Source organism: Saccopteryx leptura, chromosome 6, assembly GCF_036850995.1.
Source record: "Saccopteryx leptura isolate mSacLep1 chromosome 6, mSacLep1_pri_phased_curated, whole genome shotgun sequence".
NCBI lineage: Eukaryota > Metazoa > Chordata > Mammalia > Chiroptera > Emballonuridae > Saccopteryx > Saccopteryx leptura.
The window spans coordinates 132199946-132464518 of NC_089508.1; the positions used below are offsets into that span (position 1 = coordinate 132199946).

Sequence of the window (264573 nt, forward strand, 5' to 3'; positions counted from 1 at the left end):
GTAGCCTGACCTGTGGTGGCGCAGTGGATAAAGCCTCGACCTGGAATGCTGAGGTCGCTGGTTCAAAACCCTGGGCTTGCCTGGTCAAGGCACATATGGGAGTTGATGCTTCCAGCTCCTCCCCCCTTCTCTCTCTCTGTCTCTCTCTCCTTGCTCTCTCTCTCCTCTGTAAAAAAAAATGAATAAATAAATTTTAAAAATAAATAAATAAATAAATAAATACAAGTGTAAATATAAGAAATACTAGTTAAAGAGTAGTAGAACACAATTTAGACTCCTGCTTTTTCCTTTTAAGCATTTTTCTAATCATATGCTCTTCTGATATAAAAACTACCACTATAGTTCATGTCTAACTCAAAATTGGCTGAAATCCTTCCTTACTCTATCAAACTGTCTGCTTACGTAGTACCACTATGATCTCATTCTGAGATCCTTCTACAAAGCCCCTTGTTTTGTCCTTATACGGGCCTGCACATTCATTATCAGTCCTTTCCCTCTTTATAATCCTGAAATGCTAGATGAACTTTGCCCAGATTTTGCCAAGCCATATAAGCTGATATGCTCATGAAAATTTAACCCCTTCTTCTAGGTCCTTTGATCACCGGACATATTCCTGGCCTGACTCACAATCTCTTACACATCAGCTCTACGCTCTCTTCAACCACCCTATGCAGCCTTCTTCCACCTCTAGCAGCTGACATTCCAACTCCACCCCAATGCCCTGTCTGTTGATCTGGTCTGTTGAGAGCAGAAACATGATTGGCCAGTTCAGTCCAGCTTTAGTCTAGCTTGTCCAGTCCAAAGTGTGGAGGGACTCCCAAACATCCCCCCTACCTCCACTCTAGGGAGCTATCCTGCCACAGTAGCAGTTACCATCTTGTTTCTACAAATTACAAAGCTTTCTTTACCATCTTTTGTTTTAACTGTCAAATTCATCAGGACCCAGTGTATACTGTGCTGATTCCTCCTCAGCTGAAAACAGCTGGTTTATCTCAGGACAGCCTGCTCTTTTCTTCATGCTGTAAGACTCAAAGACAATGACTTTAAAAGACCCTGTGGCCTCTGATAATTCACTTTTCCTGATTAAAGAGGAATCTAGAGCGTGGCTATTTGTAATTTGACAAAGAATCAGTGTTACTATGAACAGTGTTACTATGAACAAGTTGATGTGGCATTCTGCCCATACATTGCTTCCCAACCAAAGGAGAATCATTTATTTTCTTGTTGACATGTAGTTAATGTTCAATTGCAGAGTGAGTTAAAAATCTAAATATATCACAAATGATAACCATTTGGCACTTGAATGCCAGCAGTATAAGCCCTAAATCAGAAGAGAGTGACTAGCATGTTTTCCTGGCAACAGCACAGGAATCCATCCCTAATGCAAAAGGCAGTGGCAGCGGCAGCAGGCTGAAACAAGAGAAGAGGAGATATGAGCTCACTGGAAGCATGAGTTTCTTTTCCAGAAAAGACAAAGACAAGCCTGGAAAAGGGGACCAAAAGAAGTTTCCACTATGAAGACAATTTGTTACAATTATCCCTTGGTATCCAAGGGGTTAGTTCCAAGGCCCACCGATTCCTAAATCCATAAATACCTAAATCCTTATATTAAAAAAAAATGGTATAGCAGTTGCCTAAAACTGATGCACATCCTCCCATGTACTTTAAGTCATCTCTAGATTACTTATAACTCCTAGTATGAGGTCAATGCTATGTAAATAGTTATTATTGTATTATAATGACCAGAAAAAAAGGCTATCCATATTCAGTAAGACTCAATCACAGTAGAACTAATATTAATATATAGACCTAACTTAGTCATAGTACATGTCAGCAACAATGTAAGTTTTTTGAGAGAGAAAAAGGAAGGAAGAGAGAGAGGAAAGGACAGAGAGAGAGAAGCGTCAACTCATTGCTCCACTTAGTTGTGTACTGACTGCTTCGTGTACATGTCTTGACTGGGGGTCAGAGCAAGTCAGCGACCCCTTGCTCAAGCCAGCAATCTCAGGATTGTGCAGACAACCCCTTACTCAAGCCAGTGACGCCAGAGTCAAGCCAGTGACCCTGAGCTCAAACTGGCAACCTCAGGTTTTGAACCAGAGACCTCAGCATTCCAGATCAATGCTCTATCCACTGTACCACCACTGGTCAGGCAACAATGTAACTTTTTTTTAAATATTTTTAATCTGGGTTGGTTGAATCAATGGATGCAGAACTTGTAGAAAAAGAGGGCCAAATATACTCAGCAAAGAGTAGAAATGGAGTTAATAGAGTCTCTATTTTTTTTTTTTTTTTTGAGGAAGAGAGACAGACAGACTGGAAAGGAGAGAGATAAGAAGCAACAATTCACAGTTGTGGCACTTTAGTTGTTCATTGATTGCTTTCTTGTATGTGCCTTGATTTGGGGTCTCCACCCAAGCCAGTGACTTGGGGTCATACCTATTATTCTACACTCAAGCTGGCGAATCTGCACTCAAACTGGTGAGCCCATGCTCAAGGCGGATGAGCCTGTGCTCAAGCTGGCAACCTCAGAGTTTCAAACCTGGGTCCTCCACATCTCAGGCCAATGCTCTATTCATCGTGCCACCTCCTGGTCAGGCTAGAGTCATTTTTCAAGACTGGGTTATTTGTCCTTTAAGAATACTATTAAAAATGAATATACATATGTTGTGCCATTTCCACTAAAGGCAACATTTTATATATTTTTTTTGTATTTTTTTTTTTTTTTTTGTATTTTTCTGAAGCTGGAAACGGGGAGACAGTAAGACAGACTCCCGCATGCGCCCGACCAGGATCCACCCGGCACGCCCACCAGGGGGCGACGCTCTGCCCCTCCAGGGCGTAGCTCTGCTGTGACTAGAGCCACTCTAGCGCCTGGGGCAGAGGCCAAGGAGCCATCCCCAGCGCCCGGGCCTTCTTTGCTCCAATGGGGCCTCGCTGCGGGAGGGCAAGAGAGAGACAGAGAGGAAGGGGGGGGGTGGAGAAGCAAATGGGCGCTTCTCCTGTGTGCCCTGGCCGGGAATCGAACCCGGGACCTCTGCACGCCAGACCAACGCTCTACCACTGAGCCAACCGGCCAGGGCCGGCAACATTTTATTTTTGAAGAAAGAGAAGTGACCTTAAAGCATCCAGCTAGACGGTCTTATGGGGTTCAGCAGCCAGCACCAGTAAAGATGTCATTTTTTATTCCAATATGACTATAAGCAGCTAACATGAGTAGACAGGAAGGAGTAGCACATACATCTTTGGCATGTCTATCTTACCTCTTAAGTGAGATGAGATCCAGGGGCCCAAGAAGGCCCCACCTGCACTAAAAGATCTCCTCTAGTCCTTTAGAATGCCAGTGAAGAGTGAAGTGCCAAAAATGCCTTCCTCAAGGTTTCTCTCTAATGTTCTTTCTTAGGGCTTCTTCTCTAAAAGTGAAATCCCTCCCAAAGTTGTGGGAACCCAGTGACAGTCTGACATCTCCATGTGAATGAACAGAAACCACATGATTGAGAGGAAGTCCATGAATGAGCTCCTCCCCCACCCCACCCCCACTCAGCATGTACTTTCAAGTTCCTTAAGTAAGTGTCTTCCTCTAAATTTTCAATGGGATCTCCTAAATGTAACATAGTTTCACTGCAACATTTGAGAATTGCTGCTAATTGTGAAACAAGGCTGGCCACTTACCCTCCTCTGTGAAGAGTAACTCTTTGACTAAAGGTGTGATTGCTAGTAGCTGAGCCTTCTTAACAGAATTTCAAGAAAGAGCACAGTATAATTAAGCAGTAATAATTACAACTGTGACACTAGTACTAGAAAGGACAAAGACAAACAGATATAAAGTCCAGAAACAAATCCAAGTATAAGAATTTAGCATATACTAAATACATGGCATTTCAAACTAGTGAGGGTAGAGGTGATACTGGAATATTAGCTAACCATTTTGGAAAACGTTTCAAAAAAATATTTAAAGGTTTACAAATTAAATTTCAAAAATAAAATCATATAATTACTAGAAAATAAAGGTGAATGTATACCTATTTATATGTTATACAAATATACATACATAGTGAACTTTTGTAAGTATAACACCAAAAGACAAAAATAATAATAAAAGCAAAGATAGGAAAATGAACATAAAATGACTCTGAATAAAATGAAAGGCAATAAATACAAAGTTAAGAAAAATTACCCAAAACTGAAAGATAAGGCAAAAAAATTACTGGTTATTCCTTCAATAGTATAATAAAACTAGAGAAAATGGCCCAGACTCTGTAAAATTAGATGTTAACTTATAGAAGAATGATAAGTTGGAAATGGTTTTTGTATAGAGGAGATGTAAATGAGTTCTGTCTGGTCAGAGGCGGATTTAATGCAGACACACCGGGCACATGCCCTGGGCCCCAACTTCTGAAGGGCCCCGCAAAACCCCAACTTTACACTTTTTTCTAATGACAAGGGGCCCAATATTTTCTTCTGCACCTGGGGCGTCAATTGACCTTAATCTGCCTCTGTGTCTGGTAGAAAAAAATCCCCAAATATGATGTTTTTATTGCCCTCTAGAACAATAAAAGTTTGTTGTCTAACAATCTAATTTCAGCATTGTTTCTTTCACTTCAGTTTTTTGTGGGGCTTTGTGTGTGTGTGTGTGTGGCAGAGACAGAGAGAGTCAGAGAGACAGGAAGGGAGAAAGATAAGAAACATCAATTCGCCTGACCAGGTGGTGGCGCAGTGGATGGAGCGTCGGACTGGGATGCCGAGGACCCAGGTTTGAGACCCCAAAGTTGCCGGCTTGAGCGCAGGCTCATCTGGTTTGAGCAAAAGCTCACCAGCTTGGACTCAAGGTCACTGGCTTGAGCAAGGGGTTACTGGGTCTGCTGAAGGCCCGCGGTCAAGGCACATATGAGAAAGCAATCAATGAACAACTAAGGTGTCGCAATGCGCAACGAAAAACTAATGATTGATGCTTCTCATTTCTCCATTCCTGTCTGTCTGTCCCTGTCTATCCCTCTCTCTGACTCTGTCTCTGTAAAAATAAAATAAAATAAATTTTAAAAAAAGAAACATCAATTCTTCCTTGTGGTTCCTTAGTTGTTCATTGATTGCTTTCTCATATGTGCCTTGACCAGGGGGCTACAGCAGACCGAGTGACCCCTTGCTCGAGCCAGCGATCTTGGGGTCAAGCTCATGAGTCTTACTCAAAACCGATGAGCCCGTGCTCAAGCTAGCGACCTCGGGGTCTCGAACCTGGGTCCTCTGCATCCCAGTCCGACACTCTATCCACTGAGCCACCACCTGATCAGGCTCACTTCAGTTTCTTGAGTTCATTGAATCAGCTTCACTATCCTGCTGTGCCCCTATTAATGAGTTAAATAAATCACAGACATACCCTCAATTATACATATTTCTATGTTTTTAACATTTTTTTGTTTTGTTTAACTTTTTAAAAATTAAACTTTGTCCTAAAAAAGTTGAACATAGAATTATCATATGACCCATAAAAATCCATTCCTAAGTATAGTATATATACCTAAAGAAATTGAAAGCAAAGACTCCAACAGATATTTGTAAACCAATGTTCATAGTGTTAATCCTAATCCAGAGGTACCCGAAACATTGACCACACAAAGTCCGTTGATTATACACTAAAGCTTTATTGTCTAGCTTGACCAAGTGGCAGCAACTCCGACAGAAATCTGAAGGAGAGCACGCCGGCCCTTTGTTCTACTTGGTTTTTATAGTTTTGTAAGTGGGAAGTACAGAAGCAAAAATTGTAATTAGGAGCCCTTTACCACTATTGGTTATAATCATATGTCCTTTAACATGATAGGACCATGTTCAATTTGCAAGCCATACATCCTTTTGGAGAAAACAACATTTACAAGTCAACACAATGGCAGAAAGATATTTTTTTACATATTAAAAGGCATTCCTATATTATCTAGTATTCATCTGCTATCTTTCTGTTCAGAGTCACACGTGTTAACTACACGCATTTACACAGGAGAGGTAGTTTCCATGGGGACAAATGCTCGCAAATGGCTCATAGTTATAAGAAAAGGTTTATTTTGGCTTTTCTCTTCCTGCACCCGGCTAGCCATTCACCCCTTTCCCCACAGGTGTGGTGGAATGTCTGGGGATCCATGTTTTCCTTCCCTTTGCATTTACAATACAATGCCAAGGGCCATCCTGGTTATGCCAATCACACAGTACAGAGACTATTCTCACAATTTCTCTGCGCACCTTAACCCAAATTAATAAAATGTTCTTCAAGCATCTTAAAATATTAATATTAATTCTGCAGCTTTTGTTACTTTACAACACCTGCGGGTGAAGTGGCTCAGTGGCTCCTCAATAGCAGCATTACTCCCAATAGCCAAAATGTGGAAACAAGCCAGTGTCCATCAACAGATGAGTGAATAAGCAAAATGTGGTATATAAATATAATGGAAGGATGAAATTCTGATACGTTTGAAAACTTTATGCTAAGTATAAGTCAGACACAAAAAGACAACTATTGTATGATTCAATATACAACTGCTCATAAAAATTAGGGAATCAAGGAATGTGCAGATACTCCAGTACTTTTAGCCTTTTTTTTTTTTATTGTGGCAGAGACAGAGAGTCAGAGAGAGAGACAGACAGACAGGAAGGGAGAGAGATAAGAAACATCAATTCTTGCCTGACCAGGTGGTGGCGCAGTGGATGGAGCGTCGGACTGGGATGCGGAGGACCCAGGTTCGAGACCCCGAGGTCGCCGGCTTGAGCGCGGGCTCATCTGGTTTGAGCAAAAAGCTCACCAGCTTGGACCCAAGGTCCTGGCTTGGGAAGGGGGTTACTCGGTCTGCTGAAGGCCCGCGGTCATGGCACATATGAGAAAGCAATCAATGAACAACTAAGGTCTCCCAACGAAAAACTGATGATTGATGCTTCTCATCTCTCTCCATTCCTGTCTGACTGTCCCTGTCTATCCCTCCTCTGACTCTCTCTGTCCCTGAAAAAAAAAAAAAAAAAGAAACATCAATTCTTCATTGCAACTCCTTAGTTGTTTTGTTTTTTTTTTTCATTTTTTTATTTATTCATTTTCATTTTTTTATTTATTCATTTTTAGAGAGGAGAGAGAGAGACCAAGAGAGAGGAGAGAAAGACAGAGAGAGAGAAGGGGGGGGGGGGAGCCGGAAGCATCAACTCCCATATGTGCCTTGACCAGGCAAGCCCAGGGTTTCAAACCAGCGACCTCAGCATTTCCAGGTCGATGCTTTATCCACTGCGCCATCACAGGTCAGGCAACTCCTTAGTTGTTCATTGATTGCTTTCTCATATGTGCCTTGACCGGGGTGCTACAGCAAACCGAGTGACCCCCTTGCTCGAGCCAATGAGCCTTACTCAAACCAGATGAGTGCGCGCTCAAGCTGGCAACCTCAGGGTCTCAAACCTGGGTCCTCCACATCCCAGTCTGACGCTCTATCCACTGCGCCACCGCCTGATCAGGCTCTTTCAGCCTTTTGTATAGTGCATTTTCACCAAAGAAATAAATGTTGGTTTTGCATCTCATTTGCATAATTGACCACTTTCTTTGACTTGTTTGCTTTTCTGATGTTTTTGTTTGATTAAAAAAAAATCAAATGCTTCTTTTTTTTATCACTTCATATTCATTTTGAAATATCCCCTAATTTTTGTGAGCAGTATATATAAGATATATAGACTAATGTGACCAACTTTTTTATAATGAAAAGGACAAAAATAAATTGAATAAAACAATATTGTAAATTGTTGTGGACCGTAAATGGCAAAAAGCCATTTTAGATTCGAGGCTTAGCAAAAACCTAAGTTCTCCCCCCTCCATCTCCATATTTGGCTATGATGCTGAGTATTTGCACCCTCTCTACTTGCTTCCTTGGGTTGCTGGAAGCAATATACATGCCCTTCCTCTGACTCTTTGTTTGTTTCAGATGTTGGTAGATTTCACTAATGTATCCTGTTTTTGCCTTGGGAGAGTTCCTGTCTTAGCCTTGGATGTGCAACTTTGTATAAGGGTCCTTGATTTGCATATGGTTAATAAAGCAAACTGGGGCTATGAGGCACTCAGATACTGCCAGGCATTTTGAAGAGTCCTCCGGGTCCCATAGTTTTTGTTTTGATAAGTGTGTTTCCTTAATTCTGCACTGTTGTTTGGAGCCGAGCTTGTCCGCGGCAAGTGGCTGGCGCCTGAACAGAAGACTTGAGTATGAGTATGAGGAAACTAAAACTGAAGGAAGGTGACGGAACTCCCCAAAGTGAAGTGCGCACAGTGAGTAAAGAAAGTTTTTGGGGAAAGTGTAGTTGGGAGTAAAAGATTATGGGACAGATAGGGTAAAAAATAAGGGACCTTTATGTAGAAATGTTTCTGTATGAATACAAATCGTTGTCTGAAGAGTATCAGGGTGAGCTGAAACAGAGGGATGTGAAAACGAGGATAACTTGGAGTCGAGGATGACAGGAGGGATGAAAAATCCGTGGCTATGGCTGCCTTAGCAGCGGGCCTCCACTGCTCTCAGCTCCCTCCTACATTCAACCCTCTGCTCCTCCGTTCCCTTATTGGGCTGATTGCAGAGTCTATAGCTCAAAATCTGGGAAATCCCCTCCCCAACAATCTATAGACCAGGCTCGAAATGTAGGGGAAACAATAGATGATGGCTTTACCCATTTTCCTGTTGTAGAAAGACAGAATGATACAGGGAGACTAGTGCGAGAACATGAACCTGTACCTTTTAGAACTCTGAAAGAGCTTAAACTTGCTTGTGTTCAGTATGGGCCTACTGCCCCTTTTTCACTTGGTTTATTAGATACTATTAGGGCAAAGGCTCTTCCCCCAAATTACTGGAAGGCGATCGCTTGTGCTTGTCTCTCCGGGGGTGATTATGTGCTGTGGAAGTTGGACTTTCATGAAGGGGCTGTTGAAGTAGGGGAGAAATCTCAGCATAGTCAACCTGAGCCGCTGGTTACAGCAACTATGGAATTTGAGAATGGAAAGGAGACTCAGGTATTAGGAAAGTTACAGCTTTTCCTGTCATGGTCTGATTTTCTTTAATGTTTTAAACTACAATCTTCTGAGCTATCATTTTGTTTCTTTCTTATTCTTTGCCTGGAAATTGAGGCAGGGGACCTGTATTGGATCTGACTATAGAAAATATCCCAGCAGCTGCCAAGAGCAAATTTTCTCAGGGAGATATTGTTTAGTCCCATCCTTCAGTCCCTCTGTCAGAAAATGCCCTGACTAAAATCAGGCAGGCATCTTTCTAACCTGGTTGTGCTCTGAAATCCCAGGTTTCTCTCTGGTTTGTCTGGTTCGTCTAATTCTTGTTTCTGTTTAGTCTTTGTTTAATGTTGTCAAAATGTGTCAGTTTTTAAGGCCTGAATTAAGTTTTTTTTTACATACAAAAATTGGAAATGCTGGCTCTAATAGTTAGAAAAAATAAAATGTTTTTAGAACTTATAAGGAGCGCTCATTTAAATTTAAATAGAATAGAATGTGGATCCTTAAGACTTACTAATTTGGTTAGTGCATTGTTAGGTGTGTTCAGAGTTAGGAGCCAAATAGGCAATTTAAGTATTAGGATTAATCAAAGTTATATGTTATACTTGTGTTTTTTGTGCATAAATTGTCTTGTTTATGTGTAAGGTTATACTCAGGCAAAACAAAGGAATTGAGCAAAATTAAGCAGGGCCCTAATAAGTCATTTCAAGAATTTGTCTCACGGCTAATTCAGGCACTTAGAAGAATAGTATAAGGAAGCTAATTCTGCTTCTCAGGCCACATCCTGCAAAGGAGGCTCCAAGGAAACCGGTGATTTGGCTCCTCTGATTTTCCCAATTGGATTAAAAAAAAATAGGTCAGGAATGCCCTGAAATGGAACTAACAATACAAGAACATAAATTTAAAGAACTATTAGATACTAGCGCTGATGTATCTGTTATTGCTAAGCTATATTGCTATATTGGCCTCCTTCCTAGCCCACTCATGCAGCAGCCATAGAATTACAATGTATAGGGCAGAGTAAATCCCCTCAACAAAGTTCTAGTTTTTTACAATGGGAAGATAAAAAAGGTCATTCTGGATTTTTTCAGCCTTATGTGCTCCCTGGATTGCCAGTTAGTTTGTGGGGTAGAGATGTTTTGAAAAATATGGGAGCATTGCTTGTCAGTCCTAATAGTTTAGTTAGCACTCAAATGCTTGATCAGGGATTTTTTGCCCACTAAGGGTCTAGGGAAAAGAACAGCGGGGATTTCTCACCCTCATAGAAGTGGCATCCAATACCAGAAGGCGTGGATTAGGATATCAAAATTTAGCATAGGGGCCTTGGTAGCTCCTGCTACCCCAATAATGCATTGTGTATACTTGGAAATCAGATAATCCTGTATGGGTAGACCAATGGCCCCTTTCTCAGGAGAAACTTAAGGCCGCTGCTCAATTGGTACAAGAGCAGTTATAGCTTGGGCATATTGAACCATCTAATAGTCCATGGAATACGCCTATATTTGTCATTAAAAAGAAATCAGGAAACTGGAGACTATTACAAGATTTGAGAGCAACAAATAAGACTATGGAAATTATGGGTCCTCTTCTGCTAGGACTTCCTTCTTCTACTGCCATTCCATGGAATTATCACCTTGTAATTATTGATTTGAAGGATTGCTTTTTTACTATTCCCTTAAGCCCACATGATTGCAAGCGTTTTGCATTCAGTGTTCCTTCCCTTAATTTCCAGGCTCCCATGGAGCAATACCAGTGGAGAGTTTTGCCTCAAGGTATGGCTAACAGTCCTACCTTGTGCCAAAAATACATTTCTCAAGCCATCTCTCTAGTATGAAGGCAGCACAGCACCCTAAGATGTACATAATTCATTATATGGATAATATTCTTATTACTCATTCAGATAAAGACACTGTGTTGACCATTTTGCAACAATTAGAATATTCTCTGAAAGAATTAGGACTTTATATATATAGCTCCTGAAAAGGTACAGCAATCTTTACCTTTTTCTTATTTAGGCCAAATTATTGAGGGACAACAAATTTGCCCACAGAAAATAGAAATCAGGACAGATCATTTGCGAACTTTAAACGATTTCCAGAAACTGTTAGGAGACATTAATTGACCTTCCTTGAAATTAACTACTGGAGAACTGAAGCCGCTTTTTGATATTCTCAGAGGCTCAGCTGAACCAGCTTCTCCTCAGCTACTTACACTTGTGGGATAACAAGCTTTAAAACTTGTAGAAAAAGCCTTGCAACAAGCATAACTAAAATGCATAAATCCTGAAGAATCAATTGCCTTACTAATATATCCCTCAAGTTACACTCCAACAGGACTATTGTGGCAAGCTTCAGGTCCTATTGAATAGATTCATTTGGCTGTTACTTCTAAAAAAGTTTTATCTTTGTATTTTGATCTTATCACCTCCTTGATTATCAAGGGGTGTAGGCGACTCTTAACAGTTTATAGGTTTTGAGCCTCAAATTATTGTTGTTTCTTTTTTCAAAGGATCAACAACAATGGCTCTGGGAAACTTCCACTAAATGGCAAATTGCTTTTGCAAATTTTACAGGCCAAATTGATTCTCACTATTTACTTATGGTTGTTTCTGCTATAGAGACTGCTGTCTTAGGGACAACTGCTGATGAACTATTTCAGCAATTTCTCCTTCTTCAAAGACTTGTATGTCAACATAGAGCTCCATGTTTTATAGGACATACTCGAGCTCACTCTATGCTCCCTGGAGCTTTTAGCACAAGGGAATGCCCTTGTTGATCAAGCTACCCAAAAGAAAATTATTTGGAGCAACCATGACAGATCGAGCAATTCAGTCTCATACTATTCATCACCAGAACGCTGCAGCCCTACATAAATAGTTTCAACTTTCTTAGGAAGCAGCACAGCAGATTGGTAAATCCTGTCCGAGGTGTCCTATACTACAATCTGTCCCTTCATTTGGAGGGTCCACCCACACGGGGGCACACTGCAGCCCCCCCAAACCTGCGCAGGGATGCAGGTAACCCACACAGGGGAACACTGCATCCTCCCAAACCTGCGCAGGGACTGCAGGCAACCCACACGGGGGCACACTGCAGCCACGAGCTTCTAAAATGGCTCCTTTTTATAGGGTGGCTGTCTAGGATGAGCAAGCATCATACAGAAGCTGATGTGGCTGTTAGTCATTGGCTAGGGAGGTCGTGCGCAGTTACGGGGGGGGGCGTATTACTCAGTGGAGAATTTCAAACATAAACTTCTGATAAGGGTCTCTGACTCAATGCAGGATGTTGCTGAACTCTTTGTTCTCAGTGTCACAGGGACCTTGTACACTCTTGGCAGCCCCAGCATGTCAGTACTCCCTGAATCTAACATTCCCCCATCTCTTTGGGGCCTTCAGCAGATGGAGTAACCCCTTGCTGGAGCCAGTGACCTTGGGTTCAAGCTGGTGGGCTTTTCCTCAAACCAGATGAGCCCGCACTCAAGCTGGCGACCTCAGGGTTACGAACCCGGGTCCTCTGCATCCCAGTCCGACGCTCTATCCACTGCGCCACCGCCTGGTCAGGCTGTATGCATTTTCTATTATTGGACTTCCTGATGTGATTAAAGCTGACAATGCTCCTGAATATGTAGCAAAAGCATTTACTGTATTTTATCAAACCTTTGAATTATGGGTATTTCTTAAAATCTTTAAAGTCAAGGTATTATTAAAGTGTACCCAGCAAATATTTAAGGTCAATTAAAAAATATATATATATAAAAGGGGAGTCATATCCTGGAATTCCTGCAAATCTACCGTATCTTTAAAAAAAAATTTATTTTGAATGCTGATGAACAGGAGATGCCAAATCTTTTTCTCCTGCAAACTTCTACCCTCTTTTATTTGATCCAGCTAATAACACTGTTTTGTCTTTTTCCAAATAGCTCCAGATATATGGAAAAGGTTTATATAGGTGGATGGGGATCGTCAAACCCTTCAGTGAGATCTTCTGAGCATGGCTTTTAAGGTACCAAGAGGCAGAAAAAGCCCAAAAGAGATCAGGTGAAATACTAGCTCTTGGCATACACCCTTAAAAGGCTCCAACGCCCCAACGGGGCCTCATAGGACTCCATCAGGGCCCTGCTTCAATAGTGGAAAGGATGGTCATTTAAGCCAAAGCCTTCCAGGCTTACATGCCTTTGCTGTGAGGAAAAAGGGACACTGGAAGGTAAGCTGTCCCCTCGTTCCTTTAAGGGAGGGTTCAGTCTCTTCCAGCCCTGCTCTAGCCACTTGTGATCTAACCTTGCCCATAATGCTGGTATTTGCCACTGAAGGCTGAAGGTGCCCAGGGCCGTTGGCCCCATCTATGACACTGTGGACGAGCCTAGGGTCTTTCTTCCAAGTAGCAGATAAACTGATCTCATTTACACAAGGGCCACTTAACTATGTCTTGCCTGAATATTCAGGTTTTTAATTCTTCCCTTGAAGATCTCTGTTGTGGGTGTTGATAGTCCTATTTTCTGCTGCTTTGGTTTTTTTTTTTGGGGGGGGGGTTTGTATTTTTTCTGAAGCTGGAAACAGGGAGAGACAGTCAGACAGACTCCTGCATGCGCCCAACCGGGATTCTCCCGGCACGCCCACCAGGGGGCGACGCTCTGCCCACCAGAGGGCGATGCTCTGTCGCGACCAGAGCCACTCTAGCGCCTGGGGCAGAGGCCAAGGAGCCATCCCCAGCGCCCGGGCCATCTTTGCTCCAATGGAGCCTCAGCTGCGGGAGGGGAAGAGAGAGACAGAGAGGAAGGAGAGGGGGAGGGGTGGAGAAGCAGATGGGCGCTTCTCCTGTGTGCCCTGGTCGGGAATCGAACCCGGGACTTCCGCACGCCAGGCCAGCGCTCTACCACTGAGCCAACCGGCCAGGGCCTCTGCTGCTTTGTTTAATATATAGTTTTCCTTTATTCCTCCTGCCTCAATGCCCCATTTATATTTTAGGCTGGGACCTACTCCTAATTTAAAGCTCCTTTTTTCCTTTTTTGCCAACTTATAAATTTACCTCTGCCACCCAGCTTAGTGTATCCCAAGGTTCTCCTCGCCACCCCATGGCTGTAAAGCTCCAGTATAAGAAGCCCCCCCCCGGGTTCATCTTTCCAGTTTAAAGAAAACGGAAGCTCCGTCTTCATGCATGCTGCGGATGGCTTTTCCAGTCTCCCTGGGTCATTACCAGCTAGAAGCAGCGGTCTTTGGGACTTGGACATGAGCTGCAAAGTATAGAAGTGTGACAGCAATTCCAGTGCCATGTGGACTTTTCCTGGATTTGTTTCCTGGACTCCTGCTCCTGTGACAGCTTTTGATGGATTGAACTGGGGTTGGGTTGCATTTGCAGAAATTTGGAATGGTGTTGGTGCCAACTTGGACTTGGTAAACATGTTAAGGACATTACTCTTTTATGGATTCTTGTTGTATTGGCCAAGAGTTTGCTTAAAGGTTTTAATCACTAATGTATTAGAATGTTTGTTTTGGTATCTGTTAGCATTGACTATACTAATTTTGTGTTTGTTCTGTATTTTTTCAATCTGCCTCCAAATTAGAATCTGTGAAACTAGGAAATCAGATGAGTGCAAATCTCAGCACACAAATTAAAAATAAAAAAGGGGGATATGTTGTGGACCATAAATGGCAAAAAGCCAATTTAGATTCGAGGCTTAGCAAAAACCTAAGTTCTCCCCCCTCCATCTCCATATTTGGCTATGGTGCTGAGTATTTGCACCCACTCTACTTGCTCCCTTGGGTTGCTGGAAGCAATATACATGCCCATGCCCTTCCTCTGACTCTTTGTTTGTTTCAGATGTTGGTAGATTTCACTAATGTATCCTGTTTTTGCCTTGGGAGAGTTCCTGTCTTAGTCTTGGATGTGCAACTTTGTATAAAGGTCCTTGATTTACATATGGCTATATAATAAAGCAAACTGGGGCTATGGGGCACTCGGATACTGCCAGGCATTTTGAAGAGTCCTCCGGGTCCCATAGTTTTTGTTTTGATAAGTGTGTTTCCTTAATTCCGCACCATTATTTGGAGCCGCGCTGGTCTGCGGCTGTAAATAAAAGAAACATTTTTTTCATTACAACAATAATACACTATAATATGATAAATGCATAAAACTTTCGTAATATTTTATATTTTAATTATGCTTACATGCCTATTAATTTTTAATAATTGTAAGAAAAAAGTACTCATTTAGTAAAACTAAATATCAAAAAACCCCACTAGCCCTGGCCGGTTGGCTCAGCGATAGAGCGTCGGCCTAGCGTGTGGAGGACCCGGGTTCGATTCCCGGCCAGGGCACACAGGAGAAGCGCCCATTTGCTTCTCCACCCCTCTGCCGCGCTTTCCTCTCTGTCTCTCTCTTCCCCTCCCGCAGCTAAGGCTCCATTGGAGCAAAGATGGCCCGGGCGCTGGGGATGGCTCTGTGGCCTCTGCCTCAGGCGCTAGAGTGGCTCTGGTCGCAACATGGCGACGCCCAGGATGGGCAGAGCATCGCCCCCTGGTGGGCAGAGCGTCGCCCCTGGTGGGCGAGCCGGGTGGATCCCGGTCGGGCGCATGCGGGAGTCTGACTGTCTCTCCCCGTTTCCAGCTTCAGAAAAATGAAAAAAAAACAAACAAAAAAAACCCCCACTAATTTGGAGTGATATTCGGGTGTATTTATCATTTTCTAATTAAAAATGTCTGTTTTATGCAACTATTCAATCAAAATGTGTTATTAATAGATATGGTTTGAGTTTAGATTTCCACTTTAAAACTCAAATTTCAGTAAAATACTTGTAAATAAAATATGTATTTGGAAATTATTGAATATATAATGAATTAATAAAACATGAATTGGGCCCTGGCCAGTTGACTCAGTGGTAGAGTGTCAGCCTGGCGTGCAGGAGTCCCGGGTTCGATTCCCGGCCAGGGCACACAGGAGAAGCGCCCATCTGCTTCTCCACCCCTCCCCCTCTCCTTCCTCTCTGTCTCTCTCTTCCCCTCCCGCAGCCAAGGCTCCATTGGAGCAAAGTTGGCCGGCCCAGGCGCTGAGGATGGCTCTATGACCTCTGCCTCAGGCGCTAGAATGGCTCTGGACGCAACAGAGCAGTGCCCTAGATGGGCAGAACATTGCCCCCTGGTGGGCATGCAGGGTGGATCCTGGTCGGGCACATGCGGGAGTCTGACTTACTGCCTCCCCATTTCCAACTTCAGAGAAATACAAAAAAAACCCAAAAAAACCCAAACAAAAAATTATGAATTGTGCTTACCTGTCTATGACTGAATATTCACTGAGAAAGAAATAATCATGAGTCTACAATGTGGTATGTGCTGCATCGTGTTTCAGTAAGAAGTACACAAAGCCATTTGCAGGCTCGGTGTATCGCGTGCTCTCTCAAGATTTCCCTTGCGGAGCACGTGCGTCTCATAATCGCCTCTAGCCTCACTATACTGATCCTTGACAAATGGTCATGTCAAATACAAATACGTCACATCACATGCAATGGATCGACTCTGCATCGATCGAATATGGACATTTACAGATTAGTCTTCAATATCAAAAAGGAGGACATGTCGGAGGACAGTTTTCGAGGGAGGATGGAACTTAAAAAGAAGGACTGTCTTCCCTAAAAGGACAATTGGTCACCTTAAGAATACGCAGATTCATAGAACAGAATATAGGTTACCCTGCCCTGTGGGCAGAGATGAATCCAGAGTCATTTTTTAATGGTTTCAAAGTATCTGTTTGGGATGATGAAAAAAATCTGGAAATGGATAATGGTAAAGGTTATACAAGATTGTAAATATCCTTACTGTAACTCAAACATACACAAAATGGTTAAAATGATAAGTTCATGTTATGTATATTATATACCACAAAATAAAATATTTATTCTTTGACAACTTAGAAAGAAATTTTTTTTTTCTTCCTTTTGGTATTTATTTATTTTTTTTGAGGATGGAAGAGAGAGGGTGAGAAGCATCAGCTCATAGTTGCTTTCACTTTTAGCTGTACGTTGAGCGTCTCATATGTGCCCTGACAAGAGCCGTGTCAGTGTCCCCTGGCTCACGCCAATAACTTTGGGCTTTTCCTGCCAGTGACTTCTGGGCTCAAGCTGGTAGCTTTGGGATCACGTGGGTGATTCCCCTGTTCAAGCCAGCCACGCCAAGCTGACGAGCCCACACTCAGAGCCAGTGACCTCAGGGTTTCAAACCAGCAACCTCAGCATTCTGGGTCAACACTTTATCCACTGTACCGCCACAGATCAAGCTACAATTTGGGAAGAATTATTCTTAATATATGTGACATCAAAGAGGTAGTAAATTGGGTGATGGGTATACAACATAATCAACAGTTCAAATGCTATAAAAATGTTTACTTGAAACAAATGTACTCTTATTGATCAATGTCACCCCATTAAATTTAATTTTCTAAATAAATATTTAAAAAATAATATAAAAGGGGTAATAATATTGAAATATATGTAGTTATGTCAATCAGAAAAAAAGTACCAAAGATTGAAAGACAAAGTTTACTAAAGAATAGCCTGACCAGTGGTGGTGTAGCAGATAGAGTGTTGACCTAAGACACTGAGAGCCCCAGATCAAAACCCCAAGGTCGCTGGCTATAGTGTACGCTTGCTGGCTTGAGCACGGGCTTGCTAGCTTGAATGTGGGGTTGCTGAATTGAGCGCAGGATCACCAACATAATCCCAAGGTCACTGGTTTGAACCCAAAGGTCCCTGGATTAAAGCACAAGGTCGTTGGCTTGAGCCCACGGTCGCTAGCTTGTGTAGGGGGTCACTGGCTTGGCTTGAGCACCCCCAGTCAAGCCACAATAAGAAGCAATCACTAAACAATTAAACTGAAGCAAGTATAAGTTGATGCTTCTCACCTCTCTCCTCTCCCACCTTTCTCTCTTTCTCTCTCTCAAATAAATAAATAAGTAAATAAATACAGCCCTGGGTAAGTGGCTCAGTGGATAAAGCATCGTCTTGGCACTCCAAGGTCATTGTTTCAATCCCTGGTCAGGGCATGTACGAGAAGCAATTGATGAGCACACAACTGACTGGAATAATGAGTTGATGCTTTTCTCTCTCAAATCAATGGAATTATTTTTTATTTTATTTATTTTTAATTTTTAAAAATTTATTCATTTTAGAGAGGAGAGAGAGAGAGAGAGAGAAAGGGGGGAGGAGCAGGAAGCATCAATTTCCATATGTGCCTTGACCAGACAGGTGCAAGATTTTGAACCAGCCACTTCAGCATTCTAGGTCAACGCTTTATCCACTGTGCCACCACAGGTCAGGCCTGGAATTTTTTTTAAAAGAATAAATATAGCCCTGGCCGGTTGGCTCAGCGGTAGAGTGTTGGCCTGGCGTGCGGGGGACCCTGGTTCGGTTCCTGGCCAGGGCACATAGGAGAAGCGCCCATTTGCTTCTCCACCCCCACCCCCTCCTTCCTCTCTGTCTCTCTCTTCCCCTCCCGCAGCCAAGGCTCCATTGGAGCAAAGATGGCCCAGGCGCTGGGGATGGCTCCTTGGCCTCTGCCCCAGGCGCTAGAGTGGCTCTGGTTGGGGCAGAGCGACGCCCTGGAGGGGCAGAGCATCGCCCCTGGTGGGCATGCCGGGTGGATCCCGGTCGGGCGCATGCGGGAGTCTGTCTGACTGTCTCTCCTCATTTCCAGCTTCAGAAAAATACAAAAAAAAAAAAAAGAATAAATATAAATGACAAAACATGTAATATTCAATTTCAGTTGGAACTTTAAAAATGCTATTCAGACCTGGCCAGTTGGCTCAGTGGTAGAGTGTTGGCCCAGTGTATGGAAGTCCCAGGTTCGATTCCTGTCCTGGGCACACAGGAGAAGTGCTCATCTGCTTCTCCACCCTTCCCCCTCTCCTTCCTCTTTATCTTTCTCTCTTCCTCTCCCGCAGCCAAGGCTCCATTGGAGCAAAGTTGGCCCAGGTGCTGAGGACAGCTCTATGGCCTCCGCCTCAGGCACTAGAATGGCTCCGGCCCCAATGGAGCAATGCTCCAGATGGGCAGAGCATAACCCCCTGGTGGACATGCCGGATGATCCCAGTCGGGTGCATGCGAGATCTGTCTTTCTGCCTCCCTGCTTCTAACTTCAGAAAAATACAAAAAAAAAAAAAAAAGAAATCCCCCCAAAAAACATAACACAATTCCATTTTTCCATACATATTGGAAAAAATAGAACTGCAATACCCGGTATTGGCTAAGGAGTAAGGGGCATTGTGATCTGGTATAGTCTTTCTAGAAGGCATTCTGAGCAAAGTGTACATACATACCCTGTGACAGAAATTCTACCTCAAGAAATATATCCTTAAAAAAACAATGGGCAAGCATGCTTCCCCTGTGTATACAGGTGAAAGAGTATAGTAGACAGCTTAGAGTTCTGCAGCACTAAAGCCTGGCCTTGAATATCAGTTCTACCATGCATCACTTGAGTAACTAGGCAAGTGGTTTAATGATCCATATGCCTCAATTTTCTCATCTGAAAACGGGAGACATTTAGAACCTACCTCATAGGATCGATATGACAATTAAATAAGATAGTATATAGCCTGTCCTGTGGCAGCTTAGTGGATAAACAGTAGACCCCTGCAATGCTGAGGTTGCTGGTTCAAAATTCCAGGCTTACCTGGTCAAGGCGCATACAAGAAGCAACTACTATAAGTTGATGCTTCCTGCTCCTCCACCCCCCCCCCTTTCTCTGTCTCCTTTCTTTAACATTGAATAAATAATTTTTTTTAAAAATAAGACAGTATAAAATGTGCATTGCCTGATACACAATTGCTCAAGAAATATGAGAGATGGTTGTTATTGTTGCTCTAACAGGATACTGCATGTGATTTTCCTTAGAATTAGTGATTAGAAGCCACGGGATGAGAACAGAAAAGTGCTAAGTAACCCACACCCTTAAGAAAATTGGCAGTAATTGGAGCCAGCCAATTCCTCCAAAACAGTAGTCAGAAATAGTCTGGGGTTTCCAGCCTCCTCCCTACTTCAGCCACTGTCTAGTCTCTGTAGAAGTGAAGAGGAGTGAAAGGGAGCCAATGGTTTGCTTTGTGGGGAGTGTAGAATTACTTCATGGTATAAAGAGACTGACTCCTCCCAGCAGGAGAGGGTGGAAGCTGCTGTCCTTCCAGGGAAAACAGGTGAGAGGGGAGGCTAACAAAAACTGGAGAGATACATGACCAGTGGTGGCACAGTGGATAGAGCATCAACCTAGAACGCTGAGGTCCCAGTTTCAAAACCCCAACATGGCTCCCATGGTCGCTGGTTTGAGCCCAAGGTTGCTGGCTTGAGCAAGGGGTCACTGGCTTGGCTGGAGCCCCCCAGTCAAAGCACATATGAAAAAGCAATCAATGAACAACTAAAGTGATGCAACTAGGAGTTGATGCTTCTCATCTCTCTCCCTTCCTATCTCTGTCTCTCAGCTTCTGTATGTCTCTGTTTTTCTCTCTCTCGTGTGTGCTAGAAAAAACAAACCCAAAACTGGAGACAAATACAATGCAAGAAGGTGGAACCCACATTCTGATTTTAGTTGGCCATCTGCTAAAGCCATGTGCCCGGCAAGTTTCCCCTTTGACAAAGGAGGGACAAGTATGAACAAAGGAGAGGAGAACTAGAGTGAGATGGCTCTAAGAATAGACCAACGGAGACAAGTAGTTTGGTGTAACAGGGAATATCAGGGAACATGTGTTTCCCCCAGATCCACTACACATTGGAATAGGTGGCTGAATTTGGACTGTCTCACTAATCTCTGCCCAAGAAGGCAGTTGAGAAGAAATGGTCAAACTGGAGATGGCGTCTTCTTTATTAGGGAACTGTGGACTGGGAGGCCTAGACAGACCCTCTGAGGACACCTATACTGGACAACTGTCACACAGTGGGCATTAACACAGAGGCCCATCAGCACAGACTAGAGAAGTAAGGATAATCAACAAAGAGAGCACACACTCAGGCAAGGATGAAGCCTCTTAAAACGGTTCTATTGCTTCTAGCTAGAAGTTTAATATACTGTACTTCTTTCTCTGTAGAACAGATTTCTTTCTCTGTGGACTGGCTTCCCCTCAGCTCAAAATGAACATACTTCAAGCCCAGCCCTACACAGGAATAAAAACTGTATTTAGTTCTAGTATAAAATTCTCAGGTAAGAGACCCTGATTGGTCCAGCATAGCTTGGAATACAGGATCATTAACATGCAATCTTGGGGGACTGTCATCATGAGTTGGAAACACCCCAAAAGTTGTCTCACAGTGTTGATGTAATGACAGAAAATGTTATGTCCCAGAATACTAAGAAAGCTGAGGAATCCAGAAAGGTTTGGGTGGGCTTTGAAATAAACATTATATATGGGGATACAGGGAAGCGAGTATTACTGTACCTCACTTTCCAGAGTTTCACAAAGTGATGTAAAGAGACTGTGGGGTTTTAGAAGGGGCAGAGGAGTCTTGATCTGAGAGAAAGTAAGGGAGAACGACAATTGCCAAAGATAAAGAGACAGGTCATGTCATTTACAATGTGGCCACCTTCACTGCCCCCATAAATCTTTAATAAAATCATGAGATGCTTATGTGATGGGATTTCTGGTGGGCACCTGCAAGGGGATGCAGCTTCATATCCAGGCAGGATCTGGGTCAGGAACAGAGGCAGAGAAGCCTAGGTGTATTTCAACCACTGAAGTGTAGAGTGGTCTTTGAATGACCCCAGACTCTGGGTGTTGGAGCCAAGTTTACCCCATTCTCCAAGTGCACTGAAGCGCCCTAGTTGGTATCTGGGTTACAATCTTAATGGCAAAAAAATAAAAAAAACAAAAAATAAACCACAAAGATTTCACCAATAGAAGTCTGATTTTGAGTAAGGGGAGAGGGGATCAGGAAGCATCAACTTGTATGTGCCTTCTCGTATGTGTCTTGACTTGGCAAGCCTGGGGTTTTGAAACGGCAACCTCAGCATTCCAGGTCAACATTCTATCCACTGTGCCACCACAAGTCAGGCTAGACACCTGATTAAATAAAGTGTGAATTAATTAATTCCTACAAACTCCAAGTCAGAATCCTGATGCTTCACAGGATGGAGTTTCTGGGCTCTGTTCCCTTACCTGTAAAGTTGGGCAGGTGCAATGGAAAGGTGAGGAGTTTCTAAACTCCTTAAAAAAAAAAATTTAAAAAAACATATATATATATAATTGACATATATTATCTCATTAGTCCAGGGATAAGGAGTTTCAAAACTCTTTAGTGTTTCTTAGACTCTAGACTTTAAAACCTCCAGTCTATATTTACTTTGCATACCAGCTTGTCCAAGGAATGAAATTTTCCTGGAACCTCATGGCAATCAGCTATTTTCTTCCATGTTGATTCATACATCTGAGGCCTAAAAGCTCTTAGGTGGAGAGAGCAGGGATTTCTGTATTCAGCATCTTAACATTTGCTCTTTCAATTTTATAGCAGTAGGACTGGAAAGAGGGAGGGGCAATTTTTCTGAGGAAGGAAACATGGAATATCACACGAGACTCCTTGAACTATTTAAAGGTCTGGAAAACGATTCGTGGTAATTTTCTGGTATCATTATTACAGTGCTACTATTTCATTTTGAACAAGGTTTGTGTCTTCTGCTTTAAGGAAAAGTTCTCAAATTTAGTTCCATTGGAATTAAATTGTGACAGCCCACTATGGAACTATTTTCATCTGCCCTGTACCCCTTCTCTTCACCACTCTGACGACAGGAGTGGGCATAATCCAGGCTGAATCATTCCCAGTACCTCCTGCCACTGAATCAGATAGGCAGATGAGCATGTGACCAAGCACACAGCGCTCTTCCCAGAGTTGTGTCTTCTGAAGCTGGTCTCTGTCTTGACAGTGTTGAATTTAACCTAAACTCCGTGTTCTTGGAAAACTGAGATGGTTAAGAAATCCCCCCCACACACACACACACTCTTTTATGTTTCAGGTTACTGCAAAAAACCACTCTTCCTCATGCAACTTAGATAAGACTCATAGCTGATTCCCCTGTTCACCTATGATAAGGCTAGATATCCTCTCCAAATTCCCATGCATTGTCCCATAAATGATTATCTAAACTGTCTGGTGCCCCTGAAACTAGATAGACACAAACATTTCCTGTTCAGCTGACTGACCAAGACCCCTGATTACAAAAACAATTCCAGCTATAAAATCACCTCACCTAGAAGTTGTCTACTCTTCCCTATAGAAGTCTCCAAATAAAGCGACCCTGCTGAGACACTGTGGTCTTCAGATCTGAGGTGCTTTCCTTGTTGCAATAGTCTAAATAAAACTAGATGGCTCATTTGTTTGGTTTCCATCTTTGATAGGCTGAGGAATTGTAAGGATGTGATGTTCTCAAGGTTCCAGTAGCCATATTCCCAGCCAGAGAGAGAAGTCTGAGGGGTTGAGGCTATAGAGGAAAGTAAGGAGTAGCTTGTCTTTGCAAAAGATATCCCACCCTTGTTTCTGGGCCTAGTAACCATCCTTTAAATCCCCCCCCTTTTTTTACAAGGGTTATTAGTTATTTATGTTTGTTTTGTTTTGTTTTGGGTTTTTTTTTGTATTTTTCTGAAGCTGGAAACGGGGAGAGACAGTCAGACAGACTTCCGCATGCGCCCGACTGGGATCCACCCGGCACGCCCACCAGGGGCGACGCTCTGCCCACCCCGGGGCGATCCTCTGCCCCTCCGGGGCGTCGCTCTGCCGCGACCAGAGCCACTCGAGCGCCTGGGGCAGAGGCCAAGGAGCCATCCCCAGCGCCCGGGCCATCTTTGCTCCAATGGAGCCTTGGCTGCGGGAGGGGAAGAGAGAGACAGAGAGGAAGGAGGGGGGGTGGAGAAGCAGATGGATGCTTCTCCTATGTGCCCTGGCCGGGAATCGAACCCGGGTCCCCCGCACGCCAGGCCGACGCTCTACCGCTGAGCCAACCGGCCAGGGCCTAGTTATTTATGTATTTTATGAAGAGAAAGGAGAGCAAGAAAGGTGTGTGGGGGAGGAAGAAATGGGAAGCATCAACTTGTAGTTGCTTCTCACAGGTGCTCTGACCAGCCAAGCCCAGGGCCTAGAACTGGTGACCTCAGCATTGCAGGTTGACACTCTATCCACCACAGGTCAGGCTACAGGATTATTTTGATTTTGGTGTCTGTCATTTGCCACGTGAGTAACCCCAAATAATAAACCCACCACATTTTTTTTAAGTTGAGAGGAGGGGATATAGTGAAGCAGACTCCTGCATGTGTCCTGACAGAGATCTACCCAGCAATTCCATCTAGGGCCAATGCTCAAGTACTGAGCTATTTTTAGTGCCTGAGGCTGAGGCAAGCATACCAATCAAGCTATCCTCAGCTCCTGGGGCCACACTCAGACCAATTGAGCCACTTACTGAGGGAGGGGAAGAGGAAGAGAAGGAGGAGAAGGAGGGGAAGAAGCAGATGGTTGCTTCTCCTGTGTGCCCTGACTGGGAATCAAACCCAGGACATATATACGCTGGTCCGATGCTCTATTCACAGAGCCACCAGCCAGGGCTAAATCCACCACATTTAAAACTCACCTTGCAAATACAGTATCTTCATATAAAAATGCTTGGGGTTAAAATGTATTTTCAGAATTTATCAATAATAAAAAACTGCCTGACCAGGCGGTGGTGCAGTGGATAGAGCGTTGAACTGGGATGCCAAGGACCCAGGTTCGAGACCCCGAGGTCACCAGCTTGAACGCGAGCTCATCTGGCTTGAGCAAAATAAAAAATGCTCACCAGCTTGGACCCAAGGTCGCTGGCTCAAGCAAGGGGTTACTCCGTCTGCTGAAGGGCCGTGGTCAAGGCACATATGAGAAAGCAATCAATGAACAAGTAAGGTGTCACAAAGAAAAACTGATGATTGATGTTTCTCATCTCTCTCCGTTCCTGTCTGTTCCTATCTATTGCTCTCTCTGACTATCTCTCTCTCTGTCCCTGTAAAGAAAAATAATAATAATAATAATAATAATAATAATAAACCATTCACATGGATGTTTACTAGACTTATTAAAGTGATCATTTTGCAATATGTACTGTTAATGAACAAAATTCAACTAAGTAAATTTAAAGATATAATAATGACCACAAAGTTAAAAGACACAGACAAAATAGAAAAATATTTATAAAATATAAAACAAAACATTTATTTTTAATTTATTTATTTTTTTTTTGTATTTTTCTGAAGCTGGAAACGGGGAGAGACAGTAAGACAGACTCCCACATGCGCCCGACTGGGATCCACCCGGCACGCCCACCAGGGGCGACGCTCTGCCCACCCGGGGGCGATGCTCTGCCCCTCCAGGGGTTCGCTCTGCCTCGACCAGAGCCACTCTAGCGCCTGGGGCAGAGGCCAAGGAGCCATCCCCAGAGCCCGGGCCATCTTTGCTCCAATGGAGCCTTGGCTGTGGGAGGGGAAGAGAGAGACAGAGAGGAGGGAGGGGAGGGGTGGAGAAGCAAATGGGCGCTTCTCCTATGTGCCCTGGCCGGAAATCGAACCCGGGTCCCCTGCACGCCAGGCCGACGCTCTACCGCTGAGCCAACCGGCCAGGGCCTAAAACAAAACATTTATATGTAAAATATTAAAAAGTTTCTACATGCCTGACCAGGCAGTGGCACAGTGGATAGAGTGTCTCGGATTGGGACACAGAAGAACCAAGTTCAAAACCCCGAGGTCGCCAGCTTGAGCACGGGCTCATCTGGTTTGAGCAAGGCTCACCAGCTTGAGCCCAGGGTAGCTGGCTTGAGCAGGGGGTCACTCAGTCTGCTGTAGGCCCCAGGTCAAGGCGCATATGAGAAAGCAATCAATGAACAACTAAAGTGCCACAAAGAAGAAATGATGCTTCTCATCTCTCTCCCTTCCTATCTGTATGTCCCTATCTGTCCCTTTCTCTGTCTCTTTCTGTCTGTCACACACACACAAAAAAAAGTTTCTACAAATCAATATTAAAAAGATAAAAATCTGCCAGTCCTGTGGTGGCACAGTGTATAGAACATCAACTTGGAATACTGAGGTTGCATTTGAAACCCTGGGCTTGCCGGGTCAAGGCACATATGATAAGCAATCAATCAACAACTAAAGTGAAACAACAACTATGAGTTGATACTTATTGCTCCCCGCCTCTTCCCGGTAAAATCAATAAATAAAATCTTTTTTTTTTTTTTTTTTTTTTTTTTGAGACAGAGAGAGTCAGAGAGAGGGACAGACAGACAGGAAAAGAGAGAAATGAGAAGTTATCAATTCTTCCTTACGGCTCCTTAGTCTCCTTAGTTGTTCATTGATTGCTTTCTCATATGTGCCTTGATCGTGGGGCTACACAGCAGACCAAATGACCCCTTGCTCAAGCCAGCAACCTTGGGTCCAAGCTGGTGAGCGTTACTCAAACCAGATAAGCTCGCACTCAAGCTGGTGACCTCGGGGTCTCCAACCTGGGTCCTCCGCGTCCCAGTCTGATGCTTTATCCACTGCGCCACCGCCTGGTCAGGCAATAAATAAAATCTTTAAAGAGAGAGATAAAAATTCAATAGGAAAAATAGGCAAAGAATTTGAACAGGCAATTCATGAAAAACAGTCTTCAATGATCACATGAAAAGTAGTTAATCAACAATATATCATATTGGTTTATTAGACATACGAAAGTTAAAGTTTGACCACTCTCAGGTCTGGTGAGTAAGCAGTTCTGGGTACAACCTATTTAAAGGGCAATAGATGGCCTTGGCCAGGTAGCTCAGTTGGTTAGGGCATTGTCCAGGCATGCAGAGGTTGCAGGTTTGATCCCCAGTCAAGGCACCTACAAGAATCAACCACTGGCCCTAGCTGGTTAGTTCAGTAAACAGCATCCTACCCAAACAACAAGGTTGTGAGTTTGATCCCCAATCAGGACACACACAGGAAGCAACAAAAAAAATGCATGACTGAGTGAAACAAATGTTTCCCTCCCCCCTCTTTCTCCCTTTCTCTCTGTCTCTCTAAAAAAACAAACAAAAAATAAATAAAAGTTAAACCTTGGCCAGATAGCTCTGGAGTGTCGTCCCAGAGTGCAGAGGTTGTTGGTTTGATTCCTCGGTCAGGCCACATACAGGAGCAGCTCTATGTTCCTCTCTCCCTCTCTTTCCCTGTCTCTCTCTCTCTCTCAAAATAAATAAACAAGAAAACCAATGATGGCACGTGGAGCAACAAAATTGATCTCTCTGTCTCTCTCCCTTCCTCTCTCTAAGAGTCAATGAATTAAAATAAATAAATAAAGGGAATTAGATGATATCTAACAAAATTGTAAAATGCTCATATCTTGCCCTGGCCGGTGGGGAAGTGGATAGAGCATTTCTTGGGTGCAGAGGTTGCCTGCTGAATCTGGAAGTTGCCTGTTTGAGCCCAGGTTAGGGCACCTATGAGAAGCAATCAATGGGTACACAACTAAGCTGAAGTAGGAGTTTATGCTTCTCTTTCTCTCCCTCCCTTCCTTCATTCCCTCCCTCAAATGAATGGGAAAAAAGTGCTCATATCCTTTTATCTAGCAATTCCACTTCTATGAGGTCATCTTACAGACACAGTGAGTACTTAAAAATCTTGTTCATTCCATCTTCGTGCTAAACAATCAAATTGTTCAACAACAGGGTACTGGTTGGATAATTTGTGGAATAACCATGTAATCCATATAACATAATACATAAAAAGAATTAGGTCTGTTTGTGCTGATATGGAAAAAGATGTCTTTGAGTACACTGAGGAATAAACAAAGCAAGCTGAAGAACAGAACAGATAGTGAGATTCCATTGTTCTGAGAACAAGATGTACTCAAAATGTGACACCACCTTCTAGATCTCCCAATATTAAATCACTTTTTTCCCCCTTCACTCAATTATTTTTCTTTAGATTACTTATGCTCCTTGGACACTGCCTGTTTATTGTCTGAAAAAAGCTCCATGTATACAAGAGCTCTATTTTCAATGCTTTATCCTCAGTTCCTGAAACATTTTAGGTGTTCAATAAAATATTAATTAAAAAATAAATGGAGACCTAGAAACATACATATATATTTCAAAGTTATATATGTTTCAAAGAATGTGTATTTAAGGTAACAAAGCCTCCGTAATCTGACGCTAAATGCCAAAATATCCTAAAATAATTATTTGTATAACCTTTTACCCATTATACAGTATCATTTGGTGGTTATAACGTCCCTATGAAATACATAAAAACAAATAATTAACACACATTTTCACTTCATGGTTTGCTTAAAGTTAGTCTGTCAGTTAATGGTCTCCTATGCAAGCTTGGTTGAATCTGCGGGTGCGAAACCTGCGTGTAGGAAGCGTCCACTGTATTTATTGAGGAAAAGTCCCCTTGTAAGTGGACCCGCACAGCTCGAACCCGTGTTGTATCCATCCTTCAAACCCGTCTTCAGGTCAGACCACGGCCCTCACCCCTCTCCCTCGAGCTGGAGCCCACACCTGAGATACAACACACACTGCGAGGCGAAGCCGCGAAAGGCCCCCCCCCCCAACCCCGCCCACGTCGGCGTCCTACGGGCTCGAGGCCCACGCCCACTCCGAGGAGTTTCCCAGAATCCTGCGCGGCAGGCTCGGCTGCGCTAAGATGGCGACTCCCATGCATCGGCTCATATCCCGGAGACGAGCGTAAGTGAGGCCCCAGTCGGGCGGCGGGCGGGCTGGGGGCGGGGAGAAGCGCGTCAGCCGGCGGGGAGCCGGCGCCCGGAAGCGGGCCGGTGACGGGTCCTCAGTGGGGACCGGCAGAAGGTCGCTGTTTCTAACACGTTGGTGTCCTGCTACCGGCTCGGCTCGGCAATGAGATTACTGTCCGTGGGCTATTTTGTAGAAGACCGCTGCGTGGGGTCCACGGGGCGGGACCTGGGGGTGGGGGCCCAAAGCGCCTCGAGTTTGGTTTCCCGGAAGGGGACGCACAGGAGTTGGTCACCAAATGGTGACCACCCCACAGGTGGCCGGGCAAGCCTGCAGCCCGGACCCAGACTCCCCACTGACCGGCAGAAACCTCCGGCTTCCTTATGCAGCCTCCAGCCTGGCCGGCTTCTTCTGCCTCCTGCTAGCAGCTAGCGACTTCCCTGGGAACAGCCTGCCCACCACGCCGGCTTTCCTCCCGCGTTGTCCTTTCACTTTCTGCCATTCATTGTTTTCAATAAACATTAATTTTTCCACTACTTGCTACTCTGTGCCAGAATTTGGGTATACAGAAAAAGAAGGGTTCAGGACAAACCACGTTTTTGTTATGGGAAGAGTCGATAAACTAAACATTTTAAGTAGATGAAGTTGGTGACAAGAACTGGGAAGGAAATAGGTGGTGGAAAGAGAGGCCCTGGTTAAGTTGGTTAGACAGAACAGGTATTTCTGAAGAGGTGACGTTTGTGGGAAAGGGATCAGTAATGAAATGTTTTGGGGACAGAGCATCCAGTGTCATAGTTAATTGCTTTGATATAGGAAAGAAGTTTGTTTTTAAGAACTGAAAGACAGCCATTGTGGCGAATGAGAGAAAGTGGCACAAGAGATTTGTTGTACACAGATAATGCAGGAGTTATCCCAGACACTCCTTTTTCTTCTTCCAACCTGGACCCCAAACGTCTGCTTCTTTTTCATTCTCTCAGCAAGCAGTTCATGCCATCACCATTGCACATCAATAATGTATTGCTAACATTCTGCTAATGTATATATTATTTATATTTTTTATCCTTAAGAGGCCTATCCATTCTTTTCTCCCCTCCATCAGACTCTGTCTCTCATGCCAGTTGAGAAAAGTTCCTTGAACATAAGGATAAAGAGTTAGAAAGTCCAGAGTACTAGTATGTTTGATGGAGGAAGAAGGCTTCGAAGTCAGATAGTTCTGAGGTCAATAATGAAGTAATAACACTTAATAAGCATGTTAAATGACATCACCAGTGTCTACACTCTTAATTCTCAGTTCCATACTTATAGAGGTTCAGTCCTTTGATGTCAAGATGGCCACAGTATCTATAGGGTCCTTAATATCTTCTCAGCTTCTAGTTTGTGGCATCTTATTGATCTAGATTGGGTTACATGCCCAACCCTGAGCCAAGTCTTTGGTATTGTAAAGCTCTAATTGACTCAGGTCTCATTTTTTTCTCAGTACAATTGAATGCATACTTTACAAATCACTGATGAGCTGGATGGGTAGGTCAGAAAAGTAATAAAGACTAGAATGGCAAAACCAACCAATGTCCACTCTAAATATGAAGTGAAAGTGAGACTTTTAGCACCTGAAGAATATTGTTTCCTGTTTCAGAAGTATCAAAATTCTGCAAGTGTTCTATGTCTAGAGTGTGCCTGTATTTGGTACAGGAGCTACACAGAAAACACAAATCTTTGGGGGCTTCTGGTCTAGTTGGGAAGAAAGCATATGATGTATAATAAAAGCTGTCAAGGTATACTAACTATAAGTCTGCAGACAGAAAAGAAGTGCCTTCAGAGTCTGTGGTAGGGTGGTGAAGAGCTTGGGGAATATTTTTGGAGAGAAAGCAGAAAAGAGGCCTTTGCTTTTCATTTTACATTCATCAAAAAGATTTAGTTTTGCCCTGGCCAGATAGCTACATTTGTTAGAACATATACACAAAGGTTGCCTATTTGATACCGTCAGGGCACATACAGAAGCAGGTCGATTTTCTGTCTCTCTCCCTTCCCCTTTCTCTCCAGAAAAAGGGGAAAAAATCAATAAATTTTAAAAAGTGTATTTTAAAAAGGTAATTTTATTTATAAAGAGCATATATTCTTTTTCTTTTAATTTTTAATTTTTAATTTTTGCATTTTTCCGAAGCTGGAAACGGGGAGGCAGTCAGACAGACTCCCGCATGCGCCTAACCGGGATCCACCCGGCATGCCCACCAGGGGGCGATGCCCTGCCCCTCTGGGGCATCACTCTGTTGCATCCAGAGCCATCCTAGCGCCTGAGGCAGAGGCCACAGAGCCATCCTCAGTGCCCAGGCAAACTTTGCTCCAATGGAGCTGTGGCTGTGGGAGGGGAAGAGAGAGACAGACAGGAAGGAGAGGGGGAGGGGTGGAGAAGCAGATGGGCACTTCTCCTGTGTGCCCTGGCCGGAAATCGAACCTGGGACTCCTGCACGCCAGGCCGACGCTCTACCACTGAGCCAACCAGCCAAGGCCCAAGAGCATATATTCTATAATAAACAAGTTTTAAACAGCTTTTAAGTTAGTCAAGAGAAGTGAGAAAGTACTATTGTCTTCCTTTTAAAAAGGTCTTTGGACTAATAGGGAAAAATAAGAGGAAAAAAAGCCAATTTTTTTTTGTGTGTGTGTGAGAGACAGAGACAGAGACAGGCAGGAAGGGAGAGAGATGAGAAGCATCAACTCATAATTGTGCCACTTTAGTTGTTCATTGATTACTTCTTGTATGTGCCTTGACAGGGGGCTCCAGCCAAGATTGCAACCTTGGGTTCAAGCCAGTGACCTTTGGGCTCAAGCCAGAGACCATGGGTTCATGTTGATGATCCCACACTCAAACTGGTGAGCCTGCACTCAAGCCAGTGATCTTTGGGTTTCAAACCTGGGACCTCAGCATCCCAGGCTGACGCTCTATCGACTGTGCCCCTGCTAGTCAGGCAAAAAAAAAAAAAAAAAACACCTAAATTTGAATTCCCCATGCAGCAAATCTCTCAGGTACTTAACTTTAAATCAACTGAAATGAGATTATTTTTGCTTTTTAATTATATGTACTCATATTCATGTAGGTAGATTATAGAATCTTGGCACAACTGAGGTAATTTCTTCTACTGAGCTCTTCACTGGATTCCACCACTGTCTCTTCAGCATTCAGGGTAGTCATCTAACTTTCACTGGAAGATCTCCAGGAAGGACATATTCACCTCCTGAAGTAGCCTGATACATTTTTCAAATCTATCAAAAAATTTATGCTGAGCTAGCTGAAAGGAAATAATATTTATGAAGCTAAACCCTGCTTCCTTTTAACTTTCCAACTTATGACCTAAACTGATTTCCATTTGAATTGCCATTAAGTTGAGCTTCCCCTATCTTGTACTTGTATTGATTTTCTATACTTCAGTATCAGATTTACTTTTACCCTTGTTAAGTTTCATCTTGTTAGATTTGACACAGAGTTCCAGCCTGTCAAGACCTTTTTGGGTCCTGATTTTGGTCATCTGTTGTATTAGCTATTCCTCCCAGTTTTGTATCAACTGCAGGTTTGGTAAGTATGCACATCTGTGTCCTTTATAAAAATGCTGGACAAGACCAAACTGAGGACCAAACCCTACTGGCCACCACTAGATACTTCTCTCTGTATAACTTATTTCAACTTGTTATACAATACTCTTTGTCCCTGATGTTCAACTGATCTACTAATTATTCTGTTTTGTTCACAAGGATCTTGTGAGAGACTTTCCAGGATGCCTTATTGAAATACAAATACCCAAAAGGCAATACAGTATTAGTCTGGAATGATTTGATACCTAGTAATCATGGCTTTTCTTTCTGAATCGATTTAATAAATCCAGCCAGAATTTTGGCTGGAATGGATGTCAAGTTCACTGGTTTAGTTTGTGGAATCTACCTTTCTCCCCACTTCTAAAGTCAAAACAGCATTAACCTACTTTCAGTCTTTCAGCACCACTCGTGCACCAGGGCTCCTCATTACCAGCAAAAGTCCAACAGTCTCACCTGGAAAATCTCTGGTATGTCAGTGAACAATCATATGACTTAAACACATTCAGAATGGATAAAGACTCTCTTACCTTCTCCTCAAATATCTTGGACTTCAGTTTTAGTCTTTTCATTCTGTGTGTAATTGTATCTGAGTTCAGACTGCAACAAAATAAAAGAGTTCTTCTTGTTCTCTTTAGCCCATTACGTGATATTAGTGGCCTATTTGCCTATCATGCCAAATAGTGAACATATCCTTTTTTTGATTCCTTACGCTTTAAATATAACTAAGACACAAAATGAAGCCATTTTCGATGTTCTTGATATTTTTTACTAGTCTCAACTCATGTTGGCAGAATTTCAGATACTTCTGTTACAGTCCTTTACCAACAAACAAAAACTTGTTGAGATTTTTATTGGTATTACTTTGAATCTATAGATCAGTTTGGGGAGAATGGACGTTTTTACAATATAGTGTGTCCGTAAAGTCATGGTGCACTTTTGACCAGTCACAGGAAAGCAACAAAAGACGATAGAAATGTGAAATCTGCACCAAATGAAAGGAAAACCCTCCCAGTAGGATGATGTAGCAGCATGTGCGCATGCACAGATGATGATGTAACACCGTGTATACAGCGGAGCAGCCCACGGCCATGCCAGTCGAGATGTGGATGGTACAGAGGAAAGTTCAGTGTGTTCTGTGGCTCACTAAATTCGAATCCGTGACCAAAGTGCAACGTGAATATCGGCGCATTTATAATGATATGCCACTACATAGGAATAACATTACTCGGTGGAATAAGTCGTTGAAGGAAACCGGTAGTTTGGTGGAGAAACCCCATTCTGGTAGGCCATCAGTCAGTGACGAGTCTGTAGAGGCTATATGGGATAGCTATCTAAGGAGCCCTAAAAAATCCGTGCGTGAGCCCACATTGAACTGCACTGAATAGGTATGAAACTGGGAGAGTTTTCCTTTTATTTGGTGCAGATTTCACATTTCTATCGTCTTTTGTTGCTTTCCTATGACCGGTCAAAAGTGCACCATGACTTTACAGACACCTGTAATGAGCCTTACAATCTATGAATGTGGTATATCCCTTTATTAGCCACTTGTCTAAATGTCTAATTCCTCTCAGTAATGTTTGTTTTCTGCATAAAAGTCTTGCACAAATTATCTTTATTTCTAGGTGTTTGATATTTTTCAGGCTATTATAAATACCACCTTTTAAAATTTAATTTTGAGCTGTTTTTATTATATAGAAACTATTTGTTTTTATGTGTTGACCTTATGTTGAACACAGTTTGGCAAACTGAATGCCTCCTGCTGCCTATTCTTGTAGGCTTGCAAGCTAAGAATATTATTTACATATGTATGTATGTATGTGATTGAGTTGATGATAGGGAACATTAACTTTGAACCTGAATTGAGTAAAACGTTATCCTCTAGATAATTTCATTCTTATCTTTTTTGTGAAATATTTTTATTATCAAAAATATTTCTGGAAACAGTTTTGTCTCCTATTATAGAAATATCTACATAATATCCTCACTTTGCCTTTTGGTCTGCAAAGCCTAAAATATTTACTATCTGATCCTTTACAGACAGATTGCCTTGCTTGATTTGCTTATGAATTCAAACTACTTCAAAAATTTTTTCCGTGAATTCTTTTATATTTGCTATGTACAAATACATCATTAATGATGAATGACAACTTTATTTCTTCCTTCCCAGTTCTCTCATCTGTTTTTCTTTGCTTGCTGCATCTTAATTTAATTTCAGAAACTGAGATTTTTCTTAGTCTCCTCAAAGTCTAGAAACTGAACTACATTCCATATATGGTTAGATTATTCTTAGAGGATAGATAGCCCCTAAGAGTCCTAATTTGGATACAAACCACAGGGTTGATCACTCTGGATTGCCATCTTCTTCCGTATCTTGGCTTGGTTATTCTTTATCTTCTTGTTAGTGCTCAGATTTTTCAAGCAGATTATTTTAAATGTTTTGCCTGTTTTTATTTTTTCTAGTTCTGATCCTAGGCATTGTCTGAGTTACTCACTGCCATTACTGGAGTGGAATTGAGGAATGAAGATTTGAGCTCAGTTCTGTCTTAACTTCAAGGTCCATGCTCTTAAACACTTCCTGTGCTGTCTTTTTATTAAATCTAAACATGAACAATTTAAAATGTAAAATGATGTTTATTTTTTTAATAGAAACAAACATAATTTTACACTTTAAATTGTTTATTCTCTTCAGGGCAGAATATGTCAAGTCAAAATTTTAAGGCCTGTATTCTGATTTTTGCTCTGTAGTGAAGCAAATAAGCAACACATAAGATGTCAGAAATGCTTGGAATTTGGACATTGGACTTATGAATGCACAGGAAAAAGAAAATACCTACATAGGCCTTCAAGAACAGCAGAATTAAAGAAAGCTTTAAAAGAAAAAGAAAACAGATTATTGTTACAACAAAGGTAAGTTTACATGTGGTATCCAAAGGAATATTTTAATTTGTATTTATAGAATTTATTATTTTTTTAATTTATTGTGTTTGCATAGATTCTAGTGTCTCCCTGAATGCATCCCCTCCCCCGTATTTATAGAATTTATTAAGGACCTAAATGTCTCATGGTGATTATCCAGACTTAGATGATAATATTAACTAACTTTTAATAAGTGCTTACTATGTACAAGGAAGGCACTATGCTAAGTATTAGCATATTTAAGCATCATATCTATAACATAAAGGTTTACCCCATTTTACCTATGAAGAAACTGAATCATGGAGAAGTTCACACCTTGCTCAGGGTTGTCACACAGATAGTTAGTCAAAAACTTAAATGTTAAACTGACCAGTCTCTCCTTAGAATCCATGCTCTTAATCATTTTGCCTTATTGCCTCAACTGCCAGTGACATGACAACAGAATACTATGTGGTAGATCATATGAGCGGATATGAAAAGATATCCAAAGTAGGAATCCAAGATACTTAGGGTAAGTATATAGACCAAGTAGAGAACACTATATATAATATGCTATCATTTATGTTTAAAAAAGGAAAAAATAATGGTTTTTTAAAAAAATACAAACAATTGATAATAGTAGTTTCTTTCTAAAAGGAGAACTGGGGCCTGACCAAGCAGTGGCGCAGTGGATAGAGCGTCAGACTAGGATGCGGATGACCCAGGTTCGAGACCCTAAGGTCGCCAGCTTGAGTGTGGGCTCATCTGGCTTGAGCAAAAAGCTCACCAGCTTGGACCCAAAGTCGCTGGCTCTAGCAAGGGGTTACTCTGTCTGCTGAAGGCCTGCGGTCAAGGCACATATGAGAAAGCAATCAATGAACAACTAAGGTGTCTCAAAGAAAAACTGATGATTGATGCTTCTCATCTCTCTCCGTTCCTGTCTGTCTGTCCCTATCTGTCCTTCTCCCTCTCTCTGACTCTCTCTCTGTCCCTGTATGTAAGTAAATAAATAAATAAATAAATAAAAGAACTGGGCCCTGGCCAGTTTGCTCAGTGGATAAGAGCATCAGCCCAACATGCAGACGTCCTGGGTTCGATCCCCAGTCAGGGCACACATGAGATGCCACCATCTGCTTCTCTTCCCCTCTCTTTCCCCTTCTCTGTCTCTTCCCCTTTCACAGCCAGTGGCTCAATTGGTTTGAGCTTCAGCCCCGAGGATAGCTTGGCTGGTCTGAGTGTCAGCCTCAGGCACTGAGTCTAGCTCTCAGTTGATTCCAGTATCAGCCCCAGATAGAGGTTGCTGGGTGGATCCCGGTCAGGGCACCTTCGGGAATCTGTCTCACTATCTCCCCTCCTCTCATTTAAAAAATAAGTAAATAGTGCCTGACCTCTGGTGGTGCAGTGGATAAAGCGTTAACCTGCAATGCTAAGGTCCCTAGTTCAAAACTCTGGGCTTGCCTGGTCAAGGCACATACAGGAGTTGATGCCTCCTGCTCCTCCCCGCCTTTTCTCTCTCTTTCTCTCTCTCTCGTCTCTAAAATGAATAAATAAAATCTTTAAAAATATATTTAAAATAAATAAATAAATAAATAAATAAAAGGAGAACTGGGTAGCAAGGAACTGGAAAATTGTTATTTACCCTTTTATGTCCTTTGAATAAAACTTTCAAAATTTCAATGAAATAGGTAAGCATACATGTTAAGAGAAACTGAAATAGGGAGGGGTTGAGTCCACTTTGTGCTATAAATTAGAAGCACTGTCTTCAGGACTCTTAGCTTTATAATAGTGTTGTAAACATCTGAACTTCAAGGCAGCAGCCATCCAGTTTGTGAACTTGAGGCTTTTCAAGGGTTATGGAGGAATAGATGAGTAATCAGTTTCTAGATTATCAATATCATATATACTTTTCCCCCAAGTTAATCTGTATGAGAACTTGCCTCCTGGTTCTCCTTTTCCATGTCCCCTTTCCCAACAAACCCTTCTTTAATTCACAAAAGAAAGGCATACCTCTCATCAATCTCTAATCTTTCCTTGGTGTGTTGTCCTCATGTATAAAAACCTAGAGATTTTTCAAAATACTGGTATTTGTACTGAGAAAGTGAATGGCCCTAATTATTGGGGATAAATTATTTTGTAAATTTTTTCCCCAGTGAAATTGAAATAGACCTTATTGAATTGTCAACTTATAACTATATTTTAATGATACATCATTATGTTACTTGTAGAGTTTAAGATGGGAGAAGTTCAAAGAATTGAGTGACATCACTAAAACAAAACTCTTTCTATTCCCATCTACCTATTCAGATTAACAAGATTTATCAGGGTTAAATCTATAAAAATTAAATAGAGGAATTGAATTGATGTTGAACCTTGTCACAGTCTAGCAATAAGATTCACAGATACATAAACTAGAAAAAAATACCCATGTCATTAAGATATGCATTTTCAGCCTGACCAGTGGTGGCGCAGTGGATAAAGCATCCACCCAGAATGCTGAGGTTGCTGGTTTGAAACCCTGAAGTCGCTGGTTTGAAACCCGGAGGTCACTGGCTCTGAGCACAGACACATCAGCGTGAGTCACTCATTGGCTTGAGCAGGGGTTCATCTACCTAATCCCAAAGCTCACAGCATGAGCCCAAAAGTCACTCTCATGGAAAGCCCAAGGTCACTCACTGGCTTAAGCAAGGAGACACTGACACACCCCAGTCAAGACACATAAGAGAAGCTCAATGTACAATTAAAGTGAAAGCAACTATGAGTTGATGCTTTTCCCTGTCTCTCACCCTCTCTCTCCCTTCCTCTCTTTCACTCTCTCAAAAAAAAAAAAAAAAAAAAAAAGAGATGTATTTCCAATAAAATTATTTTATATATAATAATTATTAAAATTTATGATACATTTTACATTGTTTTAATCAATTTTGTAGTAATGATAATGGTAACTCAGTTCAAAAATTTTAAACACTTTTTTTTTTCACAGCTCTAATATTTTATTCCATGGTACCAGATAAGGAAAATTATAAAAAAAACAGAATTTTTACATTTTTTCTCACTAGCAATGGGCATTATTACATGCTTCATATATTCAAGTGAAATAAAATGTAAGACAAAACTCAAATTTTTAATATTTTTACAGTAGCTTTCTTCTAGGGATTAAATATTATATAATACTAACTCCACCTGACCAGGCGGTGGCGCAGTGGATAGAGCATCGGACTGGGATGCAGAGGACCCGGGTTTGAGACCCCGAGGTCGTCAGCTTGAGCGCGGGCTCATCTGGTTTGAGCAAAAAGCCCACCAGCTTGAACCCAAGATCCCTGGCTCCAGCAAGGGGTTACTTGGTCTGCTGAAGGCCCGTGGTCAAGGCACATATGAGAAAGCAATCAGTGAGCAACTAAGGTGTTGCAACGCGCAATGAAAAACTAATGATTGATGCTTCTCATCTCTCCATTCCTGTCTGTCTGTCCCTCTCTCTGACTCACTGTCTCTGTAAAAAATAAATAAATTAAAAAAAAAAAATACTAACTCCAACAAGTTAGAGTTATTAAATATTAATATGTCAGTGAGCAACTTTATTTCTGATGCTACGCTTTATTACTAGTATTCAGTCAAATCATACACATGTAAATTTAAGTATTTTCAGTCAGACAATACTATATTGGATAATGGCTGACCCTTGTTTAAACACAAGACTTCCACACCTCAATGAAAACAACAGCATATCTTGAGGCTGACAGCTAAAAGCCTAGAAGCAATAAGAGAAAACAAAAAACCTCAGCACAGAATTGATCTAAAGCAAATTATGCCTCCTCATTTTCCTCCTATAGACTCATTCTAATCTAACTCAATACTGTAACTGCTCTATCCCAATACAGCATTATGTGGTTGGGACCCAACTGGGCTAGTTATGTCTGGTGTTTTTTTAAAGGGGAATATTTATTACCTACTTCATGATACAATTAAGTGTAACAGCTATTCAATCAAGGGTTAGTAGCTGTTTTTAAACAGCTTAATTCTATCCCATGACCAGAGATATGGATCCCTAACTCCATCTATTTACTAATTAGTCATCTTTATGTAAAGGAGATAAAACAAAAGGGCCCAAAAAGGACAGCATACTTTCATCTTTTCTCTTGAATTCAGATACTTAAGTTTCAGGAGCCATGTCTATATCACACCTTTGTTAGACCAGAACATTAAGATCCTTAAGATAAAAACGAAGTTTAATTTGGCATTCAAGGCATTAAACGCATGATATCTAAGGTAGAATGGGTCTTTCAGAGAATGCCTAGCCACATCAGCTTGAGTGCAGGGTTCCTAGCTTGAGCGTGGGATCATAGGCATGACCCCATGGTTGCTGGCTTGAGTCCAAGATCACTGGCTTGGCAAGGGGTCACTCACTCTGCTGGAGACTCTTCTGGGGTGATAACACCTGTTTTCTTAAACTTTGATTCCTTGAGGACCAGGGTCAGGTACTCAGCCACCTCCAGTGCCTTTCCCTTTACCGTGTTTATCACATTCTGCATCCTGGGGCCGGAGCAGCGGCTGGCCCCGCGACGGTCTGGGAGCAGGCGGGACGGGGATCAGGAGTCAGAAAACGTCCCAGCGGCCGCCCACGGCGCCGAAGGGACCGGACTGGACGAGGAGAGGTGCGGCTGGCGCCGAGCCGCAGGAGGAGAGGCACTGGCCGGGCCCAGCTGTCGCCTCGCCGCCAATTTTAAACACTTTTAAAGCCTATCAACACAGGTAGTTAAAAGATACAATTTCAAATTATGTCAATGTTTTTATTACAGAGAAGTATCATAAGTGATCAGTAAAATTTTCAAGCATAAAAATATTTAGAAGCCTGACCTGTGGTGGTGCAGTGGATAAAGCATCCACCTGGAATGCTTAGGTCACCAGTTCAAAACCTCGGGCTTGCCCGGTCAAGGCACATACGGGAGTTGATACTTCCTCCTCCTCCTCCTCCTCCCACTTCTCTCTCTCTCTCTCTCTTTCTTTCTCCCTCTCTCCCTATCTCTCTCTCTCTGTTGCTCTCTCCCTCTCGCCTCTCTAAAATGAATAAATAAAATTTAAAAATATATACATATTTAGGATACATTCTATGAGAAAGCAGAATAAAAGCCTAAATTCAAAAGGAGGAAAAGAATGTAAAAGTACCAAATGTTAAAGATAAGCTTGTTCATGTATTTTTTAAGTGAATTGCAGTGGGTATCAAATTATTGTGACATTTGCTTTCCATTGAGTACAGTTATCAAAGTCATATAACAATTTTCTTCTTAAAAAATCAATATAGCCCTGGCCAGGAAGCTCGGTTGGAGCATGGCCCCAATGTGCCAGGGTTGTGAGTTCAACCCCTGGTAGGGGCACATACAGGAATTGACCAATGAGTGCATGAATGAATAAAACAAATTGATGTCTCTCTCTTTCTCTCTTCCTCTCTCCCTCTTTCCCTCCCTCCCTTTGTTTCTCTCTCTCTCTCCCTCTCTCTCTAAAATCAATAAAAAATATTTTTAAATACTGAAAAAATATATGTTGAAAATATAATTTATCAGTGATTATACCCTTTACAAATATTGAAACTTACAATAAATAAAGTAGGAGGGAGAAATGGTTTTTCAAAATTCTTTTATTAGAAATGTAAACAAGAAATGTTTGAAGACCTCTGTCCTAAAAAAAATATATAATAAAATATATATATATGAGTTATGAATAATTTCATCCCAACGTTTACTTTTACTTTTGTTTTTCTAGTTGTATTACACATCTATCTTGATCTTAAAAATACATAGACCTGGCCCTGGCCGGATGATTCAGTGGTAGAGCATCGGCCTGGCGTGCAGGAGTCCCGGGTTCGATTCCCGGCCAGGGCACACAGGAGAAGCGCCCATCTGCTTCTACATCCCTCCCCCTCTCCTTCCTCTCTGTCTCTCTCTTCCCCTCCCGCAGCCAAGGCTCTATTGGAGCAAAGTTGGCCCGGGCGCTAAGGATGGCTCTGTGGCCTCTGCCTCAGGCGCTAGAATGGCTCTGGTTGCAACAGAGCAATGCCCCAGATGGGCAGAGCATCGCCCCCTGGTGGGCATGCCGGGTGGATCCCGGTTGAGCGCATGCGGGAGTCTGTCTGACTGCCTCCCCGTTTCCAACTTCAGAAAAATACAAAAAAAAAAAAAAAATACATAGACCTATGTGAATTTTTGATAGGGCTCTGTTACATAAAGACTGCTGATTTTTGGTTCAATGCTAAAACAATGGAAGTGTGTGAATTTAAGTGATCATGGTATCTTGTGGTGTGGTTTTTTTGTTTCGTTTTTTTTAAATATTTTTCTGAAGTTGGAAATGGGGAGGCAGTCAGACAGACTCCTGCATGCGCCCAACCGGGATCCACCCGGCATGCCCACCAGGGGGTGATGCTCTGCCCATCTGAGGCATCGCTCTGTTGCAACCAGAGCCATTCTAGGGCCTGAGGCAGAGGCCACAAAGCCATCCTCAGCGCCTGGGCCAACCTTGCTCCAATGGAGCCTTAGCTGCGGGAGGGGAAGAGAGAGACAGAGAGGAAGGAGAGGGGGAGGGGTAGAGAAGCAGATGGGCGCCTTTCCTGTGTGCCCTGGCGGGGAATTAAACCCGGGACTCCTGCACGCCAGGCCAACACTCTACCACTGAGCCAACCAGCCAGGGCCATTGTGGTGTGGTTTAATAAATGAATTTCTTCCACTTATTTTACCCCCAAAATGACAATTCAGTAATTCCATTGTGTAAAACAACTTTACATACATAGATATTTAGATTTGAAGACTCAGAAAATAAAAATAGAAGCATTACATAGGAAATACAGAGAAGTCCAGAAAATGGAAATATTAAATTTATAAGACAGTGCTATAATAATAGAAGTAATTCTGTCATTTGAAACACTAATTTAATATGCATGTCGTTTGGCAGGAATATAACAGCAAGTTATTCATATATTTCATTCAAAAATCACCAGGCTCTGTTCTTTGTAAATAATGTGAGGGAACACAGTCTTAAAGTATTAACTGTCACAGTAAATAACATTTGGGGAACATACAGAAAAATAAATGGTTATTTTAAATTAAAGGTTGCTTTTCTTTTTATATGAAATGGCCGTTTATAATATGATTCCAGAAACTCCCATCATAATTTACAGCTGTTGTGCTATTATTTACTTTGTTTTATTGTTCAGGATATAGTTGATTTAGCCATATCAACCTAAGTTCAAAACTAGAAAAGAATCAAATTGGTACATTTGGTTATCTTAACTACTAACTCATGTGGCTTCTAAGATATAGTTGATAAATGACATGTCTTGCTTCAGTGCCAATTAAGTTGACTCTATGTATCACATATACATAGACAATAGACAACTTCAATAGACAAATTTCCATTTGGTTGTGACAACGAATACTGGAATCTGGGTACATGTTATAAAAGACAGAGTGTTTCTCCAATTTAAGATAGTTTTGGGCATAACAGAAGGATTGGTCTGAGCTATGCAGAATCACTGTTAACAGGTTGTTTCCCCCCCCCCCCCCCCCCCCCCTCTGTTTATAAGCATTGGAGAAACTAATGCAGAAAGAAAGACCAAGAAAAAAAGGTATGTGCAGCTTCAGGAGTATTCTATAGTTAATATGTAATAGTAGTTGGAGGGATGGGAAGAATGATTTAAAACTAGTAGTATAAGATTTGGAACCTGACCTGTGGTGATGCAGTGGATGGGGCGCCAACCTGGAACTCTGAGGTCGCCGGTTCAAAACCCTGAGCTTGCCTGGTCAAGGCACATATGTGGGAGTTGATGCTTCCTGCTCCTCCCCTCCCCTCCCCTGTTCTGTTCTCTGTCTCCTCTCAAAAATAGAAAGAAAGAGAGAGAGAGAGAGAGAGAAAAGAAAAAAAAAGTAAAGAAAGAAAGAATTGCGAAACCTCGAGGTCACTGGCTTGAGTGCAGGCTCATCCAGCTTGCGCGTGGAGTTGCCAGGTTGAGCGTGGGATCATAGATATGACCCCATGGTTGCTGGTTTGACCCCAAAGGTCACTCACTTGAGCCCAAGGTTGCTGGCTTGGGCAAGGGGTCACTGGCTTGGGTGGAAACACCCCCCTTCCCCTGGCCAAGGAATGTATGAGAAGCAATCAATGAACAACTAAAGTGCCACAACTACGAGTTGATGCTTCTCATCTCTCTCTCTTCCTGTCTCTCTCTAAAAAAAAGGGTTTGGAGCTGAAGTTTCTTGTTTGCAATTTATGATTAAATATTATCCTATTTCCTGATATGTTCCTCTCTTTACCAATCTGGAATTTATTGCTTTTATTTCTCTTTTTTTCTCCTACTTTCCAGAGTCTTTCTACCTGTAAATAGTAAATAATTTCTGCTAACTTAGAACAGGAAATGTTATTATTAGACTGGTAAAAAATTATTGACCAGCTATATCTGGTCTAAAGTTAAGATTATGAAACATCTACCACTCTTCATGAGATTTAAATAAGCCAAATTTATAACAATATTCCAATATTATTTGCTGTGGAGCATAATATATTAGCTACACTTAACTTGAACTCTATCTAAGAGAATTAAATTGCTGAAGCAGAACACCTTGCAAAGCGAGGGGAGGAGGCATGGTTACAATAGTTAGGCAATCCTAAAAGTACCAAATATAGGAATAACATGCTAGCAAAGCTTCAGTACATACATGTACATAATATTCATATGGAATTAACATTCTAGTAAATATCAGCTTCCCACACATATAACTGTTGATTGTCTAATAGGTCTAAGAGTGTGACCAGTTCCAGTAGCAATAGCAGTGACAGTTCAGCCAGTGATTCTTCATCAGAGAGTGAAGAAACGTCTACCTCATCCTCCTCCGAGGACAGTGACACTGATGACAGCTCCTCCAGTTCGTCATCTTCAGCTTCCTCCACAAGCTCTTCCTCATCCTCGGATTCAGACTCAGATTCCAGCTCTTCCAGTAGCAGCAGCACCAGCACGGACAGCAGCTCCGAGGATGAACCACCAAAGAAAAAGAAAAAGAAATAGGATCGCCCCACCCTTGTTGGACTGATGGACCGAAAACTTCAATCTGATTCTCAAAAGGGAATTTAGACTATGTTAAAGCCAAATAGATTAACTGGCCAAAATTTTGAAAGCTCAAAAGTTTCTAAATGTTTTACATTATAAGAGTATAAGAAGTGATAATAATGGATTATATATATATACACACACACACACACACACACACACACATACACACACTTTTTTATTGTAAGGGTGAATCTTGTTTTTCTTTTTTATCTTTAAAATGTATCTCCTTTTTTTTTTTTGTATTTTTCTGAAGCTGGAAACGGGGAGAGACAGTCAGACAGACTCCCGCATGCGCCGGACCGGGATCCACCCTGCACGCCCACCAGGGGCGACGCTCTGCCCACCAGGGGGCGATGCTCTGCCCCTCCGAGGCGTCGCTCTGCCTCGACCAGAGCCACTCTAGCGCCTGGGGCAGAGGCCAAGGAGCCATCCCCAGAGCCCGGGCCATCTTTGCTCCAATGGAGCCTTGGCTGCGGGAGGGGAAGAGAGAGACAGAGAGGAAGGAGGGGGGGGGGGGGTGGAGAAGCAAATGGGCGCTTCTTCTATGTGCCCTGGCTGGGAATCGAACCCGGGTCCCCCGCACGCCAGGCCGACGCTCTACCGCTGAGCCAACCAGCCAGGGCCTCTAACTCTTAATTAAAAGCTGAAATCCAGTAAATCTGTTTTTGTGATAAAACTTGTCTTTTCAACCTGTGAAATAAATGCTGTACTTTGTTATATGTTAATGTTATGTATCAGGCATATCTTCAGGAAAATGCATCAGACTATTTGGCAGTGAATTTCTAATGCTTTTGGCTATGTGTTATTATGTCAGATTTAATACATCGTTGTTATATGCTTAGGAGTTTTCCTACTGTTTATAAATGTGCTCTATTTTTATGTTTATGTACAGGAAGTTATTTTGACTTCTTGCCCTAAGTGAAAAGTTCAAGGAACCTATTAATATATTTCTTCCTTTATTAATGGTACAAGTTTCAAGTTACTGTGTTGTATCATTCATTTTCTTCTGGTTCTTCTAGTGATACTTATTTGAGGAACATCATTCTAGAGGAATTTAAAAATGAGCAAAAATTCTGAAACTACTTAGGAATTTTTGTGCCTTTTGATTAATTCAGTGTATCAGGAAAGAAAACATTTAAAGGCTAATAAGTTAAAGTGATATGAATATCTTTGTTGATATGCTATAAAAGGTACAATTCAAAGGGGGAAAAAAGGAGGAAGAAAGGTAATTTTTACAGAAAATTGGGGCGGTGTTGGTTGTTTTTTATTAAGATTTTTTGAAGCTTTCATGAAGACTGCCTTTTACCATTTTTGCAAATGCAGAAGGGTAGTTTGTGTGGTAATTGGTCATATACAACAGTCTATCGCATAACTATGAAAGACTTGGATTGATTTGGTGTGTTAACATAGCACATACACACTTGAAATCTAGCATGAAAGATTAAACAAGCCTGACCTGTGGTGGTGCAGTGGATAAAGCGTCGACCTGGAAATGCTGAGGTCGCCGGTTTGAAACCCTTGGCTTGCCTGGTCAAGGCACATACGGGAGTTGATGCTTCCAGCTCCTCCCCCCTTCTCTCTCTCTCTGTCTCTCCTCTCTCTCTCTCTCTCTTCTCTCTCTCTCTCTCTCTCTCTCTCTCTCTCTCTGTCTCCCCCTCTCCTCGCTAAAATGAATAAATAAAAAAAAATTTAAAAAAAAAAAAAAAAAAAAAAAAAAAAAAAGAAAGATTAAACAATACTGCACAATATTTCTTAAAAGTAAATTACTCTGCTGTGGTGAGATTATTTAGTTTAACCACAAATTATTCTGTGATGTCTTTTATACTTTTTGGAAAGATATTTGTAGAGAAATCTTGATTTGGGTTCAATATAGGTTGACAACTATGAATGTTGTTTTTTTTATATTTTTATGAGAAAGTGAGAGAAAGTCACTTTAAATGAAAAAATAGGTTTCTATTTAATTGTTGAAATATATGTATGTTGTGACTTTAAGGAGCCTGCAATTACCTGTAAGTTCTACAGAACCATCTGCTTTCAGTGTTTTTAAATAAACAAAACATCCTTCAAAGACTCCACACAGAATGTATCAATTGACAGGAAATTTTAATAAATTAGTAAACACATTTTAGAGTGTGATCTCTTTAAGGGCAATTTTAGCAGTTAAAGAACTTGGAAGAGAAAAAAATGTGTCCATAGATTACATCACTTGGAATCAAATAAAATTTAACAGTTTATGTTTACAAACTCACGCTTCCATTATCTCTTTGTTATTTTACTTAATGCCAGTCGTTAGGAAGTGTATTATTTCTTAACCACAACTATTTCAAAAAGGAGTCATTAGATCATAACTTTGTTAGATCATAGGTTTTCATCCCCAAACAATTTTGTCAGCATGACTGTACAGTGTCCTGGCATCAAAATGTGGTGTGAGGCCACAAGTTAGCCTTGGATATGGAAGAGGGTGCATACAAGATGTCCTTCATATTTATGATTTTATTCTTTTAACTTCTTATTTTGAACTGATTATAGATTTACAGAAAAGTTGTAAAAATATTACAATTTTCATATATACTTTACCTAGCTTCCCCTAATGTTAGCATCTTACACAACCATAGTACAATGATCAGAACCAAGAAATTAATGTGATAGCACAAACCAAAAACCTTATTTTTATTTCACCAGTTTTCCCATTAATGTTCTTTTTCTGTTCCAGAATGTTACCCAGAAAATGCATTAACTTCTAAGTCTGCTACTGTCTATAACAGTTCCTCAGTCTTCTTTGTCTCTCAGGCCCTTATCACTTTTGAAGAGTATCAGTTATTTTGTCTAATGTTACTCAATTTGGGTTTGTCTGTTGTTTTCTCATGATTGAACTGAAGTTACGCTTTTGAAAGAATATCACAGAAATGAAGTTGTATCCTCAGCCCATCGTATCACAGAATTCCTCATGTCAGTATGTCATAATATTGTTGGTGATGTTGACCTTGATCTCTTGGTTAAGGTGGTTTGTGTTAGGTTTCTCCACTGTAAAGTTACAGTCTTTCCGTTTCAGTTAATAGCTTGGGGAGCGATACTTTGAGACAATGCAAATTGATTCCTCTCATACTCACCTGCTAGTTTTAATGGAGGTTGTCAATAACCGTTTTTTGGCAGATGGGGGTTTTAAATTTTTATTTTTATTTTTAATTACAGTTGACATAGAACATTATATTAGTTACAGATGCATAATTCAGTGATTAGACATTTATATAAATATAACCTTTGAAGTGATCACCTCAATAAATCTAGTACCCACCTGGCACCATACTTAATTATTACAATATCATTGACTATATTCCCTATGCTGTACTTTATATCCCTATGACTATATTGTAACTGCTAATTTGTACTTCTTAATCCCTTCACCTCCTTCACCGATCCCCCGTACCCCCTCCCCCTCCAGCAACCATCAGATTGTTCTCTATATCCGTGAGTTAATTATGTCATCACATTCAACATTTCTCATCTTTGCTTTCTTTGCTTCCCTATTACTGGACTCTTCCTCAGGAGCAATGCTTTCTTTGACAAAAGATGGAAGAGGGAAAGTCTTCAATTAATAATTGCCATTACTGCCTGACCTGTGGTAGTGCAGTGGGTAAAGCATTGACCTGGAATGCTAAGGTCTCCAGTTCAAAGCCCTGGGCTTGCCAGGTCAAGGTACATATGGGAATTGATGCTTCCTGCTCCTCCCTCCCTTCTCTCTCTCTTTCTCTCCCCTCTCTAAAATGAATAAATCTTAAAAAAAGAAAATAATAATAAGAATTGCCATTACTGCCCTGGCTGGATGGCTCAATTGGTTAGAGCAGTGGTTCTCAAGGTGTACGCCAGGGGGCACTAGTGCGCCCTAGAAGATTTCCAGGTGCGCCCTATGGTATTCCAGAGAAATATGTGCCTGTTGGGGACCAAAAAACCAACAGGGTTTTTGGAGTTTAGATTTTTAGGAGACAGAGGTATGGGGAATGGGCTATAAGCTGACAGTCTGACCAACCCCCCACCTCACTTGCCTGATTAGGTTGCAAAAGGCTGTTAAGCTGTGGTGCTGGATTGTTTACACTACCCCTCCCCATGTCCCCCGGAAAGACTGGAGGCAAGTTTCTTCTTTGTTTGGTGTTAAGATGATATGTATGGTGGGGGTTTTCTGCACTCAACACAATTAAGAGTAAAATGAGAGGAATTCTTCAATGTACTGATGAGGAAATGAGAGTTTGCCTTTCAAATATATGCCCAAACATTGAAGAAATCGCTAGGACACATCAGGCTCATGTTTCTCTTATAAACACAAGAATGAAAAAACTTAACACATTCATGCCAGGACCTGCCAAATTTACTAAATCTTACTAAGAACGTATCTATATATATAAAAAGATAACTTTCTTGTTGTTTTTTTTTTTAACTCCTCTTTTTTACAAATTCTAAATAACATAACTAAAAAAGATGTAACATAAAAATGTTTTTAATGTCAGAATAAATTTAATTTTGTCATATTTCTTTTATTTAATTACCATAAAAGCATGCTTGGACTTTATATATTTTTTCTTTAATATTTGACTTAATTATTATAACATATTTCTCAGAAATTTGTATATAGTGCGCCTACAATTATTTGTAGGATTTTAAATGTGCCCTGACTTCAAAAAGTTTGAGAACCACTGGGTTAGAAGGTTGTCCTGAAGCACAGAGATTGCTGGTTCAATCCCCAGTCAGTGCATATACAGGCACAGGTTAATATTCCTCTCTCTCTTCTCTCCCACTTCCTCTCATGCTAAAATCCATAAAGGAAAAAAATTGTTGTTACTTCCTCCCCTGCCTCACTCTACATTATATGTAAATTCAGACATAGGACAAATATCCATTTTCTGACATCAGGAGAGAAAGAAAGAGCCAGATCTTGGATTTTGCTGCTTTAATTAAGAAAAGTTGACCCAAAGCAATGTCTCAGATCGTATTTTTGTATGCTCCACTGCAGATTTTACACCCTAGGGAAATTGTGCCATAGAAGAATTAGATATGTGTGTTTATGTGCACATAGTAAAGATTGAGAAAGACCTAATGAAAGAGGAAGAAAGAAAGGATAGCCAATATGATATGTGGGCTGCTGATATTCTCAGTTGAATTTAAGGAGAGGGTACTGATGGAAGCTGAAGACCTGGAAATTGCCAATGTTCTTAAAAAGTCTTTTATAGCCCTGGCTGGATAGCTGAGTTGGTTAGAGAGTCACACAGAAGCACAGAGGTTGCCAGTTACTTCCCTAGTCAGGGGACATACAGGAATAGATCAATGTTCCTGTCTCTCTCTCTCTCTCTCTCTCCCTCTCTCTCCCCCTTCCTCTCTCTAAAATCAATAAAATAAACATTAAAAAAAAAAAAGAAAAGTCTTTTGTAGCCTGACCTGTGGTTGTACAGTGGATAAAGCATCAACCCAGAACACTGAGGTTGCCAGTTCGAACCCCTGGGCTTACCCCGTCAAGGCACATACAGAAAGCAACTACTATGAGTTGATTCTTCCTGCTTCTCCCTTTCACCCCCTTCTTTCTCTCCCTCCTTCTCTATCTAAAAATCAATCAGTAAAATCTAAAATGTCTTTAGTGTATGCCCAAGAGTTCTGTGCATGCTAGTCAAGGTAATTGGTAATAACCACAAACATTGATAAAACTCCTATTTTTTTTTATTACTTTAATGCGGTGACATTGATAAATCAGGGTACATATGTTCAGAGAAAACAGCTCTAGGTTATTTTGACATTTGCTTATGCTGCATTCCCATTACCCAAAGTCCAATTGTCTTCCGTCACCTTCTAACTGGTTTTCTTTGTGCCCTTCCCCTCCTCCAACCTCCTCCCTCTCCTCCCCCCCACCCCGTAACCCCCACACTCTTGTCCATGTCTCTGAGCCTCATTTTTATGTCCCACCTATGTATGGAATCATATAGTTCTTAGTTTCTTTTCTGATTTACTTATTTCACTCAGTATAATGTTATCAAGGTTCATCCATGTTGTTGTAAATGATCTGATGTCATCATTTCTTATGGCTGAGTAGTATTCCATGGTATATATGTACCAAAGTTTTTTAATCCACTCGTCCTCTGATGGACAAATGGGCTGTTTCCAGGTCTTCGCTATTGTGAACAATGCTGCCATAAACATGGAGGTGCATTTCTTCTTTTCAAACAGTGCTGTGGTGTTCTTGGGGTATATTCCTAACAGTGGGATAGCTGGGTCAAAAGGCAGTTCGATTTTTAATTTTCTGAGGAATCTCCATACTGTTTTCCACAGTGGCTGCACCAGTCTGCATTCCCACCAGCAGTGCAGGAGGGTTCCCTTTTCTCCACATCCTCGCCAGGACTTATTCTGTGTTGTTCTGTTGATGAGCACCATTCTGACTGGTGTGAGGTGATATCTCATTGTGGTTTTAATTGCATTTCTCTAATGATTAGTGATGTTAAGCATTTTTTCATATGCCTATTGGCCATCTGTATGTCCTCTTTGGAGAAGTGTCTATTCATCTCTTTTGCCCATTTTTGGATTGGATTGTTTGTCTTCCTGGTATTAAGTATTACAAGTTCTTTATAAATTTTAGTAATTAACCCCTTATCAGACACATTGTCAAATACATTCTCCCATTGTGTAGTTTGTCTTTTTATTCTGTTTTTATTGTCTTTTGCTGTGCAGAAGCTTTTTAGTTTGATATAGTCCCATTTGTTTATCCTGTCTTTTATTTCACTTGCCTGTGGAGACAAATCAGCAAATATATTGCTGCGAGAAATGTCAGAGAGCTTACTGCCTATGTTTTCTTCTAAGATGCTTATGGTTTCACGGCTCACATTTAAGTCTTTTATCCATTTTGAGTTTATTTTTGTGAATGGTGTAAGTTGGTGATCTAGTTTCATATTTTTGCAGGTAGCTGTCCAATTTTCCCAACACCAGTTGTTGAAGAGGCTGTCTTTACTCCAATGTATGCTCTTACCTCCTTTGTCAAATATCAGTTGTTCATAAATGTGTGGGTTTATTTCTGGGTTCTCAGTTCTGTTACATTGATATATATGCCTGTTCTTATGCCAGTACTAGGCTGTTTTGAGTACAATGGCCTTACAGTATAACTTGATATCCGGAAGTGTGATACCTTCCACTTTATTCTTCCTTTTCAAGATTGCTGAGGCTATTTGTATTCTCTTTTGGTTCCATATAAATTTTTGGAATATGTGTTCTATATCTTTGAAGTAAGTCATTGGTATTTTAATCGGTATTACATTGAATTTATAAATTGCTTTGGGTAATATAGACATTTTAATGATGTTTATTCTTCCTAACCATGAGCATGGTATATGCTTCCACTTGTTTGTATCTTCCCTGATTTCTTTTATCAATGTTTTATAATTTTTCGAGTACAAGTCTTTAATCTTCCTGGTTAAATTTATTCCTAGGTACTTAATTTTTTTGGTTGCAATGGTAAAGGGGATTAATTCCTTAATTTATCTTTCTGACAGTTCATTGTTAGTGTATAAAAGTGCCTCTGATTTCTGAATATTAATTTTATATCCTGCCACCTTGCTGAATTCATTTATCAGGTCTAGTAGTATTTTGACTTTGACTTTAGGGTTTTCTATATACAATATCATATCATCTGCAAAAAATGATAGTTTGACTTCTTCTTTTCCAATTTGGATGCCTTTTATTTCTTTTTCTTGTCTGATTGCTGTGGCTAGGACTTCCAGAACTATGTTGAATAAGAGTGGTGAAAGGGGGCACCCCTGCCTTGATCCTGATCTTAAGGGGATTGCTTTTAATTTTTTCCCATTGAGTATGATGTTGGCTGTGGGTTTGTCATAGATGGCCTTTATCATGTTGAGGTATGTTCCCTGTATTCCCACTTTGCTGAGAGTTTTGATCATGAATGGGTGCAGGATTTTATCAAATGCTTTTTCTGCATCTATTGAAATGATCATGTGGTTTTTCTCCTTCCTTTTGTTTATGTGATGAATCACATTCATTGATTTGTGAATATTGTACCAGCCTTGCCTCCCAAGAATAAATCCCACTTGATCATGGTGTATGATTTTTTCCATATATTGCTGGATCCGGTTTGGTAATATTTTATTGAGGATTTTAGCATCTAAATTCATCAGGGATATTGGCCTATAATTTTCTTTCTTTGTGTTGTCTTTGCCTGGTTATGGAATCAGAGTTATGCTTGCCTCATAAAAGGAGCTTGGAAGTCTTCCTTCCTCTTGAATTTTTTGAAATAGCTTGAGAAGGATAGGAGTTAGTTCTTCTTTGAATATTTGGTAGAATTCACTTGTGAAGCCATCAGGCCCAGGACTTTTCTTTTTTGGGAGTTGTTTGATAGCTGTTTCAATCTCATTTGTTGTAATTGGTCTGTTTAGGTTTTCTGATTCTTCCAGATTGATTTTTGGAAGATTATATGATTCAAGGAATTTGTCCATTTCATCTAGGTTGTCTAGTTTTTTGGCGTACAGTTCTTCATAGTATTTTCTTACAATATTTTGTATTTCTGTTGTGTCAGTTGTTATTTCTCCACTCTCGTTTCTAATTTTATTTATTTGAGTCCTCTCTCTTTTTTTCTTGGTGAGTCTTGTTAAAGGTTCATCAATCTTGTTTACCTTTTCAAAGAACCAGCTCCTGATTTCATTGATCCTCTGTATTGTTTCTTTAGCCTCTATGTCATTTATTTCTGCTCTGATCTTTATTATTTCCTTCCTTCTACTAGCTCTGGGCTTTACTTGCTGTTCTTTTTCTAGTTCTTTTAGATGCAGGGTTAAGTTGTTTATTTGAGCTTTTTCTAGCTTCTTGAGGTATGCCTGTAATGCTATAAACTTCCCTCTCAGGACTGCTTTTGCTGTGTCCCATAAATTTTGAGTTGATGTATGCTCATTATCGTTTGTTTCTAGGAATTTTTTAATTTCTTCTTTGATCTCCATGTTAACCCATTCGTTGTTTAATAACGTACTATTTAGTTTCCAAGTGTTTGAGGATTTTTCCGTTTTCCTGTTGTGGTTGATTTCTAGTTTCATGCCAATTTGATCAGAGAAAGTGCTTGATATGATTTCAATCTTCTTAAATTTGTTGAGACCGCTTTTGTGCCCTAACATGTGGTCTGTTCTAGAGAATGTACCATGAGCACTTGAAAAGAATGTATATTCTGCTGCTTTAGGGTGAAAGGATCTGAAGATATCTATTAAATTGAGTTGATCTAGTATGTCCTTTAAGTTTGCTGTTTCTTTGTTAATTTTCTTTCTTGAGGATCTATCTAGTGATGTTAGTGGGATATTGAAATCCCCTACTATTATAGTATTGCTGTTGATCTCGCCCTTTAAATCCATCAAGGTATGCTTTAAATATTTAGGTGCTCCTATATTAGGTGCGTAGATATTTATAACGGTTATATCTTCCTGTTGGATTGCTCCCTTTATCATTATGTAGTGACCTTCTTTATCTCTTACTATAGTCTTTGTTTTAAAGTCCATTTTATCTGATATAAGTATTGCTACCCCAGCTTTTTTTTCATTTCCATTTGCGTGAAATATTTTTTTCCATCCTTTTATCTTCAGTTTATTTGCATCTTTTGATTTAAGGTGTGCCTCTTGTAGACAGCATATGTATGGGTCCTGTTTTCTTATCCATGCAGCTACCCTATGTCTTTTGTGTTTTTTTGTTTTGTTTTGTTTTGTTTTTATTTTAGAGAGGGGGGTAGAGAGAGAGAGAGAGAGAAGGGGGAGGAGCAGGAAGCATCAACTCCCATATGTGCCTTAACCAGGCAAGCCAGGTTTTGAACCGGAAACCTCAGTGTTTCCAGGTTGGCGCTTTATCCACTGAGCCACCACAGGTCAGGCTACTCTATGTCTTTTGATCGGATCATTTAATCCATTTACACTTAAGGTTATTATTGATATATAATTGTTTATTGCCAATTTATTCTTTAAAATTGTATTCCTCTTTTGCTATATTCTTTTTCTCCTTTATGTGTTTACAACAGGCCCCTTAATATTTCTTGCACCCTTGGTTTGGTTGTAGTGAATTCCTTGAGGTTTTTTTTGTCTGGAAAGCTTTTTATTTCTCCTTCAATTTTAAACGATAGCCTTGCTGGATAAAGTAATGTTGGTTGTAGGCTCTTGTTCTGCATTACTTTGAATATTTCTTGCCATTCCCTTCTGGTCTCAAGTGTTTCTGTTGAGAAGTCGGAAGTCATCCTTATGGGGGCTCCTTTGGAGGTGATAGTCTTTTTTTCTCTAGCAGCTTTCAATATTTTCTCTTTGTCACTTAGCTTTGGTATTTTAATTATGATGTGTCTTGGTATTGATTTCTTTGGGTTTATCTTTAATGGAGTTCTCTGTGCTTCCTGAACATGTAAGATGTTTTCCTGCCTTAAGTGAGGGAAATTTTCAGCTATGATATGCTTGAACAAAATCTCTATTCCTTGTTCTTTCTCTTCTTCTTCAGGAACCCCTATGATGCGGATGTTATTTCTCTTCAGGTTGTTGTCATAGAGCTCTCTTAAGAGTTTCCTCAGACTTTTTGAATCTCTTTTCTTTTTTCTGCTCTGCTTCTGTGCCTTTATTTATTGTGTCCTCTAACTCTCTGATTCGATTCTTAGCTTCATCCATCCTGCTTTTAATTCCTTCCATTGTGTTCTTCATTTCTGATATTGTATTTGTCATTTCTGACTGATTCTTTTTTATTATTTCAATGTCCTTTTTTATATTTGCTATCTCTTTATTTAGGTGTTTGTAATGACCATCTATTGTTGTTCTAATATCTTTAAGCATCCTAACAATCATTATTTTAAAAGAATAAAAAGAAGATCTGTGTAAAAGAAAATCTTGGCCACTGGAGTCCACTGGGTGTGGCCTCTGTTACCTAGGTATGGCCTGTCTGCAGGCCCGCCACCCCCTCTGCTGTTGCTGCCTAGGGCGTTTGGGTATGGGCGTTACCAGTGCTTGCCCACTGGGGCTGTTGCTGTGGTTTCCGCCTCTTCTTCACGGGAGTGGCTGTGATCACATGCTTGGGTGTACAAGCCTTGGTGGCCTTGGCCTTTGCCCCACCCCCGTGGGTGGCATTATGCTCAGCCCTGTGGGTAGTGGCGACCACCTTTGCTCAGCTGCAGGTCTCCGCCTGATTCCGGGCTTCTGCCTTGCCCTTGCAGGAGGAGCCCGCTTGCGGGACAGCTGCAAGCCTTGGCTCCACAGGCTGGGCGGGACTGCATGCCCACGCTCAGTAGCGGGACTCTGCCTATCCTGGGTTTTTGGCTCCACCCCCATGGGAGGAGCCGGCTCCCAAGTCAGGCCCCAAGCCTAGGTTCTGCGGGTGGGGCAAGGCTGTGTTCCTGCGCCCTTGCTCAAGGGCTGGTCTCCACCCCTTCCGGGGTTCCTGCCCTTCCCCTGTAGGCTGGATTACAGGTGGCCCGCAGCTGGGCTTGACCACTTTTGCAAGCCCCCTCCTCCCCAGCCCGGCAAGACTGAGCTTACACCTGGGCCCAGGTGGCCACCCTGCTTCCGCCTTTGCCCACAGCACTGCACTTCCACATCCCAGCGCCGCCCACCCTCCAGCAAGCCCTCAGCCGTGTGGGTGGGGGCGCTGTAGCTCAGACCTTAACATTCACTACTATAGTCCGGAAAGCTCCCTCCTTCTAAACAACTCTGCTATGAGTGCCATGGGAGAGCTTGTTTGGCTGGTGTCCTGCTTCCCTTTTCTGGTATTGCTGTTTCCAGAGGAAATATTCACTTCTGATTTTAGGAGTGACTCGTCCCTGGGGTTAGGGTGGCTGTCTCCCAAAATGTTTCTCCCTGTGCCTCCTAGATTACACTCTCTTTCTGTTAATCTGGTCCTCTCCTCTCTCCCTGACCCCCGGAGCCCCTGGTGAGTGATTGTGAGAGAGGTGTTCTGCACGGTCCCTTTAAGGAGAATCCTGTGTCTGAGAAATCAGTGTCGGCCCTGGCCGGTTGGCTCAGCGGTAGAGCGTCGGCCTAGCGTGCGGAGGACCCGGGTTCGATTCCCGGCCAGGGCACACAGGAGAAGCGCCCATTTGCTTCTCCACCCCTCCGCCGCGCTTTCCTCTCTGTCTCTCTCTTCCCCTCCCGCAGCCAAGGCTCCATTGGAGCAAGGATGGCCCGGGCGCTGGGGATGGCTCTGTGGCCTCTGCCCCAGGCGCTGGAGTGGCTCTGGTCGCAACATGGCGACGCCCAGGATGGGCAGAGCATCGCCCCCTGGTGGGCAGAGCGTCGCCCCTGGTGGGCGTGCCGGGTGGATCCCGGTCGGGCGCATGCGGGAGTCTGTCTGACTGTCTCTCCCCGTTTCCAGCTTCAGAAAAATGAAAAAAAAAAAAAAAAAAAAAAAAAGAGAAATCAGTGTCTTTCTCACAAACAGTATCCTGACTTGTTTCCAGCTAAATACTGTCCATACACCTCTTCTAGGCTCTGGGGCTGCAGGCTGGGGCTTTGTTCCTGGGACTCAGGACCCTCCCCTCTCTGCTAAACTCACTTCCCGCCACGTGAGTCTCTCCCGGCTGCCATTCGCTCCAGGGAGCTGGGCAGCCCTCTCCGCGTATCTGCTTTTCCTACCAGTCTCTGTGTGGCTTCTTCAGTGTTCCTTGATTGAAGAGTCCTCTTAGTTTAGTCCAAAGTTGGTTTTTCCAGATGATAGTTCTTAAAATTAGTTTGTAATCCACTTTGGTTCTGGGAGGTGGGAGTTGGTATGTCCGCCTACTCCATCACCATCTTGTCTCTCTGGTAAAACTCCTATTTGAAAGGTACTATCCCAATGTATAAATAACACTTCAACAGTGGTTTTCTTGAAATTTATCCACGATCTAGTTGGGGAGACCAGACACACACAGAACCATAAAGAACAAGGAAAAGAGGACTTTCAGTTTAATTTGGTAAATTGAACCATATGTTTATTACCATTTCTCTTAACTAAATCTAACTAAAATGACAGAAAAGAACTGAAAATCATAAACCCATAAGACAAAGAGAAAAAAGAGTAGAGATAAAACAGATGAGAAATGACAATTCTTTTGGAAGCTGGAAAGTTGTGGAATAAAAAAGGCCAATGTGTAGGCCTGCAGTGAGGAAAAGTCAACAACAAGCAAGCCAATTTATGCCACAGAGCTCTGGTGAGTCTCCAGACTACAGGGCATGGTGCACTTGTCAACCAGGGTACAGGAAGGGCTTGAATACTGAAAGGTTCATGGAAAGTTAATGTAAGAAGCTGTGTCCTCATCTCCTGTTCATGCTGTGTTAGTGGTTTGTTTTTTTTAGAGACAGAGAGAGATTCAGAGAGAGGGATAGACAGGGACAGACAGACAGGAAGGGAGAGAGATGAGAAGCATCAATCATTAGTTTTTCCTTGCGACACTTTAGTTGTTCATTGATTGCTTTCTCATATGTGCCTTGATTGTGGGGCTACAGCAGAGTGAGTAACCCCTTTCTCGAGACAGTGACCTTGGGTCCAAGCTGGTGAGCTTTGCTCAAACCAGATGAGCCTGCACTCAAGCTGGAGACCTCGGGGTCTCGAACCTGAGTCCTCCACATCCCAGTCCGATGCTCTATCCACTGCGCCACTGCCTGGTCAGGCAGTGGATTTGTTGTTTTTTTTTTTGTATTTTTTTTTTCTGAAGCTGGAAACGGGGAGAGACAGTCAGACAGACTCCCGCATGCGCCCGACCGGGATCCACCCGGCACACCCACCAGGGGCGATGCTCTGCCCACCAGGGGGCGATGCTCTGCCCCTCCAGGGTGTCGCTCTGCCGCGACCAGAGCCACTCCAGCGCCTGGGGCAGAGGCCAAGGAGCCATCCCCAGCGCCCGGGCCATCTTTGCTCCAATGGAGCCTTGGCTACGGGAGGGGAAGAGAGAGAGAGGAAGGAGGGGGGCGGGGTGGAAAAGCAAATGGGCTCTTCTCCTATGTGCCCTGGCCAGAATCGAACCCGGGTCCCCTGCACGCCAGGCCGACGCTCTACCACTGAGCCAACCGGCCAGGGCCCAGTGGGTTTGTTTTTTATAATTATTTTTATCCCTTTACTATTTCTTCTTCTCCTTCTCCTTCTCCTCCTCCTCCTCCTCCTCCTCCTCCTCCTCCTCCTCCTTCTTCTTCTTCTTCTTCTTCTTCTTCTTCTTCTTCTTTCTTCTTCTTCTTCAAAGGAGAGAGAGAGAGAGAAACATCAAGCTGCTCCTGTATGTGCCCTGATCGGGGATTGAAATGACAATCTCTGCTCCAGGATGATGCTTCAGCCAACCGAGCTATCTGGCCAGGGTTTTATTTATTGGTTGATTTTTGGAGAGACAGAGGAAGGGAGAGAGAAATGAGAGGGGAGGGAAGCATTCATTTGTTGTTCCACTAAGCCACGCATCTATTGGTTGCTTCCCATGTGTGCCCCAACGGGGGATTGAACCACAACCTTATTGTTTGGGTCGATGCTCTTAACCAACTGAGATAGCTGGCCAGAGCCAACAGTGATATTTTGTGAGTGAGTGGTAGTGAACACCTGATTAATTAGTATTATGTCAATTTAAAATCAAATAAATCACAATAGAAGTTGCCATATGCTGAGAGCCACTAGGGATACAGATAATACATGTAACTGATAAATTCCCAACACTAGACCTTGCTCTCCACCAAATTCTGGACAAAATGAAGAATGAAAAACCATACAACTGTTTGGTAACTTTTTAAATTTTTTTATTTATTCATTTTAGAGAGGAGAGAGAGAGAGAGAGAGAGAGAGAGAGAGAGAGAGAGAGAGAAGGGAGGGAGAAGGGGAGAGGAGCAGAAAGCATCAACTCCCATATGTGCCTTGACCAGACAAGCCCAGGCTTTCAAACTGGTGACCTCAGCGTTCCATATAAATGATTTATCTACTGTACCACCACAGGCCTGGCTGGTAACTTTTTTTTTTAATGTGAACATTGTGCTGTACACTTAATAAATTGATTCTCTTCTATAAGCAGTTGTGAGGGGACTCTGGAAAGATGATTTATGTACTAAGCAAATCTATAAGAAAGTCTAGGATCACAAAACATGTATGCCACTATAACTAGATATTTGTGCAAGGAAAAGCAACACTATGTAGTAAAATATCTTTAAGGGAATCCATTTGTGGACAAAAGAGGAAACACATATGCAAATTTTAACAGCTATTACTAATACTTGCTTGTCCTCCAAGGATTCATGGGGTATTAATAGATAATTATAGACATGTCTTTTTTTTTTTTTTTTTCTGAAGTTAGAAGCGGGGAGGTAGTCAGACAGACTCCGCATGTGCCTGACCAGGGTCTGCCTGGCATGCCCACCAGGGGGCAATGCTCTGCCCATCTGGGGTGTTGTTCCATTTCCACCAGAGCCATTTTAGTGCCTGAGGCTGAGGCCATAGAGCTGTCCTCAGCGCCCGGGCCAACTTTACTACAGTGGAGCCTTGGCTGGGGGAGGGGAAGAGAGAGACAGAGAGGAAGGAGAGGGGGAGGGGTGGAGAAACAGATGGGCGTTTCTCCTGTGTGCCCTGGCAGGGAATCAAACCAAGGACTTCCACATACTGGGCCGACGCTCTACCACTGAGCCAACTGGCCAGGTAGACATGTCTTAAGTGCTGCAAAGAAGTCCCTAGAGAGCTTAGTCTTTTTCTTTTTAATTTAAATTTCATTTTTCAATTACAGTTTACATTCAATATTATTTTGTTTCAGTTGTAGGTGTACAACACAGAGGTTAGCCAGTAATATACTTTATTTATTTATTTTATTTATTCATTTTTAGAGAGGAGAGAGAGAGAGAGAGGAGGGAGGAGCAGGAAGCATCAACTCCCATATATGCCTTGACTAGACAAGTGCAGGGTTTTGAACCAGCGACCTCAGTGTTCCCAGGTCGACATTTTATCCACTGCGCCACCAGTGGTCAGGCCAGTAATATACTTTATATAGAGCTCCCCTGATAAGCCAGGTACCCACCTGGCACCATACTTATTTATTACAATATTAATACTACATTCCCTATGCTGTACTTTACAATTGAGAGAGAGAGAGACTGAGAGAATGATCCTGACCAGACAGTGGGGCAGTGAATAGAGTGTCTTCCTGGGATGCAGAGGACCCAAGTTCAAAACCCCAAGGTTGCCAGCTTGAACACAAGCTCATCGAGCTTGAGCACAGGCTGATCAGCTGGAGTGTGGGATCATAGACATGACCCCATGGTTGCTGGATTGAGCTCAAAGGTCGCTTGAAGTCAGAGGTCACTGGCTTGATCTCAAAGTCGCTGGCTTGAGCAAGGGGTCACTCGCTCTGCTGTAGCCCCCTGGTTAAGGCACATATGAGAAAGCAATCAATGAACAACTAAGGAGCCACAACAAAGAATTTATGCTTCTCATTGCTCTTCCTTCCTGTCTCTCTCTCTCTTTGTCTCTGTTTATGTCTCTTTTGCTAAAAAAAGAAAAAAGAAAGAAAATAGAGAGAGAGTTTAGTCTTAAACAATTACTTGAAGAGTTTTTAAGAATTGGCCTTTCAAGGGAGGTGAATTTGGCTGAGGAAGAGTTCTTGTCATGGCTGGAAACCTCTTTGTATGGGAGACTAATAATGGGTGAGACTGTGAAGGCCTTGGGAAGAAGATTGCTGTATTATCAAGGGTATTATATATCAGGCTAAGGAATTTGTATTTTATCTGGAAGATGACAGGAGAGCCTCACATTCCAGAAATATTTAAAATCTCTTTAAAAGTTCAAAGACTGGAAGCAAATAAGCCAATTGACATGAACTATAAGAAGCAGCCAAGTCCCAGTACTCCACCACTAAGAATAAAATTGTTTGTGACCTAAATTCTATAGCCTCAGTTTGTCTGAGATGGCATAACTTTTTAACTTTTCTTTTAGATCTGACAATATTGATGTAATTCAGGAAGAAATAAAAATAATAGTACCAGATCCTTCAGAAAAAAATTTAAAAAAAAAAGAGAAAAGAATAGCAGTAGGAGTAGGAAGACACAAATATTAGTACAGAAATAATGAAAAAATTAATAAAACCCATGCTGCTATTGGTGTTTGTAAATATATGTGTGTCTGGTTAACACTCACTTTTGTAACTACATAGCTATTTAATTAATTGATCAACTCGTAATCAACATTTAAATGCTCAAGGAAAATTGTTTTTTCACATTTCATTAGATTTATTTTTATTTTTTGTTTATTTTGTTTTGTTTTTAGCAAGAGAGAGACAGAGAGAGGGATAGACAGACAGGAAGGGAGAGAGATGAGAAGCATCAACTCACAGTTGCAAGATTTTAGTTGTTCATTGATGGCTTTCTCATAGGTACCTTGATGTGGGTGGGGGATGATCCAGTTGAGCCAGTGACCTTTTGCTCAAGCCAGCAACCTTGGGCTCAAGCCAGAAACCAGGGGTTCATGTCTTATGATCCCAAGCTCAAGCTGGCGACCCTGCGCTCAAGCTGGTGACCCCACGCTCAAGCTGGCAACCCCGCGCTCAAACCAGTCACCTCGGAGTTTCGAACCTGGGTCTTCTCCATACCAGGTTGACACTCTATCCACTGCACTGCTGCCTGGTCAGGCTAGATTTATTAGTTTAATATCTTTAGCATTAACATTAAAGAATGAAGACATTGTTGTAACTGTCCAGAAGAGAAATGGGGGTCAGTCCTGGTCATCAGAGCCTTGGACATGGTGGGAACACACCCTTTACATTAGAGTTTATGTTGTGTGATTTTAGGGCTCTTGTTTATAATTTTTGCAAACCTACCACATTTATGTTAACGTATTAACAATGAGAGTGGAAATGAGGTAAACATATAAGTAAGGTGACCAATCGTCCTCCTTTAGGGAGGACAGTCCTTCTTTTGTAAATTCCGTCCTCCCTCGTAAAGTATCCTCCTACATGTCCTCCTTTTTGAGATTGGAAGACTAATCTGTAAATGTCCATATTTGATCAATGCAGAGTCGATCCCTTATGTGTGATGTGATGTATCTGTATCTAAATGAGTACTTTTTTCTTATAATAATTATTAAAAATTAATAGGCATGTAAGCATAATTACAATATAAAATATTAAAAATGTTTTTATTATGCATTTATCATCTTACAGTATATTATTGTTGCAATGAATAAAACATTTCTTTTATTTACAATATTGTTTTCTTCAATTTATTTTTGTCCTCCTTTTCATTGTAAAAGTTGGTCACCTTATATAAGAGATATTGAGAAAGTAGAAATGAGAGAATTTAGTGATGAGTTGGATATGGTGGTGAGAGAAGTGTACCTACGCAGGTTTCAAGATCTGTTTGTTTGGAGATGACTGGGAAAATACTGAAATAAAAATATTCATTTCAGTACAATTACAGCTACTACCTTGACAAGTATAAACTAACCCTAGCAATGGGAGAGAGGTCAAGTAATTTTTATTAACATAATAGATACTACATTTGGGCCTGACCAGGTGGTGATGCAGTGGATAGAGCATTGGACTGGGATGCGGAGGACACAGGTTCAAAACCCCAAGGTTGCTGGCTTGAGTGTGGGCTAATCTGGCTTGAGCGGGGGCTTACCAGCTTGAGTGCTGGGTCGCTGGCTTGGTCTTTGGCAGTGGTCCCCAACCTTTTTTGGGCCATGGACCGGTTTAATGTCAGAAAATATTTTCACGGACCGGCCTTTAGGGTGAGACGGATAAAGGCACAAAATAAAATTATGCGACTGGCGTAAAAACTGTGGTATTTTAAAATATAATTGTCGAACTTACGAAACAAGCGTCAAGAGTAAGTCTTAGACGGATGTAACAAAGGGAATCTGGTCATTTTTAAAAAATAAAACATCGTTCAGACTTAAATATAAATAAAACGGAAATAATTTAAGTTATTTATTCTTTCTCTGCGACTGGTACCAAATGGCCCACGGACCAGTACCAGTCCGTGGCCCAGGGATTGGGGACCACTGGTGTATGGGATCATAAACATGATCCTATGGTTGCTGGCTCAAGCCCAAAGGTCACTAGCTTGAAGCCCAAGGTCGTTGGCTTGAGCCTAAGGTCGCTGGCTTGAGCAAGGGGTCACTTGCTCTGCTGTAGCCCCCCCCCCCCATCAAGGCACATATGAGAAAGCAATCAGTGAATAACTAAGGTGCCACAACGAAGAATCGATGCTTCTCATCTCTCTCCCTTCCTGTCTGTCTGTCCCTATCTGTCCCTCTCTCTGACTCTCTGCCTCTGTCAAAAAAAAATATATATAGAATACTATACTTGAGTGTCTGGAAAAGTGTCAATAAGTTTGATAATGACCAAATTGCTAACAGTTCTCATAATTAGGTGGTAGGATTATAGGTCACATTTTTTTCTTTCCTTACTTTTCAATTTTCTTTTAAAACTTTGTCGACGGCCCTGGCCGGTTGGCTCAGTGGTAGAGCATCGGCCTGGCATGTGGGAGTCCCGGGTTTGATTCCCAGCTAGGGCACACAGGGGAAGCGCCCATCTGCTTCTCCACTCCTCCCCCTCTCCTTCCTCTCTGTCTCTCTCTTCCCCTCCTGCAGCCGAGGCTCCATTGTAGCAAAGTTGGCCCCGGGCGCTGAGGATGGCTCCATGCCCTCTGCCTCAGGCGCTACAATGGCTCTGGTTGCAACAGAGCATCGCCCCCTGGTGGGCATGGTGGGTGGATCCCGGTCGGGCACATGCGGGAGTCTATCTGACTGCCTCCCCGTTTCCAATTTCAGGAAAAAAAACCAAAAAACCCAACTTTGTTGAAGTGCAGTTGACATACAATAATCTGCACATATTTACAGTGTATAATTTTGTAAGTTTTGATGTATGTATATACTCATGAAACCAACACAAGCAAGATAATTACATTATTGTTCTCCAAAGCTTCCTTGTGCCTTGTTGTAATGCTTCCTACCCATTTCTCCCCACTTATCCTACCCTGTACCAATCCCCAGACAACTATAAATGTAGTTTCTTTAACTATAGAATAGTTTGTATTTTTGCATTTTATATAAATAGAACCATATAGTATGTACTCTGTTTGGTCTACCTTTTTTCTCTCCGCATAATTATTTTGAGAGCCATTCTTATTCCATTCTTTGTTTGTTTGTTTTTTTTATTCATTTTTTTTAGAGAGGAGAGAGAGGGGGAGAGAGAGAAACAGAGAGAGAGAAGGGGGAGGAGCTGGAAGCATCAACTCCCATATGTGCCTTGACCAGGCAAGCCCAGGGTTTCGAACCGGCAACCTCAGCATTTCCAGGTCAATGCTTTATCCACTGCACCACCACAGGTCAGGCTCTTATTCCATTCTTATTCTTATGTGTATACACAGTTCATTTCTCTCTCTCTTTTTTTTTTTGGTAAGTAGCACTGCATTGTATAGATATATCAAATTTGTTTATCTGTTTATATATTGATAGATATCGCAATTGTTTTCAGTTTTTAGCCATTGCAAATAAAGCTGTTATTAACATTTATATTCAAGTCTTTTTTTTTTTAACGATTTTATTTATTGATTTTAGGGAGAAAGAGAAAGGGGGGAAGGAACGGAAAGCATTAATGTGTAGTAGTTGCTTCTCATATGTGTCTTGATCAGGCAAGCACAGGGTTTTGAACCAGTGACTTCACCATTCCAAGTCGATGCTCTATCCACTGCTTGACTATGGGTTAGGCTCAAGTCCTTTTATAGGTATATGCTTTTATTTCTTTTGGGAAAAGCTCCAGGAGGAATGACTAGATATACTACGAACCCTAAAGCAACCAACAAAAAAACAAAATAAAGAGTTATAGCTAATAACCCAACAAAGGAGAAAAATGAAAGCCCACAAAAAGAAGAAAAAAAAAGACAAAAATGAAATAGGACAAATAGACAAGATCAAGAGGCGAGGTTTAAACCTAATCATGTCAATAATTTCACTAAATAAAAATGGTCTAAACATCCAATTGAAAGGTAAGGATTATCAGATTGGATAAAAGTGCAAGATATTGCCAACCAGTACTGCATTTTAAATATAAGCACATAAATAGATATTCTACCACTAAAAAAAAAGTAAACTAGAGAGGCTATATCAATATCTGATGAGGTAGATTGCAGAAGAATATCACCAAGGCTAAGGAAGGTCATTTTGTATAATAATGTAGTTAATTTATCAAAAGGACATGATAAAAAATAAAAAAATAAAAGGACATGATAACCCTAAACATTTATATACCTAATAACAGACCTTGAAAATATATGGAGCAAAACTGATAAGAATAAAGTGAGAAATAGACAAGCCCACAGTTATGGTCAGAGATTTCAATAACTGATAGAACAAGTAGACAAAAAATAAGTAAAAGTATAGAAGACTTGAACAACATAGCCAACAACTTGACATAATTAACATTTATGAACAATCCACCTAATAATAGCAGAATACATACTCTTTTCAAAATGTAACCAGAACATTTTTTTTTAAAGTACATGCTTTTTTTTTTTAATTTTTATTTATTTATTTATTTTTTACAGAGACAGAGAGTGACTCAGAGAGAGGGATAGACAGGGACAGACAGACAGGAATGGAGAGAGATGAGAAGCATCAATCATTAGTTTCTCATTGAGCATTGCAACACCTTAGTTGTTCATTGATTGCTTTCTCATATGTGCCTTGACCGCGGGCCTTCAGCAGAATGAGTAACCCCTTGCTGGAGCCAGTGACCTTGGGTTCAAGGTGAACTTGGGTTCAAGCTGGTGGGCTTTTCCTCAAACCAGATGAGCCCGCACTCAAGCTGGCGACCTCGGGGTCTTGAACCCGGGTCCTCTGCATCCCAGTCCGACGCTCTATCCACTGCGCCACCGCCTGGTCAGGCCAGAACATTTTTTTTAGGTGAGAAGAAGGGAGATAGTAAAGCAGACTTCAGCATGCACCCCCACCAGGATCCATTGGGCAACCTCGTCTGAGGCCAGTGCACAAGTACAGAGCTATTTTTAGCACCAACAGAGCTATGCTCAGAGCTCTGGGCCAATACTTGAACCAATCAAACTACTGGCTGAGGGAAGAGAAGAGGGAGTGGAAGGGAGAGAAAAGCAAACGGTCGTTTCTCTGGTGTGCCCTCACAGGGAATCAAACCCGGGGCATCCATACACTGGGCTGACACTCTGTCCACTGAGCCACTGGCCAGGGCCTCATTCAGAACAGTTATCAAGGTATATTTTTCAAGGCAGAACATACTACAGATTATAAAACAGTCTCGATAACTGTAAAAGGATTCAAGTCATACAAGGTTTATGCAAAGCACCTGATCACAGTGACATGAAGAATCACTAATAGTAACCTTTTGAAAATCCACAATATATAAAAAATGAATTTTATTCCCTTTTGAATTATTTTCTGTTTAAATTTTATTCCTATTAATTTATAAATTTAAATGTTTATAAGAAGTATAAGCCACCACATATATACAGACAAATAATCTTTGACAAAGGAGACAAAAAACACAATGGAGAAAAGAAAGCCTCTTCAATAAATGGTGTGGGGAAAATTAGGGAGCCACATGCAAAAGAATGAATCTTGACTACAGTTTGCCCCATGTATAAAAATGAATTCAAAATAGATTAAAGACCTAAATATAAGACCCAAAACAATAAATTACTTAGAAGAAAACATAGGTACTTAACTTATGGACCTTGGCTGTAGAGAACATCTTACAAATTTGACCCCAAAAGTAAAGGGAAAAATAATTGAATGGGACTATATCAAAATAAAAAGTTTCTGCACAGCAAAAGAAACTGACAACAAACAAAAGGGCAGCCAACCAAATGAGAGATGATATTTACAACAGCAGCTCCAATAAGGGATTAATATCCAAAAAATATAAAGAACTCAGAAACCAACAATCCAATTAAAAAATGAAGAGAGAACCTACCTGAACAGACACTTCTTCCATGAAGACATACAGACAAAAAATACATATATGAAAAGACACTCATATTCACTAGCTATTTGAGAAATGAAAATCAAAACTACAATGAGATACCACCTCACACCTGTTAGATTAGCTATTATCAACAGGACAGGTTACAACAAGTGGTTCCTCAAAATAATTAAGATTAGAACCAGCATATGAACCAGCAATCCCTGGGTATCTACCCAAAAAACTTTAAAACTTCAATATGCAAAACACATGCACCCCCATGTTCATCGAAGCATTATTCACAGTGGCCAAGACATGGAAACAACCTCTATGTCCTTTGATAGAGGATTGGATAAAGAAGATGTGATACATATATACACTGGATCCTACTCAGCCATAAGAAATAATGACATATTGCCATTTACAACAACATGGATGGACCTTAAGAACAGTATACTAAGTGAAGTAAGTAAATTAGAAAAAGCTAAGAACTATATGATTTCACATGTAGGTGGGATATAAAACTGAGACTCATGGGCATAGACAAAAGTGAAGTGGTTACCAGGGGGAGAGGTTGGGGAGCAAGGGGATAGGGGAATAAAGAGACAAATATACAGTGACAGAAAATAATTTGACTTTGGATAATAGGCACACAACACAATCAATAGTTCAAATGCTATGGAAATTATTTACCTGAAACTTATGTACTCTTATTGATCAATGCCACCCCATCACATTTAATTTTCTAAATAAAAATTTAAAATATATATATAAGCCCTGCCTGACTAGTGGTGGCACAGTGATTAGAGTGTTCAACTGGGATGCTGAGGTCCCAGTTCAAAACCCTGAGGTCACTGGCATGAGCGTGGGATCATAGACATGGCCCCATGGTCGCTGGCTTGAGCCCAAAGGTTGCTGGCTTAAGCCCAAAGGTTGCTGGTTCGAAACCAACTGTCACTGGCAAGGTGTCATTGCCTGGCTGGAGTCTCCTCCTTGCCCAAGGCAGTATGAGAAGCAATCAATGAATAGCTAAAGTGACACAACTACAAGTCGATACTTCTCATCTCTCTCTCTTCCTGTCTCTCACCCTCTCTCTCCCACACCCTCTCTCCCTGCTAAAAATAAAAGCCCCAGCCAGGTGCTTAGTTGCTTGCAGCATCTTCCCCATATGCCAAGGTTGCAGGTGCCACCCTGGTCCAGGGAATGAACTAATGAATGCATACATAGCAAAAGAACAAACTGATGTTTCTCCCCCCCCCCCCCCGGTTTTTCTCTCTAAAATCAATCAATAAATAATTGAAATGTTTGTAAGAAGTATAAAGCACATTTTAAAATATAGTTTCTCTGCCTGACCAGGCGGTGGCGCAGTGGATAGAGCGACGAACTAGGATGCAGAGGACCCAGGTTCGAGACCCCGAGGTCACCAGCTTGAGCATGGGCTCATCTGGTTTGAGCAAAAGCTCATCAGTTTCAACCCAATGTTGCTGGCTCAAGCAAGGGATTACTCAGTCTGCTGAAGGCCCACAGTCAAGGCACATATGAGAAAGCAATCAATGAACAACTAAGGTGTTGCAACGCTCAATGAAAAACTAATGATTGATGCTCCTCATCTCTTTGTTCCTGTCTGTCTGTCCCTGTCTATCCCTCTCTCTGATTTTCTCTCTGTCTCTGTAAAAAAAACCAAAAAACAAAAAAACTATATATATATATATATATATATATATAGTTTCTCATTGTGGGAAGGTTTTTAAGTACAAATTTAATGTTTTAAGTTTACTTATTGATTTGAGAGAGAGAAAAATCGATCTTTTTTATTTTTAAATTTAATTAATTTATTTTTTTGTATTTTTCAGAAGTGAGAAGTGAGGAAGCAGAGAGACTCCAGCATGCACCTGAGCAGGATCCACCCGGCATGCCTACCAGGGGCCGATGCTCTGCCCATCTGGGGCGTTGCTCCGTTGCAACTGAACCCACTGCCCAGGCCAACTTTGCTCCAATGGAGCCTTAACTGCAGGAGGTGAAGAGAAAGATAGAAAGGAGAGGGGGGAGGGATGGAGAAGCAGATGGGCGCTCCTCCTGTGTGCCCTGGCCGAAATCGAACCTGGGACATCCACACGCCAGGCTGACGCTCTACCACTGAGCCAATCGGCCAGGGCTCGATCTTTTTCTGTATGTTCCTTGATCGGGGATCAAACCAACAATCTTTGCACATTGGGACGATTCTCTAACCAATCAAGCTATCCAGCTAGGGCATAAATTTCATTTAATTTCTATACAAAATATGCGGATATTCAGGTAATATATTCTTTTTTTTTTTTTTTTCTTTCATTTTTCTGAAGCTGGAAACAGGGAGAGACAGTCAGACAGACTCCCGCATGCGCCCGACCAGGATCCACCCGGCACGCCCACCAGGGGCGAGGCTCTGCCCACCAGGGGGCGATGCTCTGCCCATCCTGGGCGTCGCCATGTTGCGACCAGAGCCACTCTAGCGCTTGAGGCAGAGGCCACAGAGCCATCCCCAGCGCCCGGGCCATCTTTGCTCCAATGGAGCCTTGGCTGCGGGAGAGGAAGAGAGAGACAGAGAGGAAAGCGCGGCGGAGTGGTGGAGAAGCAAATGGGTGCTTCTCCTGTGTGCCCTGGCCAGGAATCGAACCCGGATCCTCCGCACGCTAGGCCGACGCTCTACCGCTGAACCAACCGGCCAGGGCCAGGTAATATATTCTTGAGTGAAACTTGTTAGTTTGGCTTTCAAAGAATTTTACATTTTATCTAATTTATTAAATGCATAAAGTTGTCAAACTATTCCCTTAGTGTCTTTTTAACGTTTGTGAAATCCATAATGATGTCATCTTTCTCGTTCCTCATATTGGTCATTTATATCTTCTCTCTTTTAAAAAATATTTTATTTATTGATTTTACAGAGGGTGGGTAATAAAAGCATCAGCTCATAGTCGCTTCACTCTAGTGGTTCATTGCTTGCTTGTGTATATGTCTTGACTAGGCAAAACCCAGGGTTTCTAACTGGCGATCTCAGCATTCCAGGTTGTTGCTCTATCACTGCACCACCACAGGCCAGATATATCTTCTCTCTTTTTATCCTGAGGAGCCTGACTAGAGGTGAATAAACCTTTTGGATTCATTGCCTTTCTCTGTTGTCTGTCCATTTTCTATTTCATTGATCTCTGCTCTGATCTTTATTATTTTCTTTCTTCTACTATATTTTGGGATTTATTTGCTAATCTTTTTCTAGTTTCTTAAGGTGCAAACTGGTTATTGATTTGAGACATTCCTTTTTCTTCTAATATTCAGTGCTATAAAATTTTCCTATGTACCACTATAGAAGCATCCCACAAATAGTAATAAGTTGTGTTTTCATCTTTGTTTAGTTAAAAATACTTTCTAATTTTCCTTTTGAGTTCTTCTTTGATCCATGACCTATATAAAAGTGTATTATTTAGTTTCTGTATATTGGGGATTTTCTAGAGATGTTTATGTTAGCGATTCCTTATTTAATCCATTGTGATCAAGTATACCCAATATATACCTTGTATGACTAGAATTCTTTTACACTACTCTGGACTTGTTTTATGATCTGAAATATAGCTTCCTTGGTAAATATGCCTTAGTAAATGTTCTGGGAGCACTTTGAAAGGAGTGTGTATTTTGCTATTGTTGGGTGGAATGTTCTACAAATATTAATGTACATGTGTTATGCATGTGGATAAGGACTGGAATGAAATTGAACCAATATAAAAAAAATTAGACTTTAGTGTTTATTAGTGAGTTTTTTTCCCTGTGTAAATTGCTTAAAATTATTACAAACATAAAAGAGAACAATATGGTTTGGATGGTTATACCACCAACCTCCAAGAAGGCTCCCAAGGATACTCATTTTATGTTATTATGCCCCTGTGTGGTCCCTTCCCACACTGAATCTGGGCTAATGTATATGACCAGTACAATAGTACCAGAGTGACTGTGTGTGACTTCAACGGTTAGGTCATAAAAGGCACTACAGTTTCTGCCTTGTTGAAACACTCAGTGTGGGCAGACAGACCTCTGTGTCATGGGGATACTCAGGCAGCCTTGTAGAAGAACCTCTATGGAGAGGAACTGCATTCTCTGAATGCAGAGAATGACAAGCCGGTCTTGTCAGGGGTCACCTGAGAAGCAGATCCTCTACCCATAGTTAAGTCATCAAATGACTATAGTCTCTCAAGAGACACCAAGCTGAAACGGCCTTGCAAAACCACCCAAGTTTCTGACCCACAGAAACTGAGAAACAATAAATAATTATTGTTGTTTTAAGCCACTAACTTTTTTTTTTTTTATTCATTTTAGAGAAGAGAGGGAGTGACAGAGAGGAGAGACAGAGAGAGAGAAGGGGGGAGGAGCTGAAAGCATCAACTCCCATATGTGCCTTGACCAGGCAAGCCCAGGGTTTCGAACCGGCAACCTCAGCATTTTTAGGTCAACACTTTATCCACTGCGCCACCACAGGTCAGGCAAGCCACTAACTTTTGAGCAATTTGTCCTGTAACAATTTAAAAACTACTAATGCCTGTGTTTTAAAATAAACATTTACTAAAAGGCCACATTCAAATTTCTGCTCAACGTTTATCTCCTTTGAGAGGTTATTCCTCGCCAACATAGCTAAAATAGCACTTGCACTTATTCTAGCCCTTTGCCCTGCTTTTTCCTTGTTATGTTTATACCTGAGAGGGGTGTGTTTGTGTGTGTGTGTGTCTTCTCCACTAAAATAGAAGCCCTGTGAGGACAAAGACTATTTTATTTACTACTGACTCTAAGGCCTAGAATGCTTACAATGCTGCCTGATATATGATAGGTACTCTATAGATAGTTATTAAAAGAATGAGTAAATGAACAATAAATAAAAACATTAATATTCACATTTGCCTCAACAGTATACTTAGATTTGGGGGGGGGTACAAATAAATACAATGAGCCATGTGTGAATTTGTACTACTGAACGTTTGCATTAGAATCATTACAACAAAAACTTTTTATTTTTTTTATTACTTTTTTCTGTTGATTTGAGAGAGCAAAGGAAAGAAAGAGAAGTATCAACTCACTGTTCCACTTAGTTTTTCCATTTTTAGTTGCACTCATTGATTGTATCTCCTATGTGCCATGACCAGGGATGGAATCGGCAACCTTAGTGTATGGGGAGGATGTTTTATCCACTGAGCTACCCAGCCAGGATGTTTTAATTATATTTTTTAATTTCAACAAAAACTTTTAAAAAGTGATAATAATGTTCACACCGGTATTTATTTATTTATTTATTTATTTATTTATTTATTTAATTTTAGAGAGGAGAGAGAGTGAGAGAGAGAAGGGGAGGGAGGAGCAGGAAGCATCAACTCCCATATGTGCCCTGACCAGGCAAGCCCAGGGTTTTGAACTAGTGACCTCAGCGTTTCCAGGTCGACGCTTTATCCACTGCGCCACCACAGGTCAGGACTCACCGGTATTTTTTATTGACTATTTTTTTTTTTGTATTTTTCTGAATTTGGAAACGGGGAGGCAGTCAGACTCCCGCATGTGCCCAACCAGGATCCACCTGGCACGCCCACCAGAGGGCAATGCTCTGCCCATCTGGGGCTTTGCTCTGTTGCAACCAGAGCCATTCTAGTGCCTGAGGCAGAGGCCATGGAGCCATCCTCAGCGCCCGGGCCAACTTTGCTCCAATGGAGCCTTGGCTGCGGGAGGGGAAGAGAGAGACAGAGAGGAAGGAGAGGGAGAGGGGTGGAGAAGCAGATGGACGCTTCTCCTGTATGTCCTGGCTGGGAATAGAACCTGGGACTCCCGCACGCCAGGCCGATGCTCTACCACTGAGCCAACCGGCCAGGGCCTTGACTTACTATTTTTAAAAAAGGCATTGTGGTATGCAGCCTCTTAAATGACCCCCAGGACTCCTGAGTCTTGTCATTCATGTTCTTGTACAGTCCTCTCCCACATAAATTAGTGCAGGCAATAAGATCTTGTGAAAATAAATGTGACTTCTAAGGCGAGATCATAAAAGACGTTCACAGTTTTCAATAGCATCTCTCATTACGTCTTAATTTCTTTGCAAAAATGAAAATAAAAGGAAAGCTGTAGCCAAATTTTCTGAGAGACTCATTTGTTATCCAAGCAAAGAAAGTCATTTACTGAGGGTAACTCATGAAATCATGTTTGATTGTAGCAGCCAAAGAAATATATATCCAGAGAAAATTAACTTGTTTGAGATTATTAGCCTTTCTGTGAAAAGTCATTTAGAGTTGAAGACATCAAGAGTTAAGAAATAGCCTGACCATTCCAGTCTACCTGAATCATTACCAGCTAGAAGCAGCGGTCACTGGGACTTGGACATGAGCTGCAAAGTATAGAATGGTGACAACAATTCCAGTGCCATGAGGACTTTTCCTGGATGTGGACTTTTTTGGACTCCTGCTCCCTGTGACAGCTCCTAACAGACTGAACTTTGGTTGGGTTGCATTTTCCAGGGATTTGGCATGGTGATGGGGCCAACTTGGACTTGGTGAACATGTTAAGGAAACTACTCTTTTATGGATTCTTGCTGTATTGGCTAAAAGTTTGCTTAAAGGCTTTTAATCACTGTAAAAAAAAATAGAAGACTGGATAAAGAAGATGGGGCACATATACACCATGGTATACTATTCAGCTAGAAGAAACGATGACATCGGATCACTAACAGCAGAATGATGGAATCTTGATAACAGTATGCGGAGTGAAATAAGTGAATCAGAAAAAAACAAGAACTGCAGGATTCCATACATTGGTGGGACATAAAAACGAGACTAAGAGACATGGACAGGAGTGGGGTGGTTACGGGGGGTGGGGGAAGGGAAGGAGGGAGAGGGGGATGGGGAGGGAGAGGGGTACAAAGAAAACTAGATAGAGGGTGACGGAGGACGATCTCTCTTTGGGTGATGGGTATGCAACAGAACTAAATGACAAGATAACCTGGAAATGTTTTCTTTCAATATATGTACCCTGATTTATTGATGTCACCCCATTATAATAAAAATTTATTTATTAAAAAAAAAAAGAAAAAGAAATAGCCTGACCAGGCAGTGGCACAGTAGATAGATCGTCGGATCGGGATGCGGAGGACTCAGGTGCCGTGGACCAGCGCGGCTCCAAATAACGGTGCGGAATTAAGGAAACCCACTTTGTCAAAACAAAACTGATGGGACCGGGAGGACTCCTCAAACTGCCTGGCAGTATCTGAGTGCCTCATAGCCCCAGTTCTCTTTATTATCTTTATTATATGCGGCTTAAGTGTCTGTTTGTCGCCGATAGCTTATTGGTTGCTTGTGTAACTGTACTAGCCAATGGGGTGAAGTTGCCACGGCATTCAAATAGTCCTGCCTTCTGGCATGCCACCTCACAAATTGAGGTTAAAGATTGGAGCAATTATTTTGCTGTTAAGAAATCTTAACACCAGAAGGGGTCTTTGCAATGGTACAAGACTAGAGGTTCTCCAATTGAAAAATAATGTCATAATAGCTAAGTCTTTGACTGGCTCCTCTAAAGGTGAAATACATGTCATTCCAAGAATTGATTTGGCTCCATCTCAAACAGGGTTGCCGTTTCAATTGAGACGTAGACAATTTCCTGTAAAACTTGCCTTTGCTATGACCATCAATAAGTCTCAGGGCCAAATGCTTAAGCATGCTGGCATTTTTTTTACCTGAGCCTGCATTTGGACACGGTCAACTTTATGTTGCCTGTTCAAGAGTTCGTGAAAGAACGGACGTAAAATTAAACATAATTGATGGTCCTCTGCAAGGCAGCTTAAAAATGATGGAAAGATCTACACAAGAAATGTTGTGTACAAAGAGATCTTTGACGTGTGAATTAACATTTTATTATTTAAATCACCTTTATTTATTGAGCTAGCGGTGGCTCTTAAGAAATGTACCGCCAGTGGTTTCCTTCATTGCACTCTACTTTAAGCAATTAAGCAAGTAGAAGGGGGAAACCCCGTGGGGCAGTAAGCAAAGGGGCGTCCTCTCCGCCTGCCCTGGGTAATTCAGTTTGAATTAGCAGACACCTTTGCACAAATCATTTTAATTACAATTTATAATATCTAGAACAGCGGTCACCGCTGGGCTTTCTAGTATAGACATATGCAAATCAAGGACCCTGATACAAAGTTGCACATCAAAGGCTAAGACAGGAACTCTCCCAAAGCAAAAACAGGATACATTAGTGAAATCTACCAACATCTGAAACAAAGAGTCAGAGGAAGGGCATGTATATTGCTTCCAGCAACCCAAGGAAGCATGTGGAGTGGGAGCAAATACTCAGCATCAAAGCCAAATATGGAGATGGAGGGGGGAGAATGTAGCCTTTTGCTAAGCCTCGAATCTATAATGGCTTTTTGCCATTTACCGTCCACAACACCCAGGTTCGAGACCCTGAGGTTGCCAGCTTGAGCGTGGGCTCATCGGGTTTGAGCAAAGCTCACCAGCTTGGACCCAAGGTTGCTGGCTTGAGCAAGGGGTTACTTGGTCTGCTGTAGCCCCACGGTCAAGGCACATATGAGAAAACAATCAATGAACAACTAAGGTGTTGCAACGAAAAACTGATGATTGATGCTTCTTATCTCTCTTCGTTCCTGTCTGTCTGTCCCTATCTATCCCTCTCTCTGACTCTCTCTCTCTCTCTGTCTCTGTAAAAAATAAAAAAATAAAGAGTTAACAAATAAAGTAATATTGACTGGTTTTCTTTGACTCTTATTTTGTTATAATAGTTTCTTAAGATATAACTAACATACCATACAATTCACATGTGTAACCATAATCAACTGCAGAACATTTTTATTTCCAAAAGAAACCCTATATCCATTAGCGATCGTTACCCATTTCCCCTGTAATCACCCAGCCATATATAACCATTCATCTCTGTCTCCATAGATTTGTTTACTGTGGATATTTCCTATGAATGAAAGCGTATATTATCTTTTGTGACTCACTTCTTTCATTCAGCATAATGCTTTCAAGGTTAATCTGTAGGGTAGTATGTACTAGTATTTCATTTTTTATTGCCAAATAATATGCTATTGTATGGACATACCACATTGTTTATCAATTTATCAGTTGGACATTTGGATTGTTTTTATCTTTTGGCTAGTATGATGAATAATGTTACTATAAATATTTTCGTACAAGTTTTTGTGTAGACCTATGTTTTCAGTTCACTTAGTTATATACCTAGGAATGGAATTTCTATCATATAGTAACTTTATGTTTAACCTTTTGAGAAACGAACAGACCACTTTCTAAAGCAGCTGTACCATTTCACAATCCCATCAGCAATCTGTGTTACAATTTCTTCACAATTTCCCCACACTTATAATTATTGTCATTTTGATTTTAGCTATCCTAGTGGATGTGAAGCAGCATCTCATTGTAGGGGTTTTTTTTTGTGGGTTTTTTTTTTTTTACAGAGACAGAGAGTGAGTCAGAGAGAGGGATAGACAGGGACAGACAGACAGGAATGGAGAGTGATGAGAATCATCAATCATTAGTTTTTCATTGAGCGTTGCAACACCTTAGTTGTTCATTGATTACTTTCTCATATGTGCCTTGACCGCGGGCCTTCAGCAGACCGAGTAACCCCTTGCTGGAGCCAGCGACCTTGGGTTCAAGCTGGTGGGCTTTTCCTCAAACGAGATGAGCCTGCACTCAAGCTGGCAACCTTGGGGTCTTGAACCCGGGTCCTCTGCATCCCAGTCCGATGCTCTATCCACTGCGCCACCGCCTGGTCAGGCTCATTTTAGTTTTGATTTGCATTTTCCTGATGGTTAATGTTGTTTAGCATCTTCTCATGTGCTTATTGACTGGCAATTTGTTTAACTCCTTTACAAAAATGTCTATTCATAGCTTCTGCCCATTTTTTAAAAACTGGGTATTTGTCTTTCATCTTTTCATTTTCTCAATAGCATCCTCTGAAGCACACTTTATTTTTTGTCAGTGTTGCTTGTATTTTTGGTGTCATATCTAATAAACCATTGCCTACTTTAGATCTTGCTTATATTTTCATTTAAGAATTTTATGTATTTAGCTCTTATAATTAGGTCTTTGAGTCATTTTGAGTTCATTTTTGTATATTGTGCCCTGGCCGGATGAATTGTACCTTGGTCAGATGGCTCGGTTGGTTGGAGCGTCCTTCCGATGCACAGAGGTTACTGATTTGATCCCCTGCCAGGGCACATACAGGAGATCAATGTTTCTATCTCTCTAAAGCTCTCTCTTCTTTTCTCCCTAGAGTAAATAAATAAATAAAAAAAAATTTTTTTTTGTATTTTTCTGAGGCTGGAAACGGGGAGAGACAGTCAGACACACTCCTGCATGCGCCGGACCGGGATCCACCCGGCACACCCACCAGGGGCAATGCTCTGCCCACAGGGGGCGATGCTCTGCCCCTCTGGGGCGTCGCTCTGCCGCGACCAGAGCCACTCTAGCACCTGGGGCAGAGGCCAAGGAGCCATCCCCAGCGCCCGGGCCATCTTTGCTCCAATGGAGCCTCGGCTGCAGGAGGGGAAGAGAGAGACAGAGAGGAAGGAGGGGGGGGGGGTGGAGAAGCAAATGGGCGCTTCTCCTATGTACCCTGGCCGGGAATCGAACCCGGGTCCCCCTCACGCCTGGCCGACGCTCTACCGCTGAGCCAACCGGCCAGGGCCAAAAATTTTAAAAATAAAATAAATAATTAAAATTAAAAATGGAAATTGCAGTGGGAAACGGAGAAGTCACACAAATGATGGGTTGATAGTTTATACTGTTCCCCTCAAAAATGAATTTATACTTAAAACGTATTTTTTTTATTACAATGATCTGACCTGTTGTTTGGGTGTGCTGAGCAACGCTGAGCTTTTCCCTAAAAGGTGTTAGTTTCTATTTTCTCACAAAAGGCTCTGAGCAAGGTGGAGGGGCTCTGCTGGAAGGTCCCTCCCCAGCCTTTGGAGGAGTTCAGCACAGCCAGCTGGGAAAGGATGAGTCCACCTTCCCTCCGGAGACACTCTCCATAAGTGGCACATGTCAAGGGAAGGGACGGCCATGTCACTGCTCCTGCAGATGGCTGGTACATTTGGGAGTAGTTATTTGAATGTGTTTTCCTTTAGAGTCCTGTGCATAGAGTAGAATCCCCTTTCACTCATTTCTACCAGAAAGGGGGATACCTAGAGTTGGAGCCACAGGTCAAAGGGTTGTTTAAACACTTCTGTTCCCTAACAGCTGAGTAGCTCAAATGCTGGAGAATGCTGAAGTTTTTCTATCTCCCAATTTGAATTGGTTAAAAGACTTTGGTGGTGTGTGTGTGTAAGGATTGGCTACAGAGAAAAGGCCTGGGCCTTTGGCCCACCTCCCTGGGGCAGGCCCTGGCCGACTGTGAAGAGGGGAAAGTCACTGGGGCAGGAGTCTGTCATCCCAATCCCTGAGTACTACCAGAGGACCTATTTGAGATCTAAAGCATAGACAAGAGAAACAAGTGAAGTGGGAAGAGCTGCCTGTGGCAGGGATTCAGGGAGTGCCACTGAGAATAGCCAAAGGGCGACACATGGCACCTGCCACAGACCAACTAAGCAAGCTAAGGAGAGGTGGAGCACTGCTTCAGTCTGTCCTTTTAGAACAGCTGGCTTCCAGCCTTGACCCCAACCCCCGCTGTGGGACACAGGAAGGAGCTCAGATTGGAAGGTTAAGATTTGGTGGCCCAGGAACAGGAACAAGGCCAGAACTCTTCATTTAGCACTCTCAGTGGATGTCTCAGACAACCCCTCGCTTTGGTGGGAAACCTGGGAGACTATAGCGTCTTAGCTGGAGGCTTTCAGAAGAGGGGTGGGATGGAAGAAGCTGTGACTGGTTAGGGGATAGAGGGATTGGAAGAGGAATCCTGCCCTTATCCCCCTCCAGACCTCACCCAGTTAGCTATGTCCTACTCTTATACCTTTGTTCTTGGGAGACTCAAATTACTCTAGGATGCCATAAAGCTGTTGAGTTTCATGGCTCCAAAGAGTGATGTTGAGGGTTGCTATTTCCCCTCAAATGCCTTCTAGTGCTCAGAAAGAGAATGGTGAGATTCGGGGGGGAAAAGTGGTGGCAGACAAAAACTTGGGAATAAGTTCACTTTCTCTACGTTCAGACTGCAAACCAAATATAATGTCTTCATCATTATAAAAAGATGAAGAAAACTTGTATAAACCAAGATGAATAGCTTTTAAACATTTGAATGACAAAAGAAATAGAAGCTCATAACCAAGGTTTTGAAAATAACCCAGAAAATAACCTTTTAAGAAAAATCTAAAAGTCACCAGCCTGACTAGTGGTGGTCACCTGCTTGAGCACGGGATCATCAACATTATCCCAAGGTTGCTGGCTTGAACCTAAAGGTCACTGGCTTGAAACCCAAGGTTGCTGGCTTGAGCCCAAGGTCACTGGCTTGAGCCCAAGGTCACTAGCTTGAACAAGGGATCATTGGCTCAGCTTAACTCCCCCACCTCACCATGAAGGCATGCATAAGAAGCAATCAATGAACAACTAAAGTGAAGCAACTAGGGGGTGATGCTTCCCCTATTTCTTTTAAAAAACAAACAAAATTTAAAGTTGACCAAACCACAGTTCAACTGTTCCAACCCAATCAACAACCTTGTTGGAAACACAAAAGAATATTTGAGACAGGAAGCTACCTCTCAAAATGTAAACAATATACAAAAACAAACAAACAAAATGAACAAAACTCAATGTTAAAGAAGTTAGATACCTGGTAACTCATCTTTAGCTGATAGGATTATGTTACATGTTTCATACATGTTGCAGCAACATGATTAGCAGACCAAATAAATGCAGGTAGCTGGTGGGAGCCTGAGGCTGTGGAGGCTGCAGGTTGACAGACAGCGGCCAAGCTTTGGACATGCTGGGCTTGTCTATGGGAAAATCCAAATTTTCATTAATTTTTTAAAAAAAATTTATTGATTGATTTCAGTGAGAGTGGAAGGAGAGAGAGAACAGGAACACTGAGCTGTTTCTGTATGTGCCCTGACTGGGAATCGAACCAGCAACCTCTGTGTTTCAAGATGATACTCTAATCAACCAAGCTATCTGTCCAGGACAAATTTTCTTTTTTTTTTTTTTTTTTTTTTTAATTTATTCATTTTTAGAGAGGAGAGAGAGACAGAGAGAAGGGGGGAGGAGCTGGAAGCATCAACTCAACTCCCATATGTGCCTTGACCAGGCAAGCCCAGGGTTTTGAACCGGCGACCTCAGCATTTCCAGGTCGACGCTTTATCCACTGCGCCACCACAGGTCAGGCCAGGACAAATTTTCATTCTTAATTAGAAGGTGGAGGATATCAAGTCCAAATATTATTCCTCTATAATACTTAAAGTCAATTTTGTTTTCTCCATGAGCCACTTGGTTTCGAGTCCTTTCCCAAGTCTCCTTGTGGTCTTACTGCTGATGTTCAGAGTTATCTATGGCCCTTTCTGGCCAGGGCAGTTTACACATCTGTCTCTTCCAGAAGGGTCCCAGCAGCCCCAGAGGAGTTCAAGAATGCTGTCTCCATTCCTTCCTGATCTAAATGCTGCAAGCAGGGTACAGAGATCGTGCTGGTTCCTACTCCAGAAGCTAAGCTTGGCCAGGTTCGAAGGGAGCCATAGGACACCAATCCAGTCATTCAAAATGCTTCCTCAAACTTCCTTCACCTCTGTGAGTTTATCTACATGTTTTACCATATCTCACCCCAAATCCCCAGTTCCTGATGTGGGGTTGAGAAGATACAGGAATGTACTTCCCCCAGTGCAGGGCTGTTTTCTCTCCTCAGCAGACCAGACTCCTCTGATGTCATCACAGAATAACACAGGCCTCAGAATTCTAAGGCCTGGATAGCAAGGTTCAATAGGCAGTGGAGTTCCTGAAGCAAGCTGCAGGATGTCAATCCTGAGGCAGCCTGTGGATAGCAGACCTGCAAAAAATTTAGAAGGGGCATCAAGGAAAAACAGCCCAAAGGCTGGTTTAATCCCACATCAATGCTCCAGGTTGGATTTCCTGGATCACATCCTCGAGTGATCCAGAAACAACCTCAGGTGTGGGTGCCACACTTCAGGGTGGAAGAATCACTTCATACAGGCCATAACATCCAGGTGACAAACCATAGGCACAGGCAGTCAGGTTACCTACTTGGTAGCCCTGGGACTCAAAGAGGAATCTCTGTAAGGAGCACCCCAGGTGCCTGGGGATCTGCCCTAGCTGAAAGCTCACTTACAAGTGAGGGTTCCTGGGAAAAGGTCAAAAGAAAGTATATACATGGAGGATACAAGGCTTCATTTGATACTCATCAGCTTCTGGGGTTTCTCCAAGGTGGAAAGACCATTTAAACACAAGAGTCTTTTCTAGTTCTTTGTGACCAGGTAGGAGGCAGGGTTTATAGAGAAGACATCTGAACTTCAGGGATCGAGAACCAGATGTCCAAGAGCCCAGCAACAACCCGCACCCCTCACCATTCCAGAGGACGAACTCTCCCCTCTGAGAGCTTTGATTCTGACCCGAGATGACTGATGTTGATCTGGAGTGTTCCTTCAGGAGGACAACATTTATTTATTTATTATTTAAAAAAAATTTTTTTATTTATTCATTTTTAGAGAGGAGAGAGAGAGAGAGGGGGAGAGAGAGACAGAGAGGGAGAGAGAGGAGAGAGAGACAGAGAGAGAAGGGGGGAGGAGCAGAAAGCATCAACTCCCATATGTGCCTTGACCAGGCAAGCCCAGGGTTTCGAACCGGCGACCTCAGCATTTCCAGGTCGACGCTTTATCCACTGCGCCACCGCAGGTCAGGCTATTTTTTTATTTATTGATTTTAGAAAAGGGAGAGAGAAAAAGAGAGAGAGAGAGACATTGATTCGTTGTTCCACTTAGTTGTGCATTCATTGGTTGCTCCTTGTATGTGCCCTGATTGGGGATTGAGTCCACAACCTTGGTGTTTTGGGACAATGCTCTCCCTATCTGAGCTACCTGCCCAGGGCAAGAAGACAGCATTTAGATGGAAGAATCACTTATATCTGAGGAGGAAAGGTGAAGGAAGTTGTGTACAATGTTTCATAAAATTAAAAAGTAACCCAGCAGGAATGACTTCCTCTCCTCTGGCATCAGAGCACTTGGGTCTGAGAGGACCCTGGCTGGGTCTATGGGCTGCCTCTGTGATTGAAGGGAGTTCAGGGCAGGGATGAGGATGGTGCATAGGGTGATGACATACATCATTGTATATAGCAAGGTTGGAGCCAGGAAATTTCAGAAAAACCCAAATAAACCCATAATAACCTCCAGTCCCACCGTATTTTAAAAGGCTACAAGGTAACAACAACAAAAAAAGAAATTCCTTTTTTAACCCGGGTTAAATGGGCAAAAAAAAAATTTAAAAAAATCAAAGGTAAACAAGAGATGAGACTAAATCGTGTGAGCTCGTGCACACACAACACATTGCATCCTCCTTAGAATCTCTTTCAGTGTCACAGGCTGCAGTCTCGATGCTAAAGCCCTCCCTGACCTTGCAATCTAGTCCAAGTACACTCTCTCTGCCTTCCAGTTCCTGACCCCATATCTCATTCTCTGGCTCTGGCTGCAAGTAGAAGGTCACTATGTCAGGATGTTGGACATGAACTTGAAGCAATTGGAGTACTGCTCAGGGTTCACAGTCTAGATCTCGGCCCCTACCTCGTGTTTCACTATTTTGGCAGCATGTGCAGCTTTCTTCTTAGCATCATATGGTGTGAGGATATCAATAATGGCCATGAAATAAGCTTTCTGTCTTGAGAACTTTCATTGCTTTTCATGGCATAAATATCAACAGAGTTGTCAAATTCTCCAGGACCAGAGAACCGAGGAAAGCTGAGAGGTTGCCAGGGCTGTCTGGAGATGTGCTGTGGGAGCAGAGCAGGGTGCCACCCATCCTGTCATTCTCATCCTCCTGGTCTTCTGTCCCTACCTCCATCTCCTCCTGCTCTGCCTGGTCCATATCATGGACACCCACTAGCAGACTGCAGTCTGTGATCTTCAGCTAGGCCAGAAACTCTAAGTTCCGTTTCAGTTTTTCCAGGAAGTTCTTTTTAGTCTCCTCTCCCATGTGCAGCTTCTGTTCTTCGTTGAGGAAGTCACTGTCTTTATTTTTCTTTTTTTAAATTTATTCACTTTATAGAGTGAGAGAGAGAGAGAAAAGGAGGGAGGGGGGAGCAGGAAGCATCAACTCCCATATGTGTCTTCACCACGCAAGCCCAGGTTTTCGAACCAGTAACCTCAGTATTCCAAGTCGACACTTTATCCACTGGTCAGGCAGGAAGTCACTGTCTTTTTTTTTTTTTTTTACAGGGACAGAGAAAGAGTCAGAGAGAGGGATAGACAGGGACCGACAGACAGGAACAGAGAGAGATGAGAAGCATCAATCATCAGTTTTTCGTTGCGACACCTTAGTTGTTCATTGATTGCTTTCTCATATGTGCCTTGACCATGGGCCTTCAGCAGATCTAGTAACCGCTTGCTCAAGCCAGTGACCTTGGGTCCAAGCTGGTGAGCTTTTTGCTCAAGTCAGATGAGCCCAAGCTCAAGCTGGTGACCTCCGGGTCTCAAACCTGGGTCCTTCTGCATCCCAGTCCGACGCTCTATCCACTGTGCCACCTCCTGGTGACACAAGAAGTCACTGTCTCTAAATGTTGTCAAGTCCCTCACCTTCTCCTTGTCATTCACTTCTCTGGCAACAACAGAACCCTTGAGGTCATGTTTGCAGAATACAGTGAGCTGATGGCTGAGCACGTTCCTTGTTACCACCATGTAGGTTTCCACACCATACACAGTCAGGCAGCACATGCCTAGAAACGATGGCAAAAGGATGTTGCTGTGACACATAGTACCCACTTTGAACTAGTGGTACTTCTTTAAGACGTTGTGCATCTCAGCCACAACCTTGATTGACAGAGTCTGGAAGATAAGCACCAGTCACAGGCGGTGAAGAAACATGTGTCACATTGGCCATGATCATCACTATTGACAGGAGGACTACACATCACTGAATTCTGGTAATCCTGATTGTCAATTCCAAATCTCTCCTGAAGATTTTTTTTTTTTGTATTTTTCTGAAGTTGGAAACGGGGAGGCAGTCAGACAGACTCCCGCATGCGCCCGACCAGGATTCACCCAGCATGCCCACCAGGGGGCGATGCTCTGCCTATCTGGGGCGCTGCTCTGTTGCATCCAGAGCCATTCTAGCGCCTGAGGCAGAGGCCATGGAGCCATCCTCAGCGCCCGGGCCAACTTTGCTCCAATGGAGCCTTGGCTGTGGGAGAAGAAGAGAGAGACAGAGAGGAAGGAGAGGGGGAGGGGTGGAGAAGCAAATGGGCGCTTCTCCTGTGTGCCCTGGCTGGGAATCGAACCCGGGACCCCTTCACGCCAGGCCGACGCTCTACCACTGAGCCAACTGGCCAGGGCCTCTCCTGAAGATTTTAAAACACATGGGATAGTACTCCTTAAACTTGATGCCACAAGATAGGCTGTTCTTATTGAAGAGATCATTGTCAATCCTGATCTTGCCATACACCTTGAAGGCGTCTTGTTGCCAGTGGAAAGAGGATTCTTCCACGGAGTCATAAGAAAAGTATTTCAAGGACCCACACTTAGGAGAATGGTGTACTGGTAAGAGTTATTAGAGCAAAAACAAAAAGATTACCCTTAAGTGCTCAATGTCTCGTCCATGCCCAGGTGGCTTAGTTCTGACGTGCTGCAGAAGAAGTCCTGGGCCTGGTGAGCAGAACTTTAATGCCATCACCTTGGATTCCAGTAGTCTACCATGGTTTCTGCTCCTGGCTGTGCCCTCCAGCTGGCACTGTGCTGTCGTAGCCAGGCCTACACTTGCAGTCATGTGGCTGCTATAGAGAGAGAATGTGCATAAACAAACAGGTGAACGAATACACATGTGATACCCAGATGGGCCTTTGTTAAGATTTGATTATATTACCTCAGGCTTGGGAGAGAGCAGGCTTTCTTTCAAACTAACAATCTCTTTCTTAATCTTTATGGGCTTGTACTGGACCCTCCCCCTAACCAAATCCTTTTCTGGATCTTCTGGGGTTTTGTGTGCCTTATCCAATCTGATCCTTTTCCCAGATTTTTACAGCCTTGAGTTGACCCATTTATGTCACCATTTTGGCTCCTACTGCACATGGCTCAAAGTTTTGCCTCATCATCTGGTTTGTACTGGGCATGTACTTACCTCCTCATGCACCATCTTGGTTTCTATTGTGTATGGGCCTAGCAAAGGAATTTATCTTTCTCTTGGTAATTCAGGCTAATGGTTGGTTGTCCCCCAGAGAGATTAGAAAGCTGATTCTTCCTGCGTGATTCAGAGCTTAAATCCCCTTGGTAGAGGGTACAGCTGTCCCCTGGGGAACCTGTGAATGCTATAGCTTCCTAGTGAATCAGGCTTAATATCAATGTCCAATTCAGTTCCCTAGTTTATTAGACTTAATTTCTGATTCCATTCCTTCCTTCCTTTATTAATAACTAGCTAGCTACCTACACTAACAATCTGGTATTACCATGACAGGGACAAGAATATTGCTCAACTCACTGATTGTGTGGTTCACTCCCACATTAGGATGCTGAGATTCTGCTTGTTGGCCCCAAAAAAGCTTCATTTTCTGGCACATAAAATGTTCTTCTTGGTCTTGGTCTTGCTGATGCTGAGTGGTGCCACCACCACCCAGTGGTGCTGGTGCAGTTGGACAACATGCTTGGGGCTACAGTGGTGGTGGCAGTGAAAGGAGGTGCAGTGGAGACCATGCACAGCATCCCACGTCTCCCCTGGAACAATCCTCACCCTTGCTTCCTCATTGTGCCATGGTTACATCATTCAACTGTGTTAAATGCCACTAAGGTAAAGATAAATGTTGGCAATTTTTAGATTTGGCAGTGTGGAATTGTTGGTATTATCAGTCAGTGGTCTAAGTGACATGGTGGTAGAGGACAACTCAGAGAGGTAAAGGTCAAAAGGTTGAGAATATTGAATAACACATCTCAAGTGTTTTATTGTGCCTAGCACATAATATGTACAGTAATTATCATTGAAGCAGACACTGTTAGTGCTCCACCCATATGTGCTCCCCACTTCCATTTTAGGAACATGAGCCTAACTTTTATCCATACAGATATTCCTGATTTTATTTGCCTGAGAACTTTCTTTGGCTGCTGAAGTCTGCTCTGCTCATGGGCAACAAGCTGGAGCTGCTGGGCAATTAACATTTTCAGGAGCAGTCCTCTCAACAGGAGTAGTTGCACAAATAGTTGTCTCTTGCGTTTCTCATGGGTTAACTCTAGGTATGTGTTCTGCAGACTTCCCTGGAGTTCCCCAGCAGTATTAAGAATGGCAAAACCTGGTACTTAAGCAATATGAGACCCCACCCCCAGAGATTTGATTCATAATTATGACACCCTAAGTAACAGTGAGGATTGAAATTGATCATGGCCCCAAATGTTAATGGTATCCAGCTCAGGCTGAAGAATGTCTACAAGATGGGACACTGAGAATTGAAACTATCTACAGCCACAAAGATTACAATTATGGGAGCTAAAAAATATTAATACTTTACTTCCCACCTTCTAAGTTCTTCTGGCTGAGCTAATAATCAAATGAACAAAGACAGATTAACAGGAAGAAATCAAAGTTTAATACATATGCATGGTGAATTCACATAGGCATGATAATTCCATAAAAAGTCCAAAGGTAGTGAGGTGATGTTGGTCATGTAAGACATATTTGGAGAAATGCAGGATGGGGTATTAGATTTCAGAAGTGAGAATGGCCGATTTAGAGATACTTGAGGAAGAGCAGAACACACAAGGCAGGAAAATCCTTGCCAGGCTACTCAGAAACAATGGACGCAGTGGGTACCTAGCTAACAGACTCCTGCCTGGAAGCGTCTTGTTTATCACACTTAATTCAAATTAGTCTAAGGCCGCCTCCTAAAAGCTCCTTCCTGAAGCAGATTTCTCTGCCTGCATCTTTAGGGCAGGAAAGGGGGGAAGATCAAAGATTCTTTCTGAGTCTCTTGTTTCTTAGTAAACAGCTTAAAATCAGTATTTCAAAGACAGCTTCAGGGTGGCTGATTTTGGCCCCTTCATAGTCAACCTTAACATAATTTTATTATTTTGTGGTCATCTTCAACATAGCTACTCCTCCTGGAACATTATGACCAGAAAGAGAAAATTTGCAAGTAGCTTAATTGTTCATTTCAGGTATTTCTCAAAATCCCATTTAAATGAACATCAAACTCCTCAACTTTTAAATAGATGACTTTAAGTGACTGTGTATGCTGTGCGGTAAGCAGAGTAATGATCACCCAAAGATGTCCATGAACGAATCCTTGGAACTTCTGAATATGCTGTTATATGGCAAAGGGGAATTACAGTGGCAGATGGAATTAAGGTTGCTAATTTATTTGACCTTAAAATATGGAGATTATCCTGGATAACCTAAATTGGCACACAATAATCACAAGAGTCCTCAATATTAGAAGAGGGAAGCAGAAGAAAAGGTCAGAGTAATGTGATTTAAGAGGTCCCTTTGAAGATGGTGAACTGGGGCCCAGCCGAAGAATGTGGGCAGCTTCCAGAAGGTGGGAAAGGACAGGAGAAGGATTCTTCTCTAGAGCCTCTAGAAAGGAGTAAGTAGGGTTGCCAACACCTTGATCTTAACCCAGGGAGACCTGCTTAGACTTCTGACATACAATTGTAATGATAAATTTTGATAATTATTACAGCATCAATAGGAAGCTAATATACTTTCCAATGTTACAGGTCCAAGGTTCACGTGCCCGATACTTTTTTTTTTTGTATTTTTCCAAAGCTGGAAACAGGGAGGCAGTCAGACAGACTCCCGCATGCGCCCTACCAGGATCCACCCAGCATGCCCACCAGGGGGTGATGCTCTGCCGATCTGGGGGGTTGCTCTGTTGCAACCAGAGCCATTCCAGCGCCTGAGGCAGAGGCCACAGAGCCATCCTCAGCGCCCGGGCCAACCTTGCTCCAATGGAGCCCTGGCTGCGGGAGGGGAAGAGAGAGACAGAGAGGAAGGAGAGGGGGAGGAGTGGAGAAGCAGATAGGCACTTCTCCTGTGTGCCCTGGCTGGGAATTGAACCCGGGACTCCTGCATGCCAGGCCGACGCTCTACCACTGAGCCAACGAGCCAGGGCCGCCTGATGCTTTGAAAGAAAGGTCAGTATTCAACAGACCAGAATTAGAGCAATGAAAAGTTTATTAATTTAGAAAACCTAGCTCCAGAATATGGGAGGACTAATTCTCAAATCCATTTTAAGAGCTCAGAATTTAGGCATCTTATACAGGTACATCAGGAGAAGGGAGGATGAGGGAGGAAGAGGTGAGAGGGGCCTGTAGGCAGCCAGGAGCTGAATAGGGTTAGGGATAGCAGCAAGTCTTTTACACTCTACTTTGAATATGCTTTAACCCATTTCCTTATATGCAGATACATAGATGAAATTTATGTAGATGTAGATAAAAAGAATGAAGTGGAAAAGAAATAAGTGGTCAGTTAAGAATTTGATACAGGGCCCTGGCCGGTTGGCTCAGCGGTAGAGCGTCGGTCCAGCACGTGGAAGTCCCAGGTTTGATTCCCGGCCAGGGCACACAGGAGAAGCGCCCATCTGCTTCTGCACCCCTCCCCCTCTCCTTCCTCTCTATCTCTCTTCCCCTCCCGCAGCCAAGGCTCCATTGGAGCAAAGTTGGCCCGGGTGCTGAGGACGGCTCCATGTCCTTCGTCTCACCCGCTACAGTGGCTCTGGCTGCAACTGAGGAACGCCCCAAATGGGCAGAGCATCCCCTCCTGGTGGGCATGCAGGTGGACACCAGTTGGGCACATGTGGGAGTCTGTATGACTGCCTCCCCAGCTTCTCACTTCGGAAAAATACCAAAAAAAAAAAAAAGAGAGAGAGAGAGAGAATTTGAAAAAGGAAATACGTATAGACAGCAGTGAATTACCAGCTTTCACGGCTGATAGAAACATTTTTGTTTCATCTACCGGGTATGAGAACAAACGTCGGAGACTTTCAGGAGTTTAGATGTTACTTTATTGGCCAGTTTAACCTGCGCAGGGGCGAACTCCCAAGATGTCCGTAGACACCGTACTCACAAGAAGCTATAAACGGGAGTCGCGCCTGGCGCTTACAGCTAGGTCCTTATATATCCTAAGTGGGCAAGCATTATACAGAAGCAGATGTGGCAGTTAGCTATTCGCTAGGGAGGGCGCACGCAGCATAGCAACAGGGGCCGGCATAGCAACAGGGGCGGGGTTTAGCCTAGTGGCCAATTTCAAACATAAACTTCTTATAAGGGTCTCTGACCTTCTTTGTTCTCAGCCTCACAGGGGCCCTATCAGCACTCTCTGTTCCTGCTCCTTCAGCAGCCACAGCACACCTCCCTGAATCTAACAATTTTCATGGGCACATTTTTAAATAATAACTTATTACAAAACACGTAACGTTTATTAAAAACAATCTGTAATGTATTTGCTTCAAAACCAGTAGATAAGTTAAATAACAGCTTCAAGGGGCTCCTTCATAGAAAGAAAACAGATGAGAGGCAGGAGATTAGTCTTTCCCAAATGGCGAACCAGAGGTGGTAGTATCTGTGGACAATTACTGTACTGGCTTCTATGAGACCCTTTGAAAATCCTGTCTAGTCTATATTATTTCACTCTCAATTAAATTATAGCTTGCCCTGACTGGCGGGATGTTAAGTGAAGGAAAGTGTTTAAAACGATATCCTGAAGAATAGTATTAGTGGCAGAAAATGTTCCGATGACGACAGAAGGGGGCGGGGCTGGCTTGTCCCCCGGGAGAGTTCAGGCGAGGTAGCGAGCAGCCGTCCGTCAGTCCTCGCCGACTGCCTGATCGCCGGACCTGTTGAGGGGCTTGGACTCGGGTTTCCAGTCAGCACGCAAAGGCGATCTCGGGCTTAGGAGGCGCGGACCGCCTGGGCCCCGGAACCAGTGGATCCGGCTGGTCCCGGCGCCGCCCTCCGTACCTCGCTGGCGGGTACGCGCAGGACGGTGTGCGCCGAGGACGAGCAGGCCGGGTCCTGCCCGCCCCACCCTGCAAACGCAGCCTCCGAGTCCCGCACGCAGGGCTAGGCCTAGGCCCCGCGGCCATCGCTGGCTTCCCGGCCCCGCCCGGGTGTCGGGGCCGACAGCCGCGTACGTCACCAGCCTCAGCACCGCCCCCCCCCCCCCCCCCCCCCCCCCCCCCCGGGCACTGCAGCCTAGGCGGCGGAGCACCCGCTTTTCCGGCGGGGCGGGGCGCGTCGTCGTCACGTGACGACTGTCCGCCCGCCCTGGTCACATGGGTGGCGCGGCCGCTGCGTCAGTCACGGTCCTGGCTGCGGGAGTCGGGCCGCTGTCGCCGCCGCCAGCTGACGGGGCGGAGACCCGGGAGCCAGGTCCTTGTCAGACTGCCGCCGCCGCTGCCCGTCCGGGGCTGGGCCCGGCCGTCATGGAACAGGTCGGGACCTCCGTCGGTCCCGTGTGAGGTGCGTCTCCTCCAGCGCTTTTCCGGACCTCGCAAGCCCGCCGCGGCCCGGAGCCCCTCGCCCGTGGCAGCTGGTCGTCGCTCCCTGGCAGGCTCGGATGCGCGTCCGGTGAAGGTGCAGGCCCGGCGCCGCCGTCGGCAGGAGATGGTTCGGGCCTAGCGGAGCCGGGAGCGGAGGTGAGGAGGCCGAGACTGGCGGAGGCCGCGCCGCGGGCGGGGGAAGGGCGGGCGACGGGGAGGCGGGGGCCGCGGGGCTTGGGGACCCCCCGGGCCGGCCACTCGTGCTGCCTTCGTCCCACGCCTTGCGTTCCACCCCTCCCCCAGTAAAGCTGACCCAGTCCTAACAAACATTCCCTCAAGTCCGTCTTCTCGCCGTTTTTCCTTCTCCCTTTCGTTCTTTAATACGCCCCTGCTCTTCGAAATACCGTCGACTGTCTTGTGATTTTTTAATACCTGATTTCGAGTTATTTCTAGTTAACGAGAAAATAGGCCTAGGTTCTATCATAATCCAGCTGGTTCTCGCTTTTTTGCTTCCCTTCTCGCGATTCTGCTCGCCGTCTCCCTCCTCCTCTGGGAAAGAAAAAAGGAAAAATATTCCGCCTTGAGTAGCAGCGAGGGAGTTAACTAAAAATGGGAATCTGGGGGCGTAGTGCTTGAGCCCCAACCCCCTCTTAGGCGGCCCAGTAGCTGGTTATCTCTGGCTCGCCGGTGGATACTGATGTTCAGGCCTTTACTCCAGCTGCCTGCGCTCTGGGTTCATTTCGTAATTGACGTCAGTGCTTTGTTCCTTCCACTCTGCTGTTCCTTCCACTCTGAGGATGGATGATGGGTGTCGGAGTTTGAGCAGTATCCTTATTGCCTTTTCTTTCACCCGTGACACCGTTTATACGAAGTTGAAAGGACAGATCTGAAATGCTTGTGTATGGGAGTTCAAACTAAGACGAAGAGTTCGATTTAGTGTTCTTGCACTTATTTGCAATTCAGAATTGTTTAATTTCTTTCCTGCTGGCCAGAGGACTTTTAAACTTCAGCCAGTCCCTTTTCCCGTAACTGGTGTTATTTTGACGGAATCGAAGCTGTAGGTGCTTGTGTGATTAGGATGTTTGTAAATGTGACGCTTGAAATGTGTGTTGCTTTTTTTAAGCTCAGATATTAAAAGCTTAGAGCTTTGTTTTCGTATTCATTTTACAAAGCTTTGTAAAATGTTTATTTTAATTGTCCTTTAACTTATCAAAATTGAAATAGTAATGAGGACTTTATTAATTTGGCCTTTGATAAAGATTCTTTGTGGCATGGTGAATCTTTGGTCATATGTGCATAAAGAAGTGTTGGCAAGTGGCCACTGGGTTTCAACAAAGCTTCTTTAAATTTCCCAGGTTTATTTTTCTTATTCATCATTGTGTTTTTCAGTCTCCAAACATTAAAAAAATTCTCAAGAAGTTGTTTTTAATTATCTTTTAGAGTTAACTTACCTGGAAGCAATCAGTGTACTTTTTATTTTAATACCAGCAGTTTCATTCAGTCTGTGGTGGCTTGCAGGCTGATGACTGGTTTTTGTTAGTTCTACAGGAACAGTAGGCAAATTTTACTTTAAATAAAATTTTGCAGTGAAGTGGCGACAGGACAGGATGTCTGTGAGTGACCCAGCTTTTACTGTTTGGTTGGGGAAGAAAAGCTTAGGTGTGTTATTTGGAAAGTGTTCTACAATTTTGGGGTATAAGAGTGATTACAATGCTTTGGTGGAGCTGTGTAATTAAGAATTCTTTTTTTTTTTTTGACAGAGATAGAGAGAAAGTTAGAGAGAGGGATAGATAGGGAGGACAGATAGGGACAGATAGATGAGAAGTATCAGTTTTTCATTGTGGCACTTTAGTTCATTGATGGCTTTCTCCTATGTGCCTTGACTTTGGGGCTACAGCAGACCAGGTGACCCCTTGCTCAAGCCAACGATCTTGGGTCCAAGCTGGTGAGCTTTGCTCAAACCAGATGAACCTGCGCTCAAGCTGGCGACCTCGGGGTCTCGAACCTGGGTCTTCCGCATCCCAGTCCGATGCTCTATCCACTGTGCCACTGCCTGGTCAGGTGTAATTAAGAATTCTTAAAGATAAAAGTATTTTCATTCAGATTCACTTTATACTTCTCTGTGCTCTTGAGTTATATCGCCTTTGTAACAGTTGATACTTTCTGCTTTGTATCGCAGTTTTCTTGTTGTAGTGTCTCTAGAGCAAGAACTATATTTACTATATTTATACCTCTCTGTATCCTCCCCAGTATTTTATACAATTATTAGATTGAATTTGAATGCGTTGTCCAACCTAAGATTTCACAAAAAGGTAATCTGAAGGAAGCTGTGTAACTGATGATTATTTGAAGAGGAAAAAGTGACTGTCAGTTACAGAAGATGAGGCTTTCTAAAAGTTATGTATCTTACCTCTTTTGAAGAGTTAAGGTAAATGTCATGATTTTATGTGTACCTAAGAGGAACAGAGAAAACAGGTATTTATTTCTTTTGTGGCCATCTACTGGTTTAGAATAGAGTCTAAAATATATATGAGGCCTCTTTGTAGTATTTTTTATAAAATCAAAGAGGCATTTTTAAGTACTGAAAGCACACCTGGATAATGACCAGTGACATTGTCAATTATAAAAATTGGTGACTTAAATTTTATTTTTTATTTTAGCTTTATTTTACAGATATCTTACCATAAAATTTTTTTTTATAAAATGTAAAGATTTCCCAGCTTTTGAGCCCTCAATCTTGTTATATTTTACCCGTTTCCTTTTTCATTGCTTCTGATAAGTTGGAACAATTATATTTGACTTCTGGGAGGGTGTGTACCAGTCTCAGTTATTGCATAAGGTGTAGTCAGTGACATAAGACTGCTTACAGCTAACCTGACCTGTTAACCTTGCTGCTTTTTCCTTTGGTTTCAGAAAAGCACCCCTACTTGTTGTATCTCCCTCCACCCACTGCTGTTGGTTATTTGAAGTGATACTCTAGTTCATGGAAGAGGACAGTAATAAACATTCCAGTTACTGAGTTTTGGCTGATCAAGTGCATTCCTGTTTGTCTTGATGTTCATTTTCACTGGCATCATATCCTAAGAATTTTAATGATACTGGCACATATAAAATGCTAAAACCACTTCATTTATTTCCAAAATATTCCAAAAACATTTTAAGGTTGGGACTACTTATTCTATTTTTTAAGCTTTAAAATTGATTGATTGATTTGAGAGAGAGAAACCAAAACATCAATTTGTTGTTTCCTTACTCAGTGTATTCATTTATTGATTCTTTCTTTTTTTTTTTTTTTTTTTGTATTTTTCTGAAGCTGGAAACGGGGGTGGGGGTGGGGATGGGGGGGCAGTCAGACAGACTCCTGCATGCGCCTGACGGGGATCCACCCGGCATGCCCACCAGGGGGCGATGCTCTGCCCATCGGGGCGTAGCTTCTGTTGCGACCAGAGCCACTCTAGCGCCTGAGGCAGAGGCCCTGGAGCCATCCCCAGCGCCTGGGCCATACTTCCTCCAATGGGGCCTTGGCTGCGGGAGAGGAAGGAGAGGGGGAGAGGTGGAGAAGCAGATGGGTGCTTCTCCTGTGTGCCCTGGCCGGGAATTGAACCTGGGACTTCTGCACGCCAGGCCGATGCACTACCACTGAGCCAACTGGCCAGGGCTCATTTATTGATTCTTATATGTGCCCTGACTAGGGGATCAGACTCACAACCTTAGTGTATTGGGATGATACTCTAACCAACTCAGCTACCCAGCCAGAGCTACTTATTTTACTTTTGAAGGAAAAAAAGTCTTATTTAAAATCTACCTTCTTCACCTGACCAGGCAGTGGCATAGTGGATAGAGCGTTGGACTGGGACGCGTAGGACCCAGGTTTGAAATCCCAACGTCACCAGCTTGAGCGCAGGCTCATCCTGCTTAGTGGAGGCTCACCAGCCTGAGCGAGGGGTCGCTGGCTTGAGCAAAGGGTCACTCGGTCTGCTGTAGACCCCGGTGAAAGCACATATGAGAAAGTAGTCACTGAACAACTAAGGAGCTGCAATGAAGAATCGATTCTTCTCATTTCTCTCCCTTCCTGCCTGTCTGTCCCTATCTGTCCCTCTCTCTGACTCCCCCCCCCCAAATCTACCTGCTTCATCAGCTATACTTTATTTAAAAAGTCTAACCTGAAGGAAAGCATATTATGTAACTTTGACTCTCTTGGAGTGCCTAATGAGCCATGGTTGTGACTTTTAGGCAGGTAGACAAAGCTTATTAGTGAGTACTGTTTTAAATTAATTATTTTGATCATTTTCTGGCATAGGTAAAAGAACTTAATGCATTATTTTCCTAGAGTGTGTCTGTGGAGGGGTGGGGTGGTGGTGTCAGGGTTTGATTGACATGAATAGATTGCCCTGGAAAGTCAGTAGGGTTTGACTACCCAGATATTATCATGATCTGTCTTGGGGCTTGACCTGATCTCCCATGATTTTGTCAGTTTGGAGATGCCTAGTGGGTTTTGACTTCACTTGGTGTTTTCATTTTCATATGATCATTTGGGTAAGGACAGTTTTATGGAGAGGTGAGTACAGGTGAATACTCTGCATAGGCAGGTCTTCCCACCTCTTTGCAATTGCTTTCATTTCTTTATTTCTTTATTTTTTTTTTTAATTTTTTTTTTTTTTTTTTTTTAATTTTCTTTTCTGAAGCTGGAAACGGGGAGAGACAGTCAGACAGACTCCCGCATGTGCCCGACCGGGATCCACCGGGCACGCCCACCAGGGGCGAAGCTCTGCCCACCAGGGGGCGATGCTCTGCCCCTCCGGGGTGTCGCTTTGCCGCGACCAGAGCCACTCTAGCGCCTGGGGCAGAGGCCAAGGAGCCATCCCCAGCGCCCGGGCCATCTTTGCTCCAATGGAGCCTCGGCTGCAGGAGGGGAAGAGAGAGACAGAGAGGAATGAGGGGGTGGGGGGTGGAGAAGCAAATGGGCGCTTCTCCTGTGTGCCCTGGCTGGGAATCGAACCCGGGTCCCCCGCACGCCTGGCCGACGCTCTACCGCTGAGCCAACCGGCCAGGGCCGCTTTCATTTCTTCTATCAGGAATATCACTCTTCCTCTCTTGTTCCTTACCAAAGTTTACTTGATTCCTTACCCTACTCCAATTGTGACCTACCTCCTTGGAAACCCAGTATCACTTTGTATTTCTAAATTACTTGTTAGGCAGCTAACTCTGGGTCTATAGTTTGCTGGGTGACATGGAACACAATGTATCAGGGAAGACCACTAGTAAAATAAAGATTGTTTCACTATTTTATTATGTAGCTCTAAAACATAAAGATTAAAATAATCCAACCTAAGATTTATTTTAAAAAATTAACACTAATTCCTTAATGTCATTACATATTCAGTCAGAGTTCAAGTTTCCTTGATTACAGTTTTTACTTTAATAGTTTGTTTGAACTAGGATCCAAATAAAGGGACATATATTACATTAGATATGTGTTTCAACCCTCTTTTCCCCCCCTTTCTTCTATACTGCTCACAAAAATTGGGATATTTAAAAATGAATATGAAGCAATAAAAAGAGAAGTATTTGATTTCTTTTCTTTTTTTTTTTTTTTTTTGTATTTTTCTGAAGCTGGAAACGGGGAGAGACAGACTCCCGCATGCGCCCGACCAGGATCCACCCGGCACGCCCACCAGGGGGCGACGCTCTGCCCACCAGGGGGCGATGCTCTGCCCCTCCGGGACATCGCTCTGCCGAGACCAGAGCCACTCTAGCGCCTGGGGCAGAGGCCAAGGAGCCATCCCCAGCGCCTGGGCCATCTTTGCTCCAATGGAGCCTTGGCTGCGGGAGGGGAAGAGACAGACAGAGAGGAAGGAGGGGGTGGGTGGAGAAGCAAATGGGCGCTTCTCCTATGTACCCTGGCCGGAAATCAAACCCGGCTCCCCTGCACGCCAGGCCGACGTTCTACCGCTGAGCCAACCGGCCAGGGCCTGATTTCTTTTTATTAAACAAGAACATCAGAAAAGTAAACAACAAGTCAAAGAAAATTGATTATGCAAATGAGATAAAATACCAACTTTTATTTCATTGGTGAAAATGCACTATACAGAAGGCTGAAAGTACTGGAGTATCTGCACGTTCCCTGATCCTCTAATTTTTGTGAGCAATGTATATAGGTTGCTGTCTTTTTGTTCTTGTTCCCATATAATGGGTTTGTTAAAGAAACCAGGTCTTTGCCCTGTAAGATTTCTCCCAGTCTGAATTGTGCTGATTGCATCTCTGTGGTTTCATGTAATACATTCCTTTGCCCCCTGTTTTTCCTGTAAATTAAGTTACATCTAGAAGCTTGATCTGATTCAGGCTTGGAATGATTTATTTTTTATTATTTTGGTTTTTTATTTACTTATTTTTATTCTTCTTAAGGGAGGCAGAGAAACAGACTGCTGCATGTGCCCCAACCAGGATCCACCTGGCAAGCCCCCTATGGGGCCATGCTCTGCCCATCTGGGTCCGCTGCTCCATTGCCCAGCAACCAAGCCATTCCAGCTCCTGAGGCACGGCCATGGAGCCATCCTCAGCACCCGGGGCCAACTTGCTTCAAATGAGCCATAGCTGAAGGAGGGGAAGAGAGAGATAAAGAGAGAGAAGGGAGAGGGGGAGGAGTGGAGAAGCAAATAGGTCAATTCTTCTGTGTGCCTGGACTAGAAATCGAACTGATGACATCCACACGCCAGGCTGATGCTCTATTGCTCAGCCAACCCGCCAGGGCAAAATTTTTTTAATGATGAGTACTTCATAGGTAGTTTTGTGTACCTCCTATTCACTTTTAAACATGCCAGTGAAATTGGCTCTTACCACGGCCACCTGTGATTTTGATACTGCCAAATTATGTAATCATTGCTTACCCCTACCTCCTCCTGTACAGTACTTATAGTACCTGATATTATTAATCATTTTCTCCTTGATGTTGTTTTCTTCCTTGCCTTGATGGCTGTTCATTTCTTGCCTTTTACCTACTAGCTGCTTCTTTGCGGACTCTTAATTCTTGCTAATCCCTTGATATTGATAGTTCTAGATTTTAGCGTAGGCATTCCCTTTTCACTCTTCTGGGTGATCCTGTCCATTTGTATTGCTTTAGCTATCTCTAAGGGTTTTGTGTTCATCAGAACTCTTTTATCCAACTGATACTTCCCCTTTCAATATAATTGGCACTTTGTTTTAATTAGGAAAATGACACATATGTAACTTAAGCAAAAAGAAGAGTTTATTGGAAATATACTGGGTATCCTATGAATTCTAAGAAAGGCAATCAAACCACAGGAAGACAGCTAAAACTCAAGAACACCTGGATCTAGGGGCTCCAAATGCGTTTAGGAGTATCTCTTTGTATCTCATGAGATGATTTTTGTATATTCAGTCAGTTCTCTTGCTGCAGGCCAACTTTAATACTTACTAATAATCTTCTGAGTTTGAAAGCTTTTATCTTCTGCTATGAGAGAGGGACTGACCTGCGTCTCAATACCATATCCCAGAAGAGAGGACTCATTGGGTTATATGTCCACATAGGCCACAGCTTTGGCTAAGGGCTGCATTGTAGAATACGCCTTAGCTGCACATCCCAGAGAAAAGTGGAGTAAATGGCATTCTTAAAACATAGTTGGGGCTCTGGCTGCTTGGCTCAGTGGTATGGTAGACTGTCGGCCCAGTGTGTGGAAGTCCTGGATTCGATTCCCAGTCAGGGCACACAAGAGAGTGACCGTCTGCTTCCCCACCCTCCTCCTCCTCTTTCTCTCTCCTCCCACAGCCATAGCTTGAATGGTTTGTGTAAGTTGGCCCTGAGCACTGAGAATGTCTCCATGGCCTCCCCTCAGGTGCCGTAATAGCTCAGTTGTCAAGCAACGGAGCAGCGGCCCCAGATGGGCAGAGAGCATTGCCTGGTAGGGGGCTTGCAGGTGAATCCTGATTGGAGTGCATGTAGGAATCTGTCCTGCCTCCCCACCTCTCACTTATGTAATTAAAAAAAGAAAACAGGCCCTGGCTGGTTGGCTCAGTGGTAGAGCGTCGGCCTGGCGTGCAGGAGTCCCAGGTTCGATTCCTGGCCAGGGCACACAGGAGAAGCGCCCATCTGCTTCTCCACTCCTCCCTCTCTCCTTCCTCTCTGTCTCTCTCTTCCCCTCCTGCAGCCAAGGCTCCATTGGAGCAAAGTTGGCCCCGGGCGCTGAGGATGGCTCCATGGCCTCTGCCTCAGACGCTAGAATGGCTCTGGTTGCAACAGAACAACGCCCCAGATTGGCAGAGCATCACCCCCTGGTGGGCATGCTGGGTGGATCCCGGTCAGGCGCATGCGGGAGTCTGTCTGACTGCCTCCCCATTTCCAACTTAAGAAAAAATACAAAAAAAAGAAAAAGAAAACATAGCTGGTCTACTCATTCATCCCATGGTTATTTAGTACACACAGAGTCCTACTTTTCCCCATACATTAAATATTTATTTAAATGTAATTTATATGTACCAGCAAACACCCTCATCGCTTCCATGGAGACAACTCAAATTCACATCTTGCTACAACATCTAGAGGTCATTGTTCTTTTAGTCCAGATTCTGAAGGTGATCTTTTGTTAATTAGGTGTAGATTGCTTTGTCACATGTCTGAAAATTGTGGGCTAAACACAACTGATACACAGTGGTTGGAAAACAAAATAACTAAAACTCTTAGGAGGAGAGGTGAGAGTAAGGTATCATTGTTCTAAAACTTACACTAGATCTTCCTGGACAGGTATGGTGTCAGAGGTAAATGATAGAACCAGCAAATTACCTGGGTCTTCATTTGTTGACTTACTTCTTTGCAGATGGAGTAAGCTCTTTAGTCAGCCAAATGAGGATATTTCAGTTCTGTCCACTAGGAAGATTTTCCTTGTCTGTTTTAGGTTAACATTAGTACCGACAGCCCTGACCAGGTGATGGCGCAGTAGATAGTGTGTCAGACTGGGACGTGGAGGACCCAGGTTTGAAATTCTGAGGTTGCTGGCTTGAGCGCAGGTTCTCCGGCTTGAGTGCGGGGTCGTTGGCTTGAGCATGGGATCATGGACATGACCTCATGGTCGCTAGCTTGAGCCCAAAGGTCGCTGGCTTGAGCCCAAGGTCACAGGCTTGACCAAGGGGTCACTTGCTCTGCTGTAGCCCTCCTGTTCAAGGCACATATGAGAAAGCAATCAATGAATGGCTAAGGAGCTGCAATGAAGAATTGATACTTGCCTTCCTGACTGTTCCTGTTTATCCCTCTCTCTGTCTCTCTTTTTCTCTGTCTCTCGCAAAAAAAAAAAAAAAAAAAAAAAAAAGAGATGAACACTGAGAGGATATTGGGAAGGAGTTTTAAGGGAGGGCAGATCTATGTTGCCTTATCACAGGGTTCAGCAAACTATGGTTAGTTGGCCCAAAGCTGCCTGCTTTTGTGTGGCCTGTGAGTTAAGAATTGTTTTACATTTTTACATAGTAGAAAAAAAAACTTAAAAGAAGAATATTCTGTGGTTGTGAAAATCATAGGAAACTCAAATTTCAGTGTCCGTAAACAAAGTTTCATTGAGAACATGGACAACAGCCATTTGTTTATATATTACCTATAGCTGCTTTTGCTGCTACAGAGACAGAGTTCAGTAGTTGTATGGTCTGCAAAGCTTAAAATATATACTAGGAGGCTTTGAAAAAGTTTGACTCCTGTTTTAGCAGATCAAATGGGTCTTGGTGGACACTTGGATCTGAGGATTACCTTAGGGTTGAACAATTAGTTATAATGTCCCTATTTATAGGTAGTTGTTAGGGGGTTTTGTTTCACTGTAGAATACACATGTATGTATATAACACAAATGCACAAATACAAACAAGCAGGTGAGGTTAGGGCATTAGCCTAGCTTTAAAAAGAAAGCTGTTAGGGAATCAGACTTGATGGGTCTACTGTACTCTGAAGGTAGGATCACAGTATAGGTTACATTGTAACACGGTTGCTTTTATTTTTATTATTTTTTTAATTTTTAAAAATATATTTTTAAAAAAAATTTTTTTTAAATTTTATTTTATTTATTCATTTTAGAGAGGAGAGAGAGGGGGAGAGAGAGAGAGAGACAGAGAGAGAGGAGAGAGAGCCAGGGGGGAGGAGCTGGAAGCATCAACTCCCATATGTGCCTTGACCAGGCAAGCCCAGGGTTTCGAACAGGCGACCTCAGCATTTCCAGGTCGACGCTTTATCCACTGCTCCACTACAGGTCAGGCTAAAAATATTTTTATTTATTCATTTTAGAGAAGAGAGAGAGAAAGACAGAGAAGGGAAAGAGATAGGGGAAGGAGCAGGAAGCATCAAGTCCCATACGTGCCTTGACCAGGCAAGCCCAGCGTTTTGAACCAGCGACCTTAGTATTCCAGGTTGATGCTTTATCCACTGCACCACCACAGGCCAGGCTGAAACACAGTTGCTTTTAGTACAGCTCTGTGAATGGGGGGGGAGAGAGAATTTCCAGAAAATCTGCGGTGAGGTGAGGCTAGAAGTTGTTTAGACAGTCCCTTTAAGTGTTTATTATGTATAGATTAACTATCCTACCCCATTTCCATCCCATCACCCCATATCCTGCTCTTTTCCTTGCCTTGGATAATGCACCATTATCATCACTTTATCCAGAAACCTGCAGTTGTCCTTGATTCCTCTGTTTTATTTCTCACATCTGGCTTGTCCCAAGATTCTGCTTCCTTAAAGTCTTTGAATCCAAATCCTTTTCTCTACATTATCTACCTTCCTACTACTGCTGCTTTAATCTAAAGTATTTATTTCTCACCTGGGTTATTGCAATAGTCTTCTCACTTGTTTCCTTATTGCCAGTCTGATCTACTACATCCTGTACCAGAATGATTTTTCCCTTGAAACTGCAAATCTGATTTTGATACTTCTCTATTTTAAACTTCTTGGTAGTGTTCCATTTTCTATAGTATTCTTCTAACTGGAGATTCTTAGACATTAATAAGTTTTTTTGTTTGTTTGTTTTCAGTTTTTTGTTTTTTTTTAATTTCTGAAGCTGGAAACGGGGAGAGACAGTCAGACAGACTCCCGTATGCGCCCGACCGGGATCCACCCAGCACGCCCACCAGAGGCGATGCTCTGCCCCTCCGGGGTGTCGCTCTGCCGCAACCAGAGCCACTCTAGCGCCTGGGGCAGAGGCCAAGAGCCATCCCCAGCGTCCGGGCCATCTTTGCTCCAATGGAGCCTTGGCTGCGGGAGGGGAAGAGAGAGACAGAGAGGAAGGAGGGGGGGGGGTGGAGAAACAAATGGGCGCTTCTCCTATGTGCCCTGGCCGGGAATCGAACCCGGGTACCCCGCACACCAGGCCGACGCTCTACCGCTGAGCCAACTGGCCAGGGCCTGTTTTTTGTTTTTTTTTTTAAAATAAATTTTATATAACTCCTGAAGGACTGCTTTATAGACAAATACTCTTTTGGGAGTTTGTTGCTGTTTACATTTTATTATTGTGTTTTATTATAGTATTTGCTATAGTGTCTTGTATTAAGATGATATTGCAGTGGCTCAGAAGGGAAAGATAGTGAGTAAAATTGGACCATGTCATAGTATTTGTTAGTATAGGCAGACCAAATCCAAAAGAACCCTGGCATAATAGATGGTATCATATTTTCACTGTGAGATGTTTCTGGTGGATCCTACCTTTGTAATTAATCAGCATGAAACATATTGCAGTGTGGATGTTGTGTTTCCAACTTAAGCAGTGGTTATACTTCATATATATACATTTAATGTGGATTTTAATAAGGTAGGAAACCACAAATAAACAAGATTGCTAGAGTTAACAAGTGAGGCCTCTCTAAAATTGACACTTAAGGACTACTAATTGGTCTGGTGTTTAAAGTTGTATTTCCCACTCTCACAAACACTCACAGTTATTAGGTCCACTTTGTATAATACATTTATAAGTGTTAATATTATTGAAGTCAGGTTACAGAAGTGGTTTAAAGATATAGAACCAGACCTGAGACTACATATTTCAAGGATTAAATACATCATAGCTTTAGTTTCTGTAAACCAACATAATCTATTACATTCATGTTATTTCAAATTTTGTTTTATATTTATTTTTTAAAGTTCTTTATTTCACTTATTCCTTTTAGAGAGGGGAGAGAAAAAGAGAGGGAGAGAGAGAGAGAAAGAGAAAGGGAGGAGGAGCAGGAAGCATTGACTTCTGTATGTGCCTTGACCAGACAAGCCCAGGGTTTTGAACTTGGCAACCTCAGCGTTCCAGGTCGATGTTTTATTCACTGTGCCATCATAGGTCAGGCTATTTTTTAAAGTTTGAATTTTAGTTACCTAAGAGCTATAAACATACCTAATTATATATTCATACTTTTAAATTAACATAATAAAAAGTCAGAAGAACTTGGAGGGTTTCTTGGAAGAGGTGGGAATGTGGTAAGTTTTTTGTTTTTTTTTAAAAATATGGAATGCTTCACGAATTTGCGAGTCATCCTTGCGCAGGGGCCATGCTAATCTTCTCTGTATCGTTCCAATTTTAGTATATGTGCTGCTGAAAAGAGCACTGTGGAAAGTTTTGAAATGGATGTGTTTGTTTAGAAATAGACAGAAGTAAGGGATCACTAAATAGGGGCCAGTTTGAGTAAAAACCTGGATCTGAATGTATCTAGGTTATTTTCAGGCCCAGACAAATCCTGAAGGCTTTATAAAAATAGGTCAGAAATGAACCCGTAGCCTGACCGGTGGTGGTGCTATAGATAGAGCATCTACCCAGAACACTGAGGTCACCAGTTCAAACTTGAGGTTGCTTGGCTTAAGCACAGGATCCTCAGCACAACCCCAAGGTCACCGGCTTGAGCAAGAGGTTGCAGGCTTGACTAGAGCCCAAGATCACTGGTCTGATCCCTGGTCAGGGCACATATGAGAAACAGTGCACAACTAAAGTGAAGCAATGAGTTTGTGCTCTTCCTTCCTTCCCTCCCTCCCTCCTTTCTTCCTTCCCTCTCTCCCCTCCCCTCTTTCTCTTTCTGTTGCCCCCTCCCTCCCTCCCTCTCTCTCTCCTTTCCTGTCTTTCTCATTCTCTCAAAAAAATATTGAATTGTATACTGCTTTAAATCCTGTTATTGATGATTTTTAAGCATAAACATATCTTAATTATATTTGCTTTATAAAGATATAAAAATAATTATCAGTGTGTACATTTCAGACATTTCCAGAAAGATTCCTTTGTGGGTTTTAGATATTTGTATGCTTTTAAAAGAATAAACTGAATCAAAAGATTGTTTTCTTTTTTATAAAAGAACTGTAAATTTGGACTTTTAACCATTTTTCTCTGACCATTTATTCATCTTTGAAGATGCAAATAGATTTCTGTTTTATTTGTGCATATACTTTTAGAGTTTGGTAGCAATAATTTTTTTATTCTTATTTCAATTTTTTTTTGCTTTTATTTTTATTCATTTTAGAGAGAGGGGGGAGAGAAAGAGAAGGGGAGGATGAGGAAGCATCAACTCCCATATGTGCCTTTACCAGGCAAGCCCAGGGTTTCAAATCGGCAACCTCAGCGTTCCAGGTCGATGCTTGATCTACTGCGCCACCACAGGTCAGGCAATAATTTTTGAGATAAGGTTAAACCAGTTAAATTTGGGTTACACATTTCTCAAACATTAATGAAAGAAGTATAATATCATTTGGTTTTGGTTCTGTGAGGTACGTAGTATGTAACTGCAGGACAACGGAAAGTAGCACTTAGTGTTATTGAGAGAAGCATTGTCTGAAGGAAGGCAGCTGGTTCATGCAATATGGGATGCCCATTCTCCAGCATCCTTAAGTATGAACATATTTGTATATCTAATAAACATTTTTTCTCATGAATTGAGGTTTTACATTGTCTAGTATTTTATAAGGAACATATCAGTTTATTGGTAATCAGTCTGGCAAATACCGTTTCACATTATTTATTGAACGATTGAATAATTGCTTAATTGCTTGTGATACTGTTTGGCCTCTAAGATGAGGAAATAAATTTTTGCTTTATCAGAAAAGTTTCATGGAGGAAATGAATAGAGTTATAGTTAATGGACAAGAGTGGTAGAGCTTGATAGATGAGTAAATAAATGTTCTGGCTCTCATCTATCTGAAATAATTAAATGCAAATGTTAGAGTGCTAAATTAAAATTTGTTGCAGAATGGTGTCTGATTTTAGTTTAGTATGAAGTCCTAATTATTTCAATTGTGAAATACCAGTATTTTGTGATATTTGGTAATTAATATCATGATCTGTGTGTATTCTTTCCTAGTAATGAAATATCTCATTTCTAACCAAACTGTAAAGTTCATTGGTTTACTTATTCAACTGATTGTGTACTAGGTTATGTTATAGATTTACAATGCTGAATGAAACAAACACGTTCCCTGATTGCGGTTTAGTGGGAGAGGAAATACTACTGGACATCAAAATTAGTATATACTTAATTGTGATCAAGTACTTAGAAGGAAATTTTCAGAAGCTAGAAAGAGCACCACAAATTCAAGAAGTCCACAAAAGACCCCTGGTAGGATTTGGGAGGAGAGGGTTGTAAAATGTAAAATGAATCTGATGAGATAGGAGTCAGATCAGGGTTTTGTAGGCCGTTGTAAGGACCTTCAGGTTTATTCTAAGGTAGGTGGAGAGCTTATTAAAAATTTTAAAGCAGGGATTGGATGACATGATGTGGTTTATGTTTTAAAAACATCACATTGGCTGTCCTGTGAAATGTGGAGCAGAAAGAAACCAGGGGAACCAGAAATCTAATTAGAAGGCTGTAGCATTTGCCCACGTTGGAAATAAGATGATGACTTGTTTTGAATAGTGGCAGTTGAGAAAGAAGTGAACAGATTACCATACTTTTCACTCCATAAGACACACTCCCCCCCCAAAAAAAAACATGGAGGGGAAAATGCCCATGCAACTTATGTAGCGAAAAATACGGTATTTAATTAAATATTTTAATACACCATTTGGTTCAGATTTTTTTTTTTCTTGTTTTCCTCAAAAACTGTAGGTGTGTCTTATGGTCAGGTGCATCTTATGGAGGAAAAATACAGTAATTCAAAATGTATTTTGGAGGCTATGGTTATGGATTGGATATGGAGAGAGGTTGAAAGGAAGATTCAGCAAGAGCAGTTGGTTGATAGGAGAAAATCCCTGGAGTAGTGGAAGCATGGGAAAACCGATCAAGAAATAAATTTTGGATGTGTTTAAGATTGAAATTCCTCAGTCAAAGAACATGATCAGACAGATCTTTAGATATGTGGTTCTATATCTCAGAAGAGGAAAGGTATGATCTAGAGCAGCGGACCCCGCTCTAACCAACTGAGCAGTCTGGCCAGGGCTAAACTGATACTGATATGGACAAATGAGGGAGGACCTCTCTTACCCCCAAAATTTCATTCAGTGGATATTTATTGCAAATGTATCATATGCTCTAAATTATTCCTCATGCACTTCTGAGGTTGCTATTCTTCAGCCTTCTCTCATCTTTTTTTCCCCAAGAGTCTGGAGGCTCTTCAGAGAAATATAAATGGCTAAGAAGTGACCTCTTTCTAGTTTGTCCAGCTCCTCTATAAATACAGTTTCACTTGGATGGAGTTGCTAGTAGTGAGTGGATGAGATTTATAATAGCAGTGGGTAGCAGAGGCTGTCTTATCAAAGCCTGCCCTCTCTCAGTGCTGTGACTTTCAGCCGATGTGCCACTAGAAGTTTTAAAACATGTAATACCTGTTTGACCAGTGGATAGAGTGCAGTGGATTGAGTGTCCGCTGGGATGTGAAGGACCCAGGTTCAAAACCTCAAGGTTGCTGGCTCCAGCGTGGACTCATCTGGCTTGAGAGCAGGCACACCAGTTTGAGCACGGGATCGTTAACATGATCCCAAGGTTGCTGGCTTGAGCAAGGGGTCATTGGCTCTGCTTGAGCCCCGCTGTACACAAAACACTTATGAGAAGCAATTAAAAAACAACGAAAATGCTTCTGCAACTACTAGTTGATGCTTCTCATCTCCCTTCCTGTCTCTCAAGAAAGAAAGAAAAAAACGTGTAATACCTGACTGTTCTATCAGGGGCACTGACCTCTTTTCCTTTAGATTGTCAAAATAGTGACAACAGCCACCACAACAATAGCCATCTGGTGTGAATGAATCAAAATTATATATATATTTTTGCTGTTTTGGCAGAAAATTTATTTTTTGGTGTGCCGCAGAATTTTTTTTTTTTTTTGGTATTTTTCTGAAGCTGGAAACAGGGAGAGACAGTCAGATAGACTCCCGCATGCGCTTGACCGGGATCCACCCGGCACGCCCACCAGGGGGCGATGCTCTGCCCCTCCGAGGCATCGCTCTGTTGCGACCAGAGCCACTCTAGCACCTGGGGCAGAGGCCAAGGAGCCATCCCCAGCGCCCGGGCCATCTTTGCTCCAATGGAGCCTCGGCTGCGGGAGGGGAAGAGAGAGACAGAGAGGAAGGAGAGGGGGAGGGGTGGAGAAGCAGATGGGCGCCTCTCCTGTGTGCCCTGGCCAGGAATCAAACCCGGGACTTCTGCACGCCAGGCCGACGCTCTTCCACTGAGCCAACCAGCCAGGGCCAGTGTGCTGCAGAACTTTAATTACTTTATGTGTACCGTGCAGTGAAAAAGGTTGAAAATTATTGCTTTAGTACCCTAATCCCATGTTGTCCATAGTAATACTCACTTTTGGTTTCTTTGGGTCCTGGATAACTTAGAAATAAAGATATAGATAACACAATGTCTGTAGTATAGAATTTTTTTTTTTTTTCATTTTTCTGAAGCTGGAAACGGGGAGGCAGTCAGACAGACTCCCGCATGCGCCCGACCGGGATCCACCAGGCATGCCCACTAGGGGGCGATGCTCTGCCCATCTGGGCGTAGCTCTGTTGCATCCAGAGCCATTCTAGCGCCTGAGGCAGAGGCCACAGAGCCATCCCCAGCGCCCAGGCCGTCTTTGCTCCAATGGAGCCTCGGCTGCGGGAGGGGAAGAGAGAGACAGAGAGGAAGGAGAGGGGGAGGGGTGGAGAAGCAGATGGGCGCTTCTCCTGTGTGCCCTGGCCGGGAATCGAACCTGGGACTCCTGCATGCCAGGCCGACGCTCTACCGCTGAGCCAACCGGCCAGGGCCTGTAGTATAGAATTTATTAATTATTTAGATTAATTATAGTTACCCTACAGAAATAAGGAATGGAAAACTCCAGCCCTGGATCAGTTGGTTGGTTGGAGTATCATACCAATATATCACGGTTGTGGGTTTGATCCCTGGTCAGGGCACATACAAGAATCAACCAATAAATGCAGAAATTAGTGGAGCAATGAATCAATGTTTTTTCTCTCTCTTTACAATCAATCAATAAAATAATTTTCATTCTTGTGTTTATGAGAAACATGAGCCTGATGTGTCCTAGCGATTTCTCCAATGTTTGGGCATATATATTTGAAAGGCAAACTCTCATTTCCTCGTCAATACATTGAAGAATTCCTCTCCTTTTACTCTTGTGTTGAGGGTAGAAAATCCTAATACACATAAATAGGATGTTGAAAATTGTAGTAAAATGTTCAAAGCTTTTTTAGATATTGCCACATATCTTCTTTTATAGAAATCCAAAAGGCTTTAAGAGACAATTCTTTATATTTAATCAATCCAAAACCCCCACCATACATATCATCTTAACTTTACACCAAACAAAGGATAGGAGAAACTTGCCTCCAGTCTTTCCTCTAAATAATCACTTAATTTAGTTCTGATCTTCTTGGCAGTCTTGTTAAAAGAGAATATTCAGTTGAATGACTTTCATTGATTTTAAGCCAGTGGTTCTCAAAGTGTATGCCAGGGCACACTGATGCACCCTAGAAGATTTCCAGGTGCACCCTATGGTATTCCAGAGAAATATGTGCCTGTTGGGGACCAAAAAACCAACAGGACTTTTAGAGTTTAGATTTTTGGGGGACAGAGATGTGGGGAACTGGCTGTAAGCTGACAGTCTGCCCAACCGCCCACTTCACTTGCCTGATTAGGTTACAAAAGGTTGTTAAGCTGTGGTGCTGGATTTACACTACACTCTTAGAAGAACTAATATCCCAGTTTTAGCTCTTACTCTCTATTTTTCTGATACGACTTATTTTCACATCTAATTTATAGGCTCTATTTTTTTTCTCCTGCGTCTTTGAACATAAATATCTCTGCCTAACATAAAATAAAGTTTAGCAAAACAATCATTCCAGTAATTGGAAATTAAATGAATCAATTTTGAAGTGTATTATGCAATACAGGCAAAACTATTTTATAGTATATCCCTCAGGACACATGCAACTACTGTACAAAAACAGGATTCTGTTTTTAAAATTATCAAATTGCTGTATCACAACAAAACCTATGGAACTACTAGATAAAATAATTTTTTTTTTTTTCCTGAATCTAGAAACAGGGAGGCAGTCAGACTCCCGTATGCGCCGGACCGGGATCCATCCGGCACGCCCACCAGGGGGCGATGCTCTGCCCATCCAGGGTGTTGCCCTGTCGCGACCAGAGCCACTCTAGCGCCTGGGGCAGAGGCCATGTAGCCATCCCCAGCGCCCGGGCCATCTTTTGCTCCAGTGGAGCCTCTGCTTGTGGGAGGGGAAGAGAAAGACAGAGAGGAAGGAGAGGGGGAGGGATGGAGAAGCAGATGGGCGCTTCTCCTATGTGCCCTGGCCGGGTATCGAACCCGGGACTTCTGCACGCCAGGTCGATGCTCTACCTACCACTGAGCCAACTGGCCAGGGCCGATAAAATAATTTTTAAAAGAAAGTTGTCAGGCAAAGGCATGCAGGTGCGAAGATGGCAGCTGGGATCATAACTGTGGGCCCTAGAGTATTATATGAAGAGAACCTGGTGAAGTCAGAGCCATAACTGTCATAGGTTCATTTAGTACTGTAGATGGTTCTGCTTTAGCAATACTGAGAAATACTCCAGTAGTTTTTGGAATTTGTAGCACCACCAACAGATGCCCCTGTTAAAGAATACATTTGTTCCTAATGTGGATCTACCATTTCTGTGTTGAGATATCAGTCTGGATCGCCTGGAGAAGAGGCCCAAGTGGCTAGCCAGTTCATTTTAGATGTCACTGAAAATTCAGATAATTCAGAAAGAGGGCTCATTCATTTTTCCAAGGAAGCTTGCTTGGGTTGACCAGGGGTCCCCAAACTACGGCCCCCGAGGCCATTTATCTGGCCCCTGCCGCACTTCCGGAAGGGGCACCTCTTTCATTGGTGGTCAGTGAGAGGAGTACTGTATATGGCGGCCCACAAAGTACAGCATCACTAATGTACAGTACTACTTCCAGTGACGCAGGACGCACACGTCACAGCTCTGGAAACACGTCATATTACTTGTTACGTCTAGCAGTGACAAATACAGAACCGGACATTGACCATCTCATTAGCCAAAAGCAGGCCCATAGTTCCCATTGAAATACTGGTCAGTTTGTTGATTTAAATTTACTTGTTCTTTATTTTAAATATTGTATTTGTTCCCGTTTTGTTTTTTTTACTTTAAAATAAGATATGTGCAGTATGCATAGGGATTTGTTTATAGTTTTTTTATAGTCCAGCCCTCCGATGGTCGGAGGGACAGTGAACTGGCCCCCTGTGTAAAAAGTTTGGGGACCCCTGGGTTTGACACTGCAATCTCATTTGCGTCAACTATCATGGAAATATTTTGGATGCCTGTACATTTGCTTTGTTAGCAGCTTTAAAAAATGTTCAGTTACCTGAAGTTATTATAAATGAAGAAACTGCTTTAGCAGAAGTTTATTTTTAAAAGTTTTTTTTCTTTTAAGGAGGAGAGACACAGAGAGAGAGAAAGAGAGACAGATAGGTAAAGAGATGAGAAGCATCAACTCACAGCTGTGTTACTTTAGTTGTTCATTAATTGCTTCTCAGATGTGCCCTGGGAGGAGGGAAGCTACAGCAGAGCCAGTGACCCCTTGCTCAAGGCAGCAACCTTGGGCCATCTCTATGATCCCACACTCAAGCCCGTGACCTTGGAGTTTCAAACATCAGTCCTCAGCATCCCAAGTCGATGCTCTATCTACTGCGCCAACTGGTCAGGCACGAAAAGCTATTTGAACATTAGAAGTCAGTCAGTTGCTACTTCCTTTGTGGTGTCTGATGACACTGCTCATAGCTGACCCTACTGGAGAGGAAGAACATCTGTCCACTGGAACCCTAACAGTAGTAATGGATGAGGAAGACACTATTGTGTCTTCCAAACCAGGTGGAAACGAGCTGACTGGAGCTAAATTTCAGGACTGTATAAGCCAAACAGTTACAAGATACAAAGTTAAAAAAAAAAAAAACTTATGAAGTAATGAGTATAAAACCCAAATAACCACATTTTCAAAAGAATTAAAGAAACTGTTTTTGTTATACTGAGCACAAACCTTTTATACTAAATAAATAATCTAACTACATTCTTCTGAGGAAAAAAGGAAACTGTCAAGTAGAAAGGAGTTTTCCACCTAAAATTTTTAAACATTTAAGGTAAATTGTTTTAAGTACCCACCAAGTACTTAAGTTTATGCATTATTTACAAACAATTAAAAACAATAGTCCAAGGACAAAAAAAAAAAATCTTCAGCTGGGGTGTGTTGTTGGTAGTGATGATGGTGTTCCAAGTAAATGACTAAACATATTAAGACTTTTGGGGCCCTGACAGGTAGCTTAGTTGGTTAGAACCTCCTTCCCATACACCAAGATTGCGGGCTCAATCCCCAGTGAGGGCACATACAAGAATCAACAAATGAATGTATAAAATAGTGGAACAACAAATCTGTTTCTCTTTCTCTCTTTCTCTCTCTCTAATCAATCAATAAAATAATTTTTAAAATTCTTTCAAGGAATTAGGGACAGTACCATTAGAAAATAGATAAAAATATAAAATAGAATAAGAAGAAAAAGAACCTTTGGGGATAGAAACTAGAAGTAGCATTATGAATTTATGCTGATATAAAAAGCATACATAGAGTCTACAGCTCTACCCACTGAAAGGGTCTCGGAGCAGTGATAATCCAGTAGAAAGCAGCACCCTCAGCACCCAAAGTGTTATTTCTAACATCACCGCTCACTAAACTGAAATAGCACTACTTGGCGAAAGAGCTGATACCAAGGCTGTAGCAGGAAAAATACAAAATGAGCCTAAAACATATTGTTTTAACAGCAAGAAATAAAGACAAGAATGGGCCTGACCAGGCAGTGGCGCAGAGGATCGAGTGTTGGACTGGGACACAGAGGTTGCAGGTTAAAAACCACAGGGTAGCCAGCTTGAATGCGGGTTCATCTGGCTTCAGCATGGGGTCAGCAGCTTGAGTGTGGGTCACTGACTTGAGCACAGGATCACAGATATGACCCCACTGTCACTGTCTTGAAGCCCAAGGTCACTGGCTTGAGCAAGGGTCACACACTCGGCTGTAGCCCCCAGTCAAGGCACATATGAGAAAGCAATCAATGAACTAAGGTGCCTCAATGAAAGAACTGAAGCTTCTCGTCTCTCTCCCTTCCTGTCTGTCCCTGTCTGTCCCTCTCTCTGTCTCTCTCTCTCTCTTTCACACACACACACACACACACACACACACACACACACACACACACACACACAGGAATATAACCACTGAATAAAAAAAAAAATTTCCTAAGTCCAGAACAATAGTAACAAAGAATAAAATAAAAAGAGAAATAAAGTAGGGAACAAAGTCCTTCTTTATAGAAGAATGCAAGCTAATTGCAGAAAAAATAAAATTACAAAATTATCCTTTTGCAGACACTAAAGTAATATAATAATTGAGGAAAGACTCATCAAAGTATGTCAAAACCACTGGGTGAGAAATTGACTGGAGGAATGGGTTATTCAGTATCGCCCCACAGTCTACAATTACAAAGAAAAAAATTTTTTTATTTTTAAAATTAGATTTAATGAAGAGTATATAGGTTTCAGGTGAACATCTCTATAACACTTGAACTGTTGATTGCATTGTGTGCCCATTACCTAAAATCAAATCATTTTCCATCACCATATATTTATCCTTGAGTTTTTCAGGTAGATACTCAGTAGAGATTTCTGGGTCATATGGTAGTTCTTTTTTTTTTTTTTTTTACAACAGAGACAGAGAGAGAGAGTCAGAGAGACAGACAGACAGAAATGGAGAGAGATGAGAAGCATCAATCATCAGTTTTTCGTTGCGACACCTTAGTTGTTCATTGATTGCTTTCTCATATGTGCCTTGACTGTGGGCCTTCAGCAGACCGAGTAACTCCTTGCTCAAGCCAGCGACCTTGGGTCCAACCTGGTGAGCTTTGCTCAAACCAGATGAGCCCACGCTCAAACTGGTGACCTCGGGGTCTTGAACCTGGGTCCTCGGCATCCCAGTCCGATGCTCTATCCACTGCGCCACCACCTGGTCAGGCTCTATTCTTAATTTTTTGAGCAACAATCATACTTTCTTCCATAATGGCTGTACCAGTTTACAATCCCACCAGCAGTGAATGAGCATTCATTTTTCTTCACAGCCTCTCCCAACACTTGTTATTACCTGTCTTTTTAATAACTGCCAATCTAACAAGTGTGAGGTAGTATCTTATTTATAGTTTTGATTTACATTTCCCTAATACAGAGGTTCGCAAAGTGTATGCCAGGGCACACTGATGCGCCCTAGAAAATTTCCAGGTGTGCCCTATGGTATTCCAGAGAAATATGTTCCTGTTGGGGACCAAAAGCCAACAGGGTTATTGGAGTATAAGTTTTTGGGGTACAGAGGTATGGGGAATTAGCTGTAAGCTGATAGACTGCCCAACCCTCCACGTCACTTGCCTGATTGGGTTGCAAAAGGCTGTTAAACTGTGGCGCTGGATTGTTTACACTACTCCCCATGTTCCCCAGAAAGACTAGAGGCAAGTTTCTTCTATCCTTTGGTGTAGAGTTAGGATGATGTGTATGGTGGGGTTTTTCTGCACTTGGTAAGATTCTTGGGTTGCTTTGGAAACATGATCAAAGATCTCATTGATTTGCTAATGGCCCACTTTGCTCTATAAATAAAGCAAGATGCTGTGTTTGGGTGCGCTTTGTTCTTGCCAGCAGCAATTACCCCCCCTACCCAGTATTTTCTTAATTCCGCATTGTTCCCACTTGGGACCTGGAATTACTGCTGTGCTGGTTCACAGCATGTGCCCAGATATAAAAATAAATGTAGTTACTCTATTATACCATTTCATTACAGAAATACCGCTCTTTTTGTTAACACATCATCATTATTATATTTATTGTTAACACATCATTATATTATTTTTAGATAAATACACCCAAATAAAATGGATCGATTTCTCAAAAAGAAGCGTGATACTGAAGAATCCGATAGTGGAAGTGAGCAAAAGTTAAGTGTAAATAAAATAGGACTTGAAGGCTGATGAGCAGAATTTAGTTTATAGTTTTTTTCCATCACTCAACACTGAACAATACAATTGGATTAGAAACCCATTCATGGAAGCTTCAAGTGATTTTGGTTTAACATTAACAGAAGAAGAACTAGCAGCTATGTCCACTGATAGTGGATTGATAATTAAACTAAGAATTGTCTCTTGAAGCCTTTTGGATTTCTATAAAAGAAAATAGTGGCAATATCTAAAAAAGCTTTGAACATTTTACTACAATTTTCAACATCCTATTTATGTGAATTAGGGTTTTCTACACCCAACACAATTAAGGGTAAAAAAGAGGAATTCTTCAATGTATTGATGAAGAAATGAGAGTTTGCCTTTCAAATGTATGCCCAAACATTGAAGAAATCACTAGGACACATCAGGCTCATGTTTCTCATAAACACAAGAATGAAAAAACTTAAGACATTTTTGCTGGGACCTGCTGACTTAACTAAATCTTACTAAGAATGTATCTATCTATATAAAAAGATAACATTTTTGTCTTTTTTTTTTTTTTAACAGATACAGTGAGAGTCAGAGAGAAGGATATAGATAGGGACAGACAGACAGGAACGGAGAGAGATGAGAAGCATCAATAATCAGTTTTTCGTTGCAATACCTTAGTTGTTCATTGATTGCTTTCTCATATGTGCCTTGACCGTGGGGCTACAGCAGACAGAGTAACCCCTTGCTCAACCCAGTGACCTTGTGTAAAGCCAGAAGCCAAGGCCACTATCACAGCAGCCCGGCTCATGCAGGTTCGCATTGGATTCGGACAGTTGGTAAAGAAACAACGGAGCCAAAAACTGATGGGCCATAGTCTTTAATTCTAGCTTGCACCCGGCGGGCAAGTAAAAACACACACTGGGCTCCAAAACCCACTCACATTCAGTGCTCACAAAGCCACTGACTTATCCGAGTTTCCTAGAATCAAAGGTTTCTAGCTCACCAGCCTTATTCTCCTCAGTTCCCCATCTCCTTCCTTATCCCAGATACAAACTGTACACAAACTGGCATCTCACTCAGCACTCCACCATCTTGGCTGCTTCTCCTGGCCACATGGCCTCTTTCTGCTCTCTGCTCTGCTCCCTCTTCTAATGATAATCTCAGGAACCAAGAGAGCAAGCTCCCGCTCCGTCCCCATTTTATAGTGTAGAAATCCGAACCCTTAATCCAGGGGTCTCAAACTCGCGGGCCGCATGCAGCTCGCCGAACAATTTTGTGCGGCCCACAGACTAATCCACTGAACTTAATCCAATATACAAAATAGAGAAGTCTCTAATACAAAGTCACTTCTCTGAGGCATGATTGGATTGCACCACCCCACATCAAAAAGGGTGGGAAAGGCTTAATCCCAAAACCAAGCCCCAGGCTACAAGGATTCTGCCTGCCCACAGAGACACACATTAATATCACCTGGGCAACGGCCTCCACGTGGGCAGTGCCACTTTAACAAAGTGAGCATAATACATTTTATCTGTCCAACACCTTGGGTCCAAGCTGGTGAATTTTGCTCAAACCAGATGAGCCCATGCTCAAGCTGGCAACCTCAGGGTCTCGAACCTGGGTCTTCCGCATCCCAGTCCGACGCTCTATCCACTGCGCCACAGGCTCATTTTTTTATTTTTTAACCCCTCATTTTTACAAATTCGAAAATGCATAACTCAAAAAATGTAACATAAAAATGTTTTTTAATGTCAGAATAAATTTAATTTTGTCGTATTTATTTTGTTTAATTAACATAAAAGCACACTTGGACTTTATATTTGTTTCTTTAATATTTGACTTAATTATTATAACATATTTCTTAGAAATTTGTATATAGTAAGCCTACAATTATTTGTAGGATTTTAAATGTGCCCTGACTTCAAAAGGTTTGAGAACCATTGGTTTATGAAAACAAAACTTTTTTGTGATTGTGTGATAGTGAATTTATTGTGGGAATCATACCTATTTTTGCGACAAACGTACTGATGTTTCTTGCATGATTATTTTTGTGTTGTTGAATATATAAAATTAAATCATAGTTAAAAAAAGGCATTTCTGTTTTCTAAAATTTCAGTAATTGAATTTAGGAAATGTAAGAAAGTCGTTAATGTTAAGCCTAATCCGGAGGGACCCGAAACATTGAAGACACGAACAAAGTCCGTCGATTACATACCAAAGCTTTATTGTCTAGCTTGGCCTAGCGGCGGCAACTCCGACAGTGGTCTGAGGGAGAGCGCGCGCTGGCCCTTTGTTCTACTTAGTTTTTATAGTTTTTAAGTGGGAAGTTGTAAAGCCAGTGGCCACGGCCAGGGCCACTATCAAAGCAGCCCAGCCCTTGCAGGTTCGCATTGGATTCGGACAGTCGGTAAAGAAACAACGGAGCCAAAAACTGGTGGGCCATAGTCTTTAATCCTAGCTTGCACCCGGTGGGCAAATAAAAAACATACACTCTGGGCTCCAAAACCCACTCACATTCAGTGCTCACAAAGCCACTGACTTATCCGAGTTTCCTAGAATCAAAGGTTTCTAGCTCACCAGCCTTATTCTCCTCAGTTCCTCATCTCCTTCCTTATCCCAGATACAAACTGTACACAAACTGGCATCTCACTCAGCACTCCGCCATCTTGGCTGCTTTTCCTGGCCTCCTCCACGTGGCCTCCTTCCACTGCTGGCTCTACTCTCTCTGCTCTCTCATGCTAACCTCAGGAACCAAGAGGGCAAGCTCCCGCTCCGTCCCCATTTTATAGTGTAGAAAACCAAAATCCCTTAATCCAATATACAAAACAAGGAAGTCTCTAATACAAAGTCACTTCTCTGAGGCATGATTGGATTGTACCACTCCACAGCAAACAGGGTGGGAAAGGCTTAATCCCAAAACCAAGCCCCAGGTTACAACAATCCCCAACACACATTAATATCACCTGGGCGACGGCCTCACGTGGGCAGCACTATCTTTAACAAAGTGAGCATAATACATTTTATCTGCCCAACAGAAGTACAGAAGCAAAAATTGCAATTAGGAGCTCCTTACCACTATTGGTTATAGTCATATGTCCTTTAACATAATAGGACCACATTCAATTTGCAAGCCATACATCATTTTGGAGAAAACAAAATTTACAAGTCAACACAATGGCAGAAAGATGTCTCTTTACATATTAAAAGGCATTCCTATATTATCTAGTGTTCGTCTGCTATCTCTCTGTCCAGAGTCACATGTGTTAACTACACGCATTTACACAGGAGAGGTAGTTTCCGTAGAGACAAATGCTCGCAAATGGCTCATAGTTATAAGAAAAGGTTTATTTTGACTTCTCTCTCCCTGCACCTGGCTAGCCATTCCTTTCCCCACAGGTGTGGTGGAATGTCTGGGGATCCATGTTTTCCTCCCCTTTGCATTTACAATACAATGCCAAGGGCTATCCTGGTTATGCCAATCACACAGTACAGAGACTATTCTCACAATTTCTCTGCACACCTTAACCCAAATTAATAAAATGTTCTCCAAGCCTCTTCAAATATTAATATTAATTCTGTAGTTTTTGGTACCTTACAACACCTGCGGGTGAAGTGGCTCCGTGGCTCCTCAGTTAACATGATTTTTAAACACTCAGAAATAACTTTGTGTGTTGTACAGCACTGTAGCTCAAGAGGTCTACTTGAAACTTGATTGTTAGTGATATACAATTATTTGTTGTTTCCAATGAGCTGGAGGAGAATATTTTATGGTATTTATTAAAGAAAGACTCAAACAGCTTTCTGTGGTTCTATATGCTTCTAAGTACTAGGCAGACCAAAGGAAGCACACACTGTTTCTATACCTCAAAAAGCTTATATTCTTAAGTTTATCAGAGAATTGTACAAATAAGAAACAACTTGAATACATAGTATTTAGGACACTTAGGGCATTAAAAAAAATACAAATCGCATTCTTTGCAATTTGCTTGTACTGTTCTAACCACTTACAAAAGTTCTCAAGAGTATGTTGGTTTTGCTGTCATTTTAATTTTACAGTTAAATTTTCTCCAATATTTATTGACTTTAATTTTCCAACTTGGTGTGATTTATGAATCATAAGTCTGGAAATGCTGCACAAGTTTAACCTGATTTTTCCCTTTGGCCTCCAAAGGACTTTTTAGATTTTATTTTTTAATTAAAACTAGAATAGGCGGTTTCATCTATCTCCAGGGAAGTGTGTTGCAGAGTGCCTGTTAATTCTTCATCCCAGGGTTTGAAAACCCTTTTTATTATCTACGTACTTAACCAAAATTCTTGCTGCTGTTAATAAACTATTTTCCTTAGTTTATTCTTAGAGAAAACACAGTGTACTCTTATGATTATAGAAATGTAGAAATGATACCCTGTTTTTTTTTACTGTAAAAGACTTTTTCAACACAATTTTGACTGCTGTTATTAACCCAGTTTTAGAGTCTATTGCTGAAAGCCTCAATTTTGCCATTTATTGAGGTGTTAATTGAAATATTAATGTATTTAGAGCAGAAATGTCATTTTTTAGGAAATCTAGAGCAACAGCAAAGCTGAGGTCAAACTGCCTTAAGGATGGACACGAAGGAAGCTGTGTTTGAGACAAAAAGAAATTGAGATAAGGTAGATGCAAAGTAGAGAAAAAGCACTGCACCCTGGGGGTTGGGGGTGGAAGTGGGAGTGGGTTGTATGCCTCTAATGGCAAAGAATAGTTAGATTTCTGAAGAGGAAGCCACAGAAGGCTTATAGGAAATACTGTTAAGGATTTGAGTTTATGTACTACCTTTCCTCTGAATGTATAAGTTTTAGCTGACTTTTAAAACTAACTGTTACTGATAAAAACCTTTGCCAAAACCCAGCTTCAGCACTATGCTTGTTGTTATTTGGAAGTCGAAAGGGAATCTCCGTTGGAAGCGTTAAACTGACAAAATCAGTGCAGAACATTTAATTATTTCTTTTATTTTTGTTATGTAAAGATTGTGTTTCTTTCTATAGCAACATGAACCTTGAAGACCGGAATGTGCTGCGTATGAAAGAAAGGGAAAGGCGGAATCAGGAAATTCAGCAGGGGGAAGACGCCTTCCCACCTAGCTCTCCTCTCTTTGCTGAGCCATACAAAGTTGTAAGTTGTCCTTCTCTGAATGTTTTTTCCCCAGTATCTTGCCATTTAAACTTGATTTTTATATACAAAAGAGTTATATATACTGTTTAACATATTTTTCTTTAAGTAGAGATGGGGTACTTTTATTGGAATATAACATGCACATAGAAAAGTATACAATTGTATTATAGCTAAAAGAGTATTCACAATATGAACAATCTCATAGAATCAGTAACTAGATCAAGACATAGAGTATTAATTACTAAGGCCCTGAAGTCATCCTCGCTGCTGACTTGCTGTCCCATAATTTTGAAAATGTGATCTGGATTAGCTTAAACATTCATGTTTATCTATAATCCTTGGCTTTAGTAGTAACCTTTCACCTTTCTAAACCTTGAACTAATTTAAAATTTTGTGAATCATTGTGCGTTGTCTGCTGTTTCCTAGGTCCTTTGGGTATCACATTAATCAAAGAAGAAGAATATATTTTATAGATTCTTTTGTTTCTCTCATCTTTTTTTTTTTTTTTTTGCTTACTTGGTTAACTAAGTTTCAGTGGCTTATTTATGTTTGAGTAAATGTATCTTCATGCCTGACCAGTGGTGATGCAGTGGATAGAGCATCAACTTGGGATGCTGAGGACCCAGGCAAGCTCAAGCTGAGGTCACCAGCTTGAGTGTGGGGTCGCTGGCTTGAACAAGGGGTCACTGGCTTACCTGGAGCCCCCCCAGTTAAGGCATGTATGAGAAGCAATTAATGAACAACTTAAGTGACACAACTATGAGTTGATGCTTCTCATCTCCTTCCCTCCCTCCTTCTCTAAAAAATAAATAAATAAATGTATCTTTATTATCAATCTGTTTTTTTTCTGTTATCACATACTAAGTTCTTTGATTTTCTAATGTATTTATTGATTAATTAATATCAGATTTAGATTAAAGCATATTGTCCGTAAATGGAACCAGTTGCTATGTTTATAACTACCATTGTGTTTGATTTGGGATTATATAAAACACTGATTGGTACCACTCTCTGTTAACTCTAATAATATAGCTGTAGTGGCCACAAATGTCTCTCTAATATTTGACTTTGGGTTTCATCTGTACTATTTTTACATTTTAAAGGCTTATACATGTATAATAGCTATAATACAATGTATAGCAACAGTAATGACCATTATTGGCATATAGAATGAGATTGAGGGTGTGTTAGACATTTTTCTGATGAAATAAAAATTTAAAAACATATTGGGGTTTACCCTTACATTTTGGTGTTTGTTGGAACTGTGAGAGCTCTAAAAGCCATGTATTCAGAGCCTTATAGGACTTTTAAAAACTGATTTTGAGAGATAGTGAAACATCAATTCGTTGTTTTGTTCATTCATACATTCATTGCTTGATTCTTGTATGTACCCTGAGTAAGGGTTGCACCTGCAACCTTGGATACATATACATATATACACACATATATTTGTTTGTTTATTTATTTATTTATTTATTTATTTTAAGCAAGACAGAGACAGACAGGAAAGAGAGAAATGAGAAGCATCGATTCTTCCTTGTGGCTCTTATTCATTGATTGTTTTCTCATGTGTGCCTTGACTGGGGGCTCCAGCTGAGCCAGTGACCCCTTGCTCAAGCCAGTGACCTTGGGCTTCAAGCCAGTGACCATGGAGTCATATCAATGACCCCATGCTCAAACCAGCAATCCCTTGCTCAAGCCAGAATAAGCACACTCAAGCCAGCAACCTTGGGGTTTTAAACCTGGGGCCTCATTGTACCAGGCTGACACTGCACCATTGCCTGATCTGGCAAGGATTTTCTAATTAAAAGCAGTCATATTGACATCATTTATATGAGTGTAACACAATACCTGGGATTTGGAATTAGGGAGTAAAATCAAGCTACTGTTTATATTATAATTACATTGTAATGAATTGGATTTTATTTCTAATCTTGATATTGTCTATAAATTGCTCTATACTTCTGTCTTATTTAATAGGGATCAAACTGATTTTCAAATAATTTAAAGTCATTATTGATTCATGCCAACCTCAAAATAAAACAGTGGAGGCTTAGCCTTGATTTCCTTTTTAATATAATTGGTAAACTTTCTTTCTTCCATGTGTATAATATGACAAGAGTCCTAAAGCTTGTAGACATCTTGGACTTTCTTGTTGTCAAAGAATAATTCTTGGAGTTTAAAGTATGTACTGTTGACTTCAAATGCTGGAGCATTTATTGGTCAGAATTAATAGTCAGGGTTTAAAACTTATTTATTTATTTAAATTTAATTTATTAAAGAAGATTTAAAACTTTTATCAGTGGATTTTCCATCCTTAATTTGTTGCTGGGACTTTTATTAACTTGGTCAGTCAAAGTAATAGAGGAATTAAAATGAAAAAAAGTCAGTTGGGTATAACTTGTTTTAGTAAATTTTTGTGTTTGCTTCTAACTATAATACTGAATTTTAAAGAATATGTTTTCCTAGACTGCCGGTATATGAGTGTTGACTTACCTGCTGACCCGGAACTTAATTACATAAAGGGAGATTACTTTTCCTGCTTTTCAAAAGATTTTCACTATTGTTTCAGTATATTTATTGGTGAAATTTTGATTTTTTTCCCTCCTATAATCTATTATACACATATGTCAGTGTCCTATAGAATATTTGTGTTTTAGCATCAATGTTTTTACTAAAAATTATATATTTGGAGGTTGCTTTGAGATGTTAACCTTAAGATAATGAGGAAAAACCCTCTTCAGTTGAAGTTTGAAAAGTCACTTTAGAAGGATCTTTTATTTCTAGTTATGCTAATTGTATAATTATATTTTACTTTTTTTTTTGTAGACTAGCAAAGAAGATAAGCTATCAAGTCGTATTCAGAGTATGCTTGGAAACTACGATGAAATGAAGGATTTCATAGGCGACAGATCTATACCAAAGCTTGTTGCAATTCCCAAGCCTGCAGTACCACCAACAGCAGATGAAAAATCTAACCCAAATTTTTTTGAACAGAGACATGGGAGCTCTCATCAGAGTAGCAAATGGACTCCAGTAGGACCTGCACCTAGCACTTCTCAGTCTCAGAAACGGTCCTCAAGCTTACAGAGTGGACACAGTAGCCAGCGGACCAATGCAGGTGGCAGTGGTGGCACTACCAGTAGTAGCCAGAGGCATGACCGTGACTCATATAGCAGTAATAGAAGAAAAGGCCAGCATGGATCAGAACACTCCAAATCACGCTCTTCTAGCCCTGGAAAACCCCAGGCTGTTTCTTCATTAAGCTCCAGTCATTCCAGGTCTCATGGGAATGATCACCATAGCAAGGAACATCAGCGTTCCAAATCACCTCGGGACCCTGATGCAAACTGGGATTCTCCTTCCCGTGTTCCTTTTTCAAGTGGGCAGCACTCAAATCAGTCTTTCCCACCTTCATTGATGTCAAAGTCCAGTTCAATGTTACAGAAACCCACTGCCTATGTGCGGCCCATGGACGGACAGGAGTCCATGGAACCAAAGCTGTCCTCTGAGCACTACAGCAGCCAACCCCATGGCAACAGCATGTCTGAACTGAAGCCCAGCAGCAAAGCCCATCTCACCAAGCTGAAAATACCTTCCCAACCACTGGATGTAAGTTACACATTTAGAGCTTTTAACATTGTGACTATGGGAAGCAGATTACTATGAAATTATAATTGAACTTGAACTCTTTGTTTTAATAATAATAAAAGTTTAAAGAAAGACTTGTGATCAAATCCAACCAAAATGGATCCATAGAGCTGTTAGCTTCCCCTCTTGGAGGGTAGAGAAAATGTCATGCACTGTTTAAAACATTAAAATGACAAGTCGGTTATAGAATAAAAGTATAATCTATAAGTATCCTAGATTCCCTCTTTCTAATTTTATTAAATATAATACATCTTGTGTTCTTTGGTTAAATAAATTGTAACTCCTCTTCTCATAGTGATACTCATGAATGAGATGTGGGCCCTGGTTCACTGTGGTAGATGCTGGGATTTTGTAGATGGTAATATTGTATGGTTTGGATGCCATGATTCTTTTTCTCTGATTACACTTAAGGTTTCAGGCAGCTGCTTCAGACTCAGGGTGGTTTGAAATTTACAGTATTTTATAACTACATACCAAACATGATATATAGAATAAGCAAAGAAGTAAGCATTCATTGCAAAATTGCTGAATTTTTCTTTTAATGTAGTTTTTGCAGTAAAAAAAATTTTTTTAAGATAATGTTAGTAGCTGAAAATCACAGCTCATAGTGTAAAACAGTAGGGGCGGGGTCAGGTATAGGTAAAATACTATTTTAAGAATATTTAAAATCTTTCTTGGGGCTTTGAAAAACTCACAGTTTGTGGCATTTGTCATCTAATTACTCCTCTCAGGGGAGTAAAGTGGTAATTTGTTCTGTCTTCAAACAACATGATCCTTAGAATTAGACTTCTGTTCAAACTTTTGCTCTCTTAATTCCTGTTTCTGCCTTAAAATAAACAACTTCCACATTTAAGAAAGGCTATATAAAATGTCCATTATGTTTTAGACAAGTAATCTTTCAATAATATTGGTTTTATTCTGTTTATGTGAAATGATATATCTCAATATCATGGAATACTTTGCATGTAATATTTAAAATTTTTTGACAAGCTATTCATCTGAAAAATTACATTTAAAAATTATTTCTAAGTACAAGAAAGATATTTTAAAGCTTTTGAAAAATACTGTTTTTAAAATCCTGTGCAGGCCCTGGCCGGTTGGCTCAGCGGTAGAGCATCGGCCTGGAGTGAAGGAGTCCCGGGTTCGATTCCTGGCCAGGGCACACAGGAGAAGCGCCCATCTGCTTCTCCACCCCTCCCCCTCTCCTTCCTCTCTGTCTCTCTCTTCCCCTCCCGCAGCCGACGCTCCATTGGAGCGGAGATGGCCCTGGCGCTGGGGATGGCCCTGGCGCTGGGGATGGCCCTGGCGCTGGGGATGGCTCTGTGGCCTCTGCCTCAGGCGCTAGAATGGCTCTGGATGCAACAAAGCAACGCCCCAGAGGGGCAGAACATCGCCCCCTGGTGGGCGTGCCGGGTGGATCCCGGTCGGGCGCGTGCGGGAGTCTGTCTGCCTCCCTGTTTCCAGCTTCGGAAAAATGAAAAAAAAAAAAAAATCGTGCAGTTCAGTGGTTAAAATTCTTACAGTTTTTGAAAAATTTGTATTTAAGACCAAAGATTCTAATTTATGGTGTTGTGATGTGCAGTAATAGGATCATAAGTACTTCTTTAAATTGAATTTTGTTTCTAACAATGTTGTCGACTGTGTGCAATAAATGATAAATCTAATAATGACTTCAAATCTAATGTGTTTATTTTCTTTTTTCTTAAGGCATCTGCTTCTGGTGATGTGAGCTGTGTGGATGAAATTCTTAAAGTAAGTTGTGTGTTTTTTTTTTACTATGTTAAGCTCTCTCATGTAATTATGCTTTGGTGTTCTCTTCCCCTCTCCCCCCTCTATTTCACAAAGAATCTGAAGCAACAGATTGCTCACATGTATAACTTGATTATGTCCATCAAAAATAATTGACTCTACTCTGCTTATATTCATATTTAGGTTCTAAATCTCTTGGTTTGTTTACTATTTGTCCTCATAGAGAAGTTTTTGTTTTTAAGTAAAACAAATTTCAGTCTTAACCATTTGCCTTAAAAAGAGGAAGAAAACAAATGTAGCCTGATCTGTGGTGGCGCAGTGGATAAAGCGTCGACCTGGAAATGCTGAGGTCGCTGGTTCGAAACCCTGGGCTTGCCTGGTCAAGGCACATATGGGAGTTGATGCTTCTAGCTCCTCCCCCCTTCTCTCTCTCTCTGTCTCTCTCTCTCCCTCTCTCTGTCTTCTCTAAAAATGAATAAATAAAAATAAATTAAAATTAAAAAAACAAACAAACAAATGTAACTGTACTTTCTCAGGTTTATCTGTTAATAAACAGAAGTGCTGAAAAACTCAAAAGTCAAACCATCATATTGAAAATAGCTTGCTTTGTAATTCATTTGTATATCCTGATCAAATCCTATACTGAAAGACCTCTGAATACTGCATATTTTGAGTGTTTTTAATAGAATATATTTAAAATTGACTCATGACCAAAAAGTATATATTCCTCCATTGGGAAAAGAAAAAGTCTAGTGAATTAATGAGTGACAATAACTGTTTTTGATTCAATTAAGAAAAACCATCAGAAACATACTACTTATACTTTGTGCAAAAAGCTCCTAAATTTTTGTGTCTGTACTTGCATTTCATTATGGATACTTTTGAAAGACTACTTGCTTGGCTGCTTTCTCTTTATTCTCTCCTTTCCTTTTAGCCCACTGTAATCTCTCTCTTACCTCTACCATCTGCTGAATCTGTTCTGTAAGATCATAGGATCATTTGAGTTCTGTACTATTTCCACTGTATTTTTTTAAAATAATTGATTTGCACGCGCACAAGAGAAAAATATCAATTTGTTGTTTCACTTATTTAGGTATTTATTGGTTTCTTGTTATTTTTTTAATTGAATTTTATTAGGGTGACATTGGTTGATTCTTGTATGTGCCCTGATAGGGGATCAAACCTGCAACCTTGGTGTATCAGGATGACACTCTAACCAACTGAACTGCCTGGCCAGTGCTTCTTTCCACTGTTTTAAAGAATTTTTATTTTTTCCTTCTGGAAACATTCTTCCTTCCTTGACTGTTGTTATGCTTATTTGTTTTTATATTTCCCATTCTTGTTTCATTCTCTGCCTTTGGGAAACCCTTGTGTCTTCACCCTCTTAAATATGGGTGCATTTTCTAGCCTCTCCTTTTTGCTCTTTTACTTGCCTTTTTCTCCTTTTTTTGTTTTGGCTTTTATCTATGAGACAGCTACTCAGTCTTTCTTGTTTGCCTTGGTCTCCTTTGGATTTTGGTTTATATCTCTCAATTGCTTGTTAGCTGGGTCTCCGTTTGGAATTCTTCCTGATTCTTCAGACCCAACATGTTTAAGTTTTTATCAGGTTTCCTTCCATTAATAGTACCTCCAAAAAATAAAATAGTACCTCCAATTCTCCCATGCTTATAAGTGTACAATCCCAGTTATCTCATTTCTTTCTCTCATGTCTTATTTAGTCACAAAACTTACATGTAGGCTTTGAGAATTCCTTGAAAAGCATTCATTCCTTTATTTCCATTTCACTATCATGAGCTTCAGTAATTGCTATGAGAGTCCTCACTCTGCCGTTCTGCCTGCAGTCTCCCTGCTCATCTCTTTTCTGTATTGCTACTAGATTCTTTCCCTCAATCCTTTATCTTCATAAATTAATATGATTTCTAGAAATTTTCAGTGACTCTTTAAGACTCATACAAAGAATAGTGTCCAAATTTAACATTCCAGACTTTCCACAGGCCAGTGCTAACCTTTCCCACCACTGATTGGCCAAACTGGTTTCCCTAGCCATACACTTTCTCACACTTTCTCCTTTTTTATAGAAAACTTTCATGTAATGTTTTTTTCTTTCCTCTTCAGTTACTACATATGGATTCTGTCATTTTTCTTAGAATCCTAATGAAATTCTTCCTCTTCTATCAGACCATCAGAGACCACAGTGATAAACTCTTTCTTCTTTTGATTTTCATATAGCATTCATTTTTCAGTTGCCATATGTATAAAAATTCTAAGGAAATGCGTACTTTCCCCCAAATCCTCAAAATTGCATGGCATTCTAATATGTGGAAGAAATAATAGATTTCTTATATTTAGTAATTTCTTGGCTGTTGCTGACAATTTATTATACATTTTATATATTCAGGGCGGGATATGGCCTTGGGTATAATAGGTGCTCAGTCATTGGATGATGGGAGTTAAATGGATTTTCTACTGAGGGTATTTTGTTATTTGAGGTGTAAAATGCTAACACTGAAAACCTGGGGTATATGATTTTCTGTTTTCTTTCCCCTTCCCTGTGTGCGGTGGGCAAGGAACTTCAGGTCTGAATTCCCTTCAGGTTTTCTTGGTATTTGTAGTAATACTGTTTGTAGGAACAGACTTAAAGAGAAAAAAAAGCTGAAAGCAATATGTTTTTACAGTGAAAATAAGATTTTTTAGTTTAAGTCTTACTAGTTGAACAACTACTATGTGTCTGGTGATAATGATGCTGTTGCACCCTTGGAGCTGACATTCTAGATCAAGAGGTAGGAAATCAGTTATAGAATATTATTTCAGTAAGTGAAATGCCAGTAAAAAGTAAAGCATTGTAAGAAGATAAAGGGCAGTTAGCATGCAGGAGACTCTTCTAGGAGTTCAAATTGCAGACTGTATCATGTGCCCTTGCCTTTGCTCCTTCTGTCATTCTGTTGCCTAAAGATAGCTACTGTTAACTATTTTCCAGAGATTTTTTTTTATTAGGCCATAGACTATGATTTGTGTCTGTCACTTAATAATATACTGTGGACATCATTTCATATCAGTATTTAAATTTCTCCTTTTACTGTCTGCTTGATGTTCCACTATATAAATGTCTGGTAATTTATTAATTATTCCTGTGTTGTTGGACATTAGGTTGCTTCTATTTTTTAAGTGTGAGCTGCTTGAACATGTGTTTTTATGTAACTGTGTGGGTATAAGCTGTAAGGTAAATTCCTAGAAGTTAGAACCTTTATTATAATTTCTCTGTATACCTGATGGTTTACTTTGAGTAACACTCCCCCCTTATTCCAAGTCTAATATCTCTCTTTCTCCTGCTCCCTTAACACACACATTGTGACCTTATCTAAACCTCCACTTGGACATACTTGGTATATGATTAGACAGAGGTATGAGTAAAATCAGACTTATGTCCTTACTTGTTTGTTTTCCTGCTCATATGCTTTTGGTATCTCTCTTCTGATTTTTCTTGACCCAAATTTCCTATCAGTGAATAGGCTCTGTGGCCAGACTTCTGGGGTGAAATTCTGTATTCATTACTAAGTGTGTGACCTTGAGTAAATAACTTAACCTCTGTTAGTTTCATCCTACATAGACTTAGGATAATAATTGTATTTACCTCATAATGTCATTGTGAACACTATGTGAATAATAGATATGTAAAACACTTAGCATAGTATCTGGCCCATTTCAGGTACACAACAAATGTTAGCTGCTTCCCTCTTCCCACTCCCACAGCAAGCTCTTCCTCAGTAGCATTTTACTATGTGCCTTGTAGTTGATTTCAGGCTGGTTTCTGTAACTATTTACAGGTTTCATCATCTTAACTCTTAAGTTCCTTGAAGCCAGAGAGTGTATATTACTTATTTTTCTATTTACCTGTCCCATAGGGCCTTGCACACAATTGTGCTTAATATTTGATTAAACATGTATACTTTTGGAGGAGCAATCATGAAACCAGCATTTATAATGCAAATCTGGTTTTTAGATATATAATTTTTATCCTTGACTTGGTTGAAAACAAACTGTAATAATTACATTTCAGGAGATGACGCATTCATGGCCTCCCCCCCTAACGGCTATTCATACACCATGCAAAACAGAACCTTCCAAATTTCCTTTTCCAACTAAGGTAAGTAAATCAAATGTCTTTGATACTGTAAGAAAAACTCTAAGTGGCTTGACTAAAATCATGTGAATTCAAAATTCTCTTGTTATTCCCATTCTAGTGAGAGTCAGACAATAAACAAGAAAATAACTAGATAAGTTCCGCTAGTGATAACTGCTATCTGTGAAGAAAATAAAACCAGATAGTGGAATCAAGAGTGATTTAGATTGAGAGGTACTTGTAACACTTTGGAGGCAATATGAAGAAGAGACGTTTTTGTTGCAAACTATTAGGTCTTCTGGGCTACGTGTGATAAGGTCTTCTCAAACTATTGTCTGAGAAACTCCTTTCCATAGGACACAGAAACCATATTTGTGCTGTATGGAAAAAGGTTCCTCAGATAAATTCCAAGCTCAACTAAAACCAGGGTTTTTTTTACATTAATTTATACTTATACAAGAATACATTCTCCTTGTATAGTTTGACCAAGATTTCTAATAATAGCCTCCCTCAGTTCTGCCTCCTCCATCTGATTGGAGATCCTTTCATACGTACCTCTGGTAAGACTTTTTCACATGCATATATGTAATCATGACATGGAAGCATGTTCTCACTGCTTTCCTTAGAGATTTATTGTTCTGTACTTGCCTTGTTATTTACAGATAGTATATATTATCTACAGATTATAAACAGATACATTACATATAGAGGTATTTCATTTTTTATAATTGCATTCATAGTATAAATGTATCATTATTTAGCCATTTCCCTTTGGTATTTAAGTTGTTGCCTAGTTTTCATTTCTATAAACATTACATTAATGGATATCTTTGTTCATGCATTCTCTGTGCATATAAGTTTCTTTTGGGTAAAAAGCAAGAAGTATGATTATTGCGTGTTGAAGGTATATGCTTAATATATAGTCTCAAATTCCCCTGGTAGTAGTTGTACCAGTCAGTGCTCCCACTGCATTTCCTACTTCTTCACTTGTACACGCCCATTTATTATTATAATCACTGATATTTTGAGTGAAAAATGGCATTCTGTTTCCTGGATTACTAGTGAAGTTCACTATCTTTACATGTTTGTCATCCATTTGATTTCTATACGGATGAAATTTGCCCATTTCCTCTACCCTTTAGGTTACATCTTTCACCTGTGAGTTTTAGGAGGATTTCTTTTTTGTTGTTTTGTTTTGTTTTATGCGGTTTTGTTTGAATTCTGGATTCTTATATTTTACTGCATGTTGCAAATATATTTCCCAGAGTCCTTTTAAGTTTTATGGTCTAAAAGGTTTTAGTTTTGATGAGTAAATATCTTTCTTTTTCTTACAGCTTTTGCTTTTTAATGTCTTGTTAAAGACTATTCATTCCCTAGGATTATAGATATATCTTATTTTTATTTTAATGTGATTGCAGTTTTCTGTGTTTATATTTAGCCCAATTTATTTTTGTGCATGATGTTAGGGAGAGAGATAACTCTCTGCCTACATGTGCACCATAGCACTCTTTTACTTTTTAAATCAATTTTTACACATAAAAAATGCATATGTATTTAATACACAATTTGAGTTTTGATAGATGTATGCATCTTTGTAATCTCCACCCTAATAAAAAATTAGAAAATTTTATCACCCCAAAAGTTTCCTCATGTTCCTTTACAGTCCACCTCACTCCCACCATTGGCCCCACACAATTGCTGATTTGTTTTATGTCCTTATAAATAAGTTTTGCTTTGTCTAGAATTTCATATAAATGGAATCCTTCAGTGTTTACTACTTTTTTATATGATTCCTTTCTTTTGGTTAGCATGTTCTTTTGGAATTCTTGCATGTTCTTGAATGTATCAGTTATTTGTTTTTATTTTTAAATTTCTTTTTATTTCTGCTGTATGATAATGCAAAATTTATTCATTCACTTGTCAGTGAACATTATTTTTTCAGATTTGAGCTATTAAGAATAAAATACAATCTGACTTTGGATGATGGGTATGCAACATAATTGAATGACAAGATAACCTGGACCTGTTTTCTTTGAATATATGTACCCTGATTTATTGATGTCACCCCATTAAAATTAATAAAAATTTATTTATAAAAAAAAGAATAAAATATAAACATTCACTTACAAGTCTTTGTACAGGTAAATATTAGGTCATATGTTAAAAAGTAGAATTACTGAGTCACATGTTGAGTGCATATTAAAATAATACTAAACTGAAAACTATTTTCCAGAATGGTTGTATCACACCCTATTTCTCTGCACTCCCATCCCAAAGCAGTATATGATAGTCTTATTCTCCATCCTTGCCTACATTTGGTATTGTCAGTCTATTCTGTTTTAGCTATTTACTGGGCATATAGCTCATTTTGGTTTTAATTTGTACAGTATTTTCTGATGACTAATGATGTTGAAATTCTTTTCATGAGCTAATTAGCCTTTTTTTTTTTTTTGGTCAGTTCAAATCTTTTCCCTGTTTCTTGTAGGTGGTAGTGGCAGGTTTGGAGGTGTTCGTAGTTTTCTTTTCTTAAAATGTCTTTGATTTTTTTTTTTTTTTGTATTTTTTCTGAAGCTGGAAATGGGGAGAGACAGTCAGACAGACTCCCGCATGCGCCCGACCGGGATCCACCCGGCACACCCACCAGGGGGCGATGCTCTGCCCCTCCGGGGCGTCGCTCTGTTGCGACCAGAGCCACTCTAGCGCCTGGGGCAGAGGCCAAGGAGCCATCCCCAGCGCCCGGGCCATCTTTGCTCCAATGGAGCCTCGTTGTGGGAGGGTAAGAGAGAGACAGAGAGGAAGGAGAGGGGGAGGGGTGGAGAAGCAGATGGGCTCTTCTCCTGTGTGCCCTGGCCAGGAATCGAACCCGGGACTTCTGCATGCCAGGCTGACGCTCTACCACTGAGCCAACTGGCTAGGGCCTGTCTTTGATTTTGATATCAGGGTAGCACTGCTTTCAAGAAGGAGCAAGAAAGTGTTCCCTTATCTTTACTTTCTAAAATATTTTTGGAATATTAGTATTAATTCTTTCTTGAATGTTTAATATAATTTAACAGTGAAACTGTCTGGACCAGTAGAGTTCTTTATTGGAAGGTTGTAAATTACAAATTCAATTTCTTTATTAGATATAAAGCTGTTCAGATTTTTTACCTTCCTGTGTGAGTTTTGGTAATTAATTTTATTTAAACGATCAAATTTTGATATAATTTATTTAAAATATATACGTATTATTTTAATATCTGGAGTGAAGTCCTTTCCCCCTGATATTAGTGACTTGTATTTTTTTCTCTGTTTTCTTTGATCATTTTAGCTGGAGGTTTATCAGTTTTATCAATCATTTCTAAGAAGAATCTTAGTTTCTGTTTCTTTGATTTTGCTTTTATTTTGATTATATTATTTATTTTTTATGTTTTGAGTGAATGAGATACAGAAAGGGAGGGAGGAAAAGGGTGAGGAGCATTGACTTGTAGTTGCTTTCACATTAGTTGTGCATTGATTGCTCCCGGGAAAGGGAGGAGTGAGAAACATTTACTCACAGTTGCTTTTACTTGAGTTGTACATTGATTGCTTCTCATAAATACCTTGACCAGGGCTGCGCCAGTCTCTCTTGCTCAAGCCAGTAAATAAAATGCAGAATAAGTAGAAAGAACAACATAATTTGCCTGATCAGTGGTTGCACAGTGGATAAAGCGTTGACTCTGAACGCTGTGGTCGCAGGTTCAAAACCTTAAGTTCGCTGGCTCTGAGCGCGGGCTCATCATCAGCACAGGGTCGCTAGCCTGAGGGGGGGGGGAATCATCCACATGATCCCAGAAAAGCTCTCCAAAACAACCTTTCTCTGTCTGACTTATTTCCTTTGTAGCCTAATATCCTCTCAATCCATCCATGCTGTTGCACATAGTAAGCTATTATTCTTCTTTATGACTTATTTTTTATTAAATATGTACTGCAGCATTTATATTCACTCCCATCAATTGATGGGCACTGGGTTGCTTCCATATCTTGGCTGTAAATAACACTGTAATGAACATAAGGGTGCTTATATTCTTTCCAATTAGTGTTTTGGGCTTCTTCAGATACATACCCAGAAGTGGAATTGCTGGGTCATAAAATAGGCAGTTCCATTTTTAAGTTTTTGAGGAACCTTTATACTGCACCAGTCTGCGGCTGCACCAGTCTGCATATCCACCAACAGTGCACAAAGGTTCCCTTTTCTCCACATCCTTGTCAACACTATGTGTTGATTTACTGATGATAGCCATTCTGATAGGTATGAAGTGATAATCTCATTGTGGGGGTTTTTTTTGTTTGTTTTTTGTTTTTTTGTATTTTTCTGAAGTTGGAAATGGGGAGGCAGTCAGACAGACTCCTGCATGCGCCCGACTGGGATCCACCCGGCACGCCCACCAGGGGGTGATGCTCTGCCCATCCGGGGCGTCGCTCTGTTGCAACCAGAGCCACTCTAGTGCCTGAGGCAGAGGCCACAGAGCCATCCTCAGCGCCCGGGCCAACCTTGCTCCAATGGAGCCCCGGCTGCGGGAGGGGAAGAGAGAGACAGAGAGGAAGGAGAGGGGGAGGAGTGGAGAAGCAGATGGGCGCTTCTCCTGTGTGCCCTGTCCAGGAATCGAACCCGGGACTCCTGCATGCCAGGCTGATGCTCTACCACTGAACCAACCGGCTAGGGCCAATCTCATTGTGGTTTTAACTTGCATTTCTCTGATGATTAGCGATGACATTGAGCATCTTTTCATATGTTTATTGGCCATTTCTATGTCCTCTTTGGAAAAAGAAATGTCTATTCAGGTCCTCTGCATACTTTTTAATTGGATTGTTTGTTTTTAGTGTTGAGTTGTATGAGTTCTTTATAAATTTTGGGTGTTAATTCCTTACTAAATGTATATTCACAAATATATTCACCCATTCATTGGGTTTTTGTTTTGTTGATTTCTTTTGCTATGCAGAAAGTTTTTAGTTTGATGCGGTCCCATTTGTGTATTTTTTTTCTTTGTTTCCCTTGCCCAAGGAGTTATATCACAAAGAATATTACTAAGAGAAATGTCCAAGATTTTACTGTCTATGATTTCTTCTAGGTGTTTTTTGGTTTCGAGTCTTATAAGTCTTTAATTTATGTTGAGTGCATTCTAGTTTATACAGTGTGTCCGTGAAGTCATGGTACACTTTTGACCGGTCACAGGAAAGCAACAAAAGACGATAGAAATGTGAAATCTGCACCAAATAAAAGGAAAACTCTCCCAGTTTCATACCTATTCAGTGCAGTTCGATGTGGGCTCATGCACAGATTTTTTAGGGCTCCTTAGGTATCTATCCTGTATAGCCTCTACAGACTCATCACTGACTGATGGCCTACCAGAACGGGGTTTCTCCACCAAACTGCCGGTTTCCTTCAACTGCATATCCCACCGAGTAATGTTATTCCTGTGTGGTGGCGCTTGTTATAAACGCGCCGATATTCACGTTGCACTTTGGTCACGGATTTGAATTTAATGAGCCACAGAACACACTGAACTTTCCTCTGTACCGTCCACATCTTGACTGGCATGGCGGTGGGCTGCTCTGCTGTATACACAGTGTTACATCATCATCTGCGCATGTGCACATGCTACCACATCATTCTACAGAAACTGGGATGGTTTTCCTTTTATTTGGTGCAGATTTCATATTTTTATTGTCTTTTATTGCTTTCCTGTGACCGGTCAAAAGTGCACCATGACTTTACGGACACACTGTAGTATAAGAAAGTGATCTAGTTTCACTTTTTGCATGTATCTCTCCAGTTTTTCAACACTATGTAATAGACCAGTGGTTCTCAAACATTTGGAAGTCAGGGCGCATTTAAAATCCTACAAATAATTGTAGATGCACTATATATCATACAAGTTTCTGAGAAATATAATTAAGTCAAATATTAAAGAAAAAAATATAAATTCCAAGCGTGCTTTTATGGTAATTAAAAGAAATAAATACGACAAAATTAAATTTATTCTGACATTAAAAAACATTTTTGGCCTTGGCAGGTTTGCTCAGTGGTAGAGCGTTGGCCTGGCGTGCAGGAGTCCCGGTTCGATTCCTGGCCAGGGCACAAAGGAGAAGCGCCCATCTGCTTCTCCACTCCTCCCCCCTCTTCTTCCTCTCTGTCTCTCTCTTCCCCTTCTGCAGCCAAGGCTCCATTGTAGCAAAGTTGTCCCGGGCGCTGAGGATGGCTCTATGGCCTCTGCCTCAGGCGCTAGAATGGCTCTGGTTGCAACAGAGCAATGCCCCAGATGGGCAGAGCATCATCCCCTGGTGGACATGCCAGGTGGATCCCGGTCGGGCGCATGCAGGAGTCTGTCTGACTGCCTCCCCATTTCCAACTTCAGAAAAATACAAAAACAAACAAACAAACAAACAAAAACATTTTTATGTTACATTTTTTGAGTTACGCTTTTTAGAATTCATAAAAAAGGGGTTACAATATAAAAAAAAGACAAGAAAGTTATCTTTATACACACACACACACACACACACACACACATACATTCTTAGTAAGATTTAGTAAATTCGGCAGTTCCCAGCATAAATGTGTTAAGTTTTTTCATTCTTGTGTTTATGAGAAACATGAGCCTGATGTGTCCTAGCGATTTCTTCAATGTTTGGGCATATATTTGAAAGGCAAATTCACATTTCCTGGTCAATAAATGGAAAAATTCCTCTCTTTTTACTCTTAATTGTCTTGAGTGTTGAGTGCAGAAAAGCCCCACCATACATATAATCTTAACTTTACACCAAAGGATAGAAGAAACTTGTCTCCAGTCTTTCCTGGGAACATGGGGGGTAGTGTAAACAACCCAGCACTACAGCTTAACAGCCTTTTGCAACCTAATCAGGCAAGTGAGGTGGGGAGATGGACAGATTGTCAGCTTACAGCCAATTCCCCACACCTCTGTCCCTCAAAAATCTAACTTCAAAAATCCTGTTGGTTTTTTTGTCCCCAACAGGCACATATTTCTTTGAAATACCATAGGGCACACCTAGAAATCCTCTAGGGTACACCAGTGTGCCCTAGCTCACACTTTGAGAACCACTGGAATAGACTGTCTTTACCTCATTGTATGTTCTTGCCTCCTTTGTCATATAATATATTAACTGACTATGTAAGTGTGGGTTTATTTCTGGGATTTCTCTTCTGCTTCACTGATCTATGTGTCTGATTTTTATGCCAGTATTATGTTTTGATTATATAGCCTTATATAGTTTAATGTAAGGTAGTATGATATTTCCAACTTTGTTCTTTTTTCTCAAGATTGCTGTGGTATTCATGGACTTTGTGATTCCATATAACTTTGAATTATTTGTTCTACTTCTGAGAAAACCACCATTGGTATTTTGAATAGGAATTGTGTTGAACCTATGGATGGCTTTGGATAGTATGGACATTTTAACAATGTTCATTCTACCTGTCCCTGAGTATGGTGTGTGCTTCCATTGATCTGTATCTTCACTTTTTTTGTTCAGTGTCTTACATTTTTCCAAGTACAGTTCTTTTACCTTCTTGGTTAGATTTATTCCTAGGATTGTTTTTTTTTTTAATGCAGTGGTAAATGGAATTGTTTTCTTAGTTTCTCTTTCTGATAGTTAATTATTGGTTTATAAAAATGCAGCAGATTTCTGAGTATTTATTTTGTATTTCTGCTACTTTATTGAACTTATCCGTTTTAGTAGCTTTTGGTAGAATCTTTCGAGTTCTCTCTGTATAGTATCACATCATCTTCAAATAATGACAATTTGGATTCCTTTCATTTTTTTCTTCTTGTCTGATTTCTGTGGCTAGGAGGACTTACAGTACTGTTAAATAAGAATGGTGAAGGTGGACATTTCCTGTATTGTTCCTGAAGGAAAATGCTTTTAGTTGAGTATGATGTTAGCTGCTGGTTTGTCATATATGGCATTTATTATGTTGAGATATGATCTGTCTGTTTTTACTTCGCTGAGTGTTTATCATAAATAGGTGCTGGATTTTTTCAAATAAGTAGCTTTACTAAGGATTAATTGATATTCAATAAAAATAGTGCCTCAAATATAAAATTTGGTAAGTTTTGGCATATGTTTACACCTGTTAGCCATTACCCCAATCAATATAATTAACAGCAATTACCACCAAATGTTTCATCTTTTTTTCTTTATAATTCTTTTATTTCTGAGAATTTTATGTAAATAGGATAATTCTGTACTTTTGTTCAAGTTTCTTTCACTCAGTACAATTATTTTGAGATTCATTCATATTGTTGCATGTATAAATCATGGTTTTTAATTGCTAGATAGTAATTTTATGATTATAATACAATTTGTCATTCACCTGTAGTAGGGACATTTGTGTTTTCATATCTGACTATTAAAGTTGCTGTGAATATTTGTGTACAGGTCTTTGTTTGGACATATGCTTTTATTTCTCTTTGGTAAATACCTTTGAGTGAAGTGTTTGGATATATATGGTAGGTGTATAACTTTTTGAAAAACTCATACTGTTTTCTTTTTTTTTTTTTTTTTGCATTTTTCTGAAGCTGGAAACAGGGAGAGACAGTCAGACAGACTCCCGCATGCACCCGACCGGGATCCACCCGGCACGCCCACCATGGGGCGACGCTCTGCCCACCAGGTGGCGATGCTCTGCCCATCCTGGGCGTCGCCATGTTGCGACCAGAGCCACTCTAGCGCCTGGGGCAGAGGCCACAGAGCCATCCCCAGCGCCCGGGCCATCTTTGCTCCAGTGGAGCCTTGGCTGCGGGAGGGGAAGAGAGAGAGAGGAAGGCGCGGCGGAGGGGTGGAGAAGCAAATGGGCGCTTCTCCTGTGTGCCCTGGCCGGGAATCGAACCCGGGTCCTCCGCACGCTAGGCCGAGAAAAACTCATACTGTTTTCCAAAGTGGTTGAACCAATTTGTATTCCTGCCAGCAATGTATGTGTTTCAGTTATTTCATATTCTAATCAGCACTTGGTATAGTTATAGTTTTAAAAAATTTTAGATCTACTAGCATAGTCTCATTGAGACTTAAATTTGCATTTTTCTATGACTAATGATGTTCATAATTTTTTAAAATTTTTTTAGTGAGAGAGTCAGAGACAAGAAGGGAGAGAGAGGAGAAGCATCAACTTATAGTTGTGTCAATTTAGTTGTTCATTGATTGCTTCTCATACATGCCTTGGTCGGGGGGCTCCAGCCCTTTGCTCAAGCCAGTGACCTTGGGATCATATCTATGATTTGCAAGCTCAAGCTGGTGAGCCTAAGCTCAAGCCAGATGAGCCCGCGCTCAAGGTGGTGACCTCAGGGTTTCAAACCTGGGTCCAAGCATCCCAGGTCAACGCTCTACCCACTGCACCACTACCTGGTTGGGACATCATCTTTTTGTGTACTTATTTGCCATTTGTATGTCTTTTCTCTGCTTGAATTTCTAATTTATCTTTTGTTGGATTGCTGTTTCTTCTTACAGAATTTTGAGAGTTGTTGATATTTTCTGGATACAAGTCCATTATTAGATAGTGGTTTGCAAAATTTTTTCCAAATGTTTTCATTCTCTTAACTATCTTTCATTCAAAGAAGAGAAGTTGCTAATATTGAAGTCAAATTAATTAATTTTTCCCTAGATCATGATATTGGAGTCTAAGAAATCTTTGCTTAATCCAGATTCTCCTGTTTTGTTCTAGATTTTTTATAGCATTAGGGTTTTTTTTGTTTTGTTCTTTTACAGAGAGAGGGATAGATAGGGACAGACAGACAGGAACGAAGAGAGATGAGAAGCATCAATTATCAGTTTTTTGTTGTGGCACTTTAGTTCATTGATTGCTTTCTCATATGTGCCTTGACTGTGGGCCTTCAGCAGACCAAGTAACCCCTTGCTCGAGCCAGCAACCTTGGGTCCAAGCTGGTGAGCTTTGCTCAAACCACATGAGCGCACGCTCAAGCTGGCAACCTCAGGGTCTCGAACCTGGGTCTTTCACATCCCAGTCCGATGTCTATCCACTGCGCACCACGTGGTCAGGCAATAGCATTAGGTTTTATATTTAGGTTTGTGATTTATTTTAAATTAATTTTTGTATAGGATGACAAGATATGGATCAAATTCTTTTTTGTATGTGGATATTTAATTCTAGTATCATTAGTTTAAAAAGCTTCTCTTTCTACACTGAATTGCTTTAGTGATTGCAGTTGACCATATCTATGAGGTACATTTCTGATAGTGTTCTGTTTCATTAATATTTTTGTTTAACATGGTGCTTCTACCACACAGTCTTGATTATATATCAAGTCCTCTTATTATATGCTTATTTTTAAAAATTGTTACTAGTTTTCTAGATCTTTTGTATTTTCATATGAATTTTTCCATTAGCTTGTCAGTTTCAACATATAAAAGCTTTATGGGATTTGGTAGAGATTGCATTGGATCCATGGTCAATTTAGGAAGAACTGACATCTTAATAATATTGAGTCTAATGACCTGTGAGCACTTATCTTCTCTATTTAGGCAAAATTTAATTCGTCACATTGTTTTGTAGGTTTCTATGTCTAGGTCTTACACATCTTTTATTAGATTTGTCTCTAAGTACCGTAGTTCACTGTTTTTGGGGGTATTTTTAGCGACAGAGAGGGACAGACAGGAAGAGAGAGAGATGAGAAACATCAATTCTTTTGTTGCAGTTCCTTAGTTGTTCATTGATTGCTTTCTCATATGTGCCTTGATGGGGGGAGGGGTTTCAGTAGAGAGGGTGACCCCTTGCTCAAATCAGCAACATTGGGCTCAAGCCATGACAATGAGGTCATGTCTATGATCCCATGCTCAAGCTGATGACCACCCCACTGACCACACTCAAGCTGATGAGCTCGTTCTCAACCTGGTGAGCTCATGCGCAAGCTGGTGACCTTGGGGTTTTGAACCTGAGTCCTCTGTATCCCAGCCAGTGCTCTGTCCACTATGCCACTGCCTGGTCAGGCTAAGCAGTTCATTTTTAAATGCTGTTATTAATGGTATTTTCCAAAAAAAAATTATCTGATTTTCCCTTGCTATTTATACAGATGCTTAATTTGTAAATTTGTCTTTTATCTTACTACCTTGATACATTTTCTTAATTTAGTAGCATTTTTGTAGGTATCATAGAATTTTCTAAATAAACAATCATGTCATCTGTGAATCAAGAGTGTTATAATTTCTTTTGTAAGCTGAATACTTTTCATTCTTACTTCATTTCACCAGCTAGAAACTCTGCTACAGTGTTGAGTGGAGTTGTGAGAGTAGACTTTCTTGCCTTAATTATTATCACAGACAGGAATGTAGTCTGTCACCGTGAAATATGATCTTAGCTGTGAGATATTTGAAGATGTCATTTTTTTTTTTTAAACAGAGAGAGAGAGAGGGATAGATAGGGACAGACAGACAGGAATGCAGAGATAAGAAGCATCAATCATCAGTTTTTCATTGCGAGTCCTTAGTTGTTCATTGATTGCTTTCTCATATGTGCCTTGACCGTGGGCCTTCAGCAGACCGAGTGACCCCTTGCTCGAGCCAACAACCTTGGGTCCAAGCTGGTGAGCTTTGTTCAAACCAGATGAGCTCGCGCTCAAGCTGGCGACCTCGGGGTCTTGAACCTGGGTCTTCTGCATCCCAGTCTGATGCTCTATCCACTGCGCCACCGCCGGGTCAGGCGAAGATGCCATTTATTTATTTTTTTTTTTTTTTGTTTTTTGATTTTTTTTTCATTTTTCCGAAGCTGGAAACGGGGAGCAGACTCCCGCATGCTCCCGACCGGGATCCACCTGGCATGCCCACCAGGGGGCGAGGTTCTGCCCCTCAGGGGCGTTGCTCTGTTGCATCCAGAGCCATTCTAGCACCTGAGGCAGAGGCCACAGAGCCATCCCCTGCGCCCAGGCCATCTTGGCTCCAGTGGAGCCTCGGCTGCAGGAGGGGAAGAGAGAGACAGAGAGGAAGGAGGGGGGGAGGGGTGGAGAAGCAGATGGGCGCTTCTCCTGTGTGCCATGGCGAGGAATCGAACCCAGGACTCCTGCACGCCAGGCCGACACTCTACCGCTGAGCCAACTGGCCATTTATTAATTGAGGAAGTTCCCTTCAATTTCTATTTGCCTGAGAGTTCTTATCAAGAATGAATTTTGGCCCTGGCCGGTTGGCTCAGCGGTAGAGCGTCGGCCTAGCGTGCGGAGGACCCGGGTTCGATTCCCGGCCAGGGCACACAGGAGAAGCGCCCATTTGCTTCTCCACCCCTCCGCCGCACCTTCCTCTCTGTCTCTCTCTTCCCCTCCCGCAGCCACGGCTCCATTGGAGCAAAGATGGCCCGGGCGCTGGGGATGATTCTGTGGCCTCTGCCTCAGGCGCTAGAGTGGCTCTGGTCGCAACATGGCGACGCCCAGGATGGGCAGAGCATCACCCCCTGGTGGGCAGAGCATAGCCCCTGGTGGGCGTGCCGGGTGGATCCCGGTCGGGCGCATGCGGGAGTCTGTCTGACTGTCTCTCCCTGTTTCCAGCTTCAGAAAAATGGGAAAAAAAAAAAAAAAAAAAAAAAAAAGAATGAATTTTGGAGTATGTTGAGAATGTTTTGTTGAATCTATTGGCATAATAGGATTTTCCCTTTTTTTATCTGTAACGTGAATTACCTTGGTTAATATTTAAATTTTAAATCAATATTGCATTTCTGGTTTAAAAAACTTCATTCTGTGTCATGTAGTTTTGAATTTGATTTTCAAAAACCTTTTTTTTTTGTTATTCAGTGAGAGGAGGGGAGGCAGAGACAGACTTCTGAATGTCCCCTGACTGATATCCACCCGGCAAGCCCACTAGGGGGTCATGCTTTGCCCATCTGGGGCGTTGCTCCATTGCTCAGTAACCAAGCTCTTCTTAGCACCTGAGGTGGAGGTCATGGAACCATCTCAGTGCCCGTGGCCATCTTGGTGCAATTGAGCTATGGCTGCAGGAGGGGAAAAGAAAGAGAGAGAGAGAGAGAGAAGCGAAAGGGGGAGGTTAAGAAGCAAATGGGTGCTTCTGTGTGCCTTGACCAGGAATTGAACCCAGGACATCCACATAACTGACTGATGCTCTGCCACTGAGCCAACTGGCCAGGGCCTCAAAAACCTTTTTAAAAAAACTTTTGCATCTATGTTCCTAAGAGATATTGGTCTATAATTTTTTATTGTTATATCTGTGCCTGGTTTTGTATAAGAGTAATTCTGGCCTCATGGAATGAGTTGGGATATCACTCCCTCCTCCTTAATTTTTCTGGACTAGCTTGTGTAGAATTGATATTATTTCTTCCTTAAATGTTTATTAAAATTCACCAGTGAAAACCTTTGGGTGTTGAGCTTGCTTTGTAGGACAGGTTGTGTTTTTTGTTTGTTTCCAGCAATAGAGACAGACAGAGACAGACAGGAAGGGAGAGAGATGAGAAGCATCAGCTTGTAGTTGTGGCACCTTAGTTGTTCATTGATTGCTTTTCATATGTGCCTTGATGGTGGTAGGTGGGTTGCTCCAGCCAAGTCAGTGACCCCTTACTCAAGCCAGCAATGTTGGGCTCAAGCCAGTGACCTTGGGCTTCAAGCCAGTGACCATGGGATCATGTTTAAGATCCCACACTCAAGCTGGTGGCTCTGTGCTCAAGCTGATAAGCCTGCACTCAAGCCAGTGATCTTGGGGCTTCACACCTGGGTCCTCAGTGTCTCCCAGGTCAATGTCCTATCCACTGTATCACCACCTGGTCAGGCTGTAGGACAATTTTTCAGTAAAAATTACATTTATTTAATAGATGTAGGGCTATTTATGTTATCTACTTCTTCTTGAAATGTGCTTTGGTAGTTTGTGTCTTTCAGGGAATTTTTCTATTTTATCTACTGATTGTCAAAGACATCAAATTTATTGATAAAGTTTTTTATTATATTTTCTTATAGTATTTTTTTATTTCTTATTCTAGTTATTTGTAATTTGTTCCTTCTCTTTTTCTTTTGGTTAGAAGTTTTCAGCTTTATAGATCTTTAAAAACTTTTTTTCTCCATTTTTTTTTATTATTACATTGATTTTTCTCTGATCTTTATTACTTTTTTGTTCTGTTTTCTTTTGGTTTAATGTGCTCTTTTAAAAAAAATTCCTAAAAAAAAATAATTCTTAAAGTGGAAACTATGGTCGTTGATTTGAGTTTTTTCTCACTTTCTCATATATTCTTTTAGTGTTATAAATGTCCTTCTAAATAAATACTGTTTTATCTGCAGCCTGTAAATTTTAGTATGTGTTGTGTTAATATTTTTTACTCAGTTCAAAATTCCTTCTGATTATTATTATGTTTTGGATTCCTCCTTTGTAGGTTATTTTGAAGTGTCAGTTTCTAAATGTTTCTCACATTTGTTATTGACGTTTAATTTCACTGTTATAAATGTTTCATGTATACTTGAAGAGAATGTATATTTTGCTGTTGTTGAATGAAGTGCTTTGTAAATGTCAACTAGATGAAGTTGGTTTATAATATTATTCATGGTTTTCTATGGTCTTATTCATTTTAATTCTACCAATTATTGAGAATTGTAGTTAATCTCTAAGTATAATGTTGAATTTGTCCATGTTCATTTCTTCATACTTTTTAAGCTCTGTTTTTAGGTGCATAGTCACTTGGGATTATTACTAGCTCTTGATGAATTGACCTCTTTATCATTATGAAATGACCCCTTTTATCATACTAATAATATATTGATACTTTCCTTCATATTAATATAACTACTCTAGCTTTCTTTTGGTTTGTGTATTATATACCTTCTTCCATCCTTTATTTTTAAGCTGTGTCCTTATATTTAAAATGGATTTTGTATAGATAGCATATTATTGTATCCTACTTTAAAAAAAATCTTACCTGAACTTGCTGCTCTTCTGTTGGGGTATCTAGACCATTTATATTTAATGTGATTACTGATATGGCTGGGTTCACAGTTCTATCATGTTGCTTTTTAATATCTACTTGTCACATCTGTTTTTTGTTTTGGTCTTCTTTAGGGTTGAGTATTTTTATTTTTACATTTTATTTTTGGCTAATTAGCTATAACTGTTCATTGTGTTATTTAGTGCTTACTCGAGGGTTTGTACAATATATAATTAATTTACCAAAGTGTATCTTCAAGTAATATTATACCATTCTTTTCTGTTATGTAAAAACCTTTAGATATTATTCCTCCATTTTCCCTTCTCAGCATATGTACTATTGTTATATTTTCCTTTCATATAAGTTATAAACCCCACAACGTTGTTACTATTTCCCATTTAAACATTATCTTTTTAAAGGATTTAAATAATAGGAAAAAGGGCTTTTGTATTTCCCCCCATAGTTACATTTCTTTTATATTCATCCAGCTTCCTCTCTGGTATCATTTTCCTTTCCCCGGAGGACTTTCCTTAATAGTCCTTTTTTTGTAGTGTTTACTTCCTGATTATGAATGCTTTTAGCTTTGGTATGTCTAAAAGAAATATTTATTTTACCTTTATTTTTAAGCTATTTTCATTGGATGTGGAATTCTAGGTTGAAGACATTGCTCTGCTGTCTTCTGGCTTGCATTGTTTTTGATATGTAATTTATTGTCATTTCCTTTTTTTTTTTTTTTTTTTTAAATCTGTAATGGATCTTTTTTCCCCTTCTGGCTGCTTTTAAGATTTTTTTCTTTATACTGATTTAAAGCTGTTCAATAATGATGTATGTAGCTTAGTGGGATTCTTTTCATCTTTCTTGTGTGGGTTATTTAAAAAAATTTTTTAGCTGCTGAGAACTTTGGGTTTATAATTTTCATCACATTTGGAAAAGTTTTGCTACTATTTTCTCAAAATATTTTTCTGTATTTCTTCCTTCCCTTTTCTCCTCTTCTTCCGAGACTTTAATTACATGTCTATTAGGTTTCTTGAAATTGCTCCTTAACTTAGTAATGTACTGTTAATTTTTTTTTTTCTTTACAGGGACAGAGAGAGAGTCAGAGAGAGGAATAGACAGGAACAAAGAGAGATGAGAAGCATCAATCATCAGTTTTTCTTTTTTTTTTTTTTTCTTTTCATTTTTCTGAAGCTGGAAACAGGGAGAGACAGTCAGACAGACTCCCGCATGCGCCCGACCGGGATCCACCCGGCACGCCCACCAGGGGCGATGCTCTGCCCACCAGGGGGCGATGCTCTGCCCATCCTGGGCGTCGCCATGTTGCGACCAGAGCCACTCTAGCGCCTGGGGCAGAGGCCAAGGAGCCATCCTTGCTCCAATGGAGCCTTGGCTGCGGGAGGGGAAGAGAGAGACAGAGAGGAAAGCACGGCGGAGGGGTGGAGAAGCAAATGGGCGCTTCTCCTGTGTGCCCTGGCCGGGAATCGAACCCTGGTCCTCCGCACGCTAGGCCGACGCTCTACCGCTGAGCCAACCGGCTAGGGCAGTCATCAGTTTTTCATTGCGACACCTTAGTTGTTTATTGATTGCTCTCTCATATGTGCCTTGACCGTGGGCCTTCAGCAGACCAAGTAACCCCTTGCTCAAATCAGCAACCTTGGGTCCAAGCTGGTGAGCTTTGCTCAAACCAGATGAGCCCGCACTCAAGCTGGTGACCTCGGGGTCTCGAACCTGGGTTCTTCCACATCCCAGTCCAATGCTCTATCCGCTGCGCCACCTGGTCAGGCTATACTGTTAATTTTTTTCAGTTTTTTATCTTTTGTTGTTTCATCTTGGTTACTTTTTATTGCTAGATCTTCAGGTTAAGTAATCATTTGTTCTGCCATATCTAATCTGTTTAGTAATCTCAACATATTTATGATCTCAGAATTTTTGTTTTCATTTCTATAAATTTCATATGTTTGCATGTCTGTTTATTTACTAAACAGATACTTATAAACTCTTACTATGTTCCTGGTATTAGATTTGACAATATAGTAGTTATGGATAACACAAACACTTTTAGTTAGAAAATGGAGGGCAAAAGAATGATTTCAGGTGGCTCAAAGGGAGACCGTGAACATATAGAAGAATATTTTCTTTTGAGGTATTGTCTGTAAAGGAGAGCAGAGATGTAGTGGTTTCAAGGCCAATATGGTGATATTGTCAGAGGAGTATTTTTTTTATAAGATGAGAATATTTTATCATATTTATATGCTGATCTTAATGATTTAGTAAAAAGGGAAGAACAAATGATAACATGTTAAAGAAAGAAGGTAACCTTGGGAAATTTCCACAAGAAGGATTGAGATTCAATGCCCAAATAGAGGATCTCAGCCATATTATAATAGTGCACAATTAGGTCATTCTTCGTCACAGGGAAAGTGGAGTGAATGAGTACAGTTGGTAGATTTTCCAGTGGTCGTTTGGAGTGTACTGAAGCTTTTGACTGCCCTTACACATAGTCAACATATGTTTGCAACAACCTGTAGCAGTGTTCTAGGTGTTGTAGGGATAGCACTGAAACATTTAGATGTTGCCCTGCTCTAAGTTTGATATTTAGAGAAGTAATTAAAATAGTATGTGTTAGTGCTTAGAATAGTTCCTGGCACCGTAATAGCTGTTTAGTAAATGTTTATTGATTGAATTAGTGTGTATGTACTCAGACAGTTGTGTTTAGATTTTGGTTATTTCTGAAATACCCCAGCTACTTACTGATTGTTGCGTTGTTTGGGTTGCTTTTACAGGTCAGGTTTTATGTTTTTATAGCTCATCTCATTCTCTAAATTTTCAGTGAAGATAACTTCATAGTTGAGAGCCTTGTATGAAGCTTAAATAGGTTTTTTTTAATTTTTGTTCACTAACCATATGGATTAAGTCCAGTGAGAGGACAAAAAAGGGACAAAGTTTTGCTACTTAGGGAAGTTTGAGATGGCATCCTCGAGACAGTAACACCAACTGGGGTTAGAAAAAGAAGTGTAGGAGTGCCAAAAAAGCGTGGGAAGATAAGGAGCACAATGGTGAAGACTTCACACTCACTAGCAGAAAGAACACTTTGCTGGAGGCTGATGGTGAGTGAGATGTTGAGTTATGAATGTATTTGGAGAGCTAGTTTAATGAATCCATATCATTCGTTATAAACATCCTTGGTTCATCTCATTTAAAACAATAAAAAATTTCTAGTATTCCATATTTTTCTCCAGCCTCTCCTCCGTTTTTATTTATTTATTTTTTGTATTTTCCTGAAGTCCGGGGAGGCAGTCAGACAGACTCCCGCATGCGCCCGACCGGGATCCACCTGGCATGCCCACCAGGGGGCGATGCTCCGTTGTGACCAGAGCCATTCTAGCACCTGAGGCAGAGGCCACAGAGCCATCCTCAGCGCCCAGGGCCAATTTTGCTCCAATGGAGCCTTGGCTGCGGGAGGAGAAGAGAGAGTCAGAGAGGAAGGAGAGGGGGAGGGGTGGAGAAGCAGATGGGTGCTTCTCCTGTGTGCCCTGGCTGGGAATCAAACCCGGGACTCCCGCATGCCAGGCTAACGCTCTACCACTGAGCAAACCGGCCAGGGCCCCTCTCCTCCTTTTTAGAGTTAAACTTAATAAAGAGTGCTTCATATCTGCTGTCAATATTCTTTCCTCCATCCACTCTGATCTTGCTTCCTCCCCTTTGACCTTCACCAAAATCATTTTTACTAAGATCACCAAAGGCAAATTCAATTAACTTTTAAATTTTTATTGAAATTGTCATTGAGCTTTTCATATTCACACTGAGTATTGTTTTAACCTAAAAGAATTACATATTTGTGTTCAATTGTATGTGTGTCAGCAACATACTTAGACCTAAGTTGTCTTCTCTTTATACTCTATTCCTTGTTACCAGCTGTTTCACAAATCTTTATCTTAATAATTGTTTTTTATCTGGCCCTGGCCAGTAGGCTCAGCGGTAGAGTGTTGACCCAGTGTGTGGAAGTCCTGGGTTCAATTCCAGCCAGGGTACACAGGAGAAGCGTTCATCTGCTTTTCCACCCTTCCCCCTCTCCTTCCTCTCTGTCTCTCTCTTCCCCTCCCGCAGCCAAGACTCCATTGGAGCATAGTTGGTCCGGGCGCTGAGGATGGCTCCAGCCGCAACAGAGCAACACCCTAGATGGGCAGAGCATCTCACCACCCCCCCCCCCCCCCCCCCCCCCCCGCCATGGGTATGCTAGGTGGATCCCGGTCGGGAGCATGCAGGAAGAGTGTGTGACTGACTGCTTCTCAGCTTCTAACTTTGGTGGGGGGGGGGGGGATTTTTTTATCTGAATTGCAGATACAATATAACCAGGTGTTACTTGACTTTTCTTAGATGTTGAGTTTCAGGTGTCTTTGATAGACATCTTCCAGGGAGATCTCATGATTCTCTGCTAGTTTCCAACCAGAAAGCAAATAGAGAAAACAGCATGGTTATCTTCTCTGTTCCCTGTCCTAGTAATACTAGAAAAACCTTGTAGGAGTTCTGTTTGACACATCCCTCTCCATCACACACGTAGACTAGCACAGGCATGGCCAACAGTTTTTGCCCTGGACCAGATTAGAAAGAAAACTTTTTTCACGAGCCAGATCAAATATTAAAATTTAAGAATGTTAAATACAAAAACGATTCATTTAAGTAAACAAAAGTTTATTATGTAATTTGTTTATGAATAAATGTGAGTGAAAAAATTAAATATTAAAATTAAAAATGTTAAATACAAAAATGATTCATTTAAGTAAACAAAATTTTATTATGTAACTTGTTTATGAATAAATGTGAGTGAAAAAGTTTTAATATACAATATTATTTTAATAAAAATATAAGTACATACTGTATAAATATATAAACTGTATCACAATCAATCAAAACAATATTTAATTAGTAGAATAAACCTGAAGGGGTTATATCGCAAATAAAACAATTATTTCATTTTACAAATAGCCTGGACACGTTTTCAGTTATCAACTGCAGCTATTTTCTATGCTAAAATGCCACTTGATTTTGTGGTCGAGCCACAAAAATAACGAATTGTTTGACCTTGGGTGCGCACTGGCAAACCCCGCCTAAAAGAATGTGGGTTTCACATCACCACTAAACTTCAAACAGTTCATATCAAGTACAGACGAGTACAAAAGTAGTAAATCTTTATAATGGGATTTTTTAAAAAAATAAAGAAGTATCGCGAATCCATTCAACCAATTATTGGAAGTTAACCCTAGATTAGTCACACTCGGAATTCTTTCCCACGTATCACTATCTTAAATATCTCGATTTCCAATAATCAAAGATGCTTCTGCTTCTGAGTAGCTGAGATTTTAAAGTAGCAGAGAATATTAAAAATTTAATCACAGGCCGCATAAATTCATTACACGGGCCGAATCCGGCCCGCGGACCGTATGTTGGCCATGCCTGGACTAACACCAAATCCTAATGATTTTACCTCCTTAATGTGTTTCAGTTCCATTCATTTTTCTCCATCTTTGTTGTTATCACTGTGCTAAGTCAGGGAGCTCCAAAGTCAAAAGCGTATACCCCAGTGTTGTATGCATTGGGGAATGAATGAATGGGGAGAATGAAAACTTTCTGATTTTTTAGTTTTAAAAAAATCTTTATTAACTTTTCAATTATAAGAAAGAAAAGAAAAATCAAGTAAGTATTGTTTCTCTTGATCTGAATGGCACATGGCTACATTTTATTTCTGGCATGTGAAGTATTCCAAGAGTTTAGGTTTTCTCAATGGCAAAGTTGATAGAATTGCTTTTATTCATTTGCTCTTAGCTATGGTATATTGCAATTTTGTGTGCTTGGTTAAGATTATTTACAAATTATATTAACTGGTTTTAATTTAACAATCTTCATTAATGCACAAGTGGCTTAAAAAATATACCTGCCTGACCTGTGGTGGCGCAGTGGATAAAGCATCGACCTGGAAATGCTGAGGTCGCTGGTTTGAAACCCTGGGCTTGCCTAGTCAAGGCACATATGGGAGTTGATGCTTCCAGCTCCTCCCCCCTTCTCTCTCTGTGTGTCTCTCTCTCCTCTCTCTCTCTGTCTCTCTCTCCTCTCTAAAAATAAATAAATAAAATAAAAATATTTAAAAATATATATATATATACCTGCAGTGAAATTACTGAATGAAAATAACACTTAAATGCATTTGTGAGAAATAAGAAAATGGCAGTTGATTTTTACTTCTCCTAGTATGAGCTCTTTATCTGCCACAGTACAAAGTAGAGACAGGTTGTCATGAACAGAAAACAAGAAAAAAGACACAGATTATCAATAGTAATGTGAAGATGCATTTATATCTTTAACCTTGCTTTTTGTATATAATGTACTTTGAGATAGTAACGAAATTTGTGAAAGCATCACAATTTATACTCAGTAATGTTTTGTGTTATGTAGTAATTCAGTTCTTATACCTATGTCAAAATTTAGTAAAATTTTATTTAAAACGTCTTTTGAGGTTGACCTCGATATTCTATACCTTTGTCCAAAAATTTGGTTTTTATGCTTCTATGAAAATGATTGAAATCATGTACAGAGAGAACACACTAAAATGCATTCTTTTGTCAGGAAACTAATGAAATAAGCTTGAAAAGCACAGCTGAAGATTCAGCACACAAATAATAGAATAAATCATGCAGTGTGCAAAGTCAACAGTAATGCATGACAGTACAGGTGCTTTTGTAGTTTCCATTTATGGTATCTGTTACTCTTTTTTACTTATAAAATATAATACTTGAAGAGCTTTTTTGTGTACCTCTCAAGGAAAGATAAAACAGAAAAGATAAATCCTAAATTGTTAATTTCTCCTTCCTCCCCAGTTTTCTTTCTTTCTTTTTATTTTTTTAAATGGAGAACCTATGTTGACACTTGGAAATTTTTTTATTTTCTTTTTTCTTTTTCTGAAGCTGGAAACAGGGAGAGACAGTCAGACAGACTCCCGTATGCGCCGGACTGGGATCCACCTGGCATGCCCACCAGGGGGCGATGCTCTGCCCCTCCGGGGCCTCGCTCTGTTGTGACCAGAGCCAGAGGTCAAGGAGCCATCCCCAGTGCCTGGGCCATTTTTGCTCCAATGGAGCCTCGGCTGAGGGAGGGTAAGAGAGAGACAGAGAGGAAGGAGAGGGGGAGGGGTGGAGAAGCAGACGGGCGCTTCTCCTGTGTGCCCTGGCCGGGAATCGAACCCGGGACCCCTGCACGCCAGGCCGACGCTCTACCACTGAGCCAACCGGCCAGGGCTGTAAATATTTTTTTAGAAGAGGTAGAAGTTAACTGGTTACTTTTTTCATAGGTACCTCACTGAAAAGTGAGTTGTACACAGCCTGACCTGTGGTTGCACAGTGGGTAGAGTGTCGACATGGAACGCTAGGTTGCCAGTTCAAAACCCTGGGCTTGTCCAGTCAAAGCACATGTGAATGCTTCTTGCTCCTTCTGCCCCCTCAACCCCAATCTAAAATCAGTAAATGAAATCTTTAAAAAGAAAATGAGTAATACACACATTTTTTTTCTCTCTCTCTCCCTCTCCCCTTCCACCTCTACCCCCACTGCCTTCCCTCCATCCCTCTTTTTTGTCCTCTCTTCTCCTCTTTCCCTCATACACAAGTCCCAGATATGCTAGATTTTTTCATAACATATTTTTAAAGTAAGTCGTCTTAAATTTAAATAATAAATTAAGTTGTCTTGTAATTCCATGGTAGAGATGATATTTTAACAATGAATCAAAGTGTAACTGCCTTATTTAAAAATAACATCATTAGTTTGTATTCTTTATTGTTGTCGAAAAAAACAATGATAACTTCATATGTGCAAACTTTAAAGACTTGGAAACATAATTTTCTAAATTCAGTGGGTTTTGAACCTATTTGCTAAAAATACTAAAATGAAATTTTTTCATTTTCATGAAAAAACTGATTTATATCAATGACCATTGGAAATCTACTAGCTCAATTTTAATATTGATAGAAACCTTTGCATAATTAAGGTATGGGATTGACATTTGGTATCACGACTTAGTAAGTATAGCAATTCTTTCATTTGTGTAGCAGTGTCTTCTTAATATAGAGTGAAGCCAAACATCAAAATAAGCCATTTTAAAAAATATTTTTATTCCATGTATTAGGATTACATTGGTTAATAAAATTATAGGTTTCAAGTGTGTGTTTTTTAATATATCATTGTATTGTGTGTTCGCCACCCAAAGTCAACTCTCCTTTCAATACCATTTATTCCCTCATATCCTCTCTTCCTGCCCCGCCCCAAATAAGCCAATTTTAATGTTAAACCTTTGAGGCACTATTTTTTGTGCATAAGAAAAGTATTATTGGGGGGAGGGAGTAAAGAGGGATAAAAATAGATAGTGGTGGAAAATTATTTGACTTTGGGTGATGGGCACACAACACAACAGTTCAAATGCTATCGAGATGTTTGCTTGAAACCTCTGTATGGTAGTACTCTTTTTTTTTTTTTTTTTACAGAGACAGAGAGTCAGAGAGAGGGATAGACAGGGACAGACAGACAGGAACGGAGAGATGAGAAGCATCAATCATTAGTTTTTCATTGAACTTTGCGACACCTTAGTTCAGGGGTCTCAAACTCAACTCAGCATGTGGGCCGCAGAGCAAGATCACAGCTGTTTGGCGGGCCGCACTAGGTCTACAAAAGGCAACTGTTATGCAACACTTTTCTCACTGCAGTTGAAAACAAAAAAAAAATCAGTACAACAAGCACAATCGTACATGCAGTTTACTCAGTGTCACAAAACGACCAGAAACTGTAGTTCGCATCACAACTTCTGTTAACTAAGCTAATATCTAGCTAGGATGCTAGAGAAATGAAAAATACAAGTAGGCCCCTAGGTTTACTTAATTTTATCCAAAATATTTTGAACTTCGTGGATTAGTCTGCGGGCCGCACAAAATTGTTCGGCGGGCCGTGAGTTTGAGACCCCTGCCTTAGTTGTTCATTGATTGCTTTCTCATATGTGCCTTGACCGCGGGCCTTCAGCAGACCGAGTAACCCTTTGCTGGAGCCAGCGACCTTGGGTTCAAGCTGGTGGGCTTTTTGCTCAAACCAGATGAGCCGGCGCTCAAGCTGGCGACCTCGGGGTCTCGAACCTGGGTCCTCTGCATCCCAGTCGGACGCTCTATCCACTGCGCCACCGCCTGGTCAGGCTAAAAAAAAATTTTTTTTTTTAATTCATTTTAGAGAGGAGAGGGAGAGACAGAGGGGAGAGACAGAGAGAGAGAGAAGGGGGGAGGAGCTGGAAGCATCAACTCTCATATGTGCCTTGACCAGGCAAGCCCAGGGTTTCGAACCGGCAACCTCAGCATTTCCAGGTCGAGGCTTTATCCACTGCGCCACCACAGGTCAGGCTGTGGTAGTTAGTACTCATATTCATCAGTGTCACCCCATTAAATTTAATTTAATTTTCTTTTTTTTTTTTTTTTGTATTTTTCTGAAGCTGGAAACAGGGAGAGACAGTCAGACAGACTCCCGCATGCGCCCGACCGGGATCCACCCGGCACGCCCACCAGGGGCGATGCTCTGCCCCTCCGGGGCGTCGCTCTGCAGCGACCAGAGCCACTCCAGCGCCTGGGGCAGAGGCCAAGGAGCCATCCCCAGCTCCCGGGCCATCTTTGCTCCAATGGAGCCTTGGCTGCGGGAGGGGAAGAGAGAGACAGAGAGGAAGGAGGGGTGGGGGTGGAGAAGCAGATGGGCGCTTCTCCTATGTGCCCTGGCCAGGAATCGAACCCGGGTTCCCCGCACGCCAGGCCGACGTTCTACCGCTGAGCCAACCGGCCAGGGCCAAATTTAATTTTCTAAATAAAATTTAAATAGAAAAGTATTGTTATTAACAAATATAATTTTAAAATTAATCTAAAATATTATTTCACTTTAAGCTTTTAAAAACGTCAGTATTTTGGTTATATATATTATTTAATTAATAATGATTAAAATATAGAGTTGTCCCCTATATGAGGATTTTTTTCAGTCTACATATTAAGAGACCCACACAATTCAAACCTGTGTTGTTCAAGGGTCACCTGTACACATTTTGGAAATACAAATGCAAACATTTCTTAGTGATGGTGAATGCATGACCAAAAAAGCTTGAACACTGATTTGTTTAATCTGTATTCCTCTCCTAGTGGAAGTCATCTTCTAATTAATATCTTCTATTCTAGTTTTTCTAAAGCTGTTCTCCACTTAATATCAGGGGTGATCTTCGCAATATGCAGTTGTCATTGTACAATTCTAATCTACTTTGTGTCAACAGATTTCCCTTTTCTGGAAATTTCATGTAAATGGAATCATACCATATGTGATCTTTTGCACCTGGATTTTTTCTTTCACTTAGCATGTTTTCATGGTTCTTCCAAGTTGTGTCATGCATCAGTACTTCATTCCTTTTTATGGCCAAGTAATATTTCATTGAATAGATACATGTCATCATTTGTGTACATTCATCAGCTGGAGGACATATGGGTTGTTTTGGGCTTTGGGCTATTATGAGTTATGTGGCTGTAAACATTTGTGAGCAGATTTTTGTGTGGACATGTTTTCATTTTGCTTGTTCGTATGGTAACTCTATATTGAATCATTTGAGGAACTGCCAGAATGTTTTCTGAAGCAACTAGCTGTATCATTTTACATTCCCACTAGGCTTTCAGTTTCTCCATATCCTTGGCAACGCTTATCTGTCTTTGTGATTCTAGTCATCCTAGTAGGTGTGAAGTATTATCAAGCTCATTGTGGTTTGATTTTTATTTCCCCCAATGAGAAATGATGTCAGACAACATTTTTTCCTGTGCTTATTGGCCTTTTGTGTGTGTGTGTGTGTGTGTGTATTTTTCTGAAGCTGGAAACGGGGAGAGACAGTCAGACAGACTCCCGCATGCGCCCGACCAGGATCCACCTGGCACGCCTACCAGGGGGTATGCTCTGCCCACCAGGGGGCGATGCTCTGCCCCTCCGGGGCGTCACTCTGTTGCGACCAGAGCCACTCTAGCACCTGGGGCAGAGGCCAAGGAGCCATCCCCAGCGCCCGGGCCATCTTTTACTCCAATGGAGCCTTGGCTGCGGGAGGGGAAGAGAGAGACAGAGAGGAAGGAGAGGGGGAGGGGTGGAGAAGCAGATGGGTGCCTCTCCTGTGTGTGCCCTGGCCGGGAATCGAACCCGGGACCTCTGCACGCCAGGCCGACGCTCTACCACTGAGCCAACCGGCCAGGGCCTTATTGGCCATTTTTACACCTTCCTTACAGAAATACTTATTCAGATCCTTTGCCTATATTTTTATTGTTAATTTGTTTTTGTTTTTTTTTAAAGTATAATTTCCATTTTATTTTTTTCCAGAGAACTTTTTCTGCAGTCCTTAAGGACTTAGCTTCTTACCATGGGCTTTAGTGGAGATTGTCGGCAGTACCTCCTGCAGGTCTAAATTGAGGCAAGGGCTGTGGTCCTTCCAGATTTTATGAGAATGATTCCTGACCACTGTGCTGTGAATAGCACAACTCACATAGTAATGTAATTTCATGTGTAGCTTGAGAAGCACATAGGCGTCAAAGATACTTGCTTCAGAAATTTAATGGTTACAGCCTCAACTGTGTTTGGAATGAAGAACTTCTTAGCAGCCTGGTCTTTGAGCACACATCAGTACAGGTGATGCAGCAAATAGGCTGCACATGACTGTGGCCTTTCTCGACACAACCTTTGTTTCTTTTTTTCTTGGTCGTCTTGGAAGCAAAGACCCAAGAGAGTTGGGTTATTTGTATTTTTATTAAGTGGTATGAGTTTCATCAGACATATGATGTGCAAATATTTTGTCATTCTTAGGGTTGTCTTTACATTTTCTTGATGGTATTCTTTGATTCATCCGAAAAGTTCTTAATTTTGATGAAGTCTAATTTATCTGTTTGTTCATTTTCTGTCTTGTGCTTTCAGTGTCATACCTAAGAATTCTTTGCCAAATCCAAGGTCATTAAGATTTGGTAGCCTGACCTGTGGTAGCGCAGTGGATGAAGCGTCGACCTGGAAATGCTGAGGTCGCCGGTTCAAAACCCTGGGCTTGCCTGGTCAAGGCACATATGGGAGTTGAAGCTTCCAGCTCCTCCCCCCTTCTCTCTCTCTGTCTCTCCTCTCTCCCTCTCCTCTGTAAAATGAATTAAAAAAAAAAAAAAGATTTGGCACTACATTTTTTGCCTGACCAGGCGGTGGCGCAGTGGATAGAACATCGGACTGGGATGTGGAGGACCCAGGTTCGAGACCCCAAAGTCACCAGCTTGAGCGCGGGCTCATCTGGTTTGAGCAAAGCTCACCAGCTTGGACCCAAGGTTGCTGGCTTGAGCAAGGGGTTACTCTGTCTGCTGTAGCCCCACGGTCAAGGCACATATGAGAAAGCAATCAATGAACAACTAAGGTGTCGCAACGAAAAACTGATGATTGATGCTTCTCATCTCTCTCTGTTCCTGTCTGTCCCTATCTATCCCTCTCTCTGTAAAAAAAAAAAAAAAAAAAAGATTTGACACTACATTTTCTTCTGAGTCTTGCAGTTTTAGCTCTTAAATTTAGGTCTTTGGTTCAGTTTAATTTTTTATATTGTCTGAAGTAAGCACTCTACTTCATTCTTTTGCATATGGCTGATCAGTTGTCCCAGCATTATTTATTGAAAAGGCTATTCTTTCCCCATTGGGTGGTCTTGGCACCCTTGTTGAATATCATTTGACCACAAATGTAGGTTTATAATCTTTTTAAATAGCAAAGGTATATTTTAGCTTTCATACTGTTTGGATTTCTCTTTCACAGATAATTAAAGGAAGATTGTGCTTATTTTTAAGTATGCCATTAGGGAATTTTTGTGTGATTTTAGTACTACATTTAGTACCACAGACTTCATCTAGAAAAAATGGACAATTTACACATGTAAAACAGCTATTCTCATCATGAAGGCTGAGTTTGGTAAGTCATGTTTCACTGACAGTGTTATTTGGCTTCTTTTTACTGGTGCTTCTTGAGTACCAGGCACTGTGCTAGTATAGGGCTTGTGAAGAATTATGTGACTTTCTTCAAGTTGCTAATTTTAAGATTCTGGGAGCAGAGAGAGGAAGGGAGTAAAATGACATGGAAATAATGTGTAGGGTTTTTTTGCCCATAAAAGTGATAGATTTTGAGATTGTATAGGTTGTACATCTATTTTCATCCTAGTATATACAGTTTTGGGTATTACCTTTTTAAAAAAAAATTATACATTTCTTAAGACCAAGAATCTTAAATTTAAATCATTTGCTTTTCAGGGCTCTAAATTAGGATATAAGTACCATGGTTGCTGCTGAAAAGAAAGGAAGGATAAAGAGAGGCTGCTTGGTCATTGTTTGCTTTTTGTATTAAGCTCGGAGAAAGTCCATCACGACTGCAAAATTGCTGAGACTGACCAGATGGGATCATTACGTTCTTTTGTGTTTCTTTTATGTATTCTTAGGAACTCAGCATAATCTTCATTGAATTAGATGAAATTGAATAATTTAATTTGAAGCATTTGCTAATTAAACTTTTTTACTTAATGTTACTACATAATGTATATCCCATTTATTTTAGGAGTCTCAGCAGTCCAACTTTGGCTCTGGAGAACAAAGTAAGTATTTCTTTTTTTCTTGAGCATTCATTTCTCATGATCCCATCATATATTGCTTTAGTAATTTTTTGCATGTCTTATTTCAGTTTTTATGATTAGTAGTGTTGACTGAATCTTGATATTCTTAATGAACAATCAGAGATTATTGAATATCAAAACTATTTTTAGGCCCTGGCCGGTTGGTTCAGTGGTAGAGCGTCGGCCTGGCGTGCAGAAGTCCCGGGTTCGATTCCCGGCCAGGGCACACAGGAGAAGCGCCCATCTGCTTCTCCACCCCTCCCCCTCTCCTTCCTCTCTGTCTCTCTCTTCCCCTCCCGCAGCCAAGGCTCCATTGGAGCAAAAGATGGCCCGGGCGCTGGGGATGGTTCCTTGGCCTCTGCCCCAGGCGCTAGAGTGGCTCTAGTCACAACAGAGCGATGCCCAGGAGGGGCAGAGCATCGCCCCCTGGTGGGCAGAGCTTCGCCCCTGATTTGCATGCCGGGTGGATCCCGGTCGGGCGCATGCGGGAGTCTGTCTGACTGTCTCTCCCTGTTTCCAGCTTCAGAAAAATACAAAAAAAAAAAAATAACAAAAAAACCCCAACTATTTTTATTACTAAGCATTTGAACTACAAGGTTCATGAATTCAACTTGTTTGGAACCCTATAAACCCAAGAATCATTCTGTCTTTCCATTTCCTTCAAGAAGATACTTGGTTCTATGATAGTGAAACTCCAGGTAAGAAGAGGTCACTGTTACTTACAATGACTCTTCTTTTCATATTTTTTTATTTATTCTCTTGTTCTGGGAAGAAACTCTGTTGTCTGCTACATAACCCTTCTCCACCTCCAGTCTCTTGGCCTCTCGGAGGACCGTGAGGGGAAAATAGCCTTAGGGAATTCAAGCATGGTCCCAAAGCCTGATGGCTGTAGGAATGGGTAGTGGTAATGTTGGCAGTAAGACCAGGAGCTGTTGCAAATGTCTAGGCTTCACTATATAGCTTTGTCGTTACAGAACAAATATTTTATTTGCCAAGAGCAATACTAGTAATAAGCTATTTAGGGAGATAAAAATATGGAACTTTTTGATACTTAGCATGTTACCTTTAGTGATCTTAAAGACTAAACTAAAAGAATATCCCTTTAAAAGTTAACAAACTTTACCTGTATATCCATTTCTTCTGCATTAAAGTTGTAATTATAGGAAAAAGGGACCTGACATTGTGAATATGCAGAAACTAGCTAGTTATAGACCAGAGAGCTTACATTTTTTCTCTTAAAATCTTTTAAGACTGTCTCATTCTTACTTCTACCCTTGAACTCCATTCTATCTCCCCAAAGCTAACTATTGGCAAATGGGATCATAAGCTGAACCTACTCTTTATCTGTGTTGTTCACTTTATTTTATAGCATTTTTGTATCAGTATAATGCTCAAGCTCATTATTTTTAGCATTAAAATTGTGTTATACTATATGAAAGTACCATAATTTGTTTAGCTGGTCCTCTCTCAGTGGACATTTGTTTCCAGATTTTGCTATTAAGCTATACTGTAATAAACATCATCCATGTGTGTGTGTGTGTGTGTGTGTGTGTGTGTGTGTGTGTGTGTGTTTATATTTGTGTCTTCCTCCAGATGTACATGTAAGACTAATTTCTTATATTATTATTGCTAAGTTAGTGGATATGTGTATTTAATAGTATTGATTAGATAATTTTACCAGATTGTCCTTCAAGAAGATTGCATGAGTTTATAGTTCTACCAACAGCACATGAGTGTGCTTATTTCCACCAGTATCTCATACTTGTATTATTGGACTTTTGAAGTGTTACAAACTTAATGAAGAGTTATATCTTGTTTTGATTTGTATTTCCTTGAAGGTACAGTGATAGCTATTTTACAGTCTAAATAGCCCTTTTCAGTTCCTAATTTCTACATTCTTTTTATTCTAGAAAGATACAATCCTTCTAAAACCTCAAATGGGCATCAGTCTAAATCGTAAGTTTATTGCTTAAAAGTTTAATAAAGTTTGTCTTTTTTGCTAAATGTCTACACGTAGTGTCTGGATATTTAGAATAATGCTTTGAAATATGTACTTAATCTTTTAAGACAGAGATATGCATAGTTTTTAAAAAATTTCATTTTACAGAGAGAGGAGCAGGGCAAGTGAGAAATATTGACTCATAGTTGCTTCACTTTAATTGTTTATTGCTTGCTTGTTGCTTGTCATATGTGCCTTGACTGGGCAAGTCCAGGGTTTCAAACTGGCAACCTCAGCATTCCAAGTTGACTTTTTTTTTTTTAAGATTTTATTTATTCATTATAGAGAGGAGAGAGAGAGAGAGAGAAGGGGGAAGGAGCAAGAAGCATCAACTCCCATATGTGCCTTGACCAGGCAAGCCCAGGGTTTTGAACCGGCAACCTCAGCGTTTCCAGGTTGATGCTTTATCCACTGCCCCACCACAGGCCGGGCCCCAAGTTGACTCTTGATCCACTCCTCCACCACAGGTCAGGCTGAGGTAGGCATACTTTTATGCAAAGGGCAAGACAGTGAAATATTTAGGCTTTAGGGTCCAGATGATTTCTGTCCCAGCTCTTTAGCTCTGCCATTGTAGCATGTGAGCTGCCACAGACCATGGGTGTCCATGGCCATCATTCATGGCTGTGTTCCCATAAAACTTTCTTTACAAGTAGATGATGGTCTGAATTTTGCTTTTGGGCCGTAGTTTACTTACCTCTGCTTTGAGATCATAGTGTTTTTTTCCCCTCTCAAGGATGTGTGTGTTTGTGTCATGTGTTGATAATTTATTTTTAATAAAGAAGACATTAAAAAAGACAGGATTCTTCTTAGTAGGCCCTCCATTTAACCACTAAAATGTATAATATTAAAGCAATGCAGTTTGTACTCTTATTGTTTCCCTACTTTTATTATGTAGGTAGAAACTGCAGTATATGTCAAAGTTTGATTGGGTAGTATATTAGATGATAATAAATTCCAGGCTAAAGAATGAACTCCTGAGTTCCTGAGACAGCAAGTCATCTTAGTGAATAAAAGAGTTCTGAAGAAATTGTGGCCGGAAATAGTGTCAGCACTCTGCGTTAACCACAGTCTGTACTAATAATCATAGCCTCTTCAGGTGACCATAGGGAGACCTGTGTGAGAATGAAAAGATGTGAATGCAACAAGTCTGACTTCACTGCTGAAGAAATCAAATTATATTCCTCTTTATCATATTTTTCCATATGCAAAGAACTATTGGAAGCCTACGTTTATGTGGATATTACTCTGGCTGCTGAGGAGAAAGCAGGCAGTACCTGGCATAGTCTGATAAAAGTGCTGACATATTCACATGTGTAAACAGGTTCACTGAGCTGCATTATTAAATCACAAGGGCTGAGGAAATACAGAGTAAGTTATTAGCTTACAGATATTCACAGAGATGCACTAAGCTCTGTCCAAAAGAAAGCTTTTTTTTTTCTATCCCACTTAATTGAGCGGGCCTCAAAACACTTTATAATTCTATAATCATATGGTTACTTTGTTTCTATGTGATGTTTTATGTGATAATCTAAATGTGGGGTCAGATTTAGAAACTCATATTAAACTTGAAGGAGAAAATGTGAGTAGTTATTAGAGTGAAATAAGATCTCCCTCCCACTGATCGGAGACTGTCAATGAAGTTTTAAGAAGAAAAGTAAAGAAACTACTAGTAATAAGAAATAAAACTTTTCTAACTGTAGTTCTTTCTAAACTTTATATTTTTCTTCTCCTATAAAAAGGCAAAGGAGTATTTATAATCTGTTACTCAGATTTTTATTTTAGTTTTGATTTTATAGCCTTAAGAAAAATGTCTTTCTGTTTTTTAAATTGATTTGAATTTTGATCAAGGAAGATTTGGAAAGTGGAGTTTAGTTTTAATACATACTTGGTCATTTCTGTGGTATAGCCAAGTTTCTTACCCATACTTGTTGCTTCTATACATGACACTCTTCTTTCATAGTGAGGCATTTATGAACCAGAACTTGGACCTTGTGTTCTGTTTTCACAATACCCAGTTATACAAATCTCCTTGTGGAACACTGGGGACAATGAAAGAGAATTGCTGATGCTTTCATTTTTACCTTCCTTCTTTTTAGGAGTTCTGTCTCTCTAGGGGACTGTTGGGTATGAGTATGATAATTTGTTTTAATAATGAATAAAAGTGTATGTGTGCAATTAGAGAAAAATTAGACATAACAGAAGTGAGTATAAGAGTGTCTAGAAGGTGGCTTTTGTTTAATTAGAAAATAGAGATGAATATTTTACTTTGGAAAAGTTAGTTTCTGAAATTTCAAATTACTTATTTCTCAGTTTTTACTCTGGATGTGAACCAAACCAGACAGAATAAGAATTACTCATTCCTTTTTGTTTTTCACTTGAATCTTTGGCTACCACTGTGATGATTTCTAGAATTCTTAGTAGTGAATACTCTGGTATACCATGATAAACTGTTTTCCAAAAATAATCATCTTTTCTGCCTTTTTCTCCAGTATGTTAAAAGATGACTTGAAGTTAAGCAGCAGCGAAGACAGTGATGGGGAGCAGGTCTGTGTGTACTACTGCACGACTTTGCCAGTCTCATACAGCATTTTCCATTATTTCTTAGAAGATTATAATTGAAGATACATTTATGATCAGTGGTTTAAAATAAGTTAATTCCTGCTTTCTAACATTGGAATGTTTTAGTTGTCTGCTCTGTTTAACCCTTTGAGTAGTATGAATGTTCCCGTACATCCTCGTGCCTCCTGACCATCCAGAGTACAATTAATTTATTTTAAAAATGTATAAGGCAATATTAAAAAAAGCAAATGTAGGCCCTGGCCGGTTGGCTCAGTGGTAAAGCGTCGGCCTGGCATGCAAAAGTCCCGGGTTCGATTCCCAGCCAGGGCACACAGGAGAGGCGCCCATCTGCTTCTCCACCCCTCGCCCTCTCCTTCCTCTCTGTCTCTCTCTTCCCCTCCTGCAGCCAAGGCTCCATTGGAGCAAAAGATGGCCCGGGCGCTGGGGATGGCTCCTTGGCCTCTGCCCCAGGCACTAGAGTGGCTCTGGTCGCGACAGAGCGACACCCCGGATGGGCAGAGCATCGCCCCCTGGTGGGCGTGCTGGGTGGATCCCGGTCGGGCACATGCGGGAGTCTGTCTGACTGTCTCCCCGTTTCCAGCTTCAGAAAAATACAAAAAATAAATAAATAAATAAATAAAGCAAATGTACTTCTTGTTTCCATAAATTGGTTATCAAACAAAGATGATTTTAAGTTAATAAAACTAACTGGAACTAAATTCTTTTCTTTTTCTCCTTTTTTTTTTTTTTTTTGTATTTTTCTGAAGTGAGAAGCAGGGAGGCAGAGAGACAGACTCCTACATGTGCCCAACTGGGATCCACCTGGCATGTCCACCAGGGAGCGATGTTCTGCCCATCTGGGGTGTAGCTCTGTTGCAACTGGAGCCATACTAGCGCCTAAGGTGGAGGCCATGGAGCCATCCTCAGCATCCGGGCCAACCTTGCTCCAATGGATTCTTGGCTGTGGGAGGGGATGAGAGAGACAGAGAGAAAGGAGAGGGGGAAGGGTGCAGAAGCAGATGGGCGCTTCTCCTGTGTGCCCTGGCTGAGAATCGAACCCAGGACTTGCACACGCTGGGCCGATGCGCTACCACTGAGCCAACCGGCCAGGACCACTAATATCATTTTTTGGAAAAAACAAACAAAAAAACCCACCTCACTCCCCGGGGTCAGCGAGCATGAAAAAAACTCACTACTCAAAGGTTAAACCTCCATTTTCTGTTCTATTTTTAAAAAATTGGCTTTTCATTAATGCTATGAATCAGAACATACTCATGATACATGAGGTTATTGACTAGAACTATATATTAACAAAGTTTTTCATTTTATCCCGACAATTAGTTATTCTTTAGGTTAAAACAGTAGGTTGTAAGTGTTAAGTAAACATTGATACATACACTAGAGAAACCAGTTTTTCTATGAATTGTTCAGATATTACCAGATCTTGTTTACATTAAGCAGATAGGGTGCTATTTATTCATTCATGGATTTCTTCTCATGTCTTAATTTTAGGATTGTGATAAGACAATGCCAAGGAATACACCGGGAAGGTAGTCATTCTTTTATTTCTTAAAATTGGTTGCTAGATTTGAATGTTGTCATTTAAAAAAAAAAAGAAAACAAAAAGACCCCCCAGAAAGCATCCTTTGGTTATTTCTGTTTTATCTCTTTTAGTAACTCTGAACCTTCACACCGTAATAGTGAAGGAGCAGATAACTCCAGGGATGATTCTAGCAGCCACAGTGGATCTGAAAGCAGCTCTGGATCTGACTCAGAGAGTGAAAGTAGTTCCAGTGACAGTGAGGCCAACGAGCCATCTCAGAGTGCATCTCCGGAGGTGAGAGGCAGGCAGGGGTACTTCCATAGGCCCACTCAGATGCCCTGGTGGTGGCCAGTTGAAACATGATTCAAATATAAAAGGTGAAAGAACGAAGGTTACACATTCTAACAAAAAGAAACTGATCATGTATCTTGGAAGAAACCTAGGTACTTTGGTTTTCTTATTTGAACAAACATTTGGTCAAGGGTAAGAGCTACCTGATTAAAAATCTCTGTTGGTACCTACACCATTTGTTTACTAAATGGTATTTTAAAATTGTGCCTTTGAAGATGGATTCCTGACAGGAATATTCAATATGTAAGCCATATATAACATTAAGCTTATTTTCTCATTCAAGTCATTAGAGCTAATAGTTAATATTTAGTCCTTTGCTTTGGTTCTGTCAGAATATTAAAAACAAATACCTTTGTGGAGTTGGGCATTGTGTTTTTCCTGTTCCTGAGACTGTAAAGAAGGGAGAAAGCTTTAGTTTTTTTGTTTGTTTTAAGTGAGAGGAGAGGATATAGTAAGATAAATCCCTACATGTGCTCTGACTAGGATTCATCCAGCAACCCCTTTCTTGGGCCAATGCTCAAATCAACCGAGCTATTTTTAGTGCCTGAGGCTGATGTGTTCGAATCAGCCAAGCTATCCTTAGCGCCTGGGGCCAATGCTCGAACCAGTTGATTCACTGGCTGTGGGTGGAGAATAGAGAGAGAGAGAAGAGGGAGGGGGAGAGAAGCAGATGGTTGCTTCCCATGTGTGCCCTGACTGGGAATCAAATCTGGGACATCCACACACCAGGCTGACACTCTATCCACTGAGCCACCAGCCAGGGCCGAAAAGCTTTGATGTTGAAAAAAGTGTGCTTATTTCTCTTTCTTTCAGCCTGAACCACCACCAACAAATAAATGGCAACTTGATAATTGGTTGAATAAAGTAAATCCACATAAAGTGTCACCAGCTTCTTCTGTGGACAGTAACATCCCATCATCTCAAGGCTATAAAAAGGAAGGCCGAGAGCAGGGCGCTGGTAATAGCTACACTGATCCAGTTGGACCTAAAGAAACGAGTTCCATTGCTCCTGGACGAGACTCCAAAACTGCCCAAAAGGGATCAGAAAGTGGACGTGGGAGGCAGAAGTCTCCTGCACAGAGTGACAGTACGACACAGAGGAGAACTGTAGGCAAAAAACAACCCAAAAAGGCTGAGAAGGCAGCTGCTGAAGAGCCCCGTGGAGGCTTAAAGATAGAAAGTGAGACCCCCATTGACATGGCTACCAGCATGCCCTCCAGCAGACACAAAGCAGCCACCAAAGGCTCGAGGAAACCCAACATCAAAAAAGAATCCAAATCTTCCCCTCGCCCTTCAGAGAAAAAGAAATACAGGTCAACAAGTAAATCTTCCCAGAAATCAAGGGAAATCATAGAAACAGATACCTCATCCTCAGATTCAGATGAAAGCGAGAGCCTTCCTCCTTCCTCACAAACTCCTAAGTACCCTGAGAGTAATAGGACTCCCATTAAACCCTCCTCAGTGGAGGAAGAAGATAGCCTTTTTCGGCAACGAATGTTCTCTCCTATGGAAGAGAAGGAACTTCTTTCACCTCTTAGTGAGCCTGATGACAGGTATCCACTTATTGTGAAGATTGACCTGAATCTCTTGACTAGAATACCAGGAAAGCCTTACAAAGAAACAGAGCCACCCAAGGGAGAAAAGAAAAATGTGCCAGAGAAGCACACAAGAGAGGCTCAGAAACAAGCCTCAGAAAAAGTTTCCAACAAAGGCAAGAGGAAACATAAGGTTTGTAAATGGTTTTGTGGTTGTTTTTGTTTTTAAACAATCTAAAATGCAGTGGAAATCTAAATAAAAAATAACTAGTTGAGTCATAACTATGAGGGAAATAGAGGGTGAGCCCAAGGCTCAGTTGAGGTTACAGACAGAACAGTCGCCTAAGGACCACTGTGGCTCTGCCTTTCTCCTTTGGTAAAGCAGCATAGTTTCTGTCCATCCCAGATGAGCCAGTGCTTCTGTTCAGTGTGTCAGCCAGTACAGCGGTGCGAGTGAAGCAGAGGTTGCAAACTAACCTTCACAGCGCTCACTCTCCAACTTTTGATATGAAATGTCTTTAGTTGGGATATGTACGCTCTGGTTGTCAGATTTTTCTCTCATACCCAGACCAAATCACACTTTTAAATTATTAATTCCAGCTAAAAAGCTGGCTCATCGAGTTTGACAAGTCCTTAAGAATTTGTCCAAACTACTGTACATAACTAGGCCCAGCTCTTTCCATTTCGAACACCCACATCTGCTGGCACATAGCCAGCTCTCATTTCTCAATACTTCCCAGATTATTTGGATTTAGAAATAAAGCCTTTTCTTAGACCCAGGAAATGTGAAAACTCATTAGATGTCCATAATTGGAGGATAATAGACATAAAATGGGAAGAGCTGAATAACTTACATATTTAGATAGAAATTCTTTGACAAAAACAGCTTGATCTTTTTAGTTTTAAGTGAGGAATTTTTAGAGCAAAGTAAATTTTAATAATCTGTTTTGAAGAATATCGAACAAAACTCCAATCCCAGTTGACCTTGGGATTTCACATAGGGGTACAAGAGGATATGTATCATTTTCTTAAAATGAAGTGAGTCAGACGTTTTCCCTCCCATACAGTATTATGTGCAGATGATGAGGTATATTTGGAATAACTAGAATAATAATATCTCTCTTTTTGTATCTTCATAAGTTGAATATATTTTAAAACATGAATGTCTAGAAAACTGAAGCTTATTTCATGATTTCAGTGCTATAGCTAGTGACTTTCCACTATTGTAGTACAGGGATGCTTGATTCAACCAGTAAGCTATTTAGGGCTTACTGTAGCCCACAGCCTTGGATTGTTGGATGTGGTTATGGGACTTAATTCATAGAATTACATGAAATAAGAGCTTATATATGATAGTCTCTGCTCCTTAGAAAACTAAGGTATGGAATAAAAAGATGGTCCTTTTGTGCTTAACAAGTATTACATGTTCTTTATAAGATTTTCAAATGTTTAAAATAATATATAAAAGAGAAAATGAAGGTCCTTTTTATTCTTCTGTTTAAAAAGATACTACTTATAAGAAAACATCCCTGTCCTCTAAAAGAAGTGCCCCATATTTCTCCCTCCCTTACGGCTCACTGGTATATATTCTTCCCAAGTTTTCTATATCAGTATTTGTAAGTCAGAGTTTGATTTTTTAAAAATATATAGCACCAGGATGTATTTTTCACTTGGTGATGATTTTTGAGCTTGGTGGCTTTGGTAAAATTAAGTGTCAGGTAATTCCTAAAGATAAAGGAGATGACACTGAGGGGAGACCCAGCCAAAGGCAATGGGGATGTCCATTTCTTATTCTCATGTTTTCCTGTGTTCATCTTTAGTCATTTGCGTAGGGCAGTGATTTTCAACTTTTTTCATCTCATGGCACAAATAAACTAATAACCAGAACTCTCTAACATACCAAAAAATATATTTTTTGTTGATATGATTAAAAAAAAGTATAATTTTGATCCATTCACACCAGATGGCTATTGTGTTGGTTGTTCATTTTTTTATTTGACAATCTAAGGGAAAAGAGGTCAGTGCCTCTGACTAAATAGTCAGGTATTGCATGTTTTAAAAATTCTTGTGGCACACCAGTTGAAAATTGCTGGTGTGGCGAATGGACCCTTTTGTTATGTTAGAATGTGTGTAGTCTTGTGCCTTGATATTTAAAGCAAATATTAAATAGGAAAACTTAGATTCACCCAGGGAAGTAGCTTTGGCAATTGTAGATGCACCCATAGCTTTTGTTTAGCGAAAATTGGTTTTCAAAAATCGTTAAGCTTGGCTTATAATAAAAAAGATGAATAGTAACAAATGTTGAAGATGTGGAGAATTTGGAATTTTCAAACAGTGCTGGTGAGAATGTAAAATGATGTAGCATCTTTGAAACAGTTTGGTAGCTCCTCAAAAAGTTATGCACAGGGTTATTATTATTTTTATTTATTTATTTATTTTTTTTATTAAAGATTTTATTCATTCATTTTAGAGAAGGGGGGAGAGAGGGAGGGGAGGAGCAGGAAGCATCAACTCCCATAGCACAGGGTTATTTTATGTCTCAGTAATTCCACCTTTTCATATACATACCCAAGAGAAATGAAAACATGTCTACACAACAACTGATATTTGAATGTTCTGAGCAATATTATTCACGTTAGCTAAAAGGTGGAGAACAACCACAATGGCCATCAGCTGACAAATGATAAATACAAGTGGTTTATATATATAATGGAGTATATTTAGCCATAGAAAGGAATGAAGTACTGATACAATATAGATGAACCTTAAAAATGTTTTGCTATGTGAAGAGAGCCAGACACAGAATGCCGCCAATATTACATGATTCCATTTATATGAAATGTCTAGGATAGGCAAATTTATAAAGACAAAATATGTAGATTAATGATTGCTAGTGTCTGGGGGTGGAGACAGTGGGAAGTGACTGCTAATGAGTACAGGGTGTCTTTTTGAGATGATGAAAATGTTCTAACATTGGTTGTGATAATGATTGCACAACTCTTTGGGTATGCTAAAAGCCATTGAACTGTGCACTTTTAAAATAGTGAATCTGATGATATGTTAATCATTATGTCCTTATAATTTTACTCCCTGCCCCTTGAAATCATTAGTCTATAAAGATGTCGTCTAAAAGACTACAGGAACTTTAATATTTGGGCTCTTTTTATCTAAAATGAGAGAGTTATCCTAAGCCTTAAAACCTAATTCAGTGAACATTGTTTAGATGAATTCTTAAATTTTACATTTGTCTTCCTGCTGAAGTCTATCAGGGATAGACTTTGGGAGTGACTAGTTCTGGGAACTAAAATTAGATGAATAAAGTTAAACCTAGCAGCTCTTTTTGTTTTTCATCCAGAATGAAGATGATAACCGAGCCAATGAGAGCAAGAAACCCAAAACAGAGGACAAGAATTCAGTAGGCCACAAGCCATCCAATAACAGAGAGTATGTTCCCAAAACATGTTACATGTGTGTTAATATATGCATGTCATTTGCTGTTGGGTACTTTATAACCTGTTCTTAGAATGTTCCTTTTAGTATATATGTGTATGCACATACATATACCAAATAGTGGGAGTTTTGGCTTTGAGCTGGTATGGATGGAAAGCATTTAGGGTTAAGTTACTTTTTCCTCTGATTTTCTTTTAGTGGAGTAGGGGTGAATATATGATATGATAAGAATTTAAAGTGAGGCTTTCTGGCTAGATGACAAGTTTATTCGTAACTTACAAGAGACTACTCATTTATGAGCATTAGTATCTTCACTCACCTTTCATCTTTTTGTTTGGTTATTCAACCAGTATTTATCATATACTTGTTTTATGGCCGACCAAGGGTTTGGCACTGAGTACACAACCATGCTGGGGAAAAGCCAGACAAAGATGCATGCCTTTGTGCAATTTATAGTTTCGTTTTGCAGAAATCATGTGTCCTAGTAATCTCATAGGGAAAAATAAATTTGTCTTGAAAGCAAGCAAAGAAAAATAAGAAAACTCTGTTCCTCCATGACTGTGTGAAGAAATGAGGGCATTTGTTTGGTTTGGCAGGTCATCTAAGCAGTGTGTGGCGAAAGAAAAAGATTTGTTACCTTCTCCTGCGGGGCCTGTTCCTTCAAAAGATCCAAAAACAGAGCATAGCTCTCGGAAGAGGACTATTAGTCAGTCTTCGTCCTTGAAGTCAAGTAATAGCAACAAGGAGAATAGTGGCAGCAGCAAAAACAGCTCCTCCACATCAAAGCAGAAAAAAACTGAAGGGAAGACTTCTAGTAGCTCTAAAGAGGTCAAGGTAAGACACTGGGAGCCCGAGTCTTTTGAAAATCAGTCTCATTGCCATGTGACTTTAAAAATTCTGTGAACAGCCTGACCAGGCAGTAGTGCAGTGTCGACTGGGATATGGAAGACCCGGGTTCAAGATTCTGAGGTCGCCAGCTTGAGCGCGGGCTCATCTGGTTTGAGCCAGGTTCACCAGCTTGAGCCCAAGGTTGCTGGCTTGAGCAAGGGGTCACTCGGTCTGCTGTAGCCCCCTGGTCAAGGCACATATGAGAAGTCAATCAACGAACAACTAAGGTGCTGCAACAAAGAATTGATGTTTCTCATCTCTCCCTTCCTGTCTGTCCTTCTCTCTGACTCTGTCTCTGCCACAAAAAAAAGAAAAAAAAAATTCTGTAAACATCTCATTAAATTTATAGGCCTGTGCATTTTTATGCTCAAAATGTTATGTTCTTGGTAATAAACTTATGCATTTATCTGAGACCAAGAAAGCAGCAAGTCAGCTGGACACATGCCTAGGAATTAAAATAGAAACCCATAATTGAAAAAGTTGGTTGTGGAAAAACAGTTTATGTACTATGATTTAATCATAAATAGCTCCAGTTGCTTCTCTATGGTTTGAAATTGGCTTTGAATTTTTTAAAATTGAATTTTATAAGCAAATTATATTATGTAAAGTGACAAAGCAACCATTTGTCTTTGATTTATGAAGAAAAAATATTCTTTAACTGAGCTAACACTGGAATTATTCCTAGAGCATGATCATATGAGAGGAGGGGAGATCATGGGACAGTCTCCCACATGCGCCCAGACTGGGATCCACCCTACAACCCCCATCTATGGCTGACGCTTGGACCTTCCAAGCTATTCTCAACACCTGGGCCTGATGCTCAAACCAGTTGAGCCAATGGCTGCAAGAGGGGAGGAGGATGAGAAGTGAGAGTGGGAGAGGAAGAGAAGCTGACAGTCGCTTCTCATGTGTGCCCTGACCGGGGATAGAACCCGGTTAGCCATATGTCCATATGCTGGCCGACACTCTTTCCACTGAACCAACCTGCCAGGGCTAGGGATATTCTTTATGTAGATGGATGGAATTGTTTTACCACGTTATTTACATTGCTTTCTAAATTGTTTTGATCCAGGAGCAAACTCACTGACAAAATTAAGAAAATTTACCAAATACCTAGCTTTTGAAGAATATAATTTACTGGATTATTACTTTTAACTTAATTAAGCAAAGGTTTGATAGTTGAAAAATCAGACTAAGGCAATTAAGTCTTTTAAATTGAGGAAATTTTAAATGTGTATGTACCACATCTCAAATGGAGATATTCAGAAGGCCATTTTTCCAGCTGGGCACTCTTCTGTAGTAGTTTGTTTGTTTGTTTGTTTGTTTTTGTTTATTCAAGCCATGGCTGCAGGAGAAGAAAGAGAGAGAGAGGTGAGAGGGGAAGGAATGGAGAAGCAGATGGATGCTTCTCCTGTATGTCCTGACAGGAAATCGAACCTGGGAGATCCACATGCTGGGCCAATACTTGACCACTGAGCTAACTGGCCAGGGCCTGTAGTAGTTTAGAGAGTCCTAGTATCCTTTAAGTCAGGGGTCTCAAACTCAACTCAGCATGTGGGCCGCAGAGCAAGATCACAGCCGTTCGGCGGCCGCACTAGGTCTACAAAAGGCAACTGTTTCGCAACACTTTTCAGTGTCACAAAACGACCAGAAACTGTAGTTCGTGGATTAGTCTGCGGGCTGCACAAAATTGTTCGGCGGGCCGCGAGTTTGAGACCTCTGCTTTAAGTATAGGATTTTGAGGCCTATATGCTTATTTCTTAAAACCTATTATCTTTTTTATTTTTTTTAAAGCACTCATTGAATAAGCTTACCTGCTTATTTGGCTTATATATATTATCTCATAGGTAAAACTCACTGCCTGTGTGTCTCTTCCTTATCAGTTTATCAGCTTCTTAAAAGCAAGATTTGTATCTTTTTTTAAAAATTAAATTTATTGGGTTGACATTGATCAATAAGAGTATAGGTTTCAAGTAAACATTTCTATAGCATTTAAACTGTTGATTTCACTTTTATCTATGTCCATGAGTCTCAGTTTTATATCCCACCTGTGTGTGAAATCATACAGTTCTTAGCTTTTTCTGATTTACTTACTTCACTCAGTATGTTCTCAAGGTCCATCCATGTTACCATAACTGGCAATAATATGTCATCATTTCTTATGGTTGTATTGTATATATGTGCCATCGCTCTATCCACGAGCCTCCAGCCAGGGCCCTATTCTTAATTTTTTGAGCAACCACTATATTGTCTTCTATAATGGCTGTACCAGTTTACATTCCCACTAGCAGTGAGCAAGGGTCCTTTTTCTCCACAGCATCTCCAACACTTGTTATTACCTGTCCTGTTGATAGCAGCCAATCTAACAGGTATGAGTTTGATAGCAGCCAATCTAATGGGTGTGAGGTGATATCTCATTGTAGTTTTGATTGGCATTTCTCCAATAGCTAGCGAAGATGAACATCTTTTCATGTGTCATTCATTGTTTGTATGTGTTCATGAGAGAAGTATCTGTTCAGGTCCTTTTCCCATTTTTTAATTGGATTGTTTGCTTGTTTATTGCTGAGCTTTGTGAGTTCTTTATATATTTGGAATATTAACCCCTTAATCAGAGCTGTTGTTTGTAAATATCATCTCCTATTTAGTTGGCTACCTTTTTGTTTTGTTGTTGGTTTTTGTTGCCGTGCAAAAGCTTTTTAGTTTGATACAGTCCCATTCATTTATTTTTGCCTTTACTTTCCTTACCTTTGGGATAAAATTCATAAAATATTCTCTACAGCCAAGATCCATAAGTTTAGTACCTATGTTTTCTATTATGTAATTTATTGTTTCAGATCTTATATTTAGGTCTTTGATCCATTTTGAATTAATCTTTGTGCAGGGGGGACAAGGTGTAGTCAAGTTTCATGCTTTTCTGTGTGGCTCATTTTCCCAGCACCATTTATTGAAGAGGCTTTTAATTCTCCATTGTATGTTTTTGGCTCTTTTGTTAAAGATTATTTGTCCATACATATGTGGTTTTATTTTGGGGCTCTCAATTCTGTTCCATTGGTAGGATTTGTATCTTGTTTATGTTTTCTCCAGGGTTAATTTTATTGGGTACTCCAGAAATAATTTGTTGGATCAAATGTAGTTTTTTGGTACTCTGTTGTTATCAACCAACTATAAAATAGAAGCACTGATAACTTTCACTTCAAGATCTTATAGCACTTACAATTGTTAAAATTGTTACTGTTAGTCTTGGCTATTTTCAGTATAAATAATTACATATGGATTTATTAAAGAAAAATCTTTCGTTAGAAAATATGCTATTAGCCCTGGCCGGTTGGCTCAGTGGTAGAGAGTCGGCCTGGCGTGCAGAAGTCCTGGCTTCGATTCCCGGCCAGGGCACACAGGAGAAGCGCCCATCTGCTTCTTCACCACTCCCCCTCTCCTTCCTCTCTGTCTCTCTCTCCCCCTCCTGCAGCGAGGCTCCATTGGGGCAAAGATGGCCCAGGCGCTGGGGATGGCTCCTTGGCCTCTGCCCCAGGCGCTAGAGTGGCTTTGGTTGCAACAGAGCGACGCCCCGGAGGGGCAGAGCATCGCCCCCTGGTGGGTGTGCCGGGTGGATCCCGGTCGGACGCATGTGGGAGTCTGTCTGACTGTCTTTCCCCGTTTCCAGCTTCAGAAAAATACAAAAAAAATAATTGATATAAAGAAAAATTAACTAATATGGCAAACCAAAATTATATGTAATTTTTATTTTGTTTTTCTAGGTTTTTGCTTGTATTATCAAATTTTTAAAAATGCCATACAGGTTCAGTATAGTGTCTTACTATGATTTTGATCTCTATAACATCTATTTATGTTCCTTTTACATTCTTAATATTAGCTATTTGCCATCTCTTTTTTCCTTGATCCAGTCTCATCAGAAGCTTATTAATTTTACTTCTCTTTTATAAAAACAGCATTTGTTTTTGATTCTCTGTAGTTTATTTTGTTTTCTATTTCAATAATTTATAACATTATGTGTATTACTTTTCCAAGGGGAGACAGAGACAGACTCCCGCATGTTCCCCGACCAGACTCCACCCAGCAAACCCTGTCTGGGGCCTATGCTCTACCCATCTAGGGCCATGATCACACCAAGCTATTTTTAGCACCTGAGGCCGAAGCTCCATGGAACCATCCTCAGCACTAGGGCCTATGCGCTAAAAGCAATTGAGCCATGGCTGAGGAAGGGGAAGAGAGAGAGAGAGAGAGAGAGAGAGAGAGAGAGAGAGAGAGAGAGAGAGAGAGAAGAGAGAGAAGAGAAGAGAAGAGAAGAGAAGAGAAGAGAAGAGAAGAGAAGAGAAGAGAGAGGAGGAAGGGTAGAGAAACAGATGGTCTCTTCTCCTGTGTGCCCTGACCAGGAATTGAACCTTTGACATCCACACACTGGGCTCACATTCTACCACTGTAACAACCAGCCAGGGCCTTCATTAATTTATACTCTTACCTTTATAATTTCCTTTCTTATTCTTTTTGTTTTGCTGTTCTGTTTACTAACTTTTAGAGATGGCTACTTCATAAATTTTTAAATTAATTTTAAGCCTTCTTTCTGTAGTGTAAGCAGTTAGACAGTATATTTCCTTCTAAAGGCTTCTTTAGCTACATCATACAATATTTGTTATATAATGTTTTTATAATGCAGTTTTATATGTTTCTAATTTTCATTGTGATTTCATCTTTGACCAAAGAGTTATTTAAATGTGTGTTACTCAGTTTCCAAACAGAGGTTTTCTAGTTATCTTTTGGTTATTCTTTTTACCTAAATTGCATTGGAACTGGAGAGTGGTCTGCATGGTAGCAATCTTAAAATTTGTTAGGATTTGTCTGGAAAATTTTTCTAATCTGTATTTTCTTGAAAAGAATGTGCCGTATTTCCCCATGTATAAGACGCACCTTAATCTGGGGGCCCAAAATTTGGAGGAAAAAAAAAATTACATAAAGTTATTGAACTCAAGTTTTTGATTTTGGTTTTTGTTTTTTACAGAGAGAGGAATAGATAAGGACAGACAGACAGGAACGGAGAGATGAGAAGCATCAATCATTAGTTTTTCGTTGCGTATTGCAACACCTTAGTTGTTCATTGATTGCTTTCTCATATGTGCCTTGACCGTGGGCCTTCAGCAGACCGAGTAACCCCTTGCTTAAGCCAGCGACCTTGGGTCCAAGCTGGTGAACTTTGCTCAAACCAGATGAACCCGTGCTCAAGCTGGTGACCTTGGGGTCTCGAACCTGGGTCCTTAGCATCCCAGTCAGACGCTCTATCCACTGCGCCACCGCCTGGTCAGGCTGAACTCAAGTTTTATGCATCATATAACTTATACAACTCCTCATCACTGTCAAAACTCCTATCCATTAGCTTGTCCTCATCTGTGTCTGATAATAATCACTGTCTTCATATATTGCCTCGTCCTTAGCTCCATCTATGGCATTTGAAATGCCACAGCCACTGTATAAGACACATCCAGTTTTTAGACCTCAAATTTTTGGAAAAGGGTGCATCTTATAAATAGGAAAATAAGGTATATTCTACATATATTGGGGGTGGGGATTTATATAATTGGTTAATCATGTTTTCAAACCTCTGTGCTGACTGATACTGTCAGTTCTATAATTGTTCACTGAGAGAAATGTGTTTCACTCTCCAGTTATTTCCACAAGTATATAGGATTTGTCTATTGTAGTTTTATCATTTTTTTAAAATTGAGATATACTTTATATATAACATGTCAGTTTCAGGTGTACAACATAATGATCCAGTATATGTATATTTTGTGACATGATCACCACAATAAGTCTAGTTAGCAACCATCACCACACATAGTAATTTTATATATTACATATATAATTTGTATGTAATAAAGTGTACCAAAGCCCTGACTGGGTAGCTCAGCTGGTTAATATCGTCATGATAAGCCAAGGTTTCCGGTTCAATTTCCTAGTCAGGGCACATACAAGAATTAACCAATAAGTGGGACAGCAAATTGATGTTTTTCTCTCTTTCTTCCTCTCTTTCAAAGCAATAAATTAAAAAATATTGAAGTAACTGGAAAAACTTTTTCTATAGTTTCAGAAACTTCTGTTTTCCTTCAATAAATTTAAAGTTAGACACTATAGGTCTGAAAGCTGCCCTAGTAATGTTACATTGCAACATACATTCAGGATGCCATTTCATAAACCTACAGACTTGACCGTGAAGAGCTTAGTGTTTTTTCAAATCTCAGGACTTTTTATTTTCATTTCTTGAAGTAAGCTGTAATGGGTGGAACTAAAAAGCTTATACAAGAAAAGAAAGAAAATGGTTACATGATTCCTTTTAAATAGCTTTTAAGCACTGGTAGTAAATTATTACTGGGTTTTCTGATGTTGAAACATTCATGGATATGTATAATGAATTCTTTTTATGATGTATTGTTATGGAAAGTGTATTCATTTTATAGAAGACAGAGGTGGATGGAGAAGCAATCACAGCTCTGGCATAAAGTGCTATGTTGATAGGAGGCAGAATCAAGTTAAGAAAGTGGCTAGGCTTTTGAAATCTGACAGATTTGGATTTAAAATCCAAATTCCAGGAAGACCACTTAAAAGCTCCTTGACTGCTTTTTATTTTGTCCTAATAGCAGTACATACTTCATAGGGTTGTTGTAGGGTTAATGTTTGTGCTAAGTACTTAACTTTAGTGTCTGGTAAAGTAGTAAGCACATAGTAAATGTTAGATATTTTCATTGACCAGTAATTACCAGTAAATTTTTTGAGTGGGTAGTATTTTTCTTTTTTGTTTTATTGATTTTAATTTTTTAGAGAGGGGGGGAGAATGAGAGAGAGAGAAAGGGGGGAGGAGCAGGAAGTGTCAACTCCCATATGTGCCTTGACCAGGCAAGCCCAGGATTTTGAACCAGTGACCTCAGTGTTCCAGGTCAATGCTTTATCCACTGCACCACCACAGATCAGGCACTGTTTTATTGATTTTTTAGAGAGAGGAAGGAGTGGGGGAGAGACAGACAGACAAATTGACAAACGATCTGTTCCTGTATGTGCCCTGACCAGGGATCGAACCGGCAACCTCTGTGTTTTGGGCTGATGCTCTAACCAACTGAGTTATACGGCCAGGGTAGCCAGTGAACTTTGTCTGAAGTAGTAGTGCTATTTTGATATTAGGTTTGTGTCTTATTTAATGTTTAACAAGTGCCTATGTCAGTGCCTAGACATTATAATATTATAATGAAAATTTAAGATTAGATAAAATGAATTCAATATAAAAAGGATGTTTACAATCTTAATTTTATAACGGAAATTAATTACTGAAGTCAGTGGAATTTTTTTTTTCTACCAGTGGCTCAGGAAATATTTTTAGTTTAATTTTAATCTCCTCACAGTTTTAAACATAGTTATGTGTTATTTTGGTCAGGAAAAGGCTTCAAATAGCTCTTCTAGCTGTCCTCCGTCTACACCAACTCCTGAAGCTTCCAAGCCTCGGAGAACAAAGCTTGCCTTTGATGACAGGTGAGATAAATAAGATTTTTTTATGCATTTAAGAAATTTTACCAGTCAGTATATAAGAGACGCATTTTAATTTCTTTCAGTGACTAGAAGAATAAAAACTTAGGTTGTGATCTATAGAATTATCAAATTGTAACTTGAAAGGCACACTAGCCCCACGTGTTGCACCTCTGACTTAACTCTGTGACTCTCATGGGGGATGTGAGTGATGTGCCTTCTGGTAGAAGCCTACTGCTGCTGTTATCAGTGTTTAAAATAAGGGCTTTCTTAAATATGTAAGAGTAGTACTGGTTTTTCTCCCCTCAATTTTGATAAGAGATTATTTCTTCTACTTAATCTTTTATTTACTCTAAATTTCTCAAATAACTTGGGTAAGTTAGTATATAATACTGGGGGGGCTTGATTTCTGTTTTCCAAAGTTGCAAATTTGCCATGAGTTGGGCCAAAATTATTCATGCTCTGAACTGAATGTAAACATTTTTCAGAAAAAAATCTGAATCAGATGTTTTAGTAACAGCTCATTTTCTTTGCTTGAGGACTTGCAAACTGAAGAGTGCTAGAGACTCAGGTGAACTACTGTCATCTTAAGAAAATACCACATTATTTATAATAAAAATTTACATTGCAGAAATTATTCAGCAGACCATTATTTACAAGAAGCAAAAAAGCTAAAGCACAATGCAGATGCATTGGTATGTAAACACTCTCCTCACATTTATATATTTAATCAGACTAATTAAATCTTCAATTGTTGTTTGTTCCCATGCTACACCAGTGCTGCTCTGATTACTTTTTTTCTCCTTTCTTCAGTCTGACAGGTTTGAGAAAGCTGTATACTATCTTGATGCTGTGGTATCTTTCATTGAATGTGGGAATGCATTAGAGAAAAATGCTCAGGAATCCAAATCCCCATTCCCTATGTATTCAGAGACAGTGGAGCTCATCAAGTAAGTGGGAAAACTTGCTACATCATTGGCGATATTATTTCTCTGGTCTGTCTAGGTAGGGGAAGATATAACTATGTATATAGTCATGAACTGCATAACAACATTTTGGTCAACTTCAGACCATGTATACGATGGTCCTATAAGATATTTCCTGTAAGTGAAATATTGCTATATCTTAGTGTCATGTATTCATGGTAATGTCATAGCACAATACCTTGTTTGTAGTGATGCTAGTGTAAGCAAACCTGCACTGCCCATCTCAGATAAAAGTATACTATAGACAATTATGCACAGTACATAATACTTATAATAAATGACAGTGTCACTGGTTTTTGTATTTATTATTCTTCTTACCGCTATTTTAAAGTACAGGAGGTCCTCGGGTTACGACATAGTTCTGTTCCTTTGACAATGACATAACCTGAATTTTGGTGTAAGTCGAAATACACCCTACCTAGCTTAAGTCACTTACCTATCCTAACACAGTTGTAAAATTGTAGGACATAAAAACACAGCTAAGCCACAGAAAAAGAATACTGTGTATTCTTCCACCATGTGCAACCAAACTAGTTTGCCCACATAGTCCGTAAGTATGACGCTAACAGCATAAGCTGAAAAATGTCTCAATTTTTTTTTTTTTTTTTGTATTTTTCTGAAGCTGGAAATGGGGAGAGACAGACAGACTCCGGCATGTGCCGGACCGGGATCCACCCGGCACGCCCACCAGGGGGCAATGCTCTGCCCACCAGGGGGCGATGCTCTGCCCCTCCGGGCCGTCGCTCTGTCGCGACCAGAGCCACTCTAGCGCCTGGGGCAGAGGCCAAGGAGCCATCCCCAGCGCCCGGGCCATCTTTGCTCCAATGGAGCCTCGCTGCGGGAGGGTAAGAGAGAGACCGAGAGGAAGGAGAGGGGGAGGGGTGGAGAAGCAGATGGGCGCTTCTCCTGTGTGCCCTGGCCGGGAATCGAACCCAGGACTTCTGCACGCCAGGCCGACGCTCTACCACTGAGCCAATCAGCCAGGGCCAAAAATGTCTCAATTTTTTAAAGCTTTTATGGGAGTGAGCGTTGTAAAATCAAAATATTGAATGTTGCCTGACCTGTGGTGGCGCAGTGGATAAAGCGTCGACCTGGAAATGCTGAGGTCGCCGGTTCGAAATCCTGGGCTTGCCTGGTCAGGGCACATATGGGAGTTGATGCTTCCAGCTCCTCCCCCCTTCTCTCTCTCTGTCTCTCCCTCTCCTCTGTAAAAAAAAAAAAAAAAAAAAAAAAAATATATTGAATGTTGAAACTGTTGTAACCTGAGGACCCCCCTGTATACTCTTTCTACTTACATAAACAAGTTTACTTTAAAACAGTATGCCAGTAGCAGCTTCATACATCCTGTGTTTACCACATCTCCTGATTGCACCATTTTCTCTTGTGCTTGATTTAATCTTTTGTTGTTTTGCACAGTGACATGCTGTAGAGGCTTGTAGCCTAGGAGCAGTAGGCTATACTCTCTAGTTTAGGTGTGTGGTAAGTTATGCCATCTAGGTTTGTGTAAGCACATTCTATGATGTCTGCACAATGTTGAAACTGCCTGACGGCATGAATTACCTGTTGTTAAGTAGTGTGACTGTATATAATAGAGCTAAAGAGGATATTTAATCCTTCATTGTCTTTGGATAAGAAGAACTAGAGGCTTCAATAGGTATTTTTGCTTTTATGTATGTTAGATTTTAGTGTTTTGAGGACTAGAAGTCAGAAAATCACTTTGAAATACCTTGTCATTTTTTTTGTTATTTAAACTTACAGATATACTATGAAGCTAAAGAATTACTTAGCACCAGATGCTACAGCTGCAGATAAAAGACTCACAGTACTTTGGTAAGTTTTGTGTATTTTAACCTCTTCCAAATGACAGGCAATTCCGTGATAAATTGTGCTGGGTATGCATTTTTGAAAGTTATCCTTGAATCAGCATTCCATGACCCAGTCGTAAATCTTTTTTTTTTTTTTTTTGGTAATTTTCTGAAGTTGGAAACGGGAAGGCAGTCAGACAGATTCCTGCATTCGCCCAACCGGGTGACCAGGATCCACTGGCATGCCCACAAGGGGGCAATGCTCTGTTGCAACCAGAGCCATTCCAGTGCCTGAGGCGTAGGCCACAGAGCCATCCTCAGCACCCGGGCCAACTTTGTTCCAGTGGAGTCTTGGCTGTGGGAGGGGAAGAGAGAGATAGAGAAGGGGGAGAGGGGGAGGGGTGGAGAAGCAGATAGGCGCTTCTCCTGTGTGCCCGGGCCGGGAATCGAACCTGGGACTCCTGCACGCCAGGCCGACGCTCTACCACTGAGCCAACCAGCCAGGGCCCGTAAATCTATTTTGGATGGGTAAAGTACAAAATGGCTCAGAATTCCTACTGAAATGTTTTAATGGTTGTCGGTCTCTGATCCATTGCCCTTTTGACAGAAGCCCTGGTAGAGTGGGATTAATAAGAACTTTCCATTGTTTTAAGTGGTCACTTTGCCAGGCTCTTCTTTTGGTGTCCTCTCTCCATTTACATATATGCCTTTCCATGGGAAGCAAACCTTTAGCTTGCCTCAGAATATAGAATGCGGTTTGGTGCTCACTTCAGCGGCACATATACTAATACAATAATGTGGTTTGTTTGCTTGTATTCTAGGGAGATGTAGCAGTTCATTTGTTATAGGTATTTATTTTACTGGCACTGTGTTCTACAGCTGAGAGTGCAGCAGTGAATAAAACTGACATGGTCCTATTTGTCACAAAGTCTCCTGTTTAGTGTGAGTAGATAGAAAACAATCAAATAATCACAACTGTATGAATTAAGTAGTTTGAAAGGAAAGTATATGTAATGGTAAGAGTAGAGTGTAGAGCAGGGGTCCCCAAACTATGGCCCGCGGGCCGCATGCGGCCCCCTGAGGCCATTTATCCGGCTCCCGCTGCACTTCCGGAAGGGGCACCTCTTTCATTGGTGGTCAGTGAGAGGAGCATAGTTCCCATTGAAATACTGGTCAGTTTGTTGATTTAAATTTACTTGTTCTTTATTTTAAATATTGTATTTGTTCCCGTTTTGTTTTTTTACTTAAAAATAAGATATGTGCAGTGTGCATAGGGATTTATTCATAGTTTTTTTTATAGTCCGGCCCTCCAACGGTCTGAGGGACAGTGAACTGGCCCCCTGTGTAGAAAGTTTGGGGACCCCTGGTGTAGAGCATGACTGGTGGTGGTGCAGTGGATAGAGTGTCGAACTAGGACGCTGAGGTCCCAGGTTCAAAACACCAAGGTTGCCAGCTTGAGCACGGGCTCATCTGGCTTGAGCTCAGGCTCACAAGCTTGAGTATGGGTTCGCTGGCCTGAGCAAGAGGTCACTGGCTCACCTTAAGCCCCTTCCCTTCCCCACTCTCCCCTTCATCTCCTGCTGGTCAAGGCAAGTATGAGAACTCAAGTGCCACAACTATGAGTTGATGCTTCTCGTTTCTCTCCCTTCCTCTTTCTCTCTTTCCCTTGCTCTAAAAAAATAAATAAATAAAAATAAAGTAGAATGTAGGGAGACCTAGTCTTTAGGTAGAGGAAACATGTACAAGGGCTGGATTGTGAAAAGAACCTAGAAACTATGGAGAAACCAAAAGACCAGTGAGAAGTGAAAATGATGGAAGAGGGGGGTAGGCAGTCATCATCATTCGGGGCCTCTGTAAGCTGTGCTAAGTCTTGTACATATTTCCTCAGAGTGGTGATATTTATAGTTGAGTTTCCTAGGTTTTTTGTTTTTTGTATTTTTCTGAAGCTGGAAACGGGAAGAGACAGTCAGACAGACTCCCGCATGCGCCTGACCAGGATCCACTTGGCACGCCCACCAGGGGGCGATGCTCTGCCCCTCCGGGGCATCGCTCTGTCGCGACCAGAGCCACTCCAGCGCCCGGGGCAGAGGCCAAGGAGCCATCCCCAGGGCCCGGGCCATCCCTGCTCCAATGGAGCCTTGGCTGCGGGAGGGGAAGAGAGAGACAGAAAGGAAGGAGAGGGGGAGGGGTGGAGAAGCAGATGGGCACTTCTCCTGTGTGCCCTGGCCGGGAATCGAACCCGGGACTTCTGCACTCCAGGCCGACGCTCTACCACTGAGCCAACCGGCCAGGGCCGAGTTTCCTAGTTTTTGTTGTTTAATTTCAGATTACTTATAATTTGATCTAAAGAGTCTTCCCCTCAGCAATTTTTTAAAAATGCGTGTTATGACATATCGGGTCCTGTAGGTAAGGTTTTAATTTTTGAATGCCAACAAATAGGAGCCTAGTCCTAGGTCTCTCCCCTCCTCTCTTCCCTAGTGTGTGCTCCATGATAAGAGCACAGCTTTTGGGTTTTCTTAAGAGTTAGTGGTGTTACCCTCATGCCTTGATCTGACCACATGAGCCAGTTCTGTACTCGCACGATGCAAATGTTGTGCAGATGAGCCAGTGTGATGTCCTATAAATAAGCTGCCCTCTTCCATTGACTAGCCTGCGATGCCAGTCCTTGCTGTACCTGAGGCTATTCAAACTGAAGAAGGAAAATGCTCTGAAGTACTCAAAGACACTGACAGAGCACCTGAAGGTAAGTGTGCCGAAGAGGAAGGTCCATTTGCTAGGAGACAGGATGTGTCGTCATTTATCCCCATGTTTTACCCACCACGGCAAGCGGGGGGGCTACTGTTTGGAAGCTTTCAAATAAGTTCGAGTGTTTTTGGTAAGTTTTTAAATGCACATATATCTGATTGTAGAACCTAGCTGGCCGTTTTTAGTAGCTCTTAACGTTTCACTTAGATGTAGGCTATTTTTATCATGAAACCTAATTTATACTTTTAAAGTAGTCTTTTGTTTTCACTACCGTCTTTCCTTAGGCTTATTATATTGGTAGTTTTCTAAAATGTCTGTTTTTTCTTTAATAGCATTTCATAAATCTTCCTCAAATTCTGCCCTAATTATGACTTGAAACCCTTCAGTAGTTTATCATTCCCTGCCTTACCTGCAGGGTCCTCAAGATCTCTCTTTCTCTTGTTCCTTGTCTAAACCTGTGCTCCAGGAAGACTTTTTGGGTCACGTATATTCCCTCTTCTGTAGCCTTTGTGCACGGTGTGACTCACCGCTTCCCTCTTCTTCATCAGTCTTCATCACTCATTCTGTGTGTCACTAAGTCTTCCAAAACACCCCAGCTCTTACCTGTAACTTTGTGTTCTTTGGATTGCACATTTACACACGTACACAGATTTTTATGTTTTTAATTTACAAGACTTCTTAAGATCACTTCTGGCTTAGTGCTTTTGACTCCATAAGTAATGTTTGTTTTTTTAATTTTGTTAAGTACATTTTCTTTTCTCCACAGAATTCTTACAATAATTCTCAAGCACCATCACCTGGCTTGGGGAGGTAGGTCAATTTATTCTGTAAAATATTGTTTGTGACAAATTTGCTTATTTTTATGTAAAAGTGGAATGGGTAGGGTCTAGTTTCCAAAAATGGTAAGATAACTTTAAAAAATTAAAACCATCTCTAAATATTTTTAAATATTTTATTTTTTAAATAAACTTAAATAGGATAATGAACATAACCTTACAAAGGCTAGAGAGGAGGGGACATTTCACCTGCAGAAATCTGAGTTTTTTACAGCACCTTAACTCTTCTCTCAGGTTGATTTCTGTACCTATTTGGGGTTTTATCGCAGTGGGTTTATCTTGACTAAAACCTTAACACTGCTAAAATGTAATAATAGAGGCATGGAGGTGGTTTCCCTCCATCTCCACATCACTTTTTCCCCATCCTCCCTCCAAAAAGGAGGGAAAATACTATGAAACTTTCTGGTAAGTTTATCTCTTCAATTAGTATGTTCATGGTAATTGCCATTTTGTCTTTGCCCCTGTGTATTTTCTTAACCAAATTTATAGTGCCAAAATCTCATATAAAAATATTCTCTTTTTTTGTTGACCTGTGGTGGCGCAGTGGATAAAGTATCGACCTGGAAATGCTGAGGTCGCCAGTTCGAAACCCTGGGCTTGCCTGGTCAAGGCACATATGGGAGTTGATGCTTCCAGCTCCTCCCCCCTTCTCTCTCTCTCTCCCTCTGTCTCTCCCTCTCTTCTCTAAAATGAATAAATAAAAAAAAATTTTTTTTTTTAATTCTCTTTTTTTTTTTTTTTTTGAGCTGGAGGGAGAGATGGACAGGGACAGATAGGAAAGGAGAGAGACGAGAAGCATCAACTCGTAGTTGTAGCACCTTAGTTGTTCATTGATTGCTTCTTATTCGTGCCTTGTTCGAAGGGCTTCAGCCAAGGTAGTGACCCCCTGGCTCAAGCCAGTGAGTTGGGATCAAGCCGGCAACCTAAGGCTTTCAAGCCTGGGTCCTCAGCATCCCAGGTCAACACTGTCTACTGCACCACCACCTGGTCAGGCTATAAAAATATTCTTTGTGATCATGGTATCTCCCCTGCCTCTTTGTCAGCTCTGTATAACTTGGTTAAACTAGGAAAGTACCAGCAATTATGGAATTCAATAAGATGTTCCCATCTACTACCACAATTTTTTTTTGTTGTTGTTAAATTGTTCATTCTACCCAAGTTTTCATAATTTGAAAAATACCTAAATATATGCCCATTGAAAGTGTGTTGAGCCTTGCCTGTGGTGGCACAGTGAATGGAGCGTTAACTTGGAATGCTGAAGTCGTCAGTTCAAAACCCTTGGCTTGCCAGGTCAAGGTACATAAAACAAGCAAGCAATGAACAACTGAAGTGAAGCAGCTGTGAGTTGATACCCCTTGTTCCCCTCCCTCACTCTCCTCTCTCTATAAAATCAATAAATAAAATCTTAAAAAAAAAAGTGTGTTAAACTGGGAGTGTTGGCAATCTAACTTATTAAGTCTTTGAGGCCCTGGTTGGTTTGCTCAGTGGTGGAGCATTGGCCCAGCATGTGGATGTTCCAGGTTCAAATTTCAGTCAGGGTACACAGGAGAAGCGACTGTCTGCTTCTCTACTCCCCCTCTGCGTGCGCGCGCTCTCTCTCTCTCTTTGTCTCTCTCTCTCTCTCTTCCCCTTCCACAGCCATGACTTGATGGTTTGAGCTGTTCAGCTTCAGGCACTAAAAGTAGCTTGGTTGCTGAGCAATGGAGCAGTGCCCCAGAAGGGCAGAGCATCACCCCATAGGGAAGGGGCTTACTAGGTGGATCCTGGTTGGGGTACACAGGAGTCTGTCTCTCTGCCTCCCCTGCTCTCAATTAAAAAAAAAAAGTCTGGCCCTGGCCGGTTGGCTCAGTGGTAGAGCGTCGGCCTGGCGTGCAGAAGTCCTGGGTTCGATTCCCGGCCAAGGCACACAGGAGAAGCGCCCATCTGCTTCTCCACCCCTCCCCCTCTCCTTCCTCTCTGTCTCTCTCTTCCCCTCCCGCAGCCGAGGCCCCATTGGAGCAAAGATGGCCCTCTGGGGATGGCTCCTTGGCCTCTGCCCCAGGCGCTAGAGTGGCTCTGGTCAAGGCAGAGCGACGCCCCGGAGGGGCAGAGCATCGCCCCCTGGTGGGCGTGCCAGGTGGATCCCGGTCGGGCACATGCAGGAGTCTGTCTGACTGTTCTTCCCGTTTCTAGCTTCAGAAAAATACCAAAAAAAAAAAAAAAGTCTAATTACTAACATTTTTTTTGCATCTATTTTTCTGTTATTTATTAAAACAAAGAGTTCAGATAAAATGATGATTTACAGTGATGTTAAGTGAGCAAAGTACTTTAGAAGAAATTATATTTCTCTAGGAATCCTTCTAGCTTAAAAGAATCTTTAAATTGTAAAAACCTCACGTGGGTTGTACCTAAGAGCCCCTAGTACAGTGGTTCTCAACCTGTGGGTCGCGACCCCGGTGGGGGTCGAACGAACAAAACACAGGGGTCGCCTAAAGCCATCAGAAAATACATATTTATTATACAATACATTTTTAAATAAAATATGTATTTCCGATGGCTTTAGGCGACCCCTGTGTTTTGGTTGTTCGACCCCCGCCGGGGTCGCGACCCATAGGTTGAGAACCGCTTCCCTAGTACATTGATTTGGTCATGTTCACTATATTTATGTGAATAAATTTCCTGTTTCTTTGTGTGCAGCAAAGCTGTTGGGATGCCTTCCCCTGTTTCTCCAAAGCTGTCACCAGGCAATTCAGGAAATTACTCTTCTGGGGCCGGTAGTGCTTCAGCAAGTGGTTCTTCAGTGACCATTCCACACAAGATCCACCAGATGGCAGCCAGCTATGTTCAGGTTACATCTAACTTCCTCTATGCCACAGAAATTTGGGACCAAGCTGAGCAGCTTTCCAAAGAACAAAAAGGTAGGATAGTCTCTGGAGAAACTTTGAGGTGTAGAATTGTTTAAAAGGAACTTTTATGATCTAATTAAGTAAGCATCTGGTCTGTATTTTTAGTTTATTATCTATTCTAGAGTTAATGATAATCAGTTTGTTAATCTCTGTTGCTTAGCAGTCATATTGAATGTACTAAATTTGGTCAAGAAATACCTTTCACTATACTGATGACACAGACTAAACTAAAAATAGTTTTTGCCTGACCAGGCGGTGGCGCAGTGGGTAGGGCGTCAGACTGGGATTCAGAGGACCCAGGTTCAGACCCTGAGGTCGCCAGCTTGAGCGTGGGCTCATCTGGCTTGAGTGAGGCTCACCAGCTTGAACCCAAGGTCACTGGCTCGAGTAGGGGGTTACTCGGTCTGCTGTAGCCCCACGGTCAAGGCACATATGAGAGGGCAGTCGATGGACAGCTAAGGTGTTGTAACAAAAAACTGATGATTGATGCTTCTCGTCTCTCTCCGTTCCTGTCTGTCTGTCCCTATATGTCCCTCTCTCTGACTCTGTCTCTGTAAAAAAAAAAGTGTTTGGTCAAAGACAAATATGTCTTTGTTCTGGTGTATTAAACACAGCTTAGCCATGGCCGGTTGGCTCAGCAGTAGAGCGTCGGCCTGGCGTGAGGGGGACCCGGGTTCGATTCCCAGCCAGGGCACATAGGAGAAGCACCCATCTGCTTCTCCACCCCTCCCCCTCTCCTTCCTCTCTGTCTCTCTCTTCCCCTCCCGCAGCTGAGGCTCCATTGGAGCAAAGATGGCCCGGGCGCTGGGGATGGCTCCTTGACCTCTGCCCCAGGCGCTAGAGTGGCTCTGGTTGCAGCAGAGTGACGCCCTGGAGGGGCAGAGCATCGCCCCCTGGTGGGCAGAGCATCGCCCCTGGTGGGCGTGCCGGGTGGATCCCAGTCGGGCGCATGCGGGAGTCTGTCTGACTGTCTCTCCCCGTTTCCAGCTTCAGAAAAATACAAAAAACAAAACGAAAAACAAACAAACAAAAAACCACAGCTTATACTATAAAAGTGATAAAGTGTATGTTCTGTTCTAGGATGATTAATAGTAGGATTGGTAATAGGCATAGGATCGTAAACAGACATCTTATACATATAAGATAAAGTGTTTAAAGACCTTAGGGAGAAGCACTATATAAATACCATGTTATTTTAGTAGATGTTATTAGCATATATGTGTGTGGTATCTATTCAAGTAGAGCCTTTGTAGAGAAATATTAAAGTAATCAAGTATCCTTTTGTCACAGAGTACTTTTGAATACTTTGAACAGATAATCAGATGAAAATGAAAGATTCCTGTCTCTAGAGAGGGGTAATGGTGACAAAGGTTGAAAGGAGAACCCCAACATTTAACAAAGTTGTGTTTTTAAAACCTAATTTGTCCTTAGTATTTTAAATATTGTCAGTACTGCTCAGGAAAGGTTACAAACCTCAAATTCTTCTTTAGTCACCCCTACTTTACTTTCCACTCTTCTCCCTGATGTGAATTTTGTAGCCTCTTTTCTCCTTTCCTTCCCCTTCCCCCTTCCCCCTTCCCCCTTCCCCCTTTCCCTTTCCCCTTTCCCCCTTCCCCCTTCTCCCTTCCCCTTTCCCCTCTTCCCTTTCCCTTTTCCCCCTTTTGTATAGCAATTTTCCAACACTGACTAAAGGAAGCAGAATGATACAGTGAACCCAGGTACCTTTTGCTCAACTTCAGCCTCAGCAACACATTTGGCTGATTATGTTCCATCTCCCCTAACCCCCCCCCCCCCCATTCTCTCCTCTGGAGTATTTACAGCAAATACCAAGTCATGACATTGTACCTGAGTACTTTGATATGCATCTGTAAGTGATAGACTTCTCATAAACATGGTTGCCTGCCTTTACACAGCCACCCAAAATAACAATAATTCCTTTATATATCATTTTGTACCTTCCATCAGATTTCCCTATTATCTCAAATATGCCCCCCCCCTTTTTTTTAACAGTGTGATTTGGTTTAGACAGGAGATAAAAATTCATTGATCAATCTCTTGAGTATTTCCTCCCTTCCACTTAATTTTTATGGCCATGCCATTGATGTCAAGGAGAAACTGGACCATAGACTCTGTCCCAGAATATACATATTCTGGATTCAACTGATTACTTTCTCATGGTATCATTTAGCTTGCTCTCCTCTGTCCCCTATATTTCCTTCATATTAATAGTTATATCTTGAAGCTTGAATAGACTTGAATTTATTATTTTAGATTAGTATGTTTCATAGGTGGCACTTTAGATTTTCTGTTATATCATAGTATAAGACATGCAGTGGTTATCCCTTTTTTAGTGATGATAAGATCTGACCATTAATTACAAAATAAGATCTGACCATCGGTTTATTTAGGTGGTGTCAGTCTGACTCAGTTTGATGTACAATTCCCTATTAAGCTTTATAACTTATGCTTTAGCATCCATCCATTGATGACCATTACCTACATTTATTGTTCCATTAGGAAATAGAAATAGAAAATCAGGAATTTTCTACTCTGATATTTCTTCTACACTAGTTAGCTGAAACTCTATAAAGAAGATGCTTTTTTTAACTGTTTGTTCACTACTTGTCTGATTTAAGTAGGCTTAGATCGTTTTCATTGGAATGACCCTTTTTTCTGTGCATGTGGATCAACTCTTTTTATTGTCTAAGTTCAGCATCCCTCTGTCTTCTCCCAACATTGCACTGGGATCAAATATTAGGATACTGTTTTCCTGTACCTCCTCTCTACACCTGCCTCACATGCACAGCAGCCTTTGTTTGTCCCCATAGAAAGAATCCTTTTATTTCTGTCCCTTATACTTTTAAACTACTGTCTAACACATGAGATTTATCAATGTTGCATGGCAAAGATTACAGCAGAAATATTGGATACAGTCTGTCATAAATGTCTACCCTCACAGGCGCTGTTATGGGGAAACATGCTTCTTATACAAAAACTGTGTGCATAAAATGTTTTGAGTTATAATATTATAGTATATTGTGGTACTAGGTCTTCATTTTAATAGTGTTTACTGCATACTAACAATTTATCATTTCCATCTGCTTATATATATATATAATTCTTAATTCCTGATCATATAGTTCATTTAAAATGTTTTATGATTTAGGGAAAAATAATGAGAGACTATGGGATAGTTTATTCTAAGACATGGACATTATTTTAGTGTAGGAGGGTGTGTTTTTTTACTTCATGTGAATACTATTTTATATCTAGACTAAAATATTTAAAGCAATGATTGAAAAAGAATATACATCATTTAGTAAGTGTTTTTGGTTTTCTAGAATTCTTTGCTGAACTGGATAAAGTAATGGGCCCTCTCATCTTTAACGCAAGCATCATGACAGACCTAGTTCGTTACACCCGGCAGGGACTGCACTGGCTTCGCCAGGATGCCAAGTTGATATCTTGAACTGAACACATCCTCGTTGCCTCTGATTTTCTCCACAACACTGTGTTACATCACGAAGGAAAACTGCCATAACATACCACCTAGTCGACACTAAGAATGAGGAATGGTTTCTCCTCCCTTGTTCATGTGTTATTGTTTTTTATAACCCAAAGTCATTATGTCAGTTGACCCCTTTAAATGTTCCTGATATGAAAAATTATTTAAATGCTTTTAAATCTGCAGCATATCGATAAGATGGCTTTGGTGATCTGTAATAAGATTGAAATTCCAGTTGCAATTCATAACTAATCAATTGAAGTTCTATTTATTTTAATTTTTTTAAGTTCCCACATTGGGGCTAGTTTGAAACTTAGTCATTTTTGTCTATAAATTTATCCTGTTAAGTATTTAGCATAAATTTAATGTAGGCATTTTTATTTATATATTTTGGGAGCTTTGTTACCTAATAACTTTTTTCTGTGATAGCTCTTCTAAGAGTAATGGTTCATCTAAAATATGGACATGTTCTTTCTATACCTACTACCTGATAATATTTCAAATCTTAGCTACAGTTTTTATTAATGCAGAATTTATACTTAGTTTTGATGATATTCTTCTACATGTGGAAATCACTTAAATATGAGAAGATAGCACTCTATATAGATGTAAAATGAGATAGTCTGATTTGGTATGCATTATTTCAAGAAATGTGAATGTGTGTTAATAACACTAACAATCACAAGGTGACTACAACTTGCATTTAATGCATTACAAAAGAGGGCGGACCAACTTTCTAGAAGAAGCATATTGTATGAAGGGTTTCATAAAAGGACAATCTTGAACTTTATGGAGTTTAGTAATATCATGTCTTTTTGTTGCTAATTATTTGGCACTTAATTGAAGCAGAGTAAGTTACTATTGAGCAAAGGATGATCCGACTCCTGAAAGTTGCTGCTTGTATCTTTTTCATTTATGATGTTTAAAGGGTAAAATCTCTCTTCAGAATTCTTATTTAAAAAAATCTTTTCCACACTAGACTGCGGTGTTCTGATGGGAGCATGCAGTGACTGATGCAGGAATGGGCTGGAGCTTGGTGTGTGTGCTTTTGTTATACAACTTAGAGTTCTCATGCCTGATGTTGAGATGATGAATTTCTCCTTTTAAACCTGTTTTGTAACTAGTCCCTTTGTATTATGAAGGCTCTCATCAATGACATATATTTCTGATGGGATCAGAAGATTCACACTAGAAAAGTACCTAACTTGGTTCAATGTAAGCTCTCTTGGGAAGGGGTTGGGGAGTAGGGGTATTGCTTAAGAAGCCAGCTCTATAAGAGTTGTATATCAAAGTACCTTTTCCTGTAAGGTGCATATAGGAGTCAAAGGTGAGAAATATTTCCTCTGTCTTGTTTTTAGTGCCCCTATCATGTCTGGTGTGCCTTAAATCTTACCTTTAAATGAAGACTCTGGACTGTTTACAGATGAAATTTTACACTAGGACCAGATCACCTATACGGTGGGTCTTCTGCAGTAACAATGTTAAGTTCTTTTAAATCTTCCTTAGAATCTTATAAAGATTCTTTCATAAAAGCTAATGTTTTGGTACATGATTTAGGCTAACCTATTGGATAATGCTCCTTCAAAAATACTTTGTCCTTCTCCCCATTCCAAAAATGAATTCGTCCAATCAGAAAAAAGTATTATCCCGCTACTTATAGATGATGGCTAAGGCTTGAAATGGGAAAGAAGGGATAGAAAATCTCCAAGCCCAGTAGTGCAGTGAATTATCTGTGTTGGAGTCTCTTACACACTTATTTCTGAAGCCGGAGACCTCCTGTTATCTGTGGCTTCACATTTACAGAGCCTCTTCATTGTTTGTAGCTCGAATTGTTTTTACATACTGTTGAAGAATGGTATCTACAAATTACATTGACCATTTTCCCTTGGAGAAATTGCCTCTAATATCTTTCTAACTTAATCTTCATGTGTTTTAGGAACAGTTTTCCTTAAAAGGACAACTTCTCAGTGACCATTGTAGCTATTCAGTAAGAAACTTGCCACTGTTAATCCAGTAGACCTATGTCTTGGCCTTTTCTGACTTCTCTGACCCTGATTCCTTCATTTGCAGTGATGTCCTAGAACTAGGGAAAGTATCCTCTGAGCTTTTCGATGGTCAACAGCAGCAGTCTCTGGGTACCTCTGAGTTCTAGTCTCTTGTGTGTCCTGAGAGGCTGCAGAAGCATTTCTGGGGTTGCGCACACTGACATTTTGTTAAAACAGAGTTTCCTGCATGTTTTATGGTGCTGCTCTAAGATTCTCTCTCTATCTCTAAAATTGTGGCAATTCTTGGAGAATGAGTTTTTCAAGCTTTTCACTGTGGCAGGTTTTCCCCGTCAGGTGGTAATGGGCAATAAATGAAATCCTATCCTAAATAATTGAATTTTTAAGGTAATGGTCTGTGGGAACACCATTCCCTCTCCTGAGTCCATCTCAGAAGTTCTGTGTCTTGATCTGTTCCAGTACATATTTTGGACTCCATTACTGGTGACCATTCCTCCTTCCTCAGTAGGTGTCTTCGGTGTTGTCCAACCATTTGAAACTGAATTTGACAAGTAGCTAAAAACTTAATTTGAGACTTACGCTTAATATGAAGCTAATTCTAGAAATAGCAACTATTTGAAAACTGCTCTGTTGACTGCTCTTTAAGACCACATTTGTATGCCAGGAAGCAGCAGCTGACATCATTGGACTCTGTAGGGAACCAACGAACAGATTGCAGTTGGTCAATGAAGTTTATATAACAGTCTTGCCCAGTCTGGGCTGGGCTGTGGGGAGAGCTTCCCTCCAGGTGATTCAAGCTTCTATAGTCCAGCTTAGGCCCAGTCTTGCTGAGGAGCATACAGCCTGTTTCTTCTTCAGTATACCTTTTTCTGGGCAAGTAGCCAAGAGCTGACTTTAAAAGCTATGAGTACTTCTGATAAACTTAGAGTTATAGTTGCTGAAGAGTGGAGAAGGTCGACTGTCACTAATTTAGTTCTCCAGTGTAAAAGGAGTTGAGAGTGATGTGTACCTGTGCCCACACATGCCTGTGCTCTGAGCTCTTGCACTGATGGACCCTTGGGCATCTGGGCTGCACTTTGATGACACACTTGTGGCTTTATCAGATTCACTGTTGTTTTTAATTGCTGATTCTTTTAATTAAAGAAGGGTTTAAATCAGCTAGCTCAGACAGCATCATTTTGTGTTTAATGACAGAAACTTTGAGAAATTACCTTTATTGAGCGAGCTTGCATTATGAAGCAAGCGCCTACAAAAGGCACCTGTTCTAATTGAACGTTCTGGCTCTGGGGCCAGCAGTGCTCAGTGGCATTGCAGAGTGGCCAGGGGTCTCTGGTCCGTGACACCTAGTTGTACGGAGGAGAGGTGCGCTGTACACTCTTCTAGATGTGAGGGTATGCAACTTTGGATTTTAAAACTATGTACACATACACACTTTATATATATGTATGTATGTATGTATGTATGTATGAAAACATGAAATTAGTTTGTCAAAAATGTGTGTTTAGTATTTAGCTTAGTGTAACTATTTCCACATTATTTATTAAATTGATCTAAGACACTTTCTTGTTGACACCTTGAATATTAATGTTCAAGGGTGCAATGCGTATTCTTTTAGATCTTTAAAGCTTAATTACTATGATTTGTAGTAAATTAACTTTTAAAATATATTTGAGCCCTTTTGTAGTATAATAGGGCTCTCACAGGGTGGGAAGGATTCTAATTTTCCATTTGCTAATTGGACAAAATGACTTCATGTGTTTTGAATTGTAGGAGTTTGTATAGGAGTTTGCTTCTGCGTCTCAGGAACATCTCCTGGGAATGACTGCTTTTAGGCAGATTGTGGTGATGTTTTTAAAATAAGCAAAACCTAAGAAAATAGAGAAAGCATTTCAAATGCCTAGACTCCTGTAACTCATGTTCCCTAATCATGTGGAACACAGATTGCATTTCAGTGTCATATATCAATATCAATGTGCTGGAGAGGCAGACTCTTTTCCAATAATAAATAATATTGCACATTTAAGGTTGCTGTTTCATAAGATAAATGGAAAGACTTGGAATATGTAGTGACAGGAAGCCAAACTGGTCATGTTTGTGAGCATGTCTTTCACATACTCCTTGAAAGAGAACTTCAGTTTAGACCCTGAGCCCCTAGAACCAAGCTGGCAAGTGACAGGAAGCAAATTATTAACAGTTGGTAAAGCAGATGCTGATTCTATTCACTTGAACCCTGTGATTAATTAAAAAGAACATACTGCAGAAAAGGGAATAGAAAGAATATCTAAGTCTTTTCTTTTTGATATAATTTGACCACAGAATAAGACATCAGAGTTAAGTCTAAACCAAGTCTTGTAGATCTTTAAGCATCATAAAATAGCAGCCTAAATAATCATCATATAATGAGGTTGACTTTTGAAAATGTCAGCATTGACCTCTCCTTGCCACCATTGCTCAGCTAAGTAAGCAAAAATTGCCATTCTTAAAAAAAAAAGCTCTTTAAATGAGCATAGGGGGAAAAAGAACTCCCACCCAGAAATTCTAGTAATACTCAGTTTTGACCTCTTCCTGCTTCCATGTGGAGTTTCTTTTCAGCTTTTAACCATGGAATTTTCTACCTGCTATGTCCTTCTCTGGAAGATACCTTTTTGGAAATGCTGCCTTTCAAGTAAGTCAGTGCTATGATTATCCATACTGTTGAGTTTGTTGCTGTTTAAGAAGTGTCTCTATTTTACAACTTCATGCACATACCTGGCAAGTTATTGACATGAGCTTTCAACAGTACAGGGGTTGAGTTAGGGTGGCTGGGTTGGGACGGGGCTCACCAACAGAGCTGGCCCAGTGGCAGTGCCTGAAAAGGCACCACCTTTTAGGACCAGGTAGGGGGTTGGTAAGCACAGTTATGAAAATGTCTATCTAGCCTCCGTTTTGAATGGTTTTAAGAAATTTTGTATATGGAGGATGGAAATGCTTATATATTTATTGAAAATTCTTTTATTTGAAATTAAAATTATTTGGTGAATAATGGTTTGATATTTGGGGAGGGTTTTTGAAGGGAAAGTAACGCCGCTGATAAATTAGAAGCCTCGTTGATTCTGCAGAAAGGTACTGTTCGTTGTCTGATTGGATGCCTTTGTTTTGTACATGATCCAAATCTTTGTTTTACATTTCTTTTATCTAAAATATTTAGGCATCTGACATTTTCAACCAAAATTTCAATTATATACTGTGATTTTTGTTGCAATATGTTAAAATTTCAGAGGTACTTTGGGGTTCAAAAGCTAGGATTTCTAAGTCAGTATGTGCATTTCACATAATAAAGCTGTTAATGGTGAGCAAAGTATTATATACTAACTAGATTTTTCCACATCTGTATAGTATATTATGTATTTTGTGGTATTGAGATTATAGAAAGTTTAGAGTGTCAAACATGCGTTTAATGTGTATTTTTAAACAAATTTATGGCAATTAAAATATTTGGAGACAAGGGTATCACATTTCAATTTGTAAAGATCTTTTTAACTCTACTGTGTCATTAAGATGCTTTGTATAATGCCAAACCATAGCTGGAGAAACTAAGTTTAATAAATATCAAATAGATTTTCTGTATTAAAGTTTATAAACTGTCAGTTCTCACTTTGCCCTTTTCATGTAATTTCTATTTGGTGTTTTAGAGTCCAATGTTACTCTTGAAAGGTCTGGTCCCACCAGTTCTGGTCTCATTTTCTGATACAGAGACTGTGTACTTTTGCTGGCCACGGGTTCTTTTGCATAGATCAGAATTCATTCTGCTCCAATAGAAATCTCAGACAAATTCTTTTTGCTGTTTTTGGTGTGTTAGGCTTTTACTGTTTTATTTAATTAGATTTTCTTTCTGTTCAGTCACAAACCTGGGCACATTATCAGGTAAGTGCCAGCATTGCTGGTTTTTAGCACCTTACTGAAGAGTTCTTTTACAGGGGCTGAAGGGCTAGGATCCAGGGCCACAGCTTCTGAACTTGCTGGTCACATAGCTGTTACAAAACTTATGCCTGTACCCTGCCATTGTGTTATTTCTTGAAAAACCCTAACTCCCACTATGTTACTCACTGTTAACTTTCAAGATTGAGAAGTAACATCATTATTAGGCAATGTATTAATAGTTTTTTCTGTAGTATACAAAATGAACCCTTCTCCCCCCTCAAAAGTTTTAAATTCCAGATTGCCAAAATTTCAAATGTGAGTCTTTTAATAGTATAATAAAAAAATAAATTCTAAATTGACAAGTTTAGTTATGCTCATCTTAATATCAACATTCTAAGAAGAAACAGGAGACCAATTTAAAGCATACATCTGCCTTTAAATATTAAAAACACAAGATATCTTCACTTAAGTGTCTCCAGTCAATATGCAGTTAATCAATATTCCATAGAATGGAGCATTGTAGGTGACTGCTGTTGTCTTTTCCTCTGGCAGGGTACATCATTCCTGGGCCACACTTAGGGAACAACGCCTCTTTCTAAGGGAAAAGAAAAGGTTCTTTTTAAGACAAAGGTAGCAGTACCGGAGCCACCCTGCTATTTCCTTCCTCTGGTTGATCTGTCCAGTGTGAGGGGAGACTGCAGGAAGGAAACGCACTGCTCTCATGGCACCTGTGTGGAGCTGTCCTTGGCTCCTAACTCCTGAGGAATTCTCTAAAGGGCTCTCAGCCTCAAGTCCTCCATCTCAACTTTATTCTCAGGTCTGTGTGTGTGTGTGGATGTCTGCCTAGCTTCCCAAGCCTCTAGCTCAGTCCTGCTCCAGGGTTTGTGCAGTACCTGCATAGCCTGGTGATGCACTCAGAATCATCCCGGCAGGAGGCCCCAATGGGCCTGAGGGAAACCCCTCTCCAAAATGGGGTCATTCTCCGCAGCCTTCTCTTTGCTGAACTCAGTTCCGATATTGGGGAGCCATCTACCTGTAGGGCAGACACATTTACCTTAGGTATAGAAGCGCTGACACCTTCCCATTTTGGAGGAATGGCCATTCCCAGGGTGCTGTGGGCTGAGAGCAGAGGAACCATTCCTCAGGGCTGAGGCTGGCTCTCAGGTTCCCCTGCAGCACCAGCATCCCTGCACATCCACAGCTGTATGCTTTCCTTACCTGGCCCAACAGCAACAGGCAGATCACAAGCCCTGCAAAGAGTTTGAGGTGCCACATCTTGACACAGGATGTTGGAGTCTGAAAGCCAGGAACAGTTCCCACTTCATTTTATAGAGTGAAATCAACCTCTCTTATGGTTGGCAGGTGAGATGGGGCAAAGTTTATTTTTGCAATCATGGTCGATTTAATAAGTTAATGTCTACCAGAGGAATGTGCTCAAGGCCTGCCTTTCAAGCACGTTGTATTTACTGATCCGTCATCTGGACTTTGAGTGATTTATGTTGCTGGCTTGTACCCTTCACCCATTTTAGCAAGTCAGCACTACCCCCACCCCTGTGAAAGCCACGTGAAACTATTGACAAAGGCCAGGCACCTAGCCACATTTTGATTCCAAAATAGTTCAGTGAGGTCACTTTAATCAAAATAGAATTCAAATAATGAGGTCTTCAGAAATAGTGTTGACCCCTTTCAGCCTTGTCTAGGAAAGAGGCACTGATCTGTTGTGTTACAGGCAGCAGGATAAGGCCCCTACCTCCCTACTGTAGGAGCAGTTAGGTCTATGGCGCCCAGATCCCTCATTTGTGTAGACTGTCATCCTTACTCTCTGCTCCACATCATCTCCGTGGAAGAATGGAGACTCAGCTGTGAAACTTCAAAATCTGTTCTACCCTCCCTCTTCCCAGGGGAAGGGCCATCAGGACTGATGGGGGACTTAGGTGAACCACAGGTGAATCAGGTAAATGAGTTGGGTGAGAGCTCCTAAGCCAATGGGAGAGCTTGTGTAGTGGTGACAAATCACACTGCAAAGCCTTGCTATACAGGTGTTCCTCCCAGTAGGTAGGTGATGGGCCTTCTAAAGAGCATGTCGGTCTTGCAGACTCAGGGAAGGCCTACAGCTGAGCTGTCTCCAAAACCTATCACTGAAATAGAAACTGCTGCTTGCTTTTTGGGGCATGGACCTAAATCATGAGTGGTTATGGATAATCATTAAATGACATGGACATTTTAATAAATTTGGGAAGAAAGGTCTGAATTCTGAGCAAGGAGATTTATAGGACATGAGATTTTCCTGTGACGTAGAAGTGTTAGACAAAAAGATATGCAACAAAATTCCTTCTCTGCCTGGCGTCTCCGTGAGAACTTTGCTGATACCTGTTCCTGAGGCCCTTCTCTTCAGAGGTTGGCTATTTGGTGAGAGCCCACCTGTTCCCCAAGGAAAAGTGGAGGAGATAGGTCCAGCTGAAGGTGGAATAGAGGCTGCCAGTGCTTTTGCCAAGGAAGAAGAGGGTGGTATGGTGAACCTCAGAGCTGGGATCGAGCAGGGTGTGATCCCAGATCTGTTTGTCCTGGTTCCAGTCCCCGGGAAAGGTCTGGAGGGAGCCACACTGCACCTTAAGAACATTGAATAGCGGACCTCTGCCAAACCCACCTAACCAGTTCTGTAAGTTTGCAACTAGTTAGCTGCTCCTTCCCTTTACCCTGAGCTTGGGTCTATAATGACCCCAGGTAGGTGCTTAACTAGAAACTTAAGTGGGGTGGGGAAGAGGCTACGTGGTGACCTAGTGAACATTGAGTAAGAACAAATCCGATTAGATAAGCAAAAGACTGAACAACGTGATGTCCTATAGCCAGTTGGGTCTGTGGACTGGGTGCCAGCCACCCCTTAATCAGCCTGGAGTGATGTGCCAGATGAGATTTGGAAACGGCTTATTTCAAAGATAGGTACTTTCTCCCAATCCTCCATTTCTGTCTTCCTGTACTCCAGGCAGAATCAAACTAGCCTTTTGTGTCAATAAATCCAATACCACAGGCAAGGAGAAGGTCTGTAACTCAGACCCCTGTGCATAGAGGAAAAAAGGACCATTCATACTCATGGGTGTGAAAACACTGCAGAAGCTTTTGTGGCTCAAGCCTCTATCTTGTCTGCCACCTCTTACCACAACAACAAAAAACTATTACTGCCGGTAGAAGGAACCACTGTAAGGGAAAGTATTTAAACATAGGTTTAAACTAACCCCACTGTTTTATTTAAACTTAAACATGGAGCAAAAATCAAACTTAAGAGTGGCATCCAGGCAGCATCAAGCTGAAGCGATCGCAGTTACCCACAGCCATCCTATACCCCTTGAGTGATTGTAAAGGCTTATTCTTGAAATTTAAAAAAATAAAGGCCACAGGTCTCTGCAGTCAATATACTGCACACAAAAATTAGAGGATCAGGTAACGTGCAGATAACTCCAGTACTTTCAGCCTTTTATATAGTGCATTTTCACCAACGAAATAAATGTTGGTTTTGCATCTCATTTGCATATTGGATCACTTTCTTTGACTTATTTGCTTTTCTGATGTTCTTGTTTGATAAAAAATATCAAATGCTTTTTTTATTGCTTCATACTCATTTTGAAATAACCCCTAATTTTTGTGAGCAGTATATTTTGCTGAATGAATAACATAACTACATGTTCCTTCCACCAGGGAAAGGCCTAAGCGGCCTCTAACAATTTTAGCCATAAGAATGCTCGGCTGGGAGTCAAGAGTGGCATCTAGGCAGAGTAATGGACCACAGGCCAGCCCTTCCCCTCTGTCTTTAATTCTGTCCATTGGATGGAAGGAGATCCTGGAGACCTCAGGCACTGACAACTGGGGGTTCAAGCAATTAATTTACAAGAAGAAATTGAGATTGAAGCATGTCTGATAGTTTAAGGCACTCTATAGTCCTCATTCAACATTGCAGACTGGCACAAAATTTCTGGACCAATTAACACAGCTCTCAGGGATTTTGTTTTGGAGGTAAGTGCTTGGGATGAACTGCGAGAAAGAGGGTCTAGTACACGAACATACATAAGTTTCAAACATATTCCATCCAGGTGGAGATCATTAGGGCTTGACAGTAACTGGAAACTTTCTTGCTATCCCGGAGCAGGAGGTGCCTACTAAAAAATGAAAGACTCTCCTAATATGTAAAAACTTTTCCAGGTAAAATTTCAACAAAGGGTCAAAGTATATATTTTTTTTTCTGGCTGGAACTGGCAGACTTCTGGGCCTGCATTGGTAGACTGGTAGCTCTGGGACTGCTGCAGCCGGCTAAATAGTTCCTTTGGCCACATTCTGCAGCCCAGAGATGAAAGCCCTTGGGGTAAGTGGTTGTGCCCCCAGTGTTAGGTAAATGAGCTGGACCTGGTGCTGGAGGGTCAGGTGGGTGGGTTATAGGCCCTGAAGTCCACAGCAGCGGTTCTTCCTTTAGAGACTATCCCAAGTTTTCCTTTTCTTATAGATTTTTACAAGTAGTCCCTAAAATTATCTCAGATCCCGTATCATGTACAGGAGCATTGAGCTGTAACTCAACGCATACTACCACCACAGCACCCTGCTATGCAGAGCTCTGTGCCTCCAAATTTAGAGGGAAGCCCTTCCATGAGAAACATGCTTAAAAGCAGCCTTTAACAATTTTATTTAAAAGCACGGCTGGCTTTCTCAGTGAATAGAGCATCAGCCCAGCATATGAACATCCCAGGTTTGACTCCCGGTGAGGGGACACAAGAGTTCATCTGCTTATTTATTTCCCCTTCCTTCTTTCCCTCCTTCAGCCAGTGGCTCAATTGGTTGAGCATTGGCCCCAGGTGCTGAGGCTCGCTCTATTGGTCCCAGTGTGTCAAATTGCTCGATTGATTCCAGCATCAACCCAGACAGGGTTGCTGGGTGGATCCTGGTCAGAGCGCATACGGGAGTCTATCACACAAAAAATAAAATAAGACAAAGTAAAAGCATGAACCGAGCTTACAGCAGGGGCTTCTCAGTAGGGTGCTTTTAGGATAAAAAGGATTCACACCAACAGGCTCAGTGCTGAGAAAGAGTAAGGTTGATTTTGAGCTAGTATCTCTCCAAAGGAGTCGTCTGAGGGTAAAATGAAGCCAAGAGGGTGGGAGAGGGTAGCCATCTCCCCTTGGTAGATTGGGGCTAAAGTCAGAGGGAGAGATTCATGAATGGCAGTGGTCCTCCTTTGGTGTGTGAATGCTGAAACTTTGCAAAGTTATGGAGAGGTACATTTACATTTTCTTTAGGTCCACAGCTCTCATCATTCTCAAAAAGGTCCATAACCTAAATACGCTGCAAATCAGGCAAGCGCTGAGAATAAATCTGGACAAAGAGCCAAACAAGAAAATTAAACTATGTTTGGTGAGTTTTTATCACATAGCTGTCCGTTAAGCCTAGAGCACCTCACCACATTCATATATTACTAATTTCAAAGCAGTCCTCCGGCTTTGTATTAACATGTCTTATGGGCAGCAAGTTCAAAGCTCAGGAGTGCAGATTTCCTGCCTGTATCACAGGGAGGAAGCAATAGTGAAAGGGTATGGACCTGAGTATGTCACTCAGCCATTCCTCCTAATCCCACCTCACATCAATACAATCTATCTTACTTTGGGGGGGTGGGGGGCGCTTGGAAATATTTTTAACTTTGGTTCCTAAAAGCAATCATTAGGAGGAGAGATACACAGCCTTGGTCAGAAGCTAAGCTACAGTGAAAGCTGCTGCTCTGGACCAGCAAAGAATGTCCTTAGAAGGAATTTCTAGAAATGGAGCAGGGAAGCAGAAGCATGAACTGCCAACTTACCCCAACTTCCGTTGAAAGGAAAAAGGTACCTTTTTGCCTTAGTCTTGTTCTCCATGGTCCTGTGTCCCTGCCATGCTGAGCAGATGGCTTCCCAGAACTGTGACCCAGTCGCCGTTCTTAAAGGCATCATACCCAGCCTGGGCATCCTTGGGCAAGAGCTGAATGGTGTGGAGGTCATGGGAACTGATGACCCCCAGGCATCTGACGACAAAGGAAGTTCTGCCTTCCCTGAATCAGACCTCAAATGGGTGGGGAATCATCCATGGAGAAACTGGCGGAATATGAAGACCTATGGTGTAAGCTCTCCTTGAGGTTCCCAGTGGCTACCCTTACATTGCACTTGTGGCAATTCTTCACCCCAGTGTGGACACCCAGGGTGACATCTGCCTGGACATCCTGAAGGACAGTGGTCTGCTCTGTATGACATCAGGACCATCCTGCTTTCCATTCCAGAGCCTGCCAGGAGATTCCTAACATCCATAGCCTGTTGAACACACATGATGGGGAGCTCTGAGAAAAACCTCACAGCCTTTGAGAAATAGCTGCAAGAAACCTACCCAAAGCAGGTCTCCAGTCAAGAGCCCTGACCCCGCTGTCCAGTTTCCCTCCTCATGCTTTCCATTGTCCTTGCCTTGATTTCTCTGAGTCTGTATCATCAGCTGTGGTGTCATTATTTGTTTTGCTTCTATTTTTTTCAAGTAAGTCTCTGGCTGAGCTCCTGTGATGAATATATTAAATACATTTCGCTTAAAAAAAAATAACTTTTCTACTATAAAGATAACTCAAAGGCTCCAGAACAGGGTAAACTTTTTCCATAAAGGGCCAGAGAACAAATATTTTAGGCTTTATGGGGCATATATGGTTAAAAACCACTGTTAGCAATGTGGTACAAAGAGCCAGGGTGCTGCCCCAGTACTGAAAGTCAAGGGGTCCCCTCACCCCTCCTTTTCTAGCTGACTTTCCCTCAGGTGAAGGAAGGCCTGCCGTAGGAGGAAAGGCTGTACAGCATAATTTTAAGAGCATAAACTTTAGTGTCAGACTCTTGTCATTCACAACCTGTATAATTTTGGGCAAATTACTTATACTTTCTGTGCCTGTGCCCTCATCTGCATAATAAGTAATGATGATACTTCACAGGTAGCTATGAGGTTTAAAATAACTTATTTATATAAAGGACTAAGAGTACCTGACACAGTAATTACAATATGGTTAGGATTTATTATTATAGGAGCAGAGGGACTAGAACCAACATTCCCTACGGTGCATGCCACCTACAACTGACTAGCGTGCAAGAGAAGCTGCAACTCTTTTCTTGTAGATTATACTGCAGAACAAGGAGTGAACCTACTCCTTCACAAACTCAGAATTGCCAAAATTGTTCAGGGCTCATTCTGAACTGTTCCGGGGAAAACAGTTCATTAACTTGACTATTATCAAGTCACACCAAAGACTCTGCTCATAAAAATGCAAAATCACAACATTGCAGTCCATAAGAAGTTTATTGTCTTCAAGACATGACAGTGCAGACTCCTCCCAGAGAAGGGTCTTTCAGAGACAGGGAACCATCCTCCAGATGAGTCGCTCATTTGTCATTTTCATAGTCTGCTGGATTCTTCCTTTTGCCTTTCTCAAACTCCTGGGTTCCCCAAGTGTAGACAAGATAAAACCCTACAAATGCTTTAAAAATCAAAGTGAGAGAAAGCAGTGAGCACAGAAACAAAGGGTCCCCATCCTCTTCTGAGTAACAGATTCTGCCCTCCTGTTTTCTAGTTTTCAAAAAATCACTTTTAAGCCGGATGATCACACACCCACTTGATAGGTGACCAAAAGAACAGGGTCTACCTAGGAAATTGTCACCAAACCTTCCACATCTCTCCCTGTAGGACAATTAAAAATTTTAATAAGATAATGGAGATAAAATTAACACAAGCTTCACCATTTAACCAAATTCACAATTTTATCAACTATCATCACTAATGCACATTAACACAAAACCGTTCGACGCTAAGAAAGTGAGTAAAGGTGACCTCAGAGGGGGACAGAGTCACACCAGTGACCTTGCGCCACTCGTTTAAATTCTCTGACTCAGTTTCCTCATCAGTACGACAGAAAGGATATGCCATGACTAGCTCAAGGGCCTCGAGGAATTTTCAGTGAGGAAACGTGGCTGGCAAGTCGCAGAAGGCCTGCCGCCGGCGAGCACCGTGCCGGGGAGTCCGGCCGCCCGGCCAGGGTACTCACGCGGCACGACGCGGAGGATGGATCCCTGAATGCGGCGCAGCACGTTGGGGATGCCCTTGCTGAAGTAGTTCGGAAAGGCGCGCTGCTCGAAGGGCGACAAGCTGTAGGTGATCACATGCCGCACCCGCGCCAGGTTCCCAAACGCGCGGCCCATGGCGGCGGCGCCTGCAGGGCTGAGGAAGGACAGGCGCTGGCCTCAGCCTGGTGCACGCCGCCCGCACCCGACAGGCCCTCCCCGGGCTCCCGTCCTCCCCATCCTAAGCGGCGCCCCCTCCCAGGACCATCAGGACCGCGCAACCGGAACCCACTCCCACACCAGGGTCACCTCACCCTTCACTGTCGCAGGAGCCACCGGCCTCCGTCCGCCACTTCCGGCACGACCGGAAGCCGGCCTAAAGCCAGTGAAGTCACTTCCGGGGAGTCCCATTTCATGCTGTCTCCCGGGGAGGCGCCGGTGCCTGACCCCTATCCTTCACGCAGCGGATTCTGGAGAGTAAGCGCCCTGGCCTGGTGATCCTTGGGTGGGCGGCGCCTGGGCCCGGAGTGGGACCTAGCGGAGCACCACCCTGGAGCGACTTTGGGGGCCCGGGCACCTCCGAGGCCCTCATACCTTTGCTTTCCGTGAAGCCGCGGGAAGCTGCCGTTGCCGAGGAGGACGGAGAGGTGCCGAGAAAGGGGCCGTCCACCGTCGAGGGCCGGGCGCTGAGCACTTGAGGCCCCTGCAGCGGTGGGGAGCACCCTGGGGCCCCAGTGGTCCTACATGTCTGGTGCCGCGGCTAAAACCCGCCCCGACCCCTGTCCCAAAGCCAGAGGCTTGGACCGGATTTTCTCCTGGCCACCGCCGCTTGAAAATCCACCGACAGGCTGTCGACGTTCCCAGCGTAGAACAAAAACGTACCCGCAGATACAACCACAAGAGTACCCAAATAATTGTCAGGCAATTGGTCGCTAAGTGGCGGTAAGAAGGAAGTAGGAGGCCACCCCGAGACTGGCCAGGGTGGGGAGTGGGGGGTAAGGTAGGAGTGCCCGCAGTTCTCCCCTCCGCTTTCCGGGAGGGGAGGCAAGGGACATCTGTATGGTGTCACCGTGTTTTCGGAAGGTGCTTGAGAACGCGGCTACCCATGCCGCCGACTTCTACTGGTTGCCGTGTCTGTAAATGTTTATAGCTCGTGGAACTGCTGGCCACCTGTCATCCAGGACAGGTCTCATTCAGCAGTTTGCTTCCTAGACACAGACCAGGGAGGTTTGGAAGGCAAGAAACTTAAAATTTGCAAACATACCTTCATTTTATCACCCTAAGTCAGGGGTTGGGAACCTTTTTGGCTGAGAGAGCCATGAACGCCACTCTTTTTTTTTTTTTTTTTTTTGTATTTTTCTGAAGTTAGAAAAGGGGAGGCAATCAGACAGACTCCCGCATGCGCCAGACCGGGATCCACCCTGCATGCCCACCAGGGGGCGATGCTCTGCCCATCTGGGGCGTTGCTCTGCTGCTTCCAGAGCCATTCTAGTGCCTGAGGCAGAGGCCATGGAGCCATCCTCAGCGCCCTGGCCAGCTTTGCTCCAATGGAGCCTTGGCTGCGGGAGGGGAAGAGAGAGACAGAGAGGAAGGAGAGGGGGAGGGGTGGAGAAGCAGATGGGCGCCTCTCCTGTGTGCCCTGGCGGGGAATTAAACCCGGGACTCCTGTACGCCAGGCCGACACTCTACCACTGAGCCAACCGGCCAGAACGCCACATATTTTAAAATGTAATTCCGTGAGAGCCAAACAACGACTCATGTACATTAGGCATTATCCAATAAAAATTTGGTGTTGTCCCAGAGGACAGCTGTGATTGGCTCCAGCCACCCGCAACCATGAACATGAACGATAGGAAATGAATGGATTGTAATACATGAGAATGTTTTATATTTTTAACGTTATTATTATTTTTTATTATTAAAGATTTGTCTGCGAGCCAGATGCAGCCATCAAAAGAACTACATCTGGCTCGCGAGCCATAGGTTCCCGACCCCTGCCCTAAGTACTGCACTGACTTCTGTATCTTGTACCAGGAGTATGGGTTGCCTTTTCGCCAGCACAGTCTCCTTAGGGATGGCACTGGATAGCCCCTCATTTCAGCTATTTATGGCGCACCTTTGTCCAAGTTTTCTAAAACATGATCTCTAGCCTGGTCTTAGCTTCAAGGTAAGAACATAAACACTTATAACAGTTAAGAACAATAATACCCTAGGAAATTCTGCCACCACCTGAGTGATTAATAAGTAAATACTTTTATGTATTTTCTAGTATCTGCAAACATCTCCAAACCTTTCGACCAAAATATATATAGGTCAATGCGCAGACAAAACAAAGACATCAGAATATTATATTTAAAAATGGGTCACGGGGCCCTGGCCGGTTGGCTCAGTGGTAGAGCGTTGGACTGGCGTGCGGAAATCCCGGGTTCAATTCCCGGCCAGGGCACACAGGAGAAGCGCCCATCTGCTTCTCCACCCCTCCCCCTCTCCTTCCTCTCTGTCTCTCTTCCCCTCCCGCAGCCAAGGCTCCATTGGAGCAAAAGATGGCCCGGGCACTGGGGATGGCTCCTTGGCTTCTGCCCCAGGCGCTAGAGTGGCTTTGGTCACGACAGTGTGACACCCCGGATGGGCACAGCATCGCCCCCTGGTGGGCGTGCCGGGTGGATCCCGGTTGGGCGCATGAGGGAGTCTGTCTGACTGCCTCCCCGTTTCCAGCTTCAGAAAAATACAAAAAAAAAAAAAAAAAATGGGTCACGGTTAAAGGAGATGTCCTCTTTGCAGCATATTGCAGTATTCCAAGTACATATTCTATAAGCCACCAGGGAGAACTGAACAACTTAACAGTTCTCTGCTTTCTGGAATTTCAATAACTGACTTTCTCTCACCCTCCAAATCAGCATGTGGTAAATAACTATTCTAGGCGCCTAAAAGTGGGAGAGGTGGTGAGGATGGAGGGACAGTAAGAGTAAACCTAATACCATAAATTTCATATCAACAGATCTTTGTATTGTTATGAATAATTAGCTTTTCCACATGTCTTGGAAGTTTCAGCAAGCACCTACACAACATTTTAAGAATCATAATCTCTCAAAAAGTGGGTTGTTGCCTGACCTGTGGTGGTGCAGTGGATAAAGTGTCAACCTGGAAACGCTGAGGTTGCCAGTTCAAAACCCTGGGCTTGCCTGGTCAAGGCACATATGGGAGTTGATGCTTCCTGCTCCCCGCTCCCACCCCCGTCTCTCTCTCTCCTCTCTAAAATGAATAAAATCTGTAAAAAAAAAAAAAAAAAAAGTGGGTTGTTTTATTTTAAGATCATTTCTCAATTTCCCTTAGCCTTTCAGCTACATGGCTGGTGCATTGGTATAATGATAACTTAAGAGGTTTTAAATAAATGCCAGGAGAAAGGAAGAGGAAAGTAAAATAAATAAATCCATATCTAATGAGGACAAATTAGATAAATAGGGCAGTATCAGCTGTTTGATATACAGCTGATAAAAGTTATCTTCAGCTAGGCATCCTTGAGGTCTGATTACAGAAGTGATGCTAGCCTACCCACACACCTAAAATTTATTTAAGAGATCAAGCTAGGCTCTTCCTGGCTTTTAGAAAGAAGGATGGTACAGTTGTTTTCCTTGCTAGTTCTTCCAAGCCATGGCACTTCCCTGCAAATTCTTCTTTTGGTTTGGCTGCTTTTCTTGGCTGTGTTTTCCTATTAGCCTTGGTTCTCAGGTTTCTAGGGGAGAAGCTCAGATTGCAGCAGGTGCTGAGTTGGAATCTGAGGCTGAACCTTGGTCCTTGCTGCAGCCTGTAGATGGGAGAGACAGATCTGGCCTCTTTTCCCCTCTCTTCAAGGTTCTGTGTGATGGGCAAGGTGGTTCCCCTAGGCTGCAGCCAAACTCCAGAGCTTTGCGCTACATGAAGAGGCTCTATAAGGCATATGCTACCAAGGAGGGGATCCCTAAATCCAACAGAAGTCACCTCTACAACACTGTTCGGCTCTTCACCCCTTCTGTCCAGCACAAGCAGGCTTCTCTGGACCAGATGACAGGTGTGTAGGAGTAGACTGGTTGATGGGTAGAGGGGAAATGATAGACTGGGTTGCACTTCAGTTACACAAAGGAGCTGGGTCTTGCTCCTTGAATTGCATTTTATTTTTCATGATACTCAGTATCCAAATTCAGACAAATCTAGTACTTGGTCTGTTTCTTCTGGTGCCCTCATGGGTTAAGGTGGGTTAATACGATAGAATGTTAGAGCTAGAAGAGACATAATGGCTCTAAAGGCTGAGGAGAGTGCTGCTGGAGAAGGTGAGCATCTTGTGCAAGATCACCAAATCAGGACTGGAAACCAGGTATTTTGACTTCCAGTTGATTTTTCTTCACTGCTGGCCTGGATATATAACTATATATTCCAATGCTGGCCTGAAATATAACTATAGGTGTGCTTTGTCACACAGGCTGATTTCCTCTTGTTTGTTGCTTTCTGTGAAAGGAAAGCCTAAGTCCTAATTTGAAACAGTAGGTCCTTACAAGAACAGAGGTAGCAGTTAGACTCAGTCCCTTAGTGTGTATGAAAGGCACAGTACTTTAAAAAATAATCTATAGTCACTAGCTCATAGTTCTAACCCAACAGCTCAGTAGCAGTTTTTAAAAACTCTTCCTCCTTCCTTGCTCGCCTGTTTTGGTAGCTTAGAGGCTTCATTTGGTTGTCAGTCTCAAGTGTTCCAAATTAACTTAGACAATTAAGTTTTCTTTACTACCGCCATCCCTTAAGGCTTAAGAATGTCTGCTTAACAACCCTAGTAAGTACTTTCTATTCTAGTTTTCCCTACAGAGACTCCCCAAGAGAAAAATATTTTTCCTTTTTAGCTTCCTCCATGTTTGGAGCAAATTATTAAGATCCTAAAACTTAAGAATTTGTACTAATTTCTTGGTTTGACTTCTGTACTCTTTGGTTTGTGTTTAAGGGCTACTAGTGGATTGTTTTTCTCCCCAGGAATGGTGCCATCAGTGGACCTGCTGTTTAACCTGGATCGTGTTACTGCTGTTGAACACTTACTCAAGTCAATCTTGCTATACACTTTCAACAACTCAGTTCCTTTCCCTTCTGCTAACTGCGTGTGCCACCTGGTGATGAAAGAGCCAGAGTCTTCTAGCAAGACTCTCCCTAGAGCTCCATACTCCTTTACCTTTAAACCACAGTTTGAATTTAGAAAGGAATACAAATGGATTGAGGTTGATGTGACCACCCTGCTTCAGCCTCTAGTGGCCTCGGAAAAGAGAAGTATTCACATGTCTGTGAATTTTACCTGCATGAGAGACCAGCTGCAGCACCCTTCAGCACAGGATAGTCCCTTGAACCTGGTACTCCCCTCACTGCTTTTATATCTGAATGACACAGGTGCTCAGTCTTATCACAGGTGGCATTCCCTTCACTATAAAAGGAGCCCTGCACAGGCTCCTGACCAAGGAGGTCTGTCTGCCTGTCCCACAGGAGAAGAGGCTGCCAAGGGAGTAAGATCTTCCCGTCACCGGAGAGGTCAGGAAATGGTTAACTCAAGATTAAAGAAGCCTCTGGTTCCAGCTTCTTTCAATCTGAGTGAATACTTCAAACAGTTTATTTTCCCCCAAAATGAGTGTGAGCTCCATGACTTTAGACTTAGCTTTAGTCAGCTGAAGTGGGACAACTGGATTGTGGCCCCACACAGATATAACCCCCGCTACTGTAAAGGGGACTGTCCAAGGGCAGTTGGACATCGGTATGGCTCTCCAGTCCACACCATGGTGCAGAACATCATCTATGAGAAGCAGCTCGACTCCTCAGTGCCAAGACCATCGTGTGTGCCTGCCAAATACAGCCCTTTGAGTGTGTTGACCATTGAGCCTGATGGCTCAATCGCTTATAAAGAATATGAAGATATGATAGCCACTAAGTGTACCTGTCGTTAACATACAATCTTCTAAGCTAAAACCTTGAGTAGAGTAAACTTTTTGGCAAAGTAAATCCCCTGCATCTACCTGTGCCTCGAGGACAAAGCTTCATGTATCATATCTCTAAATACAGTGCAGTGTGTCTTGTATAAGGAGGAGCCTGTGTAAATCGGCATATTCTGTGGCATTTATCAGTGTAAAGGCATAACATCTGCCTTTTTTATTTGCAAATATAAATGAATGTAATCCTTTTAGAGAGCTTTCAATATTTTTTTCTAAGCAGTTTCTTTTCTTTTCATGAATCTTGGTTTGTTTGTTTTTTTAATCTTGTTTTTGATGTTAGAAAAACTTAATCAGCATTAACCTTGGAGAATTACAGCTATAAATAGACAATTCAGTATGTTGTAGTCTTATTTAATGGAAGAATAAATTTCTGTCAGTGGCATAAATTTTCTGTATGTGTGTTTATTAAATAAAGATTGCTCTTCTATGGTGATTTGGGAGGTAGAGGAAGTGTGTCTAAAAGCTAATCTTGGTTAAACTTCTGATCTCTTTTTCAGAGTAAAAGGCTAACTTCTTTACCTAAATCCTGATGAAGTGAGGCTCACTAGGTCTAGAGAGTATGCAACAAAATCTATTTCTGTTGCATTAATGTGACTAGTACACCATATACGACCTCTGCTTGTTAGATGGCTTGTATAAATTGGTCGGTTCACATCAATATAACATTTTTTCCATTTATTTAAAGAAAATTGCCTTGCAGATTTTTTTCCAAGAAAAAATTCATTGTTAAAGATTTATTTATTTATTATTTTTGTATTTAGACGTCTGACCCTGGAATGAGGTCAAGGAGCATTTTTTGTTTGTTTTTTTCTAATTTCCCTCAGCTTCCACCACTCCACTCCCACATTCATTCAGATGGGCTTTGGACTGTTCTTACTGATCCAAGCTGGTAATGATGAGTTATATTACAGAGGAGGCCTTGTTTAAATATGAGGGCTTATATGTGGGGTTTCAATCAAGTTAGCTGAAGAGAGCCCTAGGGGCACAGAGTTAGGGCTGGTGTGCAGTGATTTCAGTTTCAGAGTTTCTGAAACCCTAGATTACAAACCAAAAGTAACTCCTAGGTGCAGGAGGTACTTTCCATTCTTGTAAATGATGTTTTCTTAGTTCTTAGTATCTAACTAAAGAAGCCAGTTTGGCCCTGGCCGGTTGGCTTAGCGGTAGAGCGTCGGCCTGGCGTGCAGAAGTCCTGGGTTCGATTCCCGGCCAGGGCACATAGGAAAAGCGCCCATTTGCTTCTCCACACCCCCCACTCCTTCCTTTCTGTCTCTCTCTTCCCCTCCCGCAGCCAAGGCTCCATTGGAGCAAAGATGGCCCGGGCGCTGGGGATAGCTCCTTGGCCTCTGCCCCAGGCACTAGAGTGGCTCTGGTCTCAGCAGAGCGACGCCCCGGAGGGGCAGAGCATCTCCCCTGGTGGGCGTGCCGGGTAGATCCCAGTCGGGCGCATGCGGGAGTCTGTCTGACTGTCTCTCCCCGTTTCCAGCTTCAGAAAAATACAAAAAAAAAAGTCAGTTTGGATTTTGATAGGGATAGTATTGAATCTGTAGATCAGAAAGGTGAGTATTGCCTTCTTAACAATGCTAAGTCTTCCTATCCATGAACATGAGATTTCCTCCCTTTACTTAGATCTTTTATTTCCAAAATCTTTTGTTGATTTTGAGTATAAGTTTTGCACTTAACATTTTTTTTAATTTATTGATTTTAGAGGAAAGAGGGGGAAGGAAAGGGAAGCATCAACGCATGGTAGTTGCTTCTTATCTGTGCCTTGACCAGGCAAGCCCAGGGTTTCAAACAGGCGACCTCAGCATTCCAGGTCACTGCTTTATCCACTGTGCCACCACAGGTCAGGCAAGTTTTGCACTTTTTATTGTAAAATTTCTAAGAGTTTTATTCCTTTTGATGTTACGAATGGAATTGTTCCTTTCATTTTGGGATTTTTTTTCCCTGGTGCTATCATGCATACACATTACAAACCTGCACATACCAACATAAACACTCTTTTTTCTGCTCATGATTTTTTCCTCCAGAAACATTTTTAGAAAAATGGAACTGAAACAGAGAAGTTTTAGGTAGCCCAGTTTCCAAATAACTTTACTATCTTGTGTAACTTGAAGGTGTCATTACTCTTTGGTAAAGGATGCTGCAAGTCTAAGAGGTAAGATTTTTCAGGGATTTTGTATACATTTCTGTCATTTCCAAGAGTATCTAGAATAGAAAGGTCATGAGTAATGGTGGAAATGTACAATTTAACTTATTTGAAACACGTCTCCCTTAAATATGGCTGTTTTTAAATGGACCACATAAAATATAAACTTAATGGATTCCTCATAGTTCCCCCAGTTACCCTAAACTGACTTAATTTTTGTTTTTCTGAAATAGAAATTTGGTTTGTTTTTTTTCATGGTTTGGTTCTGTGGCTAAGTGGGGAACATTGTCTGCAATTTAAAGTTTTCAAAAAGAAAATGAAGAGGTAGTTCTGATGGAAAACATTGCTCATCCTGATAGGTAAGTTCTAAAATTGACTTATTTAAACACTTTTTGCATAGTGTTTCATGCTACTGCTGAGTGATGGCAGCTTGAAGAACTAGAAGCTTGGATATTTTTTTTTGTCTTATTGTTTTTTAGGGTTTATTTGTAAATCTAGTTTCTCTCATTCATAAGACAGTGTTAATATTCAGGGCTGATATGTCTGCTGAATTTAAACTTCAAAGATTCTCTTCTACACAATTGTGGAGGATATACTAGTCTCCCAACTGCCTCCTCCATATAAAACCTGTTTTTCTTGGGTTACTCTTATAAAAGCTGCCACTTGAGAAAAATAAATGAAAAAGGACAGCAGTGATTTAAATCTGGAAATTTAAGGATGAGGCCACATCTGCCTTAAATAGATGCATTCAGCTTTGGTATTTAGTCCAGATGAGATATGAGGTCACCTAATGTGATGAGTGCCTTAGTGTGCCAGGGAACAATGGGGCATGTCAGGAGCTGGTTTTACCTTCAGCTCTGAGTTTCCTGCTCTTTATTGGTTTAATCAACTCCTGTGTTACATTGAATACTTTGTGTTTTACTAATCAGCTTCAAGAGCAGCAGCCACTCAGACTTGGTTTAGAGCTCAGTTTAGAAGACAGTCTGTAGAAAAAATAAAGTTTCTCTTTCATGGGGTAAAGGAGGAAGTATTAATGATTATAAAAGTGATAAAAGAAAAATGCTCAGATAGAAGAACTTGGTTATATCAAAACCAAGTTCTTGGTCAATGTTAATTTGTAACTTTGGAGTGATTGCATCTTATAAAATGATAAATGAAGTGAAATTATAACATTGAAATATTCTTTTAGAGGATGTCAGTTCCAATAGTGTTCCTTAAGTACGTAGATTGGCTGAATGTTGATACAATAGAAAAGTATGTTGTTCTAGCCATTAACTGTTGTGTAAATAGAAGGAAAAAATAAACACAACCAGGAGATTGATTCTTCCTCTTTTACCAGAATTGACAAGTAGGTTCTCCACGTGTAGTTAATTACTTCCTGATGCAACTGTCCTTCCCAAACCACCTATTTACTGGTCGATTTTTGGAAAGGGCCATAGTTTGTTAGGCCAGGAATATTTCAGTATCCATTTAAAGAACAGGATTTTATAGGTGGAGCCATCCTCAGTGCGCCAGCCAACCCTGCTCCAATGGAGCCCAGGCTGTGGGAGGGAAAGAGAGAGACAGAGAGGAAGGAGAGAGGGAGGGGTGGAGAAGCAGATGGGTGCTTCTCCTGTGTGCCCTGGTGGGGAATCAAACCCGGGACTTCCACACGCTGAACCAACACTCTACCGCTGAGCCAACCAGCGAGGGCCCTGATAGGATTTCTTTGTTCAACCTTACCATGAGAACTGAGTAATCTTTATTATATGCGGCTTAAGTGTCTGTCACCGATAGCTTATTGGTTGCTTGTGTAACTGTACTAGCCAATGGGGTGAAGTTGCCACGGCATTCAAATAGTCCCGCCTTCTGGCATGCCACCTCACAAATTGAGGTTAAAGATTGGAGCAATTATTATGCTGTTAAGAAATCTTAACACCAGAAGGGGTCTTTGCAATGGTACAAGACTAGAGGTTCTCCAATTGAAAAATAATGTCATAATAGCTAAGTCTTTGGCTCCTCTAAAGGTGAAATACATGTCATTCCAAGAATTGATTTGGCTCCATCTCAAACAGGGTTGCCGTTTCAATTGAGACGTAGACAATTTCCTGTAAAACTTGCCTTTGCTATGACCATCAATAAGTCTCAGGGCCAAACGCTTAAGCGTGTTGGCATTTTTTTACCTGAGCCTGCATTTGGACACGGTCAACTTTATGTTGCCTGTTCAAGAGTTCGTGAAAGAACGGACGTAAAATTAAAAATAATTGATGGTCCTCTGCAAGGCGAGCTTAAAAATGATGGAAAGATCTACACAAGAAATGTTGTGTACAAAGAGATCTTTGACATGTGAATTAACATTTTATTATTTAAATCACCTTTATTTATTGAGCTAGCGGTGGCTCTTAAGAAATGTACCGCCAGTGGTTTCCTTCATTGCACTCTACTTTAAGCAATTAAGCAAGTAGAAGGGGGAAACCCCGTGGGGCAGTAAGCAAAGGGGCGTCCTCTCCGCCTGCCCTGGGTAATTCAGTTTGAATTAGCAGACACCTTTGCACAAATCATTTTAATTACAATTTATAATATCTAGAACAGCGGTCATTTCGTATGACCGCCAGGCTTTCTAGTTAGATATATGTGGATAAGTGTCAGCTGTACATTTTGGGCATCTTAAATACTTTGTGAATGGTTTACAGAGTTATTTATAGACCTGTCTTTGGAACTAGTGGCTTTCCACGTTGCAATGCTATGATAGGCAGTGTTATGAGTTCTCAGCCTCTCCCTGGATGTCATTTTGGCTTTCTCAGAAATAATTACTTCATTGAAAAAATATTTATTGAACATTGACTATGGGCTGGGTGCCGTGTGTGGTTAAGAACTGAGCCTGATGTTCTCAGCTCCAGGAAAAAGATCTCACCTACCAGAACATAGTGACTCCCTTTATTAGCCTAAGTTCTACCAGTGAGCAGCTGTCATCACAGAATATTTTTTGGAGGAAGACATTTGGGGGTATTACATAAGCAGGCTAACTAAATACTAAACTATCTTAACTTTAGATTAGAATTTTAAATTATATGTTTTATTTAAAAATAATTGTAGATTCACATGCAATTATAAAAAATAATAGCAAGACCTCATATAGCCTTTATTAAGCCCTCAATGATAACATCTTGCAAAGGCATATAATAAGAAGGATATGACATTGATACAATAGACTAAAATTTTTCACATTGAAATTCACTTGGGTCAAGGGAAATGCTGATTCTAACATCAACAATAATTTTTTTTTCTTTTTTTTTTTTTCTGAAGCTGGAAACGGGGAGAGACAGTCAGACAGACTCCCGCATGCGCCCGACCGGGATCCACCTGGCACGCCCACCAGGGGGCGACGCTCTGCCCACCAAGGGGCGATGCTCTGCCCCTCCGGGGCATCGCTCTGTTGCAACCAGAGCCACTCTAGCACCTGGGGCAGAGGCCAAGGAGCCATCCCCAGTGCCCGGGCCATCTTTGCTCCAATGGAGCCTCGGCTGCAGGAGGGGAAGAGAGAGACAGAGAGGAAGGACGGGGGAGGAGTGGAGAAGCAAATGGGCGCCTCTCCTGTGTGCCCTGGCCGGGAATCGAACCCAGGACTTCTGCACTCCAGGCTGACGCTCTACCACTGAGTCAACCAGCCAGGGCCAACAATAATTTTTAAATGTTTATTTTATGATTTTAGAGAGAGGAAAAAGAGGGGGGAGAGACAGACAGGAATATCAATCTGTTCTTGTATGTGCCCTGACTGGGGATTGAACTGGCAACCTCTATGCTGTGGAACAATGCTCTAACCCACCAAGCTATCCTGCCAAGGCATACATCAATAAAATTTTGACATCTCTTGATGAAATTGATATGGTTCAGTATTTTTTCATCTTGTACCGCTTCACCTCTACCCTTAAGACTTTGAGACTTTTAAACTACACATTTATTTATTCAATAAACATCTATTGTACACATACTACATGTCAGGTATTCTTCTAGATGCTAGTATAATAGTGGTAAGTAAGAGAGAGGGGCACTAGCTGTCATGGAGCTCATATCCCAGTGAGGAAAGACAGACAGTAAACAACATCAGCAGCAGTGTGCAGGAACAAACTTGTCTTTAAACACCAGGAAGGCCTGGGTGTGACTGGCAGGTGGGAAAGGAGAAGGGATGAGTGGAATGGAAAGTGGGGTTGGGGAAGACGAGGTTGAAGAAGCAGATAGACAAGATGATATAAGACCTTGTTGGCCAGTGCAAGGGGATTGGATTTTTATGTCAAGATCAATAGGAAGCCATTGAAAAATGTTTAATCAGGGGCCTGAAATGATTGGATTTTTTTTTTTTTTTAGATCACTGTGTTTTATGTAGAGTTAGTTGGCAGAACCTAGTCTGAAACAGGACGTTTAGGGTTTTTGGGGACTCTTCTCATGGTCTAGGTCCGTGGTCCCCAACCCCCGAGCCGCGGACTGGTACCGGTCTGTGGGCCATTTGGTACCGGTCCATAGAGAAAGAATAAATAACTTACATTATTTCTGTTTTATTTATATTTAAGTCTGAACGATGTTTTATTTTTAAAAATGACCAGATTCCCTCTGTTACATCCATCTAAGACTCACTCTTGACACTGGTCTTGGTCATGTGATACATTTATCCGTCCCACCCTAAAGGCCGATCTGTGAAAATATTTTCTGACTTTAAACTGGTCCATGGCCCAAAAAAGGTTGGGGACCACTGGTCTAGGTGACAGATGATGCTGGCATAGACTATAGCTGTGGAGATGGGGATGCAGAGATGTGAACTTGGAATTTCTTTTTGTGGCTCTTCTCTTTGTTATTTGGCCTCTCTGGGGTTGTAGGATGGCAACCATGTAGTAGGAGAAGAAATTTAAGTTCCCATGGTGGAAGGAAAGGATAAAACATATCTCATTTCCTGGCTTCATATTTCATCCACATGCGGAACTCCTTTATCATTATTTTTCTGTGTTTTATTTGTTTTCTTCTCTGAGTCTTGTTTTGTTTGTTTGATTTGGTGTTTGCCTTTCATGTTGGAGGCTTTTCTCAAATATCCTTTTAAGTACAAGGCCCTAGAAAGCTGTTGGAAGCTGTGTATGAGAGGGTGGGATGTATTAATTAGACTCTTTTGGGGCTTCTATAGGTTTCTTCACAGAACTGTTAGCCATTCTTCTTGTGCAAAGATGCACGCTTAGTTGCTGGTGGTCTTAGAGCTCCATAGTAGTACAACAGGCTATGATCTTTCACCTAAACCCTTTCTATCCCAGTATTGCCTCTCTTCCCTCATCCTCCGCTCCACCTGGAGTTCACTTGTTCAGATTCAACTTTTCCACAGAAACAACTGCCAGTCACCTGCTGGGCTGGGGGAGGGGAAGTCACTTTGCTGTTTGGGATGGGCAAGTGTACATTGGGGTCCATCTACAGACTCAGCCAATACCCACTGACAGTCATAGCTGGCCCTGCTGCCTTCTACATGGCATTTTAATTTTCTGAGCTTTCCCAGGATTCTATGCTCTCTTCGCTTGTTCTTTGCCCCTGTGGGTATATTTGATATTCACTTGTTCTAATGTTAATGGGAGGAAGTAAAGATAAATTTGTGTGTTCAGTTCTCCAAGTCAAAAAGAGGTACTGCTATAAGCACCATGTAAAGTCCTTGTGCAAACCTCTGCTTAGAGAAAATGGATATGAAAAGTCTATACAATTTGTAATCCCTTTATGACCTACAGAGTATTTCCTACATGTTCTCTATTTGGTGACTTCCTTTAACTTCTCCATCTCGTCCTTGTCCAGTCAGTTTGAAGAAAGAAAAATAGAACTATTTCTAAGGCAGGAGTATATTCAATATTTGGATTAAATACTATATTTAACATTAAAAAGTACCTCATTTGATACTGTTAACTAGCAGGACCAAACTACTTACCAATAAGTAATCTACAGTTTTGCCTAAACGTAGGAAAACTAGTTTCAGTTTCAGTTGTTACCTTTAGAAAAGGGGAAAGCAGGCTTAACAGTTTATTAAAATCAAAATGAAAGTTAATGTGCCCAGCTTCCACTGCATCATTTGCCAGGAAAATTTGCGCTGTGAACTTTGCAAAGCATTGCATGATTGGAGAAGAAAGTGATTAGGTTCACAGGTTTTCATTGTGTTCATGCCCTTGACCATTACCAGCTTGTGCAATATTTGTAAAGGGCTAGAGCAGGGTCGTAGAGATTGAGGAATCTTGGAGATTTACTGAATTGATGCCACCCTGTGAGTGCTTCCTGGAACTAAAGGGTTCATAGCTTCATCTCACTCAGATCCTTCTCCAAAAGAACTGCATACAAATGAGATAAAAACAAAACACCTCACCAGTAGTGGCACAGTGGACAGAGCTTAAACCCAGAATGCTAAGGTCCCTGGTTCGAAACCATGAAGTTGTCAGCTTGAGTTTGGGCTTGCCAACTTGAGTGTAGGGTTGCTGGTTTAAGTGTGAGATCATCAACATGATCCCAAGGTCGCTGACTTGAGCCTGACGGTCACTAGCTTAAAGTCCAAGGTCTCTGGCTTGAGCAAGGTGTCACTGGCTCAGCTTGAGCCCGCTGGTCAGGACAGGTACAAGAAGCAGTCAATGAACAACTAAAGTAAAGCAACTATAAGTTGATGCTTCTCATTCTCCTCTCTCCTTCAAAATAAAAAAAAAAATATTTTTAATCCCCAACAGAACAGCACTTGGTTTACTATCTATCACTTGTCAATATCATACTAGAGAGAGAAACCATAGTAATGAACAAAGTAGAGTAAGTAAAAGCATGAGCTCTAGAACCACCTGGCTATAACTTTAGGCAAGTGAGTTCCCTTATCTATAAAATGGGACTAACAATAGAACGTATTTCATAGAGTTGTTGTAAGGATCAAATTAGTTAATACAGGTAAAGAGCTGAGAACAATGTTTAGCAAATAGATTCTCATTAAGTGCTGCTTTTATTATTATTACCTTAACTAAGATTCTCTGAAGCTGTGCTTTGCACTACAGTAATCACTAGCTACAGTGGTTATTGGCCATTAAAATGTGGCTAATCAGACTGGCTACGGGTGGTACAGTGGATAGAGCATCGTCCTGGGATGCTGAGGTACCAGGTTCAAAACCCCAGAGTCACCAGCTTGAGCCCAAAGGTCACTGGCTTGAAACTGGGGTCACTGGCTCAGCTTGAGCCCTCCAGTCAAGGCACATATGAGAAGCAATTGATGAACAACTAAAGTGATGCACTACAAGTTGATGCTTCTCACTTCTCTCCCTCCTGTCTCCCCTTCACTCTCTAAAAATAAATAAATAAATAAATAAATAAATAAATAAATAAATAAATAAAAATGTAAAAATCAAAAGTGAGGTGCATTGTAAATGTAAAATATACACCAGATCTCAAAGACCAAGTATGAAAAGAATGTAAAATACCTTATTTTCTCATACTGATTACACATTACAGTGATAATCTGGTTTATTGGATCTATTTGGATATATTAAATATGTATATATTAATATATTAAAATCTATTTTACCTGGTTTTTTTATATATATATATTTTATTTTATTTATTCATTTTTAGAGAGGAGAGAGAGAGGGAGAGAGAGAGACAGAGAGGGAGAGAGAGACAGAGAGAGAGAAGGGGGGAGGAGCTGGAAGCATCAACTCCCATGTGTGCCTTGACCAGACAAGCCCAGGGTTTCGAACCAGCGACCTCAGCATTTCCAGGTCAACGCTTGATCCACTGCGCCACCACAGGTCAGGCCTTTACCTGTTTTTTTAGTGTGACTGTTAGACAATTTAAAATGACATATGTGGCTTATATTACATTTCTATTGGACAGCACAACTGTCTCTTCCTCATATGATTTTACTCTGAACTTCACCCTGATATTGTCCTCCAGGTAGAGCTCATCACACTGCTACATGCATTATAAATTTATGACTTAATCTGATGCAGTTCCCTCCTCCTACGCAGTAGCTTTCTCTTTTGAATAATGATACTTGAATGTACTTCTTTCCCACTATTAAAATGTCCAAGAGTGGTAGATTCACTGATGGTAAAAAACAAATCACCACACTCACTGGTAAAAAGTCACAATCTGAGGAGCGAGGCACAGATTGAGATATATGTGAGACATTCTGTAAGTTTCTTTAGAGTGCAATCCTCAGTGGCTGTCTGTTATCTGCCCACCCGAGTCAGAGGAACTGATGGAACGTGGAACTCTGCCCACCAGGAAGACACTGTACCCAGTTCTGCATAAGTTCTTTTCCTTTCACAAAACTGCACACATGAAGCTGAGAACTACAATGTAGATATATACATGTGGTGTCAGGATTGTAATATGCCTTGACTTGCTGGGTCCTGAGAATAATTTATGTATTCTACTTACAATTTCATTGAGTCAGATCAAAAGTGGTTAACAGGTAGCACTAGGCTATATACTTTTGCATTGCTGCTAAAGACTCTTATTTTTAAAATAATTAGTACACTTAAATTCACCCTCAATTGTAATTTTTTTTGAGTGTGTGTGAGAGAGGGACAGACAGGGACAGACAGGCAGGAAGGGAGAGAGATGAGAAGCATCAACTTGTTGCAGCACCTTAGTTGTTCATTGATTGTTTCTTATATGTGCCTTGACCAAGAGGCTCCAGGTGAGCCAGTGACCCCTTGCTCAAGCCAGCGACTTCTGGGCTCAGGCCAGTGACCATGAGCTCATGTCTATGATCCCACACTCAAGCCAATGACTTCATACCAGTGACCTCAGGGTTTCAGACCTGGGACCTCAGTGTCCCAGGTCAACTATCTTTCACTGCACCACCACCTTGTCAGGCAGTCAATGATAATTTTTAAAAAGTTATGTGACCTGCATGCATATAAATATCAGAACATGTTGCCCACAAGTAAGACTGAAATCATGTGGCTTGCAAAATGCCTTTAGGTCTGTGGGCAGCTGGTACTCTAAGCTAGTGGGTAAATGGGTGTGAGGATATGTGAGCATTCTTTCTGTATTTAGAAACACACAAAATGTCAGGGTGACTTGAACCCTTGAAGGTCATCTCTTGCTTTGTATCTGAAGATCTTCAGCAAAAATGGGCCAATGTTAGCATGTATATCTATGCATACATATACAGAGAAAGAAATTTACATACCATTAAATTTATCACTTTAAAATGTACAACTTAGATTTTTTAGTAGTTAGTAATTTTTAGCACAAATCACAAAATTGTATACCACTATCTATTTCTAGAACTTTCTATCACCCCCAAAAGAAACTTCATACCAATTACTCCCCAACTCCCCTTCTCCCCAGCTCCTAGCAACTACTAACCTGCATTCTGTCACTATGGATTTGCTGATTCTGGTCATTTCACATAAATAGAATCATATGATGTGGTCTTTTTGTCTGGTTTCTTTAATTTAGCATAATGTTTTCAAAGTTCACCCATGTTGTAGTAGCATGTATAAGTACTTTATTTCTTTCCTTTTTTATTTTTTTATTTTTTTTAAGTGAGAAGAGGGTCAGCAAAAACAGACTCCTGCATGCACCCCAACCAGGACCCACCTGGCATGCCCACTAGGGGGTGATGCACTGCCCATCTGGGGCCCTTGCTCTGTTGCAACTGGAGCCATTTTTTAGTGCCTGAAGCAGAGGCCATAGAGCCATCCTCAGCACCTGGTGCCAATTCATTCTAATGGAGCCTTCGCTGCAGGAGGGGGTGGAGAAGAGAGAGAGTAGCCAGAGGGGGAGCGGTGGAGAAGCAGATGGGTGCTTCTTCTATATGTCTTGACTGGGAATCGAACCTGGGACATCTACACGCTGGGCCAATGTTCTACCACTGAGCCAACTGGCCAAGGCCTAGTACTTAATTTCTTTTTATGACTGAATAATATTACATAGTATGGAAATGTGACATTTTGTTTATCCATTCATCTGTTGGTGGCCATTTGAGTTGTTTCCATTTTTTGCCTATTATGAATAATGATGCTACAAACATCGAAGCACAAGTTTTTGCATGAACACGTTTTCAGTTCTCTTGGTTATCTACCTAAGAGTGAAATGGCTAGGTCATGTGATAACTCAGTTTAAATGTTTGATGAATTGACAAACTGTTTCCAAAACAACTGCACCATTTTACATTTCCACTGGAGGTTCATGACAATTGATTTCTCTATGTCCTTGCAAACACTTAATGTCTGTCTTTTTTATTATAGCCATTCAAGTGACTGTAAAGTGGTGTCTCATTGTGTTTTTTTTAATTGAATTTATTGAGGTGACATTGGTTAATAAAATAAAATAGGTTTCAGGTGTACAATTCTACAATCCATCATTTGTGTATTATATTGTGTGTTCACCTCCCCCAATAATTGTGGTTTTGATTTGCATTTGATATTGAGCATCTTTTCATGTGTTTTTTGGCCATCTGTATATCTTCTTGGAAGAAATGTCCATTGAAATTCTTTTTTTTATTTTCTTTCTTTTTTTTTTTTTTTTGAGAGAGAAGCACCAACTCATTGTTGTACCTAGTTGTGCCATTGCTTGCTTCTCCTATGTGCCCTTACTGGGCCTTGAGCTGGTGCCCTCAGGGTCAAACCCGAACCATCAGGATTGAGCTGGTAACCCTGAGATTGAGCCGATGACCTTGGTGCTCAGGGACAATGCTCTATCCACTGTGCCACCAGCTAGGACCTGTTGAAATTCTTTTGACCATTAAAAATAGATTATTTGTCTTTTTATTGTTGAGTTGTAAGTTATTAGCATATTAAGGTAAATATAATTTAAATAAAACATTCACCATTCTAGAAAGACAAAAGGGTTATATTTTGTCTTTGTTTTTAATTCTTTTCTAGTATTTACAAACTTTAAAAAGAACTCATGTTCAAAGACTGTGAAGTAGAACCTACTGCCATCACTAATAAAGATTATTAATCTAAGAACAAAAACAGAGGATTTGGAAATCCAGATGAACTCTCTTGGAAGCTTCCACCCATGGCAGCAGCAGCAGCGCCCCAGACCTCGCTTTGCTGTGCCCATGTGAGTGACAAGCCGTCCACTCTGAAAAGAAGGTAGCCTTTGCTAGCATGGCAAGTCATATCTTTTTGTTAAGACCACCCACAGGAAAAAGTGTAAAAAGAGTTGCAGAGCTGAAGGAAATGACCAGTCCAGGGCTGATGTTGATTTACACTGTTTCCCCCAGTGAAGGCTGATGGGTCTGGCCGTGGGCAGAGCCACCAGGGCTTTGGGGTGGCTGGTGCCTGGGGGAGGAGGGCTTACCAGCCACTGCGGGAAGGAAGATGCTGCTGGCTTCCCTTCTGGCTCTTGGCTTTTAGGGTATTTGTCCTTGTCTCTCACCTTAAGCTACAGGCAGATTGGTACATGGACACTCAATAATTGCTTGCTAATGAAATGATTCCTTTTACAAAACCACTTCCATCGGGGGGCTACTTGGTGTCTAGAATCCTGCTTGTATAGATTCTCCCTCACACCTCCCCCAAAGTATGCTAATGTGCACGCGAGCTCGCGCGCGCACACACACACACACACACACACACATCACTGGGTGGGGGAGACAGGCCATCCTCCTGTTGACTGTTGCTGTTGACTGTGTACTCACAGACTGGAGACATGACACAGCTGTTCACCTGAGATCAGGTTTCCCACCTGCCCTCATTCAACACACTGAAATTAGTTTTGAGCCTGGTACTGCCAACTCCCATCCTTACCTTCAAGAACTCACATCAGTCTAATGGGCAGACAAAACAGAAAATAACCGTAGTAATAGATGGAACAGGGAACAATAAACCCTGCCTATGGATATCAAGGAAGGCTTCACTGAGGAGGTGATACATGGCTCTAGGGTTGTGTAACTCAGCATCAGGATGGGCCCTTTACCAGCTACATTTGCTAGTGGGAGACGGAAGAGAGGAAACTTTAGCATATGCCCACCCTCTGTGGGAGGCAGCTATGGGATGGGAGCCTGTGCTTCTGGGTGTCCAGGCCTGCCCACCTTGGCCTGATATCAGCTTAGTCTCTTGGCCCAGGCTGGAGTGAAAAACCAGGTAGAACCCTGGTTTAGTGACCTAACCTGGAACACTAAGGTCACTGGTTTGAAGGCCTGGGCTTGCCCAATCAAAGTACATCCAACAAGCAAGCAATAGAGAACTAATGTGAAACAGCTGTGAGTTGATACTTCTTGCTCCCCCACCCCTGTCTCCTCTCTCTGAAAATCAATAAGTAAAATCTTAAAACAACCAAGTAGAACTCAGTCAACCCTCTCTAGTGCAGGAATAGGAAAAAAACTGATCTCTAAATTGTCTAATTTTGGATTTTATGTTTAGCGAAGGAAATCTTGTTTTTGTTTTTATAACAATGTTTACGACTTTGAACCAGGAACTGGCCTGCCTTGTGTTTCTCCTGCACTACTTGATGCTGTTTCCTGAGTTGCTGGTTTTGAGACTGTAAGGCTTATTAGAGGGTATTTTGTCACATCCGAGGACAGAGGCTGGGTGGGAAAGCTCCCTAGCCCTCTGGCCTGGTGGTTGTTTCTTCTAAGGAAAGAGTAGTTCTAACACCTCCTGCCTAACACTACCATCTCAATATTAATAGATTCCATAGATGAGACTTCTTTCTGTTAAATAACAGTGACCAGCTGTGCCTGACTCACTCCAGAAGAAAGGTGTTGGAAGGAGGCCTGGTGGTTCACAGAATTGACTAGAAGACAGGAACCAGAGAAGGCTGGGCAGCAAGATCAGGACTCATGGTGTAGGCCCCCACTGAGGTTAGGACCTATGTTTCCTCACCTGTCCCTGCTTCTCTGTGTCCCTCACATGAGAGTGCCAGTGCCTGGTGGAAGCATCAAGTCCAGGTCTCAGGTCTGCACTGTGGCTAGGGGGGCTTTCACTGTGGAAGGAGGGCTCTCTCTCTCCCAGACCTACACAGTGTGGGAGTCCCCCCAGGAAGAATGGATTCAATGACCACTGCAGCCCTGCCCAGTGAAGGAGTGAGCTGATTTTAGGAGAGGGGCTACCAATAGCAGGGTCAACACCCATGGGAGGTCCCTGGTATGCATAGCAATCCTTAAAGATAAAACAGGGGCCCTGCCCAGCTGGTTCAGTAGATTGTCAGCCCAGCATGTTGACATCCCAGGTTCGACCCCCAGTCAGGGCACACATAAAAAGTCAGGGCCATCTGCTTCTCTTTCCATCCCTCCTCCCCTTCTCTCTCTCTCTCTCTCTCTCTCTCTCTCTCTCTCTCTCGTCCCCTCTCACAGCCAGTGGCTTAATTGGTTCGAGCGTCAGCCTTGGGCACTGAGGATAGCTTGGTTGATTCGAGCATTGGCCCTAGACGGGGGTTGCTGGAAGATCCCAGTTAGGGTGCATTGGAGTCTGTCTCTCTATCTTCCCTCCTCTCACTAAAAAATAAAAATAAAAAGATAAAACAGGGCTGGGCCCAGGCCAGGTAGCTCAGTTGATTAGAGCATCATCCAGTATGCCAAGGTTGCAAGTTCAATCCCTGGTTGGGGCACTACAAGACTCAACCAATGAATGCATAAGTAAAACAACAAATCGATATCTGTGTATCTGTGTGTATGGGGGTGGGTGTTTGTGTGTGTGTGTATGTCTCTCTCCCTTCCTCTGTCTAAAATCAATAAATAAAATAAAATGAAATAATTTTAATTAAATGGGGCTGGAATTTAGTCCCCACAGGAGACGCTGATGTGAGGAATAATGATAACTGATCCTATTTACGAATGTCCTCCTGTGAGCTGAATATGTGTGATGGAATCTCATCTCATTTTTACCTGGCAAATATGCGGTAGTACCCCTGCTTTATCAATGAGGAGATAGTGGTTCAGGGAGGCGGGGCTATCTCCAGGGTCCTACACTACTGGCTTTTACACTTATGTCTGCCAGGCGTTGGGCTCATACTTTTTCCCTATGCTGTTTTCTCTTTTCCTGGGATACACTGTTCCAAGGTGAGAAATCACAGGGTGGCCGATGAGCCATGTGAATCCACCTCTGCCTCTTCCAGACAACTGCTACTCACTGTTCTTTGCCCCAAAATTCTTTTGGTGTTACTCAATTAATAAACATAGTCTGCCTTCATCTTGCTACATGATTTGCTAGGAGAGTCAAAAATAACTTTCTATTCTTTTTGTTTTAATTTTTCTTGATGTATCACTTGAGGTCCAAAGAGCTGCCAGCTAGGTTGTGTGTGTGTGTGTGTGTGTGTGTGTGTGTGTGTGTGTGTGTGTGGTCACATTCACCCCTGGCAGAGTCCTAAAAACATACTGTCCATGATGGATGCCAGACATATGCACCCAGAAGTTTTAGAACAAAGTCTCCTCTGTGTGAGCACCTGACCAGACAGGTCAGTAAAAATCAGCAAGATTTAGCCTGGTCGGGTGACTCAGTGGATAAAGCACCGTTCAGTGTGCCAAGGTTGTGGGTTCCATCCCCTGTCAGGCCATGCTTGAGAAGCAATCAGTGTGTGCACAGCTAAATGGAACAACTAAGTGAAACAATCTGATGCTTCTCTCCCTTCATCTCTCTCTATTTCTGTCTCAGATTAATAGAAAAAAAATTTAAATCAGTAAGATTTTCCATCTGAACCTAAAGGATATGCATTAGAGCCAATGGCCAAAACTTCATGCCATGAGCTTGTGGCACGCTGTGAGCTGGTTCTGCCCTAAGTTCAGCACGCAGCTTCTTTGCACAGCCCTGGGCCTAGAGCTCTAGAATTGAATTGGTCTCCACTGGAAATGCTGACCAGGTGACTCCTTGGCAGGCAGAGACCTGGGAGGTTTAGCTCAAACAGTAGGGCACTTTCAGGAGTGTGGTTTTTTGGAGACCGTTTCACCCTTTTGTATGAGCCTGAACAACGAAGGGGCAGTCTCTTCATTCCTGGCCTTGAGCCCGCTGTTGCCCTTTCTGGGCAACGCTGTGAGGGGTCTAGTTTAGAGCATGAGTTAATTCTATACTTGTGAACCAAAATGAAGCATAGGGGGCACTTTTCATCTGGGTCCCAGGAGACCAGAATAACAAAATAGAAGAATAGGAGGCCAGAATAACAAAAGTTCACCTGACTATCACTTGTCTGTCCTTGGTCCGCAGGTGTAGGCAGGAAAGAGCCTGTCTCACCTACCTCTTGAAATGTGTGAGTAACATCTGAAAGGGAGTAGACCAGAAGGATGGAATAGTCCCAGGCCTGGGTCTTAGTGCCAGGCTGGAAGGGAACAGCTGAGTTATTGTGACCAAAGCAAACAGAGGTTAGGGTGTCACCCAGTGTCTGTAGGGGAAAGGTGATAGATGTGTACTCAATACAAATGTGATATTCCAACATTCCTTTCCAGGAACTGCTGATCTGAAAAGGGAACTTAGTTTCAATCTCTGAGACAACTAATCTGTACCCAATCTCTTCTGGAGATCTTGCCTGTCAGAAGCCCCCCCCAGAACAGGGTGAGCCCCATGCTCCCTGCACTTTCTTCTGTGCTGCCTTTCTATAAAGCCCTATCTTTGAATGAATGTGGTGAATTCAGTGCGTAATTAAAAAGCAAACAAATGCCCAAGGGAACATTTACAATTTAAGTAGACATTTGAGTATAAGCAATGATTCATGCTTTGTTGAATTTCTAAATATAGACAGAATGATTTTGTTTAAAGATTTCTGGCCTCTAATGTACTTTAACCAATACATGACCATCTCTGCATTATTTTTTTATTTTTATTTTTTTCATTTTTCTGAAGCTGGAAACAGGGAGAGACAGTCAGACAGACTCCTGCATGCGCCCGACCGGGATCCACCCGGAACGCCCACCAGGGGCGACGCTCTGCCCACCAGGGGGCGATGCTCTGCCCATCCTGGGCGTCGCCATGTTGCGACCAGAGCCACTCTAGCGCCTGAGGCAGAGGCCACAGAGCCATCCCCAGCGCCTGGGCCATCTTTGCTCCAATGGAGCCTTGGCTGCGGGAGGGGAAGAGAGAGACAGAGAGGAAAGCACGGCGGAGGGGTGGAGAAGCAAATGGGCGCTTCTCCTGTGTGCCCTGGCCGGAAATCGAACCCGGGTCCTCCGCACGCTAGGCCGACGCTCTACCGCTGAGCCAACCGGCCAGGGCTCTGCATTATTAAGCCAGCTAAGCAGCTGCTGTCCATCGTGGATTAGAGAGCCACTGCTACCACAGACAAATTCAAAAGACATTAACTTGGGAAAATATCTGCCAAACATAGGGAAAAAATGTAAATTGCCTTAATGTATAAAGAGAGTTTACAAATCAATAAGAAAAAGGCTAATAATCCAATAGAAAATGGGCAAAGGAAATGGACAGATCACAAAAGTTAATACAAATGTCTTTTAAATGTACAAAATGATGTTCAATTTCATTTATTTTTTTAAAAAAGAAATTAGTCCTGGCCAGATAGCTTGGTTGGTTGGAGTATCATCCCAAAGTGCAGAGGTTGCTGGTTCGATCCTGGGTCATGGCACATACAGGATTCCTGTCTCTCTCTCTCTCTCTCTCCCTTCATTTCTCTCTAAAACTAGTACATTTGTAAAAAAAAATTTTAAAGGAAATTAAAACAGTGAGATATTATTTTAACCTTCCAGATTTCAGAGGCAGGAAGGTGGAGTGAGTTAATAAAAATGAGTGTGTTAATGAGGCATTCTTATATATTGATGGAAATGTAAATTAGTAAACCACTTTATAAGAAATTTGACAATATCACCTAAAATTTGGAAAGTTACATACTCTGTTACTGTGTAACAAACTACCCCAAAACTTAGTGGCTTGACCATTTACAATTATTTTGCTTATAATTTTGCGGACCAGAACTTGAGGAAAGGCTAGGTTGGGCAGTTCCTCTCTGACTCATATTGTGTCATCCGGGGTAGCTGACACTGAAAGATCCACATCTCATTTATCTTTTAGAAATTTGTCCTACAGACAGAATGGCAAATGTGAGCAAAGATACGTGACCAAAGGTGTTCACTATAGAACTAGTAATAGCAAAAGACTAGCTCAACCTCAGTGCCCACCAGTAGGGTTAGGGTTAAATAACTCAATTTGTGTTCATGCAATGAATAATTATGCACCTGTTAAAAATGATACAGCTCTATGAATTTATGTTAATATCACTTCAAATAAAATCAAGGTGCAGAACCTCTTGAAAAGGTACCTATGGAAAGAAATATTTTTGCAAGCCCTCTACAGTAAAGCACTAGAAACCATACATGATACAGCCCAAGCAGGTCAGACTGTTGAGGATACAGGGAAGGGAAGTCCTGACTGGGTCTTGCTGTTGCTCACTTCTCATCTGCGCACTCACTTTCCTGTCCTGCTCAATCTGAAGTCTAAATCCTGCTCTCCTAGGAAGGCTGCATGTCATCCACATCTTGCAATTCTTTTCACTGCTCATGTGAAAATAGCCTTTGGAACCAGCCATTATGGGGTCAAAATTTGCCTCTACTGATTCTGAGCTACTTGACCTTGCCAAGATACTATAAAAGATAAGTGGAACACTTGGCACAGTGCCTGGCAGCAAATATGTGGTCTTGAGCATTCAAACCATTGTCACATCATGTCACCTGAATCCAGCAGAGAGTGGGCATTAAAGCAAGAAGCCACAGAGACTTGTCAAGTGGACAGTTACTTTGTTATAGTATCATCAGTTTGGGTTACAAGTGTCAACGTACATGGAATGGAGGCCTAGTACTTCCTACCTATCAGCTCCTTGAGAAAGGGCCTGGCTGGAAACAGCGAGGTCTAACCCTGACTAAGCTTAGTCATCCAGAGGGCTCTTTAAAAGAACAGGCCTGGGAAAGTACTGAGATACAGAGAGCACAGGCACCTGTTATTTTTGTAGTAGAGAAACATGGTTAATTGCCTGTGTCTCCATCCTCTCCACAACCACTAAAGGAGATTCCAGCTTTGCAGCAGCTTCTTACCCTTCCTGTCTTCCAAGATTCTTTGGGCTTTTGTAATAGAGACATATAATGCCAATGCCCACCAGGCAAAGACCACCAGAAAGGTACCTGCAGTTAAACAAACTGGGCTTATTGTTGCAATGAGGGGAACATACAGCACAGGGAACCATGGGCCATCTTGGTAAGAGGGCATTAGAAAGGACTTATAGGAACTGGGCTGTGTTAGTGGAGTTGAAGAGAAGTAAGGAAGCAAGACTTTTCTCAATGTTGGATGCTGTCAGGAAGCAAGAGTAATTCCAGGATTGGGTGTATTAGTAAATCTTATCTAGAAAGAGAAATGACTAGAGCAAAGCTAAAGCTGCAATGGGTACAGAAAGAGCAGTCACTCCTATTAACTGGGACAGAAAGAGTTTGGCCATTTTTGTGACATGGACAATGTTCATGGTTTATCTGTGTCCAGATCTGACTACAGCGGTCTTGTTTTTTGTCTTTAACCATCCTAATTACAGAGGGCCTTGTCTGCTGAATGTCCTGTGAAATTGTTTAGGTGCAACAGGAGAACATCAAAGCCTTGACTATGCATGTCAGATGAGTTCAAAGCAACACTAAGTTCTAGCTAGTAATACCAGGTCAACTTTCAGAAGTCAGGGGCTGCTTTTCTCTTTCTCAGAAGAGAAGTGGTCAGGAGAGTAGTGGATGGGCAGAATTTGTTTTCTAGGAGTTAGGCAGTTTCTGTAGCATGTGCAAGAGAAGTAAGGGGCAGGAAGGTGGTGTGGGTTAATAAAAATGACTGTGGTCACTGTACATTTCATGGTTTTCAAGAAATATGTTTCTTTTTAACATAAAAAATTAAAATATAAATTAAATGAGAAATTTAAAAAAATTTATTGATTGATTTTTAGAGAGAGAGGAAGGGGGGAGAGAGAGAGAGAGAGAAAGAGAGAGAAGCATCAACTCCTAGTTGCTTCACTTTAGTAGTTCATTGATTGCTTCTCATATATGCCTTGACCAGGAGGCTCAAGCCAGCAAACTTGGGGTTTTGAACTGCACTCAAGCCAATGAGCCCTGAGCTCAAGCTGCAACCTTGGGGTTTTGAACTGGTGACTTCATTGTTTCCAGTGGATACTCTCTCCATTGTGCCACCACCAGTCAGGCAAAACTTGAGCAATTTTGAATTGACTTTTAGTTGCTAAGTTGTTTTCCTTCTATTGTGATACTGCTCTGAAACCAACCATGTGAATCAGGGTCTTGACCAGCATTAAGAGCCAAGAACTTTTAAGCCATTGTCTGAGAGCCCAGAGCTCCAGTTCCAGCTAAAGACAGAGCAGAGCAGAAGGGCACCAGTTAGAATCCAGGCTCAGATGCCTGCTGCCTCAACCTTAGAAGATCCAAGAAGACAGGTCCTCAGGCTCCCAGAAAGCAGCAGCCTTGACCCTTGGTCTGGGTCTCAGTAATTCCCACCAACAAATCTTATCATCTAAGCATGCCAAGATGAGGGACATGGTCCCTGCCCCCAGGCTTACGGATTCTGTGGGAGAATGAGGGCAGCCCACACAAACAGCTGAGAGGCCTGAGAGCTGAAAGGGCTCAGGAAAGGGCCCCCAGACCCCTTTGAAGGCGGGAGCATTTCTTGGCAGAGTCAGTATTCGTGGGATAGAGGTGTGGAAAGTGGGGATGGGAAAGGCAGAGGACATAGGAGGGGGGTGGAACACAGTGGTGGATGAATGCAGAGCATACTTTGAAGATGGAGATGCCCAAAGGCCAGGAGTTTGAGAGCCAGACTCCATCAAGTCTGTGAACTCTACCCAGGCCACAGGGAGTCAGCACCTGAAGGACCCACTGAGGGCAGTGGGAGTGAATACACAAGTCAGCAGTTCCACCTCCGGTCCAGGTGGTTGGCCAAGAGGGCCTAGACTACGTAGGGTAGTGAAAGAAATGGAAGGAAAGAGAGGAAAAACAGGGGGTGGGGGTGGGGAGTTCACAGTGGGAGTCAAAGAGCTGGAAGAGTTTTGGAAATGGGACATCTGCAGAGTTGGTCAAGGGTATGTTACCACCCGAACCCAACTGTACTCAGAAACAGACACAAGAGCTCCACGCGGGTCTGTTTTCTTGGCCAAGCTTGAGAGGAAAGGGGTGACAGTCTTCGCGGTCTGGAAGCTTTGGGGCCAGGCCTGGGCATTCCCACAGAGGGGGCTGTCGGGTCCCCCGGGGTTTTGGCCCACGCATCACGAGCGCTGATGACGCGCCCGCCAGGTCTCGCTGGAAGCAGACAGGCCAGTGAGGTAGTTGTCCTTTCTCCCCCTACGTTCCTGCTTCTACCGCCCAGAGCAAGAGGCCTGTCCCCGATGGAGAACTAGTGTCCACCCCCTGAGCCCGAGACTAGGCCATAGGATCGGACACTACGAATGGGCGGGCAGCTCCCGGGCAGCGCCACTGCTTCGCGCTCCCGCCCCTGGTAGCCGGACGTAGCGCCTCCCCCCGCGGTGGCTGGAGCTTGGAGGTGGGGTCCGGAGCCTGGGGCTCTGATGTCACTGCGCGGCCGCGGGCGCCAGGAGCACCTCTAGCGCTGGAGCTCAGGTAGGCGGCGAGATCACGCAGCGGTGGAATCTGCCTCCTGCTCCCGAGAGGAGACGGTGCGAGCCGCACCGCATGGAGGGGGCAGCCGGTGTGCCGCTGGGTACGGAGGTTTAGATTCCGCACCGAGGCGGGGCTGCGCTAGTTGAGGGGGGCCCATGTGCGCCGGGGCTCTTCGAGGAAGGCTGGGGCTGGGTACGAGAACGGCCAAGTGGCGGAGCTGCTAGGGTAGGGCGGGGAGCGCTCGAGTGGCCAAAGCCCTCAGAAGGTCTCACTCCACGACCCTCCACTTCGCCCCCCATCCCTGGCCCATCCGCGGGGCCGCTGGAGAAGCCGATCCTCTCCTTCCCTGATCACGCTGGCCCCCAGCTTGCGTCCTGAGTCCTCCCTCCCCGACGGCGAACCCAACAGGAAAGGCCGACAAATGAGTCGGCCAGCGGCCATCTGCTCTCCCAGCGTCCCCGGGACCCCTCTGTGCCGCCACATCGCGTGACTCTGTCGCCCCCTGTGGTCGCCAGACCTGCGCCTCTCTTCTTCCTCACGTGTGGACTCGCAGAGCTTGAAGCCACAGGTACGTGGTCCGACCACACCATGACCTATTCTCCCGAGTGCCACCAGCATCCCGTATTTCCTGCATAGCACAAAGTCTCTGGGAGAATGGGAGAGGGGCCCTGGGGACTGGGAGAGCCCTAGGACTTTACGGAATGACTGCCCAGCCAGTCCTAGTCTGGAGTGCTTGGATTCACTGCACCAGCCAGGACCCAGAAACTCAGTGTGGCAGGGAGACTGCCTTGCAGGAGTGTCCTCTCAGTGAGCCTCCTACTACTCGGGAGAGATCACCTGGGAGGGATGGCCTCGACAACCTCTCCACCAAGAGGTTAGATGTTGGGTGGCCTTTGAAGGAGGTACCACTTAATTCCTGGCCATCATTGGTCATGTGAGTTTGTCTGTCTTTCTGGTCACCTTACCTGGATCTGCTCCCATTGCCTTGGTATGGTTTTACCCACTGGAAGCTGTCTTCAGCCATGTCCCCAACAACCTCTAACTAAAATCCTGGGTCAGCCAGCAGACCTGGTTCAGCCTCTCACTGAGGTCCTGACCCACATCCCAACTTCTCAAGTGCCAGACTTGCCACAAACACTGCAAAGCCCACAGGTCCCAGACTGAGTGCTAGAGCCCTTGGTCAGTCCCCATCTCAGCTTCTCCCTTCTGAGCCTGCCACCTCCACCTTCTAGGCCCCAAGCTCTGCACACTAAAGTCATCTTTCCTTCCTCTCTTGCTCTGTTGTTCAGGTGACAAGCAAATGCCCTCCCCCACCCCATCCCCTACAGCAGGGGTCAGGAACCTTTTTGGTTGAGAGAGCCATGAATGCCACATATATATATTTTTTTTTTGTATTTTTCTGAAGCTGGAAATGGGGAGAGACAGTCAGACAGACTCCCGAATGCGCCTGACCAGGATCCACCCGGCACGCCCACCAGGGGGCGATGCTCTGCCCCTCCGGGGCGTCGCTCTGCCGAGACCAGAGCCACTCTAGCGCCTGGGGCAGAGGCCAAGGAGCCATCCCCAGCGCCCGGGCCATCTTTGCTCCAATGGAGCCTTGGCTGCGGGAGGGGAAGAGAGAGACAGAGAGGAAGGAGGGGGGTTGTGGAGAAGCAAATGGGCACTTCTCCTATGTGCCCTGGCTGGGAATCGAACCCGGGTCCCCCTCACGCCTGGCCGACGCTCTACCGCTGAGCCAACCGGCCAGGGCCTCATATTTTAAAATGTAATTCCATGAGAGCCATACAATGACCCGTGTACGTTATGCATTATCCAATAAAAATTTGGTGTTGTCCCGGAAGACAGCTGTGATTGGCTCCAGCCACCCGCAACCATGAACATGAGCAGTAGGAAATGAATGAATTGTAATACATGAGAATGTTTTATATTTTTAACTTTATTATTATTTTTTTAATTAAAGATGTCTGCGAGCCAGATGCAGCCATCAAAGGAGCCACATCTGGCTCGCGAGCCATAAGTTCCCGACCCCTGACCTACAGGACCCCAGTCTGGTGGTTTTTAACAGGGAGTCTGTGCTGTTTCACTGCTCTGGCAAGGCTCTACAAAGGGCTTCTGGACTTCACTGCAGGCACTGGCTCTGCAGCCCAACCCACAGCTGACACCCTGATGCTAGGGCTTCTGGGCTGTGGCCTCCACCAGCCATAGGGGCTGGCTGGAATGCAAGAGATTCCCTGCAATCAGACAAGTGTGAAAACTCCTTTCTCTGTGCTGAGGCCCCAAAACACGCTAAAGGAGCTGGACCCTCCTGGCATAGCAGTTTCTGCAAAGGTGTGAGCATCCTGGATAGTGTCAGCCTGCTGGGGCCACAACTGCAAAAGCATCCTGGAGGCAAGTTAAGGGCAGTAAGAAAATGGATATGTACTCATGATTTTATTATCCATTCAAGCTGTTGTAATTTGGTGAACTCAGAGGGCATTTTGTTTTGATCAACACAGTGACTCCCAAATAAGAATTTACAAGGCCTTTTTTTGAGGAAACATCTTTGTATTTAAACAGTCACCTGTGCCTGTAGATGCAGCAAGCATGGGTGGCATGAGCAAGTGTGAACAGTGCTTCCAAGCTGGGCCCAGGATAGGAAGAGAGAGAGCTAGTGTCTGGGCAGCTAGGATGGCTTTCCTAGAGGAGGTGACAGTCCTCCTGGAGCAGGGCTGCTACTCTAGAGTGGCTTCTTGTTTTCCTGAAGTCCAGAAAGTGAAAACACTTTGCGAAAGAGGTCCCCAAGCCTGAGCATGAAGCCCAACCTTCAGGGTTGGCCTTAGTGTGCATAAAGATGTCTCTGGGTGGGTGAGGTGAAGATGATCTGGTCCCAAGAAGGTCCACTGAGAGCCCCTTCTGGGAATATTGCAGGTATTTCCTCTCCCTTTCAGAAAATGCTGTATCCTCCTACTACTAACCTTCCTACCTGCCATAACCAGCAACATGTAGCATCTGGGGTCTCAGGGAAGGGGCTGGGAGAGTGATTCTGAGCTCCAAATAGTGTCCAGGAGGTTCAGAAGAGCCTGCTTTTCAGTTCCTACACCAGCTAGAGCCCACCCTCCTCTGTATTCCCACCACAGCTCATGGAAGGCAAGCCTTCCTCCCAAGTCCCCATAGCTCATAGGGAGCTTGTTTTCTAAGATTCAAAGCTGGTTTTTTTTTATTTTTGGTTTGTTTGTTTTTTTACAGAGACAGAGAGAGTCAGAGAGGGATAGACAGGGACAGACAGACAGGAACGGAGAGAGATGAGAAGCATCAATCATTAGTTTTTCGTTGCGACACCTTAGTTGTTCATTGATTGCTTTTTCATATGTGCCTTGACTGTGGGGCTACAGCAGACCAAGCAACCCCTTGCTCGAACCAGCAACCTTGGGTCCAAGCTGGTGAGCTTTGCTCAAACCCGATGAGCCCGCGCTCAAGCTGGCGACCTCGGGGTCTCAAACCTGGGTCCTCTGCATCCCAGTCCAACGCTCTATCCACTGTGCCACCACCTGGTCAGGCTCAAAGCTGGTTTTACCTGTGACCCAGGCCCACCCAACTTGCCCCCCCCCCCTACTCCTGGCACTGGGAGGTATACATTTCTGGCCAGTTCTGCACCCAGCTGTGCTTACCTGCTTTTTTTGGTTTCTAATAAAGCACGAGTAACCTAATCAGTGTCCATGGTGACAACTGCCTCATCCAGTCTGCCCCCTTCCCCAGAAAAGACGAATAGGGAGGAGAGAAGAAGGGACAGAAGAAAAGGAGCCCTCTTCCTTCTCCCTCATTTACTGCTTACAAGTTGGTTCCTTCCCTTGCTATTCAACAGATATTTCTTTAACATCAACTGCATGCTGGGTCCAAGGATGAGTAAGCACAGGGCCTGTCCTCAGGAAGCTCTGGGTGGGAATGGGAAGAAGGAATCACAGGCAAGCCAACAATTAAAATGCAGGGTGCTGTATAATCCGTGCTGTGATGGGGGAAGTTCAGGACACTGTAGGGACCCCAAAAGGTCAGGAGATCCCTAAGCTGAGCCCTGTAGGAGGAGCAAGAATAGGAGGACAAAGAGGGGACCAGCCTGTCATTCCAGGACAAAAGGCAGTCTCCAGAAGCAGGGACCATGTTCTTCTGCAATCTGCCAGTAGTTTGAGGGAAGGTGGGGGCAAATGTTTCCCACAGTGGAGTTTGGGCTGTGTTGAAGGCTTCAGGCAGCTGGGGAGGGGAGCAGAAGTGGAGGGACTGGCTTTCAGCAGGGTTTGCTTCTAGGAATTGATTCTGGCTGCAGTAAGCTTGGAGGCAGGCCCAGATTCCAGGCAGGGTTCCGTCTCTTACCAGCTGTGTGCCCCTGGGCAAATCATTTCCCCCTCAAAACCTCAGTGTCTTCATCTGTAAAATGCAGATAGCAGTAGGGAGGAGCAAGATAAATATTGACAAAAAGCACTAAAATGTAACTGGCACCTAGGGAGGGAGGACAGTTGTGAGACTGCCCCTGCCACCTGACCTGGGTCTTGCCCTCTCTGTTCTTGGCTCTCCAGTGATCTCAGAACTGGATTGACCATTGTTTATGAGGGAAGGATCACATGGAGAAGCTAACAAAGAGCCAGGAAGCAGCCAGGGTTGAGCAGGGCTGGGGAGGGAAGAAGCATACATACATTCTCAGCGCTCCTGGGGGTACCAGCTGGGAGAGTCCCGACAGGTAATGGGCCAGGGGCCAATTCCTTTCCTTGAGCGGAGGCCCTCAAACCTCCAGAGTTGCTCCCTGGGGTTGGTCCTACTGCCCATGCCATCCTTGACCTGGGAGCATGCCAGCGCTGGAGACAGTGTGACTAGAAGGGATGTGTCAACACCTGGCTCTCCGTGTTGGTGGGCCTGCAGGCTGTCCTAACCCTTACCCTGAGCTCCTCACCCACCACACCGTCCATGTTCTTCCAGGCCCCGCGGAACTAGAGGGCCCAGCTCTCATCCGCGCAGCCATGGAGGCCCTGGGTCCGGGGGGCGACCGCGCCTCCCCGGCCTCAACCACGCGCAGCCTGGACCTGCGGCGACTGTCCGTGCGCGCAGACTCGGCCTACAGCTCTTTTTCTGCGGCCTCAAGCAGCGCAGAGCCGCGCACGCCGTTGCCGGGGAGCGACCTCCTTCCGTACCTGGACTGGGACTACGTGCGCTTGGTGTGGGGCGGCCCGGGCCCTGGCCTGGCCGCCGCCGCCGCCGCCCTGCGCACCTCTCCGCAACCCCGGCCTGGGGCCGCTGCACGCAGTGGGCCGCGTCCCCCACAGGTGCAGGGAGCCCCGGGGCCGCTCAGTAGGCAGGCCACCCCGCTGCTGTTCGCGCTGGCGGCCGAGGCGGAGGCTGCAGCGCGGGCCGTCGAGCCGCCCAGCCCACCGGCCTCGCGGGCCGCCTACCTCCAGAGGCTGCAGGGCGCGCAGCGGCGAGTCCTCCGGGAGACGTCCTTCCAGCGCAAGGAGCTCCGCATGAGTCTGCCGGCCCGCCTGAGGCCGACGGTCCCCGCGCGGCCGCCGGCGGCGCACCTGCGCTCCGCCTCGCTCGGCCACCCGGGCAGGGAAGGGGAACTGGCACGCTCCGGGGCTCCTGCGCCAGGAATCGCCAGCGGGGGCCACCTAGCCAACCAGAGGCAGAAGTGGTGCTTCTCGGAGCCAGGGAAACTGGATAGTGTGGGTCGCGGCGGAGGAATGACTGGCGGATGTGCGGGTGGGGCCTGCTCCAGCTTTGGCCTCGCCAGGCCGGAGACCCAGGAATTACAGCGTCAGGCGCTGACAGAGTTCGAAGGTCACCAGATCAAGTGGCTGCCCCAAGGCACAAAGAGCCCAGAACCCTCGTCTTTAAAGCTCGGCATCGCCTACAGGCCCTTCCGCAGGAGTCAGAGCACTTCAGGGGAAGCTTTGGGTTCCTGGGTAGGTCCAGGAGAGCCCATACCTATTGTCCAGGTATGAAAGAGAAGGCTGCAGGCTTGGGAGTGGGGGGTCATCTGGGAGACTGAAAACTTGAGTCACATTTTATCCAACCTGTTTGCCTTTCCAGGCTGTTCCTCAAGGAGCAGAACCCCCCAGACCAATGTTTCAGACCAGACATTCTGGGTAAGAGACATGGATCACTCTTGGGAGGAGGTGGCTTTCATAGCTCTTGCCCAAGAAGGCAAAGGGCCTTCTGTCTACCTTCATTCTGAGCTTTCTGACACTGTCTTTTGCAAACCAAATCCCCAACTGCCCCCACCCCCAACACCTTACTATCTCTCTTGGTCCTTCCTTCCTGGTCGCTTTGGTTAGTGTGGGGTCTCTGCCTCCAGGTTCCTGACTCAGAAGGAAGCTGCAGTGGTGTGTCCTGCAGAGGGTCCCCAGATCAGTCCCACTGATTGTGAGCACAGGGGCCCAGAGACCTGCATTGTATCTGCCCGGCTCCCCTCCCTTCCTGATGATGATGTCTTTCTGGAAGAAGCCCCAACGTTGGTCAGAAGGAGATCACATCCAGTCTCCCATGACCCCTTGGGGCTTCCAACCAGGTGAATTCTCTTTTGCTTCTAAGCGGAGTAAGACACCCCCTTCCCATACATAGCTACAAAATGCTGGAGGGGCAGGAAACCCTCTCCTAACTGGAACCTGAGAATCTGGGTGATGGGGTGGGGGCAGGTGGCCCTTGGAGACCATCACTGGTCTTTGGCCAGAGCTTTTTTTGATTCAGTATCTCTTCCACTTCCAGTGCTTACGACCTGCCGTATGGAGCTGGCTCAGGCCAAATGCCTGACCCGACTACAATCTCTCCAGAGTACCTCCTCCATGAGTGCCCAGAGGCAGCAGGGGCAGATGACTGCTGGCAGGGAATAAACAGTTTTGTGGGTTTCTCCAGTCTCACATGCTGCAGTCCCCCTGGGACTGCAAATGGTGACATTTCAACCATTGACTCCACTGGACTACTGACGACTGACTTCCCTGCAACTGCAGAGAGTGACTCTCTCAAACCTCTCCCAGTTGATGCTCTAGGTCTAGGACCTCCAGGCAATGATACCCAAGGGCTTCTTGATAACACTTGCCTTGTTTGGGGCACTGTCCAGCCTGATTCCAGACCAACATGGCCCAGTCCACGCCTGGAGGAGCTTGTTCAGGAGCTGGCCAGACTGGATCCTTCTCTAAGAGACACTCTCACCTCCAAACCCAGCCCAGAGCCACCTCTGGATCTGCTGGATGGGCTGATTCCTTTAGCTGAGGTCTGGGCTGCGATGACGCCAGCCTGTGGCAAGTCTGAAGAGGAGGCTGCTGGTATTTATGAGCCAGAGTGAGTGAGGGGCACAAGGGATTCAAACCCCCTGCAGTTTGGTGCAGGGCAACCCAGGGAGCTTTGGCTTTATCCAAGGTCTTATCTATCTAGCTCCACTCAGCTCCTGCCAACTTCTCAGGAAGAAACAAGGCCTGAAAACCTCATCAACCACCCTGTGTCTGAACCGTCATGTGGCCAGCGTCTCCCTGAGCCAAATAGCAATATCCAAGCTAAGAAAGTGAGTGTGGTAGAGGCTTAGTGGGACAAGAGACTGGAATCTGGCCTGAGAAGTCAGGGGCCTGGCCCCAGCCTTAAGTACATATCTACATCCTTCCTGCAGGTGGAGCTAGCGGACCTTCTCCAAAAGATGCTGCGGAACCTCCAGGCTGAGCAGAAGCAGCTGCAGGGGACAGCCCAGACCTGGGCCAGGCGCGGGGCTGCGCTGGAGGCCGCGGTAGGTCAGGCCTGTGCACCCCGCGAGCTAGAGCGGTTCAGCCGATTCATGACCGACCTAGAGCGCGTGCTTGGGCTCCTGCTGCTACTGGGCAGTCGCCTGGCTCGCGTGCGCAGCGCCCTGGCCCGGACAGGGGCAGACGGTGACCCTGACGAGCAGGTAAAGGGGCTTACTTAGGTCGCTGGAGAGCGGGGCGGTGAGCCGCACTCGCCCTGCTCACGGTACCTCTCCCTGTGGCTCCAGGCCTCTCTGTTGCAGCGACTCAGGCTCCTGCAGCGGCAGCAGGATGACGCCAGGGAGTTGAAGGCACATGTGGCGAGGCGCGAGCGGGCCCTGCGCGAGATGCTGGGTCGGGTACTCCCCGCCCGGGAGCAGCATGCATACTGCGCCCTCCTTGCTGGCAAGGCCGCTGTCTTGGCCCAGCAGCGCAGCCTAGACGAGCGGGTCCGGCTCCTTCAGGACCAACTGGACGCCATCAGGAGCGGCCTTGGTCATAGACTTCCATCTCCCGGGCTGGCCTGGCCTCCAGGGACTCATCCTCCGGATAAACCACCCTTCCCTTCTCTGCTTATTTAGTTGCCGGTGGTGGAGGTGGGGAGCATTGCCCCTGTCTGTCACCCACGCAGCTGAGGGTGACTCTAGTTTACTGGGTGCTTTTCTCTTGCAGTGGGTATGACCCAGGCTGGGCCCTCCCTCCCAGGATACTTCTTCCAAGTATTGTCATGTGGCCTTACCAAAGTTTTGTGGATTATTTGGTAATTAATTTATGGATTTTTAACAACTACAGTGTACCCCTTTTTGTGATAGGGGCTTGGTCAGCATTGGGTGGAGGGAGAGGAGATCAGTCAGAGTCTCAACTTAAGATGCAAAACCTCCAGATCAGCATCTGGATGTGATTAGTAAACAAGATCCCTCCCCCCCTCAATAAAAATTGATATGAGAAGTGTGTATGTCAACTGGAACATAGTCTGGGGGGAGGGATCTTGTTTACTGATCACAGGCACCAACTCTACCTGATGACAGCAGGAGAAGGATTTGTTGGAGGATATCAGGGAGGTCCAGTAATTGGTTGGAGAGCGGGAGCATCAAGTTTGAAAACAAGAAGGACCAGGGGGATGCTGGGTCCCTACCTCTACTGCCACCAGTATTCTCTGACTGTTCTGGTGACTGCATCGCTACCAAAGACAAGGTCTGATTGACTGAGTCTAACTCTTCTTTGCTGGTTTTACCCAAGCCCCCAACCTCAGTAGTGAAGTGGGGTACTGCTTCTCTTCAAAACTCAATGGATAGAGCCTGACCTGTGGTGGTGCAGTGGGATGGGGCGTCGACCTGGAACACTGGGGTTGCCGGTTTGAAGCCTTGGGCTTGCCTGGTCAAGGCACGTATGGGAGTTGATGCTTCCTGCTCCTCCCCCTTCTCTCTCTCTCTCCCCTCTCTCTAGAAGTCAATAAATAAAATATTAAAAAAAAAAACCTCAATGGATAGAGAAAATTCCCAAATAAAAAATAGGTCCAACTGCTCTGCTGTCTAAGAACCCTGAGAAATACCTGGTACACTTGGACATTTGGGGACATTTGTTCCAAGAGCTTTCTTCCTCTTCCAATTATATTATCAAAATTGAGTTTATTCCACTTTCCTTTGTATACTCTACTGGGTCAGCCAGGCTTGAGGAGGGCAGCAGGGAGTAGGAGCAGAAAGTGAGGCATGGGGTAGCTGGAGACCTACTATGTGAGGGCTGAGGATATGGAGAGGCAGCTCAGCTTTATGCTAGAGATGCTGATCTGGAGGTGGGCAGGATTGGGAGGAGGGAGTTAGAGGCTGAGACAGGACACACAGTCTCCTGTATTTGTGCATCAGCCCAGTGTACACAGAATCAATGTTAAGTTCTCAAATATACATTTGAAAATCTGCTTTAGTATTTGTAGCTACAAATGCCAGGGAGAAGAACAGTGTTCATGCAAATATTCAGTGTATTTTTGGAAGTTGGGCACATTAAAAGGCATGTGTATGTGTATTTAAAGCCAACTGATCCCAAAGTGAGAGATCTCTGCCTCTGGCCTGGTTTTCTGATGCGTATTGTCACTAAGTGTAACTGGTTGGGAATTTTAAATGGTCGTATTCATAGCAAAAGCATTAGTTAAAACAGTCACACTATTGAGCACAGAACAATGTTCACATTGTGCCTTTTTATAAAAAGCATATGGGGCTCCTGCTGAGGCAGTTGTGGTGGGTCCTAACATTATGCTTTGAACACTGGGCAGAGCCTTGGCTCCAAGGTCCTCAGTCTAACAGGGCCGCTGGCTCCTAGATGTGTTGTGGATGGAATCTCCTTATTTCTGACTCTTGCCCTGTGCAGGCCCCATTGTATTCTCCCATTGTAATATTCTTAGAAACACACTTAATGGGTTCCTTTAAGCCAGTGGAAATTATGTATTTCAGACAAAGCACTCGTAGGCCAGGGGAGCAGCCTCTGGCATTGTTGGGTTAAACTGCACTTTGGCTCTGGGCTAGGTTTTTCCATGGGGAGATATGAGGCTTCTCTGTGTGTCCCTACAACATCTGGGGAGCTATCAAAGTAGGTGGACAATTGCACCCGTCCTTTCAGTTTGCCCCTGTCTTGTTTCTGCCTTAGTTTATCTCCCTCCCACACTGTTATTCCGAGTGCAAGAATGAGCTCACCACAGGTGTTCAGTATTGGACACACACACACACACACACACACACACACACACACAAAGATTTGGAGGCCCCAGGAGCTGGGTGAATTTCAACCCTCCGGGACACTGCCAGCAGAGGGCACTGTTCTCCTTACCATGAAAGCTGATACCTACACCTGACCACCTGCAGCTTCCCCTGCTACCAGGCCCTCTGGGATAGCCAAGGAGTATTTGGCCCTGCAGAGCAGTGTTCCTGCTGGGCCTAAAGGCTGGGTCTTGGCCTTTTTGCTTTTGTCGAAAAGCAGTTCTGGCCAGGCAGCCCTGGGGAGGCTGGCTCGCTCTCCTTTGTTGCTGGTTAATGAGACGAGGTGATAAAGTTATAAAGTACCACACCCCAGATTCTGAAAGGCACTGTACCTCACTTCATTGAGTTCACGTAGAGACACCGAGTCTATATAAACTTTGAAGAGTTTTATTAGAGGAGGAGAGTTATTAAATATGCCAGCCGCATATGGCTGACACGGGGCATCAGACTCAAATCGTGCAGTTCCCAAAATAGTTCAGGGGCTGCTTATATACCCTTGATCACACATGGGCAGGGGAGAGCATAACATCATGGTAACGAGCTGGCAACATTTGTTTAGGGCATACACAGAAACATTAAGACTTTTTTTTTTTTTTTGTATTTTTCTGAAGCTGGAAACGGGGAGAGACAGTCAGACAGACTCCCGCATGCGCCCGACCGGGATCCACCCAGCACGCCCACCAGGGGCGATGCTCTGCCCACCAGGGGGCAATGCTCTGCCCCTCTGGGGCGTCGCTCTGCCGCGACCAGAGCCACTCTAGCGCCTGGGGCAGAGGCCAAGGAGCCATCCCCAGCGCCCGGGCCATCTTTGCTCCAATGGAGCCTTGGCTGCGGGAGGGGAAGAGAGAGACAGAGAGGAAGGAGGGGGAGGGGGTGGAGAAGCAGATGGGCACTTCTCCTATGTGCCCTGGCCGGGAATCAAACCCGGGTCCCCCGCACACCAGGCCGACGCTCTACCGCTGAGTCAACCGGCCAGGGCAAGACTTTTAAGGTAACACAATCAAAGACATTTACAAATCTTTCAGGGTTCCTCTTCCCTCACTAGCCTAGAGGTATTTTACCCTCTAGATTCCAGGAAGATGGAGGAACTACAGCTAGTGCTCAACTTACGACCGCAATTGGTTCTGACAGACTGGTCGTAACATGATTTGGTCGTAAGTTGAGTAGGCTATAAGTACAGTACTGTGAAATGATGTTATAAAAATCTTTAAGTCACATTTTATCATAATTTTCTTTCATTGTTATATATCATAATTTTCTTTGTTCATTTTATGCCATTTGTATCATCTCTACACCATTTTGTTTCTTACTTTTACATTCGTCAGGTTTAAGTAAAACACTGCATTACCAGTACAACTGGTTTAATATTTGCAAAAACAATTTCCTCTTGGTAAACATCTTGGGAGGGGTTTGATGAAAAATATCCAAGATACAAAACACAAATTGCTGTACCAAGTCTGGGATAACAGTTGAAATGATGCACGCTGAGATGGTAGTGCTGCGGGAAGCTGGTCCGCTGCACTGGCACTGTCGTAAGCCCAGCTGGGCAACGCTTGCACTGCCAGATGCCGAACAGTCGTGGGTAGTGATTGTGGTCATAAAGTCAAATAGTCATAAGTTGCATAGGTCGTAAGTTGATCAATATTTGTACAGTCAATGCAAGGTGGTATGTAAATTCTGCCTCCTATTGAAAGAGAAGAAGTTTCTAGGTTAACCTTTATTTTATTTTATTTTATTTTATTTTTTCCCATTTTTCTGAAGCTGGAAACAGGGAGAGACAGTCAGACAGACTCCCGCATGCGCCCGACCGGGATCCACCCAGCACGCCCACCAGGGGCGATGCTCTGCCCATCCTGGGGTCACCATGTTGCGACCAGAGCCACTCTAGCGCCTGAGGCAGAGGCCACAGAGCCATCCCCAGCGCCCGGGCCATCTTTGCTCCAATGGAGCCTTGGCTGTGGGAGGGGAAGAGAGAGACAGAGAGGAAAGCGCTGCGGAGGGGTGGAGAAGCAAATGGGCGCTTCTCCTGTGTGCCCTGGCCGGGAATCGAACCCGGGTCCTCCGCACGCTAGGCCGACGCTCTACCGCTGAGCCAACTGGCCAGGGCCTAGGTTAACCTTTATTTTAGATTTAAAACTGAATGACCCATTGTTCTTGCAAGCCAGAAACTTCTACATTCTTCTCCCTCCCCTCCCCAAAGGAGGAATAGGACAGGAAAGCCTGATAGGAAAGCCTGACCTTTCTTCCCAGAATATTAATATCAATTTTCAGCTTTTTGGTACCTTACAACAATAAGGGGAGCCCAAGGGTGTTGATCTCGAATATCAGTATAAGAAAGAGTCTTACTTATTTTCCCAAGGTGGAACAAAGGGTTTCACCCCCTCTGTTGGGGTTTCCAGCCCCACCTCTTGAAGCTGGCTGCGCCCACAGCCTGCTCATCCCACCCTGCCCCGCAGTAGGTGGTGAGGCCCAATGACTCTATCCAGGGCCCGCTGCAGCTAGGGTTGTTGCTGGGCAACAGGCAACCTGGGGACTGCCTCCCTGCTTGCCTCATCCCGCCCCCGCAGCTGCTCCTAATATGGATGTAATTAGTGTACTTTTACCTTCAGGCTGCAAATTGGAAATGGAATGGGGAAGCAATGTTCTGTGAGCCCCAATGCGGCCGGAACCTGCCTTTAAAGCCAGCTCCGCACACCACGTACCTTTGGGAGCAGCTGGCGACAACCTCTGGGATCCTCACCGCCACAAATCACGGTGCTGTTCATTTGCATGTAAACCTGCACCTTAAGAGAGAATCTAGGTCCACTGCGGTTGAGGGCCGCAGAGAGGGAAGGCCAAAGGGGAGTCTGAGGGTGGGAGGAGGCAATTGCTATAAATCCATCTTCTCAATGACCCTGCATGTGTTATCCTTAGATAACAGTCGGTCACATTGGGTGTTTACCTGTTGTCTTTGAGATTTAAATCAGCATCATATTCCTACCTGGAGGACTTTTTTGCCCCCTAAAGGAGAGAGGTCTGCACTCAACTATACTTCCCCTCTCTGCCTCTCTGTCGCTCTTCCCCTCTTCCCCTCCCTCCTTTTTCCATTTCCTCTTCCCAGTTATCACTCCTGAGGCCACTTCTGCTTCTAGGTTCAAGTCCAGGGGTATAACATTCCTCCAATGGTGAGGCCAGGCAGAAGTTCAAGGTAAAAAGCTATCTGGAGAGTAATAAAGTTTATTTATGCAAACATTGAAACAGGTTAAATAATTTCTTCCAGGAAATATCCTTCCACAGGTGTACCACCTGCTAGGTAATATATGGTTCTCAAAAACTTTCCATAGGCACACCAAACCATAACTTCCTACTGACTTACCTTATAATTTCAGAAAGTCTTGGCCTGCAAGGGAACAGCCATGGTTTCTAACTGTTGGGCAGATAAAATATATTATGCTCACTTTGTTAAAGATGGCGCTGCCCACGTGGAAGCCCGTCGCCCAGGTGATGGTATTGGTTGCCCTTCTTGCTTGGGATGGGCATGATTATATTAATGTGTGTTGGGGGCGGGCTATGGGCAGGCAGGATTCTTGTAGCCTGGTGCTTGGTTTTGAGACTAAGCCTTTCCCACCCTTTTTGATGTGGGGTGGTGTACTCTCATGAGGAATCCCATTATGCCTCAGATAAGTGACTTTGTATCAGAGACTTCCTTGTTTGTATATTGGATTAAAGATTTTGGTTTCTATACTATAAAGTGGGGCGGCCTGGGAGCTTGCTCCCTCTTGGTTCCTGGGATTGGTATTGGAGAGGAAAGCAGAGTAAGGCCACATGGAGGAGGCCAAGAGAAGCAGCTAAGATGGTGGAGTGCTGAAGGAGAAGCCAGTTAGTGCAGAGTTTGTGCTGAGAGAAGGAGACGGGGAACAGAGGTGAATAAGGCTGGTGAGCTAGAAACTTTGATTCTAGGAAACTCGGATAAGTCAGTAGCTTTGTGAGCACTGAATGAGTGGGTTTTGGAGCCCAGTGTGTGTTTTTTACTTGCCCGCTGGATGCAAGCTAGGATTAAAGCTAATGGCCCACCAGTTCTTGGTTCTGTTGTTTCATTACCGACTGTCCGAATCTAATGTGAACCTGCATGTGAATGGCCACGATGGCGGCTCCTGGCCATACACTAACACCTGAGTTTTAGGCTTATTGATCCTAAACTCTTGCCAAACATTTTACTTCACTTAGAAGGCTTCCAGCACACCCTTTTGAAGCATGAAGATTATTCTGGCAGTTTGAGTAACACTCCTCTAATTTAAGTGTACAATAAACATTAGTTATTGTTATTACTACTTTGCTGGTTTAGATTTTGATCTTTCTCAAGTTGGTTCATACTGGTTTTGTGACCTGTGTTACCCTATTGTGGTCAAGTCAAGCCTCTCTTTTAGCACGGAAAATGTCTGTTATTTTATTGTCTTCTAGACCTTCAACCATTCAGATTGCTATAATTATTGCCCCTTACAATTTTCCTGCAGAGGCAGATTTCATTTGCATTTTAAGATCATGTATACCAGTGGTCCCCAACTCCCGGGCTGCGGACTGGTACCTGTCCGCAGAGAAAGAATAAATAACTTACATTATTTCCGTTTTATTTATATTTAAGTCTGAACGATGTTTTATTTTTTAAAAATGACCAGATTCCCTCTGTTACATCCGTCTAAGACTCACTCTTGACGCTTGTCTCGGTCACGTGATACATTTATCCGTCCCACCCTAAAGGCCGGTCCTTGAAAATATTTTCTGACGTTAAACCAGTCCATGGCCCAAAAAAGGTTGGGGACCACTGATGTATACAGCTTAGCTAGAGTTCCAGGCCCTTGGGAAAGGGTCAGATTGGAGCTTACATTTATTTATCTACAATTTTGGCTACCATATCCATGTGTGGTTGGCTCCTTTTATTTTGCAGAGCAATTCAAACTCTTGCAATGAAAGAATACTTGAAAGTGGCAGAAGAAGGATGAGGAGAAAAGGAGGATTATGTAGATAAAAGGAGAAGAAAAGAAAAATGTAGTGGCAAGAGCTATAGAAGATTTAGCAGGGGTCCCCAAACTTTTTACACAGGGGGCCAGTTCACTGTCCCTCAGACCGTTGGAGGGCCGCCACATACAGTGCTCCTCTCACTGACCACCAATGAAAGAGGTGCCCCTTCTAGAAGTGTGTGGGGGGGCAGATAAATGGCCTCAGGGGGCTGCATGGAACGCCTGGTTTAAGGGAAGTACATCATCATAAAAGCAGAAACAAAATGACTGTTTATTTCATTGTTTAAGTCAAAATATTCCACGAAAGACTGCCTTACATAATTTCAGAGGCTTCACTGATATATATGGAGTCCCACTACCCTGTGTCACAAAAGCTATTTGATATAATTAATGACATGCAAATTTGCAAAAGCAGAGCATTAACCACCATATGATATCAAAAAGGTTAAGCAAGTAGATTCCACATCTTTAAAATGGGGAAAGGGGCAGCCATTATATTTACACTGTCTTGAACTTGGGAAATCTTGGCAATACCTACAAACTAATCAATTACAGATAGGAGCAAAGATCTAGAGACATTAAGCCACCCCCTAAGGTCACTGAGAAAAGAGATTCCGCATTTACTATTTTGGATTAAGTTGTTTGCTTTCAGATGGCTTTTAAATATGGATATAATGTACTTTCTATTTGTGCAGAACTTTCATATAAGATAGCTAGTCCTTAATTCTATGATTACTATTTTACCAGGTTTTTTTTTTTGTAATGCTATGACATTTTTTTTGAATGGCAGCCCAACTTTGAATATTCACCTACTGCACTGAAAATTTTAACCAGATTTGAAAAACCAAAGATTCAGAAATATGATACAACAGTGCAAGTCACATAAATCACTCTTTAAACAACTATTCATGCCAAATCAAAATAGCCACCTACCAGTGCCAAAAAGACGTTTATATTTTATAAAGATAACCACAAATTAAAAGTATTTACCCAAATGTCTCTTTTCTCTTGTTATTGAATCACCTTTACTCCCAAGATGCACTTCTTTCCTAATATTTAGCACTCAGAGTACAAGTGGGATTAATTACATTTACAATGGTCATATTCTGTGTTTAAGACTCTGGAATCTTGATTGCCTAAAATGAGGTAGATAAACGTTTTAGGGTTTTGTTGATTGGGACTAATTTCCTTTAGATCTTGCTTATTGTTTCTAAATAGAATTCCAAAATCTTTACCAAAGATCAAAAGTGCCTAAGGATTTTGCCTAAAATTGGAAAAATATTATTTCAAAAGGTTATTATGAAAGTTATTTCACCTCATTTCAATTGAAAAACGGGATAAAAGCATTAAATTTCAAAACCACTAATATCTTAATGCTGACAAACCATCCAACCTCACACAACACTTAAAGAGATCCTTGCAACTATCAATAGTTCTGGCTTGGGGGTGCATAGATGCAGAAGCATAGGGTTAACTAATTCAGGGGCCAGACCAGCTGCTCCTCCTCAACCTTAGATCCTAAATTTCAAGTCTCCTCCAAAGTTTAAGCCAGATTTCTGGAATTCTCAGAGGAAGCTCTCACTGAAATCTTGAATTCCATCTCCAAAGACTGGTCAATTTCAGACAAAAGCTGGAGGAGGTGTAGACCCACGTGGGTAAAACACTGAAGTGGACAAAGCTGGAAACCAGATAGAACGGAAAGTGTTAGGCCACCCTCATGGGCAAACTTAGACTGTACGGGTCAGGCCCAGTTAGATTAACCTAGCTGCAGCCTCAGGGACTGTCAGGTTGTCGGGGGCAGGCTGGGCATTAGACCAGCGAAAGGCCCCGGAGTGGATCGGCGAGAAATTTCTGAAAAGGCCGGCAGGCCACTCCGGGTCTTTGTCTTTTTACGAGGAGCTAAGGGCGAGGCACCCAAGAACTTGGTAAAGGAGCCTGACTTCCTCAAGCCTCGAGCCAAGTCCTGGAGCATGAGGTCATCGGCCAGGACCCCCAAAAACGCGCTGGTGGTGGAACTGAGGATGGTGGCGGCTACCTGCACTGGGCGCCGGGCAGCAAGACTGGCAGTACCAACACCGGTCGCATCGAGTTCGGTAGAGCCTGGCAGGCCGGGGTCGCCGAGTAGACGGCGTAGCGCATACGAGGCGCCCGGCGGGAGGTACTGGTAGGCCCGCCGCCCGCTATGGTCACGCATGCGCACCTGTGCACCCAGGCCCACCAGCAGCGCGGCGGAATCTTCGCGGCCGTGCAGGGCCGCCACGTGCAGGGGCGTGTAGCCGCCGTGGGAGCGCGCGTTCACGTTGACGGGCGCGCCCCCACGCCGCGCCACTTCCACCAGCCGCAGCGCCATCTCGCGGTCGCCGCTCTTGGCGGCCCAATGCAGGGCGGTGAAACCCGACATAAAGTCCCGCTTGGCCGCCAGGTTGCGGTCGCGCAGCAGTAGCCCGTGCAGCTGGTGAGTCCAGCGACCAGCGGCCACCCGCACTAGCCACTCGTGCTCGGCCGGCTCCAGGGGCACGGCAGCCGGCGGCGGCGCGACGGGCACCTCCTCGGTGTCGAGGCTCAGCAGGCGCGGGCCGGCGCGCGACAGGCGCCTGGCGTGCGGGGAGCGGCCCGGGCCTAGGCCGAGGCCCAGGCCGGACTCCTCCACGGAGAGCCGCCGCAGCAGCAGCGGGGAGCTCTGCGGGCTCGGCTCCTCTGAGAGCTGCCGGCGCAGGCCCTGCTCTTCGGTTTGGATCCGGAGCGCGGCGGGGCCCGGGACACAGCGCACCGGCAGCATGCAGGGCTTCAGCGGAGGCGCGCGCCGAGGGGGCGGGGGCGGCCCCGTGGTCGTCCCAACCCCGGGTTCCGGGTCCGGGTCTGGTGGCTCTGCGCGGGGTAAGGCCTCCTCCGACGGGGTCGCAGACGGTGGGGCCACGTCTACAGAGAGGCCCTCGGAGGGCAGGGCTAGCTCCACGGCGGGAAGCCGAGGGTCGGAGTGTTCCTCTGATTGCTGGGGTGGGGGGCTCAACAGCGCTTCCCCGGTGGGCTGAGGGGGCTCAGAGGCCGCAGCCCTGGGGGCGTCCTGTGGCTCTGACGGCGGGCCCGGGTCCTCAGGTGCTTCCAACGACCGCTGCGCCCAGACCATGGACATGGCTGCTGAGGCCGAGGTTTCCACGAATGAGACGGCCGGGGTCTCGGACTGAGGGGCTAGTGGTCCGGGGGTGCTGAGGACGCAGCAGGGCCGTGGCTCCGGTACCTCCCGGGATCGCGGGTTCTTCCTCAGCACCACGAACCTGACGCCGTCGAGCTCCTTCACCACGGCCACGTCGTTGACCAGCTGCTTGAAGCGGTCCCTGCGAGCGGCGCGGCCGTGCGGGTCGCCCGCGTCCAGCAGCGGCTTGAAGCGGCTCAGCAGCTCGGAGTTGCGCACCTTTCCGCCGTGCTCGTTCAGGAAGCCCAGCACCGCTGCCTGGCTCACCCCCGCGGCCGCAGCAGCCGCGGCCGCGGCCAGCGCCATGGTCAGCCCTCGCCTGGTGCTGAGCCCGTCGCCGCTCTCGTTCTCGGTGGCTGGAGCTGGTGGATGTCGCGGCGCCGGCTGGGACGCGGGGACCTGGGGTTTCGGGAGGCAAGTCCGCCTCGGCCAGGCTCACCTGATCGTTTCCACCAAGGCCGTACGGGCGTGTCCCCGAAGCCGGACCGCGGTCACGCCCGCGCCGCAGAGCCTGGGTATCTCGGGGGAAAAGGCACTGGGGGACGCACACTGCTGCCGCCCGGCGGGGCTCCGAGACTTCGGGGTAGGTTTCTGCCTTTATATTCTGTCCAATGGGCGCTGGGCTCCATCCCCCGCGTTCGGTGCTCGCTGTACAGGTGACGCTGCCACTAGGGCTTTGGGGGAGCGGAAATTCTCCACCACCGCCCCCGCTCCTCCTCCACACACAACCGGGCAATTAAAGGCGCAGTGCCATGCTGCAGCTCGGCTCCGGTTGCGAGGTGGGTGTGTTCCCCAGGGATGCTGCGGTCCACCCACGAGGCTGGGATTTTATTCCTTTAAGAAATATTGAACCAAAAAAAAAAAAAAAAAAAAAGAAATATTGAACCACCACAAAATACCGGGCGATTACTTAACAGTAACCTCTGTTTTTTTAAAAGACCATCAATACCTCTCCAACAGAGGAATGTCTTTCATTCTGGCTTCATGCAATTTGCAGCAAAGACAATTCTCTGTGCGTGGCAATGTATGTTATCTGAAGTTTAGAAGAGACGTTTTAAAAAGCAGTTTTCTCATGACATTTTCACATCGGATTTTGGGAATAAAACCACAGAAAAATATAAAGAAGAAAAAGGTCACTTAAAATCACCATTAACATTTTTATTTATTTATTTATTTTTAGAGAGGAGAGAGAGGGGGAGAGAGAGAGACAGAGAGGAGAGAGGAGGAGCTGGAAGCATCAACTCCCACATGTGCCTTGACCAGGCAAGCCCAGGGTTTCAAACCGGCAACCACAGCATTTCCAGGTCGACGCTTTATCCACTGCGCCACCACAGGTCAGGCCCACCATTAACATTTTGAAATAATTTTATTCTCTTCCATACATGTATGTACATGTATATGCTTTAAGTAAGAATGCGAAATTAAAATTATGTTATGTTTTAAAACTTAACTTAATCCACAAAATTTGTTGAGCACCTTGTTTGTGCCAGTACTTTTTCAGGTTGTGATACATGAATTAGGACAACCGATAACAACCCCTGATCTAGTGGAGCTCACATAGCAGTAATATGGTGAATCTGTAAATTGTACAATATACTAGATAAATACTATGGAAACAATAGAGTAAAACAGAGGAGGGGCAGATTGCATTTTGAGCCTTGTGTTCAGGGTAGAACTCATTGTGAAGGTCATAATTAAGCAAGGACTTGGAAGTTATGTAGCTAGATGGGAGAAGAAGGAACCACCAGGGCAAAGATGGAAACAAACGTGGGATTAATTTACAAACACAATGCTACAAATATATAACCAGGAGCATCATACCTTAGTACAGGGGTCCCCAAACTACTGCCCGTGGGCCGCATGTGGCCCCCTGAGGTCATTTGTCCGCCCGCCGCACTTCCGGAAGGGGCACCTCTTTCATTGGTGGTCAGTGAGAGGAGCACAGTATGTGGCAGCGCTGCAAAGCCCAGCATTGCTCACATACAGTACTACTTTCGGTGATGCCGGACGCACTCATCCCGACTCTGGAAGCGTGTCATATCACTTGTTACGGCTAGCAGTGACAAATATGGAACTGGACATTGACCATCTCATTAGCCAAAAGCAGGCCCATAGTTCCCATTGAAATACTGGTCAGTTTGTTGATTTAAATTTACTTGTTCTTTATTTTAAATATTGTATTTGTTCTCATTTTGTTTTTTTACTTTAAAATAAGATGTGTGCAGTGTGTATAGGGATTTGTTCATAGTTCTTTGTTGTTGTTGTTGTTGTTGTTTTTTACAGAGAAAGGGATAGACAGGGACAGACAGGAACGGAGAGATGAGAAGCATCAATCATTAGTTTTTCGTTGCTCATTGCAACACCTTAATTGTTCATTGATTGCTTTCTCATACATGCCTTGACTGTGTGCCTTCAGCAGACCGAGTAACCCCTTGCTCGAGTCAGCAACCTTGGGCTCAAGCTGGTGAGCTTTTGCTCAAATCAGATGAGCCCTCGCTCAAGCTGGTGACCTCGGGGTCTCGAACCTGGATCTTCCGCATCCCAGTCCGACACTATTCACTGCGCCACCGCCGGTCAAGCTGTTCATAGTTTTTTTTAATAGTCTGGCCCTCCAACGGTCTGAGGGACAGTGAACTGGCCCTGTTTGAGGACCCCTGCCTTAGTACTATAGTTAGAGAGCAAGACCCTGGAGTCAAAATTTCATACTTGAATTCTAGCTCTGCCTTAGGCTACTTGCTTGACCTTTCTGTGCCTTGGTTTTTTTATTTGTAAAGGATGGATGATAATAGTATAGTATTTACCTCATTAGGCTGTTGTGAGGATTAAGTGAGAAAATAAACACAAAACACCTAGAACAGTGCTTGACCCACAGTAAACATTCAAATTATTTCTCAGTAGTATAGCTGCTATTATTTTGTTGAAAAGCAAAAGAGAATAGTAAAATGAGAAAGATCCCCTTTTCCTAGTCCCCAGGGCTGTTGTCTTCAGCCCTGTTTCCAGAATGCATGATGTAATCTTTTTACCCCTTGACTTCATATTTTATTGCAAGCATTTCCCCCATGACAGTATTGTTTAAAAATACATGATTTTTAATGATAGTATCACATAAATATAGTATCACACTTTGTTTTCTTGTATTTAATAATATAATGTTTCTAGTTTTTACTCTTTTGAATGATACTTCTTATATATAACACTTAGTACACATTTTAAAAATTAATTCCTGCCCTGGCCGGTTGGCTCAGCGGTAGAGTGTCTGCCGGGCGTGTGGAAGTCCCGGGTTCGATTCCCGGCCAGGGCACACAGGAGAAGTGACCATATGCTTCTCCACCCTTCCCCCTCTCCTTTCTCTTTCTCTCTCTCTCTTTCCCTCCCGCAGCCAAGGCTCCATTGGAGAAAAGTTGGCCTGGGCACTGAGGATGGTTCCATGGCCTCTGCCTCAGGCGCTAAAATGGCTCTGATTGCCCGTGAGCAACGCCCCAGATGGGCAGAGCATCGCCCCCTGGTGGACGTGCTGGGTGGATTCCTGTTGGGCGCATGCGGGAGTCTGTCTGTCTGCCTTCCTCCTGCTCCTCACTTCGGGAAAATACAAAAAATAATTAATTCCTTAGGTTAGAATACCATTAGTAGAATTACTGGGTCTGAGGAAATTAATTATTTTTAAAAATTAAAACTTATTGCTAAATTGTTTTCCAAACAAGTTACAGCCCTATGATAGTACCTTATCCTTCCTCACTGGCATTGAGTAGTATATTTAAATCTGTGAATTTAAAAGACAAAAAAAATGTATCTCACTCTAATTTCCATTTTTATTACTAATAAGCTTTCCCCCTCTGATTTATTGTCTATTCAGATTTTTTCTTTTGCGATTTGCTCATTTATTAATGTTTTCTTATTGATATATATTACTATTACTTTATTATATATGTTGTAAATTTTTTCCCAATCCACCACTTGTCTTTTAATTTTGTTTTCTGATAATGTTTTCATTTTCAGGCAACTAGTTTTTAACTGTCAATATTGTATCCTTTTAGCTTAAGTATGTAAATGCAAGATAAGAAGGCATATCTCTCATTTAAAGAGGAACTTTTAGGATCAATTTACACTGTCATATTAAGCAATCTACAGCTGAATGAAGACAATGCCCTTGGAAGAAGTCCTTGTGTTTTTAACATACAAGGATGACTGTAATCAGCTATCATTTCTGCCTAAATATTACTCTCTCTCTCTCTTTTTTCTTTTTTTTTTTTGTATTTTTCTGAAGTGAGAGGTGGGGGAGGCAGACAGATAAGACTCCTGCATGTGACCAGCCAGGATCCACCCGGCATACACATGAGGCGGCGATGCTCTGCCCATCTGGGGTGTTGCTTTGTTGCAACCAGAGCCATTCTAGCGCCTGAAGCGGGGACCATGGAGCCATCCTCAGCGCCTGGGCCAACATTGCTCCAATGGAGCCTTGGCTGCAGGAGGAGAAGAGAAATAGAGAGGAAGGAGAGGTGGAAGGGTGGAGAAGCAGATGGTCACTTCTCCTGTGTGCCCTGGCCAGGAATTGAACTTGGGACTTCTGCACGCTGGGGGGATGCTCTACTGCTGATCCAACCAGCCAGGGCCTCTCTTTTCTTTTTTTAATTGATTTTTAAGAGATGGGGAGAAGAGAGAGTAAGAAGCATTAACTCATAGTTGCTTCACTTTAGTTGTGTTGTTCATTGATTGCTTCTCAGTAGTGTCCTGACCAGGGGGCTGAAGCTGAACTAGTGACACCTTGCTCAAGCCAGTGACCTTGTGCTTCAACCCAGTGACCTTTTGGGTTCAAGCTAGCGACCTTGGATCATGTTGATGATTCCACACTCAAGCTGGTGATCTCATGCTCAGGCCAGTGACCCTGTGCTCAAGCTGGAAACCTCAAGTTTTGAGTGGGGAACCCCAGCGTTCCAGGTTGGTGTTCTCTCTACTTCACTATTACCAGTCAGGCAGTATTACCCCTTCTTTAAACCCAGATCAGATCCCTCCCTTGTAAAGTGTTCTGCACCTGTCCCAGGTGTATCATCTTTTTCACTTCTGTAATTTATTTACATAAACATTAATGACTATCTTTGGGTATAAGGCAGTGTGCCAGGTACCTTGGGAAGACGACATCTGTCTTTGAAGAGCTTACCCAGGGGTCGGGAACCTTTTTGGCTGAGAGAGCCATGAACGCCACATATTTTAAAATGTAGTTCCGTGAGAGCCATACAATGTCCCGTGTACGTTACACATTATCCAATAAAAATTTGGTGTTGTCCCAGAGGACAGCTGTGATTGGCTCCAGCCACCCACAACCATGAACATGAGCGGTAGGAAATGAATGAATTGTAATACATGAGAATGTTTTATATTTTTAACATTATTTTGTTTATTAAAGATTTGTCTGCAAGCCAGATACAGTCATCAAAAGAGCCACATCTGGCTTGCAAGCCATAGGTTCCCGACCCCTGAGCTTACCATTTAGTGAAAGAGAGAAAAATACAATTAATTATGTTACATGTCCAAATGGAAATCTGGGGTCATGGATAGGGGACCTTAAATGCTAATTTGGACTTTACCCTGTTTGCAATAAAATGCCATTGAAAGCATGCTTTCTCTTTGTTTTTCTTTTTAAAAAGTAGCTTTAGCCTGACCTGTGGTGGCGCAGTGGATAAAGCGTCGACCTGGAAATGCTGAGGTCGCCGGTTTGAAACCCTGGGCTTGCCTGGTCAAGGCACATATGGGAGTTGATGCTTCCAGCTCCGACCCCCTGTCTCTCTCTTCTCTCTCTCTCTCTCTCTCTCTCTCTCTCTCTCTCTCCCTCTCTCTCTCCTCTCTAAAATGAATAAATAAAAAAATAAATAAAAAGTAGCTTTAATTATGTTTTGATTATAAAATTAATAATGATGTTTTCCCAATTCTCAATAGCTTCCAAACTATAAAATAGAATGGATCACATGTTAGAGAACCACTCAAGAGTTTTGGTTTATTCTGTGAAGTTTTCTCTATACATCCAGAGACATAAACACAACCACATATGTACACCTCTCTATATAGATGGGATGGGACCACACATTGTTTCATAGCCTATGTTTTCTTTACTAACCAATGCCAGGGTGGTGAATGGATGGAGGAGGAGTTCTTGGAGAATCTGATGGCCAGGTCCCTGCAAAAGGTGGTGAGAGTCACCGGGCTAAGGCAGTGGGGGCAGAAAGACAGGGATGGGTGCCAAAGATGTTTCAGAAACAGAATCTGTTTTTATTTTTAAAGTCATATTTCTTTCATTGTGATTTTCATTTTGATTGCCACTTTTCATGTTTTATTTTCTTAGCTTTTTCAGGACAAATTGCTTGGTCCCTTGGAAAAATGGTTTCCATAATCTCATAGGTAGTGGAGCCTCATTCAATTTGAAATTTGTTACTGCCTTCTCTCTCCAATGGGAGGTGGCAGAAGTTTCCCCTGTTCAAGATCATTATTGATTTTTGTGGTTTGAACTCATTTTGACTGATCACTAACAATAGGCAAGGGATTAAATACTGGTTGAAAGGAATCGCTGGCACAAGCAATGTTCATTGACCGTGCTTAATAGGCTCTGGGCTCTGAGCTATACAAAGAATTGTGCCCACGGTCACAGTTAATTGGCTGAACCCAACTTGAACCTCAGGCTGATTCCAAAGCTTGTGCTCATTTACTGTGTAAAATTAGATCACCAGTTACTTAAAATCGATGTTCTGAATGTTAATAAATAAAGGGGAAAACTCTTCAAGTAGAGATCTGGCTTTAACCTTTGTACTTGGGCATTTGAACACATTCTGATTTAATATTTTCAGTGATTGGTTTATAGTTTGACCAAACATTAGGGCAGGGGTCGGGAACCTATGGATTGCGAGCCAGATGCAGCTCTTTTGATGGCTGCATCTGGCTCACAGATAAATCTTTAATAAAAAAAATAATAATGTTAAAAATATAAAACAAACAAACAAAAAATATAAAACATTCTCATGTATTACAACTCACTCATTTCCTACTTGCTCATGTTCATGGTTGCGGGTGGCTGGAGCCAATCACAGCTGTCCTCCGGGACAACACCAAATTTTTATTGGATGATGCATAACATACACGGGTCGTTGTATGGCTCTCACAGAATTACATTTTAAAATATGTGGCGTTCATGGCTCTCTCAGCCAAAAAGGTTCCCGACCCCTGCATTAGGGCAAGGTTGCCAATGACATTCAGTTCCCCAGGCTGCTTTTAAATTTTGGTGTTCTAGTGTCAAAAGCCATTGAATCAGTTCTTCCAGTGACCCACTATTTGCCCTTAAACATTGGGAAAATCACATACAAAAGATGTATTTTCAGCAAGGGTTAAGGTCTATAATGTGTCTTTAATATGGGAGAAAGCAACTGGAAGGCCATTTGTTCCTAGCTCAGAATATCTTAAATTTGGAGGTAGAGTAGAAGGCACTTTGTATTTTTTAAAGTCACATTATTAAATAAATATAAGATTAAAAGCCCTCCATAATCTGTATTATGTTACATTGTTATGTGATAATATGTTATGTTATACTGCACTGGCTATTCTAACCCACACTACTTGGAAACCACACAGAGCCAGAGTGGATGCTTTATGTTGGTGATTGTCTTGTCCTGTCCTGTCATGCCAGTGGACCCATCTTCTTCCATTAGGCTTAGTCTGCCACAGTCTGGCTCCTCTGCCCGGGTGTGTCACTAAGGCATCGTCATCAGTAAAGAAGAGGAATGTCTGGGGCCCCAGTAGGCAGGGGCTCTTGGGCCATGACGGGGATGGGTTCCCCAGAGAGGCTGTAAAGGGACTTTGCCCAGAGACCAAGATTTGCAGTCAGGAGTCCCAGAACAAATCAGGTTTTGTTCCTGTTAACCAGCCCAGGGGAAACAAGCAGGGCTGCTTCTTCCTTGTGCAGTGACTTTTAAAGCCCAGTCCTTGCAGAGGTCAAAAGGACTTTATTTCTAAATCTTGGTGACAAATATTAGATTCTTTGCCTCTGTTGTAAACTGAATTTTTATATCTGTGATTGACTTTTCAGGCCGCTGATCTATTCTTCAGACTTGTCCAGTTGATAAGCAGGAAACCAGTGGGCCTGTCTACAAGGACCTGGAGGTAGGTGGAATCAGGAGCAGACAGCACTACATCAGTTACTCCTGCTTGGCCTGCTTTGTTGTTATAGATGAGTTTTGACTTAAGAGATATTTCCCCCACACCAACAGGGACATTTTGGGGCTCCATTTTCCTTTCATGTGGGCTGGTGTCTAAATGAGGAATGCTTAGTTTGAGAGGCCTGCAAAGTGCTATTTTAACCATTTGTTCACTCAGAGAGGAGTCCCTGCATAGGGCAGGGTGGATAAATCAGGAACCCAGAGGGCAGACTTGCATTCAGGTACTGTACGCACTCAGGTGGGCTTGGAGATGATAGTGCCAGATGTCTGGAAATAGAGACCCAGCCACAGCATCGGGCCTTACCATGGACAGAAAGAAACAGCTCTACTCTGTCCTAGCTCTTGTACTAGTGCACCTGTGTGTTTCACACCTTCCCAACTGCTCCAGTTTCTTAGTCAATGGTTCTAAGTGCTCATTAACAGAGCTCAAAGTAAAATACTTTAAGTTGTACTAAAAGATGGAAAGAGCCTGACTTGTGGTGGTGCAGTGGATAAAGCATCGACTTGGAAATGCTGAGGTCACCGGTTCAAAACCCTGGGCTTGCCTGGTCAAGGCACATATGGGAGTTGATGCTTCCAGATCCTCCCCCCTTCTCTCTCTCTGTCTCTCCCTCTCCTCTCTAAAATGAATAAATTAAAAAAAAAAAAAAAAAGATGGAAAGAGACTACAAGTTCTATGTTGATTGAGACCCTGTCTCTTCCAGAGAGAACGTTCTGCGGGCAAGGAGTCAAAACAAAGTCTGTGTAGTGGGGGAGGGGAATGAAGGGAGAGGTGAGGTGGGCAGGTGGCCAAAGGGCTAGTTCTCAGAAGATATATTTGCCGCTTTGAGACTACCAGCTAAGTAAATATGGAGCGGTTTTATTAACAGCCCTCTAAGTTATTATTTGTGACAACAATGAGCAAGAAGCAGGAGTATGTACTTTGCCTCTGAGGTTGTGGGGTCCTGGGGAGAAGCCCTTAACAGCACTGGTTTGACCTGTCTGACTGAAACATCACTGAGATACTAGCAGCTGGAAATAAAAACAAGGATGATATAGGTCTCTTTTCAGGTATCTGTTCGCAAGGTGGCTCAGTCTCCCAGGAACCAGGTGCTGTGTCTTCATCAGTTGGAATATAGTTCTAAATATTCAATGAATACTAATAATGATGAAATGGCAATGATTTGTCACATAATACTGACTTTCATTGCTTTGGTGTTTTTTTTTTCAGGATGGGGTCACAGGGCAGTGTTGTCAATAACTATTCACTGGTTACGTAATATGTTCAGTGACTATTAATAGTGATGAAACGGTAACCATTTGTCACATGGTAGTGAGTCTCATCACTTTGTTCTTTTTTAAAATGGAGTCAGGAAAAAAAAGAAACAACAAAAATAAAAATAAAATAAAACAGCGTCAGAGTTTGTCTACATACCTCTTCAGTGTCAGTAAACAGCTTGGATGTGTTACAATAGGTTAACACAGTTCAAGAATTTTTATTTTTACCATTTAAAATTTTTTATTTTTCATTTGTAGTTTATAGTCAATATTATTTTATATTAGTTTGGGGTTTCAATTACCCACCTGGCACCATATATACTTATTACAATATTATCGACTATATTCTCGATGCTGTAATTTACATCCTTGTGACTATTTTGTAACTGCCAATTTGTTTTTATTTTATTTTTAAAACTTTTTATTGTGTTTATTGGGGTGACATTGGTCAATGAAATTATACAGGTTTCAGGTGCGTAATTCTACAACACATCATCTGTGTAGTACATTGTAGTTCAAGAATTTTAAAATCTGGGAGTAAGGCCGTGAGAGGGCTACTGTTCTGTATTCTCCTGAATGTAAACATCTGGTTACCTTCTCAGATGGTGATAGAATGGAGGTGAGCATAAGATAGTCAGCAACATGAACATCTGCACTAATCCTGCAGGACGTGGATTCCGGAGGGAAGGGCCAGAGTAAGAGCCAGGGACAGGAGTACAGAGGTGCTTGTGCAGCTCAGCAGGAGCAGAGGCTCGCTGCCCCACCGGCCCTAACACACTAGCCGCTGAGGGCTCTGTCTTAGTGGAAAGAGGCTGGAGACTGCAGCATGGCCCTTTATGTGTGGCACCCTGTTCCTTCCTTTCTTCTTCCTTCTCCAATCTTTCTCTTCGTTAACAATGATGATAGAATTCACTGGGCAAAATAATCCTTTCTTTTTTAACTGGAAAATTTTGTCAAAATGTCACAATGTTCTAATGTCCTCTGACCTCAACATAACTGGGCCTTAGAAACTTTCCAGGGGAGGGACAATAAGACTACAGTCTGCACAGAGCCTTCTGTGTGTCTGTGGCAGTGAAGACAAAAGCAAGCATGCTAATGTCAGTCAGGGCTAGGCTTTCTTCCTGCTGCTGCTTCATGGCCTTTTTCCACTGTTCAGTGTGAATTTTTAAAGAACATTCCTTATGTCTCCAGTAACAGGAATTGTTATGTCTCCAAGTGAACAAATCCTATGTCCTGCTTGTCATTTTCCACCCAGAAGGTGTAGTGGGTTGAATGGTGGCCCCCAAAAGATATGTCTATGTCCTAGAACCCAAGAATGTGACCCTATCTGGACAAAGGATCTTTATAGATGTTGTTAAATTAAGGGTCTCAAGATGAGCAGAGCTTGGAATATCCAGGTGGGTGCTAAGTCCAATGACAAGTGTCCTTGTAAGAGACAGAGAGGACAAGACACAGAAAAGGAGAAAGCCATGTGAAGATGGAGGCAAAGATTGGAGTGAGGCAGCCCAGGGAGCCAAGACACCTGGAGCCACCAGAAGCCAGAAGAGCAAGGGAGGCTCTCCCCTAGAGCCTCTGGAGAGAGTGCAGTCTGCTGGAACCTTGATTCTGGACTCCAAAACTGTGAGAGAACAAATTTCTGTTGTTTTAAACTACTCAGTTTATGGTAATTTGTTAAGGTAGATATAGGAAACTAATACAAATGATAGAAGGAAAGGAGGAATTTATCCAAATCTCACTGAACTTGAGGATTCCTCCTGAAATGGCTTTCCTCAGGTCCCTAGGATTCGTTATGACCCTGGGCTGTGAAGATCTGGCCCAGGAATGTCTCAGCTAAAACCTGTGTGTGGTGTGGCTTCGTGGTGGAGAGTTCTGGTGTGTAAGCCAAATTCTGAGAGCAAAAATCCCCTGAATCCCCAGTGCGGCTAGTAATTGTCCAGGTCCTGAGTGAGAATGGTGCAGAATGAAGAAATAAACTCAGAGAAAAAGGATGGGATCGGGAGGTCTCTGCAATGCCTTTAGCTTGCAAGAGCCAGTCTCCACCCCCAAGCCACTTTAGTTATAGGGCAGAGTAAAGTTATTAGCAAATCAAAGAGATCTCTGATACAAAGTCACATTTCCAAGGCAACCCAAGAATTCTCCCCAGTGCAGAAAACCCTCCACTCTGCATAACATCTTAACTTCACAAAAAAAGGGTAAAAAGAAAATTTCCTCCATTTTCTCTGAGGGACATGGGGGATAAGACTAGTAGAAACAATCCAGTATCACAGCTAACATAGAGGTGTGGAGAAAAACTTAGCCTTTAGCAACTTAAGCAAGTGAGATGGGGAGATGAGCAGTCTGTCAGCTTACTGCCAGTTCCCCATACATCTGTCCCCCCAAAATCTAAACCACCAGGACCCTGTCAGCTTGCAGTCTCCAACACTGAAGGTCTAAAGGTATCTAGACCCACAGGCAGGTTCCTCTTTTATAGCAGGTATCTAAAAATAATTTTTTTAATTTATTGATTTTTAGAGAGAGAAGGGAGTAAGACTGAAGAAAAAGTATTGATTTGTTATTCCACTCATTCATGCCGTCATTGGTTTATTCTAACTGGGGATCGAACCTGCAACCTGGCATGTTGGGACAATGCTCTAACCAACTGAGCTAACTGGCCAGGGCCTCTGGCAGGTGTTTTTTTTTTTTGTTTGTTTTTTTTTTTTTTTTCATTTTTCTGAAGCTGGAAACAGGGAGAGACAGTCAGACAGACTCCCGCATGCGCCCTACCGGGATCCACCCGGCACGCCCACCAGGGGCGGTGCTCTGCCCCCCAGGGGGCGATGCTCTGCCCATCCTGGGCGTCGCCATATTGCGACCAGAGCCACTCTAGCGCCTGAGGCAGAGGCCACAGAGCCATGCCCAGCGCCCGGGCCATCTTTGCTCCAATGGAGCCTTGGCTGCAGGAGGGGAAGAGAGAGACAGAGAGGAAAGCGCGGCGGAGGGGTGGAGAAGCAAATGGGTGCTTCTCCTATGTGCCCTGGCCGGGAATCGAACCCGGGTCCTCCGCACGCTAGGCCGACGCTCTACCGCTGAGCCAACCGGCCAGGGCCTTTTTTTTTTTTTTTTTTTTTTTTTTAATTTTTGTTTATTTATTTTTTTAATTTTTATTTTATTTATTCATTTTTTTTAGAGAGGAGAGAGAGACAGAGAGAGAGAGAGAGAGACAGGGGGAGGAGCTGGAAGCATCAACTCCCATATGTGCCTTGACCAGGCAAGCCCAGGGTTTCAAACTGGCGACCTCAGCATTTCCAGGTCGACGCTTTATCCACTGCACCACCACAGGTCAGGCAAAAATTTTTTTATTTTTATTCTATGTATTCATTTTTAGAGAAGAGAGGGAGAGAGAGAGAGGAGAGAGAGACAGAGAGAGAGAAGGGGGAGGAGCTGGAAGCATCAACTCCCATATGTGCCTTGACCAGGTAAGGCCAGGGTTTCGAACCGGCGACCTCAGCATTTCCAGGTCGACGCATTATCCACTGCGCCACCACAGGTCAGGCCTAGGCAGGTGTTTTATTGTGATGAGATAGCAGGTCAGCCGGGCAGTTTTACTCTGCATGGGAGGGGTGTTTCTTGTTAGCTCATTTGCTGAACTGCTGGTCCCTGACTCCATCCATAACAGACTTTCTCTTTTTCAGAACTGTACCACCACCCTGCACTGCCAGCACCCCTCTGGAACCACATGCAACCTGGCATTCCAGGGAGTCATCCCCAAG

General features: G+C 42.4%; 7 protein-coding genes, 2 non-coding genes and 2 pseudogenes across 14 annotated transcripts; 5 read left to right on the forward strand and 6 right to left on the reverse strand.

Moving 5' to 3' along the window:
- Nucleotides 1-28622: 28622 nt before the first annotated feature.
- ZCCHC10 (zinc finger CCHC-type containing 10) lies at nucleotides 28623-44311 on the forward strand. Of its 2 annotated transcripts, XM_066344148.1 has the most exons (4): nucleotides 28623-28679; nucleotides 35013-35174; nucleotides 42727-42768; nucleotides 43935-44311. In XM_066344148.1, the coding sequence occupies exons 1-4, from the start codon at nucleotides 28639-28641 to the stop codon at nucleotides 44200-44202; spliced, it is 513 nt and encodes a 170-aa protein (XP_066200245.1). In that variant the 5' UTR covers nucleotides 28623-28638; the 3' UTR covers nucleotides 44203-44311. The 2 variants fall into 2 exon arrangements, with proteins under 2 accessions (XP_066200245.1, XP_066200246.1); XM_066344149.1 differs by lacking the exon at nucleotides 42727-42768.
- Nucleotides 44312-82796: 38485 nt separating this feature from the next.
- On the reverse strand, nucleotides 82797-85937 carry LOC136377279 (phosphatidylinositol 5-phosphate 4-kinase type-2 beta-like; annotated as a pseudogene).
- A 4616-nt stretch (nucleotides 85938-90553) lies between these two features.
- AFF4 (ALF transcription elongation factor 4) lies at nucleotides 90554-194862 on the forward strand. Of its 2 annotated transcripts, none has more exons than XM_066344448.1 (21): nucleotides 90554-90919; nucleotides 119227-119353; nucleotides 122183-122965; nucleotides 124712-124756; nucleotides 128811-128897; nucleotides 157402-157438; nucleotides 159367-159412; nucleotides 161945-161999; nucleotides 163527-163564; nucleotides 163689-163851; nucleotides 164722-165636; nucleotides 168799-168887; nucleotides 169490-169727; nucleotides 177217-177311; nucleotides 177937-178000; nucleotides 178119-178255; nucleotides 180050-180121; nucleotides 182746-182839; nucleotides 183608-183651; nucleotides 186354-186574; nucleotides 189904-194862. In XM_066344448.1, the coding sequence occupies exons 2-21, from the start codon at nucleotides 119231-119233 to the stop codon at nucleotides 190029-190031; spliced, it is 3474 nt and encodes a 1157-aa protein (XP_066200545.1). In that variant the 5' UTR covers nucleotides 90554-90919; nucleotides 119227-119230; the 3' UTR covers nucleotides 190032-194862. The 2 variants fall into 2 exon arrangements, with proteins under 2 accessions (XP_066200545.1, XP_066200544.1); XM_066344447.1 differs by lacking the exon at nucleotides 90554-90919 and adding an exon at nucleotides 104275-104370.
- On the reverse strand, nucleotides 103227-103333 carry LOC136377753 (U6 spliceosomal RNA). Its single transcript, XR_010746386.1, has one exon. It is a non-coding gene; the product is annotated as a U6 spliceosomal RNA (small nuclear RNA).
- On the forward strand, nucleotides 106059-111176 carry LOC136375981 (exosome complex component RRP43-like; annotated as a pseudogene).
- TRNAS-GGA (transfer RNA serine (anticodon GGA)) lies at nucleotides 182315-182390 on the reverse strand. The gene has a single exon. It is a non-coding gene; the product is annotated as a tRNA-Ser (tRNA).
- Nucleotides 194863-196277: 1415 nt separating the features above from the next.
- Nucleotides 196278-197344, reverse strand: LEAP2 (liver enriched antimicrobial peptide 2). The gene is made up of 3 exons (XM_066344454.1): nucleotides 197189-197344; nucleotides 196864-197003; nucleotides 196278-196565 (listed from the first exon to the last, which is right to left on the reverse strand). Exons 1-3 carry the CDS (start codon nucleotides 197243-197245, stop codon nucleotides 196529-196531), a joined length of 234 nt encoding a protein of 77 aa, XP_066200551.1. The 5' UTR covers nucleotides 197246-197344; the 3' UTR covers nucleotides 196278-196528.
- Nucleotides 197345-203283: 5939 nt separating this feature from the next.
- Nucleotides 203284-204509, reverse strand: UQCRQ (ubiquinol-cytochrome c reductase complex III subunit VII). Its single transcript, XM_066342277.1, has 3 exons — nucleotides 204375-204509; nucleotides 204045-204217; nucleotides 203284-203480 (listed from the first exon to the last, which is right to left on the reverse strand). The coding sequence occupies exons 2-3, from the start codon at nucleotides 204196-204198 to the stop codon at nucleotides 203386-203388; spliced, it is 249 nt and encodes an 82-aa protein (XP_066198374.1). The 5' UTR covers nucleotides 204199-204217; nucleotides 204375-204509; the 3' UTR covers nucleotides 203284-203385.
- On the forward strand, nucleotides 204475-210439 carry GDF9 (growth differentiation factor 9). 4 transcript variants are annotated; one of them, XM_066342274.1, is made up of 3 exons: nucleotides 204475-204537; nucleotides 207913-208108; nucleotides 209056-210439. In XM_066342274.1, exons 1-3 carry the CDS (start codon nucleotides 204475-204477, stop codon nucleotides 210006-210008), a joined length of 1212 nt encoding a protein of 403 aa, XP_066198371.1. In that variant the 3' UTR covers nucleotides 210009-210439. The 4 variants fall into 4 exon arrangements, with proteins under 4 accessions (XP_066198371.1, XP_066198373.1, XP_066198372.1 ...); XM_066342276.1 differs by lacking the exon at nucleotides 204475-204537 and adding an exon at nucleotides 204589-204707; XM_066342275.1 differs by lacking the exon at nucleotides 204475-204537 and adding an exon at nucleotides 204642-205002.
- A 22247-nt stretch (nucleotides 210440-232686) lies between these two features.
- On the forward strand, nucleotides 232687-241704 carry SHROOM1 (shroom family member 1). Its single transcript, XM_066344449.1, has 9 exons — nucleotides 232687-232705; nucleotides 233114-233273; nucleotides 237650-238662; nucleotides 238757-238812; nucleotides 239022-239234; nucleotides 239432-240004; nucleotides 240083-240224; nucleotides 240327-240599; nucleotides 240684-241704. Exons 3-9 carry the CDS (start codon nucleotides 237691-237693, stop codon nucleotides 241014-241016), a joined length of 2562 nt encoding a protein of 853 aa, XP_066200546.1. The 5' UTR covers nucleotides 232687-232705; nucleotides 233114-233273; nucleotides 237650-237690; the 3' UTR covers nucleotides 241017-241704.
- Nucleotides 241705-248426: 6722 nt separating this feature from the next.
- Nucleotides 248427-252055, reverse strand: SOWAHA (sosondowah ankyrin repeat domain family member A). Its single transcript, XM_066344452.1, has one exon. The coding sequence runs from the start codon at nucleotides 251676-251678 to the stop codon at nucleotides 249963-249965; it is 1716 nt and encodes a 571-aa protein (XP_066200549.1). The 5' UTR covers nucleotides 251679-252055; the 3' UTR covers nucleotides 248427-249962.
- Nucleotides 252056-264573: the final 12518 nt, after the last annotated feature.

Bases quoted from the DNA above. Each gene is read 5' to 3' on its own strand.
- ZCCHC10 (XM_066344148.1), top strand. From the start codon at position 28,639: ATGGCGACTCCCATGCATCGGCTCATATCCCGGAGACGAGC. The intron at 35,175-42,726 runs GTAAGTTTACAT...TCTGTTTATAAG, and splicing joins AGATTATTGTTACAACAAAG to CATTGGAGAAACTAATGCAG. The intron at 42,769-43,934 runs GTATGTGCAGCT...ATTGTCTAATAG, and splicing joins AGAAAGACCAAGAAAAAAAG to GTCTAAGAGTGTGACCAGTT.
- AFF4 (XM_066344447.1), top strand. From the start codon at position 104,345: ATGCTTGATCTACTGCGCCACCACAG. The intron at 122,966-124,711 runs GTAAGTTACACA...TTTTTTCTTAAG, and splicing joins TACCTTCCCAACCACTGGAT to GCATCTGCTTCTGGTGATGT. The intron at 182,840-183,607 runs GTAAGTGTGCCG...TTTTCTCCACAG, and splicing joins CACTGACAGAGCACCTGAAG to AATTCTTACAATAATTCTCA.
- LEAP2 (XM_066344454.1), bottom strand. From the start codon at position 197,245: ATGTGGCACCTCAAACTCTTTGCAGGGCTTGTGATCTGCCTGTTGCTG. The intron at 197,004-197,188 runs GTAAGGAAAGCA...TCTGCCCTACAG, and splicing joins GCCTGTTGCTGTTGGGCCAG to GTAGATGGCTCCCCAATATC. The intron at 196,566-196,863 runs GTACTGCACAAA...CTTTTCCCTTAG, and splicing joins TGCATCACCAGGCTATGCAG to AAAGAGGCGTTGTTCCCTAA.
- UQCRQ (XM_066342277.1), bottom strand. From the start codon at position 204,198: ATGGGCCGCGCGTTTGGGAACCTGGCGCGGGTGCGGCATGTGATCACC. The intron at 203,481-204,044 runs GTGAGTACCCTG...TGATTTTTAAAG, and splicing joins CATCCTCCGCGTCGTGCCGC to CATTTGTAGGGTTTTATCTT.
- GDF9 (XM_066342273.1), top strand. From the start codon at position 207,712: ATGGCACTTCCCTGCAAATTCTTCTTTTGGTTTGGCTGCTTTTCTTGG. The intron at 208,109-209,055 runs GTGTGTAGGAGT...TTTTCTCCCCAG, and splicing joins TTCTCTGGACCAGATGACAG to GAATGGTGCCATCAGTGGAC.
- SHROOM1 (XM_066344449.1), top strand. From the start codon at position 237,691: ATGGAGGCCCTGGGTCCGGGGGGCGACCGCGCCTCCCCGGCCTCAACC. The intron at 240,005-240,082 runs GTGAGTGAGGGG...GCTTTATCCAAG, and splicing joins GCTGGTATTTATGAGCCAGA to GTCTTATCTATCTAGCTCCA. The intron at 240,600-240,683 runs GTAAAGGGGCTT...CTGTGGCTCCAG, and splicing joins ACGGTGACCCTGACGAGCAG to GCCTCTCTGTTGCAGCGACT.
- SOWAHA (XM_066344452.1), bottom strand. From the start codon at position 251,678: ATGGCGCTGGCCGCGGCCGCGGCTGCTGCGGCCGCGGGGGTGAGCCAG.